Below are 288358 nucleotides of genomic sequence, written 5' to 3'. Positions count from 1 at the left end.
TCCTGGGATGCTTATTTTACTAGACGCGGTTCTGCTTTGGAAAGTGCTTATGTTAAACTGCCACCTTCTCTTACTCTGGCTGATCATGTGTTTTTAAAAAGTAAAACTACCTGGTAAACACTGTAAAAAGACGGGTGACAAAGAGGAGTCAAGTGGATTGTGTTCCTCACACATCGTGAATAGACGCCTTCTCATCTGAGTAAAGCCTTTGAAAGCACAAGTGTCCTATTTGGCCTGGAGAACCAGGGCAGGTTGTCTGAATAACAGGCTGACTTTATGGGACCAGGAATTAGAAAACTCACCAGTTTATGCATCACTGGTTGTGCTGCAAATGCCCTTCTTCAAACGCAGCCAGGTACACCAGCACGCTCCCTGGTGAGTGATCTCTGGAGAATATTGTTCCCAACAGCACTAAGACAAATGAAAATTGGAATGACATCACGATGACAATTCCAGGTTATAGCAGCATTTAGAATTAAGATAAAGTAAGAACTAACACACAAAAATGTACTTATGACTGTGATACTATTATTTCAGAAGCCATAGGCTGTTTATTCAGACAGAAGATGTAGTTGTAGCCTGACAGAGTATGGGGAATGTTCTACCACGTGCACCAGCTGAGCCAGTCTCATCTTTAGTTGCTGCTGGTGGAGGCAGTACTGCTGCCCTCTGCCCACCCTGCCCTGGGCTACCTCCCCTTCCTCGTGCTGTCTCAGGTGTTTCATTTCAGTTCACCTCCCTGAACCTGTAAAAAAAAAAAACTCAGGGAAAAAAAAAAAAAAAGGAAAAGGATGCTTTCAAGCCCTGATCCACTTAGGCTGGACATATAGGTTTGCCTGACTTTTTTTGCACGGAAGCTCGACAGCAGCTCTGTGTTCATCTCAATACTTGGGCACTTCTTCAGTGACTTACAGGGAAGGTGAAGGCCTTTAAAAATCAGCTAAAAATATCCTGATAGACAGGTCCGCTATATTCCCACTAACCTCTAGAATTCAAGCAATTTCATGCATTGTTACCAACCCCAGTCAAAATCAGTGGTTGTAATCGAGACGCAGCAGCCCATGTGTCCCCACGGCAGGGTTCTGCCTGACGGAGGGCCAGGGCAGGGCGGGCGCAAGGGGAAGGCTGTTTGCACGGCAAATGACCTCCCTCCAATACAGCCCAGTACTCAGTGTGCCATCTTACGAGCCATTCGATGTAGAATGGCTCAAGCCAGCCATCGCAACAGCATTGTGCTTTCTGAATAACAGCACGGGCTACGAAACTATAGAAAACTTCTTTTATGCATCATCTACTGGGTTCTTATGCAGGCTGATCATTAGCGAAGACAAATTACTCCTTGTTTTTCTTACACACAAAATGCTGCTATTGCTTTAAGCTGGCAGCTACCCTAGCAAACACCACGATTTGGTAATTCACCTTAGCAGATTACTTCTTATCAGGAGAAAGCCTACTTTTTCAGAACAAGGGGAACAAAGGCCTCTTAGGACTGACTCAAGTTGTAGCTGACTGTGGTACTCCCAGGAAGCGTGACCCTGAGGAGCAGGATGGAGGCAGCCCAGAGCCTTTGTAGTCACATCAGTCACCGTGTTGTCTCAATATAAAATGTGTAAGCAGGTTACTTTCGGAAGGGTATTTCTGTAAAATAAATAGAGCTGTGTGCAAACACGGGTCTAAGAGAAAAAGAAATGCCCTGCAGGATCTTTGAAGTCTTCTCATTTTGTTGCCACCGGATTAACCTCCTAGCAGCAAAGAAAAATGAGCTCTATTTGTGCAAGTTAGGACCTTCCAGAGAGTTTGCACGTGAGGAGGTGTGGGCATCTGGAATGCTGCGGGCTGACGGATAATGTATTTGAAAAAGACTTTGAAGTTGAGTTGAATAGTCCTTGTATCAGGTCCTCAAAGTCACTGCAGCAGTGAATTAAACTTGAAAAATAAGAGAGAGGTATTTTACTAGCAAACATATATTTTTGCTGCCAGACTGAAGCTTCTCCCAGTTGCAGGTGTTTTCAGTCTTCTGCTTAATACTATGGGTAGACCATAGGAATAGACAGAGAGTAAGAGTTTGGCTCTGCTTTATGTGGTTTATACAGAGAGAGCATAAATAACCATGGTAAATAATAGAATTGGTAGGCATGGTAAATAACGGAAAGTAGTTCTCTTTCTAATTTACTGTTGGAGCTCATCTGGTTCAGTTTTGCCTTTGTGGTATTATAAACCAAGTAGAGCTCCATGTAAGGCAATGGGGACACTTTGGTTGGAAATAAGAAAACAATGGAACAAGATGCATTGGAACCATTTACATGTTAGAGAAATTAGTTGAAAAACATGTTTTCACAGTCTTGCTTTTTTTTCCCCCTCTTATCATATAATACTGCAGTTAGTTTTTAGTTTGGGAATTGGAGTTTTGAGTACCAAAAGCTATAATAGGGCAGAAATGTACAAAGAATGGACAGTAACTTGAGCTAGACCTTGGTTTTCAAAATCTCATAGCTAATGGCAACACCTGCTTTTGAGAGGATTACAATACAGAGATTTCTCCTCACCTCTGGGGTTAAGAAGTATTTCGGCACCAAGGACACGTATGGAACAAGTGACTGATGGCTTCTGCTCCGTGCAATGCTCCTGTGGCTTATGAGAAAGACAGAGCAAGGGCTCTGCCCGTTCCCTACGCTTACCTACACATCCCCTTTTCACTAGCCCTGCCCCAAACTGCTTTTCCTTGTAGGCAAAGTTAACTGCATGACAGAAAGACAACCAATCACAGGGCATGAGCAACACCTACTTTCTGTGGACAATCTCATGTCAAACTATAAAGAAATCTCTGCCTATTTTGCTGGAATTGGCTGTAAGGGTTTCATTGCTGCTTAATTGCCTGAGAACACGTCCCTGTGTTTCTTTGTCCTTCTTACCCACAAGTTACCTTGCGCTCACCCTGATAGCAAGGAACTAAGCTAAAAGGGGAAAACCAAAGTATTTGCTGGAACAAACTGGGTGAGCTTGCTCTCTCCTTTAATTAAGATTCCTTTTTCTGGTTGCTCTGAAGAATCTGCATCTAGTAGAAATTCTAACATTTTTCATTTGTATTCTGCTTTCTTTCACTAGACCATTGCAAACGTTGTTTCTTGGTTTTCTGTAAACATATCCACTAAGAGGAAGCCACTCTTTAACCTGTTCCAAACTCGTCCAAGTTTTACTGATTTATCCCTTCAGTGTAAGTCATCTGCACAAGATGTACCTGCTTATAAAGGTGGTTTCTACATTGGTTTGCTGATAGGATGCCCTTCAGGTGATCTACAGGAATCCAATAAAGGAAAGGAAAACATGAAGAGGCATTCCTGCTCTCACTCCGCCCTTTACCGAGGCAGGCTGCAAGTCTGGTTCTCCTCCCAGCCATTGCAGGAGCTCCCCTGACGTTCGCTATTCACGGGTTCAAGTTTTAGGCTGGCAAGACGCCAGTGAGTTCATTAGTGGCACGCTGGATAACAAGCACAGAGCCAGTCCTCGGGGATTTAAACAACATTTTAACAGCAACGTTGTGATGTCTAGAAGAAATTAAACTCTGGCTGGCCCGAGCTGTCTCAGGGGGTCCAAGTACCCACATGCAGGAGATAATGTAATAGACTGTTACCTCCCATCTGTAGGCAGCTTTGGGAGACCAGATGTCTCTTGCCTTAGTCGCTAACTGTCTGCAAATTGAAGAGGGCAAAACTAACATATTTTCGCAGTCACCTCACTACTTACTTTTGGGTTTTAATTTTTTGGCTAAAACAGTCAGGTCCCATTAATCCTGAAAACCTCTTAGCACTGGAGATAACTGAAAACTAGAATCCAAATCTTCGTGTTTTAGGAAATTACTTAGAGATCCATCCCACTTTCCTTGTGCACCTGCGAGTACAGCTTCTTTTGTTTGTTCTGGAAACTGAGCTTTTAAAAAAAAAAAAAGAAAAAGAAAATGAAAAACGTAACATAAGCAAATGCTCCTGGCTGTGTGGGATGTGCCCTGAAATGAGAAAGTGCCTGTACCAATAAACCACATCCGGTGGCCCCAGGGCGTCCCCACCGGCTGGGCTGTGTGGAGGTGGATGGGGACGCTCTGGGACAGCTGTGTGCGTCACTGCTACATGAGTCAGGGTACAGCTGTGCATTTCACAGCTGTGTGGGTCACTGTTGTGCAGGGCACCTCTGGGTGAGACATTGCCATGTAGGTCAGTCCTGGGAGGGCCACCACTGTGAAGGACATGGCTGTATGACACTGCTGTGCAGGACATTGTTCTGTGGCTCACCACTACATGGGACGTGGCTGTGCAGAACATCGTTGCGTAGGAGGGTTACTGGAGTGTGGGACACTGCTGTGTGGGACATTGCGTGTCATCACCATGTGGGACATTGCTGTGAGTGTCATCACTGTGGGAGATACTGCTCTGGGGGACACTGGGGGTCATCACCACGTGGGACATTTCTGTGAGGATCATTACTATGTGGGACATTGCTGTGAGGGACATCACTGTGGGAGACACTGCTCTGGGGGACATTGTTGGTCTTCACCACATGGGACGTTGCTGTGAGGGTCACCACCATGTGGGGCACTGCTGTGAGAGACATCACTGTGGGAGACACTGCTGTGGGAGGGCATTGTGGGTCTTCACCATGTGGGACATTTCTGTGAGGAACATCAACTGTAGGAGACACTGTTATGGGGGATGTTGTAGGTCTTCACCATGTGGGATGTTTCTGTGAGGGATATCAACTGTGGAAGACACTGCTGTGGGGGGCATTGTGGGTCTTCACCACGTGGGATGTTGCTGTGAGGATCATCACCATGTGGGACATTGCGGTGAAGGACATCGCTGGGGGAGACACTTCTGTGGGGGACATTGTGGGTCATCCCCATGTGGGATGTGACTGTGAGGGACATCAACTATGGGAGACACTGTTGTGGGGGATGTTGTGGGTCTTCATCATGCGGGACGTTGCTGTGAGGGTCACCACCATGTGGGACGTTGCTGTGAGGGACATCAACTGTGGGAGGCACCGCGGTGGGGGGCACTGTGGGCCCTCACCACGTGGGACATTGCTGTGAGGATCATCACCATGTGGGATGTTTCTGTGAGGGACATCAACTGTGGGAGACGCTGCTGTGGGGGACTTTGTGGGTCATCGCCATGTGGAACATTGCTGTGAGGGTCACCACCATGTGGGACGTTGCTGTGAGGGACATCAACTGTGGGAGACACTGCTGTGAGGGCCATTGCGGGTCACCACTGTGCGGGTTCCTGCAGTGTGGGCTATGGCTGTGTGGGACACGGCTGTGCAGGTCACTGCCGTGCGGGACATCATTACATGGCTGTGTGGGCGGCCGGCGCGGTCCTGCCCGGCCCTGCCCGGCCCTCCCTGCCCGTTCGGGCAGGGAGGGCCGGGCAGGGCCGGGCAGGACCGCGCCGGCCGCCCCCCCCCTCCGCCCCCGCTGCCGGCCCGCCGAGCCCGCCCCGCTCCGCCGGGTGCCGGTGGCGTCCGGAGCTCGTAGCGGTGGGGGGATCCTGCCGTCGGGGCGGCAGGGTGATGGGCGGCGGGGCTCTGTCGGGAGCGCTGTGGCTGGGGCTGCTGTGGGCCGGCAGCGGGGCCGGGGGGAGCTGCTCGGGAAAGTGCTGCGAGGGTCGGGACGCCGCTTGTGTCGGTGAGGGATGGAGGGAGGGAGGGGGCTACGGGACCTGCTACTGCGACGGAGGGTGCCGGCGAGCCGGGGACTGCTGTCACGACCACAGCCAGGCGTGCCCGGGTAGGTGCGTCCGCCCCCCGCCCCGTCCCGTCCCCCCGTCCCGGGTTGGGGGGGATCGGGGTGGTCCGCAGCCCGGAGCGAGCCCTCCGAGGGGGAGGATTTTTTTTTGGGGGGGGGGGGGGCAAGGCTGAGCGGGGATCCCCCGGGCACCCCCTTTTTCCCTTTCTCCAGGTGTAATTAGCCGTTGGCTTGTGGGTGCTTTGCGGGGTGGAGGTTTTCCTGGGGTTTGGGGATGGGGTTTGGGATAAGGGTCTCGGCTGTGAGGGGGCTCTGCAAGGACAAATTGCTCCCAGTCTCACCTGGTCAGGGGCATGAGCAGGGACCAGGCTGGGGCTGTGTGAGGGGAGCGGCAGGCACAGGAGTGGGAAGAGAGGCTTTTCCCATCCTGGACAGTTGGAAGGTTTCTGGATCAGCCCAGGGTTTGCCTTTCTGACGTTTATTTTCCCTCTAAAATGCGAGGTTGCTTGCTTTTCACTCACACTTCTCCCAAATACACATCGATTAGAGTGGGGATGTGGGATTACAGAGACAACAGGGAGATTCATTTAGCACCGTCTCTGTCTCTGAGCTGCTTCCTCATCTCTTACCGAACAATTATCAAGGAAATAATTGGGGGAAAACCCAGGGTGAGGTTTTGTCCTCGTTTCTAGGGGCAGGAATCGTCAAAGATCCACTGTCAGGGCAAAGACTTGGAAATAAGCGTGGGGGAATGAGGGAGAGGGTCCTCTGCCAGGCTGGGGGAGGAAGGCCTGGCTCCCAGGGGAGCAGTGACAAGGAGAGGAAAGTCACCGAGTTCTACCGAACTGGACCCAGCAGCCTTGGAGCTATTTACACCCTCTCTTTCCGTGGTATTTCTACCCTTCGCAGACTTCACGATTTGTCCTCCCTCCGTCTGTCTGCGGTGCGGGACGCTGCCCTCCCTTTACAGGTGCAGCACCAGTACTCAGACAGCCTAAAGGCTCTCCCCAGCTGGCTGGGCGCACGCCAGCCTGCAGCCAGTCATGAGTCTCTGCTGCACAGTGCTGCTAATTAGGGTGTATTTAGCAGGCTCAGCGCTGTGCTGACATAGCCACATAGCTTCGGGACCCAAGTTGGCTTGCGTCTGCCTGGTTTGGGAAGGGAAGGGGATACAACTGTCGGACAGTGTAGACCCGTCCGAGGTGATGGAAAGCTGCACAGAAAGACCCCGCAGAGCGGAACTCTGACCCTAGGTCTCCAGAGGAAACACGGTCAGTTCTCTCATCGCTAAATAATCTTTCCAGAATAACAGCAGGGAAAAAAAAAATGCGTGCCACGAGGTCTGACAGAAGGTAGCACCTTTAAAATTAGCATTTTTTTAACATACTGCTCTTTCATTCAGGAAAATCAGTTGGGGGAGAACTGATAAGATGCTTGCTTGTCATACAGGCATAGCATATTGCATCTTTTGAGTAAATCAAATGACATTTAATAGTCAAGTATAATAGGAGAGAGCTAATGAAGGTGTGTAGTGCTAGCATTAAATGGAGGTGTAATCTGATAAAAATTTCTATGCTGTTCAAAGAGAAGCTCAAAGTTGTGGTCAGAAAGTGCTAGTTTAAACACTTTTCTTACCATGACTTCTGGCACCTGATGATGCCTTATTTTTATCAAGATGGTATCTTTTGTCTCAAGTGGTTGTCTCAAAAGGCATGATACGTTTGTGCCGTCTCTGTGGCCAGTGGGTGCTCTGGATCCAGGCAGAAAGATGGAGTCCCAGTGAAGCCTCTCCGTCTCTTTCTCTCTACTGCACTGGAGCTGGAATTTGACAGTCTCTGGTGGCCCAGTTCAGGGAGCTAAACCCGCATAAAACTATTTCTGTTTTCCCTATTGCCCGTTCCTGGCTGGCTTGGCTCCATGCACTGCCCTGCTGCCCGGTTGTGAGAGCACCGATGCTGTGCAAGCACAGGGAGCAGGGCGCTTCGCATGGGTGTAGCATGGGAGGACAGGATTTTGGCAGTCTGGCCAGATGGACCTAGAACTCGTACATCCCAAAACTACAAAACTGATCACAAGAAGTCATCCTTTTGAAGGCAAATGATCATATACACTTTCTATTGCAAGCAGCTGGTAAGTTATGTTTTGTATAGACAGAAATTCCAAATGGTTCCAGTGGGAGTTCGTACCAGCTAAGCTGGAAATTTCAAAGTTGGTTTTGTTCCCGTTGGATGCTGAGGTGGTCTCACCATTGAGTGCTTCTAAATTCTATCCATGTGCTTAATGACAGCAAGGGTGATTACTGGCATAGTTGACTCCGAAATACTGTTTTGGATATAGAGTTCAAAAAATTTAAAACAGGAATGTGAGGAAAGGTGACCAATGGTTCTTGTGCTGCAGCTTGTTTGCCAGCCTGTTCGCCACTCATGATTTCAGCACCTGCTGCAAGGACATTTAATCCTTTTGCAAATATTTAACAGGACAAAGTATTTGGGGAAAGTGTAAAGTGCCTCAAGTATATGTATTCAAGAAATGTGTTAGGAATAATACAGAAACAATGCTCCAAAATAATGGAAACCACTAAAAGGAGGGGTGTCCTAGAGTTGCCAACGCCACGGTTAAATTCTGTCGTGCCTGAAAGTAGTAGTAGGTCTGGTACTTTATAAATAGATGGCTGAGCAGAAGTCCATGGGCTGCTGAACCTATGTCCAAGGGTTTTTAAATAAATTTCCTTATAGTTCTAACAATGAAGAAAGAATATTTTTGTACATAGAGAGCATTTTAAATAGGAACTGCTGTATGATGTGAAAGTCTGAAAAAGGGATGACCTCGTCATTTGAATGGAAGCGGCTACCCTGAGAAAATCCGCAGATCCTTATACATTACAGCATATGTTATGCAGTGATTCAGTGAAGATACTGTAAGCCTCTTTTTTCCAGAGATAGGAAAAAAAATAAATGGAGTGTGACTCAGAAAAAAGTAGTCTGTGATTCACAGTGTTGTAAATGGAAAAAAACAAAAGTCCTGACCACTCAGGCTTTGTTTCATAGGCTAGTAATGTGATCTTGCTGTGTATTTTTGAACTTCCAAATGTCTCATGAGCTTCCACATTTTGGTAGGTACCTGAGCACAAATCCTGTCCTGCAGGTTCCTTTGGCTTGCATCCTTCTCATTGTTTCAGTGCGTTGTCATCTTCCACCATTGAGTTAACTAAGCTGAACCAACAGTAACGTAGACAGAGACCATGAAGATGTAGTTATGGGTCCCTGGTACTTCTTTTTGTATTTCAAGAGATGGCACCAGTCCTTTTATGTCAGCTCTGGGACCCATTCTCTGTCACACTGGGGAATTTGACATCTTTCCAATGAGGCACAAAACTGATGTACTGTCCCTTAATAGTTGCTGGGTACTGACTGCAAGAGCGATGTTATTATCCCACTGGCTAAATTCCATTCTAGCAACCCAATATTCTTATTATTCCACATGACTAAGGCAATTCATACTTCTTGTTCTAAATCTTGATGACCATAAAATTGCCATGTCTTGCTGCAGACGACCAATATTTAACTGTCAACTTGGTTTAATTCCATTAAGATGTGAAATCATCGCTTTATTTGTTATGCAGCTGCTCAGTCCCTTGGGAAATTTTCTGCGTGGAAAATGTGATCACAGAATCATAGAATAGTTAGAGTTGGAAGGGACCTTAAAGACCATCTAGACCATCAACCCCCCTGCCATGGGCATGGACACCTTCCACTAGACCAGATTGCTCAAAGCCCCATTGGGCACCTACCACCTCTCTGGGCAACCTGTTCTAGTGTCTCTCCACCCTCACAGTAAAGAATTTCTTCCTAATACCTAATCTAAATCTCCCCTCTTTCAGTTTAAAACTGTTATACCCCTGTCCTATCACTACACTCCCTGATAAAAAGTCCCTTCCCAGCTTTCTTGTAGGCCCCCTTTATGTACTGGAAGGCCGCCATGACGTCTCCCCAGAGCTTTCTGTTCTCCAGGCTGAACAACCCCAACTCTCTCAGCCTGTCCTCATAGCGGAAGTGTTCCAGCCCTCTGATCGTCTTCGTGGCCCTCCTCTGGACTTGCTCCAATAGGTCCGTGTCCTTGTGCTGAGGATTCCAGAGCTGGACACAGTACTCCAGGTGGGGTCTCACAAGAGCGGAGTAGAGGGGCAGAATCACCTCTACCTGCTGTCCGTGCTGCTTTTGACGCAACCCAGGATATGGTTGACCTTCTGGGCTGTGAGCACACATCGATTGCTGTTTCATGTCTCATGATGCTAGACCTCATCTTATCTGCATGTCAAGGTCCTAATAAGGGATTTAATTTATGTGGAAATTTTTATTTCTGTAGGTCATTCATACAGCCAACTTGGAAAATAGTCAACAGATAAGGAAACTGGGCTAGATGACACTTACTGTCCTTTGGGTACTGTAGGTAGAATTAAGATGTGTGATCAGACATTGAAATCTATGCATGTATTATTAAATAAAGTAGGGCCAAGGACTGTTTTCTGTCTCTCCAGCCAAGTGAGAAAGATTGTGATGTCCATACTACGTTTAGCACTTGTCCTGGCTATCCCATGGCATGGTCTAAGACATTTTTACTATCACTGGTTTTCTTTTTTTCTAGTTCAAAATGCTTGAAACAAATGCCTGAAGTTTTTGCTGTAACATGTTAGAGTGGTGCCTTTACAGCCACAGAGACCACATCATGTCTCTTGGGGTACCTGGATGTGTCTGTGCCTGGTGGTGTCTGCATGTGGCAAAGGGAGTCACATGCTTTTTTCCAAGTTATTTTCCAGTGCTGTTCTACAAATCATACCCAGGAGCTGTCTGGGAAGGTGTTTATCAGTAAGCAGAAAAAAATGCCAGAGAATGCTAATGGTTAAGCAGGATGGGCAACTGGTGGCCCAACGCCCAGGGCTGCTCTTTGAAGAACTGGGGAATTTGCATATCAATAAGAAATCTAATATTAACATAGGCACCTTTAGGTTTTTATAAGACACTATGTGCTACTATTTCAATTACATGACATTATTTATAGCTTTATTGAAAAAGCAAGCCCATCAGAGGACAAAAAGCAACTAATGATATTAGGGAAAGCAGCATGGAGCGGTACATAGTGCTGCAGCGTTGTGACTACTTGTCTCATTTCACAGTCGAGGAAAGCTGGAGACCCGGACGTTCCCCGCTTGCCCAGCAGCACACCGTGCACGCACGGGAAAGCTGGTACAGCCACTGCTGTCCCGGCAGAGGACATTCCCTCTGGACACACACACTGATGAGAGGAGAAGCAGCCTGGAGGAATGCTGCTGCTCCACCTGGAGCACCTACCAGGTGGCTTCCGGGAAAAGAGGCTACTGGGAATGGACCACTGATGGGATTAAATGTCCTCACATAGGCCACAGGTTGAGGACTATTTGTGTAGGGAAATGACTGCTTATCCTCAGGGGATTCTTCCTCTTGATGGGTGCCCGTGTGCGAGACATTTTTCTTACCTGTTCTTTCACTGCTCTGCCTGCTGAGGCTGTATAGACTTGAAGTTCCTCGTTGGAGGGGTTGTCTTTGTTCCATCAGGGAGCACGTGGAGATCATCCCCATCCAGCCCCTCAGGGGTCAGCACTCAGTACAGGTTTGAAGAGCTGTAGTATTCATTTGGACTGCTAAAAGTGAAATTGTTAGGCCACACAGTTTTCAAAACCTGGGGCTTGGTGTTCCCAGAGATAAGGCTAAGGAAAGTTCACTTCCATGGAAACGTGAAACGGCTGTGTGCTTTTTACTGTTGTGTACTGTGTTAATGGAAAAATAAAGTGAAGGCTTGTGTGTTAGGTAGCTTCTTACTCAGGAATAATGTGTCTATCACCTGTTTCCAAATTCCAGGAATCAGGCTGCAAAACCTTTTCTTCCAGAGTAGATTATTTGTATCCACCTGGAAGATATCTGGCATGTTGCCCACGCTCACATTGGCAAGGCCGACACAGAGCTACTGTTTTGCCAGAATATAAATGAGAAATGCAAGAGAAGGGAGAATTATAGATCGGAAAAATGCGTATCATGCTTAATAGAAATGAGAACTAGAAGGAGCATGCCATCATTATTAGATGCACTGCAGAGAATAAAAAAAGAAGGAAATGGCTAGTGGATAACAGATATGATAGATCTGAGCATTCCTAAGCTGCAAGACAATACTGAAGCTAAGAGATGCTTAGTCTATCATTTACATCTCTCCTGGAAAGGTGTCAAAAGTGACAAACATGAAATAAGGGCTCGTTCTCTACATAATATGATGATTTTTTTTTTCTAAAGAACCTGCATGTTATTTAACCAAAAAGGTGCCAAAGGCCATAAACTGGGCTAAAGGTTTCAACAGTTGACAGAAAAATACCGCAGAATACAAAACAAAGCGTTTTTCTTCATCTGAGACCTTTAGAGACCTCACCTAATACAGGTGCATTTAACAGATGAAGAGAGAAGTTCTGTATACCTTTGACCGTTAGGCTGGGTTAGGAGAGACCAAAGGTACAAGTGTATGGCACCTGTACTATTGATGCTCTGCCTGAGGGAAATGGAGTTTCTTATGATTCAAAGTTTACTTTCGAAATAACGGCACTGTCTTCCCCATAATGTTTTGGTCAAGTTCGGAGGAAGTTTGTGAACCATGAGAACTAAAATTCAAATATCCAATGGACTATTCTATAGTTGGGAATGAGCAAAAGAGGGCCTTAAAATCACATTTTTACACATTCTATTTAGTACATTTAAATATCTGCATTGTTGTAAAGCTCTATCTATATCTATATAGATATAGATATCTATCTAGATAGATATAGATATCTATCTATATCTATATCTATACAGACACAGAAACACAACTCTACACATATCCCTGCATTGTTCTGAGACTAAAGAAAACCAAAATTATTACCAAAAATTGTCTTTGCAGCAAGGCCTGTGGAGCAGGACACCCTGTGTTAAAACAGGGCAACAAAGCTGTGGCAGTGGAATTGATTTCAGTTTTGAGGAAAAGGGGTTAGAAATCAATCTGAGGGGAATCAAGAGGGCAGAAAGGCTTCCTGAATTCTGCTGCTTTATGTTCCAGCCTTATAACAAAATCTGGTGGTGTAGGAACCGCCAAGGTAGGTCAGACCACTCACTGGTCTAAATAATCCATGAGCTGATCTCCGGCGGGGCTGATGCCATGTGCTTCAGAAGCGGGTACTGAAGAACCCCACAGCTGTAGTGAAAGGTTTCAATGGGGAGTTCTTTCTCTCTGGACAAGGGATGGAACAGGGAGCCGAGCACTGCAAGCAGGTTTGAATGTTAAATTTGAAGATTCAACCTCCTAGAAGAGCATTTAAAACCCTATAAATAAATGTATGTAAGAAAGAAAAAAACCCAAACAGATGCAGTCTTATTACTCAAGCTTTTGAGAGCAGTTAGGATAAAACAGAAGCCTCGACTACTGCTAATGTTTTCATACTGCTTTGCAGCTCTTCCATGTGTTGTGGGGGAGTGGAGTCATTGGAGTGGCTGTGCAGAGCAGTGTCAACCCAATCTGCGGATACGGAGGCGCTATGTACAGCAGGAACCTAAAAATGGTGGGGAACCTTGTCCTGCTCTAGAGGAGAAGGCTGGCTGCCTGGAATACCTGACTTACCAGGGAAAGGACTGTGGCCACGAGCATGGTATTCTCTCTTCACTTTATCTGTATATTGTGCTCATTAGGGCCTTCATAAATTTTAGTGATGTCAATGAACAGGAAAAAAAAAAGAAGCATCTATCTGCAGCTAGGGAGTTAAAAATACAATTTAAAACCTTACTTTCTTCTGTCATATTGCTCTCTATTCTATTCTTATATTTTTTTCCTACTTGGGCTTTTCTTAATTTCCATTAAGTAAACAGCTTAGCTGCATGCACTCCTTCTCTTTCTTGATTTAAGCTCCTTAGTAAGTATCAAATTAACTCTAGTACATCCTATTTCCTCACAGACTAGATGGCATGCATTTCTAGATATATTTCTTCTGAATAAGGAGAGAGCTTAGCTGTAGGGAATGGGGTTGAGGTCTGGTGTTGCCAGCATTTTATCGCTTTTTCAGTAAGTCAGTCAGCATCAGCATCCACAGGCTCCTGATTCATTCACCCACTGTTACAGTAATTGAAATATGACTCAACTGGGTCTTGTTGCCTTACCGTAACTGCTTTCTTCCTCAGTCCCTGCTTTCATAACTACCTCTGAATACGGTAAAGAAAGAAAACGGCGAGCGGCGTCTTCTCTCTGGCCTTCAGACAAAGAAGCAGCTGGGTAATCTGTTTATCATATGCATGTGGGTCATCTTGTTCAATAGAAAATAGCTGGCTACAGAGAAAAAAGTAATTAAATTTGCAATAATTAAACAATAAGCTATAGCTTGTACTGTTTTTCTGTCCTGCAGTTCATTTGCATGTTCTAGATGTTGGTTTTTATTACTCGTTAATTGTCCTGAACTAGACATTGGGGTCATAGCAAATCTGGGAATAGCTGCTTTTGAAAGCAAACAGTAAATAATGCTAAATGAGTGTATCCATAAGTGTAACTCTGAGAACAAAATGGGCTGAATGTGGTCGGCCCCAAGAGACTTTTTTTTTAAATGAACTGACACAAGCAGTAAAAAATGTTCTTTGGTTACCAGTAGAGATGGTTATGAAGTTTAAATTACTGGGTCTATAATGCTTCGCCCTATGCTACTTTCCCCAGAACAATAAAGGCTGTTGGTATTCTTAAAGCCGCTTTTCCATTTTCTCTTTTAGCAGCACAGAAGAAAAAATATGTGTAACTGAGATCTGTTTTTCAACATAATTTAAGAATATAGGACACAACCAGAAAGTGAGAGCATACATAAAGCACTGGACTGGGGCACGGAATGAGAAATAGTTTGTGTAATGTTTTTAAGAATCCATTAATTAGGTTAGGGTCAGAAACAGACTCGTTAGCAATGATGATGTCTAACTTGTACTTACATATCATACGGGTGGTATTTGTGAAATGCATTTAAAGTGTATACCTAGCTTGTGCTTTATGTATCATAACTAATTCAGTACTTTTCCTCCTGAGCAGATACTGTGTGGAATTTAAAACAGAATCACTTTCACACCACTGTGCTTTGGAGAATCGGCCATACGCTCGATGGATGCAGTACCTACGAGAAGGACATACTGTGTGTGTGGCTTGCCAGCCTCCAGCGATGAATACCGACACGCAGCGCTGTTCTGGAGATGGCCATAATGCAGATGGGTAAAGAAAGCCATTTTTCTGCTGTCTCTCCTGTAGCAAAACCCAGTACAGAAGTTAAGACTTCTCAAGGTCTCATTAAAAGGTCATTTATTATATCTAAAAAATGAAACAGCTCATATCACTCGTAGAGCTCAAAAGATTTACCCTTTCAGTTCTCATGGAAATTGCTTTTAAAACCCAGATAAAATGTGAGATAATTTCAGCATAAGAGTTCAGTGCTTTGAACGCTTTTTTGCTATTGTGAAGGGATGATGCAACTTCTGTAGTGCAAGAGGTCTTTTTACTGTTATGGGCACTTTGGCTTAAAAACATTATTTCCTGCCATAATCCAAATCTGATTTCAGGTTTAGCAATGGTGGATCAGTACTCCTCTCTCTCAAACCTCTACACCTCATTTCTAGAGCAGTAATTTTGAAAGTAGACATTTAATATTCGGAACAAATTTTTATTTGATCTATAAATTTATTAATATGCATACTACTTAATACCTGTACAATCACTTTCCTATACTTAGGAATATAGTGCCCGCTTCAGAAAGCATTTTAAGAGCTAGATGAGCTAATTAAAGTCTTACATTATTGAGCAAATCTAATCTTCTGACATGTTATACAAGACAAGCTAGTAACATGAAATATACAGTTTTCAGTGTTGTAATTCCTCATTTATTGTCACATTTCAGAGGTAAAATTTTACACTGGGAAGCAGTTGGCAACTCTCAGTGCCAAGGAACCTGGAAGAAGATTCGGCAGCTGGAGCAATGTTCATGTCCCCTTGTGCATAGCTTTATTTTTACATAAAAGTTTAAAAGACCTTTAGAACAGCAACAACAAAAAGATTAAGAAAATTAACACCAAAGCCAAAAAAATCCTACCCCTTTCTGCTTCATTTTCTGGAGCCTAAACAAACTTTAAAGGTGTCAAAACTTTTGAAGAAGCATTTTGGGAAACTCTCTCTGCCTTAATACAAAACGCTAAGACTGATCTTTGTGATAGAACACTAGAAGCATGTTTCCGTGTTTCTCTTTTGTAATTAAAGAGTTAATGTTTCTAACCATAGTAGCTGCTTTTCCTGAAGTTCTCGTTCTTTACTGGCCATGTCCACAGGCACTGCTCCTACTCAGTAGGGAGCCAGCCAGCCATTCTCAAGTCGCAGAATAGGTACTGTCATCAAATAACAAGGGTGAATAAAAATGAGTTTGAGAGACAAAACCAGATTTCAGTTTAGATCTTGTTCCTTCCTAGGAATGAACTGTCTAGACAGTTGCTTGTACTACAACTGGATAAGTATTCTTCCTCTACATGGCAGTTTTCATGTTCGGCCACCTTCATAAAGACATATGACTAGTCAGTGTTGTTAAGGAGGTAGTCTTGCTCAGAACTTCATGTCACTGATACACAGTGTGAACTTTATGGCAGACAAACCTAAACAAAACTTAATGACTAAAGGCTTGGCTAACATTAAAAAAAATTACTTATTACTAGTTAAAACTGCTCATGTACAATGATTAACATAGAAACCTGCAATATTAGAGCACTGGCAAGACTGCTGTGCAGGTAGCTCAAACGCTTGTTTTGTTACCTATTACTTACCTTGAATTACTATTACAGCACTAAAGAGGATGCATACTGCACTTTCGCACTTGTCAGATACCTGCTATGACTTTTTGAATTGTTGGCTTATGGCAGCTCTAGCATTCTTTGCTGATGGACAAAGCCTGTATTTTATCAAGATCCTGAAATTCACAATGTTTGCTGAAAAGAAATTATGCCTTAAGGTTGAGAAAATTTACTGTTAAGACATGCAGCATCTCTGTGGAACCCAGACCACCGCCTGCCGCTCTTTCTAGCAGCTGCAATAAGAAACCGTAGTGTCTGGTGGCAAGAACGAGGAAGATGATCTAGCTGAGGTCCTGTCCACAATAAGAGTGTGAAACAAACCTTTGTAACTGTACTTCACCACTTTATCTTAATGGAAGCAGACCTCCAAAACAGAAAGCCGAGGGATTATTTTAGTATTTCCTGAACAGTTCAGCCTTCAAGAATATATCTCTTTTAACTGCAAAAAAAGGAATCAGTTTATAAAATCAGCAATACCAATACATATTTTTTGGTATAACTTACTGACAGAGATGACAAGTCTGACCAAAATTTGAAGTGAAGCAAATCAAATTAGAATGGTTTATATGGCAGGAAGTAAAATGATAAAATACTCAATCTGACTAGAGATACAACCCTTTAAAAATACAGAATGCTTGACTCTCTATTAGCCTCTGTCAAGCTAAACACGTAGCCAGTGATTTAATACCCCTATACACATAACTGACCCTTCTTAAATCACTGCAAGTATTTTCACATTTCAGAAATTAGGCCATCTATTGCAAGTAGATAAAAGGCCAGGCTTTACATTTAAGTCATCACTACCCAAGCAAGTGAGCTTACATGAATGTTTTATACCTATTACTATTCTGCTTCATGTTTTAGGACAGCAACATGGCTGGACACTTTGAGACTAAAATAATTTATTTTCCTGAAAAGACAGAGTAGGTCCTTATGTAGGGAAATGTCAAGAAGAGTTGATTCCTGTAGTCCAAATTAGCCTTGGTTGATCCTGCACAGTGTTCTCCACCGGTCTTTTAACATGACACTAGTTCGGTTGTTGAAGTCACCATGGACCAAAATTTTAGCCCAGTTACCCACTCCAAACTCCCTTACTCCAGATTTCAGTGCCAAGTCTTCTTTGTAAGTCCATCGCTAGGGGAAGAACAGAGAAAAAGATCAGCTATATGAACAGACAAAGGTATTCATGTAAGAACTAAGCTTATAGCAAATATAAAAGCAAGATTTTGTATAGCGCTCCAGTTATTACAGAGCACAGATGTCGGAGGGTCAGTAGGGTCATTCTGATTTCTTTTGAGCACCATAACTTGACACTAAGTACAACAACGAAGGTTACCAAGTCAAGTGTTACAACACAGTAGCAGACATCTCCTGAAACAAGAATCACGTGGTTCAACGTTCACCAGGAGGAAAAGAAAAGAAAAGAAAAAAAGACATTGAGCAAAGTTTTGTTTCAGTCAACATGCTTTACAAAATTGTACTTTATTAGCTGATTGAGTGAAGACAAACCTTGATTGATCCTAGCATGCATCACAAAAGAGAAAGCATTTTGTGACTTTAATCTAGGGCCTTAGAATAAAGACCCCATTTACCACCAACAACGGAATTTCAGTGTACTTAGAAAAAACAAATCCCAATGTTTAAAATGCTGATAGAAGCAAAATGTACATATTGCATTTGAAAGTAAGATCAGCCATATGCTGAGGTAACAGCTATGCATTTGTTTTTGGCCGTCTCTTGAGTCCACTACTTAAGTCTCACTGTCATGACCTACAAGCTTTTTAATCTTTAGGGGATGACATTTCTCTCATAAAAGGAGACAAAATTACTTGCAGTTATACATCTGTAAGCAATCCCTTCCAATGAAGTTCTCCAGTGTACCAGTTATTCCTTAGTTGCCTCTTGATAAAAACATCTCAATTCAAAAAATTTTAAAACTGCACACAGTGAAAGAAAACTGAATTTTTAAAAAATCAAACACTTGATTTTTAAAAGCTTACCTAAATCAAATACTTGATTTTGAAAAGCTTACCTTTACAGTAAAGTATGAGGAGAACTGAATATTAACTTTCTTTTATTGTAGCTTTAAACATGCATATATATATAAGAAAAGTTTGCAGATCCTATATATCCTATCATGTCTATTTTTAATCGCTGCATTTTTAATATATGTGTATTACATAGTCATGTTTTCACTCTGGAATAGCAATTGGCAACTTTAATATGAAATTATTATAAAACAACGTATTCTCCTAGAACCTGGTCCTCCGCAAATGTCTTAAAATCTTTGCTTGCTTAATACACAACTAATCATAGTGATGTATGATCAGCGTACCTCCTTAGGCGAACTGAATTGCATATCATGTAAGCAAATACAGGACAGGATCTCCAGTTGAAACAACCGTGTAGGAAAGCTGTTTCTAAAAAGTAAGTATCATTTTCTATTTTAAACTGCAGTTTGATAGCATGTTCTTTCTAAATTTATTCCCCAGAATCTAAAATTACTTAACTTACAGAAAAAATGTAAACTTAAAAATGTTAATGAGATTAAGATGTACAAAGAATTGTATTGTGTAGCTGTTCCATTTAATTTATCTGTGTTCACTTCTGCTTCTCGCACTGGAGATGTCCTGCTGCTCCTGATGGTCTCATGGACCACACTAAGTTATGAGAGGAGACAAATGGTCAGTTTTCACTGGCCTCATGCTGGCGTTTCTGTGAGCACCAGCAGATTCCATATTAAAAAACATTAGTTACTGGACTTTTACAAAATCTGCACATGTTGACGTGCATGTCATGAGCAAATGACTGCTGAAAATGCAACCAATAAGCTGTTATTTCTGCATTTAACCATTGCCTGTGCTTTACTTATTCCGGAGTGGCTCTGAAATAGCAAAAAAGTCAGCACTTTTGTTCCTAAGAACACTATGAAATGTACATAGGCAAGTGATGAAAGGCATTGCAATTACTTACTTGTGTTCAGTGTGTGAAAGCAAAATAGTTACTGTCTCATAGGCCTTGGCAGGCCTCAGTAGTTAAGAAGCATTTGCACCTAATGGTCTTGCTTGTCAGAACGATTTAATTGACATAGCAGTGAACTATTTGTAAAAGGATGTACTGTCTAGAGCCTCCTTGTCTGATGAATTTCATTCACTGTTGTTATGTACCATATGCTGCTTATCTGACATGGTTTTGGTGATAAATGGCTTGTAAAAGTTACAGGAACTCTGTAGCTGCCCCAGCCAGGCAGAGTTCACATCAGCAGACACTGTCAGTGCTGCTCCCTGTCCTCTCCTGGAGCCACAGCAAGAAAACTGCTTCTGCTCTGACCTCATCTAAATTGCAGTTCAGGTTATTCCTACGACAGCATCTGGTGCTGTGAATGGGATTCACATGTCCTGCTTTGCTGGAGAGCACTGGAACAGGCTGCCCAGAGAGGTGGTGGAGTCTCCGTCTCTGGAGACATTCAAAACCCGCCTGGAGGCGTTCCTGTGCAACCTGCTCTAGGTGACCCTGCTCTGGCAGGGGGGTTGGACTAGATGATCTCCAGAGGTCCCTTCCAACCCTATGATTCTATGATTCTATGACTGCGGGCTACTCCCTGGTGCTGCTTGGAAAGGTACAGGACATTTTGAAATCCCTGCTAGGGCTTCAGTTGAGGGTCATCTGTAGGTTCCCATAGGCTGCTGAATCCCAGCTTTTAATACAGGTCAGTCCAGCGCCCCACTGCTGGCTAAGAGGGAAAAGGATTTGTAATTCTGGTCTGGTCAAGGTAAGTTTGGCAAAAGTACTTCTGGTATCTGGTAAAATTTAGGAGAGGTTGCTCAGGAAAGTCTGGCTTGATTTCAGGTATTACCATGGTATGACCATGGAATGAACAAGCTGCGTTCCGGACAGGGCTGAAGCCACATGCAGCCACCCCTGCAGGGACTGGCGTTAACTCGGCTGCAAGGGTGAGGGGGACTGCCCATTATCCCCTCCCCTTCCCTATCTCCAGCTCCAGTACGAGCTTCCTCAGGACATAGTGTTAACAGTTCCAACTATCAGACCAGGAATAGCCCTTCTGTGTCTTGTAATTTTTCCTTTGAGTGTGCAGTTATTGTCAGGCTGGAGGGTCAGCATGGCAGCAGTGACTGCGAGCTGACACACAGGCAGCACAGGCCCCCTCTGCCTTTCCTTCTTTTCCTTGAATGAGTGAAATTTCCACCTTTTGCCTGAAAAGGAGACTTCTTGCAAGTGTACACTGGAGTACGACCAGAACATAGAGTGCCCATGGGATGAACGTGTGAGTGCTTGTGTTTAGCACACCCAGCTGCACCAGCCAGCAAGTAAAGGACCCGTGAAGCAGGTGCGAGGGCTGGGATGCAGGCAGGGGCACCGGGCAGGCAGAGGGGCTGGGTCCACACTTGGGCATCTGCACACATTCCTATAACTTTTACAAGCCATTTTTCACCACAACTGTGTCAGATAAGCAGCATATGGTATATAACAGCAGCAAATGAAATTCATCAGACAAGGAGGCTCTAGACAGTACATCCTTTTACAAATTGTAAAGGTCAGCCATAGCCTGATTCTCTCAGGTTCCCTCCTGCTTTATCGCCAACACCATTTATCCATTTGGTAGTGGGAAGTAATCTGCTACTTACAGGAGGAGGTCTTGTATATACTTTGGTAAACCTCTGTTTTTATCCACTAACCCACAAATTCTAAGCCTTCAGCTTCAGCTATTTACACCTCCTATTGCTCTTCCAATGTTCTATTAACATTTTTTTTTCCCAATCCAGTTTTTCCAATTAACCTGAGGGTTTATTGGTGCAGGTCACCTTTGGGAGCCCCCATAAGGCTCTACAGGTTTGGTTATAAATTTATCATTGTAGATGCACTAGCAAAGGATTGGTCCCCATCACGTAAGGATTATATACATTTAATGTCAGGAATACTCACAACTCAACCAGATCCTGCTGGCTACAAAACTGTTACGGGATGTTAGAAATGGCCACCTCCTTCACCAGCCCCAGCCCAGGACCCTCGTGTTATGGCTGACCTTTACAACTGGAACTTTCAAAATGGTGAAGATTTGGCTAGAAAGGGAAATGCAGTTGCAAAGGAATAGCCTCAACTTATAGAAATTTAAACTTGATAATGCCAGCTAGTATAACTGAGTAGCACAGAGGAAATCTGTGAATTACAGGGGAACAAACATCACTTAACTCTGCAAATAGTGTGCCCAGTGGAAATGTAAGTTTCATGGCTGCTGTCATTAGACAAACGCATACGATGCTGCTTGTGCACAAGGGTGGCTGTGCAGGACAATCCAGAAACAGCCAGTATGACTGTCAGTGGCACAAGAGGTCCATGCATCCAAGATGGTCAGATAAATCTCTCATCCATGGAGTTTTTTTTGGTTTTTTTTTTTTTTTTAAACTTTCTTCTCTCCTAATGACCTGGAACCCTTCCAGGGATCCTTAAAATATTCCGCCCTGAAAAGCAACAACAATTCAGGCACCACCTATTACCAGGTGGCAATTCTGAGTGTCATTCTGCATGGTTCCCCCCTTCCCTGGAATTTAAGCTGCTAAAAGTGGCAGCAACGCTCAGAGGTGAAAGGCAGGGGGGCTGTTTCCAGAGGAGGAGGAACTTGGGTAACATTCAGCTTGATCAAAATTGTATTCTGGTTATTCTGCAACAAGCAAAAATTTGGCATCAACACAATATGAAAGCTGAGGTACACAAAGATCAAGCTTCACGTGTGGAAGCTGGACTTATTCCAGCTTAATGCAACTATCAGCGCCTCTTCAGGAAACGACGATCACTGATAAACTTCACTAAGTAGTGAAAGAACTAAGAGTGGTAGTAGTTCAGTTGTGTTTCTAAACAGTTAGAAACCTAAAACTTCTCTAAAATAGCCTACTCTTTATCAAAAATACTTCCTTTTTCCAATACTTCCTGTTCCACAGATCTTTTGCAACATTAGCAGTGAATAGTGGTTGTGTGTTGTTTTTTTTTTTTTTTTTTTTTTTACTATAGTTAAGAGGTCAGCAATTCCATTGGAACCATCTAGTTCATCTCATTTCAGAGCATACCAGAAAACTTTCCTAAATAAAATCTTTATTCAAGTAACACAGTTATGCTTGACCTACAGAACCAGACAATCCAAATACCTCCAGCAAGAGAGACAATCACAACCCATGTTACTTGTTGTAATGATTAATTACATTTGCTGTTAAAAGGGTTGGCTTTTGCTTGTTTTGCTTTTAAATTGCTTATATTGAGCTTTTTAAAAAAATAAATGTCTTCAGTTGAACATATAAACGAGGAGCCTGCATTACAGGTAAACCAGAGTCTGACTCAATTCCTTTTCACCGAGGAACCGTATACAGTAACTTGTGTCCCCCGTCCCCCAACAAACTGCCTGTTCCCTCTGGGATGGCAGATAGGTAGACTCTAGCATCGCACTGCTACAAGCTACCAAGGCTGGTTGAGAGACTGGACATAATGCAGCACTATGCTTGAGCTAACACAATCACAGCGCCTCGTACAGAGCAACGTGACATTTGGCTTGCTCAGAATGCTGGCAGAGCAAGCTTGAGTTTGCCAGACAGACTGTGTAGACATACCCTCACGTATCTAAATATCTTCTTATTCTGTAGAGTCAGTTCTGCTCTAGTAACCTGTCTTCCTTTGATTGTGTGTTCTGGGACTCTGCTCTGATTTTTTTTCCTCTAGTTTAAGTATATGGACTTTTTTTTTTTTCATACAAGTCTGACTAAATTCTGAAAACCCAAATTTTCAGACACATTCTTTAATTTAAGCAAACCGTCAGTCAGATTTTAGACAACTCACAGGACTTGCCATACACATACTGGACGAGGTTGAGCACAAACAGTTCCCTAAATTCTGTGACACTTACATGCCCTAATTTAGGAATGAGAAAATAAAGTACCCTTCCTTTCAATAGCACTGCAGATTGTTGTATGCAGCTAACTGAAAACACAGCAATGAAAGGCTGAAAATGGGCACTGAACCATTGCAATGAAATGCCATTTACAAAACAAGCGCAAACAATGCCAACATTGAAAGAGGGACTACATGGAAAAGGAAGTTCTAGAAGTCAACAGCTCTGACATTCACTGCATTCTTTCATGCATGCAGACAATTTTATATCCCAGATTATTAAGCAGAGGAGCAGATTTATTGTTTAAAAGGCCAATATCATTACTTTTTATACAATATTTGTGAGAGGTCTCACTGGCAGTGAGTACAGCATAAATATCACACAGACAGCAAATGCCTACTTTTCTAAGTGTTTAAAGAAACATAGCCATGAATCTTAATTTCTTTCGAGTTTTTATAAAGTTTTCAATGAGTCCTTTGCTACTATCAGATGTAGTTTTCTATAAATTTAGTCTTCACATTTCAATTAAGGTTGAACTATAGTAACAGACATTTTTTTTTATTTTCTAGCAAGATGTGCGCACAAGTCCTAGGCCTGGATACAGTGCTTGTAGCTGACTCCATAACAGATTACCTCAACGTAAAAATAGGTGAATATAAAGCTGTGATTAGCTGTGTGTCAGCTGTGGTCCAATTAGTTTAAATCTTGAGGTTGAAAAGAAGATTGATGGAAGTGTGCATGCTATCTAAGTTGGAATAAAGTAATTTATTGTGTTTTTGAAGACAACAAGCAAATCCATTAAGTGCTGATATTTTTTTTTAGGGCACTGGTTGTATTTGCAGGTTTTAAGGAGGCTTTCAGTGATTTAACTAATCCTGAGATTTATGAGAAAGTGAAAAACTGTTTATATGTAGCAGGGGGCTTAACCTCCAAGGACAGATGAGCTCTCACTAGGACCTCAACCAGTGTCAGGACAGCATGTGACTAAAGATTTAACCAGTACTTCAACTTCAGTAAAAATGCTTAAATAACTAGGAATAAGTACAACTCTCCTCAAGGACAGTCTGAAACAGACATAAGCAAGTTTGCCCTTCCCTGTTATATAAAAAATGAAATTCAAAATGAACACCAGAAAACTGAAACAGCTCACACCAAAATGGATGTATGTTGATAACTTGCACTGTTATGTAAACAGAAAGATTCCATATTGCTTCCCAAGATATTCTCAAGAGGAATTCAACAATGGGAATACCTTTATTTAATATTAATTTCATTCATAAGTGTTTAACAGTTTGTCATGATATCTGAAGAAAACTGGCTATGTGCAAAAATCAGTTTGTAACAGTTCACTCCAACATCAAATCAACTTCAAATTGCCTTCTATTAAGGCATATACTTCTGTACTTCCCACCAATAGGGAAGTCTAGCGTTAGTGAACATAGTAGAATTATTTTGAAGTAATTCAATGAAGTAGGTTTAGCCATGAAGAGAATGCAAATGACTATTTGAAATGCAGCAATATAAAGAGATCCTATTTGTTTATAAATAAACTAGAATAGTTTCCCGAGTAAATATATGTTTTCATATATTTATGAACAAAGTATTGAATTACAAAATTGCTAAACCTTGTCATGGTTTAAGCCCAGCTGGCAACTATGCATGACACCGCCCCTTGCTCACTTCCCTCACGGCAGGATGGGGGAAAGAATCAGAAGAGTACAAGTGAGAAAACTCGTGGTTTGAGATAAAGACAGTTTAATAGGCAGAGCAAAAGCTGTGTGCACAAGCAAAGCAGAACAAGGGATTCATTCACTGCTTCCCATGGGCAGGCAGGTGTTCAGCCATCTCCAGGAAAGCAGGGCTCCATCATGCATAACAGTTATTTGGGAAGACAAACGCCGTAACTCTGAATGTCGTCCCCACCCCCCCCACACTTTCTTTTTTTTCACCCAGCTTTATATACAAAGCATGATGTCATATGGTATGGAATATCCCTTTGATCAGTTGGGGTCAGCCGTCCCAGCTGTGTCCCCTCCCAACTTCTTGTGCACCCCCAGCCTGCTCACTGGTGGGGTGGTGTGAGGAGCCAATAAGGCCTCGACTCTGTGAAAGCACTGCTCAGCAATAACTAAAACATCCCTGCGTTTTCTATACTGTTGTCAGCACAAATCCAAAACATAGCCCCATACTAGCTACTGTGAAGAAGATTAAGTCTATCCCAGCCAAAACCAGCACAATCTTTAACTTTCTAAGTAGGAAAACAAAAAGTCTTTGGTGTTTGCCCAAAACCTCTTATAGGCAAGTGACATTCTGAATTCTTTAATGCAAACACTGGAAAGAATTTTTTTTCCCCTACATGTTTTAAAAAGACTCAGACTCAGCTTTAGTAACAGCTTATTTCAATAAATTAAAGGCTCATAAGCACTAGCAACAATATTTGAGACTGCACAAAAAGGGTCCTTTTCTTCTTAGAAAACAGGAATTAGAACTTAAAACCCAGCTTCAGGAACTGTAGCACAGCTTGAGTAATGTGGAGTATCTTAAAACCAGGCATTTTGGAGACAGAGTCAAAAGAAGTTGGGGAAAAAAATTCTATGCAGTGCAGATTAATTTTATCTCCATTTAGAATAGAGAATAGGTACAAACCTGTCTTCTTCGGCCACAAGCCAAAGCATCTCCACGTTTTTCCACATTTTGCAAGCTGTTCAGACCTAGAAGACAGTTAATATACATCCAGACCAATGAGAAGTCAACATTAAGGCAGCAGTTTTGCATTCTATCACTTACATAAGAACGTATACTATTTTGATATGCTTTGACAGAGTGGGAAAATTTCAGTGTCTGTTTGTATATAAATATACTTTTGTATATTTACGCACGTGACTCTCACCTTAGTCCGAGGACTCAAAAAATAGTTTGTTCAAAAGAGTCACTATATCTTCTATGGAATAGAGCTCACAGAAGAATTATATTTTAAACAGTTAGGTAAAAATTAGTACATAATAATGAAACACGGTTATTTCATTTTAGTAAAAACATTTTTACTACACATACTGCTCTAATTTTACGCAGAGAGAATGGAAACTAACCAGCAATCAGAGCTATGATAGTTCCGTCATTTCCACGGAACACGTGTCAGGTTCTAACTATTGCAAGCAACCACGGCATTTTAAGATTTTGTCCTTCCAAGTACAACATGGCCACATGCAGAAGCTGTAATGTCATCTCTTTGTGTTAAGAGGGTGCTAATGGTTTTCAGAACTTACTTACAAATATTATATAATCCATGTCATCAGTTTTTAAGAATTAATACCAGGAAGATGCAAGAACATCCTAACTTCGTGCATGTTACACTACAATTTGTTTTTCCAATCAGTCAGCCTCTCTAGTTCCTTCCTCTCAAAGTTATCTAGATCAGAAGTCAGAAAGAGACAAGTTTCAGTACTCCTCTGGCAGCTTTCTTTTTCACAGAGTATCATAAATCCCAGTAAAACAAACAAAAACCCAAGCGACCCAGAAAATAGTGAATGATTTTGCAAAATGAGTTGCCAGAGAACCTTAAGCCATTTCATAGCTTCCTAAATGTGGCAGCCACAAAATCTGTATTTGTGCAGAAACCACACGTGACAACTGGGAGAGATTTTTTCACAACAGTCATTTTTATATTAATCCAGTCGTGCTGGATAGCAGTTATCAACCACCAACACATTTATCGTGGGAGGAGGATGAAAGTGTTTGACATTACTGTTTTGAAAGTGTAAAAATAAGCTAATACTCACTCTGAAGAACACTGCTCACTCTGCGTTTCCGTCTTGAACGAGGCCTGCAAGAAACACAGAACTGAAGTAAAAATACACAGAATTTCATGAAATGTCTATGACCAAGAACAACAACAAAAATATTTTACCTTACTGTGGGGTTTTCGATGTCTCCAGGCAACTGATCTGTAATACTCTGTTGCTCTTTCATTAATCTTTAAAAAAAAAAAGAAAAAGCCAAAAAAAGATTTCCTACACAGTAACTTGCCATTTATGTGATTCAACATTATTTAAATGAAGAAAAACCCAAGATTTCTCTACAGAAAGTGGCATACAAACATTAACTGCTTCAGTCCATTACCCCTTTTAACCTTGCCTCCCTATAGCTGGAAGAGAAATATACAAGAAATTACATATTTAAGTCGAAGACGTGAAAAGTTTTGCACATCTATTTCTTCATACCTTCTTCAAAATCTATGATTGTTTCCATAGGTTTTTTGATCAAGTCTTTTATCATACCTCTCAAATGTAATTGTGTCAGGAGCTATCCTTCCAACAAAAACAGGCTTATGACATGCATTCCTGTATACTCGATCTGCATCAGTTAATTCCTTAACTAGGTGATGCCAAGTATTCCAAGTATAAAACTGCAGAAATACAAGCTATATACCAACTAAAGACTACAATTTATTCTTCATGAAAAACAATTGGTGATAAAGCTAGAATATTAGTATTTTTCAAAATAAAGTCAAAGGAGGGGGGAAGGAACTGAGCGTCAAGTTCCCCCAGCACTTCTTAGAAAAGCGTATAATTGTTTTGAGGGTTCACACTACCAGAATCATGAAACAACCTATTTCCCATCACATGAGTATCACTAAGTAAGAAAATCTTGCAGATTTCTTGCAGAGTCTTCCTTTCCTTATCCTCTTTCTTCTCCAGACAACCTATAGCCTGAAATTAGGAGGGCAGGACTAAAAGAAGCTCAATCAAGCATAAAGGAAAAAAAAAATAAATTTGAAGTATTTCTATGTTTTTATTGTTATCTAAGACTGACAGCTGTTTAAACTGAAAAATGTGCATCTTCAACAAGTACTTAAACTTAATGCCAAGCTGTTTGATGTAAATGCCAAAATTAACAACCATAGAAAACCCAAAACTTAAAAATAGAGAATGTGCTTGTAGTTTACTTTCCATTGGACAGCAGTTTGGAATTTAACATCTGTCCTCCTACCTACTCTTAGTTCTACAAGTTTCAAGTTACTGTCCAAGCATGTCCCTCAGCAGTATAATGCTTAATACAAACCTTTGTTTTGTTTTCAAATTCCATTTGTGGTTTTCAGTGACATTCACAGTTTTGTTTTGCAGTGCTGTTGCTCCCAGTCCTTTAGACTCTACTTGTTTTGTGGCTGCCTGTGGGAAATGGAATTGATACTTTAAAATTAAAGCCAGCACCAAGATAGTACTTTACACTAAGATTAGTATGCGTACTGTCTATTAGGACTAACAGTCCTCATTTCACAGACCCTTTAGAGGTATTACCATTAAAATAAGTAGTTTCAAAACAACTGTAGCGTGTTTAGTTGAAATCCATCAAGATGTTTATCAGCTAATAATGCAGAGAAATTTTAGTCATAGCTGCAAGTGATATTTATATGGCCATACAGAAATACAGTGAATACTTGCATAATAAGTGAACGTATAGATGCGTGAAATACATTGCAGAGATTAACTAAGATTGCAAATACTATCAAAGTACTCCAAAGTCTGTTTTTTATAACTAGATTAGAAACTGAAAACTGAGAGGCCTCACAAGTTCATCTAGTTCTCTAGCACATAGCAGGATCAAGCATGCCTATAACAGTTTCAGAAGACACATGTCTAATCAGACTTCAGGCTTGTAAAGTAACTTTTCCTGCATTAGCAAAAGAATTTTGTAACATCCTGCCTAAACTTTTAGCCACAAGCTAAGATTATTTCTCCTCTATTCCCAAGAGGAAGAAGGAATAGTTCATTACTCTTTATAGAATGTCCAGAGGATTGCAAGATTTGTACTTTTCCCTAGGTTCCTCCCACTTACTTGCTATAATAAGTAACACCTTAAAAAAAAATAATAATCACTTAGTCCATATGAGGTCATTCTTGCCACCATGCTATCAACTTTGTTCTATAGCATCTTAAGGTATATTTACTGCCCAAACCCTAAAAAAAAATAAATCCTGGTTGCGCACCATTGTTACTAAGCAGAGCCATCCATCTTTCATCCAACACTGTCTATATATCCCTAAAGGTGATCTGCTTTGCATCACTCAAATATCAAAATGATTCAAAAGTTGCCAAGATTCACTACAGGCCCAATGTTAATTCCTTTTCCTCTTTCAGGGCTTTCTTTTGCCTCCTGTTAATTTTTTGTCATCCAATTTTCAGTCTTCTTGAAATCTTAACTGTCCTTCACAGTAGTTTGCAGAATCTTTCAACATTTATAAGAGTCAGAAAACACAAAACCAGTCTCTACTTCACTCATTCATCTGGGAAAATATTGGAAGGTATTCTGGTGACAGAATACTTCCAATCACAGAAGAAAACATTTCTATGTCAAAATTTTCATAGCTACCCAAACTACCACATCTTTCAGCTGTAAATTTTCCAAATACCGTCTCTTTTACAGTGGTTGATAGTAGCAAAACACATGTGAAAGTGAGGACATGTTTCCATACAGATAAATGGGTAGAAAGGATTTAGTTTTAAAAAGTTTAAATCCGCTGTATTTTATTTTAGAAGTTATCAGTAGTTTTCAAATTGTACTTGTCCCTAAAAATAATTATTTTAAAAAGAGAAATGAAAGTTATAAAGAAAAATTACGACATATTCAGATCAATACATTCTTTGTATGGGTCCTTTTTCCTTGTAATGCATTATCTGCAGACTGTTCTTAGGGCAGCTAACATAAGAGTTTCTTGAAGCGCAAGAACTTCATCAACGGTAGGAGCTGCAATCTTTTAGATTCCAAGCTTGACAATAACCTAGAAAAAGCAGCCTACAAAACAGTCTAGCAATGCAGACCACCTTATAGTGGATGAAAAGCTAGACATGAAACAGCAATGTGTGCTTGCAACCCAGAAGGCCAACCATACCGTGGGCTGCATCAAAAGCAGCATGGCTAACAGGTAGAGGTGATTCTGCCCCTCTACTCCGCTCTTGTGAGACCCCACCTGGAGCACTGCATCCAGCTCTGGAGCCCCCAGCATAAGAAGGACATGGACCTGTTGGAGCGAGTCCAGAGGAGGGCCATGAAGATGATCAGAGGGCTGGAGCACCTATGCTATGAAGACAGGCTGAGAGATTTGGGGTTGTTCAGCCTGGAGAAGGCTCTGGGGAGACCTTATAGAAGCCTTCCAGTACCTAAAGAGAGCCTACAGGAAGATGGGGATGGACTCTTTAGGAGGGAGTATTGTGATAGGATGGGGGAATAATGGTTTTAAACTGAAAGAGGGTAGATTTAGATTAGATACGAGGAAGAAATTCTCTGCTGTGAGGGTGGTGAGACACTGGCACAGGTTGCCCAGAGAGGCAGTAGCTGCCCCATCCCTGGAAGTGTTCAAGGCCAGGTTGGATGTGGCTCTGAGCAACTTGATCTAGTTGAAGATGTTCACTGCAGGGGGGTTCGACTAGATAACCTTTACAGATCCCTTCCAACCCAAACTATTGTATGATTATACTTTACCAGAAGAGAAGAGAGATTAACAGTTAAAGCTAGGCTTTTTTTATTGAGAATGCAGGGTACACTGCTGGGAAACAGTGACATGTATTGCACAGCAGAAGTGGGAACTCTTCACAAAGTTGTTTTCTCCATGTCCCAGTGTAACTCAGTGCAGAGTAAAGATTTCAGAAGTAAGATTTGCAACATTAGTGCAGACAGTAGGACAGAAGTGCAGGCAGTTAGGGGTGGCTGCAGAGAGGGCCTAGGTACGCCAATATGGAGTTCTGGGCCTTCTCTGAAACCTCCATCTCTTCTTAGAGATTCAGAGAAACAGCCTTGAAAAATAAACTTGAAAACTGACAGTCGAGTGAAACCATTAAAAGGTATTCCTTGTATTATACTTTGAAAGTTCTCTAGTCTCTCATTCTGGTAAGAAAATGAAAGCCCCAGAGGAACTTCAGGTTTGTTTATTTATAATTTGCTTCTTATTACCTTTAGATTTTTGTGCTTTTGTAATTGAGTAGTTCAATATTCTTTGATAGGAAGTAAACATAGGAGAAATTCTTTACAATCCTCCTGAAGATGAACTGCAGGAGGAATGTTGTTCTTGCCAATTTTAAATCACTTTTGAGCAAGGTGGTTTGTAAGGAGCTTTTTTATTTGCAGGAAAACAGCAATAATGGTTTTCTATGTCCTAACTCCCCTGACATTCCTAGAGCTTATAGCCAAATTAACAGGTCTTGATCTTTTAGTATGAGAAGTCATATAGACTTAAACTAAATAAACATTGAATATATAGTTACATTATCTTTTAAGGAGTCTCAGATCAGAACTGCTTCTCTTAAACATACACTAATGATGGACCTCGTTCTAATTATGCCTTTTTCCTAATTATTTTTCCAATCAAAACAGTTGTGGAAAAGACATTGACAAAAGATATTTTAGAGGAGTCTTAATTCTTACTTTCTCCTAAACATATACTCAACCTTTTTTTAATTAATAAAATAATCCAAAGGAAGATAAAGCTTCCTTTTCATCTAATACAATAACTGAATATTGTCTAAACAACTCTCTTGAAAGTATAAATCTATTTAATCTTACCAGGTATCTCTTTTGAAATAAGTTTTGTAAATAGTTTTGACATACCTGTATTAAGAAGTTAGTTTCATTTTCTTTCATGAAAAGTTCAACGTAAGACTTGATTTTACGTATCAAAAGATTGTAACTGAAGGTTTGGAGAAGGGGAACATATGGATCCTTGCTTTTAATTACAGTTGCCAGCTTCACCCTTAAAGGCTAAGAAAAGCACAGCTTTATACAACACAAAAATATAACCTGCAGTAAACTTGGCATTTATGCTAAAAAGGACATACACAAAGCTAAACATGATGATTATACAGTTTTCTGAATATGCCTATACAGCTTAATGCTACACTTTGAAAGGGTTCTAAAGTTAACTAGGCATAATACCAGGAGTTTACTTTATGTGCTCAGTAAATGGTTAAATGTACCTTCTAGAGATCCTCATTTTCATTCCCTTTATGAACAATGCTGAAAGCAAGGTTGTCAATGGAGCACAAACACCCAGAAAGGGCCACTCATTATTGGGTTCTCTTTTCTCATTTGCTGCCTCAAAAAGACTGAATTGAAAGGGTTGAATTGAATTTACAGTGTTCAGGAAAAGGACTATTTGGTACAGTAGCATTACGGACACATCAATACTGATAATTCCAACTTCACATTTTGTCTATCAGCCACTCTGAATCTTACAGAGCCAATATAGCCAAGAATTAACTTCTGTGTACAAGATGTGCTCTTATTTATGAATTTGAATACTATTACCGCAGCCTACACTTTCCAAACATCTGAGTCCTCTGAAGGAAGAGTGTATCTGAAGAATAAGTTATACACATGCCGCTATTTACATAGAACATGTGTCCTAATATACCAGAGGAAGATAGAGGCAGCATTTTTGCATTTTTTTCTTTTTCCTTGCAGTCCTTCTTTTGCTCTTTTCTCCATCCTGGCAAATTCAGGTGTGTGCGCTTTCTATTATTTTAAAGAGATATGCGCTTGAACTGGCACCTTTCTGAATGATGTAGTCAACATCAAAGCAGGAGGTGGCCAGACCCACATATGTTATCTTTTCCAGATAGAGGCATAATAATATCCACTCTGTACTACAGATGCTAATGAGCTTTCCTTCCCTGTGATGCTTCCATATGTAGAACACTAATCAGAGATGACAAATAGAGTGCACTGCAATGTTTCAGAAAGAGAGCAGACTGATTATTAGCGAATTAGTAGTCTCTACCAGCATGTTTATACTGTCTTTACTCTGAGAAAACAGCAGTATCAAATTCCCAGAATCTGTAGTGACACCTCACTCCTCATATGAAGTGGGGAAGTCCCACTGATGCTGCCCACAGTAAAGAACAACCGCTGCTAGAAGAATTTCACTCCCTCAAATCACCCGTTATTTCTATCGATCCCATAGCTACAAGTTTCCTTTTTATCTACAAGTGCCACAGGTGTGTAAGTAACTGCATAGGCACCAATTAGGACAAAGCTATGCAGGTAGCGCTTGCTAGCTTTGGAAACCCATCACCCTCTTCTCCTCTGAAAAGAGGAGAGCTTAACGCAAGTTAAGCAAGCTACTACCTTATCTGTTTCCGAGTCTGTAAATAGCCTTTCAAGAACTTCAGCAGCCTCCTTGAAATATCCATTTTCCATATGGACCGCTATAATCTACAACAAATATAATTACAAGATATGCTGAAATACATTTCACATGAGATTTAGAAATAAACAAGAGAAGTCACACTCTTCCAAAATCCAAAGGATTATATATGTAAGGATTACCAACAATTTTCTAGTTGTAACAGCTAGTTCTGAAGTAATATTAAGCCTCATGTATAAAGGGCTAAAACACCTCCATCAGACATGTAAAAGGACCCTAACTGATGAAAATGTCCCATATTTACCTACTAAGTATTGCTTTCATCTTTCTCTGAAAGACTTTCACAGTCCCAGTAGCTATTGATATGCTTTTACATGTTTCTCTTTGAAATAAAAAGTTTTCTAATACAAGGAATTATTTTAAGCAAAAAAAAGATATTCATAATATACTTTAAAGCTCAAGATAGTAGTATTTTGAAATTGATCTCTCAATTGATATCTCATTTTTTTCAGATTGGCCGCTTTTGAAACAATTTTGAACTGGGGCAAACAAGAACCAATCTAGATAGGAAAAGATCCCCTGTACAGATCTATTTACTCTGTACTTGAAAATACAACAAACTTAAAAAATTCAGTTCAGCCTGCTAATAGGCCCAGCCTTTTGTAAAAGGAACACTGTTTTAGCAGAATTAATAGGTAGCATCCTGAAGCATTCTGAATAAGTCACGCAGACCTGAATTTGAATCAAGCGACGAATATCTTCATGAAGCTTTTCCAGTTTAATTTCTTCCCTTTCAAGTAAAGTCCAGAAGGAAAGAGCAGATTCCAAAGGTGAAATTCTTTCATCATTTTCAAAACAGCATTCTTAGGGGGGGAAAAGAAAAAAAGAAAAAAGGGTATTAAAAAAATGAATAAAGCAAAATATATTACATTATTTATACACAATACAGTAATATGAACTATACATAATTTCAATTCATTTTTCCTCAAATAATTTTTAGTCTCTCTCGTCACTTGTGTTTAAGAGACCTGACGTAACTGCCTTCTTTTCAGAGAGACTGGTTCTTCCTACTCTACCTAATAGCATTACTGTTGCATTTTTAAGGGATATTAAGGGAACAATAATTAGCAGACATATAAAATGCCACTTGCAATAGTGCTGTTTAGCATCATTGGGCTGGCATTAATAATACTCTTACATTAAGCTTGGCATCAGATATCAAAGCATTTGGTATTAACGCTGTTAATTTTGTAATATAACCACTATCCTAAGTGTTTCTTTCCTGAGTCTATCTCTATATTTCTATGTCTTAACTTTTTGGTATATTTGAAGGGGTTAAACTGAGAGGGAAATTCAAACAGATTAAAAGAGGAGTTTCACTGAAAAAGCAGAAGCAGCCTCCCGTATCATTATATCACTGTGCCAGCACCAAGGTTTGTGCAGACTCACAGCAAGCAGGATCTGTGATCAGTTCTGGCAGAAATCTATCCCAGACAAATAACCACCTCCTCAACACTCTAGAAACAGTTTCCTAGTCTGGTCATTGCACATCTGCACAAGTGAGTGTCCCAACATAACAAATGCAGTAGGTGCAGGCAGGTGCACATGACTCCTTTTTTCCCTCGTGGCACTGCCTGCTTAGCTCAGGATGTTCATTGAGCTGCCACCTCACTTATTCCTTCATTTTATATGACATCATAGCAGAATCGCTCTCAATATCTTCTTATTCCATACAGTAAGTATTTTTCAGACAGAAGGTAAACAATTAAGAAACACTGAAAAAAAAATTTGATATTCACTACAGTAAAAGACAAACACAAAAATTTTAAATAGTATTATATGTATATATTCACATTAAAAAAAAATTAGCCCTTCTGTGTTTCTATAATTACTGTTTAAATCAATTAATATGACGCTTCATATTAAGTTTATTTTAATACGAAAACCAAAGTGTTTAACTCAAAGAGCTGGCATCTGAAACAGCCTACTCTGTTTTAAGGCTCAGTACAGCTTAAATATTTTAATAATTGGAAAAGAATTACAAAAGCTACCATGTAATATATTAGCTTTCCATGTATACTGTGCAACTACATCTGATGCGATACCTACTCAGCACATGCAATCTTCCTCACCACACAGGTCATTCTCTACGCTGATAGATAAACACATGTTGAAGTCATCTTACCAGGTGTTACATACAATAATATAGTTTTAAAGCATTATTAGAAAAGTCTCAGAATTTGCATATGAAGAACTATTTTAAATATTAGAATTTGATTCTCAAGTTGAACGAAAACAAGAAGAGTGTTATTACCTGATAAGCAACATAAGAAATTTCATTTTATAAAAACAAGCCTTTGTTGAACTGCTAGGCTAGAATATGCTTTTTTCTTCCATGCTTATGCTGGCAAGACTGCTTTTTGAAGTCCTTAAATTCCAATGAGTTTTATCAAGCAGTGAAAACGTGCAGCAAATAAGTCGTCCAGAAACTTGAAAATGGAAGAAAAATTAGCTTGGCTAAACCAGTAAGTTGTGAATGCAGCCAAATAGCAGACATGGTAGTGAATAAGAGGCCTAAGGACCTGTTGCCAGCTGAAAGTCTTACAGCTTTCTGTAAGAAATAAGGACAGTCATCCTTTTCATCCATATTCTTATTCCTACTGTTCTGTCCTACTTTAACCTCTAGAGTTACATGTGCATAAAGAAACACACATTCTGTGCTTTAAACTTGCAAATATTGCTCACTGAGAGCCAGTCAATCTTTTCCAGTATGTTTCTTCTGCTGATGCGGCTCTGGCAAGAAAATACCTGTAATTTAAGAAGCATATAGTCATTCAAACTCAAAGCAGCTAAATCACTCAGCACAGAATAACACTGGTCCTGCATACAGCTCAGTAACTTGTGAAATATAGACAGTCCAAAATGTAGCGTTCAGTAATTTTTATTTTTTATATACATGTACAGTAAAGGCTATGTGAAAGTCTACCTAATATACCTCTGTGCAAGTCCATGCAAATTTATTTAAACAACAAGTGGGGAAAAAAAAAAAGAATCAGAGCATTTACCGAGGTTTTTTCCTTTTTCAATTCTTATCAAAAGCTGACAGAGATACACTGTTTTTTTCTGATGTGTAGGTATTTTGGAGAGGCCATTAATAAGAGCTGGAAAAGAAGAGAAAAGTTAAGTCAGTCTTGCTCCAGTACTGCCACAGTGTGGCTAGAAATATACTAGATACTGTGTTACCAGACTTAAATAAAAATTTCTAATTCATTAGGAAATTGATGAAGCACATTTAGTTAGTAGTATTCTATGTTAAAATAACTTAAATAATCTTTAAGAATTTGACTAGAAAAACCTCTCCCTCTTGCAGTTCACAACAGTAACCTAGAAGTGGGAAGAAGCATCACATGCTTATATTCATCAAATTAGAAGACCACAGTATCTTACACAAATAAATGAAGTTTTGTTTTGCTCAGTAGCTTACTACGAAAGACAACTGTTTGCTCCAGAGAACATTTCTGTGGAATGCCCACAAAACATGAGCCACATGCAGACTGGTAAGACGTGTTGCCATAGCAACTGACAGATGAAAAGCTGTTAAATGCTACAAGGAAAGCTTAGTCAGAAACATAAATCTGCAAGGGAAATCCTCCTCGCAAGGTTGGAAGGTCACAAGGATTATTATATATTTTAGAATGGGAGCTATCATAAGTTTATTTCCAACATGCTGGTTACTGTGAACTTCATGTATTAATGTGCTGGATATAGTAATTCATCTTCACAGCATAATACGGAAACATTCAAAGTGAAAAGTGAAGAATGTGTCAAGTGACTTATCTAAGCTGCAGACTTAACACCCTAGTTCAGGAAGTGTTCATGTACACATTTTGGTATCACCCTAGCAAAAGCCAGGATTCTAGAGCATGGGACCCCCAAGTTTTGCAAGGACACAACTACAGCACGTAACGCATTGATCTACTTGGAAGTACTGAGTCTGTTGGCTTATTAGCATATGATCTGTCTCCTATGGATGGATAAGATGAAATTACAAAGTAATTAAATAGTCCTGAATGTTAACATCAAGCAGGATATTGTAATTTGGACTTGTAAGAACACGTTTTAACTCCTTCAGTGAGGACAGGTTATACAAGAGCTTTTAATTTGTATAGTGAAATTAGGAAGTAGAAAAAGAACATTGCTTAGAACAGCAGTAAAGTGCCACTCATTGTAATTGCAAATTCATGCATCTTCCATAGTAGGCAACGGATTTCAATGATGGAGATAAGCACCATCATCATGCCCTGAAGATGGAGCCAGAGCTTGGAAATTTTGAGATTAGGCAGAAAGAACACTGTAGCTGAACAATTCAAAAAAGGGGTCACCTTGACAAGTTGCTTGAGATTTTTCAGCTTTCTCTATTCTTTCAAGGCGCACCTACAACAGTGCTTTAATTCAGAGCAGAGATTTATTTTTAAAGCAAACTTCCTGTGCTTGGTTTGTACAATGGACTAGTCTTGAGTACACACATTGAATTCCTTTAGAGCTAGTCCAAAGAAAAAGAAACCCTGAAGCCTTTACTGTGTGGACACCAAGTCCTTAGCAGCAATTACTCACAAGTAACGCAGACAAACAGAAAGAGACTTAGCCTTAGTGATCTTTTCTAGGCTGTTCTCCCTCCTCATCTCCAAGGCAGTTTCTCTATTAATTTGTTTATTAATAGTGCCTTCAATCATAAATTGCCTTCCTCCCTATAGCCACTCAAATGTATCTTGTCTTAGCCTTTCATTAGAAATTCTACAAATCTAGTTCTTTGCCATGTAGATACCTATACAAGCTAGTTTGGGTATATAGACCATAATATCCCATCAAGGCAAGATAAGGTAGGCAAGACATGTAACCTTGCCATGCTGTCTTTCAGTGCTTAATCCCAAGTATCCTAGCTATTTCTACTAGGCAGTGTACTGAGTTATACAGAAATATTACTTATCTTCTTATAAAATAACTTGTCTTGTTCCCTTATCCTTCCTACCTTTCTGCACTTGCTTCAGTTAAACTGACCTTCTTGTTGACAGCCAATCGTTATTTCAGTAAAGTCTCACTTTGACATATGCAAGAGTAATAGTTCTATATTTCTATGAAAAAAAAATAATACACCCACTTTTCTAATGCAATTCTATGACTGTGCTTAGCTTTTCCCATTGACTTTTACGCTTCTGACTTTGTAACTTTATAGCACGAATATGCCCAACTCTTTCCTCTGTTGCTGAACAGAGCAGGAACAAATTCCAAATTTGCTATTAGTTCCCAGTTCCATGTGAAATTCCATGTGACCCTGCATTCCGTACCATTTAATTAACTGTTTTTACTAATACAGTCCTCAAAACTCTTCGTGTTCTTCTCAGGAATATTCGAACCTGCTTCTATGTTGACAGCGTGTCTGCTTCCCACTTACGTCTTCGTGAAGCTTCAGTACAATTCTCCCACTGAGCCATAATCACAAGGCCAAAACACAAAGAAGCACCGTAAATAATTTAATCTAGCAGCCCCCCCATTCAGTGTACTTCATCTTCAGATTTCTTACCTCTTACAATTTCTCCTATCAATCACGTTACTAATCATTCTGCATGCTAGTGTATTCCGTTCTTTGCAAAAGTTTAAACAAGGCATACTATTGCATTTACTTCAGTCAAGAACACACACAAAATCCCTGAAAGCTCTAACCTGGTATCTTCAAGAAAATTATTTCCAACAAAAAAAATCATCATAAATGCATCAAATTTATCTGAGACCTAGACATTTTCTTCCATTTGTTAACTACCCTCACTCTTAAGTATTTCTCATTTTAAATACATGTTTTTCCAGTCAGCAGACTTTATTCCACCTTTGTCTGCCAGACTACAGTTCCTTGAAATACTTCTAGTCTTCTACCATAACCCTGAATATAAACTCAAGGAACTCTGTTTATTTAAGCAATTCTATTCTGGTTTTTAACATGCTTGCATCTCTTCACTAAATCCTCTTCCAACTTTTCAGTACCTTTGAACTCTCAGCATCTGAGGCCTCAGCTTCAGTAACTGTTGATGGTGTACAGGCAATCATGTTATACATTCAAGCTTTATAGAATCAAGATTACCACCAATGCTTGTTTTCAAATAATCACCTAAAAGTCCTCACCCCTGTCGTGGTTTGGGCCAGGCTAGCCACCAAAACGAATGACAGATGCTCTCTTTTACTTCTCTCCCCTTCAGAGGAGGGAGATGCTCTCAAATTCCACAACATAGGTCGTTTGCATGGTATTTCATCAGGGTCTTGGTCCTTCGAGCCAGAAACAAACCAGTGACCTAAGAATCTATAGTTCCCTAATCCCTCAGTAACCAGTTTTCTTGGAACAGTTCAGTTTGCTTCCCTCCCTGGTCTCATTCAGCCAAAACATGAAAACTCCCCAAAACTGTGACTATCCTACTTCAGCAGAGCTGCCATTGCGCACTAAACTCAAACACCAGTAGATTAAACAAGAAAACAAAAATGCAGCCTGCACCGTTTTATTATCACCATGTGCAGATGTTGCTAATACCATTAAATGGCCTCAACAGGCTACCCTGTATTCTAGGAATCTTCTGAAGTCCTCAAAAGAGCTGAAAACCGTCTCAACGCCTGTGACGACGACCATTAGAAAGCTACACACATGTATAAAAGTTTACACGGAACAAGAAGTGCGTGCAGAAGCACCGTTAGCGCTTTAGCACGCTCTTAAGTGTACTAAAGAAAGCTGCCCCTCACGCTTTGCGGGGACAGGCTGCCTTCAGAGCTGTCCGAGAGCCGCAAGTGCCGGCCCCCTCAGAAGCCGCCGGCCCCCGCCCCTCACCGTGCGCCACGTCCCTCCACCGCCGGAACTCCGCCGCGCCCCCCTCCCCGAAGTGCCAGCACAGGCAGCAGCAGGCGAACTCCAGCATCCAGTCCGCGGCCACGGCTTCCACTTCAGCCAGCGGGGGCGAAGAGACGCGGCCGCCCCCATCCGCCTCTCCCGGAAAGCTCCCGACCTCCCCGGCCATCTTCAACCCGCGCGCCTAACGGCTGGCGGCCGCCCTCCACCAACGGCCGGGCTCGCGCCCTCCCCAGCCCCACCCCTTCCCTGGCAGCAGCCATTCAGCGCGGCCGCCTCCTACCGGCGTCGGCCGCCGTCACCTCCGCCGGTGGGCGGGGCCGCGCCGCGCCTCACCTCAGGCCTCTGAGGAGGCGCGGCTGCGTGCGGCGGTGGCGTAGTCGGCCGCGCGGCGCGGGCGTTGGCGCTTATGGGCCGCGGGGCAGCAGCCCTCACGTCGGGGCATGTCCGGCGTTGGGTCATCGGTCCCTGGGAGCCCCTGTGCGGGGCAACCCTTCACTGCGGAGCCAAATAACCGGCGTGGCGAGACCTAGGCGGTGTCAGCGGCTCACAGCGCCCTCCTGCCCTGTGGCAGGAAGGTTCTGGAAGGCCTGGGCCACGGCCCGGGTGGCCACTGGTGATTTGACAGTTTTCCCCTGCTGTTGCTGTGTCCTGAGAAGGTTTGGTGTAGCAATATGAATACAAATGTGTTTGGTGTCAGAGGCTGAAAAGTTGAAGGAATGTCCTGCGGGGAGCAGGTGGCCGTGAGAGCTCCCCCTGGTTTCTGTGAGACTTAAAAGGCAAACACCTAGGTGTTTGTGCATGTGTAAGGCGAAGGGCTTTCCCACAAGAAGCCTGTTTTCACATGGATTCTGGAGAGAGAAGGCTGCTGGAGTAAGGAGGGAGAAGATTTCAGTGTTGCAGAGTATGGAAGCTGGCAAGTGGAAGCTTCAACTTGGCAATGAAGCCCGGGATGAAATGTGAAGAGGGATTGAATTAGTTGGAGTGTGGAATGCATCTGTCTGAGAAGGCAATCCTTTGTACGTTTTCAAATGTTAAACCTAAGGAGAAAGCAGGTAGTCTATGATGAGATGAATTTAAGGCAAATGCTGAAGGGCAGAACAGTTTTCTTGTCTGACGCTTGATGGAGGGCAAAATAGTCTTTTAGTAGATACGATGAATCATAGAACCTTAGAATCATATAGGTTGGAAAAGACTTTTAAGACTGTTAACCTAGCACTGCCAAGTCCACCACTAAATGATGTCCCTCAGCACTACATTTGCATGTCTTTTAAATACCTTTAGGATTGGTGACTCAGCCACTTCCCTGGGCAGCCTGTTACAGTGATTGACAACCTTTTCAGTGAAGAAATTCTTCCTAATATCTAATCTAAACCTCCCCTGGCGCAACTTGAGGCAATTTCCTTTTGCCATATCACTTGTTACTTGGGAGAAGAGACCGACCCCCACCTCTTTGCAGCCTCCTCTCAGGTAGCTGTAGAGCGCGATAAGGTCTCCCCTCAGCCTCCTTTTCTCCAGGCTGAACAACCCCAGTTCCCTCAGATGCTCCTCATAAGACTTGTGCCCCAGACCCCTCACCAGCTTTATTGCCCTTCTCTGGACCTGCTCCAGCCTCTCAATGTCTTTCTTGTAGTGAGGAACCCAAAACTGAACACAGTACTCAAGGTGTGGCCTCACCAGTGCTGAGTACAGGGGGACAATCACTTCCTTAGTCCTGCTGACCACACTGTTCCTGATACTGGCCAGGATGCTATTGGCCTTCTTGGCCACCTGGGTACACTGCTGGCTCATCTTCAGCTGGCTGACAACCAATACCCCCAGGTTGAGGTGAAAAGGTGAAAAGCTTTAATGTGAGCTTAACTTTACTCCTGGGATGAAAAGTATGATATCAAAGAGCAAAGTGAGTGAATTGGTAGGCCTTTTCTGCCTTTGACTCCTGTGGTCACATTAAATGCACCTGCAGCAGTCTTGCTGTGGCATAAAATAAATTGAGGTCAAACAGAGAAGAGAATACATAATTTGAGATAAAAAAGGTCATCTATTTGGACATCTTTATTAATAGAATATAAGGTTTAAATTCGCACTTTGAAAGGGACTTAATGTTTGGCAATAGTTGTAAGCTTATGTTGTGAGCTTACAGATGCGTGTTTGCATGTGTATCTAAAATAACAACTTCAAGGACATGAATTCTTCAGACTGGGCAAATTTGCTGTTATTTGCCATATTGCTTGATAGTACTTCAGGATAATAGCAAGCCCCAAACTGTGACAAGCTTTATGAGGCTGCTGACAATCTCCAGGAATCAAAATTCTCAAAGTGTTAATGTAAGTGATGACATGAACTAGTTAGACATAAAAAATGAGATCATTATGCATTAATCTTTAATTGAGCATGTGTTTGGGGGGTTTTGTGGCAGAAATTGTGGCAGGAAGTTGTATCAAAGCTCAAAATTTCTGTGATCAAACAACAGCAGGAACAGACCTGCAAACTGTTGATTTTTTGGGGGGCATTAATCCTGCTCAGGTCCTCTTTGCCTCCAGCCCATTCTGACTGCAGTGGTTCAAATGGAGAGAGACTTGATAGTTTCACTCTAGTGAAGGCCCTCAACCTGTTGCTCCGAGATGTGCTGGGTATGCTGCAGCACACTCGAAGTCTTATGGGGATGAGCCAGGGGCCCCTGAGGAGATAGGAACCGGGGAGATACAGATAAAACACCCCAGAGGAAGACCACCTGAAGCAGCATGAAGGAAAAGCAAACGCTCCAGCCAGTGAGACAGCTTCATTGGGCACCCAGCTGAAATGCCTTTATGCAAATGCATGCAGCATGGGAAATAAGAAGAGTTGGAGATGTGGGCGCGCCTCCAGGGCTACAATCTTATTGGCATCACAGGGATGTGGTGGGATGGCTCTTATGATTGGAGTGTTGGAATGGACGGATACCGACTCTTCAGGAAGGACAGGCTGGGAAGACAAGGAGGGGGTGTTGTCCTCTATGTCAGTGAACAGCTAGAGTGCATGGGGCTCCACCTGGTCATGGATGAAGACCCAATGAAGACCTTATGGGTCAAGATTAAAGGGAATGCAGGGGCAAGGGACATTACAGTAGGGGTCTGCTACAGGCCACCTGACCAGGATGACAGAGTGGATGAGGCCCTCCATAGACAGATAGGAGCAGCATCATGTTCACAGACCCTGGTCGTCATGGGGGACTTCAACCACCCTAATATCTGTTGGAAGGACAACAGAGTGGGGCACAAGAAATCCATGAAGTTCTTGGAATGTGTCGATGACAACTTTCTTCTTCAAGTGGTAGAGGAGCCAACAAGGAGAGGAACTGTGCTGGACCTTGTCCTTACCAACAAGGAGGGCCTGATGGCGAGTGTCAAGCTCAAGGGTAGCCTTGGCGGCAGTGATCATGAAATGGTTGAATTCAAGATCCTTTGGGCAGCGAGGAGAGCATGCAGTAAGCTCACTACCCTGGACTTCAAGAGAGCAGACTTTGGCCTCTTGAGGGACCTGCTTGGCAGGGTAACATGGGGAAAAGTACTGGAGGGAAGAGGGGCCCAAGAGAGCTGGTTAGTATTCAAGGATCACCTCCTCCAAGCTCAGGAGCGGTGCATCCCAAGAATGAAGAAGTCAGGCAAAAGTGCCAGGAGGCCTGTGTGGATTAACAAAGAGCTCCTGGACAAACTCAAGAGCAAAAAGGAGGCCTATAGAGGGTGGAAGCAAGGACGGGTTGACTGGGTGGAATACAGAGAAACTGTCCGAGCGACCAGGAACCAGATTAGGCAAGATAAAGCCCAGATAGAGTTAAATCTGGCTAGGGGCATCAAGGATAATAAGAAAAACTTCTATAAGTTTGTCAGGGGTAAAGGCAAGAGTGGGGAAGATGTGGGCCCTCTCAGGAAGGAGACAGGAGACCTGGTCACCCAGGATATGGAGAAGGCTGAGGTGCTGAATGACTTTTTTGCCTCAGTCTTCACCGGCAAGGGCTCCAACCTCACCACCCAAGTTGCAGGATGCAAAGGCAGGGTCTATGAGAATGAAGAACCGCTCACTGTAGGAGAAGATCAGGTTTGGGACCATCTGAGGAACCTGAAGGTGCATAAGTCCATGGGACCGGATGAAATCCATCCACGGGTCCTGAGGGAGCTGGCAGATGAAGTTGCCAAGCTGCTTTCCGTTATATTTGAAAAGTGGCAGCCTGGTGAAATTCCCACTGATTGGAAAAGTGGAAACATAACCCCCATTTTCAAAAAGGGAAAAAAGGGTGACCCAGGGAACTACAGGCCAGTCAGTCTCACCTCTGTGCCCAGCAAGATCATGGAACAGATCCTCCTGGAAACTCTGCTAAGGCACATGGAAAATAAGGAGGTGATTGGTGACAGCCAACATGGCTTCACCAAAGGCAAATCGTGCCTGACAAATTTGGTGGCCTTCTATGATGTTGCCACAGCATTGGTAGATAAGGGGAGAGCAACTGAGGTATTTAAGAAATGTCTAGATTTGGCACTTCAGGGCATGCTCTAGTGGCAGAGATTGTAGGTTGTTTGTTTGTGGTAGTTTGTGGTTTTTTTGTTTGTTTTTGGTTTGTTTTGGTTTTTTTTGTGTGTGTATGGTTGGACTCTATGATCTCAAAGGTCCCGTCCAACCATGAAGATTCTATGATTCTTTATGGGTGATTTGTTGTATTTAAATTATCTCCACCCCTAAGACCTGGGAAGTCCAAGATACCTGTCCACGTTACAACAGTACATTTCTGCCTGCCTTGTGAGCAGCAGCAGAGGACAGTGATTTAAAACACTGTGTCTTCAATCTGAAAGCAATGTGTGAAGATGCTTCTAATGCAATTAACTTTTCATCTAGGAAAGTACAAATTTAATGTAATTTTCAAACCCCTTCTTGCAGCCCGTGCCCTTCTGTTGTTTTAAGGTGCTCTGTGTTATGTGTAGCAGCTTGTCTGCACACCCACAACGGAGCACTGACAGACAGTGATGGGGCAGGGAGACCCCACGTAATCCCCTGCCCTGGATACTCCTAGGCCCGTCACAGGCCTATCTCCACAAGTCCAGAGGAGCTCAGGACACCATGGCAGGCAGGAAACCAAATGGCAGGCTCCCAGGAATGAACATCAAACATCATATCCAGGCCCCTCCCAGTGCTGCCCCAAGAGAGCCCCAAACCCCCCCGCCCCATGTCCAGGCATGAAAGCCATCACCATCAGTCACAGAGAGCAGCTTTTTGGATTACCTTTTGGGTGCCACTGAGGGATGGGACACATGATGGGATGCAGGGAAAGAGCATTTTGGGGTTGCACATGACTTACTATGGAGGAAATAAAGGCGGGAAAAGGGAGGAATTTAGATGATACAGAGGAGGGACAAGTGTGGGAAAATAGAGGGGCAAGGGGATAAAAAGGTTGCATGAAAATAGTTGGCTGGTCAGTATGCTGGTCTGTGCTGGATCAGTGCAGTCTGTCCTATCTGCTCATTAAATTAGTTTCTGACGCCTTCCTGAGAGAGGGCTCTCGTGTGTGTGTGTGTCTGTGTGTGTCCGAGCCCCATGGACCTCCATCCTGCTCAGCCAGAGGGGACCAGGATGAGGCCGTTGGTGCTGTCAGTGTTTGTGTGAGTTTTCTGCATGTCTGTGTATGATCTGTGTGGCTGGCCATGTATATATGTGTATATATAGGTGTGTGTATATATTTATTTATATAGATGTATCATATACACATATTTATTTATATAGGTGTGTCATATACATGTGCTCTGTTTGCATGTGCCTACTGGGAATACATCTTTTGCACGTCTTTAAACTGAGTATTAATGTTGCATAAATGCATTTTCTACAATTATTTTCTGGATTTTATAGGGAAACAAATATGGGAAAAGGAAGGATATGGATATAGGTCATGGGTAGCCTGAACTTGAACTTTATTTTAAATGGGCCTGACCGAATTCCCTGCTGGAATGCAGATGTTCTTGAGCTGCTGTGACAGGTTTGTGACAGTTTATAAACTGCAACAGTGTTAGATTAAGTACTTTTAAAAATTATTTACTTATTTATTAGAAAAATATGCTGAGAACCAGTGGCATTTCTTACTACTATTTGCCTCACTAATGGATATTTTTCACTGTTGCCCCAAATGCAGTGTTTTGGAATACGTTCTAGCACTAAAGCGGTTTTAGAGTCCTCCCCAAACATTCTCCATTGTTTTTTCCACAAACAGTACAAAAATGCAGCAGTTTCCTTGTTCTGAAGGCCTTCCTTTTAGACCCCTGTGTGAATTGGTCTTACATATTTTCATCTTAACCTCATCCAGAATACAGATCTATTAAAAATACTTATCAGGGAAGCTAGTGAGGTGGAAAAAAGAAGTTGTGCACTGAAAACTCCAAGGTCCTTTTCACTTACTGAAGTTTTTGTGGTGTTTGTCCAGTTTATCCCTTTAGCTGTCTTTTCTGCCTAAAAGACACTTTCAAAGGTGTGGAGCTTTTTCAGGCCTCTTGTACTACAGTCTTTTGTTGCATGAAAAAGCTGCTTCTTGGCTCACAAACTGTAATTTCTCCTGAGTGTTATAGCATAGGTTCTTTTTTTATCTTACTAGGAGTGCTGAGCCATGAGACCAATTGAACCAGTAGACTTTAGAATGAGATATATTAAAATCCTCACAACCATGAAACATACATTTAGTTATAATAGCAGTTATATGGTATTATATGCAGTTACTTTTGAACAAAAGTGACAGAGATGGTTTAATACTGTTGATACACATTTAATGAGCCAAAATACTGCCCTACTATAATATACCTTATTAAATTAACTCAATGGTAATAGTTATGCAATATAGAATGATGGAAAAATCAAAGTAACAGAGCCTCAAAAGCTGTGTTAAAAGAACGTTACTAAAGTTATCCATCGTATATAGAAATAAAGGATCAGACCAGAGTTCTGATAGAATACTCTCAAAAATAACAGAACTTAGAAAATCACATCTGTCTAGAAATTACTGACAGTAACTTTCCATTCAGTGAAGGATTTTATTTATGAGTGTGCCAAGATTATGCAAGCGTAATTTCATATAGGCGTTTCACAGATTTATGGGTATTGTTCCTGAGCCAATCATACGGAAACAATTAGATGCAGTAAATTTCTGAGAGGAGAAAAATAGAATGTGCGAGGTTGGTCTGCAATAGACAATTGTTACGGCTCTGCAACTGTGTTCTGCCTTTTCTTGATCCTCTGGGCATGCATCTGCAGTGGTTTCAAGTGGTTTGGGCTTTGCAGGCAAAAGTGGCAAGGCTGAACCAATGGCTCCCTTGTCTGCAGTCACAGGCCATGTAAGTGCTGGGGAATTCCATAGTGAGGTCTAAACCCCCAGAGAGCCTGTTTGGGAGATCTGGAGGTCACTGCAGAAGCCCATGGCCCCTTTGTGGATGCATAATGTTGCTTCCAAGAGGACAGGTTCCTTATGGAACTCTGATCAGTGGGAAAGGGAGAAGTTTCTGATTAATTAACTAGAGAAAGTGTAAAGGAAAATGAGTGGAGTTTCCTTGTACCTGATCAGGAGCAGGGTATTATCCAACATATATGTTACCGTTTTGCCTTTCCATTACTTGATTCAGTATTACAGATTTCTCCTGCTTTCTTTGTAAATAAATGCATTTTATGGAATAGAATAAGAGGGGAATTTAAAAATAAATGAAAGGCTAGATTTCTCCTGTTGAGAGTGTTATTAACACTTCTAAGATATTTGGATGATTTCTGAAGCTTAAACTATAGATCTCCTCATTGTATGCTTTAAATATGAGACATTTTAATGGCTCATTAAGTTAATATATGTATGAAAGAATAAAGGTTGCATTATTCTCAGTTAATGTAATGCAGTCTAAGAGACAAACGTATTATAGTATTCAATATAATGAACTCAGCAGGGCCTCCTCCCCTTTGCTGAGATTAATTCACACACAGAAAAGGAATTGATAGGTATTTTATTCTGCCCCAGCTGAAGAGCTACATTAAAGACTCAAACAGAGTCTTTAATAAATGTAGCTGACTACATCATCACCAGCGATGTCCATTGGCACATTCTCATCTCTGAATGTCAAACCAATGTTTTACCACAGTGCATAAGACTCCCCTTAGCAAGAAGAATCGCAGCTTGGCATGCTGTATAGCACTGACCGTAGTCCAAGTCCGTCTTACTACCAGAAGCAAATACTTCTCATGCTTTGACTTTACTTGCTGTCTCTTGTTTTAACCAGGGACGTGCTCTTACAGCCCATATGCCACACTCCTGATGAAGTTATATGGAATTCTCCTTGGCTAATACCAAGGCATTTAAATCAGTTAAACAAATCTGTGATGTTTACATGCTTTAATGGATGTAAATGATCTTTATGGATTATGTTTTATGTAAATGAAGATTGCCTGATAAAGATGTGCAGAGTGAATCCCTGAGTCGCTGGCCAGATACTGGTATCTCTGGTATAGTGAGTAATGACTGACATTTGGCACTGTTTGCTGTGAAATTATCTTTGAGATACACAGTTTCAGCTTAGGTAACTATATTTCCATGAAATGATTTTCGGAAGCTTTGCTTGTTTAGAAGTGATAATTTATTTATGTGTTTATTTATTTTGCTTAGTGTGCCAGGCACTAGGAACTAACACCTTTGAAACAGTTCCCAGTGTGAAAAAAAGGTCTTGGAAATTTGATTCTCTGGCTCTACTGATTAGCTGAACGTTGTATGTGTTTAGCAGACTGGGAGAAAGAGAACGGACTTGCAACGACTTTAAATATTGTGAAAATATTAAAAAGAGAAATACTTACTTGTATATGTGTAAAAGTGACAGAGAAGATGAGTTGTAGTTAATACCAGAAAACCAGAAATTTGAGATTCAGTTGAGTGAGTGAAACTGAATCTGGTACTGTTATCAACCCAAGCTTCCAAATGAAAGGGGAATCATGTACTGTTGTTTGAAATTTAAAAGTGGGAGGTTGGTAGACTTCATTAGATTTTTAACGCTGTTTTAAATAGCTATTGTGACAGGCAGTACCTATGAACAAATGCACAGTAACAAAGTAGTTTGCCGTCAGATATATCACAATGAATGTCAAATTAATTTGCAACATTAATACACTCCTGGAATTACAGTTTTATTCATTCAGAGCTCTGGATACATTGCTGACAGTCCCTGTGATTTAATTCTGCAGAAGTCACGATTAGAAATTCCAAGGAGAACAAGACATGCTGATTATCCAAAAATCACTTTCCTTGCTAACTGTGGGGAAATACTGAAGTGAAACTTTGCTCACAGAAGGCAGAGATAGCTGCATATTTATGCAGTGGTGCCTCTTTAAATTTGTTTTTTCTTTATTCATTTTCATGGGCGAGAAGGAGGGCTTAGACATGAAAAACAATAGCTACTCTCTTCTGTTACTATTTAACACTATAGAATTGATTTTTTTTTTTATGTATTAAGCTCTTTATTTCTTTTTATTACTGGAAATCTTATTTTGTCCTTCCCCAAAATGCGGGTAGCTTTCAATTTAGTTTTGAAATATCTCATGGAAAAAAATAGAGATTTTCTCCAGTCCTTATTAAGGTAAAAATACTTGGGGAACTTGCTTGAAGTTGTTAAACAGGGATTGCTTATGTGGTCCTGATGAGAAGGAAGGGGGGAAGTGTGTCAGGCCACCAAGAGTAGGTAATAATTAAAGCAGTAGTTCTACTGTTGCTGCCATAAGAAACTGCTTGTTTTGGAGATGGAACATTTCATGCCAGAATGAAATTGTTCTAATCTACATATGCTTTAATTTACTGCCAGGTATATAAGCCTCATAGCAATCACAGCGATGTGCAGGTGTTAACACTTCCATTTTTCTGTAAGCATGGAAAATGATGTCCTGGTATACAATTCCTTTTTGTTCAACTATGGATTAGAGCTGTGAGAACTGTGAGATCCTCCCTTCTGCTATGCCTTGGTGAACTGAGAAATCTCTTTGGATAGCAGCTATATCATAGCACATAGGCGAGGTATTGCATGGTTTTGGTTTGCAGATTATGGTGCTAAAACAGTGCCAAATTCCACGTGTGCTCTGTGTGTGTGGCGGTGGAGTCACACACAGTTTGTGTATGTACGTGGAGTCACTTGCTCAAGTGGTCATCAGACTTGCCACTGGAAGATGAGTCACAAAAACAAGATGTTTCTATCATATAGCATCCTAGTGAGGGACTGGAGAACTGAAGACACAGTTCTTTTATTTTTGGTACAATCAGGCCTGCTTTTTTATATATTTTAAAAAATCATTAAACCATCAACAATAAAAGATTAAAATGGAAAAGGCGGTAAATACAGGCAGTTCCTTGAGTGGATGAGCTAATGAATTTTAGTTCTTTATGGATCTGTGTTTTTTGGTTGGATGCCTTAGTGTTTAGTAAGGTAGAAACATTTCCTGCAGTTGAGGCATTCATAGTGGCTCTTTTCACTGTGGATTATCCACGGTCTAATCGCAGTAAAGTTCACTTTGAACCCTTTTCCTTAATGAATGCACTAAATTGCAATAATCTCTTAAGAAGCTTTTTTAACTTTAATAGCATGGATATGGATACTGTACTGATACTTACTTTACAGTTGACAGCTCATCTCTTGCCATCTAGTAAAAACGAATTGACATGGGAAGAGATTCTGAAGAATAACTGCAAATTACAATTTGAAAACTGCAACATAAGAGAGCAAATCATAAAAATAGATTTCTTTTGTGAAGTAAAACTAGTTTAATTAGTAGTTGAAATAAGTGAGTGATAACGTAACTCAACCTGATTTTTTTTGCAGTAGGAATACCTAAATGGTAATTTAGTAGAGATTAACAATAAATTGTTGCTGTGCTGATTGCACTGTGGGAAGTTTGATAATCTGTAGAAAACGTGAGGAAGGAGAGTGAGAAATAACAAAACAAATCATGATTATTTAGTATAATTAAAAAATTTATTCCTTGCTGTGCTGTTCATGTTTGGTCTTTACTTTCTGCAAATAAGATGTATATTATAGATACTGTAGTTCAACATGATTAAATGTTTTTTAAGAAACAGATTAATGCACTTGAAGGCACATTGGTCATTAACACATATTTTTGTCTCTCTGGCCTTGCTTCTTGTGGTCATGTCTTCATTAGGGAGAAGAAAATACGTGCTTAACTACATCTTAGTTCACCTGTAGCAACTAATGCCGGATAAAATCCTCATTAAGACAATGTCAGTTTGTAGTTTTAAGCCAAGTTAGCAGCTTTGGGTAAACTCTTGTTCCCTCTGGGCCCTTTGATGTTGTTGGCTAATAAAACTGCAGACTGTTTTTTTTCTTGTCATATGATTAATAGTGTGTATTTTTCACTGTATCAAGCATAAGTAACTTTGGGTGTCTAAACAGTGAAAGTCCTCTGATAAATTCATTACCATGAGCCAATAATGCAATTATTGTATATTTTCACAGGGAGTATGTAGTCTTCTTGTTTGTGCAGTACTTCTTCCCAAAAAGCTGAAAAGAAAGAATTTTGTAAATGTGGAGTTCAACTTTGAACCACTTAGGTACACAAAACTTCCATTAAAGCAAGTACTTAGTCTTCATTGGCTCGTAGTGCCTTGTTAAATAGTAGGATTTTATTAACACATAATGACAAAACGTAAAAAGTCCTGGTGTTGGTAAGTCACATATAGTTTTTAGATACTGAGTCGTCATGATTGGGTTTCAGGTCAATCAGTGCTTCTTGTATAATGCTGGTTATCTGTAGATGATGGCTTTGGGACGACTGAGTAGAATTCAGTCTGGTTTTAAAAGCAAGCATTTGAAAATGCCCAAATGCCAGGTCTCTGCTGGAGGTCAGGCTGTGCTTCCCTCTGGTTGAGAAACCATGCTGCAGACATTACAGGACCCAAGGGAGGGTCATGTCCCCTTAGGTAATCCATGAGGGCAAAGGAATAGGCTCAGTCCCTTCCAATCCCAGCCAACAGCCAGGTAAACCCTTGAAGGAAGGGCATAAATTGAGGATAGCCTTTTATGTCTGATGTATGGGTTTTCAGTGACAGTGTCAAAGTTCCCATCTTTTGTTCCAGCGCAGAATAAAAATATGAGTAAAACCTTCTGTGTTTCTTGCAAAATGCAGTTATGATTTTGTTTAGTGTTCTTATCATGAACTGATGAAGAGAAAGTAACTTTATGTTTTGTGATTCTGGTATCATTTCAGTGTACGACTGAGGAGAAAACAGTGTTGGAATATTGAAAGGTGGCAGCTTACATGAGACTGATTTGAAAATTCAATGCCTATTTATGAAGGTGATTTCAGCTGTGGATTCTGTGGTGCCCATAGATTGTCTGCTGGTATTTCAGTGCTTGGATGAAAACCTGTAAGTACTGAAAGTGCAGTTTAAAAGGTAATTTGAGTCGTTTTAGTGGGGGAAAGTTTATTGGCTGACAGGCTAAAATTGAGTCAGCTCGATTAACAACCGGTCTTGAATATAACCGTTAAAAGTTGGTATTTCATTTGGAGAAAGCCACAGTTTAGAGTTAAGTATGCAGACTCTTTTCAGAAGACCAGGGCCTGGAAAATGGCTTGCTGTCACCACAGATAAGTAATGAATTTTTTTGTAGACACTTGCACTATTTTCTTATGCAGGCAATTGAGGCCTGTGGTCTGTGAGGTATTCTGAAACCTTTGAAAAACACCCAACCCACTACATAATACAATATAGTCTAAATTCCACCCCCTGCTCCCTGCCCCGATTTTTATCTTTCTTTAATATAGAAGAATGGATATGGGTTTCAACAGACCAAAAAATGGTCTGAACAAATGTTAGTCAACTTTTGATTCATTTTTTTCTACATTCAATGAAAATTTGCATTCAGAGAGTCAGCAGAAACATGATTTAAACCTATACAGTAAATTAAGGTTTAATGATATCTTGACTGTTTAGGTTGTTTTCTTTCCTAATAGTTACATTAGAAATTGTTGGTGTTTTCCTCTGAATAGATTAGAGGGAGGTACTTTTATGCAAACCTACTTACATCTCAGTATTTTGTCAGTATGATCTCTATGACCTCCTGTGTTCCTGGTCTGCCAAGAATATTTCTTTCTTTAGGACCTAATCCCAATCACATAGTACACTTGCAGCTTTGCATAAAATAGTTTGCCTGCCTTCTAGCTGCATTTGTGTTCAGCTGCAGGTCAGCTAAAATAGTGAAGATTTACTGTATCTCATTTTCTTGATAGCATCAAGTCCATTCCTTTCTTAGGCTGGAGTTGGGATGAGGTGCTGGGGTGCTAGATTTTCTTTGCAATAAGCTCCATGAGAAAGAATAGAGGGAGAGCAGAAAATGGGAAAAGACTTAATAGCTAGAACAGAAAGATCTCCTAATCTCATGGCATGACTGGAGATTTTTAGCTGTGTTCAAACTACGGCAGTGTATCCCGGTCCCTTGACTTTCCAGACTCGGCGATTATCGGTAAATGCTCCCACTCTGTTTCTCCAGCGTGACCTAGTCTCCTTTCTGTGCAGTCAGAATTTGGAGGGTCAGAGGACTTACACAAGGCCCAGGTCTTGCTGCAGGGTGGAACAACGGGGCAGCTGGAACGTGCATCTAGAACTGCAGTTTTGGAGATACTTTTGGGTACTATGGATAGACTGTGGGCTGCAAACCCCATTGAAAAATATATAAAACTCAAAATCCTTTATTTGAAATGCAATTATTCAGATAAATGCCAAGAAGAAAAAACTGGGAGAAACAATATGAAAGATGTGGGTTTTGTTTTTAAGGAAAGAGAAGACTGGGAATGTGTTTGTGGTAGAATAGGAAAATGGAACCAATTTAGATTTATGTACAGTGCTCCATATTCAGAGAGGGAACCCTTAACTTAAAAGCTGAAAGGGGAGTTCTGCAGTGCAGCGAACTGGGTCTTGAGGTATGTGTAGCACAATGCAGTTGTGAAGCTAAAGCATGCCCCTGAGCTCTGTCATAATAACTATAATCAGTATGTTCACCAGAGGGCCGAGTTTGGTCCTCCATTTCTATTTCATTGTAGTACCGTTCAGATGCAGAAATTAAAAACCAGCTTTATATTTTGAAGATTAGAAAATCATATTCCTTATTTTCTGAATGGTAGAGATGCTCTATTATAGTCGCATTTGCAGCAAAACTTTACCTGTAAAAAAAATTAGTTATTTCCGTGACTCATCTTGAAATAGAAAAATAATTCCCAGTACAACTTACATTTTCTTTCACAGTTTTTGAGCTATAAAAAAATTGATTCACTTCAGGCAAAAAGGTGCTGGGGTCCAAGCTAGGTTGTTGCTTACTAGTAAATTGAACAAGAAATCGGTTTATCCACCACCTCTGAATATTAGGCTGAATTACCTAGGTTTCACTATCCCAGAAAAGGCTGCTAAAACTTTCCATGCTTCTGCTTTCAATCCTGCAGGCAGTAACGTTTACTCACCCTTGTAAAGTCATTTGAGGTCTTGTATCTATGATAGTGTGAGTAGTAATTAGCAGTAATGCTGAACAAATAGGGAAAAAAAGGCTTAGAAGCACTGTATTTAATTCTTTTTTTTTTTAAAATAATGGATTCTGACTTTATTTGCATAGCCAAATGATTTATTTCTGTACACACTGTCTGCCAGAGATCCCTGTATAATATTGTCAAGTAATGAAATCTAAAGACACTATGGATTATTGTTTTGGTATATATGCAATGTTCAATGTAAAGTGGTTTCATGCAGAGAACTGAAATGAGACACAGATGATTCGTTTACACATTTATTTACTATCCTGCTTATTCTATCAGACTGAAATGGAGAACAATGCATTTATTTTACAGACATTTGACATAAATTAAACAGATATTTTGATGTTGAACAATTGTACAGACTACAACATGCATATTAATATGTAGATTGGTGTAGAAATATTTAGTTGATCGGCAAAATCTAGTATGACAAAAATAATAATAACATTTTCTTTTTTATGAAGTTAAAATGCAGCTGATATGGAGACATTGATACGAATACCACTAAATGTGAGAAGTTATTAGTCTACTGGAATCAGATGGTTAGCTGAAAAAATAAAGCTATTGTCAAACAGACTTACCTACAAAAAGAAATTAAATCAAGATGTTTCTAACAAATACAATAATAATGAAAAAAAAGCATGTTTGATGCAATTACCATTGCAAAATGCCCTATTATTCCCCTGCCCCACCCCCAAATACAAACAATGCATGAAGCAAAAGCAGCATATTCTCCCATAAAATGTCTGGGGCATTTTGTAAAGGCAGATGAATGAGATTAGACAAGACTTATCACAGATGCTTTTATCTCCTAGTGACACTTCTTTTAAAGAAAGATATGTTGTTAATATAGCAATTTATGATGAAATGGTGCTAATTCTGTAAAATTGAACAATAGTGAAGACACTGCTATCGCGCCAAGAGAACTTGAAAAAATACTGTTGTGCTTTTTTTTTGTTTGCAGCATTCAGAGCATTCACAGAGGAATACAAAGTAAAGTTCATTAAACTCAATAAAACTAATAATAGTCATGCTACCATATCTATGAAACTAACACAGTAATAACTTATGAACATGAATTAGTACATATTCTTAGTTGATATTTACAGTGATCTTAAAGCAATAGGCTATGTATTCAACTCTTAGGTTCTTTGTACAGTAATCCCTCCATGTTTCAGCTTGTCAGCATGGCTCCTTTGACTTTTTAAAGAGTTATATAGGTAAAACTCTGCATAACTCTTTGAAAATTTAGAGGTATAAATCCAGAACTCTGCATCCTAGCAGAAGTACCCATGAATGTCCCCAACAGTGCTTTTTTCTTAATTTTGTAATACATGTTAGAAACTGTTCCTTTTGCCTAAAGCTATAATATATTGCTCCATCCTTCAGTTCTATACAGGCAGAATTCCCATTGGTGTTCTGCTTAAGGACTTCAAGAACAGGCATAAATGTTTTGTATTCTGAACCTCCACTGAGAGATGCTATCTGAGCAAAACTTTGAGCGAAAATATCAGTATAAGACATATATCCTTCGCCTTGAAATTGTTAAAAATGTAAGATAAGGAATATACTTTTTATTTCTTGCATTACCTTTTACAAAATATATCCTAGACATCAGAGCAACTAAGCACACAATCAAAACCCTACTCACCCCCAAATTTAAATAAATTTCAACTGATGATCTAAATGGAAAGATATCTAGACATGGTAGATCAGCACAAAATACTCAAGCTGGGCTTCTGCTCCTCCATCACTGCTTAGCCATTTGCACAGCCATTTGCTTTTATTCATACCAGTATAAACTAAGAGTTACTGTTAAGTGAAATAGGGCTACTTGCAGACAGTTTAATCATTCCACCGATTTAACTATTTTGGAGAGAGTGTGGATCTAGTGCTGTCTGTACTGTCTTAACTAAATGTAACACCAACTTTAGAGTAAATTGACTATAGAAATATGCAAGGTTTAAGAGTGTGGTCAAAACTGCAAACCACAACTATCCAAGGGCTATCAGGAATTTGTTGTTTACATGATTCCACTTCGGTTAAGTTGGAGAACACACTGGAGACAATTTCATCTTTGCCTAAATATTGCTCTTTTTATGCAATACCAATGATGACAATGGCATTTGCTTTAGTAAGGGATTTAGCCAAGACTACATGGACTGGAGGTAACAACCATGGTAGAGATGGTCTATGTCTACATTAGCAAGTAGTACAACACAACAGAAGCAGATTTGTTGAGGGAAACAGTTTGTGCTGACAATTTACACTAAGTGTATCAGGGGTACTATTTTGGACTAGCTCTAGTCTGGTACCAAGGCCTGAGTGCTTCGTACTGGTTGCAGCACAAGAGGTACTCTGACGGAACGAGTTTTCTGGTTCAGCTTTGTCTAAAAGTAACCCAGTTTGCATGGTCCAGGATTGCTCTATGATGTGAACCAAAGCACGAGAAGCAGGGATAGCCGAGAGATTCAGGTCAAGAGAGCTGTCCTGATTTCCACGAAGATGCCAGTGTAAACATAGCCATGGACTTCCAGGTTTAGAAGTGTACATTACTCCTACTGATGTTAAATATGTATTTAAATTCTTATTTGAGGTAAATTTTACCCTAATGAAATTAATTACCCAGACTGCTCTTAGATTCAGGGTTTACGTTAACCACAGAACTACAGTCAGTGTCTAAGGTAACAACATGTCACCATTCTGTTTGGCTTATAGGTATAATTAGAATAATCTTATCTTTTTGAATTAAATGTTAGCTAATGGCATGTTCCTTAGCTATTTTTAATTAAAAAGAGCAATAATATTTGTATGCTACTTCCTTGTTCAACAATGGGATCCATCTGGATCTGTGTTAGGTGTCATAAAAGAGGATTAAATAGCAATTAATAATATAGGATTATAAGGTATCACTGCTGTTTTGGAAGAAATGTCCATTGCACTAAAGGTTAATACTTCTCAAATATCGTAACACAACATTTCCAAAAAATATTATTTAAACCTGCACCAGAACAAATGCAAAGACAAGTATGTTACTCCACCTGCAGATGTCACATAGTGTATGATGACTGAACAAGAAACCATCACACGATGCAAACAATTTTGTCTCTACCTGCCAGTCACCTAACCTTTCTTCATGAAGGAAACTGATAGAGTAGCTGCAAAGGATTTGGCTCCCAGAACACTTGATCTGGTTTAGAGTATGAAAGCATTTCAGCTGGAATTTAAACTGAGTACCACTAAGTAATAAAAACTTATTGAACAAGAGACAAATATTCACACTTACACTGATGGCTCTCAGTAGCATTTAGCAGTCAACTGCTTTTACAAAAGCTCTTGCAAAAGCACTGAAACATCTTGCAGGTTGAGGGGGACATGAGAGGAGTTGGAGCATTTTAAAACTAGAAAATATGTGAGGCTGTGAAACAGTATAGCTGCAACAATAACAGAGAGAAATGACACTCAGTTCTTGCTCCTTGGTTCAAATGCAATAGAGTCAATTTAGCCATTTGCACCAGACTACCAAAATGCTTTCCTGATAAACAAGACACACCTATCATCTCGTTTGGTCGGTTGACTTCTAACTGTTCCCAAGAAGAAGAGAGGGTTGGTCTTTGAAGGGCAATGGGAAGAATTTCAAAGATCAACAAAGATAAAAACACATAGTGTCTTCTTTTTCAGGAAAGTCTTCTGAAAAATTATCACTGATCACATGTGTATGTAAGGAAGTGGGTAATAACATCACTGAAAACCTCAGTAGAGACCTGGTCGTTCTAGGATAAAAATTAAGATGGGGTAGGATTGCAATGAAATCTTTTGCTACTGGCGTTTTTACCAAGGGTGAACAAGGACAATTTTATATATGTTTTATTATATCTCTGGTTTATATAGTATATTAAAATATGCCTTGTTTACTTACAGTTTTCTGCCTTTCTTCCCCCTTTGCTGTATTTGCATTTCTTGCTTGATCTGTGCTGGCTACTTTGAAAAAAAGTATTTCTTGCATTTTTTTTTGCTTTTAAAAGATTTTTTGCGTGATCAAAATGTTAAACTTTATTCTTTCTCCAAATGGTTCAAAAATTATATGAATGAATAAAACAGTCAGGTAGGCCCTGGATGTTTTTACCAGGCTGACTGTATTTGCAATAGGGCTTGAAAAAGACAACTGGCTTTTGTACTGGACTGTGGTTGAGAGATGAGATTGACTGAGTTAGTTAAATAATTTGAAGGTGAACTTTGTTTCAAATAGTCCTAAGGAAACAGAAGCTCAGTCTACGTGTTGTGGAAGAGACCTACTTTTAAAAGAACTAGTTGTTTTTTGAGGAATAAAAATATGTTGCCCAATGCTACCTGTTAGGAAAAGACTCAAGAAGCCAGGTGTCATTTTGATTTATGTATGTTATAGGCAAAAATACAATTTTCTGTACACACTTCTGGTTGCGTAATATTGTGCTAAAAAGCTCAAGTCAGTTGCTCTAGTGTTAGATCAGATGTCACCTCTCTAACATCACTAATGTTCGAATTTTGAGACCAATTTTGAAGTGAGGACACAGTGCATTAGATTGCTGCATTAGCACAGAGGCTCCTGTGTTCTATACAATGAAACATTAAAAGGCCTTTTTGTGTTTTCATTTTAAAAAAGTGTATTTTATATAAATTCTATAGTGCAATAACTTCCTACACCATGTTACATTCTTTACGTTATATGCTTCCCCTGTAAACAGCTTTCCTGAATGAACTAACTTTGCAATTTGTGCGATATATTATTCCCCCCACCCTAGATTTGGATTAATGTGACTATTTCCTCAAAAATTGTTCTGATTACTCTGTGAACATCTTTTAAATGTGTACATTTGGTTTCATCATTGAAAAGGAATTAAAACTTTGATTCAGAATTCTGCAGTTAGTATAAAATATAAAAAATAGATTACTTGCAAAGCTATCTCCCTGAACAATCTTCATTTTCCAGTGATACGAAGAGTCAGACCCCTTTCGGGTGCACAGGGGAGTAACTTCATCTTAAGACTCCTTAGGTTGTTTTGAAATTCCACAACTGTTGGAGACTGACTCCAGATCTCAAAAACAACCCTCCCCTTACTGTGGTGAATGGGTAATAAGTCTGAAATGGCTTCAAAATTTTAGAAAAACAGAAAAATATACTCAGGCAATTTTGCATAATTTGCTACGTAGCAATTCATGATGAATGAAGTGATCCTGGACTGCAGTTCTTACATGTGCTGTACTGGAATGAAAGCTAGGTCCAGTCCTGCAACTGCTCAAGTAGATGTTTTTATCAGGAATTATACATGAGCTAGGTATTCAGGAGTGGATCCTGTGTATGCAGTCAAGACCAGAAAAAACAAATGTCTAAAACTGTGCTTCTGGAATATATTCAGCATAGTCAAAAGTATGTAATTAAATCATACCAAAAGCACTTCTAAAACTTGATCCTTTTGCTTCCAAGATTTCAAAAACCCCAAACATCTGTTAACAAAGAGAATTGCATTTCCTTTGCTTGTACAATTTCAAAATAAATGTGCTTCTCTGAAAACATTTAAAAAACGTCAGTCAATAAGGGCCTGGCCTTCTTATCTGATTTATATAGTTAAAGCTCCTGTTGATTTTAATCAAGAGAGAGAGACTCTTGCCACCCTCATTTATATTTCAGTCAGTCCCTTTTTCCATCAGGCTCCCATTCGTTTCAGGGATTGAGGCTTTGATTTCACCACTATTGAATTAGTGATTTTAATAGGACAGAACCAGGTTTGCATAAAGTTTAGCTCAGAAGAGCTTAAAGACTCAAATATCTGCTCCTGCAATATGTTCCCTATGGCTGGACTCCTCCCTTTGCACCAAGTGGCACAGATCTGAGGGGGCTTTTCCAAAGAGTAAGGGTCACCGGGGAGAAAAAGCACACGGTAGGAACACAACACAGACCTCGGTCTTGCCAGAACAACATCATTATCTTGAATGGGATTTTTCTGTGGATCCAGAGCATGGGATCAGATCCCATTTGGACTTAATTTGGTCTTCATTAGTTCACTAGAATGTAAAGGCAGATTGAACAGGCCCACGTGATTTCATAAAACTGCACATAGAAAATACAGACCAACACTTTAGGCATATAAAAATTGACTGGCATTTAGTTTTAGTCACTGAAAATATCTAGGAAGAAAAAAATAAAAATAAAAATAGAAGATTAATGACTATAAAATACTCAAGAGCTACGGTTTGGAACAGTGAGACACAACATGATTGAAAAATTTTAAGCAGAATGCCATATAAATAGGTAAAACTGAATGCAGCAACAAGTTGCAATGAACTGCAACTGAGAACAAAAAAAATCACTTTTATTTTGAGAATTAATGACCAGACATTTTTCAGAAAAAATAACATTATGTTCCCAGTTTTTCAAATGACTGAAGGGACACCTCTACATTAACTTGTTATGGAAGTTATAAAACTTAAGGAAATATAGAAAACTTTTAATTTTAATTTGTTTTTTAAACCGAAGGATTGTGCTGTGCTCATTGTTTGGCTCAGCCACCAGAATCCATATTTTGGGGATTTTCAAACTTGCCTCTTTTCCATGGGCCAGGCTTGAGTGAGGTCTGTGGCATCAGCCCAGCCATTTCAAGCAGAGGGCAATGTTGCAACAAAAATGGTTGCTCTTTTACATTACATGCATTAGGTGCCTGACTTTTACACATTTAAGTGACAGAAAATGATATTTAAGTAAAAATTAACTTAGGTCCAATATAGGAGGTGGAAGCCTGTTGTTACAAACCATGTGTTGGTTGATCTAAAGTGCTTTTAAGGCTTCCGTTCTTGCTGTCTCAGTGTCTTTGCAACACTTGCTGTTACAGTGCTAACCTGGAAGAAGCGTTCACTCTTTTCCGTGCACGGGAAAGTGAGAGACCCAGTCTCTGGCAACAAGTCCCTGGAGCAGCAGGGAACTGATGCTGGAATTTCTAAACACCTTCTCAGACTTTTAACTGCAGGACCCTCTGTCTATTAGCTGCAAGGCTGGACTGCTGCTCTTACCCAACTGTTGGGAGTATCCAATTTCAGAAGAAAATCAGAGGACAGCAAAAAAATACCTCTATTTTTTTTTCCTAATTAAAAAAAAAAAGAAAAGAAAAAAGAGAACATTTTGTAGGACATGCTATGTATTATAGCATAGGAAGCTGTTGGTGCTGGATAAAAAAATGACAGCTTTTTTCAGACAGTTGTTAGATGGGTACTTTGTAATGAAGGCTTTGGTTCAGCATCTCTCTTACAAAGCTGGAGAATAGAGAAACCAAAGATGCTTTGGCAGGATTGACATTTCCCTTTATTTAAGTATAGGGGAAAGCCTATACTTTGCTTTTGGAACAGCCATGGGCGGGTGGGTTGAGGCAAAGTTGGTGAGTCAGGTGATACCTTCTGTCAGTCCAAATGATTGAACTAAAAAACAGATAAGCTTCGGGGCATGGAAGACCTGGGGCAAGTCACTGGAAGCCTGCTTTGTCCAGCTATATGATTTGTGATAATAAAAGGTACAACTTCTACCCTCTACAAAGCTTGTGTCTTATCCCTTACACCATCAGGGCTTCAACAACGTTGCCATTATTGAAGTATGGGCACTGCATGTAAAGAAAAGGGAAAGAGAGCTCAAAGATCATGTGGAAGCAAATATTGTTAAATCAAAGGAAAAAAAAGAATGTGGGTAATATTTTTTTTTAATACCAAGTTAAGAGAAATATTCTAAGAGATTGAGAACTTTTGGATATGTCTATGTAGCCATTTGGCACTATTTATTGCCACAGAAATAACTCTTGTATTTTTTTTTTTTATTTTAAAATGGAACATTTTAAAACAAAACCTTTTTTTTTCTTAGTTATGAATTGTTGGCAGTTTTCTATAAAAATATCAAATGCTTCAAGTTCTGGTCATTAAATCTTTGCTTTTCCTCACAGAATCATTAATTAAACTGACAAACGCAATACCTAAAGTTATGCAAATAAAAAAACCAAACCATCATGATTTACAGCACAGATGAACTAAAATACTGTAGTCCTTAATTAACAGATATACTCATGAGCTTTTTAACAGAAAGCAAGATACGTGAGATGCTTTAAGTAGAAGTTGCAATTTTGCAACATAAGTCTGTACAAAACCTCCAGGCAGCACGCTGTGAAGGAAGTACCTGTGTCCCAGGAAATGCTTTTTCCATAAATCCTTGTTAACAGTAGCTTTCCCCCCAACCCCAAACTATTTACAAATATATGCATTTTGCAAGCTCAGAGCACCTTGTTTCACATCTTTATGAATGCATGCACTGACATTTCATCCTTTCATGTGCAAATTCTAAAATTCTTTATAACCAAGAAAACAAAAAAAAGTTAAAAGAGTTCAAAATCTGTCTACAATCAGAAGTGAAAGGATCAAAAATGTCAGATGTTGCAGAACACTGGCTCCTAACAGAGCTCTCTATATTTTATTCACTGTTCTTGAGTCATTTTTCCCCATTTTTTTCAGTTTGTTACAAAAAGCAGTCTTTTTTTTTTAAATTAAACAGTATTTAAACTAAACAACTTTTCATGCCATGCAAAAATAACATTTTATGCACTTTTTTGAGGCTTTCCATGTTTCAGTTCATAGGCATTACTAACTGTGTTTTAAGAAAAAGTATTTTTATTGCTTTTGTAACTAGTCACATGCTAGTTTCACGTGTCGGACAGTAACCAGTTTCTCCTGGACTTGAATGAATTTCTGGGGCAAATAAGTGGTTTTCCATTTTGTGGCCTTCTTGGTTACTGTCTTTCTTTACCTCACCCACAGCATGGTAAATGTCTTGGGTACAGTTGTGGCTCATGCTTTTGGGTGAAGAGCTGACCTGTGGCTCCTCTGTTAAATGGTTGCCATCACTGTGTTTATCCCCACAGCAATTTGTCTTGACATCCTGTTGCTTTTCCTGTTTTATACCATGTAACTCCATAAACTCTTCTTCTTCTCCAGTGTCTATTTCAGTGAAGCTCCTCCTCTCTTTTGAAGGGAAAGTGAAAATCTTTTGTTTGGGAAAGAGAGGGGATGATTTTTTAACAGGTCCCTGACAAAGTGCTGATGCGTCAGCACCAAGTAGAGGTCGTTCACCTTGGGGTGAATTTTCTTCTAGGAGAATGGTGCTGATGTGCTGAGGGGTGGCCTGTGTGAAGTCTGCTCCTGCCATTACTGGCAGTGGCCTTGCAGTGCTCGGTGGAGTTTGTGGAGCACCACCTCTATTGTCTTTAAAGTTAACTTTAAGGGATCTAGATTTTAATGGGTTGCTACCTTTCAGGGAACTTTTGGGGCTTTCCATGGCAGTATCTAAATGCAAATGACCATGCAAAACAGTCTGCGATCCACTGCCGTCACTGACAAGAGCTCTGTCGATTGGATTATAGTCAAAGGTGACATCAGTTGGAGAAAACATTCTGTCTTTTGTGAATGGTATAAACTGAGAACTCCTTACTCTTTGGTTGTCTTCCAGGTTAACAGCATCAGCTGGAAATCTCATTTGAAAGTGAGAGCCAGGAAACAGAGAAAGGGGAGACCTCTCTGTTTCCGTGAAGTCGGTCGCACAACTGGCAAAACTGTCAATACTGGATGTGCTTCTCATGTCTGTTATGATGTCCGTAGGTCCAGCTGGCAATGGATCTCTCTGACCTGTAACTTCTTCCATTTCTATTTCTTCTTCATACACAGGTGGCTTTGCTGACTGGTCTTGGTAACCAGCATTAAGATTAGGCTGAGACTGAGTTTTAGTAATTTCATTATACAACATCTCCAGTTTTTGGGCACTGAGGTGCTGCGGGCTGGAGGATGCTGCAGCATTGTTTAATTGCTCGTGGGAGTCTTGTTGACTAACTTCTTGGTATTTGTTCTCATAAGACTTGTTTGAGCTTGTTTCAGACATTGTCCTTCTGGCCCATTTCCACCGGCTTGGGGACAGGTGGTTGTCATCAGGTGTCTCCTTTGGATTGGCTGCTTCTCCAGGCTTACCTGAATCTACTGCTACGTCTATCATTTCCATACTGCGAGCAAAGGCATCTTTCAGGTTCATGGAGACAATGCTGCCATTTCTTTTAGCTCGCTCAAGTGCTTCTCTCCTTTTAATTGCCTTCTCCTGTCTTTTCTGTTCCTTATAAAACTCTGAGAAATTGTTCACAATAATTGGTATGGGCAGGGCTATGACCAGCACTCCAGCAATACAGCAAAGTCCTCCAACTATTTTACCTAATAATGTCTTAGGATAAATGTCACCGTATCCTACAGTAGTCATAGTGATTGTTGCCCACCAGAATGATGCAGGGATACTGGTAAATTTTGTAGCATCCTCATCCTTTTCAGCAAAGAACACAAGACTTGAAAATATCATTATTCCCATGGCTAAAAATAATATCAACAAGCCCAATTCATTGTAACTCCGCCTGAGCGTAAAACCTAAAGATTGAAGGCCTGTTGAGTGTCTGGCGAGCTTAAGAATCCTTAGGATCCTCATAATACGAAATATCTGAACCACACGTCTGACGTTTTGGAACTGCAGGACACTTTTATTGGACTCTGTGAGGAAAATGGTGACATAGTATGGCAAGATAGCCAGTAAGTCAATGACATTTAATGGGCCTTTGAAGAACTTCCACTTATTTGGTGAGGACAGAAAACGCAAAAGGTACTCCATGGTAAACCAAGCAATACACACAGCTTCAACGTGTGCTAGCTGAGGGTTGTCATTTGGCTGCCCAAATTCATCTATTTCTTGAAGCTCTGGCAGTGTGTTAAGAGACAAAGCAATAGTGGACAGTACGATGAACAGAATGGACACAATGGCCAAAATCTGTAAAACAAAATAAACAATGTTTTGGTTAGACTGATAACAAGTGTATTTGTCAGGGCTTGCTTAAATCCTTTCAAGTGTGCGTGTGTCAAATAAACTCAGAATGGTGGCAGCTGCTTTGGCTGCTGCATTCATTATTTTTTTTTGATGTTTTGATTTTTGCACAGAGAGAAAACATTAGAATCCTCTTGGACACGGTCAAAACCTGATAGTTTTACTGCCTACAGTAAGACAGTTCATTTCAGAAAGCAAGCCATGACTTGTCTTACCATTTTTAGATTACAATGGGAGGTGATATTTTTTATTGCAAGTTACCAAGTGAAGGGTATAAAGTTTCTGCTAATGTGCAGAACATTATTAATTTTCTGCATTAAGTTTAATTACGTAAAACTTTACACAGTGTGGAGAAGCGATTAGGAAATACCGTGTGTAAGCTGTCTATTTAGTACTCCATAGGGCACACCTTCCTAGCCTTGTGTAAATTTATGAGACGAAAGTCAAAGTTCATAAAAATAAACGAGCAGCATTGTTCAGGAGACTAGTCCTGCCGAATTGTCATGTCTAGACAAATTTCAGCTGCTACAAGAATTGAAGGTATTGGCCCTGAATTAGGTTGAGAGCAAGATGTTAAAAAGTAAGCAGTAGTATGAAGGTGAGCCCAGTTTCTCATCATGATTAAAATGTTTAAGTAGACAAATGCTTCCTAGAAATAATGTTTCAATTTCTGTCCCAGGAGGTAGGTTTTCTGAAATATTTTGTCATTCATTTTGCTAAAGTTCAGGCACGTCCATACCTCACAGCCTTCAATTTTTCCTGTCGTAGCTGGTGATTCTCATTTACAGAATGAATATTATGAGAAAAGGAATGAATCTATCAGAGAACGTAATGGTTTTGACACAAAGTTTAGTTATTTATACTCAAAGGAATATGGGCAGCTTTGAGATAGTGTGTGAAGTGTTAAAGTGATGCAAAAACTATTATAAAACTTTACTTTGAAAAAAATATATTGCTTTGGTTAGAAGTCTTAAGTAAATCCAGGTTTCTATTAGAAACACTAAAATAAATTGTTTTCTGTTTTAAAGCTCAGTTTAAGCTCATTCGTAAAAGCATTCGCTCTCATTTCTCAGAAATGGTACTGTTAAATAGATTTGGTGATGTTTGGTGTACTTCCAAGGACACACTAAGTCTGACAAAATTGCTGTAATAGCCAAGACGACTGGGTAAGCTTCAGCTAAGCAGAATGCAGCTGTGATGAATATATGGAGAGAGATTCATCACAGTGGCGATAACAGCTCCAGAAATGGAAAGGCCACCTCACTCTAACGTTGAGAAAAATAGCAGTAAGCCTGTTTCATCTAGGGGTTACTAAGGACAAATACAGCTCTCTAAGCACAAACTGAAACTGCTTATGGTGTGAGGGTCCGTATTTGGCACCATCTTGTACTCACGTGCTATCTTTGGCCTTTTTCAGCTAATAATAGTACAGAACAGGTAGCACCTTTCATATTTTGAAGTACTCCAAACAGATTTGTATCTTTCCCTACCAGTGCTGCTTCTGCCTTTTTTTTTGTTTTCTTTTTGGCTGTATTTATTGGAGGAATAAGATCCATTTATTTCTCCTGCCAAATGAGTTGTGGACCACCTGTCTTCATCCTTCATACAGCCCATTCAGAAAACATACTCTGGTTAATCTATCCTATTTAGAAGGGCTATACATCCCTTTAAAACAACAGCAAAAGAAGCCAATCTTAGTAAAGAATGAAGGCAATAACACTGCATACCTAGGCAGGGCTGAATAATGAAATCAGTGAGGTCCTGTAGCTAGGACAGAGGCACACAAAAGGCCACACTGTTGGAGAGCAATAACTACCTTTCAAACTGTGAAAGTTGCCTATATCGGATTTCACTGTGAAAAAGTTTGAAGCTTAAATAAAGTATACTAGGTTCTCCACTTCACTGAAATTATTGTGAAATAATTAGTGCATGCTCAACTTCTCCAACGTACTCAGTAACATAATTATACTTTCAGAATTCAAAGAGGAAATAAACATGGCACAGATCTGAATTGTTGAGCTTGCAGTTTCTGTCAAACTGATTGCTTCCTTGTTGGGCCAGCATCACAATGTAAATAACAGCATAGGAAAAAGCTGTACAATACAAGGACACAGTTACTTGACATGTGTTGTTCTTGAAAAATAAAATCATGAGAATGGATCTGCCTGATTGTCATCAGACTGGTTTTAGTTAGGAAACACTGGCATTTCAGTCTTGTCATAGAAAATTCATTTTATACCTAAATGTTCACCAGCATACAAAAGATCCTAGAAAAGAGGTGAGTCAATGTATAGCACCCCTTCTTACACTGTGTCACACTGCTAAAAAAACTCCGCGCATTTTATGTCTTGAATACAAAACTTTGTTGTTCAGAGTTGCCACCCAGGGTGTTTTATTGACAACAACCATCTATCTGTTTGTTCCAGCCATTCATTCATATGCTGGTAACACGGAAGCCTGAACTCTGTCAGCTATTTGAATAAAATCTACAGAATAGCACACCTGGAATTTTTAGTGTTTGATACATATCACCTATAAGCATGAGTCTGTTTTTGGTGAAAAAAAAATGCAGCAAAAGAAAGTATTTTGGTTTCTTCTCATGTAAGTATCTCAAGCTTTTGTTTGTCTTGGACTTTGTTGTGTAATTAAAGTTGTGCATCATTCCACGCACAGTATGTTTTAATTATTGCAATTGATTAAATTTTACAACTCATTAGGCAAAGAATGGCAGGGGATCACTAGGAAGAACAATAGCGACTATGAGAAAAAGAAGAAAAAAAAGGGACTGTGTATTCTGAGTCTACATAATGAACACTTTGCAGATAGTATTATGCTGGTAAATCCTCATAGACCAGATACACCTTAAATTAACAGAAGCACTGATTTTATAAGAAAGCCTGTAGCAATCTGCTCAGCCAGCTATGCTGGTACAGAAGAGTAAATAAAACCTCCACTGACTGAATCTTTACCAGCAAAAGTTCCTGTGTTGTGGACACATTTCTGGAACTGTATTCTGGACTGAAATGCCTGGAAAATTTTGCATGCTCCAGGTAGTCAGTCTAAGACCACAGTTTAGCTATATAATTCTTGATATATTTAATCTGCATTTCAGAATATAAACAATATTCTGTTTAAATGGGAGATTCTGGCAGTTTATGTCATTTATCCATGGCTCTGCAAAAACACATAAAGATCCAACTCTTATTAAACTTTAAAAATATTTCTGTATAAATTGCAAAATGCTTCTAAAAGAATGGACATATTTAAATTCCTTTCTTAGGGGCTGGATATGAAACATTTGAATCTGCTGCTGAGGCAATGAATAGTAAAATATTCCTTGAGTTAACAATGCAGTCTTACCAGGCTGCTCCAGATACTTTTGTTTCTGATTTTTGTGGGGGCAAAACCTGGTAGCAATCTGAAAATGTAGTCGTTTCCCAGGATTAAATTGCCACTAAAATGTGGCCTTTTTTTTCCTGTGCATTCATCTCATTACTCATTATTACCAGCACCGTGAGGATTTCTGCATAGAATGAGCACACAAATTGAGGCAGAAAAGAAAGGTGTAATGGAATAGGCTTCAAATTGTTCCTTGCAGTTCTTCAACAACTGATACTGTGAAAAGGCTCCTGACATAACTGATGTGCCAGTGTTACTTTTATATAAAGCAGAGAAAAAGTATACATGAGGATCACACTAAAGTGTAACTGCTCAGGGAAAGTTCAGTTGAGCCATATCTAACAGCAAATGCAGCATATTTGGTTAATACAGGTTTCAATCAGGTAAAACTGTATTAACAATGTTGTTCCTTAGTTTTTGTTCCAGGGTGGGAGCTAGGGTAGGATCTAGACCATTTAAATAACAGACAGCAATATTGTCTCATTACTTTTCAAATCTGTAGCTTCCATAGGCACTGAAATTCATCAGACTGTTACATATTCTTCTCTAGCTCTGGCTTTAGAAAAAAACTCAGAAAAAGTAGTCACCATTCAGCTTTTGAAAGACTTCTGATAAGTTCCTGGAGAACTAGATCAAGTTTCTTGGGCACTTAGCTAAATATTCTCAGAAGCATCTGCTCTTGGGAAAGAGGTGTCTAGATCTAGATTTGGGCAGTTATATAGCTGGAGTTGGTCTGGCTTCTTCAGAGAACCCTGAGAGCTACCAAGTGCTGTAGCCAGCAGGCCGTGCTGTATCTTCCATGAAAGTGCCCTTAGCCTGCAGCACAGAGCTCCCAGCTTGCGCCCAGACAATCCACCGAGTCACAGCCACACTGGCAGAAGCAGAAGGTCAGATCATGGAGGTTTTCGTTTCTCTCAGGGAGTAAGCCCATGAAAGTGGAAGACATAATTGTAGGCTCGATGGGAAGTTTACGGAAATCAGTTTAAATCAGCGGCATCCTTGACTGTCGACAGTCTTCAGATTGTGATATTGAGTTTGCAACTGAATAGAACAAAAAGTTTTGCTCAGTAGGAGCACTGTCTTGTACATCTGCCTAAATCTGTGCGTGTCCTGTTCTTGACACCTGGGACCATCCAAACGAGATGCTCGTCGGAGCAGCAAAGACAACACTACAAATTGAGCTGCCTTCCAACTATAAGCATTATCACACGAGGAATTTGAAGAATAGTCAGGACATCAGTCTGTAGGTATTTAGGGGAACGGGCCATTATACTTTCCTTTAGCAATGCAAAGGAGAAGCACATTTTTACATTGGTACAAGGATATTTTACCAGCTAGTAATAGCACTTACCAGTACAGCACCATGGCACTGCCTTCAGCAGCTGCCACTGCTGTTCCTTGCTAGACACTGCAGAACAAGGCCATGAGACAGCATCTCTGTCTCTGGTCTCTTTGTTGTCTCCCTTCATCGTGTCCCCGGGATTTCCCAGTTACAAGCACCACCTCTTGCTTCTGGCCCACGATTCTACATTGTGCTGCTCTGCAGAGAGGACTGTATTGAGCTCACACCTGCCTGCTGGCAATTCTGTGCTCAAAATGTTTCCTGGTGTGTCACAGCTCACATCATGAACAGTCTGGCAGATTTAGAAGTCTGTTACTTTGAATGTGAGGTTTCAACAGGCCACACTGAAAAAGTTCAGCAAAGCAGCAAGATATTTTGTTACAGATAACAGGGTAGGACTTACTGGCTAATGTCTTTATCTTAATAGTTCTGCAACACTGAAAATTATGTAAGAATAGATGTATTGTATGTGTTTGCAAATGCATGCCTAAGGTCATGGAAAAATTAATTACCAGTTACTAAAATTAGACCTCGGTACCAATTTAAAATTATCCTAAAACTATTACTGAGAAATAAATAAGACATCAGTCTCCAGTCAGGTCAGGTACTCTAACCTCAGCCTCCGCTTTTGTCATTATTAGAGCTGAGTCAGTACTTGCAAGAGTGAAGACAGAATTTCATTATATAGTAAGAAAGAAGTTTATATCATTCTGTCATAAAGTCTGAAAACAGACATCCTTTGTAGTTTTCTTACAGGGCCTGCAAACCATCATTACAAGTGGAAAATCTCCACTGCTTATGCACATCTACCCTTTCAGGGTACACCTTTCATCTGTTTTTACCCCTCTAGAATAACCTCTGATTGCAGACTCCTGGCATGGGTCTAACAGCGCCACATAGAATACAGTGTTTAATTTTTGAAAAATAAGATGGAGGAGAGGGGAATAATTTAACAGAATAACATAAATTTAGTTCAGCTTACAGCTCTATCACAGTTGCCCTTTCCGGAGCACGTCTGATAATGGCTCTGACAGCATGTGTAATCACTGAACAGCTTCTCTCTGCTACTCTTGATCTCCTTCCTTGACGACATTATTTAGAATTCTGACCTTTCATTTCCACTTTTTCCTAGATCATTATTATTAATATTTCTTAGGACTGAATTTGAATGTTCTTCATTGATCTTTCAGGGATGTTCATTAAGCCTGACATTAACCTCCATATATGAAGGTTAAGCTCTCAGTGTTGTACTTATCTGTTGCCTAAGTGATGCCCGGTCTTTTCTTTTTGTCTCTTTGCACTGGGATGACTGTCACCTTAAAAGATTAATCTAGAAATGCTCACTCAGGAAGTTTTCACTAAAGATTTAACAACTAGCTCCATAGACACTCCCTATTATATCTTTAGAGATGAGAAGTGGCAACTAGTTCATCAGTAGATGAGCAGCCACTGCTCTGTCTTCAGTTCTGCGTGACAGACCCAAGTTCCCATTAAGCTAGTGAATTCAAGTACTTCTAGATGTTTATTCATGGTTCCATGAAGTTCAGTGGTGACTCTACCTAAGCAGTCATTTCTGAAGTGGCATATGTTCAGATGTTCAGGGATGTGCTGTCCTGTCAAGATCTCCCAGACTGGGAGCCAACATGTGTAATAGCGAAGCTGAGGGCAGGTAGTCAAAGGGACTGCCTCTGCTTCTGTAATGCGGTGTCCTTCAGGTCTGTGTCTGAGGAGGCTCAAGGGAGGTAGTAATTTGCTGCATACCAATTCCAGTATGCATGGGAGACTAATGATGATAACAGCAGCACGATCATAATGATGATAAGTCTAGTGGGAGGGGTAATAACAGGTAGTTAAAACTGAGATTTTACCACTAGGTCACTCAAACTTCAAGCACAGCTATATCTAAGCAAGGTATTTTGAAACTGGCTCCGGTAGGTTTACCTGACCTGAGAAACTACTACTGTCCTGGCACATCCTTCACTTCAGAAGTTCAGTCCTAAAGCCTTTCTGTGTAGCTGATACCCTTGCTGCTTGAGAGCCCTGCGTGAGCTCCATTTTTTTTCACAAAGCCTTTCCATATCTATCCTTTTTCCACTTTGTGCTGACCATCCCATTCCATAGACTAATATTTGCTTTAGAAGACCTAGAGTCTCAGAGGGGATAAATCTGCTTAGGAAAGGATCCTATATTTGAGAGCAGCCTGGTATGCTTCTGGTTTAAATTAACAGTAATAAAATACATCTCTCCTGCATTCTGTTACAGGTAAATTACTGGTTTTTGCTATTAGGATAACAGCAATAGAATACATCCCTCCTGCACTCTGTGGTGGGGAAACTACATTTACTTAATTACTTGATTATTGCTTTAAGGAAGGATGACCTTGGGGTTTGCACCACCTAGAATTTCAGCATCAGGATTTAGTAAAATGTGGGTTTGAGCATTTGATTATGTCTGAATATGGAGCTGGCTTGGTATAAGGCAATCTTCCAGTGGATAATATGGGAAAATGAGAACCTTGGGAATGTGGACTGAGTCTCTATGAATCTGAACACAGGGACCATTACAGTCTATGTCGTGATTTCATCTGGGATAGAGTTGACTTTCTTACTAGCAGCTGGTATAGTGCTGTGTTTTGGATTTGGGATGAGAATAGTGTTGGTAAAACACTGATGTTTTTGGTTGTTGCTGGGCAGCCAAGGTCTTTTCTGCTCCTCACGCCACCCCGCCAGCGAGCAGGCTGGGGGTGCACAAAAAGTTGTGAGGAGACACAGCCAGGACAGCTGACCCCAACTGACCAAAGGGGTATCCCATACCATATGACATCATGCTCAGTGTTTAAAGCTGGGGGAAGAAGAAGGAAGCAGGGGGACACATTCAGAGTGATGGCATTTTGTCTTCCCAAATAACCATTAAGCGTGATGGAGCCCTGCTTTCCTGGAGATGGCTGAACACCTGCCTGCAGATGGGAGGCAGTGAATGAATTTCTTGTTTTGCTTTCCTTGCGTGCACGGCTTTTGCTCTACCTATTAAACTGTCTTTATCCCAACCCACAAGTTTTTCTCACTTTTACTATTCTCTCCCCCATCCTGCCGTGGGGGGACTGACTGAGCGGCTGCGTGGTCCTAATTGCTGGCTGGGGTTAAACCACAACAGTCTATTAGAACACTAGTGGCACATTAGCTACATAGTAGATAATTAAGTACAGCATGGCTAAAATTTCCAGGATGTATTTACTAAATATTGTGACCAAAAAGTGGTGACAGAGATCTTGGAGACCAGAGAAATTGCAGTAGGCACAAGTAATAGGCAATGGATTGCAAGCGTGACTAGTAGCTGGATCTTCAGCACAGCCCTGAAGAAAACTGCTGTAATTAATTATGAGCAAAAGCTGAGGATAATACTGGGAGTATTTGTAGGCAAAGATGGGAGACCTTAAGCAGTCACAGATGAAGGCAGTCTTCATAGTTTGGGAAAAGGCACATGTATTCAGTTCAGCGTCAATGGAGACAACCCTGAATACTGTTTATTTAGCACAAAGCTATTGAGCATTACTTTGGGCTTGTTAACAGATTAAAATACATATCAAGTCAGTTCTAATATTTTTCTGTTGAACAGCAAAAGGCTATCTCAGCTGGAGACATTAAATCAATACTTAATGATAAACAGCAAACTGTCCACTAGGAATTAATGTAGAAGAAATGGCAGATCCAAAGTCACTGTAAGTGAATGGGAATTGCTTTGTTTTTCCACTAAGAATTGGATAAGCCCATGAATTTGACAGCATATTATTGACATAAGTGGAACTAGTACCTGCTTGAAATTATAGCGTAACTAGTTTAATCAATTAAATAATTTAATGTAATGTAGGTTACAGTGAAAATAAAAAGTATATCTAGCTAAAGCTTTCTTTGCTGTATAAAAGTGTGAGAGATTTAGCTCCCCATTACAGATAAACACAAAAAATTAACTTCAAGAGTCATGTTGAAGGCTTTATTTATAAAATAGTTTTGTTTCTGCAGAGCTGTTGACCTCCCTAAATATTATTTTTAGATTAAACAATTTGCCCATGTGTGTAAGAAAAGTTAGCTAAATTTATCAAAAATGAGTAAGATGTCTTTAATATAAAGTCCCTGCCGGTCCTCATTCAGAAGTTTTCTAAACCTTTTGATGATTGCATCTGGGATGTTTCTTGTGTTTATGTTGTGTTTTGTACTAGCTGTCTAATTTTCAAATAGTGAAAGCTGATTATTATTACTTAGATGAATGTACTAGAATCTTCAAAATTTCCACCTAGGTCATGACAAAGAGCTTGCAGTTTCCAACTCTTGCACAGCGGGCAATATGCAAGATCTGCTCTGCGCTCCTTGCATGCACAAACCATTGGCTTCATTACCAGGAATTTCATTTTCAAAAAAACCAAACACAAACAACAAAAAAACCAACCCCAAACCACCCCTTTCCCCAGAGCCAAAGGCGGAGGCTATCTCCAGCGCGCAGCTGGGCTGACGCTCAGAGGGAAGGGAGGCGCGGCGGGCTGCGGGGCGCTAGGACCCAGCGGGGCAGGAGGGGGAGGGAGCTGTCCCCCACCCCGGTGCTGAAGGCGGGCCCTCGGCACAGCGGCTGCAGCGCCCACACGCGCTGCAGAACCCTTTTATCCTACGGCCTTGAATACATGAAGGTATGGAAAGTATACCATTCATATAGGTAACACTGGCAAAATAAAGATAATGCCGGCACAATATTTGTTTCTCAGACAAAATACCATTGAAGTAGGCTGGAATCTCACCAGAGGTGACAGGTTTCTTTTGATTGCTTGCCATTAAATAAGTTATCAAAAGCACCTGGCCGATCATGGTGGAGCTAAACAAGCAGGAGTAATGAAAAACAAAACCCCAGGTGTCTACCTCTGAGAAGTTTCAGTATAGGCTGTTGAATGGATATAATGGGGAGAATCACCACACCTGATGTACGAGTTTATTCTGATGCTACTAATTTTGATATTAACATTCAACTTAAAACAGAAAGCTGGATGTAACTGATTTAAAAAATAAATGTTGTGGAAATTAGAAATTAAATTCCTTGGTTCTCACTGTTTGTATTTGCCATTTAGTTTTAATGGAATTTGTTTACAGCTGAGACCTCAGATGATTAACCAGGACTGTACACTTGAGTCTAATTAGCTAACAACCATATTAAGAGTTTTGTTTAAACTATTCTTATTCCATCATCTTTTTACCATTGACTGAGACTGTCTTTTAGTGATATAATACAGTGAGTAAGGTTGACCTCCCACCTGAAGGCTTCTGTTATCTATCAAAGAGATTTGCTACTCAGCCTTATTTGAAATTATGACAGGCACAAAATTCAGACATAATCTTTACTCACACTTTTAAAATAATTTTTCTGTCTTGGCTTCATGTCAATTTCTATATATATTTCAGATCTGCAGCTCTATGTAAAACATCTACATCAACCTATAGGTTTATATAAAGCTTATGCCAATATTTCCCACACTTGTGGAATCAGAGAAATTGTTAGGGAAATGAATCCAGTCTGATGTTTCCTCTTTTGCAATACAGTTAAAGCCCTGCATATCTTAACTGTCTTCTTTTTTACTAACTGTAAGGTGACTTTCTTTTCTTTCTCCCTTTTCCCTCGTGATGATTACTTGATTATCCTTTCATAACTTCCCTATGAAAGAAGGAACTGCTTAATTGGTCAATCTGCTGCTATTTTAAAGTATTTTTTCTGCCCATGATTCACTGCATATTACTCTTAATTAACTTTTAAATTTTAGAATCTCTTTTCTTAAATGAAACCCTGCAAGTTAAATACAATGTTAGGAAAAGTTAATTCTAGGGGTCAAAAAAATGTGCAGCAGTTTAAATAAGACCCTAGTCTTAATCCAATCAATAAAGAAAGAAAATTTGGTTAGATGTATATGTGTTATAAAAATTTCCCCCCGGTTGCAGTACCATGAAGACATGTTACTAAGAAACAAAGTGGACAACTTGAGAAACCAGAGGAGAAGGAACTAAATAGTTAGTAAAGCCAAAGTATTCTGTAAATGTAAAGTAAAAGGTAGCATTCATAGGCTATGTCTACACTTCAGACTGAGGTGGAGTGGAGCCCTATTTAGACTAGTTCTAAATAAACCATCAAGGACAGCAAAAACAATGTAGTTGTTGCAGCATGGCAATTATGATTCTTACATAAAATATTTAAGCAGCTTAAGTATCAACATCATCAGAAATCAGATGGAGGACTCAAGTGAGGGCTGTTTGGAATAACATTAGAGCAGAAAGCAGTCTGCTGAATAAACTCATGGAACTGAACCTCTGATTTTCCCCACCATGATCCAAAGCAGCTGGAGAGTTGATTAAATTAGTTGGGTGCGAGTTAGCCTAAAACAAATAATCTGGGTGATGGATTTCTTATAACATTTTTGCCTTAATCTTTTTTCTGTTAGAAAGGATATAGTTCAGGAAGAATGGTGTTTGATGCCGATAGCTAAAATGGCACTCCAGAGCATTAGACAGCTTGGTGGAAAACAGGATACTTTAAGAAATGTAGTGTGATTATTAACTCCTCATCTTTCAACTTCAGCAGCTCCTGGAATTCCAAACATTCAGGAAAAGATGGAGTCAGATTCTTTGAAAGCTAATGCACAGGATGGCCAGCCTTTACTGGAATGCCCCTATTTTGGACTTTTTTTAACTCATGGGACCGTGCTGCTGGTAGAGTTTACCATGACAAGACTGATGGGATGGATCTGGGAACAAAGCTACATATTTTCAGTAGACTTTTTTTTTTTTTTGAGTAAACTTTTCAAGTTTGCCTTTCATGTGGTAAGAACGTTTGTCTTCTCCCGTGACTTTGAAAGCTATGCTGCTAGGAGGTTTACCTCCCACTGTTGCTACATAGCCAAAATTTGCAAAGGTAGACATTAGATTGAGAACAGTTCTTTGTCTGGGTTCGATGCTAAGCAACACAGTTCAGATCCAGAATTTGGGTTAGAAACTTTTGCTTATGTTAGATGTCCCTCCAGAATTACTTTTGAAACTTTATCTGTAACACTCCAGTTTTAAGCTTTTATTAAGCTGTGATATTTTCTGTAACACATCCGCAGAGTACCAGTGCTCTTCAAACAATCATATAAATGTTCTCACATCATATTTAGAAAGGTCAAATTGTAACTGAATAAAGATCTGATGCACAAAATATATTACCTATTATAAAATTATTATTAAAAGGTACTGCTCATGCTGCTGTGACCAACACAGCACACTAGGTAGGAAAACGCCTGTAAATTACATGAACCTTCCAATTTAGGACTGTAATTCAGACTCTGCTTTTAGCACAAATAACTTGGGTGGGTGCTGAATAGGGTGTTCAAGGAATGTCTGTTTTCTTCTAAATTATGGATTGGCCAGAAGAAGGGTTGAATATTCAGTGCCCTACAGAGAAGGTTGGTGTTGCACGGTCACATATAAATGTCTATTAGGCTTCAAACACTCATGGTCTACTTGCATCACAGGGCCTGGTTTTGTTCTCAGGAAACCAAAGGGAAATTTGCTGTTGCCTTTAACCAGAGTACACAAGTGGAGTTTGGGTATTTTGGTAAGCTTTGTTGGGAATGTGCTGATCACCAAGGGAAGAAGGTTGTCTATGGAAAGAAGAGCAGATTTTGGACCTCAGCAGTGGAGTGAGGAAGTAAAGCAAGGAAGTCTGACAAGCCTTAGTCTAGCATTCCACAAAAGATGTTTTGATTTTTTTCCTATTTTGTATTTTAACCAGTAGATGTCTCTGTTTTATCATGCAGTTGTTTACAAGGACACAATATTCCTGTTGTCATAACACGTATTTAGTAAAAAACCATTTGTTTCCCATGGAATGAGTAAATGTGAATGTAAAGATGCTGACTTGATGTTCTTGGCATACACTGGTGATTTCTGACCAACCTAAGCCCCTGGAAGCTTTAGTGAGAGCTCTGGCTGCTAAACAACTTTGAAAATCATCCTTATGGAAATGTCCTATAGGATTTTAAGAGGGCAAAAGAGGAATTGGTGAGGTTCTATGGACATTCATCTAAAAATGTAATAAATTTAATATAGCTTTCTTTATCACGTGGGAAGGCTCTATGGAAGCAGCTTACAGATCAGTATGGAGTATTCAATTTCTACACAATGCCTCAGGAAATTCCAAGTTGTGATAGATGAATTATCTTCTCTCCTTCATGAATGTGTAAGATAATGTTATTCCTGAATCTATAGCTATCAAGAGTGATAATATATATGATTTGAAACATTCACACCTAACTGAAAATATCTGTGATGCAATTCTCTTCAGGCAGTTGTGTTTTCCTCCTCACTTGAGAAACATATAGAAGATATATATATTTATATATATATATTTATATATATATATATACTTATTCTAAAATCTTTACAGAAGAGATCCTGGATTAGCTCATCAGAGGGAAAAAACTGTAGACTGGATCTGCACTGAGTCCTGAACTGCATCAGAGCTTTTTGTTTGCAGGTTGTTCCATCCTGGTCAGATGCTCCCTTGGTAGAAGTCCTTACAGAAGCTGTTAGGATTTGTGTCTGTGTCTCACACTAATTAAATTGCATAAGCATATTATGTTAGAGAAGAAAAATGTTGCTTAGTTTAGATGATAGCTATGCCCATATGAACCAAAGCAGTATGTTGGGGCTTTTTTTTGCCATTGAGATGCAAGTCTATGTTGGAAACAGAACTTCTCCAGCTGGAGGGAGCTGGAGGAGGAAAAATCAAGGACATCAAGGACAAATATGTGTTACAGAGTTCTCCTGCATGTTCATACTTCCACACACTGTGGCTGTTAAGTGGAGCCATGGGTGAGCTACTTTTTAGTCCATGCTTATGCTTCAAAGGCACTGAGATGAGAGATGAAATGAGATGGCCAGTCTCTAAGAGTTATTAGTCCTGTGTCACTGGTTCCATCTCCTCAGAGGGTGGCCATTTCTAGGACCCAAGTAGAACGTGATGTAATAGAAGGAAATATCAGGCCTTCCCCTGAAATGAGTTATTACTAGACACAGCTGTTCCCCAAATGTATAGACAATGAGGAGTTGTAGAAGGGGAAATCAGTGTTGAATAGTAGCAAAAGAAGGACCAAATTGTCTGTCGAATTGTCCTGATTGTCAAGCTGATGGCCAGGCCATAGAAACCCCAGAGTTTCCATGACTGCAGCCCTACAGCAGAGTTTCTACAGCTCAATCAAGCTTAAGACAAGAAATAAACCTGAAAATAAATTTGTCAGGTATGAACAGCTATAATGCAGCTATTTGAAGCAAGGTTATGGACAATAAAATTCATCTCCAAAGAACACTTGAACATGGCAAAAATACATTATACTCTGGCTATGCCTCAGGAAGTATCTTTCATAGCTGACAATTTCATAATACATACATTTTTTTCGTCTAACTGCCAGCATCTGGCAATTTATGATAAAGACTTGGAATGGAGGCTTTGGGGTATTTACAACTGCTTCTGTCTACACACTGATTATATCTTCGGCTACTTCCTGAAAGCCCTCCCCCCTGAAAACCAAAAAATTGCTGTAAGGGCAATGTGATTATTTTGCATGATCTTTATAAGGGATAGCACTGCATGAGAAAGTCTGTACTCGAAGAAGACAGTATAATTCAGGCACCAGTAAGTTACACCTGGAATAAACTGGAACCACTGTATATAAGGAATATATGTAATATTACTATATACTGTTACGTATGGTTTCTCTGAGATGTAAACATACAGCTATGTTCTTTCAAAAGGATTAATTAGTATTGATCTTGCAGATTATAATTGCTTCTGCTTTATTCTGAATCCTTCATGCGCAATTATTTTTATGTAAATAATCTAATGAGAAACACATTTTTATGGGAAAATACCTGTTTTACTGTACTGACATTGATGTATTTAACTGCTATTAATAGAAACAAGGCAACAGCCCCATGGCTGCGGCGTCGTACTTTTTTTTTTTTTTTTCCAAAATGATTTATCTTAGTAGTCATGGAATTGCGTGCTCCTATAATTGTCCCATGCTCCTTTGAAGGAAAAGAAGTGGGAGGGAGGTGATTTGTTGTCTTCAGTACAATACGTTTGACATTATGCCAGAAAAGTTAATGTTAGTCTGAAAGCAAATAAGTGGCAATAATGCTTTTGCTGTCATACAAGATGCAGAAATAAATGCACGTGATGTGGAGATTAAGGAGTCAAAGCATAGGAATATTTGAGTTGCTTTTCAAAATTTGGCATCTTGAGTTGTGAACTGAATTTTTCAGCATCTAAGAAAACACTCCTCATCTTTGAGCTCCTGTTTATGTTTACCTTTAACAGAACCCATACTATCTCATCTTCTGTCTTAATGGTAATATTTCAAAAGGAATCTAGTTTGACATGAGGCTGGGATTATTTAGAAATATGGGACTATATTAACTCACAGTGACTGACGGAAATATGCCATCCTCCATCAGCCCTAACATCACCATTTGTGGATACATTTACGCTCAAATGATTAGTTCTCTGCTTCATTTCCGAGTCCTGGTTCACTTACAGGCTCTTTCCAGAGGCAGGTAATCACCTCCTTCTGAGATGAGACCAATATTGTTGATTATGTACTCCAGGAGAGCAGTATGGACAAAACATTGAAGTCTAAAAGCAGGAATAAGGATCTTTAGACCAAATTTGCTCATGACCTCCACCTTCTGCACAGTTTTGCTGTACACTTCCAAAATAGGAGGGACTGTTGGGTGACCTGTGTGCTTGGGCTGAGCCAGGACAGACATTTTCATCAGTGTCACAAACATGTTTTCAAACGTACATATTACAGCTACAATCTGACAGTGAATCTGATTTATGAGAGAAAGCACTTGTATAGCAACTGGGTGATGTTACTGTGCATATTTAGTGCATCTGTTGGGGTAAGCATGCTATATAGTAATTCAACAACATAAAAAGCAATTTCTATGGATTTTTATCAGCGGGAGGCTTGTTTCAGAGCAGCATGATTTGGGTAAGAAATTCCCTTAAAGGCATGTGAAATCATAAAAGAGGAATACAGTTTCCAAATCTCTCTCAATGGAAATCAGAGATCCAAACAGTGAAAAGGTGCCAGGAAAAAAAGTGAGTAACAGATGCACTTTCATTGTCTGATCCTTCCACTTAACAGTTAGTCTTTCAATATGATGAACATTATTGCTAACATGAAAATGTGCAAATAAAATCGCATTGAAAGTGTTAAACATCAGCAATGTTAGTAGGGTCACTAGCTGCACACCAAATCTGGAAGCTGGGATAAAAGGGATTAGGTTTTTTTTTCTTCACAAAGGAAAACGTTGTCTCCTCTGAAATACCCCGTCAAACAGAAAAATCTGCAGTCCCCTGTCCATTAGAAAGTATTGTTATTTTATTAAAATTCATTTAGTTTCTAACTCTGTAGCTGGAAAGAAAAGCAATATTTATTTTGGAGTTCCCAATTGCTTTTGAATTTGACAAATGACTTAAATTACTTGCTTATCAGATTTAGTTTAGGAATGAATTGTATATTTTTTCCAGAGGGTGTTACATTTGCTAAAGAGTTTCATCAATTTTCCATTAATGTGTAAGTCAGTCTTAGTGATAATTACTAAAGCAGAGGCATCATATTAACCTCTTGGTACCAGAAGTTGGGATCAGCATATTAGCATTTAAGCAACGTAAGCCTTGGCCCATTGCTGACAAGAGATTAAATTGCAGCATGCTATGCCTGCTGTGAATGAATTTACTATACCTGGTCTAATATGTTTTCTGCAGTTCACAAATCCTTATCCAGATCCACAGAAATCAACTGGAATATCCTCACTAACTTCATGAGCCAAAGGCCCATGTAAAGCAGGTGCCAAGGATCAAAACCCTACATCAATTTGATGTATCTTAAACCAGCTCAAAAAAGTGAGCCTTTATCTGTTTCTTTTCTCTTTCTGCACTCTATACTGTTTTTTGGGTTTTTTCTTTTGGTTTTGGTTTTTTTTTTTTTTTGCAGTAGATGGTAAAGTTCAAGTTATTTAGATGCACTGAAGCATAGAATTTAGAGGTGGATAAAACCTATTAAGGCATGTGGAATACTGCTCTGATAGTGCCCCATAAATTAATATGCCTTTTCTGGCTGACAATGCTGAAAATGACCAAATAGCTAAACCAAGAATATATTTGTGTGGCTGTAACATTACCAGCATAATATATACTTTTCTGATCAATAATTTATACACCAAGATATGCTTCAAAATATGCTCACCACAATAATCCTAGCTGTAGAAGACTCATTGCTTTAAACTAAAATCTTCATAAAAACCCTTTAAAAATTGACTTGTTAGAATTATGGTAGCAGCAGTACAATTTTAAATTCAGTGACTGAATGAAATTTTTTCAGTGAGATATCTGGTTAAACAGTTGTCATTCATTTTTTCTTCAAACAGTATTTAGACATTGCAAGTTAGAAAAGACGCAGCAAATATATAGGCATAGATACCTTATATAAAATGCCAACATTTTCTATTATTTATTAAACATATTGGAAGTTTCATGGGAATAAAGCTATGAAAGGAATTTGTTGTTCTGCATTACTATTGCCTTAAGCTTTGATGACCTGTGAGTTATCAAAACTTACAGTTAGGTCCCGAAATTGCAAACCGGGTGGTCTTTCTAGATATGAGCTGTTTAATTTTCAAGAGAATCAAATGCAAATTGCCCCTAGGAAAGGCTATGGAATATCATGTCCATGACCTCACTTTTCCTAGCTATAAATTTCATATTGTATAAAACTTCTACATAAAAACTGTAGAGTAGCTGCCAACTTTACATTGGTCTTATGAAGATCAATTAATTATGTTTGGCATTTGATAAACTTTCAGAGATCAGCTCGCACTTAAATCACAGCATCTTGCTGGCTCCCTCTCTTATGCAGGAATGAAAGATGGGATTATTGTTATCGTTCATGTCTGTGACACAGGCACTCAGGGATGTGCTGGCCACAGTCTAAGGACCTGAACTGATATTTTACTATCAATTTTCAAATGCTTCTGGAAATGATACCACACTGGATCAGCTGTTAGCATTAACCACAACTGCGCTACCTCTCCAAAGTACTGCTTTGCGTTACACGATTTTGTGGTATTGGACAGCTCGTTGTCTTTGTAATTCATTATTTACTACTATTAACATTGTAGTGCTGGAAGAATGTAGTTGACATTGAAGTGCGCTCTTTACCGACAATTGGCATACTCTTGTCTGGATCTAGATTAAACCTGATACTGAATGAACACAATAAATTAAATGGAAAGATGGGGACGCTTTCTTTACTGGTCAAAGCTTAGTACCCCATATTATCCACTTTATATTTTTTTTATATGAGTGCCTTTAGAGGCAATAAGGGCCTTTATGAATTCTGGGCACTGTGTAGCAGTAAGTGCTATTTACATGGTTAAAAATACAATTTATTATTTTCAATGATCATTAGTTTTACATAAGATTTATATCTGTAAGACCTTTTTGCAACAGTAAGACAGGTAAAAATTGCCCTTAGATTAAATGAGAATTGGGTTATCACATTAATAATAATTTTCATTTCCTCACAGTGAAATAAATACAGTTCTCAAAAATAAAGGCAAGGTTTGAGATGGGTAAACTGGTCCAGGGGTCCAGTGTTTGTGTAGTTCAATTAGTTGGAGTGGGTTATATTAATTCTCTTCACTTTCTCCCACATCTCTAAAAAGTATCAGATAACATTTCCACCAAATCATTGGCTTTTCCTTCTCTTCCCTCCTGAAAGGCACTTGTTTGCAGAAGTTCTGCCAAAAACATGAAAACATAAATAATGGGTTTATCTTATACATCTTCCATGGCAGAAAGACGCTGTAACACATTTGAAGAAAAGCCTATTAACAAACTGGAAATGAAAAAAAAATAAAAATTGCTCTGCTCCCCACTAGCCTGCCAAGCTGAAAGGCTGACATTATTAGTTATTCTCACTGGACCACCTTTTCACTGCATTTTGTTAGTTCCTTAAAACTCCTGTTTACCAATTTATAAGCTTCCCCTTCAGAAATTTAGATGAAGACATAATCTGTATGTGCATGCATTTGTGTGTGGTTATCTATCTTAACTACAGCATTGACAAAAGCAGAAACTTTAATGACCTTAATGCAATCAGGAAAGGAACTTCTGAATCCTTTCAATACGAATGCCTTATTAACGGTTTTTACAGCTGATTTGCAGAATGCTGAGTTGAAACATATGAGAACAGCTGATATCATGCTGATAGACAAGAGGTCAAATCTCTACTGGGTCACGTATGTTCCTGCTGAAAGCTTAAGCAATTGCTCACACGCACGGTTATTTATAGTGTTGAAGAGCGAACCAAGAGTATTGGTATCTGATTCATATCTCAGATACGTAAAGCAAACTCAATACCAACTGAGGGAACAACAGATGCCCATGAAGCTCGTCTGGTTGACAGATGCCATTTGAATAAAGTTTATTAAATATTAATGGCCACTTAAGCGGATTTCCTCTGCTAGTTTCTGTCTGGAACTGTCACCAAATCCCAAATGCTCTGGGCTCCATTATAGTCCATGAAATATACCTATGCTACTTCAAGGTCTAGGGAAGGTTGCATCTCAGGCCCTTCAATGAAGAACCTTCTTTCTGAATCTCCACAGGTGTGGAAGTTAACTCTCACTTGGAGCAGAAAGGACTCCCGGGTAGCTGTGGAACAGGGATTGCTGGCTGTAAGAACAGAGACTTCACGGTAAGAATAAAACCAGCTCCAGACCATCAGAGGTCCTGGTTAGCTCAGAAGTTTGAGTTCATACATTACTTGTATCCGTTTCCCTTTAGCACATTGTTAAGTTTGATTATCCTACTTTAAAAATGGTTCTTGGATGCAAACATATGCTGCTTGGTTATGAATAAAACAACAATAAAAATATTATGCTTAGTTCATGAATAGAAATAAGTAAAATGATTTGCTTGATCCAGGGGTTCTTAGACTGTATAACACTTAACTGCCCTGAAAGATGCAAAAATAATGCCTAGGAAGCCAACAGCTTCCTTCCGAGCAGAAATGTGACTGTGAACTGCTGCTGTTGCTCCCAGCATTACCATAGAGATGGTACACAAGAAGAATAAAGTTGGGGACCTCTGGAAACTTTGTATTTTGTAACAGATAAAACTATGCAGTTCAGAACGATGGGCAGCATCTCTCCAGGACACGCGCAGGAGGCTATGCAGTGTAGAAGCAGGAACTTCACATATAACGAGATACTTCATAGCAGATTTTGTGGTAGCCTCTCATAACAGAGTAGAACAATTTCTCCAGTGTGAGCTTAATTTTAAAAGGCATCTGCTTACAACTGCAAGTGATAATATTTTGCAGTGATAGGGAACATTTGAATCACAAGCAAGAGACTGGAGTATTGGCTGTGACTACCTACAATTACCATTTCAACTCTCTCTTACAAAGATTTCATTCCAGACCTCCACAGCTATTTATATATTCATGTACTGTACAGATGAGGAGGACGAAGATATCCGCTCAGACTGCTTACCTCTCACAGTCTTTTAGATACTTAGAGTAATCTAAAATGTACATCTAAACCAGCAAAACATTGTTTCAAGATTACAGACTTTGCAGCAAAGTCACCAAATCTCCGACTTACTCTTACACAAAACTGCCGTTTACAAATCCCATGAGATTTCATGAGAGCAGCAGATGGTGAAAATACATTTCTAACAACTCATTTATATTCTACGCAGTGGGATGAATTCTTTTTGCTCTCCTCATAAGTATCCTTCCAATACGATTCTAAGATTATTTCCAAGAGCTGAAATTGGTTATGAGTTTGGGTTTTTTTCTCCATTTCATTTTGTATTGTTTCTGAAGTGAAGAACAAGTAAAGCTTATCATCACTTATATTTCAAATGCAGCATCTGTCAGCCTTTATATATATAATATACATATACACACATATACACATACACACATAAATATGTATGTATGTACACTTATACAGAGAGAGATCCCTGTTAAACATCTTCAAATGTGAAAGACAAAGGCTTAATTTAGGAGCATTTAGAGTTGTGGGCTACACTGCTGGCATGGTGCTAAATGCAATTTACTAAGCCCTTTATGCAATGTCTTATTATACAAAAAATTGCAGATGTGCCAAAAGTAACAAAGTGGATTGGTTTGGAAGATTTAATGCATTTATGTCAGCTCTGAAAGCCTGAGTCAAAATCATATTCCTGGAGCTTAATTTGGATTGCTAGTGCTTTTTAAAGTAATTAAGAGCATACAGGTAGGAGACATTTGAACTGGGCTGGAAATACTCTACTGGAAAATACAGTCTTGTTACACATCTTTTCTGCATTGTGTCATGTTGGGTTCCTTTCTTTTTTACTGCATGCTACTTTGCCCAAGACTTGCACTTCCCATTATGACAATGTTCTCAGCCCCCACTGATCTCTGTGAGAATCCCACCTATGGGAGAATGGCAAGAAAGGAGAGCTCAAAAATAACAATGACAACGCATGTGTTCCATGTTAAAAATCCACAACCTCTGAGGATTTCAAGTAGATACTTCTTTACAATAGTAAATTCACACAGGATAATTCTCTGCTTATTCAATATGATGAAATACCTGGAACGCTCCCCCCTCCTCCCCCTCCCTCCCCTTCATCCCCCAGGCTGTGTTGTGTTTTTCCAAAAAAATCAATTCACAGTATTTCCTGATTTGCTTCACCAACCTGATCTCATTTCAACAGTTTTCTTTGTGAGGAAGATGGAACAGGCATCTCCTAACACAGTCAGTTCAGCTCCAAATTCAGTTATGAAAAAATGTTTTTAATGTAATATTGTGCTGTGATTTATACCCATTTAGCAAGGCCAAGCATAAATAGAATCAAGAGAAAGAGGAAAATAACAAAAATATTCCTGGGCCTTACATTAGACCTCTTCTTCAGAAAAAGCAAAATAAAAGGCTCCCAAGACTGACTCGTATATTAGAACAGTTATCCACATAATATTGATATGTAAAAATTAGGACCATCTACAGAATATTGAGCAAAGCCTGGAGGTACTTCATCAGTTCTTTAATGTTCATTATGTATCATAAATATTGATCACTAGAACAGATGGGCAAGCGTTTACTGGGGAAAATTTTGAGTGAAATGAAAATGAAATCAATATTTTCTCCACACCTTTTATTCTGTTTTAATGGTAAAAAAAGTATTTATTAGAAACCAAATGTCTCGGATGTCCATTACAAATGTGAAGATTTTAATTTAGAGGGAAAAGCTTTTCTAAACACATGTCAAAGAGTAAATTTCTGACTCTCTGCATTGGAAACTAAGAATTGTGCCTTAAGTACCTGGACAAAACACTAGTACACTTGTGGGGTACTGCATCACTACGTGTCACCTGTTGGAATGGTCAGATTCTACCTTCCCAATTTAACTACCAGTTTGCCTCAGGTGGATGAATCTCAGCACAAATGTTTAACAGATCCATCACAATGTGATGTGTTTCAACACACAGCAAAGCAACACCCAAATCCTTGAAAACAAGGCTGGCTCAGTACATTCAGCGTTATCACCTCTGGGGCACTTGCACGTGCTCAGGCGTGGAGGTGCCACCACAGGCACAAAAGGAAGAGTGCCCGTCTTCCCTCTACACTGAATTTAGGGAGATGCCATTCTGACACCACTTTTAAATGAGTTCATCAAAATTAAGGGTGTGAAATTTAGGTGGTATGAATCTGAATTCTGCTGTTCATGACATTCCCTGATACTTCATACAATTGCTAATTTGCATAAGATCTATAAAAAACCCTAAGATTAAATAATAAGCACAGTATATTAACCTTTTCTTAGCTTGTATGTAATCTATATGGGAAAAGTACAATTCATTTTTCTAATTGCAAGGGAATTTCATGTTATTCAGTGGGGTATCCTCAGACTAGGTATGTGCAATGGCTTCTACTATTGCATCCTTCACAAAATGAAGCTGAAAACAAAACTCACCAAGCCATGTCAGGACCAGGATTTTACAGAATCAGGGAATCACTAAGGTTGGAAACAACCTCTGGATACCATCTAGTCCACACCCCTGCCTTCAAAGCAGGTCATGGTCAACTAGAGCAGGTTTCTCACAGCTGTGTCCAGTCAGGTTTTTTTGACTGTCTCCAAGGATAGAGACTCCACAACCTCTCTGGGCCATCTGTTCCAGTGTTTGACCACTCTCACAGTAAAAAAGTTTTTTCTTATATTTAAAGGTAATGTCCTGTTTTTTAACTAGTACTAATTGCCTCTTGTCCTGTCACTGACCACCACTGAGAAGAAGCTGTCTCTGCCTTCTTTATCCACTCTCCCAATCAGGTATTTGTATACATTGATAAGATTCCCCCTGAACCTTCACTTCTCCATGCTGAGCAGCCCCAGCTCTCAGTCTCTCCTTGTATTACAGACACTTTAATCTCTTGGTCATCTTTGTGGCCCTTTGAAGGACTCACTCCAGCCTGTCTGTGACTCTCTTGCACTGGGGTGCCCGGAACTGGATACATGACTCCAGGTGTGGCCTCACCAGTGCTGAGTAGAGGGAAGAATCACATCCCTCAACCTGCTGGCAACACTTGTCCTAACGCAGTCCAGATGCTGTTGGCCTTCTTTGCTGCCAAGGTACATTGCTGGCTCATGCTCAACTTGGTGTCCACCAGGACCCCAAGTTTCTTTTCTGCAAAGCTGCTTTCCAGAGTCAGTCAGCAGCATGTACTGGTGCCTCCCCAGGTGCAGGTATTTGTATTTTCCTTTTGTGGAACTTCATGAGGTTTCTGTTGGCTCATTTCTCCAGCCTGTCAAGGTCTCTCTGAATGGCAGCACAACCCTCTGCTGTATAAACCACTCCTCCGAATTTTTTATCATCCATCCACAAACCTGCTGAGGGTGTGCTCCTTCCCATCATCCAGGTCACTAATGAAGATGTCAAATAGTACTGGCCCCAGTATTGACCCCTGATGTGCACCACTTGTAACTGGCCTCCAGATAGATGTTGTGCTGCTGATTACCATCCTTTGAGCCTGGCAGTGCAGCCAGTTTTCAGTCCAGCTCACTGCCCACTTACCTAGCTTGTATTTTGTTAGTTTGTCAGCAAGGATGTTACAGCAGACAGTGTCAAAAGCCTTATTAACATCCACTAATCTCCTCACATCCACCAAGATAGTCATGTCATTGTAGAAAGCTATCAGGTTAGTTAAGTATGATTTCCCCTTTGTAAATCCATCTCTCAGTCACCTTCATGTCCTTAATATAGTTGGAAACAGCTTCCAGGATCAATTGCTCCATGACCTTCCCAGGCACTGAGGTTAGGCTGACCAGTCTGTATTTTTCTCCTTCTTGCCCTTCTTGAAGATATGAGTGATGTTTGCTTTCTTCCAATCCACAGGAACCGCCCCTGATCACCACAACTTTTCAAAGATAATTGAGAGTGACATCATGGTGACATCACCTGGGTCCCTCAGCACTTGTGGGTTCATCCCATCAGGTCCCATCGACTTGTGCATGTCCAGTTTGTTTAAATGACTCTGCTCCACCGAGGGTAAGTGCTTCTTGCTCCAGACTTTCCTGGGGTACTCAGAGATCTTGGGTTGCTGATGGTTGATCTTATCAGTAAAGACCCTCTGTGCTGGTTCGGGCTGCCGCTTCAATGCTGCTAATGTGAATCACGCAATCTTTTGCTAGTAGTGGGTAGGTTAGAAATGATTTTTTCTTGACATTTAAGTTCTAGGCTCATTTTTTATAGCCATTAGTGAGAAATGCCTTGTTTTCCCCTACTAGCAGTGATTTGCATGTAGAACTCTGAAGCATCGCACTGAAGATGTGGGGCTAGCAACCTCAGGATATACAGCAACTTTGAAGGATTAGTTCTTTGGTAAAGCTGATCCCACACTACCACATCTTCAATGTTATTAGTTCTGAACTAACTAGAGTAACACCAGCAATTTCTATAAATGTGACAATAACTTCTACTACTTTTCAGAATTCCCCCAATAAACAGACAAAAGGAGGAGAGTGGCTCATAAATAAACAATATAACACGTGGAAAGCAGTTACCATAATTTTTTGTTTTATTTTACTGATGAAAAATTTCCACTCTCAAGACCAGTTTTATGTTCCATGTAGAAGAACATCTTGTTACCACAAAGTACTGAAAGTCACACCTTCTGACTTGCTAGATGTGTCAGAAATTGATTTTAGCACAGAAAGTAAAAAGCCATAGCAAAATTATCATAACTATAAATTGTACCTGAAGACCACCATTTCTTTTTTTGTGTGTCAAATGGTAATACTGATAATAAATTCAAACACTCTTTGGAATGAAACAATTTAGCAGATAAGATGAATAACTATTGAAAGGATTTCCTGGAACTGAGAATGGCCAGAGTGAAAATAAGAATGAAACACAATTATAATAAAATAGACTACTCAGGAAATATCTACTGTTTGGAATTTCCTGAGACTCTTTTATAGCTTTTTCTATGCTGTACTAGGCTGATTGCTAACAAAATTTTTATTTTTCTTAGAGACACCTTTCTCTCACTTTTGTCACCTGAAAACTGATAAGGAGAAAATGTTATATCAGGCAATGAAAAGTGTCTTTACCAAAAAAGCATTTCCCAAACATTTGTTTTGAGCTTTTCCAAGTTTAAACAGGAGAATGAAGTCCTACCATAACAAAACAAACTTTTGCATGCTCATATGCTCATTTTTCCTAAGTTTTATTGATGTGGTGGACAGAAATCACTGCTAGGCAAACCTCAAAAAGATTTAGAGTCCGTATCCAAAAGGATACTTAGAAAGTCATGAGGAAATCAACTGAATGCAGCCTTTTCCAGCATGCAGACCCGTGGCAGGGATCTGGGGGAACTGCTCATGGAGCTTGCGCAGTGGCTTTGTCTGGGTGGGCAGGCACGAAAGGAAGGAATCAGGTGTTAGGCTTCTGCACGGTCACAGAAAGCTTTTCCCTTTCAGCCCTGCTGTCCAGCAACAGTGGTTAATGCCAGCAGATAACAGCTATTAACGAAGCCTGGGATGAGCAGAGGGATTGACTGTGTTTGCTGAAGGGCAGAGACAAGTATGAGCCGGGAACAGATGAGGCTCAAAAGAGAAAAAAAAATGGAGGAGATATGCTGGGGCAGAGCAATGTGATCTTTTAGAAAAATATGCTATTTTTCTTTGAGATACAGACAAAGAGGACCTCTTAGAAAAACTGGGGGCTTGATTAAAGTACCCTGTGTTTGAAGCAGGGCTAAAAGCTACTAACTTACCACTGTATTCACTAAACATATCCTTTTAGCAACTTCTGGTTAGAAAAATAAATAACTGACGTTTCTGAACTGTCATTGGTGCAGTATGATATTTCCTCATGGCATATGGACTTAGAAATGAGCTTGCTTGACATTGTCTGGAGCATACACTTCATTTTCTGAGCCTTTGAATATATTTACATTGTGGGACTGTCACTCTACAGCACATACCTAGAGCCCCAAGGTCATTAATCATCTGATATGAAAGATATAAAGTTACTGGAATAGAACATTGTCACCAGACAAATTACAGTATATTTCTGACCTTGTGTCTTAAATATTTATCATTGCAGTAAGTAGATTTGCGGGACTGCACTTTTTAAGAATATGAAGAAAGCTGCAATGAAGGGAAGCTTGTCACTTGGTTTATGAATAAATAGAGTGCTTCAAGATCCATCAATCCAATGCCTTCCCAAAGCAATAAGTTAGTTTCAAAAGGAAAAACCCTTCCGCCTTTAGTTGCAGATTTAATTTGTCATCGCATATGTTTAGGTCGATGGTTTAAAGGAAATTCTTAGTGACATAATTTGGCAGTCAATAGCATTAAAAATTATGTTTACAAAACATAATGCTGTGCTTTACTTTGAAATCTATGTCATTATGCTCACATCTACTTCCAGACTTTATTAGGGCATGTGGTAGAGAAATCCCATAAAATCAACAAGAAGTTCTGAAGATAGGTTTGTCACAGTTGCCTTTCATCCTGCATGGTTCTGATTCTGTTTCACATACCCCAGAGAAAACACCTTTATCCTTCAGTGAAAACACCCTCACCCTTCCCCTCTTGGTAGCTTCTTTCAGTAACAGGAGGTACTTTCATGCCCTATAGTACATCTCAGATATGAAAGACAGCTATATCATAAGACAATACACTGCAGAGTTCAGTCCCCATGGGAAGGGAGGGGTAAAATAATCGGAAAGGATATCTCATTTTTTCAAGGGATTGTCTGCAAGAAAGCCAAGTCTCAGCTGAGGAAAGGGTCACATGAATCCTATGAGATTTTCTCCTCTCTCAGTTGAACAAAAAATTCTCTAATTAATCAGAAAGCCTCCTCATAGGCTTGATAGGTATTTGGACTACAATTTGAAGTACATTGTTAATATCTGCCAAAAAAGACATGCTTAGAAAACCTTCTTGCTAGCATTAAAAGTTTGAACACAGCTGTGTAAGGCTGTTATGTACGGACACATGGACACAGGTTCTGCTCTCAGTCACGCTGGAGGCTGCAGCCTCCAGATATTAACAGAATAAAAACTTGGCCCCTCATAACAATTTGAAAAATAATTTGTAGCTCTGGTCCAATGGCTCAACACCTCTGAAAAATACACATCCATAATATGTCACATCAAGTCATCATAAAAGAATGCAGACAGGAAGAGAGGAAGGGAAGGGGGAGAAAATGATGCTGGGCAGCCAGTGAACGGGGTGCGAGGGACAGCATATGTGTGTGTGCGTGTGACTTGGTGAGACTACTGATGAGATCGGGAGCAAGAGCAGACCATAAATATTTGATACTTTAAAAAAAGTCTGTTGTCAGTTGTGATTACAAGCCAAAATGAGCAGTCCTGCCTGGGAAATTATCCTTATGCCTTTGCCTCTCTGTGTATTTCAGTGCACCTGCGCCGCTCGCACCCCTGCAATGGCAGGTACCTGTTCTGCAGGAAGACCCGTGCAGGGCGGCAGGTGGTGTTTAATGCAACCCCATGGTCCTGTGAAGGTCTGGAACTAAAGCTTGAGTGGCTACAAACATGACAACACAGGAGAGAGAAACTGGAATGGCACATTACTCTCACCAAAGAGGCATTTTGTGTGATTTACATGTAACTGATAGAAGCATATTGTATTTTGACAGCCCACGGAAATCAAATGGATCTTCCTATGTCACATAGTTTGCTATTCAAAAGCACAAATAACGTAATATTAACAATCCTGAAATAGTGTCATGGAAAGGATGGGCATGCACACTCAATACCACCTATTTTCACGAATATCTTTGCCATTCAACAGCATGTAGATGTGCCAGGATCAGACCTCATTTCCTCCAGGCTTGCACTAAGCACAACTGCGGCAAGGAGTTAGTTGTCAAACCGATAAGCTATGTTTTTAACTTCTTACAGAATCAGAAACATCATCTTCTGTAATACAACACAAATTCCCACCCCTCATTGAGTGCTCCCTTTGATGGTTCCCTCCAATGTACTCACAAGCACATTAGCTAGTTTGCATTTTTGTATGTGTTTGTGCAAAAAAGCAGTCAGTAAGCTACATATACTGTGCACTGACCCCAGTGAAACTCTTTTCCTCCTGTACTCTCTTCTCCTGTGCTTTATCATGGCTTTAAGGTGCTAGGCCTCGTTACAATTTTAGCCTCTTCAGATCAGCAGTTGACCTTTTCCTTTGTCATGGATAACTCCACGCATATTCCTGGAGCTATACAAATGATAAATAGAAATCACCTGGTCCCTAGCTGGTGCACAGCAGAAACTTCCCATGCTAAATTTTCTAAAATCATAATCTGCCCCTGTTCATTACTGTTAACAGCCAATGATCAGGCTATAACCTGGGTAAGCTTTGTGGAAGGTATATTTTAAGCAGTTGAGAGTAAATACATAAATAACTTAATTTCCAGGTTCGGGTAATAGAAAAAATAATCTGTAAGAAATCTTGCTTTACCTCTCTAGCTCTATCTCTACCTGTACTCTTTCAGGCTCTATTTCTTGAAATTTTAAAATTCAGCCTCATATCCATGATCTGTGTTTGTTTTAATGGCCTAGTACCTAATGCATGATATTTAATAAACTAATAATCTAATAAAGCCTAAAAATGGTTCTGTTCTAAAATGCTGTTGAAGAAACATTAGACGGTTTGTCATCCTGTACCAGGAAAGAATGAGTAAGTACTAAAAGTGGCTTCACATCCTTACTATATATAGAAATCCTATTACAATTACCCTTAACTGTCCTTTGGCATCCTGTAGTAGTTTCCTCTGTGTCCTCTGTACCTCCACAGGTAAATACAGTGAGATGCCAAGGTTTGTCTGTGTATATAGAAAGCAGAGGCAATCCCAATCCGCTTTTAGTGTATAGTTAATTTCCAAGCAAATGTGTACCATCCTCATCATTTTCACCTTTTTTTCACAGTTTGTATGTGCAGGAACAGTTCTTTATGCTGTACCTGTTTTTACATTTTGTCAACTGAACTGTTGCTCAGAGTATCCTCCATTGACACATCTCATATTTGGAGTACAAAGTATTCAGAAAAGCGTCAGGCAGCATTAATGTCTTCAGAAAGCAAATCTGTGCAGAATTCATGGCCTGCATAAGGAATGAAGGTGGATTTTAGTGAAGAAATATTTGCACATGCCACAGATGGATAATGGTTATTATAATCATCGTCAGTGCATCTAATCACATTTTTAGCAGTTCTTTAAAAGCCTTCTTTGTTGCCAAAATTTTTTCTTCCCCTCGTTTTAAGTGCAGAGCCTGTCCTTTTCCTTCTGAAGATTAATGGTCAGTTAACTGCTCATGGCTGAGCGAGGCTCATTAAAGCAATATTCTCTAATCATCCACAACACTGCCAGTCTCTCCTTATTCTAAGCATACAATTTTGTGGAAACGGGATCAGAGATTAATTGAGTCAATTAGCAGCTAGAGTTGCAGACAGTTTGGGAGACCTGAGATTTCCCACTTACTGTATTGATTTGTGTGCAAAATGGCATCTAATTTTCCACACTTCTAGGACTGGCAGGCATCCAGTCTGTTCTTTTTCCATCCTAATGGCTAAGAAAATGTCACGTGATCTTTGCCAATAAATTGCATTTTTTTAATCTTCCTTCTGAATCCAGTCATTCTATTTAGGTAGTTTGGAGTTTCTTTAATATATTTTTTAAAAATTAACCTATGTTGCAAAAAAACATGCCCGGCCAATCTTAAATCTAAGACATCAACTGTAAATCAGCAAGTTACATTGGTTTTCCAACTGAAAACGGGCCAACTTTTGTACTAATTGATAACCTGTAAATTTCTGGTGAATCATTGCTCTTTGGATTAACTAACACTATGTGTATTTTTTTTTTTTTAAAGTTTGGGCTTGAAGAGAATATGCTGTTATTTTTCCCTGCTCTCTCTCCCCAGATCTGGTCTCTGTTATTCTTTATCTCAAGGCAGAGCTGACACAACTGATGGACAGCTTTCGGCCGTTGACAGGGATCACAACCTGGGACTGGGTTTCGAGCACCCAGAAAAGAACTGCTACCATCTTCCTGCTATGCTTAGACGTATGTAAGAACAATTTCATGAAGCTAAACATTGCTGCTTTAAGGGTGAGAACTGAAGCAGAGAAAGACCTTTCTATTTAATTTTTTGTCTTCCATCCTAATAGTGCTTAAGTACTTCCCAATCATTAGCAGTAAAAAGCTCTTATGTCTTTACAGGATGTAGTAGAAATCAACCATTTTATCTGTAGGCCTGTTTGTGAAAATAAATGACGGGGAGCTTTCACTTGCCAGAGTAAATAGTTTTATGGCTAGCTCTGAAAGCAGTAAGGTTGCAGGTTCTTATGTGGTTGACCTTCCTGGGATGTGTGGGGCCTTCATCTACCCATACCTCTTTCTCCTGGCCAGTGCCAAGTGAGGTTGCTACAGCTTATAGAATCATCACAGAATCACAGAATGGTTTAGGCTGGAAGGGATCTTAAAGATCATCTAGTTCCAACTCCCTTGCCATGGGCAGGGACACGTCCCACTAGACCAGGCTGCTCTACTTTATCCTTGGTTCAAAGTAGAAACCAGACCCTGGAAGTACCGGTGAGCTGGCACAGCACCCCGTTACACTGCTCCTGCTGAACTATGTGGCTTCCCATATTGATTCCTCCCTTCTTCAGCCATGTATCTGGGATGCTCTGCCCTGCCCGTTACGCCAGGTAAGCCTTGCTATTTGATTTCTCTCTCCACTGGGAATCAGTTGCTCTTTTTCCCCTCCTCTGGAGTCCTGTTGCCTCTTCCTGCTGGAATTCACATGCTCCCCTCAGCTCTATTGCTGTCTCCACCTGACACATAGGAAGAGCTGGTACCTCCCACCTTCTTGCCTTCACTCTCCTCACTTCCCCCTTTCCTACACTCCCCCACGTGCTTTAGGAATGCTCACTTTGCTGTGTCACATAACCAGCCACATAACACCCAAAGGACCCTTTCCCAGCTCTCCATAATCCAAACCCATGCTGTCTCAAGGAATCTGTTAACGCTGTTGTGCATAACCTGCTGACAGTAAGATAAGACATCCTCATTGCTGAGAAAGACCATCCCAGCCAAACCATATTCTCCTCTTGCGCAGGCAGAAGAGGTACACTTACTGCTGATTCTCTGCATTTCTGTAGACTTGTTTGACCTGAAGTCTCAGGAAAAATGGCTTTGGACACAACTTTTCCTGTAGGCAGCAGAATATTGTGAAGACCAGCTTGTTATGTTAATGAGTGAAGGAGTGGACATTCATGTATTTCTATGAAGGACTGTCATACTACTCCATTTATTTCTGTCTTAAAATAGAAGCTAGTGAAACAGAAATGAAGGAAGGAGGAGAGCAAACTTCAGAGTCTGATCCAGACAGCATTTAAGTCACTGAGAAGTGGCTGACAGATTTGAATGGGCTTTCATAGGGATGAAGGGTCCTCAACTACAGAACTGAAACACCTCCAAAGTCATAGAGCATGATCACCTGCGCCACCTACAAATGGGACCATTCTTCATGAGGTGATCAGGCTCCACCTACACCAGGTCATATTCTTTGTTTCTGCTGGGAGAATATTTCTGAGCATTACAGCTCTGATAGAAACATTCTTCTAGTTTTCGGTTTAAATTCATTGTTCAGTAGTGTATAGCAATTCATTCTTGCACCAACGTGGTTAAAGTAGCTGTCTTTCTCCCTGATATTTACTTCTGTTATTTGCTTATAGACAGTCTTCAATTTGGAAGCCTAAGCAAGCCTTTTGGAAGCTATGCAAGTCCTTTAGTCTCCTGCAATAGAATAGGCTCTCTATTGCTCAGATTATAATAGTAACCCTTCCTCGCCCTTCCTTCAATTACTCCTGCTTGAGCAAGGAATCAGATCCTCAGTGTCCAACATTTTCATCTAGAAGCTTTTGGCTGTTCAGGTATCTAAAAAGAAATTGAGAGTTTTAATCTGCTTGTTTAGTAGGGTTCCTTAACAGCCTTATTATCCACCTCCTCAGTTTTCCATTGGCAGGTACTACTATTCAGCAGAGTGGAGAACGAACAGGCTAATTGCTTGAAAGACAAAAACCACAAATAATGCAAGATTATGTGAGCTGGTCCATTAGTGAGTTTCCTCTTCCCTTCCAAAGTGCAATTTAAAGCTCTATGCCGGTTACACAAGAAGTTTTTGATTCCTGGGGATTATTTAGTGAAGGTGGTGGGAAATATGCTATTGTAAGAAAGCACAGCTTTCATTTACTTTGTGGGTATAACAGATTCTCAGCTACTTTGTGTAAGCAGATTTGCTTCTTTAGCTCAATCACGGTATCACATTAGCTTTAAAAAATACGTGAAACCTTGTTTCTAACCCCAGCAGTTTTCTGCCTTTTCCTTATCTGTAAGAAAAGATTACATGCTGGCCATTTTCCTTTCAGGCTTGCGATAGGGGAGCATCTTCTGTGCCAGTTTCTCTGAAAGAAGTGTTTGTAAGTGACTTTTTCTTTGTCTCCTCTTATCTTTGGCCCCTGCTATCAACTGCCCTTTTCCTCCATGGCAGGCAGGTATTCTTCAAGGTGAGAAAGCACTGTGGGGAAAAGGAGGAGCACTAGGGAAATGGGAAACTTTCAGTGGGATGAAGGAACCTGAGTCAGGTGCAGCAGAAATTCTGGTGAAAGTCGGCTCCACAGCTGCCATAGGACAGATAGCTGAGTAGCCACTTACTAAAAAGAGCATAATTAGCCTCTGTCTTTCCCAAAACAGAATCAGCAATTGTATGAAGAAGGTATCTCAAGTCTTGACACTATACTGAAGAAGAGCAAAAAGTAAACCTTTCCAAAATTATGCATCTTGTAATGGAAATAAGATTATTCGTTGTAACCTTCCACGTCCGTGTTCTATTTTTCAGTGCACAACAAAGTTAAAAGTTTTCTATTCAGTGAAGCTGACTATTTTACCCAAGATTAAGGATTCTACGGATCAGGAATATTAAATTCTATTTTCTATAGTATTGGGCTCACAGCAGACATGCAATATTACAGGCAAAGAAGAGAAGATCCTTTAGGTATGAGACCTCAGTGTACGAATAAAGGTTTTAAACAAAGTGCAAATTCCCCTTTCACCCTCTTTAAACTACTCACACCCTCCAAAGTTGTAGCAAAGACCATAAGCCTCAGGTTTGTAGCTATCTCTCGAAGTGTTATTTGTCTTTTATTTCTAAGCTAATCTTTGCTATTGTGCTTCACTGCTAATGAGGTACCAATTCAGTAATACGCTTGAGCACATCTGGTGTGAGGGAGGTGCATAAGCCTCTCTCAAATCAGTGGGATGTAAGGATTTTTCTGAAGTGAAATGAATTCAGGAGTTTTACCCAGTTGTACTGTATGAGAGTGGATATTAACGGTGAATTAGAGCACACAGCCAGAGCCAAAAAAACCCACCTGCAACTGGATTTAGGTAGATACTAGTCACTGAAGTCCCAAATGACTTTAAAAATACAATGCTTAAAAAACTACCTGGAGGTACCTAAACTCTTTCGCTGCCTTCCCTTCCACTTCCAAGTCTCCTTGGAGAGATTGCACATGGGCAGAATGACCCTGTGTGAACTGCTACACTAAGCTGCCTCTAAAGAAACTAAGCAGACCCAAGCTTAAGACCAGCAAGACCAAGGCCGCGATGTCCTGCCTCTCTGCCAGCCCTGCCTGAGACACCTACCAGAATTTTTCTTCTGGTAGAAACCAAGGCGCAGGGTCCTGTGACGCAGCGGGAGGGAAGGATGCTGGCACCCTGGTCTCATCCTGGTACGTTGTCAGGCTGTAGCTGGGATGCACACCCAAACCTGAGGGCAGGAGAGTGCTTTTGCATCCCACAGCTGAGTTGCAGTCTGAGGTCCAGCAGCTTTTCTTTATTCTAACAAGAGGCATCTCCTCTGATACACAAACCCTATAAAGCAGCAAATGTGTGATCTCTTGTTGTGATCTCTTCGTTTAAGGGCCTCCTGTTTAGAAGCCGATGAGATGGCTTGGCGTTGCTCATTATAGCTCTGATTTTCTAAACGGAACCAGCCTCTTAGCAGCACAAGGAATTAAAAATTCAGCTGCACTTATTTGCCCATCTTAAAAAGTATGCTGCCAAACACACTGTAATGTAAATGAGAGGACAAAATTAGCATATCTGACCACAGACAGTCATTCTCCGAAGAGTGGTGTGTTCAGATACAAATGATTACTCAGTAATGAAATAGCAGCAGTAGTGATGAACCTATTTCCTCAGTTCTAATTACATAGGCTCCAAAAAGGTGTAAGTTATGTTCCCTGAAAAGCTAATTATTCTAGAAAGAGCACTTTCTGCATTACTAATAACTTAATCCCTCCAGCAATAACTGATCTGAAGTAAATGTGACAATGTTTTTCCCATAGGGAAAGGCATTTGCTCCAGAATTTTTAACCGTTCAAATACTGGAGAAGTTCATTTTGACCCTTTGAGAATGAACACATTTTGACAAACAGTTCAGATTTTGCAAGGTTCTTGACCTCTGTCTATGTAGTTATTCATTACAAGGACCATCTTAATCCCTTTCAGATTTTTCAGAAGACATTGCTTCTCATTTTCTATCTGTAGTTAGTTACTCATTACCTTTCAAGCACCTTAATAAATGCTTTAATATGACTTATAAAGGGACTTTAAAAAAAAAAAAAAGTCCTAAAACTGCAACAAGTACTGGACTGAACAGTTCTTCATATAACCTTAATGTAGTAATAAAAACTAATAAAATAAAAATGATCCCAAGTACATTGCTGTGTTATAGCCTATTGCCTAGAAGTAAAGGAAATGCTTACCGAGAGCTCAAAGGCTCCCCAAAGTCAAGAGGTACAAAGGGGAATCTGGCACTTGTGTTCTAAGCCCGTTGTTTAGAGACACACCGCACGAGACTGGGCAAAGTTTTAAGACGGCTACTTTCCAAACGCTGCCAAAGGCAGGATGCTGAAGGGGGCAGAGGTGTCTGGGGTTATATGGAAGACACTGACAAACCGAAGTCTACAGAAACGGAAGAAGGTTTTTTGTCGCAGCTTGCTTCACTCTTAAATGCTAAAATAGGATGTAATTGATTTTATTTATAAAGATATCCTCGCTCTTTCAGCTCATATGCTCTAGCCCAGGCACTCAAGTGACTGGACAAAGTGCCATTACGTGACGAGCCTGAGTACCCTTGTGTCGCATGCTGAGAAACAGCCTGGCAGCCTCTTCCAAACAGCGAGAGCAGTCATATATAAACCATCACCACCTCCAAATTCTTAGAATAGCTGCCTGCCGACCTACTGAGTGAAGTTAAGAGTTACCACAGAGGGAAAGAGAAATGTTTTCTAGTGGTGTGAGCTCAGCATGAGAGATACACTATGCTCATCTCATACAGTAGCTGCCACCAACCAGTCTCTAAGTATTATTCTGTTTCCCCTGGCATTAGCTATCCAGTTTTCAGCAAGCCATCCAATCTCTCTGTTTTCCACTCTGCAGAGCACAGACAGATACTCTTTTACCTATATCACAGAGATACTGAAAGGACTAATTAATAAAACTGTTTACCAATCAAATATTTTTAAGGTGAGGAGCACTAGGGGCCCTTATTCACCCTCTCAGCTATACGTGTTCTGAAGTTTTCGGATTAGTTTATATTGCAAATTATGAGTAGAGACTATTTTAAAACAAGCACACTAGCTTGTCTGCAGCTTTTCCTTCTGGGGTACTTACTGTGGATCCTTCCTCTTCCTCACCTCTTCCTGAGACTAGCAACCACACAAGTGGAAATGGAGGGAAGCGTCAAAGTTCTTCAGGCTTGCAGTACCTCAAATTTCCACCTCATCTCCTAGTGTTAGGACCATAAATGTACTTTGTCCCCACATACCCAAATGGAGAGGCCAATACATCCTAGCAGGGTCAAAGGGAACTGTCACACTCAGTTTCAGCAGCATCTTGAGAGCCCTTCCCCCTTCTAATTTCTGCTTCTGTTGTTTCTCAGCTTTGGAAGTGTGTATGGAAGAAACCCACCAACTCTGGATTTAAGTATGACAGTCACAGATACTATCTTCTTGTATCTAAAGGGATAGCTTATCTTAAGATAAGCTTAAGAAATTTCTTGAGATAAATACCCACCAACCCACCCTGCAGCTAAGAGGAAGGGAGTGAGCAAGATGCTCTTTTGGCTTGTTAAAGAACACATTCCCATGGAAAAGCAGAGATATCTGCAGTAACACTGTACTGCACTAGTTACCCACTAAAAAGTGGACAGGATATATTTTAACTGGGCAAGTTTTAATACGATCAGAGTGGTAATTGGATTCAAATGTTTAAGTTTCAACTGGCAGACTGAGGAAGAGGGCTTATATTCACTGAATGTGATGGTTTTATAGTACCTAGTTTTCATACTTAGCACTATAAAGAGGATTGATAGACCTAATCCAAACTTCACATATAATCAAACAACATGAAAATGAAAGGACATACAATTTATAAATTATAAAATTATGCATAAGTTTAGAGCTTCATGCCTCGGGTAATAAGCAGAAGAAATACTTAATTTCAAACAAAACGGACCAAAGGGACCAAAGATAATGAAAATAGTTGGGAAAAGAGTTTTGTGCTCCTTTGTTCCTCCAACATATACTCCTTATGGACCCGTACAGGATATTTGACGTAACTGACTGTTATAAAGAAAAGAAACAGCAGTTTGTTGAGAGGTTATATCCTTTTCATAACATTGGCATGCTGCACTTGGTTTTTAGTATGGCAATTAGACCAACATAAAACTTGAACTGAGATGGATGAGACTTTCATTTACGATCTGGTCCCTGTTTCTTTACTGAAAAACAGCATAAATAAAGAAAAACAGAACAATGTAATTGCTTTGCAATCCATTAGATGAAGAAATATGTATGTCTTTGGTTAGGTAACAGCCTTCTGGGAAACAATGTATACTCAAGATTCAGTCTGCTGGGGATGCAGCATAAGAATATGGCAGGGAAGGAAAATACTAAATGCAATTTTAAAATCAAAGACTTGAGGCAAAAGCAGAGGGAATTTTAAAAACAATGAATATGTTAGTGGGATGGCAGATGCAGCCTCCTGTAAAAACAAACTTTCATTGGTTAAGTTTAAGAGTGTATTTTAAATTCACTTTACTTAAAACAACAAAAACCTGTGAGGAAAAACATACTTTGATGTGCTTCAGGCTTAATCCAACAAGCTGTTTAGTTAAATCCGTGCAGGTTTTTGAGCAGACCTAAGTGCCATGCTTATGATTACGGTCCACCTTCAGCTTTCAAGCCTTCGCTCCCCACAGGCCCTGACTACGGAAATGCCTGATACCTCCGTAACAAGCGTTAGCACTGAAGGGCGCTAGATAAAGCAGGGTGCAGAGGCATGATTTCCTCAGCATCACAGCCACTGCAAACATGTCAAGGCCTGGCCACTGTGCTTGACACTGTTCCTAGTACAACGCAGAACCAAGTGCAGGTCACAGCCTTCATCTTCAAGCCATCTCTTTACTGAAATTGAGTATTCAGAAGTTGACGTAAGCACAAGGATGAGGCCACAGCTCACAACTCTTCTCCTCAGGTGGAAAGGAGTAATAGGGCTAAAGCTCATCTCTACAGAGAATAGGGCTAGCACATTCAGGCATTTAAATATGAGTATCGGACACCTCCAACCTGAAATAGAAAGCACATTTCTTTTACCTTGTCTGCTTACACGGGTATTAATGACATCCCTTAGTTAATGTATGTGAGTTTTCAAAACAAAACTCTCAAGTACTCAATTCTATCTCTGGGGAAAGGGTAGGAGAACAAACACTGCCTGTCAGGTATTAGATATAGTGCTTAATGCAAGATAATAAGGTCTTTCAATACCATGACAAACATAGTCTGAAAACCTATAGAAAGCCATCAGAGAGAAGGTTAAGATGTAAAACTCTGAAGGAAAAAACAGGCAAAGTTATTGGGATGGAGGAGGAGGAGGGCAGGGAGGACAGGGAAAGAGTGAAGAAAGGGACTGAGACAAGCATTTTTAAATAGCTTCCCTGTACTTCTCTTATTTTCTGCTTTCTCCATTCATTAGCCCTTCTTTTAATTGATGCAAGAAGCATTTGACTGCGCAGAACATGGAAAGGAAGGAATGAAGAGAAGTGCCCTTGAACCACACTCAGCCGCAGAAATCACCTATGTCTGTCTTCTGTTTTTCAGTATCAGTTACCAAGAACAAGTAGGTAGTTTTTTTGCCATCTCCGGTTAGACAGTTCTATTAAAAGTGGCTTGTTCCTTTCATAATGCATAGTCCACTTTCTATAAGAACGGGTTGGATGGCTCTGAACAGCGAGCAATTCCATTTTAACCTTGAATGTGTTTTATTACTAGAGCGAGGCAGAGTGCTAGTCTAGCACTACAGGCAAACAAAAAATTGTTTGACAAAAGAAGTCACCTCTTTTTCATGGTACTTACAGGGGGACCACCCTGGGTAATTGAGATGGCAATTATTTCTCCCTAGAAATAGAATTCCTTCCAAATTCCTCGTAGAATTCCTTCCAAACCTCCAGCTTCTGCAAGGCCATCCAAGAGCGTGTCCAGGGGCTGGAAGCTGCTCATCTGTGGACTGAGCTTTTAGCAGAAGATCATTATCTTGTGCTTTGGCCCTCTGCTGTGAGGGCATGTAAGGTGATCTTTGGCTTTAGCCGGTGCAGACTTAGAAACTGATTCTATTATTACCAATAGAGAAATGACAGTGAATGCACATGAGATTTATTGCAGGCTATTAATTCACTTCTATATGACTGTGTAGAAAGATACTCAACATTTTTTTAGCAAAAGACCGGTATCTCACCATTTGGGAAGATCTATGGCATTACACTGCGTCTCTGAAGACTGGACAGATGAAATCTGAAGTGACGAATATTTCCCAACAAGAATTTATCACATTAAGCAACAGTTACTGAAGAATGAATGAGGAAAGACAGAAAATTACACTGATTCATGAAGCAACTTCTTTGGAGGAACTTGTCATTCTTCAGAGGTTAAATCAGTCAGATGACAAGGACACTGTAAAATCTTGGATATTCCAAGTGCTTGCTCCCACCCAATTGTGATAAAAATCTGATAAAAATCTAAAAGCTTTACAGGATGGCTTTAATGGAAGAACAGTCTCTCTTCTGATGATCTCACATTTTAAATTCAAGTTCAACAGTATACAAGACAGAAAATAGTTTTTCCCCAGGATTCCTTCAGTAAGCTTACATTATACTTTGAGGATGCACAAGATGACAGTCTAGTTGTGGCAGCTAAGATTGGAACAGATGTAAATCCGTTCTGGATAACTTTAACCAGGTTTAGCAAACTTTTCAGTCCCAGGCTTTCCAAACAGTAGCAGCAGAATTGAAGGGAAACAAAAGCAGCAGAAATACTTCATAAGCATCACTTTGAAGTATTCCAGTTTTTTGCCTAAGATGCTGGAGAAACATGGAAGCCAGTTATGTGAGGCAAAAGAATAAACTATGGAGTTGCTGGAAAATCACAATTTCTGATGATAAAATGTCTTATATTGTCCCTAGGAGTTCTGCTGGCTCCATCTCTGCTCACTCCTGCCCCCTCACCCACTCCTGGAATCTCCCCAAGAAATTCCCCAAGCATCCCCGCTAGCACCAGCTGCTGGGGAACCAAACATATTCAGGCAATCTGTTCTATTACCAGAGATTATGATTCATTTAAAAGCACAGGGGTGAAAGGCAATTAGTATTAGTGGTGACATTAAAGTGCAATTCTTCTGGAGAGGGAACACTAGGAGAGAGACATATTTTTGTCTGATGTTTTTCAGCTACCAAGATTATTTCTAGATAAAAATAAGTGATTCACCCTAAGCATTTCTGTCACTTGTTATTTAAAGGGAATTATCATGGCTTGGCATTAGTTCTGAGGTATAATTCACAATGTTTAACACAATAAATATGTAAGATCCTCTTGGAAAACAGATCTATAGAAAGGGGAGGCAGATGGAGGTCTGTGTGCTGTTTTGTTATATGTCCAGCATTGCTTACGTTTGGTAACTCCTGAAAGCCTTAAGCTTTAAATCTGCTATTTCTCTTATAAAATACTGTGAGATTAGGAGGGCTGCACTAATCAAGTGCCAACATTAAAAAAACAACACTCGTCGTAAAGCGTCCCATGAGGGCCACGGGAGGGATGAAGGAATTGCCCCAAATCCTCAAAGACAGACCTTAAGTATATTTTTTTCTGATTTAGATGATTTCTAAAATATCAAGGTAAAGGTATTTCTCTGTACCTCAGTAACTTCTCCACAAGCGAATAATGCATTAACATGAACAAAAAAACCTAGTTCATTTTATTTCTTCAGAGTCCGTGGGATTCTCACTCAGATTCTCTCTAATGCATTGTGAAAACAAATATTTATTTTATTTTTATAAAGCTTCTTCATCTCACAGTTGGGGTATAATAAGTGACCTGGGAGTAGATGCACAAAAAAGTAGAAAATAGCAGATGAATCTCTAATTTTCAAAGCTATCTATTGCAACTTCAGTGGTAAGTTGGAGACATAACTTGCTCATGCATTTTTTTAAACATCACAAAGCATTTATCTGCACTCTTCTGTGCCTAAATACCTTTGCCAGTTTTCTTATTTGCCAAGAAATACAGCAACAAGACTTGAAATATTCAGAGTGGTACTGGTTTTCTAAAAAAATCAGGTTGTGTTTCTTGAAAACCTTTCTTTCCGAAATTTTCTAAGGAAATTCTTTGATTTGGTATTTGTAAATTACATTTTAAAATAATGAAAAATATACAATGACATGCACCTTTTTAGTGCATCTTTCATTCAAGATGACTTTTTTTACTTTAATATTTTTAAACACAAAATTGAAAAATCTACAGCTACTACATTTTTACATATATATATATATAGGTATATTCACAAAGTCCCAGTGCCTGTATTGAATATTTACATTGCAAACTTCCTTGGCTTAGCGGAAAAATCTATATCCTCTTTCTAAGTTCTCCAGAGATAAAAGAGAATATTGCTTAGAGAAGTGCTAATGTTAGTTCATTACAGTCTTGTGACTGAGGGCCTTAAGCTGAATATGTGGTACATTTTACCCTTGAAAAGATTACCCCCATATTAATAGAATTTCCTAAACATCCTTTAAGGAATATAATTTCTATCACTATTATCTTACCTCTTTATCGAAGGCAAAGCCTATGAGTGTTTAAAATGAGGCCAATTTTGCTACATTAAGGATAATGATTATCAGCTATATTGAGGGTAAGACTATGCCACCTTATGTCAACTACTTGAGAAAGAATAATAGAATTAACAAGGTTTCTCCTTCTCTGAGACTAATTTTGTCAGTATAACGTAATTTGATTTAAAATTACCATTTTTTCAATCTTATGAGCCTGAGGCTGGCTGGGCGTCTGGAATTTGGAAGAAAAATCTGTAGTGTGATATATATGCCATAAGGGGGATGCGCTGAAACCAACAGGAGCTCTGTAACAGACTCAACAGAGAAGTATGCTCCAACTGTGAATGAAGTTCAAGGTTGTTTACTGGCCTCTTGGCTAGTAAACATGAGCTGGATTCTGCCATGTAGCAGGCCATAATATGCAGAACGTTGCAGAAGTCATCAAGGAAAAGAAGTACAGCATAGAATCAGCCACTGAATGGAGGTTCATTTCAGTCTTGGTTTAAGCATGAGCATGATTAAGATGTAATTATCAGAATATACAACTAGAAATGGAAAATAAAGATCTTGAACTCCCCTCATCATTCTCCTGTGCTCCCATCACTACAAAATGTTCTGGTACTAGCAATCAGCTATAAGCAAAAGTTACAAAGCAAGAACTGATTTTTTTTTTCATGTGAATGATCATCAAGACATAATGGAGAAATCCCCAGAATATCTCCACCCCGACATACTCATTTCAGCAGAATCCCATAGGGCTAATGGAAGATGGAAGTGAATGAGTTGGTAAACCCACTGTGGATTTTCTTATGTCGTTTACAAAGGTTGAAATAGAATTCAGTGGAAACCGTAAAAGCCGAGAGTCATCTGAAAGACTGACATTTTGAAGGCAGGAGTATCCATACGGTATACCATTTTAGAACCTGAAAGTATAAAAGCATATTTTCAGTCCCCCGTAAAAAGCACTAATTTTCAGAGGTACAAGCACTCCTATCTTGCCCTTGCAGTTAAGAGACCTTGGCAGCTCTGAAATTCAGAAGAGAGGATTTTGTCTTGGGCATGAAACATACAATAAATGAATATTTAAAATGCAGGTTCAGAAAAGGATCTTAGCAGGGCTGGATTTGAAACCCATTTACTTTAATTCCTGATTCAGAAACACATCTGTAAGACTGTTCTCTTATTTAAAACCAAGGATTTAGAAGTGAGTGTGTGATGGATATACCACAGAAATAGTTATAGAAAGCTTTCCAGAGAGGTCAGCTTTTGGTCCTAGCAGTCTTGAAACTGTTGCTTTGAGCAGCAGGGATTATCAAACATCTCAAGATATTCAGTGTAAAGACGCAGTTTTTGATGCCAGTCAAATATATGCAAGTGTCAGCTTTCACTGGCTTTTAACCTCCACAATTATAATGAACAGCTTGGAAATGTGACAGTCAGAGCATGATTCAGTGACCTAAACACAGGCATCTAGTGTCATTTTGGATGCCCTACAGGACCCCGACTGGCCTCCAGCTACTGCTCTAGAAGGTCACGGGTCTTCTGTTGCTCCAATGGCACATCTGCGAGACTCACGCAGATGCCCCAGATACCCCCCCCAGGGCATCTCAAATGATACTAGATATCTATATTTAGGCAACTGAATGGAGTCCTCTGTGTGAAAAGAATGCAAGCAAAAGGATCCAAAACAGATTCCTCAGGTCCATAATTATTTTCAAATTGTTATAATTATGGGAAGCTCACCAGTGATTTCAGAATGCTTCAGCTGGCAACGCTGGAGTATGCAAAGTGATTTTTCAGATGTCTGCAATTAATTAGGCACTGGAAGTATTCAGCAAAGTCTTCCCTCTGATAAGCATTTACAGAGAGGACAGCATTTTGGTGCAATTCTCCCACTAACAGGCTGCTTGGGAAACTGCACTATTTTGTGAAAATTTTGGACTGACTGCTTCAAAACCTTGACAATATGTTTAGTCTGCATAAATGAGGGAAAACATATTTTGTTTTGTTCAGCATGCTCTGAACTTTCACAGTTACATAATTATCTGCTCAGATGGTCCCACAGTCTTATTTTGACTGAAAGGGAAATTGGAAATGTTGATAAAATAAACCCAGGCTGGAAGCTTGGCAGCTCTGCCATTTGTTAGAGAGAAAAAGACCCAGGTTCAGGACTTTCTTTCGCGTGGGATATTTTTCACTGCAAACCGTTCCCTGACACGGTGACAGTTGCTATAAGGATATAAGAAATGGCTGGATTATGCTTTTCTGGTCTTGTCTTGAAGAGAGATATTATGAGAGGGTTGAGTTGCATCCCGTGGGGCATGCTGAGATGTTGGCATGTCATACTGCCCAGAATCGGAATCAAGGTGCTTGATCTGACTTTTGAAATGAAACCTCCCAGGGTTTTGTTTCAAAACTTTAAGCTCCCAGGAAGTCTCATCTTCTCTTTCCCAGTACCTTGTATGTAAAATTACGGTGACAATGATTTCCTTTCCAAAGCACGTAGGTGACACTAACGTTACGGCCTGTTTAAGAGACAGGTACGATGACTCAAAAGGGATAGGTATAATCGAGTCAAAACAAAATGATAAAAATAAAATTGAATGAAAAATTTCAGATGCTTTCCTGTCAAATATTTTGACAAACCCAATCCATGCCCACAAAATAGATTTCAGACTTGCCCGATGGGAAACTTTCTGCTGGGAATTCTCTGAAAATTACTGTCACTTGTTTGTCCTGCACAAGCCCACGCATTAAGGTGTAGTTGTATAGGAAATGAAAGCTTGTCCTCTCCAGCTCCTTGCGTCAAGACTGGGTTGCAGCAGAGGTGTCTAGTTTCATATCAGCCAAATCAAATATGGTCCGACAGTATAACTGCCCTGCATCTGTAGTCATTTTATACCCTGGCAAAGAGTGAAATCTGCTTCTGAAACCCTGGTTGTAAAAGCATTGTCTTACATCCCTTGTCCCTTGGTGTGAATGCCATCATGGCGCCCAAGGCAGCTGCGGCTTGAATCATTAATTTTTTATGTGCGCACCAACATGTCTCGTCTTGCTGCTTGCTATTTCAGCAATGGGCTCTTGACAGACAATTTATTTGCAGAAAAATCCAAACCGCCTCCTACGGAAGCAGCGATACAGAGGTAGGCTTTAGGCAAATCTAGAAGGGACTGCAAACACTCTATTTTCCCTTGTGCTTATGCCGCGGTGTGACTGCTCCGAATTCATGGGTGTGGAAAGTGCGCTTTGACACAAACTTCTTAACTTCTAAGACTGCTAAAGAAATGCATGGCTTTCGGCTCCTCACATCTTGAGTTTCACAGTGAAACTTCTCTGCTTACTTCAGATTCTGATGGTTTCATACTTTCTTCCTTGTCGGAGAGGCTGAATAAAACTGCCAAAGCCATGAGGCTGAAAGAGGTGGGGTTGTTCAGCCTGGAGAAGAGAAGGCTCCGGGCAGACCTTATAGCCCCTTCAGTACCTAAAGGGGGGCCTACAAAAAAGATGGGGAGGGACTCTTTATCAGGGAGTGTAGTGATAGGATGAGGGGTAACGGTTTTAAACTGAAAGATTTAGATTAGATATTAGGAAGAAACTATTTCCTGTGAGGGTGGTGAGGCACTGGAACAAGTTGCGCAGGGAAACTGTGGATGCCCCATCCCTGGAAGTGTTCAAGGCCAGGCTGGATGGGGCTTTGAGCAGCCTGGTCTAGTGGGAGGTGTCCCTGCCCATCGCAGGGGGCTTGGAACAAGATGATCTTTAAGGTCCTTTCCAACCTAAACCATTCTATGACTCTATCATTCTATTATTAATAACTGAAACAATGACAGAGTGAATCAACGCCTTTGTATGTTATTTATTTGGGAACTCCTCATTCTGGAAATGGTTCAACACGTAATGGTCCTAGTGGATAATCACTTCACTCACATTACTGGAATACCAAGCTTTTGTACTATTACTCCATATCATTTAACTGAGGCCAGGAAATAGAGTTCACTTTCTCACAAAATCCCCCGTGTGTCCACGGTCTCAGGAGAACACTAAAACTTTGGTTAAAACTACATAATGTTCCTGTATAAAGAAAATTAAACTGGAGGGGAATGGAGAAGAGTGGAGGCAGGGGCCCTCTCGATATGAATTGAACATGAATTTTCTGAGGCTGGAGGCCAAGTGTACAATGACGTATCTGGTGTGGACTTCTCTAGTATATTGACTTGTCATCACTCTAGGATTAAGCTTAGGAGAAGAGGCCATGCCAACCTTGCTGCACGGGATGAGCCTGTGATGGGCAGACCCACCGCGTCTGCTTGCTGGAGACCAACCCTGCCCTTCAGGACGCAGCAAGGCACAGGCTGAGTCTTAGACTGCACTGACCACCCCATGGTACCTGCCAGTAGCTTTCCACCCTTCCACAGCCCTTCTGAGTAAACTTCTTATATTTTTATAGACTTGTGCATTTAATATTAATAGAAAGCTTTAAGATCTTGAAGATCTTAAAAGCTTTTCAGAAATCAAAGTTTGAACATTTTCCAAGGCTTACATCTAGAACCATACTGTGTCCTTTCTGATGATCAAAATGCTTAACCTTGAAGAACAGAATGGAGGAACTTTTTTATTACCAAGAAGAGCTCTGTGCTGAGAGCACTGGCAGCTTCATGCTGCTCAGGGCCTCCACACAATCTTCTTGTATCCCAGACAGAAGAGAGCAGTGGGACTATACTTTCTTGCAGATATCCAGTGCTACAAGGATCATAATCTTGCTGGACTAGGGAACCCCAGTAAATGTTCCTCTGTCCCAGTGCAGCCCACAAACTGGCCTCAGTGGCTTTTTTATGCCAGATATTCTGCAGGTGCAGAGGTGGTGTTTCTGGAAAAAAGACACTCATTTTCTTACATGGGCCTAGATTTAAGGGATAAAGGCTTCAAACTTCTGATACAGAAGTCTTTGTGTCAGTGGGACACAAACATCAGGGCTGCAGGAACACATCAGGGCACGCTTTTGTAGGACACTGGCCTCTCCTCAGAGCAGGATAAAGTTAACTTTAAAAATACAATCTGTTTTCATACTGCATAATGCTCGTGATTAAACATGAATTGCTCACAGTTGTTAGAGCCTGGGGCAGTCACCAAGCCTCAGCTGATAAATGTTGCTTAAATGAAACGACATTTTTTCGTTACGCTCCTGGCAATTAAATAATGATGTGGACAAATCTCTGGCAGGGTTACTGCCAGACCCTACAGACTTTCAAATAGCATTTTTTTCAAATGGCAAGATAACAATAGGTCAAATCACTAATTTTTGGCCCAGAATCACATCCCACAAGGATGAAGCTCATTTCCTTATCACTCCTACATGACACTGAAAAATTTTCTGCTTGATTTTGAAAAGCATACCAGGAACACACGGAGCTGAAGTAAGAAATAGATTTATAGACCCTGATACTTGGCTTGACTGATGAGCTGTTTTATTTTGTGAAAACACCTCAGGCCCTCTGACGGGACTGGGGTCCTGTGGTGACAGGAGCTATGAGCGTGTAGCAATATAATTGCATCTGCTCAAAGATTTTGCAGTCAGAAAAGGAGTTTGCAGCGCAAAGCACAGTATTATCCCTGTTCTACATCCTGATGAGTGAGGCCTAAGAAGTGCCTTGGGTAAGGGTGAGAGGGGAACAACTGCACTGTTTTGGAGGCTCTAGCATTATCATTACACTATAAATGCCATGCCATGACACAGGATGCTCCATAGGCAAGTTCACTCATATATCCAATTGCTGGAGCTGGGAAAACTCGATGAGTAAGTTAAATTCTTTAGCAGTTTTAACTTTTAGTATTAATCATAATGATAACGATAATAAAGTTCATGCTAATAGCAGCATTCTATAATTTAGGGATCTAAATATAGCAATTTCCTGAGGCTCTGACAGTGTGAGGTATTAGTCTTTCCCGGCTGGTGTACTGAATGGGACTTTCTGCTGGGAGCAGTATGAATCATGGATTTAATATATGTAAATTCTTTAGTGTAAAATCTTTCCATGGTTTACAACTTGGCTGCTTAGACTCACAATCCACATTTGATGCGGCTATGATAAGGAGTTATGCAATATTTTTTCAGGATGGCATACCATAAAGGGAAACGCTTGTTACATGTTACAGGGGCAAGGCAGAAGTTATGCGCTCCTCTCTGTAATACGATATTAATGAAAATTAAAAACAAATGTAATCTCTACATCTACTATAATTTTAAATTTCTGAGTCATTAGCTTTCTAGTACAATAAGGAATAAACATCATTTAATAGGCAAAGCATGACAAAGGGATCTTGCTGATACATGTTTAAGTGATTAAACAGCAGTGATCAGCAGGTTTCAAAATGAGAAATCATTTTAAATAATAATTTAAACGGAATTGCTTCACTCGTTAGCTTGAAATTTCCATTCAGAAGGAATTATTTCTCACTTCCCAAAGAAGACGTATTTAGAAAAGACACACATGCTGTTTCTGCCATGTGAAAAACTGGGAAAAAGAAGATGCCCAAACCTCTGCCTTATGTAAAGGCTATCACCTAGTCAAAAAAAGAACAGACTGTTTTTGTTACAGCTATAAGGTACTGTTCCCGAAGAGGTGACAGGAACATGTTTGCAGAACATACAGCATGCCTGTGGAAAACAATAATCCCCTTTACTTCTTAATCTTAGAGAGAAAATCTAGAGCTAAGAAGGCAGACCTAAATTTAACCAGACTTGAGAATTTAATCAATTTTGAGTAAGTTTAGAGCTCCCTCCATGTAATCTGGCAGCCAGGTGGTGAGACAGCAGTCTTATGAAAGGACATGGACTACTGAAGTAATGAGTTGGTGACCACAACCTGACCTCAGATTGCTTCTGCATAAGCCGCATTCTCTCCTGGGTGCTGGTTTCTGCAACACAGAAATGAATGCAACAACCTCCAACCTGCTGGTCACTGTTCCTAACTGAGGGCAGCACAGGGCTTCTCACCCTTCGGTCCCTGTGAGGGATGCAGGCACCATCGGGGATGTGCTCCCTTCACTGCTACCCAGAAGCTGCTCAGAGGCATCTCCCTGTTCCTCAGCGTGTGGTGAACATTGACCCCTTCCAGGGTCCTGCTAAAGACAAACTTAAGACCATCAGCTCTGGAACTGCATGGCCTCTTCCTCCGTTCTTATGTGCAGAGGTCAATTTCTCCATTCCGCTATATCCTTTTTTCAAGTATCTGACCCATCTTCCAGACTATTTATGGTGGTAATAAGCGCAGGCATTAGCAGCTCTGCCTGGACGATCTCTGGATAACAAACAATGTATGGGACTCCTGCTGGCAGGCTTATACTCCTTACCCAAGCGGAGTTTGTTCACAGTAGTCCAGAGGGAGCAAAGGCATGACTCACCAGTTGCACGAACGCTCGCTGAGATGCCTGCAAAGCACAGACCCTACAGCCTGGTCAGCTAGTGGTATTTTGATATCCCTCCATGAAGCAAGAGGACAGAGGAGCACAGGGAGGGCAAATGTTACTCTGGGGAACATATGGATAAAATCTAGAAAACAGTCCCTTATTTGCTGGAGAAGGATGGACAATTAATGCCAGGAATCTGTTTACTACTGCATGTGTATACAAGAGTGCATCCTGGTATCCTGACTGCTCCCCAATACTCCCAAGTCCTATGAGTGATTACAGTATACACAGAAGTGTGACCCTAACCACAGGTCCCATAAATTATCCTGTTGCATAGTTTGAGTAATACTTTCTTTATGTTTTATATATATACTACATGTAGAACTATAGAAAATATATTTATCTTATACCAGTATTTTACTAGCAGAAAGAGCAGAAAAAAGAATAAAAAAATCAAGAACAAGAACAATTTTTTTGCCACAATTACTTTTCCCATATTTACCCACTGTCTTATTTAAACTTTAAACTATTAGCTTTCCTGAATAAGTCTGTACACTGCACAGATGTACCTGTTTCTTTAACTCTAGGTAAATAAGATAATCTGAACAACGAAATTCAAAAGCATTTTTACTTCTAAATAGGGGTGGCTCAAGTGAAAATTTGAAACATTCTTTTAGAGTGATATAAAAATAAATGTAGAGCTGGACTTTTGAAAATGACCCACCTGAAGAAATATGAATCCTGATCTAGACCTGAGTTTTGAGTTTTCTATTTCTCATCACTATAAGTAAATTACAAATTCCCCTTTCTTTTAAAATTGTATTTTTTTTGAGAGAGAGAAAGAAAAAAAGTAAAACTGGCACAAGGTGCTTTTCTTCCTCCTTTCCTACAAATTTATTAGAAGTTGCAGAGAACAGTTTAGGTGGAACTACATTAGCATGCAAAACCTTTTTTTATCATAATCATTATTCTCCCCATAAAATACAGTGTTTTGTGTCCTTCTGAGTAATGTTATGCGAAGTTTGCAGGAGTTTGCAGGACATAATAGTGCTAGGTCAGTTTTAACGTCAATACAAATGCAGGAACTCAGTTTGGTCTAAATTGTCTACTCTAATACAGAGCCAGTGGCATTTTGCCCAGGCTACACCAGGAATATGTGTTCTTTATGATTCAATAACCAACTGGTTTTTTGTCTTCTTTTGCCAGTGATGGGCTAAAGTGCTAAATACAATGGAAAGCAATCTCAGAAGTACTTCTGTGATGGGGCTTGACAGATATAGCTGTGGAATGAAGTCAAGATCTAGTGAACAGTCTATAAATCCAGTAGGTTTCCAACTTCATACTAAAATCTGTTTGTTCACAGATGAGGGCTGGCACACCTTCCGAAACAGGGAAGCTTTGTCTGCAGGCAGAAAACGTGTGGGAAGTGAGCGCCTGAGAGAATGTGTTCTGGAGAAACAAGGCAAGGTGGAGAAAGTAGGGGGTTTGGGACAATGAAACAGCTGACTACCTAATTCAGGAACGGAGCTCAAAGGACAAACATTCAGCGTGAAGTCCAACTACCGCTTTGTAAATGGTTTGAGCTTTACCATATTCATCGCTCTGTTTTAGGTGAATCCCTATCAAAGTCTTCTCAGCAGCTGTGGGGGATCTAAAGTGATCAAAAGGAGCCCAACCACAAGAAACAAGAACTCTCTATTCCATTAAGAATACACGCTTCTGCCCTGTGATCTAATGCGTTGTTGAACATGTCATCCTTCACTTTCCTTATGCTGGTTTCAAGTTTTAATTTAAATATCACGAATTTTTTTTATGTAATTTACTTCAAATATTCTTAGTAGCAAAAGCAGCAAAATGAGATATAGGAATGAACATAGCCATGTGCACTTTGGACTGATAACAGGGTCCTGTTATAGCGGTCTACGCAACAAGAAGAGAATAGTAATCAATCCTTACTACGAGATAGTTATGGAGCTGTGCCATCTCTATCACATTAGTTGCTTCTTTTGAGCAAACAGGTTGGTTTTACTTCTCCCACGGTAAAAAATAACAATTCTTAGAGTGTGTTTTCCTGTTGTAACTAATTTTTCAATGTGTCTTTATACCACAGCCGCCTGAACTGCTCTGTGGGTGCCATTAGCCAATGCTGGTAAGAAACAATAATCAGTCTTCCCTATTTCATGTCATATCAGTGATTAAGAATAGGTCCTGATGGTCTTAGGCCCAGTAAAGAATGAGAAAATTGCAGGTAATTTCCTTTAGTTTGTCTCATAAAGACCTGTGTCAGGACAAGAGTTCAGTCCACATGGTTGCTATGAAAGCTACATCTCCACAGACTATATGATTGAAAATACATCCTGGAGGTAGGAATTTGTTCTAGCATTGTTCTCTGAAAACATTTAGTGGAAGCACCTTCAGCAGCAAAGGCATTTTGCTGCTTCTTAAACTATGACAAGCAGCTTGGGGATGCAGTTCATACATTTGTTAACACACCTGCTCAAAGCCCAGATATTCCTCATTTTCTAGAACTTTTTAGAAGAAAGCACTCTGGTACCACCGCATCAGTCCTGCGTGCACGGAAATGCATGGGAATCCTGGCTGAATGAGTTTTAGCTGGACCAACGTGTATCTGTAATGTCTGCAAAGACACCTTATACCTACAGAGCCTCAAGTGCCCTCACGCCAACAAACGAGTTCACAAATCCCTGGCCTGCAAAGCAAAAGGCAAACCTGGAAAAAGAGGGTGTCTTTGGGCAGGGTGTCAGCATACTGCATGAGTGCACCACCACTCATAGCTGCTATAAGGGGGTTTTAGGCTTTAATTGTGAGCTTAACATCTGCTTCCTCCAAAGACCACTTGGGCTTTGCACGATTTCATCCAAAGCCAAAACCCTCCAGCCCAACCTCCCCTTTGGTTCTAGCAACAGTAACTTTCTCCCATTTTCTTTTAGGCGGGCAAAATGAAAGTGTCAGACAACGAGCTTTGGAAGGAAGCCGATTTCTTCCGCCTGAAGAGAAGAAAAAATTCAGGAAGGAGTGGTGCCTCCAGCTGTTAAGCCCAGATAGTCTTCTACACAGTAAATGCTTCAGATTCCTAGCAAAAAAGGAACACCACCATCACCCCATCACCCCCCGCCCCAATTCCACACCACTAAATCCCTTTTTGTCTTGGGCCAGTTTATTCTGGGGTATTAGAGGCATGAAATCAACAATGTACTACATGACAGAGCAGTGGTGCTACAGTAGCTGTGACAGTCTAAAGATACATGGCACGGGGTTTGCGGGGAGAGATGGTATCTTCTACTAGATCAACTGCACAGTGTGAAAAAAAGGAAAAGAGATTGAGTGAAAAAATGCTTTTCCTGATGACTTGATATAACCTTCTTTTCAGCCGCTAAGAACCGCTGTAACTGAAAAGTATTTGCCTAAGGATGATCACCACTTCTTGATATTTGATTATCCTGTGGTCAGACAATAGTTATTTCTACAGATCATTAATAATATATCATGTTTTAATGAGAATGGCAAGAAAAAACATCTAATGAAACACTAAAAATCAAAGGGAGTGTTGCCATTTATCCTGGTATTGCCAAGATTTGATCTTGATTTTCCACTGTTCTTACTAGTTCCAAAGGATTTGTTCAATGTTTTGTTATTTTCTTATCTCAGACTCTGGTTCGTGATTGAAGGATCATGAAGAGAATAAAAGAACAAAAGTGGGAAGACAATCTTCGGAACAGAGGTCAATTACTCGTTTGGGTCAGCTGTTGTAATGAATGATGTCATGTGTATCTCACTTAGCAACATAACAAATACTGTTCCACCGAGTGCAAAATATTGTAAATTTTGTAGATAACGAGTTTTTAATGACCACGTTCACTTGGTGCAGAGTCTTAGAAATGTTCCAGTAAATGTTGTTTGCATCACGAAAAGTGCACATTAAGTACAGTACAGTTTACCACTCTGTACTCACTCCCTGCACTTACAGGAACACCGTTAGAGAAGAGATTTGAAGAGATTCGAAGGCTGTCGTAATTACCTCACATGAAAGAGAAGATTTATATCAACATCCAGTGAGAAGGGGTATTTTGGTGACAAAGTTTAAGTGCTACAAAGAAGCCTAGAATTTCTTAAGCGTTTTGTCCTGTGCTTGAATATAATAGGCTACAATTTAATTCCAGGTTAAATCTGGAATTGCAGCTATATAAAACCTAAAATGTTTCATTTTGCTTGACCTTCCATTTGCTATCAAAGAGCTATTCATGAACACTTACTGCAGTTTTTTCAGAAGGCAAAAAAGAACATGTATACAGAAATGTGCATTTTGTTAAGAACGAGACAGAAACATGGAGAATAAAAGTAAAATTTTGAGTCGCCTCACTATGACAGTACATTTAACTAATTCAGAAAATGTTACACGTTGTGACACCCTGACTGTGATGCTATGGTATCCAAATCTCCTTCCTTTGGAAATCAGGAACGTTTCAAGGAAACCTTGTGCTTTCAAGGGGATTCATTACATCTTCCATTCTGAAAATGCTGTACACATCCTGAATAAACGGTGGTTTGTATAACTTAAATTCTTTGTTTCCAGAGAGTATTTGCTAATGAAGAAAATTGCAAAAATCTATCAATTTCAACAATGGACAGGTCTAAGTACTAATCGTGCCCTTGACTATCATATAGTGAACTTATAATTGCACGCTGATTAATATAACAGTATCATTTGAAATGTTTGATTTAGACAGAACTAAATAATTTTCTTTTCATTGCTACTTTTTACCTTCATAATTTATTGTGTACAGTTTAAAAAAAAAATTAATTTTAAAATAGATTTTTTTCCAGTTACTGAAAGGTTAAAGAGAGTTAATTTGGGTTCTTTTATTTTTTCTTCATTAAATCTGTATTTTTCAGTGGAAAAATATTCTCTCTGAAATTTCCTAATTAGCTCCAGTGGTAGATACAGTACATAAAAATTGCATGGCTGTAAGTACTCTTTTTCTATCGAAATTTTGCATGCATGACTATTTTACATTCCATAGTATATTGAAGAAAATCAGAGGGAACATTTAATCCTAATTATATTTCTGCCAGTAAATTATCTGAAAGTTTACACATTTCTTTGTCTTGGTTCATTATCACAACCCCCATCCTTCATTAAATGGTTAAAATTCTTCTCAGTGTCTTGGCTTTTCTGATCTTCCAAAAGTTGCTGCTAGTCTATTTTCACAGAGCCTTGTTATCCAGTGATCACAGGTTGCCTTTGCTGTGATTTTTCTCCACTTCCCCGCCAAGCTTGTTTATCCTTAGACAACACTTCCCCAGTGCTCATTGCCACTTTGTCAGCAATTTGCAAATGCCCATTCAAGCACTAGGAAGAAATCCAGGGAGTCTTAAAATTTTGAATGAAAGTTTCTCAAGTAGCTTAAAATGAGCAGTAGGTTGCCTACGCTGGCTACATAAAAGAAACCGAGAATTAACTCTTTATTGATTGCTAAGGCGTTGATTGAATGTTTGCTAGCTGTCCTTTCACCTCCACTCCATCCCTTTGGCCAGGGCTGATGGCTCACTCATCAACCTTTTGAACCCAATCAGCCACCACAGTAATTATCCGCAGTCCTCATAAACCCTACTAACTTTGTAACATTACTCCAGGGCCATTTATTATGGACCTTGCAACACACAGAGTGGTTTTACCCCACACTTCAAATGTTTCTTTTTGAAGGCAGACAATCTGAGCCACAAAAGCAATTTTGCACGCAAAATGCTGGTAGGTATCACCTAATTTCTGTGGAGAGGCAGGGCTGCAGCAAGGATGTCATCTCTGTGCCTCTGGGTGACTTGGAAATCACCACCTTCCTGCAACAGCAAACTCCAACGTTGATCTATTTTATACCCGATGGTGTGAAGTCCAGTAGGTTGAGAAATTACAACTTTGTATTGATTTTCTACTCCTTTTAAAAGGCTCTACCAGGAGTATTAGTGTTATACCATCTTTAAATTAATGACATACTGGTTTTTATAGCTTGTTTCTATCCCCAACATACAGAAAAAAAAAGACGACAGAAAGAGCAGGACCGTTTGTTCTATACTACGGAAGAGACCGCAGTCAATATTTTGACTTGCCCTGTGAAGAATAACACAAATAAGATTATACAAAAAGCAAAGATGCCACTTGACAGGAAGGTGGTTCTGTAAAACAATACACAACAGGTCAAATCCCTTAGGAAGAAAAGGAAGTAACAAGAATTGGCTGGGGTGAAGGCTTAACAGCATTCATAAATCAGCTGATGCTTAAAGATGTTATTCATTATGCTCTATTTATCAGCTTGTAAAGGCTCTCATTTTAATTTATAATAACACTCCTCCTCAGTCATCACCCTTCTGCCTCCTTTCATTAGAAAAATGAGTTTTGTATACCCTGTTTTCCCACAGAGAAGCAGGAATCTATTTTCTTCCTCGCCTTTTGACTACAACGTGCATTCTTGCCTAGATCCTCCTGACTTTTAGTAGTGCAATAATTTACCGGACAGCTCCCCACCATCTCAAGGATGTGCCCATGAACAGCATACTGCATCCTGATTTTTCTTTCCTGACAGTAGAATATTGAAATCAATTTCAAAGATAAAAACGCCATCCGGTTTGATTCATCAAGTGAAATAAAGCCCTCTTGCTGAGAAAGCTATTTGAATGCGGGTTAACTGTGACCTGTGCTCCTCCACAGTCCTTGGAACATCTGGCCATATGGGCTGTAAGCAGATTAATCCAGTGCTTTGCACTCTCCTCCTTTAAACAGCTTAAGGGTTGCTGTTTAAATAGCACGGCATGCGATTTTTTAAAAAAAGATCAGCAAATATCTAAAATAACCGGGACCAGATGAATAACCTCTCTCCACAGGAAATGTTCAGAGGACCTGAAGAAGCAAAATATTTAAAAATGACTTGGTTTTGTGGCAGAGATGTGTTTTAACTTGGTATATCTAAATTTAATCTTTCCCAAAGTTGTCAAATCCTATCTAGCTTACATGATTGATCCAGACATACAACTTCCACTATTCCTGCTTCTGACAGTTGTCATAGACAGTTTTAAAGTCTGGCTAACCAGGGAGCTGTGGGGAAGAGGGACCTGAAGTTACATCAGCTTGCCTGGATGAAGCCTTTATGCCTAGACGAAGCATCCCTCCCAGGTTGCTGGGAGCAATGTACTTCCTCGGAACTCCAGCTATAGCTCCAAAAAGCTGCAAAGTACACCCCTCCCAGCACTGACCACCCAGCTGGTGCCTGGTAGTGCCCAGAGCTACGTGAGCATCTCACTTGACATGTCCCCTGTGGAGCAAGCAGGGAGTCTAGGCTCTGGCTACCTTCCTCACACTTGCTGAAGCTTTTGGCCGCAGGAGCAATTGCAACCGGATTGTGCTGATGCACTAGAGGTCATGTGGAGGGCACTGATGCAGAGACTCTTTTTTTTTTTTTACTGCTCTTTCCACAGCGGCGTAATAAACACTGTGGTTCCTCAAACAACTTGCATTTTAATTCAGCTTCCTTAAAATGTGTGTTTTCTTCTTTTTCCACTGAAAATGGAAAGCTTCCCTGCAGGTGGAATTTTGATTATTTTTGAAAACAGGAAAAGGAAATCCATTATATTTCTTTCAAAATCTAAGGTTTTTCTATAGAAATAATTATTTTTAAAACAAGTCAGGTTGAGGGCAAGTTCCAATAAATGAGAAGTCAATACCAGGCACCTTTTATCCCCAGCTCTGTTTCTAGGATTTTATTTGGTAAAAACAGAAGCTAAACCCTCCCAGCACCAAACCTTTGATTTGTCTGACGTTGTATTTTCAGGTTTTGCATTGCAACTGAATTCATATTTGTCTGTTGATTTCCAAGCACTTCCAACTCTCAGCTGTTGTACTTCATAGTTTCTGCACTAGTGATTTAGCCTCAGATAGATAACTACTGCGCTTTATGTGTGCAGAGCAGTTGTTTCTCCATGTAAGGCTGAAGAAGTTGTCTTCTTCCCAGGTGCTGGTGACCGTTGCTGCTCTGCAGACAAGCTGAAGCCTTCTTATCTTCATTTTGCATAGCTACTAATTTTAATGTTGTCCATCAAGATTAGTTCTGGGACTAAATCCTATCAGTTACCAACCACAGCGAGTTCAAGTGTGTCTCTCTCAATTTTTAAGAGAGGAGCATCCTTGTATATTTGGCAGCTAGTGTGAGGAAACTCTGCTGATACGCTTTGAAACAGTATTAGAAAACAGCTTGTAAAGTTGGAAATCTTATTAACATGCAGAGCAGCACGTTGCCTATTACTCTGCATTCCTAGTTAATGGGGAAATTATTAGCAGGCGGCACTAAATTAAGAAAAAGAATGATATTTTGATTTAGTTATTGAACTGGCTCTATTAAAGCAGACTCCATCACTGTGCTGACAATCCCTGCTCCTCATTCTGTCGTGCGTCTTCAAGGAGGGGACCTGAATGAGAGCTGAGCGCCCAAGAGTCCACCTGACGCAGGTTGCAGGGGCGTTACCACAGCTAAGGTAGTGCTTTAAGGACTGGATCTCACCTCTTGCTTAAGTTGTCTGTGTTGTGTGCACCAAAAGGCCAGCTCGAAACAGAAAAGTGGCAGCGATTTACAAACTTTTGGCCTGACCCTGCCACTGGCAATACCACGCCAGGCAGTTCAGGTCAGATGAGTGTGCGATGCATGGTCTTTGTTGATCATTAACAGCAGACTTTGTGAAACACCGAAGCGGCAAGCAATGCTTTCTTTCCATTATAACATATGCAGCATTGACATATGAATTATCTCTTTCCTTATAACTTGATGACGATTACTCCTACAGCATGTTGGAAAATAATTTTCCAGTCCTTTAGAAGTTTTTGGTTTTACATTCTTCCCATTCCATTTGGGTTGAAACTAGACCTTTGCAGTGAAATTCCAAATCTCAAGATATCATAAGAGGTTAGGATTCTCCCCTAAAATGGAACATAACCAACCTGAATTTCCTTCAGCTCCCAATTTCTGCCAGAGATTTCTATTTTAGCAGCTCAGTTGGGATTCCTGACTACTAGATTACAGACTTGGTATCTCTTGCTATGCCCTAGTAACTACTCAATTATTTAAACATGGAATAGCTCCAACAGATGCTATTGTAAGAAACACACTCTATAACGGCATAGTCAGGGCATTCATCTGGGACACTCGAAACCAAGGGTCAAGTCCTTGGCACCACAGAGTTTTAAAATCTTTATACAAAGAATTAAATTTATGCTAGGCAAACAACAGTATCACTGGGTCAGGGGAACATAAGTTCAAATGCCTGTTCTGGGCTATATCCTATCCTAGCATGGAATGAACACCTTCTCTGGTTATTGGGAAAGTGATTTATCTGGTGAATTTTGGCAGAAATGAGCTCTTACATCTTGTATGACTGCATCCTAAGAAACCACAGAGATCCTCTGAGCTCATTAATGCAAAAGTGTAACTGGCAGTGTAACAGACACTCTGATAACCATGGGGTGTGAAAAACGGCTATCATTTTGTGGAAGTACAGAAGTTTTATTGAAATGGTAAAGTATTAAAGCAAAGTTCAGAGCTGTTGCTGGTGGTTGATTTTCTCAGCAATTTGAAAAGAGACCCTGCAGTGCAAGCTACAGAGAAAGCTGCCTTGGACCCGGGTATTAAACCCACTATTCCTGTTGGCGAAGAGACTCCTTAATGGATGTAAGTCCAGCAAAGGTCCATGTAGGTTAGTGGAGCTTTGTTGCTCAACACCTGTTAGAAACCCACCATATAATCCTTTGGCAAGCAAAATCAACACCCTAGAAATTTCGCTATAGTCAAAGCATCTTTGTCTGGTGTCCCACCAGGGGAAAGATATTCACCTTCAGCTCATGACGTGACTGCTGTCATATTTCCAAGGCTGCTAGGAGGTTTTGGGGTGGAACGGCCTTCACTTTGGTAGACTTTCATCATGTTGATGTTAGATCTGCAGGCCGCGGGCTTTGTATGGCTCTCGGGGTTGGAGGAGCAGTGGTAGCACTGGATGGGGCTGGCACAACAGGGGTGCACCTGCCTGGCCACACCTGGGGCCTCTGGAATCCGTACAAGCTTAGCAGAGCAGGGGGATGGAAAGCACGGGATTACCCCATAAAAAAAGCACTGATTCACAACAATTGGTCATGATTTCTTCTTTCTGAAACTCAGTGATTTTGCGGTATGAATAATTCTCTGACTACCGCTAAGATAATGTCTTTATTCAAAGTGATATCCTGCAATAATTTATATAAACATTGTAAATTACATATTTGCACTGTATATCAATTTTATGCCTGTGCCCACTGATTTCTCTCGTAAAACAGAGAAACAAAACTTACCACACTTTTCAGATGCATCACCAGCTGCCTGCCTAATTTCTTAGAAGCGAACAAAAACAGTGTAGGTGACAGTCAAGACAGGCAAATTCAAGCACTCCCAAATCATATTTACCCTCCGTCACTGCCTTTTCTTTTCTGATTCATCTATAATGAATATCCTCCTCTCTTCATTAGACTCAGTTCCTGTATCTTTGTCTACAGTAACATAATCCGCATGGTTTAAAAACACAGTTCATCTCTCTCTCTCTTCCTTTTCCCTTACCATTAGTATAATTGGGATGAAACTTTGCCCACGAGAGCTGCAGATAGAGTTCCCAGTAATAAGGTGTCAGAGGAGGTTAAAAGTGAGGGACCTTTAAGGCAGAAAGAAACATAGCACAGCAGCTGCTCGGCCAACAAGCCCAGGTTTTGTGAGGCTCTGAGCGCCCGCGTTACACATGGAGAAGTAAATGCGATGCCCAAAGGCAGAGCAAGTGCATTTGGCAAGGCAGGATGCCTTCCCCCCGCCGCCCCTTGCCGGGTGCCTGCAGACAGAGCGGGAGCGGGGCCAGCTCCCGAAGGCCACATTGCAGCAGCTTCTCAGCCGCTGCTGGAGGGGACGACAGCACTCAGAGAGCTCCTCACGGTTCTTAGAAACACCGCTGTGAGGTATCCCAGTGCCGCGAGGAAGACAGAGCACGGTTCGTACAAGAGGCAAATTGTACAAGCCTTTAAAATAAATCTCTCGCCTTGCACGGTGATTTATCTTTTCTGGGATTATTTTTGCAGCCATGGATTTCCCTCACTTCTTCCCTAAGTGAATATCCGAAGTAAGACTTTAGTCCTAAGACATATGGAAATCAAACAAATCAACATTCATATAAGCTGGTGTCCTCTGGTTAACCTGTCATGTGTGGAAAGCAACTTAATCCTCAGATTTTGGAAGGCATCCAGTCTACAAAACCATGTGGGCAGGGCAGGAGCGGGCTGGGAGGCAGGCTGAGCCGCCACAGGCAGCAGGTGCTGCCGCTGCTCAGCAGTGCCCTCCAAGAGCAGAAACCCCGCAAGTCTGTGGGCCGCATCCCCCCCGGGCGCTGCTTCTGTCCGGTTCACCTTGTCACAGAGAAAGCCTTACAGCAAAAAGAGCAACTCCGTCTGCTGTGAGATCGGGAACTGCCACAGCCTCTCGAACTGGCTAACCAGCAAAGTGCGACCTTCAGGTCTCGTCTCTCACGCTGAGGGTCGGAGATGGCAGAACAGCACTACAGCGTGTGTTCTGGTATTTGTTTCTGCCAGAAGCACTCTATTTTGTATTCTGGGGGAATAAAGAGCAAGCTTCTAACTGGAGTTTAATTTTGGTTCCCTTGCCTTTCTACAACAGAATCCAGTATGAACAGTGAGCATCATTTGGAAGGTATTTAATAGGAACATATTGTAGTGAGGTAATGAAGTGATCCCTTCTCAGCATAATACCACCTGCTACTTGTCGGTATTTTATTGTCGGTATTTTCTAATTAGTAGCTGCCCCTGTTCTGTTGCAATGCATGTGCCTTTATCCTATCCTGCTTGTTACAGACGGAGGGGATGATGCTGCCTCACTCTGTTTTGACCACTGACTCTGCCAGATTGAATCCAAATGCTGCTGTGAGCACCAGAGGAACACGAGCATCAGAGGAACATGCCAGAGATTAGCCAAAGAAATCCTTTGTAAAATGGCAGCACTTGAGTCCTCTGAATCCATCCTGCTGTTGATGGCTGGCGTGGGAGCGGGGTGCGGATCACAGCAGCCAGCCCGGGGAGTGCAGCAGCACCAGACAAGTCCTCCCCACCAGCTGAGAACATCGGCACCGCAAGGGAGATTCGCTCCTTGAGCAGCCTGTCAGCGGGTGTCTCCCAGCCCAGGGGCCACCAGGCACAGAAACAGGAGCCAGGTGCCAAACATAACGCGAGCCAGAGCCAGCAGTTGCTCAGGGATGTGCTGGTCCGGAGTCCAGAAAGGCAGGAGGAGGCAAGGCCTGGGGGTCCGGTCCCCAGGAGGAGCCAGGGCAAGGACCAAGGAGCAGAAACGAGTGGCCCGGGGGAAGGACGAGGAAGAAGGGCTCAGTAGCAAGAGGGGTATGCAGCTACTGCCAAGAGAGACTGCAGGTAGATGAGGCCAGTTGAAGTGATTGCGTCCTCTACCAAATGAGCAGGGCACAGATATAGCTACTTGGACTTTAGCTGAAGAACTGGGCCACCTGGGCTCCTAGCTCGGGCAGAGCCTTACCCGACCCAGAGCCCGTGCTGCATTAGCAGAGAGCTCATGAGGCCGTGAGGGAGGAGGAATACAGCTTCAACAACTTAGTTCTCCTCTGCTAAAGCTACCCTTGCTGACGGAGAGCTGGAACTTGCAATTTTTTAGCAGAAAACGGATGACCTCTTTTTTTTTTTTTCTTTTTTTTTTTTTCAGAATGCTAAAGCATGTTTTCATAAAGAGTGACTATCGCAGGATTTTAGGAAGATGATCAGAAAGCTGGAAGGAGGCCGAGGGTAAAGCGGACGTGGCCAAAGCGCTCTGCAGACAGGCGGGGCTGGCTGGACGGCGGCCATGGGGTGAGGACACCAGCCCACGCCAGCCCCCACCTCCCTCCCGCCCGCCTCGCTCCGCAGCGCCGAGAGCACGACCCATCGTAAACGGGGTCTTCAACAAGGCCAGGTTGCAATCGGCTTTCAGAAAAATACACCAGTGTGCGGACCAGAGGCATATAAACACATTAGGAGCAGTCTTTTAAAAAAACCACCTCACTCGAACCCACCTCTATTTTTTGCCTCCTGGTACCTAACAAAGCTCGCAGACTCCTTTAAACCCTCATTCCTGGTCTCATAAGTAATAATCTCTCGCACGGGAAGGAAAAGTGCATGGGAAGGAAAAGGTTCCTTCATTACAGAAATCCTGCACAAAACACTACGCTTTAACTAGTTTTTAGGTAAGACATTAACGTAGCTGAAAATCGCTGAATTATATAAGCTCTAGTATAAGATTTTTCACATTTCATGGAAATACAAGTACAAAACAGCACATTTGTTATTCATGACATGAATCTCCATAAAACCCCAGTCTTGTAAAATGTAATGTCAGGAAAAATCTGATTAAATGGCACTGTCCTCCCTCAGGGAAAACCTACTTCAATTAGAAGAAATTGTGTTAAAGTCTGCATTTCCTGCTCCATTTCATCTTATTTATCATTTCAATAACTTTCTTTATGCTAGGCTAAAAAAATGCAAAAATCAGTGAGTGGCAGGTGAACATTGAAAAATATATGCATTTATTATACTTAACCATTTAAACTTAATGCTACTCAGTTGTCTATTTTCAAAGCTTAAGTGCTTTCTTTGGGTTTAGTTTTGTCGGCTTGACATTTTTAATAATCTGAATGTTTAGCTAGGTCAGTCTCTGCCATAACTGGAGCTAACTGCTTTAACTGGGAGCTGCAAGTTTGGTCAGGAGTAGCCCTTCAGCTGGATAGTCAAGGCTATTTTGAAACTACATTTAAGTTTTCTTAGGTATTCAATGAGGGATCAGACTCTTGATTAATAAAAATCTTTGGTTACTCTTCACGTTTATTGCATCAGTATTCATTTAACTTTGATTTAGGAAGACAGTTATATTGTGAGTGATTAGATGATTACTGAGAAGATATCTGATGATTATCAACTATAAAAGATATTTTGTCTTTTCCCACCTCTGATTTGAGTTTGTGTCTATTATGCAGCTATGAATTCTAGTGATTATGTTCTCATATTCAAGTGAATATAGTTACTATTCTGTTTGTCAACATACAACCAGCTTAAAAAAACACGAGTTAAATTCATACCTTAGACTACTGACACATATGGCAGAGATATTGAGAAATGAAGCATGATACTTGGATACTTAAAATACTGATGTTCACTGCATATTTTCTACTGCACATGCTAGAATGCAAGGGAATATGTTGCACCGTATGAAGTGCGTGACATCTGCGATGGCTAACAGATATTAATGAGCTTGCACATCTGTTCTCCTTCAAATTCGTCGGGCTCACAGCGAAACTGTGAAGGCTGATGCAAGGGCAGCTTGCTTTGACTACTTCATTTCCTACGTGCTGGAGGCAGCTAGGGACAGATACTGGAGCAGCTCAGGGAAAACTTGCGTGAATTGTCTTCTGATGGGGTAGGGGACACTATGCAGCCAGGTGCCAGCCATCATTTCAGTCTAGTGGTCTCGCTCAGTCTGTCCTTCCCAATTACATGGTCCTCTCTACTTCAGACTTTGTTCGTGTTTTATTGGTGGTATTTTTGGTCGTCTCCTAGACTGAGTCGTCAGCTGTAGAGAGGGACAAGGCCAAGCAATACTCCTGTCAACGTGAGTATGACCTGTTTTGCAGCTTTAGGTGATACTGAGAATATACACTTCAGGGCAGTGATTTTCATTATTAGAATAATTTCTTGATTCGATGAGCTTTTGATAGATTTCAGTATCTTTTCTACCTTTTTGAACAGCAGGGAGACACCATCTGAAAAAGGACATTTTTATAAAAGGCAGAGATGTGCTTTATTCAAACACTTCTCTTTTCAACTGATTTTTCAACAAACAAAAACCTACAAAAAGAAAAATGACACATCCGCTTTTTATTCACTGATTGGTAAATATAGGAATTCAATAGGAAAGCAAAAAAAAAAATCATTCCTCGCTTCTGACTTTTCAGAAACTAACTTTTGTCACGTACAGAGAACATGGTGATTAGCAGAACATCAGAATGCAACATGCAAAGTATTAATCCTTACACTTTCAATAAAATCGTTTGCTCATGCACTGGATTGTAATAAGAACTTTGTCACTCTAGATGTTGAGCACTGGGAATGAGACTTAAGCTGAAAGAAAACTTAAGGTCTAGAAAAGAACAATTTTGGCTGAAAACACACCCAAATTTGGTGTCAAAATTAAGGTAACAGTTGGAACAGAACATTTGAAAATTATAAACAGAAAGGAAAAAACCAATCAGTATACCACAAATAGCAGTATGTTGATGGAGCAGGTTTTTCTAATATATGGAAAAAAATCTATAGAAAAGGGTTGAAAACTAAAAAAGAGGAATAGAAGAAATTTAGGACTGGCATAGATCCGTTCCTACGTAGATGGTGTACAATGCTGTGGCATAGACAGAAGTGGTTAACACATTTTGTTCTGTTTTCTCAAGGCAGAAGAATGAAGTATAGTATGAGCATGATGAAGTACTTTCTAGCACTTTCAAGAAGGATATCAAACAGCATGTATGGGGGATAAATATTTTTCAGGCTGTAGCCCTGAAAAACTTGCAGCCAGGAGTCCTCGTAGAGTTGTCTGAGAGATATAAGCCTAACTTTCAATTTTAAGGATAGACAAAGAGTGGAAAAGAGCTAAAATTGCGCTAATATTAATTCTAAAATGGAGGGATGACATGAGCAATTATACAGACATAAACCCCAGACAAATAAATATGGGCATCAACTGATAGAGATTAAATGATAGGGTATCGTTACAGCTAGTTAGCATGGCTGTATATCAGATAAAGCCAGCACAGCACTAGATAAGCACTGAAGAAAATGTCGTTACATACATGGCATGACAGGAGTGGATCAGTAGATGAAAAGACTTGGTGCTGAGGCTCCTCCATCCTTGTCAGATGTAGCTGAAAGAATTTACTTTGAAGCAGAGTTTGTCTGGTTCCTGAGACTGAAAGTCTTCACTATGTTGGGGCTCAAAGCTGCTCAAGGCCAGTCATTGCTTTGGACTCTGCCGTCAGAGCTGTCACGCATCGATGAGCACTCGGAGGAGATTTTCCAATTTAGCTTCCTCCAAAAGAAATTTAAAATCCAAAATCATTTTCCTAACTAAAGCAGAACGTACTAAATGGAGATGATAAACTCTATTACAAATGTAAGTGTTCATCTAAAGTAACAGAGAATTCCTTGCTGTGCCACCATCCATGTCTCATCTCCACTGGTTCTACCTAAGCCCTCCCCTGTATTTGAGAGGTGTAACACATAACACAACCAAAGTGTTGCAAGAAAGAAAATAAATAAATCAAGTTACATCACTGGATGTCTCCTCTACAGTTCTCCAGAGGATTAACTCTCATTTTGGCAGTGTTAGTTCCAGTTAGCACCCTGTCAGCTGGTAGGCTGACTAAGCCGTCGTGAAGGCATCACGCGGCATGTCTTCTTCTGCAGCTAATGTAGCTGAAGGGGAGAGCACAAGTTAAGATTCATTTTGTAAGGCTATAGTACCAGAGTTATGGCCACTGCTGGAAAGCTTTACTGCCCGAGAAAAAAGCAGCAGGGCGTGAAAGAATGAAAAGCAGAACTTACACAACTTCTTCAGGGCTAAAATGGTATCTCATATTTAGGAGCTCTTGGCATCAAGTATCCCTAGTTACCCATGGAAACCAGGCCTGTGTGAGTCAAAAATGCACAGCTGAACAAAAATAAACACAACTGAAAATTTTCATTTGAGTCAATGCAGACAATCATTTTTCAATGTGTTTTTCTTTGGTAAATTGAGAAGAATATTTGAGAATTGTAATAATTTTGGGCCACTTATGACAGAAGTAAGGAAAGTAAAGAGATTCTGGACTACTTTCATAACAAGATCCTATTGCCTTTCAAGCACCAAAGAAGATGCAGCTATTCAAACCATGCATGGCACCATTAAATTTTGTAACTAAAGCTCTCCAACAACGAGCAGGCCATTTTCTGGGCAAATGGGAGCCTCCTGCTCAAATCTTGTCTGACTGATTCAGCGCAGTAATTGGAATTTATATCTCCTCTGAAGACAGGACTCTAGCCATCAGACTGTATGTGTAGTATAGGAAACGAGGCGTCTCCCTCAGTCTTTTTTCTTGAAGCTCCCTAATTTTGGCTAAATTATTGCAAATCAAGCTAAACTGAGTCTCAGTTATCATGGAGAGAGAGAATGATGCTGAGCCTGTAGCTTGTCTGCTAATTAGACGGAGCCACCACATTTCCTAATGTTAAATCTAAAAGGTTTTAATTAATTTTCCTACCAGATTTTAATGAAAATAACCTTCCAATGATGAGAAAGTAAGATTTTTTTTTTCTTGAACATATTCATCCTCTCTTCAACATCTTCCGACTAGTCCAGAGGGGACATGGAAGTTAACTTCTTCACTTGCATCTGCGTATCAGATAGATGCATGCAAAATGGAATATGCAAATTACACATTGAACATCTGTAAGGTAATCATCTGGTGAATATCGGCAAGCCTCCTCAGCAAAATACAAGAGTTTTGGTTAAATTACACTGAGCTGCAGTCATTTATACAGAAACGGGCTCTTGGGTGTCGATGTACGGGTGCACATATAGATAGGCACACACATCACAATCCGACTTTCAGCAAGGTGAATTTGCAGATGTTGTCTCATTACTCAGTGTTATGTTAATAATACCAGACTAAGGAAATCTTTGCCACTTTCCATTTTCTACCTTGCCTACAGTGTATTTAATAACATCCCAGCACGGAGTATCATTGAATCCTGGTTTGGAAGTGTCATGGTTTCAGCTGGGATGCCATTGACTTTCTTGCTAGCAGCTGGTGTAGTGCTGTGTTTTGGATTTGGGATGAGAACAGTGTTGGTAGCACACTGTTTTTGGTTGTTGCTGGGCAGCCAAGGCCTTTTCTGCTCCTCTCACTGCCCCGCCAGCGAGCAGGCTGGGGGTGCACGAGAAGTTGGGAGGAGACACAGCTGGGACAGCTGACTCCAAATGACCAAAGGGATACCCCATACCACATGACGTCATGCTCAGTGTATAAAGGAGAGGAGAATAGTATAAGGAACAATTTTCCAGTCTATGGGCAAAAATCTCATATAGAAAGGAATCTTCCACAGCTCTGTTCTTTAGCATGAAGGCAACTCTTTGGATCAGCACCAAAGACTTCTTTTGCTTGTAACATAGAGACTGTAAATCATGATATATTTATTGTTGGTTGTTGGTAAGAAGCAAGTATTAGCATATTTTTAGACACTTCACCCTGTGTATACTATATGTAACCAAAACAACCTTAGGTGCAACTTAGCCTTCATATTTCACATTTAGTCCCATATTCTTTCAATACAGGATGGTCTGGCATATTTTTCTTCAACTATATGAAATTTCATGTTACGACTTGCCAAGTTATTTTAAAGAGATTTATAAAGACAGCTCATAACATCTTCAGAGGCTGAAAACTCGTTATGTCTGTAGGAGGGAAGGAAAGAGAATCTGAAAATCATTTTCTGGAAGGGGCTAATGGCTAAGAGCACGAGGAGAACCTGAGAACAATTTCAATGATATTTACAAGAATGCATTTTTCATTTAGCTCTTGGAAGAAGCTCTCACATGGCCCAAATGTGTCTTGGCAATTTGTCAGCAAAGTGCAATTTGAGTTTGAAGCACTCTGAATTAAGGTTTCCAGAATCTCAGTTTTGGCCTGAAGAGGAAGGTTTCATTTCAGTAACTGTAGACTTGATTCTCTGCTTCCTTTCTTAAACCACTAATATCACTGACTGAGTGACTACACTCCCAAAGTGATATAAAAACCAGTTCCTGAATGTCAATACCAGGGCAGCTGTCACCAGGACACCAGGCTACAGGACTATGGGGGAAAATGGCTGCTGGACTTGTCATGTCTACATACGGGCAAGGACAGAGGCAAAAGCAGGGATGGGAGAATCACACCGTAGACACAGACTTTTTCTGTGTGACCCCTCATTGTGGCCTAGGGCATTTTGCTCAGTTTCAGGTTAGTCTCTAAAAGCAGCTGAATTTTGTGGCTGAATCATCTATGCCAGCCAGTCATAAGAGTTCCCTACAGAACTGGCCGTACTAAGTATGACCAGAAACAATAACTAATGAAGCTGGTACGCACACTGGGTTGGAGGAAGCATTGAAGTGCTGATAGGAAGGAAAACCTTAAAAAAAAAATCCTGCTCACAAAGATGCTAAATCTCTTTACAAATTGCATGACATTTGGTGGTACATCCACGATCCCTGTTTACACATACCCTCCTGCTTCACAGGCACAGAGAGGATGTTGTCTGTAACCTGCCATGCCTCACTTTCCAAGGAATCCTTAAGGCAATTTTAACGTCTCAGCCCCATTTCTGGTCAAATATAACTTTTGTTGAGTTCTAATGCTCGATTCCTAAGGAAGGACATTGCTCCCTGTTCATAGCAATTTTGGGGAGCTCTTCTGAACAACACAACCTGTTGGTGTACATTGATGACAGTAGGAGTTTTCCACATAAACTCATGTCTGTATTTTACATACATACATGCAAGATAAAATGACTTTTTTTTCTTAAGTAGAAAGAAATAAAATCTAATCCTGGTTCGAAGAAAGAGCACTTAATAAAGTATAGTTTCTACTCAGAGAGAACAGTTACGTTTCTTTTTTGGTTCCAACAACAAGAACGAACAACAAAGACTCCATGAAAGACATGTTATGTTGTAATCTCCATATAAAAATCTTTATCAAACTGAAAATGATTTAGCACTATCATTGAAAATGAGAGCAGGCTGCCTAAACCTCAGGCCCTTAAGAAAAAAGTAACTACGCAGTGGAAAGGACGTGGAAATGAAAATGCTATATTGGATAACACATTTACATAAGGATAACACATTTAAAATGCTATTGTTCAGGATAAAGACAATCTTTGTTAAAAAAGAAGAAAAAATGCCTCTGAATGTTACTGTGCTACTATATAGACATTTGGTGAAGAAACGTACTATTACTCTAAGTGTCAGTCAGGCACCACTAGTAAATACATCATTACATGGAACACTGCAATTACACAGAACAGTGACTTCCACAAAACTCATTTTAGACTGGTCAATTCTAGTAATTTATGCCTACTGTCACCATAAGCAAATGAGATGAAGAACTCATTTTGTGACTACTAGCTGAAAGAAGATACAAGAGTATAGGAAGCAATTGCCTGGATCGATATTTTATTTATTTTTTCCTCACTTATAAAATGGGTCTGCTAGTGCATCTGTAAAAACATAAAAATGGAATAACACAGTGCATTGACTACCCAATGTTGGCAAATGCTATGTTATAAAAAATTCTATAAATGTCTGTATATGTCCAAGTGGTTAACTGATAAAATGACAATAGAAAGCACAAAGAATAAGTAGAGGATTTTCTGGGCTTTGTAAAATCAATAAAACTCCCGATTGCACACTGCAAATGGGTTGCACTGCTTCTTTGCAGTCCTTGACCTGGGACTCTTCTCATGGTCTGTATAAGAATGAATGGTTTGTCCAAGCTCACCCACAGATCACACTTAGAAAAGGAAGGCCTTCTACGGGATTTGGAAAGGTCAAGAGCTTGCATTGCATTTCTAATCAAGGCATTGCTTAAAGTCAGGAAGTCTTTAAAGCTTGTTGAGCTAGTGAGATGCAGCGAGTTACACAAATAGCAAAGAATTAATGTGTAATAATTAAGATTGCTCACAGAAAAAAGGAGGATAAAGGCAAGAAAATTTCCTTGATAAGACTCCCATATGAGTATCACTTTCCCTGGGACGGAAATCTTTCCAGCTGTAAGGTAGACAAGCATACCTATTCTGAACAACATGACCAACACTGCAGAACTGGTTAGAGAGGAAGGAAAGAAAAATATTACATCTTTCAGAGAAAACCCCAGAAGGAATTTCATAGATGGGATGCAGAAAAGCCAGTAGTATCAGATAACTTTTTTGACTAATTCTACAATACTTTTGAAAACTTCTTGCCGTTACACGCCCAGCTCAGAGACCTAGCTGAATCACTCACAGATATATTTCTGGTTATGTTCTTCAATGCGTTCCGTGACATTTTAAGTAAAATGTACAATGAATACATTTGTCCAGTTCTCAGATAATTCAAGTAATTAAACAAAATTGGGAATTGGCCAGGACATGGGGCCTAACAAAATTACTCTTACAAAAACTGTCATGGGATTTTTTTTAAATGACCCAAGAATTATCATACAGCTTCCACTCTGCTTTCTGGACTCACAGGGGAAGGTTAATTGGGTGCAGTCAGAGAGAACATGGTCTAGTGAATGAGCAGAAGTACTGTCTGTGGTTAATTACTGGTAACCTCCATCCAAGCTGCGATACAACTACCTTAAAGTGGGAGAGCTGGTGGGATGTCAGTGTGATGCATCAGCAAGGAATATGGGGCAGGTTAGGAAATATGAAATGTGGAAAGCAGGCATGCCTGTGCACTCTCGCTCCCTGCTTCATTGAAAGAATTTCATAAATTTAAAGATATCAAGCACTGAGAGCTTAGGAAATACTAGATTTAGTGGTTTCTATTCAGCATTTGTCCTTATTTACCCTTCCCCCTCAAGCATTAGAATAGTTTTTAATGACTTGAGCACGTATGATTTTTTCCATATGCCTCCTATCTCATTCAGTGCACGCATTAAATAGCACTTGATGTTCTGTTTTCTCCTGGCTCAATATATTGTGTACACTTCAGTAGAGAAGCTCTCTCCTAAAGAGAATAGATACATTCCTGGGCTGTTCTGTGGCACACACAGAACCATCAGGTGAGTTGCAAATTTTATTTATACATTTTCTTGAGCTGTAAGGTGAGGGGAAATGTAGCAGCTTCACTTTACAGATACGGTACTGAGGCAAATAGAGATTAAAGTTAAGAGTACCTACTAGTTTTAAGCTCTCCTTTTGAGAGGCCCTAGGACTGACTTTTCAGCACAGGCAACATTTGTAGAGTGGTTAATACATTCTGAGAACAGCTTTCCTAAGTTCAGCCGTGCCTGGCATTGCCCACGCTTCTCCAAATTAGAATTGCGCTGCTCTCCGGCCAGGCACTGATGTACCGAGGAACCCACAATTAAAGACTGTGCAAAGTCTGGTTTCTGTGACTTGCTTTACTAAAGCATAGGAAGCAGGAAGAACTAAGGAAAGAATCCTATTTCCTTGGACCAGAGTCATCCTAACTACCAGAGTATCCCATCTCCTGTAGCAGTCCCCTGCCCCATGCACTGCACAGCTCGGCTTTCACAGTTTTGGATGCAGGGGTATACTAAGAGCAGTCGTCTTAATCATACTTAACACTCAATTTGCCTAAATAGCAACACAAAGTAACACTCCCTTATGACAGTCCAAGAGGATCCCCTTCCAAAGATTGTGAATTTAGCAGGACTAGTTTGACAAAAGCTACAAAACTGTTTCTTGTTAAAAATATAAAATAAACAAAGAATTTGAACAGAGTATTCTAAATCTTGTAATAAATACAATTAGTATAGGACCTGATTATCTTACATAGTTCACAGTGCAAAGAGGAGGGGAAAAAAGTGGCAGCCATCTGCACTAAACAAGGGATGCGTGGTTCATACATCTATTTTGACATGTATCTTTAGCTTCCAAGTATGATCATCCAAGTATGATTCCAAGCCTTACCTGGGTGCATTCATTAGGTCTGAGCATTCGAACTAACATATTCACCCGCAAATTTATAATGATGTCAAGCAATTGCAGTTTACCATTCACTTCCAGAAATTTCACTATTTAAAAAGAAAAATATTTTTTTAACTTTCTAATATAAACTCAATATAACATAAAAGTTATCTTTTCCTGTTTCAAATAACTTAGAGCAGCTGAAGACTGCTGCCAGCCTGGCTCCCCGTGTCTCACAAAGCATTAATAGAACTATTTCCTAAGACTCATACTTCCCTAGTCTTAACAGCATAAATCAAATTATAAGCTCAAGAATCGCAATCACAGCCTTGGTACTGCAGCCTAGCTAATTTTCTGCGATATCTGAGAACATTGTGTTTTTCCTAAATACACTGGTACCTTATTAGACTTATCAGGTAAATGAGCTTCTTTTACCCTGTGAGATGAATATTGCTCTGGAAGTAAATCAATACCAAGCCTCGTATAGTCAACAGCAAAGATACGGGAGTATTGCTCTTTCTCTGCTGCAGCATTTTATTCCGAAATCAAGGCAACAGCTATCCCAGCTAATGGACTGTGCTGGCGAGCATTGCTCTGTTCCTGTAAAGATCCGTGCGTAAGGCACTGCAACCAGGGCTGGTGAGAGCAGGGGAGGTTTGTCAAAGGCAACTCTTGTTTCAATTGACATCGCATTCTGGTGCTGACAGCTGAAGGCTAAAGTTCCGATTAATTCATTTTCCTTTCACTATAAACATTTTCTTTCTCCCCCGAAGGTCCACTCAATCTGGAAAACCGATGGCCCTTGGCAGTACTGGTTATTCTTATGTGGTCACTAAATATGCAAGAGGGCTTCGACTTGTCACTTCACCCTGAATTTTCCGATCTGTCTGGGCTCCGCTCAGTGAGTGAGCAAAAGCACACAGTTGCAGCAAGCCAATAACTGATGTATTTACAGCGATGGACAGTTCTGGTCTCTGATCTGTTTTTTGGTCTCTGCACAGGCAAACAAATAACTTAAGTGGGAGTTTTGCCTGTGTAATGAATTTAGGAAGCTTTCCAAAATAGGAATAGGATGTGTGGGTAGCAGCAGTGCAATAAATAGCCAACTTTCTTTCCCCCCAATTATCTGCAGAGAGAGAACAGAGATGGGACAGAGCAACATAATTCGCATCCAGATTGAAGTTTCACCAGTAGAATAAAGATATTCTGATATAGCTTCTTCCTGACCTCTGAACCCCCAAAAGCCAGACGCAGACGAGCCTGAGAGAAAGCTACCGCTATTTCCTCCGATTCTTAGAAGCATTTTAAAAGCTATTTCATATCAATTGTAATTATTCACAACAGGACACAAGAAGACAGATCCCTGTTCTGCAAATGACAGGCATGTGTAGAATTTGTAAAGAAAAATTCCAGATGTGCAGCTAAACCCTTCCTGAGTTGCAATCATATTTTTTTAATATTTACCATTTCCCAGTTTACTGTTTTTTTTCCTCGGTTTTGTTCTCTTTGTCTTGCCACTGAAAAAATACTGTGCAGTGAAACTGTTTATTAATCCTGAAAACATGTTCTTGAGGAAAATAAATTAGGGAAAATGCTGCTAAATAGACAAACAATCAGAAATTACATACATTGGGCTTGAGGGAGAATACAGGACAGAACTGAAGTCTCCTTCACCCTAAGCGAGGACCATAATTATGGGCTCTTAGGTAAAATCAGTACTTTTTTCTCTAGGATTCTTGTGACTCCAGTTTGTTTTCCCAGAGGCTTTTATGGCAAGCACAACAAAGCACGTGCTCCATTTTTAGTTGAAATATGTGTTTCCTTCAGCTGGAAATGAATGGAACCAAGAACTCTGTCCGGGTGAGAGGACCTGACATGTCTATCTGTCATATTGATCTGCCCGGCGTTTGGTTTTGATCCGGACACTGAACAGCAAGAAAAAAAATAATCCATTGTTACATTGCCTTAGTGAACAAGAATTAGATCTAACTGAGGATTTTTTTACTTTGCTTAATGCCACAGTATCCACGGTGATGCCAGTGATTTAAGGTAAGGATCTGGTCGACGCTAATCATGTCAAGCCAGTGCTTTCGTGCTAATAAATGACGCTAAGAGGCAGAAGTAAAGAGCCCTGTTAATGTAGGTATCTGATCCTGGCCCCAGTGAAGCTGTCAGTGATGTGCCACACAGAGAAGCCCTCCAGGCTGGATTTGGACACTCACGTGCACATTCTCTTCAGCTAGTACCTTCCTTTCCCCATGATAAACTTCACAAGGTATTCCACAGCGCGTGACAAGCCTGTGCGTGCCAGCCCTTAATCGGATTGCTGCTTAAAGCAAGTATTTGATTGTTTGGAACTAAAGCTTTTGGCCCAAAATGCATGATTCTGTCCATTTACATCATGAAAATGCTGTGTTCAATCTAAAAACATATTATCTTACCCATTGAGAAATCTTCTGTTAAGATGAACTAGTCAGTAATATATTTGAAATAATGATGCTGTAAATAGAGTAGGCCTTAATTTTACACAGTCCTGAGGGACATTTGAAATCTCTCTGAGGTCAATGCTCTGAACAAACAGATACTGATTTCAATGTGACTTACAGAAATATGACCTCATATGAGCTCTGTTTAACAGACAGATTGGAATATTTGGGACCTGCACGCTTGGGGTTTCTCTGCCAAAATATAAATGACAGTGGGGAGTGTGGCAAGTGCTAACAAGGAGTTTAGGAAGCAGGGATCCTTTCACCTTTACCAGTTACATATTCTTGGGCTGGCTGGGCAAAGCACTAATGTGCTGTCTAGACATTTATATAGAAGCTGATTTGGTTTGTATGATGGTGAGTTATATAAATGACTAATTACCCTGTATCTTACATGAGCCATCTTTGACTGCCATATATTTTATTGAGATGAGCACATTAAGAGGCATAAACTCTATATGGTAAATCCTGAAAAGTCCCATAACTTAATTTTCATAGATAAGAAATGCAAAACAGTCTTTCCAGTGTACCATGATTTTCTTCAGGAAGTAAATCCATTAGAAAAAAGAAAGCTTTCTAATGCAATGACAGGGAGCACAGCCTAGTCATCTGCATGTGGGGCTGAGACTCACAAATTATTGTTCCAGCTGCCACCGGGCAGCTCTCTTTATCACATCTAATTTACCCATCCTTTATCAAGCCATGTGAGAGACACCTTAATCGTGAAGGGAAGGATTCATCCAACCTCATGTCAGCTGTCTGAATTTAGGCAGATGGTATCAGCTGGTCCTCAAGGCGATGCTTACCATCAGAGCAGAGGGCCACCTCTTTGAGATAGCTGTTGTGGGACTGGATCCGTGACCCTCTGGAGCCTCCCATCTCTTGCCGCTGATTATCAAGTGACCACAGACATCTGGCTTAGACATTGTTTTTACCTTTCTGAAGCTGGGTGGGCTGAATCCCATATTTCTTTCACAGAATACTAATGACACAGGTGAACCAAGAGCTTAAAATTTGGCTCTGGAGATTAAGTTTTTCCCCAAATCAGGGATATGTGATGGCTTTGATTTTTTTCCGTTCATTACAAAAAGAGGACCTCACAGGTGGTTAGACTGGTACTAAGCTCAGTCAGGACAAACTGAAGAAAATGTCCCTGTGAGATAGAAACCACCCAGCTGACATGACTGACTGACCATCAAGGCAGCTGAAAACACGAGACACCATCACAAGCTTTGTGACTTTGCTGTTCCAATAGCTGGTAAGCACAAAACATGACATGAGAACAATGGTATCAGCCTGCAAACAACAGATTTTCCTTACTGACAGCAGGAGGTATTCCAGACTGGATACCTCATATTTATCTGATGCTTTGTAACACAATTTTGAATACAAATAGACTGAAATAATAATAATATGAAGGACTTCAGGTAGTTGCCCAGATCATGCTGGATAACTCAGAGTCAGCAGAGATAATGAGCAAATGACTGGGTGAGAATGTGAAAAAAAATTTAGCTGAAACATTAGATATGAATTTTGACAAGAACCTGTTGAAATCACATTCTCATCTGGCCTTTCTTAAACAGTCTCCTACTTGAACTTTGTTGTGCCCTTGAAACCAAACAGGTTGAAAGCTTCTTTAAAACGCAAAGAATCAATAGTACTCAGAGATGCTGTGGTTAAGATGGAAAGCAGTACAGGGTACATAATGTTACATCACCAGCCTGAATTGTTAAATCCTTGTTAATGCATATACAAAAACGTAAGGTTACGTTCTATAATACTGGTTAGGCTAAATATATTGAGATCAGGCTTTATTATTCCCAAATAAAAAGCTCTGTGTATTAAAAGAAAAGTAAATGCATGCCTTTTACTGAAATAAATTTGGGAGTATACTGACCAGCTTCAGTAAAATTAGAGATTGACCTCAATGTGAGCCAAGCCATCTCCACAAAATGTTATTTTCTTATATTTTCCATTTTCCTTTCTTGTAAATCAAGTTAATCCAAATATAAATAGTGTAAAATATAATGAATAACTGTTGTGAGGTCAGAAGTGCGTAAAAGATGGATAAAGAAGAACTAATCCGAAGACCAAAGGCCATTGTATTTCAGATACACAGGTTTAAAGGTGGAGCAACTCTATGAATTGTAAATGAAATTTGGCAGGCTGAGGCTGGTGTGACTGACGTCCTGTTCTGGCCATAACAATCTGAATTCAGTTTGCTGCTGTGTGCGTCCACCTGCGTGACAAACACTACTGAAGTGAAAACACAACATACTATATGGGAGTTGATTTATTGTCATCATCCACAAGAAATACATTAACTCCTCCAATTTAATTAATTAGTTTGATACAGGTTCATCAGTTTTCCTCAGTTTTCTGGGCTAGGTAGTAGTCTCACTTCATTATAATATGCCAGAAAAGTACATCCAAATATCACATATCTATACAAATACTGGTGTCATCTAATATTCCCTGTTCCGAATAAGTGGAACACGTATTTTTTAATACAGCGACAAGACATACATATGCATTTGCACATACCAGTATCAGGAATTCCTAATATGATTTGTCTACAATGTGTATTTCTAAATACCTGCTGATGAAATGTAGAAAACCTAGGAAATTAAGTAAAACTTGCCAGAAGTCCTTCTTTTTCACAAAGTTATCAGAGCCCAGTATTAGCTGTCTTTCTAAATGTGATACATCTTCCTCTCAGTTTGTCTTTTACATTTTCTTCTCATTTAGATATTCAGTCTTAGGACAGTAATAGCAAATACAATTAAAATACAATACCGCTGGAACACTGCTTACAGGGTCTGTGCAGGGGACAAGCCACAGCAGGGTATTTTACTCTAAGCCAATTGCTGCAGATTGATCCTAAGAAAGAATATAAAGGGAAAACTGGTAAAAGGCTAAAAATCCAATCTGATGCTCCAGTACCCATCCAAATATCTGTACTTTAATGACTTCAATTATGGAGGAAATGAGTGCATTAGAGATAATGCTGCCCTGGCTAATACAGCCTCTTCTTCCTCGAGAAGGCATTCAATTGACTTTCAGGACTGTGAAATTTTTTACAAAAGTTGATGTCCTGTGCTTTACCTCACAAACCATCGCAGTAGATGAGATCTACATCCTCTAATAAGTGGCTACTTTAAGTTTTGTGACTAGCACAAGGAAATTTCACAAACTTATCAACTTTTCAACCTTCCTTTGCCGTGCAGCCAGCTGAACGGCAGTCACACTTAAGGCGATATCCAGAGGAAACTATTTCTTCTGCTTGATTTTAAACCCTTGGCTTTTAGAGGCTTAGCCATCTATCTAAATTTATTGGTAATGGATGATGATAATTGGCTCTGAAAATGAAGCCCCAGATGAATGGAGTTCAGCACACAAGTACTGGCACTTCATGTGACCAAAGAACTACCTCAGACCTCTGGCCTGACGTTATTCCTCGGCTGGGGCAGCGCTGTCAGGCATCTCCACAACCACCTATCCATCAAGAACACTCTTCCTTTTTGCAGCTGAGACGATCCTGTCCATTTGGAAGGTCCTTCTAGTACTGAAAGAGAGTAGCCATGGGTAAAGCCATGGGTAAAGCACAGGGTGCCACTGTTTGTCCAGAACGTGAAGACGTGGTGTTTTTACGGCAGAATATGTCCAACAGGGGAGTTGCTCGCCAGACCCTCCCCAGGGATGATTTTAGCTTCTCAATAAAGTACTATCAGGTACAACACAGATCTAAACCGGCTTCAGGTCTACTGCCAGCTCCTTTCTAGCCAGCATGGAGGATGAACAGGAACGTTTTGGTCCACCCACTCCAATGTGAGTAGCCAGCCTAATCTCTGTGGGACTGAGATTCCTCTGTCCAAGCTGTGAGAAGAAGGAACCAGGATTTTGTCAGCAATTTGACATGCTTCAGATTACTGGACTGGATCTTCAGCTGGTAAAAAGCAACATTAACCAAGCCGATACTTTTTGGTCAATGTACACTACTTGAGTATGTGATCCATTGTATTTCCCAGTGTTGAAATAACTGAAGTAGTTGAAAGGACTACAATATTTGTCGTCTTGGTGTCTCAGTTCAATTCGTTGCAGAGTTCTGACAAAATTTTAGAGTAAATTCTCTTTGCTCATTAGGTGGTAGAGATAAGAGCAAGTGTCATTGTGAAAGTGAAGATGAAAATATAAACTATACAAACAGTTCTGAGAATTTATATAGTGCCACAGAACATTCCTCCTGAATTCCTATTTGCTATGCTGAGTGAGCCCAGGTGCACTGGCTGACGTCCATTTGAGTAATTACATTCAGCTTGATATGAAGTTCTCTTTTCAGAGGAGCAGTGTACTCTCTCTTCATCCTGACACATTTTACAGTAGTGGTGCCTATTATTTCAAAGCCGCACCCAGCCTCAGAGACAGCTGCACTTCGCTGATAGCTGAAACAATCCTTGTACCCATGGTTCATATTCTCTTTCAGACTCTACGCCGCTTCATATTGCATGTCTTGTGTAAAAGTGCTTACCCTCTTTTGCAAACAGCTTTGAGAGGCACAGAAGAGCAAGTGAGTCACCTGGGTGATAGCTAGTCCTTCCACAACTGTAAGGAATGAGAAAGCAAAAATGGGGAGGAAAAGAGCTCAAGACCACAACAGCCAGCTCCTGTGTCCAGAGATGCCACTATAACATTCGGTTGTAAGCTTGCCTGGAAGGGCAGAGAATAGCTCATATCTGCCCCAGCCATCAGTCAGCGAGATGTGCAGAGAACTTCAAAATACATTATTTTTCCCAAAGACGACAAATTTTCCTCAGTCCTTTTTTATATCTCATATTCCACCTGGAGTAAGTATGATGTAATATCCTTATTACTCAGCCTACCCGTGCATTAGGGAAACTGTGTCACCATGAAGTACTGGCTAGTACCCCTAACTAATGTGTGAGTACTCACAGGGACTGGACCTGAGGAAAGTCAAAGGGTAAGACAAGAGTATGATACAAGAGTGATCTTACCATTCATCACTGTCCTTTTTTTTTTAAGTCTTCCACTTTGATTTGTCATCCTCCATCCCTTTCTCATTCATCAGCTAGAGCTTTCTATCTATCTCTATGCTATAATTGCTTAACTTGCTTTCATTACCAAGGGAGGTTTGCTTCTAAATCCATTAAGTGTCTTAAGATGTTCAGCCACAAGGTGCGGAAAAGGGCACTTTGTTTTGCCATGGAAGAAGCAGCACTGTGCACTGGTGCCTGATGCCATGCCATTTAAAACAACGGGCGTGCTTCCTTCCATCCTCTTCTTTAAATCAGTGTCTTCCACTTTTTAGTGTTTTCTTTCTTTTATCTTAATTCATGCCTGAACCTGGTTCAACAACTTCAAAATGACACGAAGACAGGGCCAAATTCTATTCTGGTACATGACTGGCTGCTAGTAAATCATGACATACTTAATTTTTACTTCATTAGGAGTTTACTAGACAAGATGTTATTGCCCATGATGCCATCATGGGGCAAGAAAAACTTTTTAAGGGACTCGCGTACAGGAAAAGCTGTTCCTACACAAAAAACATTAGCAGACATATTTATTTTATTACCATTCAACATATGGGAGGGAAAAATAAACCCAACAGTGTATTTGCCAAATGGAAAAGGATCAAGTTGGTTAAGGGGAAAAAATATTTTCAAACTTCTGAGAAGATTTTGCAACTATCAAAGAAATGTGAAACTAAATTAAACAAACCACAAAAATATGTGATTGTGTTCTTTTTACCATCACTGTTTATTCCTCCTAATAGGCCTGTTTACTCCTTTTTTGCCTCTTTCAACCTGACTCTATTGAGTTGCCACCCCTTTCTCTGGTTTTCATTGTAATCTTACACTTGGCCAAAGAACAGAGGAACTGAACAAAGCTGTTGATATGTAAATAACAGCTTTGAAGATAGATGTACCAGATTGTTCCTAAAAAGAAAAAATGCAATTGCTTTTTTTTTTGATTAAAAAAAAAATCCCGATGTATAATTCAAATGGTGCCTGAAATCAAAGATTCCATTATCTCTGAAGAATAATCATTTCAGTCAAACCAGGTATTTCCAGACAGCTGTGGAAATTGTATTAAGACTTCAAAATGTTACATTCTAAATGTTGTTGACAAAATTGCTTATTTCAACCCTATTTCAGTTTCCATGTATTTCATTACGAGTACCTTTTGACAGGACATTTTAAGAGATGGGATGATTTTCCCCTACATAAAAACAGATTCTGATGCCTCGGCTCCCACTAGGTGGTATCTGAATCACAGAGTCACAGAGCTGGAAAAGACCTCTGGAGGTCACCTGGTCTGACCCCCTTGGTGCTCAAGCAGGGTCACCTAGAGCTGGTTGCCCAGGACTGTGTCCAGATGACTTCTGAATATCTCCAAGGAAGGAGACTCCACCTACTCCTTGGGGAATCTGTGCCAGTGCTCTGTCACCCTCGCAGTGAAAAAGTATTTCCTGCTGTTCAGAGGGAACCTCCTGTGTTTCAGTGCTTGCCCATGCGTGCTTCCTCTGATCCCAAAGAGACTCTCCCCCCAGTCACAGAATTTCTGATAGGCAGGCTCCAAAACTCACTGAAGCCAACAGCAATTAACTTCTGCACTTCTGGGCTTTGAACAGGACCCTGTATAACTAGAAGGATGAAATTATGTCCATATTCCTGCAACTGCAGTGTAGTCTAGTGTGCATTATTAAGGCCATATTTCTGTATGAAATCTGTCCATGAAATGATTTACCGGGATGGCTGCTTTCACTTTTCAGTGAGATACTCTAATTCTTTAGCCCAAACACGCAGTTGGTGGTGTGTAGATAATATGCCGATTATGAGTTGCACTTGCACAAATGTCATAGAATGAGCCTTAATAATGAAAGGGGCTTAATACAAAACAGCCTCAAAAGGGAGTAATTGCTGCTGATGCATGCCAGCTTCAGATCTTGCCCCAGAGTACTCAGCTTGCCTGTGAAAGCTGTCACCTCTGATGGAGGATGTATGTTCACAGGTACGAAGGAACCATTTGCAATCATCTCACCTACACTGAATAAAGAGAATGCTTGTGCTATTTCAACGTCAAGACCACTTCAGTTTAGTGGTGTTGCCTTGATACTGCGGGGAGTGTTCATGATGCGGAGCCACAGGGACCTAAATGTGGGCCAAAGTCATGGCTGCCAATCCTTCCACCCTGAAGGGGAGGGCACCACTTTTGGTGATACTGACTGCCTGAGCTCTTTGCATAAGGATTTACAGTTTTCTGGATGTTAGGCAGGCCAGATTGTTGGACTTGATAGACAAATAGCTGATGTATATGTATGGATCAACTGCCATAAGACTAGAGAGTCTTGGACGTTTCAAAGTTGCTTTAAATACATAGTACCTAGCACTTAACACTTTTAGACCAGCTCACACTGATCAGTCTTCTTGCACATACAAGGGACAAAGGCAAGGCCCTTGAGAAGGCCATGAAGAGCATCACTGTTCCTCTTCCCATTGAGGTACAGTGAGCCTTGGGTATCTAACCTAGCTGGGAATCTACCTGCGTTAGGTTCCTTTTTTTTTCTGGGATTGCAAATATTCCCACGCTCCTATGTCTGTGGCTCCAAGAGTAAAACTCCTAGTTTATCTTCTTAACTTGTGAGGCTCAACCTGGCAGCCAGGTATTCCCACACTACCCTGTGCCCCTGCTCCACCATAACAATTTCGGTTTGCTTTCTTGCCATCTCAGTCTTTCTTTTTCTTGCTTAAGAGTCTTTCTAATTCACCACATCTTTTTGTGAAAAACTGCACTCCTTTTCTTTCTGACCCTGTATCTTCTTCATCTACTTGTGCTGAAAGATAGCAAAGATATCGTAATTATTTTCCTATTAAAAAAAATAAAAAATGTGAAAAAAACCTTGTATTGCTGCTTACCATGACAATACTATAATCTTGTGTTGCTGATAGTCACTAAGAACAAGAAAAATTAGACTTGAAGCAATGTAAAACTTGTGTTTTCTACATCTGTATCTTAGAAACAAATCTAGTTAAACAGCTTACGTGCCAGATAAGAAAAGGTAATCTTATGTCCCTTTTAATTCTGAATTGGTGACAAATTCATCAGGCAATATGAGCTATTTATTTTTATTTACCTTTTGTCTATTAGGCACCTTCACTCTTTATAACCGGTAGTGCTCACCCATCATTTATCATCATGCAGAACTGTAACCCCTTGGAAAGCAGAAGTCAGCATCACTTTGCCAGTTTTCAGAATATGGACAGAATCAATAACAGATAACCTGTCTCTATCGAAGTGTCCTGAGTAAGTGTCAAACTGGGCTGTTTAGCAGAGGTCAGTACATAACATATGCACTACCAGAACTTCACCCGAGATCCTCATGAGCTTCCCCGTGGTTTTCTCCAAAAGGTGGAAATTCAACTGTTTCAGAACACTGGGAAGGAGTCTCTGACACGCCTTTCACACGCTAAGACACCTAACACAGCTCTTAGACAACAGACGGCTGCAATAGTGGATGTACTCACTTCCATTCATTTGCTACTGGGTAGAAAGATTTAAAACCAGGACACCACTCAGTTTGGGTAGTTCAAATAAATAATTCCTGAATCGCCTTCATTTTTATTCATAAGGAGAATCAATAGTGCTCTCCCAGAAGCCACCAAGTTGTTTTTTTTCTTTCTACAGGAGCTCAGGTGTTTTCCCTCTGGCATCTCTAGAGCAGGTCTTGTACTAGCACTGGCATCCACGACAGCTGTGCTTCTTTCAGGCAGGGCAGAGATTTGCACTCCATTGTGGACTTTTTTGGCCCTCTGTGTCCATCCACGGAAGCAGCTCAGGAGGACACTCCATCCCAATGCAGGGGACAAGCGCAAGGTGGAAACTACCATGTGCATATTCTGCAGGAGACTGCATGGGCCAGAGCATCAGATTGCACTTTTGTCTGAAGCTGCTGCAAAACTACGTGCTCAAGTGCTAGGCTGAATCAGTGCCCAAATTAATTCTCTATCTGAAGCAGTTCAGCAACTCTCTAGTGGGGTGTCGGGTGTTCTCATCTTGTCCTTGTGCTATAAGAATGCCCTTGGCCACTACCAAGCAGTTTAGAAAGGAGCAAACCACTTCTCACAGTGTTCATTTGACTGAAACCAGAATGAAATGCTATTCTTCTCATCTCACAACCCCCCCCCGTTGTGTCGAAGACCAGGATAAGAATAAAAAGTCTGAAGTCTATGCTCTTCAGGGTAGATTGCAGTGAAAAAAAAAAAAAAAAAGGAGGTTTGAGAAATTTCAACTTCCTTACTTTCTTCCAGCCTGAGTTTAGTTAAAAAAGGCTTAAATCTCTGGACTTTAAATTCATCCACTCCTAGAAAATATATATATATATATATATATCTCATATAGTAGCAATAATTCCATCTACCTCTGAGTGGACTGGAAGATAAAAGCTTCTGCCAATCTACTGAGCAAACAGTCGGGCTGCAGCACCGTACATATACTCTGTATATTCCAAGGCAAACAGAGCTCACTTTTAATCAAAGCACAACTTGGACAAATAACTTAGGAGCCAGTAATTAGTCACACGTTAGGTTGCCCCCAGAAACTACACAAATTAACCTGAAAAAACAGTGGCTTAATTAAACAGAAACTATACAACCTTAGGCACAGACTGTATTTTTTCTGTGTCAATGCATAACAGAAAAGAATCTCAATCCTGATGTGGCCTTCCATGCTACTATGATATAGCATTTACTACTACTATGAATATCATTTTACACATATTAACTTTGATTCATCCCAAAGCTATCTCCATTATGGACGCTGGGGTGTGGATTATCAGCTATTAGTACCATCATGATGTTGTCATGCACAGAGTATACAGTAATTTGCACCGAAGGATCTCAAAATACTTACGATGTATTCATCAGAAACCTTTAAATGGTTTTAACTGCTTATCTGCAACTGCACATCTGTCAGATTTTTATCCTTGATTAGATGGATTTTCTAGTGTGTCGTTCTTTAATTGAGAGAAAAACGTGAGCAATTCTGAACCGATACTTGTGCTTTGAACTTAAATCTTTCACAAGAAATCCTTACAAGGATCAAAAATGTGACTTCTTATTTATTTAATCTGATTCTAATAAGTGCAAAAAAAAAAAGGGTGCAAGCCCACCAGCACCACTTAACATTTGAAGAGAGCCTTTTGTGAACCTTGCTATTAAAATGGCCATGATAGTAGGAAGCAACTGTAATTTGGCTATGAATCATAGAGCTATTCACAGGAAGGCTCTTAGCAAAGACAAAGGCCCTGCTGTCCGTTATATACCCATGAATTGCCTTCAGATAAATGCAGCTTGTCCTTCGATGTAAAGCTGCTCATCGCAATCCACCCAGCAGCCTCCATTGTTCGCCCTAATGAAAATGCACTCTCTAACGGCGAAGCTGTCTAATTCATTACAGCAGACACTATATTTTCAACCTACTGCTTTGTACTGAAAACTGTAAAAATCCCCAAAGCAAGCCGAAAAAGATTTCTTTTTTTTTTTCCCCACAAAATTTAACCTTCATCTGCAAATGGCAAAAGCTCCTTTTTCTTTAAAAATAAGTAAATAATAATGGCGTTCCTTTTGTGTGCCTTTAGCAGAAAGGTAAATCTCAAAGAGCTTTCCTCTATACCATCTTTAAAAAGAATCTCTTCTTTCTGGGTTTTATGTGTCTATAGAGGCTCTGAACAAGAGGAGGCAATTTCATTGGCTGCCTCTACCTTCCTCCTGGCTCCGTTCAGTTAATATTTGTCTAATATTTGTTAATTGCTACTAAAGATGCTGTATCAGGTAGTGCATTTAATTTACCTACTGAGCCTCTAACCACAGGATGGAAAGTGTATCTATGGATATGCCACTGTGGAGCAGCAACAGCAGCTTTGGGCTACAGCTGCTAAAAATAACTCGTTCTGTGCTGCTCCTCAGGTAGGAGAGATTCAGACCATTCATAAGAACTGCAGTTAAAAGCATCAAATGGGATGGAAATACCATCCTCCATCGCTCTGGCAAGTCGTTTTTGACGAGTGTGTGCAGTGGTGGAGCTTTTAGCTTGTTTGGTTCATTTTGTTTTGCTTTGGTTTTTTATGAGAGGCACGGTATCTCTTTGGATTTGTTTGTTGGGAACAAGTATTTAGAGAGTTTAAACAGAAGTGGGCGTCATTTTAATCCCAGACAGACACCAAGGAAAAAGAAAAGATAATTTTTCAACGCTAAACAATGTTAGACTGCTGGCATTTTTTTTAACAAGGCAATCAAAACAGTAGCCCTCATAATAAATAAAATCCCTTCAGCATTTATATAAAATGTGGCCTCCTGCATACATTTAATTAGCATATTTTCATTCACATGGTCTCTAGGGGCAAGGTTGATCCATTATCACTCTTACTAAAGCGTACATGCTTGATAAGTAGTCCCACTGAAGTTGAAGAGATTGATCATGGAAGTAAACCTCTCATCAATTTGGCCTCCTAAGAAATGCTGCAGAGTGACAGCCAAATGAAGAGCTGAAACCCTGCCTGACGATCTTTCCGTAAAACCGGCCTTAAGGAAATCAAGTGAAGTCAAAAGCAGTAACTCATATCACACACTCGTGTGGTTCCTCCGCTCCCTTCTTGTCCTGCTTTGAGGTAAAACAGAACTAATTTTCTTTTCAGTAATTTTACTTCTCAGTTAAGTCTCTTCTAACTAACTGTGCTCTCTGAAATTAACAGCATATCCCACTACCTGGGGACTTGACATGGTTTTGTATATATTGTATATAAATCAGTATTTTTGTATTATTTTTTATTATTTTATTATTCTTATTTAATTAAAGTTGTTTAGTTTCTTTATCAATCCGTAAGTCTCTTTCTCTTTCATTCTTCCCTCTCTTGGGAGGGAAGTTAAAGAGAGCATCTGTTGTTCATTCAGTGGCCAGACCAGCCCAAACCACGACACTTCTTTCTCAAAAAGCAATCCTGAGAGGCGCGTGGTTAACCCAGTGCTGGACCAGCCGCGATTTCCAGCAGCTTTGGCTACCTGAACTTTCCAAGGAGAGGCAAAGAGAGCCTGGCCGTTTTCCCCCATTCCAAACAGCCCAGGCACCCACGTGGGAGCGCAGGGTGTCCTCGTCACGGGACAGGCAGGAGGACACCGGGGACGTTGCCAGCCAGGGACTGTGTGGGGTTGGCGAGGAGCTCGGCCCCAGTGTCACGCAGAGAGGCAGGTGAGCACTGGCCACCAAGTTCCCCGGCCACCAGCCTCCCCGCAATCTGGGCTACCGTCCACTGCTCTGCGCTGAAATGGGCTCCAGGCTCACACAAGTTATTTGCCCCAGTGCTCAGCCTCCTCTTTATCTCTTTTTCTGATGGTTTGGCCTTTCTCTGCCTCTCGTGAAGGGGACGGGGCACGTGGGTGGCAGCTGTCGCTCTACTGTTTTCTTTCTTGGGATATTCACTCCGAAAAGGGGGAAGGGATCTTCTCTGCCCCACGAGAAGCAGCAGCAGCACAGACACAGGCGCAGCTGTCCCATTAAAACCAATGATCCACACACGGATCAAGTTTGCCAACAAAAAAACCAACAATTGTTTTTTTCTTTCTTCCAGTTAGAACAAATTGAACAATATCTTCCTCCCCCCCCCCGCCCAATTTTGTTCTGACAAAATAAAACAAAACAATTTTCTTATCAAACTGCTTTTGCATCAGAACATCTCTTTAAATCTGCAACAAAAGGTTTCATCTTGTGGTGGGCGCAGAAGAAACAGAAGGGAACGAAAGACCGGCTGCACCTCTGGCGCTGCCTCCTTTCCCCAGAGCGGCCAGTGACGGGGACACGTCTGGGACCTCAGCTCCGGGCTCCAGTCCCAGCTCTGCCCGACGGGCTTCCAATTCGCGTCTCCTGCAAAACGAGCTAGCCACTGCACGATGCCATCCTCTCGCTCTTGACAGCTGATGTTTTAGTATTTATAAAAATGTGTTTCAGAGCTATAAATATGAAGGAAACACATACTGGATTTTTTTTTTTTTTTTTTTTTTACCCGGATGGTTAAGGCACTCTGTTGAGGGAAGAGAATCACAGTTCAAATCAATGCAGGCAGAGGACGACTGAATGCAGCTCTCCCGTGTTTTCCTTGACAGCATTAATCACTGGACTCCGAAAAAGCAGAAGGGACATTATCTGTCCCCTCTGTCAATATATGTCTCCTCCTCAACAGCCTAAACATGTTTGCAGCTGAAAGTACTTGGCAAATTTGATCCAAGTCCCTGTAAATTTTGAGCTGTATGAAACCTTGTTCTGGCAAATTTTCTGTTTGTACTACTTGTAAATTTAAATCCTGGTGTGCTATACTGTTGTGCAAGAACAATCAGTTGCATGGAATCATTCAAAAATAAGCAGTATATTTATTCATATTTTTGTGAAAACTGAACACATTTTGCATATGAAATATTTCCTGCGTTAAATTTGTTCTCACTGTGCTGTCTTCTGCCCAAGTTTCTCCATACTAATCAGTACCCAGTGTATTCAGCACTTTCAGACTGATATAGACGGGATGATAGTGGTTTAGTACAACTACTAAATTATTCATGTGAAAACATATGTTGCACTAACACTGCCAAAGTGTTTATAAGCAATATGTCTGAAAAAAAAAAAAAAGGGGGGAGAGAGAAGGACGATCCACAAATTAAAAGCAAAACATCTTGTAAAATTACCATTAATAAATTTGGCACAAGATGTAGTAGTGCGCTAATGAAAATTGCTGATTACACCAAAATAGGAGGCAATGTCCATTAAGTAAGAATCCAAGTATCGCGTTGGAGGAAACAACTGAGCATTGTTAAAAAATCACGGATTGGACAAATGGGAATACGGCAAAGCTGAAGGTTATGTTCACAGTTTGTTTATTACGGCCAAATAAAAAAAGGAGCAGGTAGAAGAGCCCGTGATTCACACAGGCAAGAAAGAGACAGTGTGCAGAAGCAGCGACACTAAGCAATGAAGTGACACATCCAGGCTTGCATCCCAAGCCAGGGGAAGCACCAAGAGCACACATCTGTCCAGCATCAGGCCAGTGCGCTTGGATCTCAACGTGGCACCTTTCTGGGTGCCATTGATCACATTGCTATAGAGGACAAACAGACTCTCTTGTAGACAGCACCACGCAGACAGGAGCGTCCTGCTCAGGAACTGTTCCTGGACAGGCACACCTTACATTAACTTACAGACCTAAAACACTGCCAGGGTCACCTTTCTTCATAGCGATCATGGAGTCAGGGCTCACTGCCGAGAATGTTTTGTGTCATTTCTAAACTCCTCTCTGATCCATCTTTTTCAAGAACTTTGAAGGTCGTCAGAGAGCAACACGTGCAGCACGCAGATTTAGTGGGCAGATTAGCTAAGTGACCTCAGAAAGGGAACAAAGTGTGCTGCGCTTTCAATCAGCACCTTTTTAAATCTGTTAACTAACATTGAGATATTTGCTTTGACACCAGACTTCGCTGCAAGAGTTTCCATGGTAATTCTTGGCCTCTCGACTGTGGCGACAATCTCAGCTAGTCCCAGTGGGCAGGACGGACTTAAAGATATTTTCCCCCCAACTTCAGCGGCACTGTGTCAAGGAGGGACATTTAATATAGAAATTCCCTCCATGTGTTTAAGTGTCACTACATCAGGATAGAATCTGGCCCTCGTTTATGTTTTTTTCAGCAGTCCAGACTATTTGCTGCACAGACCCCGGGATGAGCTGCGGTACCGATGGGGATGGGGACGAGGGTGCTCGGCACCCTTGGCAGGCTGCAAGTCACGGGGAACCCTGCAGTGCTAAGGGCAAGGGGTGCAAGTGCTCCTCCCCATTGGTAAATCCGCCCCCAAATTGGATGATGCTGAGATTAAAGACGGGAGACACAGGAGGGTGTTTCTCCCAGGTTGTGACGAGCTCTGTCTGCAGCTGGAGCGCAGCTCTCGCTCGGCGCAGCAGCTGGCTGCCGGCTCCAGCTGTGGGCTCGCAGCCCGTTCTCCACAGCCCTCCCGGGACCCGGCAAAACCGCTGCTCCTGGATGGCCTTCTGCTACAGGCAGCAGGAAGGTGTCAGGCCATGCGAGCAAAATCCTTTCCCCCAGTCGCCAACTGCCAGTTGCTCCTACAACGAAAACTCTTGTCCACCTTTCTAACCATCTGAACTGCATTTTCTAGTATTGTTCCTTGAAATACCCTATAGCTATATAACAACACACAAATAACATCTGGTCACTGGTTTGTGCAACTGATCTGATTATATTTTACATACATTTTTTAGCACTGCAGTGTTTTACTTTCCTGTAATTGGGAAGAATTGCAAATACATAAATAATATGCCTATAAATATTATGCAGATAATTGTACTACAATGTAATTATTGCATCTATTTTACAAAGTATTACATATGTTAGATATGATACTATATGTCAGTATATTATATAAGTTAGATATTATATACCGGTTAGATATGATATTCTATGCATGTATGAACATGAAGGCACCCGTGTACATCTATACAAGAAAATTATGGAAAGGCTACGAATTCTTGTTTGCTGTAATAATGAAGCAAGTAAACACTCCCTTTAATTACAGCTATGATGCAGAGTGGCACAGAATCATAGAATCTTCATGGTTGGAAAGGACCTTTAAGATCATCGAGTCCAACCATACACACAAAATAAGGATCTTCCTGAATAAGTCTGTAAATGTTAATGATATGAACTGTCTCTCTGCACCATTGAGTGATTTTATAGCAGTGTGTCATCGTGACATATAACACCTCCAAATTTCTACCAGCATATTTCATACTGAACTTCCTTATAAGTCCATTGGTTTGTGGTTTGTAGTACTTGCTCTTTCTTTTTTATTCTACTGTTTTGAATTGAGTGAAAGAACCTCAGAACAAAAGGCCAGGGTCAAGTTCACACAAATATTGAGCCTGTGCTGCAAAGAGCATTTCCTTTTTGCCATCATCAAGGCTGCTGTCAGTTAGTACAACAGCGTGTTGGAGGATGCCTGTAACATCCAGCCCAAGCAGGCGTTACGCATGCGACCTTACAGCCCTGACAGGTCCAAACCACAGTTCTGTGTGATGGAACAGTGCTCTCTGTGGGGTTATTGGCACCCTCCACCTTTGGGGCGGATACTGAGAAGTGCCCTGCAGTAGGGGAAGAGGCAGGAATTCACACCAGATCCCCCCTCTCCGGAAGCAAAATTTGTCCCGACACATTTACCAACCTGAGCAGAACCACAGTGTCATCAAACGGGAGACAATAATTGCTGTGAGGCTAACAAACCATGCCACGTGGCTACAACTGCAAGAGGAACTAGCAGTCCCTGCTTGGCTCCTGCGTCATCCCATGGGGCTACCCAACGCCGGTACCCAGGGACAGGAGTCGCTCACCCTGCCAGTCCCTGGGGAAGCTGATGGGACCCCCAGGGCTGCAGGCGGGGGAGCACCCACCCAGCTCCCACAGACTGCAGAGATGTTTGGGGCTCTCGGTGAAAGGCGATGCAGGGCGGGCCAAAATTGCCCCTCGCATACCCGGGACTGATGGAAGCAAAGGGGGTGGTTTCCTAAATCTCACCTTTCTCTGAGATTTTTCGTTCTGATTTCTTTAAATCTACTGGGAGTGGATGAGCTGTGATTTGCCTGTGACCTTCACAGGCTGGCTTGAATAATGTATTTATCAGAGATATAATCAAATATGGCAGCCGACAGGATTCTCTGGCTCCCCAACGATTTGCTCTGGTTTCTTTTTCATTCATGAGGTAAATAGTTTATTTGGGTTCTTTTCTTGAAACAAAGATAATTTTTTTCTGTTATTCATCTCCAGACATGAGCTATCACATATTGAATAAATATTGAGTCTTAAAGTCTTCTCTGAGACAAATCTCTTGCAGGATTCCGTATGAGCTTTGTATAACTCCTACAGAATTATTAATGTACTTGGAGATTTTTATCTCTGTTTCTAGCTCTCCTATTTAATTTAACTACTTACATAAAACGAAAATGAAACTTGCAATGATCTTCAACTGAAAGTTTGAAACCTTACCATCATGCCAAGATAGCTGTATAATATAGAGCTGAAGCAATAGAAGGAAATAGGAAAATAAACAAGTCCAACACACAGTTGAAGGATGATTATACCTAGAGAAAGGGATGTGAGGAAAAGCAGCATCATTTTTCAGGAAGTTATGCACTAAGGAGAGCTATTACAGACAAAATGAGTTGCTCCTGTTGTTTCTATTCTCAGTTGGAAAGAAACAACATTTCTAGTTTTGAGATGTACCATCATTTCCTACCAGGACTGTTTTTACTAGTATCTTTTAAATTCAAATAATTCTTGTTTGAGAAATATTTTATTTTCGTTTTGCTTTGCTCTCCTTTGTGGTTCCAAGACAATAAAGAAATAGGAGAATGGATTTAGTTAACTTATCCTGTATGATGTTCTCCATCAAAGAAAGACAGAGACCAGGAATAACCACACCAAACTCCAATCATTGCTTACATTGCTTTTAATCCTTTTGTCCTACCATTAATTTATTGTTGTCTTAGATTTTGCAGAAGTTTACAATAGAAATATGGTTTTCCTACCTGCTAATTTCAGGCTGACAGACTCACTACAGCTACTATAACAACAGTTGTGTTTAATTAGAACGTTCTTGTCAGCTGGAGAAGATGGGACAGAAATTATTGGGTAAAGTTTCCATACAACATCTCCTTGGTGGAGGTAAATGCTAATAACAATGAGATCCTCAATTCCCAGCTCTAATCCCCTCTTCCTATGGTTGTTTACCACTGAGAAGGAACTCAAAAAACAACACGACTGGTTGTCTGGAAAAACACCAGGAGAGCATAGATCTGAGGATGTGCCAAAGGAAGAAGAGGATATGGACTCTTTTCTACCAGCTACTCTGGGCTGCTGCTGTGGCCAGCAGGCTCGTGGGAGGAGCAGCCGTGTCACAGTGTCATCTGGGCTGCAGAAAACTGTGTATTCCTGAAGATCCTAAACCTGTGTCTTCTGGGGGTTACAAGTCAAAATCTGGCCCACGTCTCTCTATATTGCATACAGTGACATTAACCTTTTGTTGCTGTGCTGTATTGCGTTCCAAAACTGTATATTAACCCTGGTCGAATTGTTACTGGATCACATCTGGCACTGTATTGGAAAATCATTCAGCTTGTACTACTCACAGCTTTATGAACATTGAAATTGATTTAACATATACATGTATAAGCTGGGTATATGCATGCAGGTTTATACATAAAAGTGATATCAAACCATCTTGTTTAAAAAGATAAAGAGGTAAATATGTGAGTATGCATGCTCTTGAAGATATTTATGTGCTTGCATGTAACACAGTATATAATGTGTTCATAAATACAAATGAAAGATAAAACTATTTCAGAAAGTCAGTACTTGCACCAAATTTTGCCTTCCACTCATGATTTCCATTTTGTTTCGTAACTGAGCAGTGAAGAATGGTCACAGCACTGGGTGAAAAAATCATATCTACTTTCAAGTTATTTTAATCTGAGAAAGTATCTAATACTGCTTTGGAGGTATGGGTAGACCAAGGGGAGGACCAATATGAATAGAATGGTTAGAACGTGAGTAACAGGGAAGACTAAGGGGAGGATGACATGAACAGAAAAAAGCCTCTCCCTTTCTCAGGAATTCTGGTATCTCTCTGTAAGATGTGTGGCTCACTGAAACCATGGGACTGAGAGCGCCAGAGATAACTCCCAGAAAATGGAGAGAAAAGACAATATGATGAAAAAGGCTTTGACAAAAAAAAAATAAATAAAAAACCTGTCCCCAAAAATATCACAAGCCTAACCAGTTCCATGTGTAAATATCATATGTGTACTATTTGACCAAGATTATTTGAGTTTTCATGAGGGATTTCATCCTTAGGCTTTTCTGTTCACATCCCTGAAAGCTCAGTCAACATCTTATTAGAGGGAACTTGGTTTAGATTCAGGCATGTCTTCCTGGAGATTTAAACACCTCATGTAAACTTTTCAAATAAGGGTGAAGAAAGCACGCCTAACTTTTGATGAAAGCAAGCCTTATTTAGTTGTGGAGTATTTCTAATATAAAATAACATAAGATTTATTGAATGAACACAGGATACGTTTTTTCACAAATCTGTAATTTCGGGGCTCTGTTTTGTCTTTGAACACAACACATGATTAATCTCAGTGTGGGATTTACAAAATCCGCTTTTAGCCATAGGATATACTCAAAAAAAGAGGAAGTGAAATGTGGCTTGTGCTAAACTTAGCAGCTTTGGCAATTAATCAACTTTATTCATTGATTCAGTCAAGTGAAATAGTTTGCTAGATAAGTACAGGAATTGTTACAGGAATTTGAATACTAATACATATTCAGCCAAAAGGGTTTTAGAATAAAGAGGCCAGTGTGATTTATTTGTAATCCCTTTAGTTGCTTTTTTATTTGTTCTTTCAGATTGCAGAGACTAAAGAATATGATACTTACCCAAAACCCTGGATTATTTCCATGCAGAAGATTTGACTTTAATGCTCTGTTTACGTGTGTAATAAAATCAGATGGGTTCAAATGATCCTGGTACAGTGATGCATTCTTGATACTGTCTACTTATTTGAAGCACCCAAGTGCAGTAACTTATGCCTACTCTTTCTCTGCCTGCACATGATTGCGCTCGTAGAATCATAGAATCGTCTAGGTTGGAAGGGACCATTAAGATCATCGAGCCCAACCACCAACCTAACACTGCCACAACCACCACTAAACCATGTCGTGTTAGCCTTTAATAAAGGATGGCATTATGGCAAGTCCTGTTTATCCTGGGAGCACGATCAGCAGGGGAACGAGCTGGTCAGGCTCCCTTTCACTGCTCCCAGGGTATCTTAGCTGCACCTTTATTTCAGCATCTGCCTCCAGATGTATTTCAAGTAAAACTAAATGAGGAAGGAACCTTAGAACCCCACACTGTATATTCTTCACCAAGGGGGAACCCAGATTTCAATGTCCAATTGGGAACAGTCTCTAGTCCAACGCAATCCCTAAAGGAGCCTTTGTCTGCTCGGGTCCCAGTCCCACTGGGCTCTCCTTTCTCATGGCATTGTTTTGACATTTAAGAGCCCTGAGCTGTAAAGCTCAGGAGGAGATCTCTGATGAGACCACACCGAGGACATACGCACTCCCAATTGCTACTGACATTCCTCTCATCTATTTGGGGGGTGCATGTGTGTGAGGGACCGATTGAGCACCCAGGACTCTAAAATGAATTTCATGCAGAATGGAGTCTGAGCTTTTAAAGGAGGAGAGGGAACAGAAAGTAGGTGATTGGAAATAATGTTGAAGGAATGACATTTTATGTTGTGTAATGTTAAGGATGAGGATGAAATGAGAATGAGAATATTTTGTGAATGTGAATATGCACTGAATGGGGACACCTAGTATGATATTTGACTTTGCTAAAACCTGGTTTTAGCAGAAGCAAGCAAATATTCTCAAGTCTGAAGCAATGTGGATCCTAGGAAAGACAGGCATAATCTCCCCATGTCTTCTGCAGCGTCATATACTGGAAATGTTATTCTGCCTTTTCAAGTACACTTTTCACCAGTGGCTTTTAAACTATTTCACAAAGCATGTCAGCTTCACTGCTCATGTCTTGCTGAGAATATGCGGGATCAGGAAATGAAATGGTTTGCTGAAAGTCACTTCAGGTGGGCAGCAGTCCAGATTTTATTGAAGTGCTTTACCATGTTTCCCCTGCTTGTGAGTTTATGATAATATTGACTACCATTAGCTCCTGCTACATTCTACTGTTCTTGTCATCCTATAACTTAACGTGCAAAGATACACTGAAAAATAAATGAAATGCTTAGGATCACCTGGCCACATGGCCAGAGTAGCAAGTACTTCTGTGTAAGAATGAAATGAATGAATGTCTCCCAGTACACAGACTGATCTAGCACGTTAACAGTTACTCAAATTTACTTCTGATGTCAAAATACTCAGAACAAGTCCAGATACAAGAGCAAGTCAAGGACGTCACTAATATCAGCTGCAAGATGAAGACTGTCAGCATGTTCTCAAACCCTTGAATAAAAATATCTGTCAGGAAAATAAAAAATAATGGCTAACTTTTGGTCAGGTCTTACAGTCTCAATGTACCTGAGCAATTCTACCCCGATCTTTGCAGAAACATATGTACCACGGGTCTTTTGTTCAAGCTTGAATCCCTCATCCTTTTGTTTTCCCCTTCCAAATTAAAAGGTGCTTTCAAGAGTAGTAATTAGCTAGAACCAAGAAACACTGCACTTTGAACTCCACTGCTGAAAAATTCTAAGTCAACTCTGAACATTTTTATTCCTACTCTTATTCATTTCGTTATATGGGGGCCTGTGCTCTTTTTGAATTATATAATTATACATAGCAATCCTGCACATAGCACATTTCTCTTCTTCTCATCTCTTGGACTAACATTTACATATGCTTGTAAAGCATTACTAATTAGGGACCTGGATCCTGACTATGCATACTAAGGCATACTTTTTATATTCTATGCCTCAGATTAGTATACTTTTCATGCTAGACAAAACAAACTCTTTACAAGTTTATCCACTAAAAGCAAACAAACAAAGAATTGTTCTAAAGCTATCTGGCAGGAAGTATAGAATCAGCCAGAAAAACATCACTGATTATTGTGAGACAAAAATACTCAACACTTGCTTTGGAACATGGAAGGAAAGTCCAAGACAGATCCTATAAGAACACACAAATTAGTGAAATTAAGCAGTTTATCCAAAACTTTTCCACTCTCTGAAAGCTACTGTTATTCTTGCATGCGATTAAACATGGAACAGCTGCAGCCTAGGTCACTATAAACCTAAACAAAATTGGCAGAGGTCATTTAAAGTAATCTGCATAAATATTATGAGGAATTGTTATTTCAGCCATACATGGTACTCGCCATTGGTTTAAAGGACTACCCTCATACATTTTATTATCTTGGGCTTAATGTTTTCCTAGCCAAGCTCTGGGCATCTCCTACAGTTGCTCATTTCTCATGAAGCTCAATAGCAAATGCACTATTTTAAATAATTCAGAAGTGATCACTTCACGTCCTCCATTGCAGGGGTTTGGTGGCTGTGTTTTGTTTTGTTTTGTTTTGTTTTTTAATATTACCTAATGTTACTGGACAAGGCCACAGGGATCAAAAGTAGTCTCAGTAATTTGCCTCAGAAATTGTCCTGGTGTGTCCCAAAGGACTACAAGACAAATAGATGCAGCTCCTTGCCGTACAAGTAGATACCCTGAGGAGGGGCCACCTTGCTCTCTTCTGACTGAGAGCAATACGTACTGGTCTGTTTACTTGCTGCGTGGAGGTAGATTAAAGTTTGGGGATGGTAGCTTGCTCAGGCTCTTTCTGGGGTACAGACTGAGCTAAGACTTTTCTGAAGCAACAGAAGTAAGTGTACAGATTTTTGGGTCTGATGCAAGTACTGCTAAAAATCAGCGAAAAGGTTCACTTTTCATGAAAGTTGTCTTAAAATATGCTATATGTCGTTGGAAGGTTATAGCCACACGAGTGCCCTAACCGCCTTTCGTCGTGCCGTTCTGGGTGTCTGGGGGCTGAGCAGCAAGGGCCGGCGGGGCTGCCAGGTGGGACGGTGCCACTGCTGGTCACCAAAGCCACCAAAGCATGGCCGTCCCCACCTGCCTGCCCTCTCACTCCTGGGGATCAGCCCTTCACTGCTGCAGGGAGACCGGAGACCAGCTCCCAGCTTTGCCATAGGGTATTTCAGGTTTGCCGTAGGGTATTTAGTCCCCTCTGGCCAATGCTTGTGATAGTCTGCTCTACAAGCTGGCGTTTCACTACACAAATCTAAGAGAGATAACTGATTAAAGTATTTAGGTCATATAATTTAACGAGTTATTAAATATTACCCAAGCCCCAGGCCCTGGAAAAGGAGGCAGCTACTTCTGAATTGATCAGAGAAAATATTTTGCTATCTGAAGACAGATCAGAGTCTGGTATAAGGAAAAAATAAGATGGTTCCTGGATATCATGAAAAAACTCATCAAAACAAATCAGAGCACCATTAGGAGCTTTAAAAATCCACCCAAAGCACTGAATAATAAATGAGTACATTTATAAAATCTTTAAATAAGTGTTGCATTTAACATATGTGATCTGTGAAAAGGACAGAGACTTATAAAATCTTTTTTTCTCAAGGCTACTTTCAGAGCCCATGGATACTGCCATCCAGAGAAATGCAATTATCTAGTATATACTGCTAATGTTATTTATAACACGCTTTTTCCAAATATTCAAAGAAATAAGGTGATCCCAGATATTCCAGTATGTTAGTATTCAAACATCCTAAATCAAGTTAATCTGTTCTATAACTTCTCTGACTTCTTGGGGTTGCATCAGAGAATAAAATGGTCCACTGTAGTATATGCAATCTTTTATAATTCGATGGCAACCATCCTTCTTAAAAATTCTCCTAAAACATCTACATCAAATTCAAGAGGTGAAATTGTCCCAGAACAGAACTTCAGGCTATAAAAATAAATCTACAGCATAATTATTTTGGGGAACAACTGGCAATTAGGAAATACTAAATTCAAGGACATAGTCAGGCATTTTATGACTTTGCTAAAAGTCAGAGGTATGATTTACTTTTCCTGTTTGATTAGGTCATCAGATAAATAGCATCATTAGGAATAATAATAAAAACCTTGAAGTTCAGTAGAGACACGAGCCAGCTTTCTCTCACAAAGAGGAAACATATGTGCCTTTGAGCAACCCATAACATAAATATGTTTCTGGTCCATATGCTTTCTTTCCTCTTTGGATCCCTTCATAGAACCTGTATCCCCTCAAAACCTTTTTTTTCATCAATTGCTTCTTTGCATCAGTCATACTCACATTTTTTAGTTGTAAATTTGCATTTTGGACATCTTTTTTTTGCGAGACACGACAGGGTCATAAAATCAATTCCAATGAGCTGTGCAAAATTAACAGATGAAATGGTGCATTGGGTTTGTTTTCACCACCACCATCATTAAGTACAGGGCTGGCTCATTATGGGGAGACAATGTTTAATCATCCTCCAAATTTTGCAGATGGGTTTACGTCTGTGCATATCCTCTTCCGTGATGCTCAATAGCCAGGCACAGTCTGTTCCAACCGTCTGTAAACAGGACCCAGTTCAGCAGGCTGCAAAGCATTTCAACATGTGTTTGTGTCTCGTTGCTTTCAGAGGAGTTTAAGCCCGTAGTTTAAGCTAATAACCCCACGCTAAGGCCACATGCTATCGGAGACTGGCCTTGTGCATGGGCATTGATGCCTTTGTGAGCTGGAGTTCACAGCATCTTGCTTAGCCAGTGCTGCTACTGCAAATAAAAGGGTGGGAAGAACAAAAAACAAAAGGATCCCCAGAGCATCAAAAAGCAGGAACAAAACAGTGAATAGCCATTTTCTTCACAAGATTAGAAGACATTCTAAGAAGAATTAAAAATATATATCAGCCTATGCTTACCATTTCCTTGTCACATTCCTGGCAACAACTTGGGGTTATATTATGCTTAAGGGAATTTTATTCTGGTCTAATTTCTCAGCATAATTATTTTCCTCCCGAAGGGATGACGTGTGGGAGAGGCACTGCAGAGCTTTGAGGTTCCTTTCCTCAAACGAGACAAATGAGCAATGATGCCCAGGATTTTGCCAGCGGGACTCCGTTCCAGCCTTGCCCTTCAGCTGCTCAGCTGAAGAAATTGTGAAAAGCATGACCTGGCTGCTCACAAAGAGGAGACTCAGTGATGCTAAATCTAGCACTGATCCTAGTTTTCTAAGTTTTCACCTACTGGTAGCAGATTTAAATGGTGACTTTAGGAAAACATACGCGACTCATTGGACAAAATTGTTGGCTAGTATAATTCCACTATTGCTATTTGAGGTATACAGAGCATGGGGTTAGTTTACTTTATTTGACTGTATTATTCATTAAAAAAAATAGGTTTTCTTTAAATAATCCAGAAAGAATATCAAGATTAAGAAGCCTGTTCTCTCATTATCATTGTGTGCCTGACATTGGTCGGACCTATCGCACAGCTATGAAGAAGAGCACAACAGCTGCTTAATGTCATGGCAGAAAGAGGGCATCTGGTATAGGGTTACCACTGGCTAGAAAGAAGCAATCAGAAAGCCCAAGCTCTCCAGAGAATAGAAAACAAACCACAACAATGAGGCAAGAGACTCAGGTTCAGTCTCAGTCCTCAATGGGCCTGTCGCTTTTCAGGTCAGTCAGGTCTCGGCGGTGCTCATGTGACATTTGGGCCACGCATCACACATCTGATTGCTCAAATGCTTTATACCGACAAAGCTATTTACTGAAAGTTAATGCTTTCTTAAAAAAAACAACATTAAGATAAGCCACTCAGTAGGTTCAGAAAGAAGACATGATAAATGGTGAGATAATAACAGTGAACGATGATGGGTGGGGTGGGAAATCAAATAGGGAAATACAGTGCCTAAAGGTAGATGTCTGTTTTTTGAGCACTCACACATACCTGATCCAGGACCCACTGTGAAGAGCAGTGACTCAGATGAAGTACTGCAAGGTCCTTTTACTGGGTATTACCCAAGAAATAAAGACTGATCCATTCTTTACCCAGAAACAAAGGTTGTTTCAGAAACCGGGCTACAATGCTGTTAGAGCTCACTGGAAAGTGGGGATGTGGGCAGGTATGGATCAAAGACTAAAGCTTTTTCCTAAATGAAAAATGTAGGAAAACCATTCAACAGAGGAGAGCAAATAAATGATACACTATTACTTGTATCCTCTGAGGATGGCAGATATATAACATCCCAATGTAAACACAGAAATCCTAGGCGAATGACAGTAAGATGATCCAGGCAACCCCGAAACTGGTACTGTTAATGAGAGTTCTTGCTCTCTAACCTTGCATAAACTTTGTGGCAGAGCTCTGAGGCAAAGCACCTTTCTCAACAAATTAGTATTATAAAGAAAACAAGTTGTTAGTCTTAATTTTCTCTGACTTGTTAAATATAATCTACCATGTATTAAAACCCAGGAAACTTTAATTGGATTATTTTTTAACACTCCCAAGTAACATGCTTTGGGGGCTTTTCCTACAAGCATAAAATTAAAAGAAATTATTCAAGCTTTCTTCATTTGAACAATTTTCTAACAGCTTGCTGTCTCATTTCTTTCGCTATATTCTTTAGGAAGGGACTAGATACATTTTATTCAGGATATAAAACTTAGCAGGGCCTGCACCTTTTCTTATTCTGCATTTAAGAGACTTGCAGATTCATAGTCATGCTCTAAATACAAATCAGCCAATACATAAATAATGATGCATTATTATTTTATTGTCATTAATAAATAATAGCAACAACAAGAAATTTTGCCTGAGTCAGAACTCCACAGTTTGAGTCCAAGACTGGAGTTTATTTTCTGATGGGAAGAGAACCAGAAATGATGGGCTGATATGGACCTGAGTACGAGAGGCACCCATTTCATATTGATAAGCCCATTTTTCCCAGGAGAGCGAGGCAGTACAAGAAGTGACTTGATGCAGGAAAGCCATAGGCTTATGTGAGTACACCTGTGCTGTAGGTTCACTCTTGTGGACATGCAAAAAAAAGCACGATTGCAAGTTATACAGAAATAAACACACTCTTCTACTCCCTCTCCCTCTCTTTCCGGGGAAAAGATGGTCTTTTAAATAGACTTGAAAGCAGGGCTTTTTCATGCTGAGGGCAAATTCACAACAATCAGAAACTAGTTAATAACGTGGGCATCTGAGAGAAAGACCTTGTTATTTTTTCAGCTACAAATAAAAGTAGGGGATGGGCAACTTCCGTCTGGCTGTGAATAAATAACAAAAAAGATTACTGGCCACAGGACAAGCTAGAAGCTGAAAAGAGGATTAATGTGATGTTTTCCAGCAAGATGGCTTTTTTCCCCAAGCTCTAGAAAAGCTACATTAAGAGTAATCGAAGCTTTTATTTCTAACAATGCCAGGAGAACATTTCACAGCCAAGAATCCATTTCTTCTATCCTAGAGTGTGCCGACGGAGCTCGCATCGTTTCCCCACACAGCACTGGCGACTGCTTTTTGCAAAACAAGTACCAGGTTATCAAATAGAGACAACAACGGGAGCTATTTCTGAACAGCCATCATATTTAATCATGGGATTTGGAGGCGTACCTATTGTTGTACCAGGGCAGGAGAGCGCTGCCAACTCCATGACTACTCCAGCTGGCAGCGGCACTCTTCAGGGGCGGCACAGGCAGAACTTGCTGTACTTGAAGCACTGAGGGGCTGCTGGGTTTTGCCTACAAACCCAGTCAGATGCTGCTTAGGACTTGGAAGGTGACGGTCAGAGGTCAGATGCAGCTGCACGTGTATGTGCCAAGGCCAAGTACTTTTCAAGACAAAAACTTCTAATTCAACTCCCAGGCAATTTTGCTTGCAAAAAGCTATCCTGCAGGCTTTGTCTGGGGAGCCCAGGTTTCACCTAGGGCGCTTCTTTATCACTACTGTTAACAGCAAAATGGCACATATGGGATAGTCAACGAGACCGCCAGTGAAAATCAGGCTTCCACCTCAGACCTCCCTCAGCACTGAATGGTTCACCTGGAAAGCATCCAATGTGAAATAATTGTTGAGAAAAAGCATGTGGTTTCCATGGGACAGATGTCCCCTGCCCAAAATCCACCCCAATTTGGTCTGATTCCACAGACAAAATGACCTCTCAAGATCACCGATTCTTATCTCCAAAGTCCACTGCACGATGCCAGGGCTGTTGTTAGGGCTGCTAGCCCTGATGAAGATATGCCATATATACACGACTCCACATATATACAAATATGCATACATACAGGACTTCCTAGGCATAGTGAAATGCTTAAGACTGAACAAAAAATATAAAAAACCCCTTAGAATAACATGATCGGGGAAGTCTGAGCTTTGGGTGTTTTGAACCGAATTCCAAACTCTCCGAGTCGGGTTATGTTGTTGCAGGACCACAGTTTGCTGACAAGTACAGACAATGTACTTGCACGAATGAATTTGTTTCCTGCATTCAGAGAGCTTTTCTTAATAAAAAGAAAGAAAACAGAACACACTGGGGAGCTTAGGGGAATCTTAGAGGGGTTTCAGACGTCATGTTTGCATTATCATCTTTTCCTGAATTCATACGAAAAATTCAAAATGGGTACAACCCATCAGAGTAATATAGAAAACGGATGTAGGAAGAAAAAGAGGAGGTAAAGGAATACCTATAAAGTTAAGTTGATTCTAAAACTGTACACTAATTTTGGAGATTATCCACATAATAAGCACAGGTTGAATGCAACGACCTACACCGCAGTAATCTCACAGTGTCCACAAAGATAGACACTAAAGACATGGATCCAACAGAACAATCGTATCACTAGTGACATAAAACATAAGTAGGAACTTGGTCTATGTTAGAGGAGATGATTTAGCAACACCAGGCGTGAAAGTCGAATGCAGACTAGTCCCCAAATATTGAAAACTCATGCCAAATCTCTTAATCAGATGTTTTATAACAGTGAACTGTCAAGACTTTAAAAAGTGACTGCACTGTCTGATTCTAACAGAAACCAAGTGATCACCACTGCATTGCTGTCCAGTTTATACAAGTAAATGTCACACTCGAGTCTCAGCCAGCCTTATTTCACAGTGATAAACAAAACTCGCTTCAGCAGCTTGTTCAATGCCTCCTTGGAGGAAATGGCAGGACAAATTTGAACCTGTTCCAAGAAAAACAGTACAGAAAAAGGCAAAAAAAAGTGAGGGGAGGAATAAAAACATACATTAGGATGGTCTGCACTTTTTCTTTTTTTTTAAAAAATACACTTTTTTCCAGGACTATTACCAGCATTAGATCTCCAATGACATATCTCAGAAGAAACCCTCCCGCACTCCATGTCATGACAACCTGTCACCAAAATGCCGAGGGATGTGTAAGGGAAGGTTTCCTTTCAGCCAGCCTTCATGGTTCAACCTTCCTACGCTGTTCTGCATTGTCACCAGAGACACTGGGATCCGAATCCCCGCACTCATCCAATTTGAAACAGGCATTGATAATTAATTTCCACCGAGGGTTATAAACCCTTTCGAACCTATATTTAGCCCCTTCGTCATAATGTTTTGAGAGACCACATGATCTTTAGGCAGCTGAAATAGCCACGATTCTTCCAACCCGGCTGAACAGCACTCATTTGCCCCGATGAGCAATGCGGCAGGGCAGCATCCTCCGCGCGCCTTTTGCTGCCTCGTGTGTGACTGATGCTGTCAGGCAGAGGAATGTTCCTCGTGTACTTCAAGTAAAATTAAAGGGCTTTTACAGAGGATTTCAGCTAACCTCCCACACTAAGTTGCAAATTCTGAAATAAGCTCAACTTCTCCAAATCAAGAGGAATCCAGACGGGGAGCTTGTTAAATAAGCTCAATCTGAATCTGAGGTGGGTTTATGGTTTTGGGGCTTTTTTTTTTTTTTTTGGGTAAACAACTTCTATCGCCCATTGCAAATCAACTGTCACAGTAACAGATCGGGTTCTTCTGCAAGGAGCTTGCTAGACATTTTAGCAGTAGACTGATTATTTGTGCATACTGCATTTTGCAGTTCTTGATGTTTATGAGTTATTAGCCTAGTACTCTGAAAGATTTGTCATCCTCTCTTAGAAAAACATTAGAAGATGTTACATGTAAAAACACATTATGCAAACAATCCCAGGCTGACTACTTTTTGAGAACAATTTTCTTCTCCTAACATGAACTGAATTTTATAAATGTGGCCACTTTCTTCTTTAAAATGCAAAGATCCTGCTGTTTTCCAAGAATATATATTCTAAGTCTTCCAAAGCTTAATGCTAGAATTATTCCACCAGGGTCCTGTAATGACTTAACATTATTTAATCATTTCCTGTTGGTTCTGACTTGTCTTCAGTGCAGTAAAAAAATTGCTTCCGTTCAGGAAGTCTCTTTCATTTGTTTTGATGTGATTGATTTAAAAAGTATTAAAAACGGAGGATTAAAAGTGCAGGAATAAGATATTCAGGACCAGATTCTGATCTTTTTACTCATAGGAGTGAGTCCATTGACGTGAAGGTAACACGGGGAAAGCAGATGTTAGAGCAGGACCTGGACACCAGTGTTCCTCAGAAATCCTGTGACAGCATCCAGAACTCCCTGTCTCCACTGGAGCTTCAGATTTCACCTTTCAACATATCTATGAGGTGGTTTTGGCCTACTGAGGCTGAAGGTCTGTAAATTTAAATAGATAAAGGAATTTCATTTGTTGTATTTGAAATGCTTATTTGCAACAAGGGTCCAACTACTGATTCTTCACCTGGTGCTTTGGATTTCTGCTCCTCTGTTTGAGCCCTAAGAGTGTTTACCAGGGCTTCAAACTTCCCTGAGACCTTCATCCCTAGAAAGCTCTCTGTCTCAGGGTCTGTGTGAAATGTTTTGCTCTAGATCCTTTGCCTTAGATGTACTGCTTCTGCTCCCATGACCTGGAGCTTGTGTTATGTCCAACAAAGTGTCATTTGGTGGATGTCAATACAGGCAAAACATTAATAAGTAGTCAGGAAATGGGAAGCAGGCCCTTTTAAATACAGAATGTAGCTCAAGAACTGGCTTGCATCCAATCTAACTCTTGCTTCCTCCAAACTGATCTTCCCAGTCCTAGTATGAAGCCTTTCTGTTCAGAGCTCCCAAGGGTTTCATTAAAGAATGACGAGATCCTTCTTCAAAAATCAGAAATGCAATTTTAGGTCCAACAGTCAGAGTTGGTCACCCAGTTTGGAGTCCCCTCATCCATAATATCTACTTGTGTCCATATCGGGTACACCGTCTCCTTAGAGAAGCGGGAGATCATTTTGAAGCTTCATTTTGAAGAAATGAAGGAGACATTTTTGAAGCTTTGAAGTCCTTTTAAAAGAGGACTGCCAACACCTTCCCATGTTTACTGAAATGTTTGGAGGCTTTCCAGCGTGGGTGGCAGCTCGATTGTGCTAGCTAGCAAGTCTTTTACAGAACTTGGCACCACTGCTACTAACATGCAGTGGTATGGAAGAAATATCAGTTAAGTGTAATTCAGAAGCACTGTAAATACTGTACCATATTGTTTGTAAACAAGCCTCAGCAGGTAGAAAGTTTGGACTGGAGAAGTCATTCTAGGAAATCGGTCACCAGTGAGAAGACCTGGGGAGAAAAAATGTTTCTGAGGGTTTCTTCTCTGTGAAGGAGGGCCTCTTCCAGCCTGCAACCCCTCTCCGGTTCTCTAGAACGAAATGTTTTTCATTCAGCTGTCTTTAATGCTTTCTTCACTTTTCCTGGCTGCTTTTATTCTCTGCTTTTCTCCATTTCCAGTTTTTTTGCCCCCACAAGGCCACCTGGCCACCTTATGACAGTCTGCTCCCTCTAGTCTTGTTCCCCTGTCATGCTTCTTGTGCGAGTCTGAGCTGGACTTCATCTCACATGGCCTCTGCTGCAAGATAGGGGTCTGACATAAAATAGTCATCCACGCACCCTCCACAAGCAATGGGGAGATGGGCATTCCCAGGCTCTCGGGCCTCTTTATCTAGCCACCGATTTTCAGAAACTTCCAGGGACTCTTATTTCCTTGGCAAATTTGATCAGAATTTCTTTGCAGTGAGAGTGAGGATAATGGACTGACAGAGAGAGGGATGCAGAAAAAGACAGATAAGCAATGTGTCTGCCTTTAGGCAACCCAGGCAAGAAGTATTTGGTTAATTTTTTCTAAGCTACCCCTTAGTCTGGATGTAAACTAAAGCTCTACATTCATTGATACTTCTTCATCCATACAAATAAATCTATACTTTATGTCTTCGTCATCTCTTATCTCAGCATTGCAGGTATTTTTTTGCCTTTTTGACCTCGCAAGTCTCTCCTTTTCTGGTAGACATCACAAACTCTACTGCAAAGAAATGTTTTTCTTAACACTTTGAGTGTGATTAATCTGCTCTTAACAGCCACTCTCTCCCTTCTCCAACACATGAAACATAACCTGCTTGAAGTCTCCTAGCCTTTCCTCATCCACCACTAATCCTTTCACATAGATGCTTCAAATGCTGATGCATGTAGAGCCGATGACACCTGACATATTCAGTCTGCTTTCAAAGGGCACCTTCGCCCTGCATCTTTGCACTGAACTCTTTATAACCTTTCCATGACACTCAGTTCTGTGTCTTTCCCACATCCTCGCTCAGTGCTCTAACTGTGTCCAGTTTTGGGTGCCAGGAGGGAGCAATGTAAATGATCAGGTGTCTAACAAACATGACCTATGAGGAAACACGCGTCGGTTGCTCAGTGGGAGAAAAGGCTGAGGGACAACAGGATGCGATTTATGTCAGATTAGTGAAAAAGGACTGATGCAATCAGCTCTCCACATCTACTGTGGAGACAACAAGATGTAACAGCCTACAATTTCAGCGAGGAACACGTAGGAAAATTGGAACAGATTGCCTGGGAGGGCTGTGAAGACACTATCACTGAAGGTGTCTAAGGAAAGATCAGAAGTTTGTCAGAAGCAAAGCAGGTGTATTTGATTCTGTGCCCAGAGGATGCGCTAAGTGCTCTCTTCGTGTCTCTTCTACTTTATTACTCCATGACTCAAGGATAAACACCTGTTAAGTAACTTTATTGTGCCTCTTATATCTCTATACAAACCTCGTTCATCATAATCCAGGAGAAAAAAGGACCAGTGCTTACCATAAATTGTGCTCTCTTCTTCTACCTATTCAGGCATATTAACCCATACTGTTTGGATCACCTTTCTCTTATCAGCTCACTGACTGTACTGACCACATTAATAAACAGAAAATCCCCAGCCCCGCACCGTACAGTACAAATGGCATCCAAGAGAGACAGCCGTGAGTGGGACGGTAGTTCACCTTGAAGCCAGTCACATACCCTTCCCAAAACAGGATACAGAGTATATGGAAGCAGCAAGTAAGTTCCAAACCATTCCCCAGATGCACTCAGAAGTGCTTACTGTCCTGCAGGCAAGCCTGGCTTATGGCTGCCAAGGTGTTCTTTGTATTTTTCTTTTTCATAGTCTTTTCGCTATTCATTGGAGAAAAGAGAAATTTATTGTCTAACATGATGCCTGAGTTCAAATTTTGTTGCTGGGCTATTTTTTCTGTGAGCCATTTGGGGGAAATTTAGGAAGAAGTAATTACCTGTTTTTCCCTAATTTTAGTTTTTTCTTTGAAAATGCAGTAGTAATAGCAGTGCTGTAGAAGTGAAGGGCTTCTGTGCCCTCAAGCATGTCCCTTTTCTCCAGCCACAGTCATCTGGTCTGATGCAAGACATTACGTCGCCCTAGAACTTCTGCCTGTTCTTAAAAGTTTTTATTTTTCAAGCATATGACCAAAACCAAAAATGGAGTTGAGAAGAAAAACACTGTAACTCACTGAAAGCTTTTTACCATTAAGAATAGGACACAGGCTTTTTGGGACATCTTTCATATTGATATAGACAAAACAAACTGAATATCTCACAAATAATCATCTTAACTGACGTTTCTTACAACACTAAAAGCTCCAGGACTACTACCTTGGGTTTTGGGAACAACCGAGGCTTTTTTGCTTGGTGAAGCTCTGATGAAGGCTGCCTGGTAGGATACAGTAAATTAAATAATCCCTCAATTGCCTTGGATGTCAGAGGATGCCACACAGCTTGAGCACTGCAGTGGACTCCTGCAGACACCAAGCTGCTCGCTGGCAGCGGGGAGGTGGTCAGGAGTCTCCAGCACTGCCTTTCTCTCCAGCAGAAGCTCTCTGATCACAGCCCCAGTATGGGGCTTGTCCTGATCTCCCTCCTCATGTGGATGAGCCAGGTCCACTTGTCTCATCTCATCTTTTGCTACAGATAATAGCCAGCCTTCTGGCGTTACTGCTGTTTCTTCTACCCCATCCCTCTTTTTGTAATAATGTGATGATCTTGTGGCTTGGGCTGCCGACCAGCAATGCTTACTGGGATGAAATGTCATTTATCTCCTCTCCATACTAGTCCATATTTATTTACCAGAGAGAGCTTTCCTTCAGATGTCTTTGTTTTCCTTTCATGTCTGTCCATCATCTCTGACACAGCACCTTGGGTGACTGAAAACTATAAATGGTAAAGTGACATATTTACAGGACAGATAAAGTCATCAGTTCAGACTCACCTTTGTGAAAATTAGAGAGAAGAGAGCTGCTCTGGAACTAATGCAACTGGGCTACATGAAACAAAGTTTGTGCAAACACTGGTAATAGCATCCCTAGCGGCCATTGGCAACAGATTACCTTCCAATGTCTTTTTCTGTGGTTTATGAACACATTATGCATATTTGTGCTTCAGTGAAGGTTTTTTGACACTCATTTGCTTCTTATAATCTTGCATTTAAGTATGTCATTAATGTGGGCCATCTCGACATTGAAAAAGGGAGATGGTCACGTGAAAGAAAGCTGCAATACAGTAATTTTGGTCCGGAACTGCAGCATATCCGGACACGATTACACACTTGGCCACATATGGGCACTGCTTCTCTGCCTGAGACCCCAGGTAGCCAAGGGGGCCCAGCCAGACCTGGCTGCACAGCACCGATCCGCTCCATGAGTTTTACCCATCCCCACATCGACAGACCCACAGGAGTCAGCAAGGAAGTTGAAGACATCCTTGTAAAGCACTGGCATTAGAAGACTTGAGCTGCATGGAAAAGTCTTTCATTTGCCTTATCTATTGACTCCTTCATTAAAATGTTCAATATTTAGATCTGAGACGGGGATACAAATTGGAAGAGAATGCCTTTAAGCTTGCTGTGATTATGCCCAGTCTAGGAAATAAATGGGTTGGATTAACGTTATCCATAGAAAAACTGTCAAAAGGTCTTTCAGAGCAAATGCCAAGAAGGCAAAGATGAAAAAACAGTAATCTGAATAGGAATGAAAAGAGTGGAGGACATTGATAGGACTGACAGGACATTGATAGCGTTGCTTTGGACGCGTGACCACGGGGAACGAAGGACCTGATAAGCAAATCGAGATGTATGAAAACAGCAGCAGCAACGTTCAAAAAGCCTCATCATTCAAAATAGATGAACACCAAACCTCAGCATGAAGGAAAGGCTGAAAAAAGTTCTTGTTTATTTTTGGCAGTTGACTACAGGTGTGAGACATTGAGAGCTTTTATGTTTTCTATGTATTTTTTCACCAAACAAATGTTTGTATAGTGACAGAATCAGTTAAGTTCAACTGGAATTTGAATTCCAGGTTTGAGTTTGTACCATTCAATTCTCCACACTGTTTATTTCATACAGTCAATGCCAGCAAGAGCAGCACTTGTTTACTTTGGTAAACAAAAATCAGACTACAGTGAGATGCCCAGAAATGATACTACCAGCTATCAGAGCGTTAACTGAGACTCGCTGGAAAGGAAATATGGCCTAGTTTTATCACAAAATAAGGGAAATTCAAATATGTCCTCATGTGATGAATACTTTAAACCAGAAAGGTTTGAATATACTGTGTGAACAAGACAAAATCTAGGTCTTCTTGACTAATCCCTACCTGAATGTCATTTAAAGTCCCCTCAGTTTTTTCTTATAATTAGTATGTTCTTACGTGTTTAAAAAATGCTGCTGTTTTGCAGAGGGGTTTCTGTATGAAGATTAGAGCCTTTTATGTTTGCCATAGAAATATTTCCTAAATTAGGGTTGAAGAGATAATTTAACTTCTTTCCACAGAATCATAGAACCACTGAGGCTGGCAGGGACCTCTTGGAATCACCTCATCCAACACCTCCCTGCTGAGACTCAGCTAAAGAAGATTGTGCTTGACTATGTCCAGCTGGGGTTTGAGTCTCTCCAGTACATATCTCTTTCAATACTCTTCTTTTTAGCTCTCCTTACCTGTCATTCTCAAGCTTTATTTTTTTAAACTTGCATTTTTTTTTTGTTTTTTTAAATTACGACTAGCAACAACCACAAATCAGCTTCCCGAGAGCTGGATTTTGTTGGGACCCAGTCTGTAACACAGCTGATGGCACAACTCAGTACAGGACTGCTCCGCTTCAAGAGAGTCTCATAAAAACTGGGTGGCTGGGACCGCAACCAGTCTCTGACCAGTTGTTTCAGCCAGAGAGCTAGTGGCACGGCAAATATACGTATTCCCCTGGCTCTGAGCTACGGGTTTGGCAGTCTGAATTGTTACATAAGAGCTTTTATTGTCTTACGCTCAGCTTGCAGAGCTCTGCCATCCATCCCGTAACCTACCCTAAGGAAATGTGTCCTTCTTAAGTTCCTCTTATTTAATCTCCGTCTTGAGTATATCAGTGCATACTTTACAGCTTAGACACAACATTTCTACGTTAAAGATAAGATTTTATATGAATAATGTATTGGATGCAAATTTCTCAGTGACTCAAAATATCCACGGGCCAAGTAAACCTTTATTGCTTCCATTTAGGTGCCAGATAATCTTATTCATCTCTTCTTTGTGAAGAAATTCTTCAGCTGAGTACGGGATGCCCACAAACAGCTTCATTTTATTAAAAAAGAGGAATTGCACCCAGTCACTGCACTGGCATTAAAACATGTATATTGATCTGACCAGAAGGCCCTAGAAGTCCTTGGACATCTTTTATTTGGATTCCATTGATTTGGGAACCAGACCTCAATGAATCAAAAGAGGTTTTTTAATAATTTCTTACACTGGTTTCCACCTCTGAACAGTGTTTTCTGCACCACTTTGTCACTCCAGTTAAATTAGAGAATAGGTTCCAGTTAAATTAGAGAATAAATCTAACCTCAACTACAAGGCAAAACCCATTTCAGATTATGGAAGGCATGTAGTTTCCCTGTAAGGCCTTCACATAACTATTGTGGATTTCAGTTACAAAAAAATTCAAACAACTGTAGGGGTCATTTTATAAGGGAAAATTTAAAAGAGTAAATAGGGCTAGCTTGGCCAAATACAGACTAAGTTATTTGTCTTTCAAGCACTTCCACAGGAGAAAAATATTTAACGAGGATTAGAATGAAGTGCGTGCTCATGTGCTTGCAGGTTTGGATCTCAGGATCTAATCCTGCAATTTTTTTATACAACTATTCTCAATATAATCAGTAAAAATACTTCCTACTTCAGAAACATATTCCCTAGGAAAAAAAGAAAGAAATGGTAACAGCAAACAAATACTGATGGCTTTGGGAATAACAACGTGGAAGAGGATTTTTATGAGCTTGTGAGTAACGATTGTGAATAATACTTGATGCGCAACAGAACAAACGAGTAAACATTTGAGTGGGGATGAAGTTCCATTAAGATGGGGGAAGCTGTGCAGTCATTTCCCTGGCATGATTCTAAAATATATGGCATTTCAATCATACCAACAGGCATCAGATTTTCTTCTGTTGTTGGTGCCTTTAGAAGCAATGTAATAGCCCAGTGCTAAATCAGTAAGAAAGACCATTAAAAATGGCAATATAAGAAAAAAAGAATTACAATTTTTTAATAAATTGCATGAAGTTCAAACAAGCACAAATTTATGGAAATGAATGAGAATTATTAAAGATTTCTTTTAGTTTGTGTAATCTGAGTAAAGAACTGCTTAAAATTTTTATGTCAAAAAACAAGTATGAGAATATATGGCATCTGACTGATGCTATGTGAATGTCTGTGTTCAGAGACTGAAATACTGAAATTCTATCATGGACAATCCCTTTGCAAAGAAAAGGCAGGTTTCAGGTAATAAGCTTTTTTTACTCTTCTAATATCTGCTTAATAATAGATGGTAATACTTTTGCCTAAAATGGAAAACCAGAAAGAACAAAAGCTAAATTCTGTTCGTGCCAGATCAATGTATACGGAAGTTTTGAAGCCTACATAGCGTCTTTTGTTTGACCTCCTGTTTTTGACTGCAGAAAATTACAATCACAATGGAGACAGAATATACCGACTGAGCAGGCTAAACTGAAGGTTTCTAATGCATGTACAGAAATAGCCTGTATATATGTAAATAGCACCCACATACATACATAAAGCTTTATTCATGTTTCCTGCATCAGCGTTGACTTCATTGAGTCCTAAAAATAGCCTTGCAAAAGCTTTCTCCTTACAGGAACATAAACAATACTATGACTGTTCTATTATGGGCGGTGGTGGGCTGGTGCGCTTGTAGAAGTCTAAAAGAAAATGATGTGGCCTTTGAAACTCTTGACTCTAAAGAACCTAAAACCAATAATTAATTTATGAAATGGTTATCTCAAGGAAAATAAAAACTAATAAACAGTCATTTAACCCTTAGAACACTGGAGCTTTCCATGTTGCCAACAAAATCAGTGCTTTGGAAAATATATGTTGACATCTACACTCCATACTTACTCTCCAAAGGGTTACTTTAAGTATTATTAAGCAAAACTGTCAGCTTGAGTGATTGCAGTGTTAACAAACAGGTCCTCCTTGGCAGCTGGGAAGACTTATATTTCATGCCAAGATGACATCTGCCATTTGTAATTGCTTGAAAAAGACAAAGAATCTCCACTACACTGCTGTAAACTCGTGTCTTTTATCTTGTACTCTGATATCCTGCACTTTTGAGCTTCAGAGCTATTTACTTTTAATATATACAGAAAAACCAAGTCCAGAAATGACAAAGATAGACCTTGGCAAGGTGACTGTGACATTTGGTGCTTGCTCCTTTGCTACCATTTGCTGCATTTTTAGGCACAAAAAACTCTCAGGATGGAAACTCTCAGTAGGAAAAGATGTCTTCCAGCCAACAAAATGGCCCAATGGACACTGCCTTAGTATATTGGCAACATAGCCATGATCTAACAAGCTCTGACAATGCATACAACAGTGTTTTGTTTTCCATTTGATTTCTGTTGATCAGAAATAACTCCCAAAAATAAATAATTTGGCCTCGAGCCATTCTAGCAAATTAAAAAGAGAAAGATACCTGAACTTATCCATTAAAAATAAGTGCTGTGTCTACAGGAAGTGGAAGAAAAGGAAACCTCGCTCTTAAAACGCATTACGTATTGATGGCTGTGTTCACACCAGCTTTGGAGGCCTCTGCGGTACAGGTGAGAGCTCACTCAAGAACAGATCAGAAGCCTCAGTTGCTTGCTTTCACACTCGTATCTGCCAGTAGGTATGAGCACAGCTAACGCCTACAGCCCTGTGCATATTGCCTTTACGTCCCCTCCCCATCCTCAGTGTGCAGCTGCCTTGGGTGGAGGAGGACCCAAAAGAACAGTTTTGCCATTTTTTTTTTTTTTTTGCCATGCACGGACCTTCCTCCAGCTGCTGTATTGCCCAGAGGCAGCACATTCATTCTGAAGGATCACAGTGGAGCACTTGTCCTGGTTCTCTGTATGCTACAGACGTATACGATAAACTCATGTTACTTGTCCTAAGAAGTGTTTGGACCGGGACAGAACAAATAAGTATATGATAGAAATCCATACATAATACATATTTCCATGTAACTTTGCTGAATAACTGTGCATTAAATATATCATTTCATCCTGGATTTCTTTGTAGTTGCTTGGCTGAAGTTCTCTTCACGCTTTTCTCTGCTCTGTTGTACAAGGTTTCTTTGCAATTAAAGAATTGCATGGCTTATCCAGGAGCTCAGCGTGATCCCACGCAGTGTGACCGTGTCTGAAGGTCTGCTCCATTACACAACAGGTTGTTTGTGGCATGAAGGATATGAAGGATAAAAGCCTTGCCTGTTGGACCCTAACACTTTGAGGGGCTGTTACAGAAGTGTTTTTCACAACTATTTTGTACAACCCCTATTCGATAGGGGGTTTTCTGCACCAAGAAAGTTGGAAGTATGAATGAACGAGCTCGGTATCGACTGTCACTATGTGTTATTACGTACTGCCTGCTGCAGGAAGAACTGGTGATCAAGTTAGATTTTGGGTGCTCTCAGATTAGGGGATTGCTCCCAACGGAGGTTTAGGTTTGGGTCTGCGTCTGGCTGTGAGGAAAACAGCTACCACAGAGGCGGCTGCAACTGTTTTGTTTTTATTCAGTTCAGCGGTTACTTTTAACAGAAAGCGTATTAGCTAATTTGCAAAAAGCGGGGGTAATCCTGCTTCCCATGACTGCAATTTTGGTTTGGAATCACCGTAAAAAGCAGCCCCGGACTGACTTTTTCTTCAGGGTTCTTAATTTAATTATAAGACCTGAGACCCGCTGAACTTTCCTGTAGCTTCCATACCCATGATAATTCATTTCTATTCCTACTCATTCTCCCAACATCCCTGGATGTGTGAGTGTGAGGGGGAGATCTACAGTTGCTGGAAGCTTGTACACAGCCTGAATTCTCATAAAATAATAACAACAAATGAAAAATGCAATAAAAGACATGACATGGCTTTTACTATCTAAATCTAATTTATAATCCAAAAGCTTCCTTTAATATAAAATGTCATCACAGTAAAGACGTGGTTATAAAGCTAATAGCAAATACAATGAAAGGAAAGAGAATCCAGAGACATATTGTTTAGATCTTGACAGTCACTTATTGTCCCCATAGAACTATAGTACAAAGTAAAATTAATATTTATCTTAGTTTTGCTCATGTCATGGAAAATTAAAATAAAGGAAGATTTAAAAGGTGGATTATTGGCCCATTTTTTGTGGAAGTACACAGTGATGCTAGCAAGAGGAGGGATTCAGCCTCATACCAGCTCACATCCCATAGAGCTGCCATAGCCACCGAAAATCGGGAGCCAGGCCTTGAGAAGAGCACAAGTGCCTAGGGGGCTTAGCACAGGGCTTAGACAGATGTCAGTTACCAAAATCCAAAATGGCAATGCAAAAATTTCCATTTCATGGGCTTTGCAGAAGACTGTACTTGGTAGGCACCCTCCTTTCCTGCACACACCCAGAGCTCCCTCATTCTGAGCAATCCCTGCAGACACGAGGTGATGTACAGAAACAATTCACACCAGCATCCCTCAGCTCCCCTGAAGGTATCGGCCAGCACTGCCAATATCTTCTCATGCGAGAAGTGCTCAGGCCCACGTGCCCCCCACCACAGAGCTACCCGCCTCTGGGCTAGAGGTGCTGCCAAAGGGCTAGCGTGCATGTGGTGCTCTGTGCTCTTTCCGAGGAGGATACAAGACCTAAGTCTCTGACTCCATGACTATTGACTAGGCTGGACTACAATTCAAAGACTCACCACCTAAGATTTTTTTTTTTTTTTAAAAAAAGGAAGCAATTTTTTTTCACAGAGCAGACACAGACCCCTCTCCTCAGCGGAGAGACTTGGACTCTGGCTGCTCCGCAGAGAGGCAGCCCTGACTCAGACACCACAGCTTCCAGAGAGGACCATGACTGATGCCAGTGTCCAGGGTTTCCTACTGATGAGCTCTAAATCATCCCCTCTTCAAAATGGGGGCATTTTGGATTGCTTTTCCAGATGTCTCACTCTTTACACCAACTCCACATGGGCATCAGGGACACAGCTCTTTTGGAGTTCCCGAGTTTTAGGATGAGATAAAGTTTTGTAGTCTGCTCAGTGGACTAAGCTGGGTACCCAACCTCCTAAAAATGGACAGTCACAGCACAGAATCACAGAATCACAGAATCACAGAATCTTCAGAGTTGGAAGGGACCTCTAGAGATCATCTAGTCCAACTCCCCTGCTAGAGCAGGATTGCCCAGAGCACATCACTCAGGACTGCATCCAGGCGAGTCTTGAAAATCTCCAGAGAAGGGGACTCCACAACCTCCCTGGGCAGCCTGTTCCAGTGCTCTGTCACCCTCACCGTAAAGAAGTTTTTCCGTGTATTTGAACGGAACTTCCTATGTTCTAACTTGTGCCCATTGCCCCTTGTCCTGTCGCTGGGAACCATTGAAAAGAGCCTGGCTCCGTCCTCCTTAAACCCACCCTTTAGATACTTGTATGCCATAAGGTCTCCCCTCAGCCTTCTCTTCTCCAGGCTAAAGAGTCCCAGCTCTCTCAGCCTTTCCTCATAAGGGAGATGCTCCAGTCCCTCATCATCTTAGTTGCCCTACGCTGGACCCGCTCCAGCAGTTCCCTGTCCCTCTTGAACTGGGGAGCCCAAAACTGGACACAGTATTCCAGTTGTGGCCTCATCAGCGCAGAGTAGAGGGGGAGAATGACCTCCTTCGACCTACTGGCCACACTCTTCCCTATGCAGCCCAGGATTCTATTGGCCTTTTTGGCAACAAGGGCACACTGCTGGCTCATGGATAATTTACTGTCTACCAGGACCCCCAGATCCTTCTCCTCAGAACTACTTCCCAGCAGGTCCACCCCTAACCTATACTGGTGCTGCACCTGCTATGGAAGGAATCTCCTTAGAGGACTAAAGAGGTATGAGCGCTCGTGAGTCATCGTTAGTTCTGCAATTGTTCTGTGCCTCAGTTTCTCATCTGTGAAAAGCGGTCAGTGAATTGTGGTACTTTAAATACCACTGACTTTATAGAAACTACCCGTCAAACTCCTCATCAAGGTAAGACAGGGTTACTTATAGTTTATCAGCTCTCTGAGGTGAGGGACAGTCTGTTCTTCTGGGTTGGAACAGTATTTAACAAAATAAAGTCCTATTATTTGTAGGGTTAATTTCCTGTGATCAAAATGCTAACAAACCCTTCGCAGGCTTTTACCCCAGGAACTCTTTTTCTGCCTCGTCTGTGCATGTGAATAGTCCTTGAATATCACTTTCTATACCATCATTTTAACAATATAGTGCATCGGACTAGATTAACAGATCAGCTCTGTGGAGATGCAGGTACCCGGTTGGCTGGATGCACTCTAACACAGACATTTCAAACCGGCGATGCGAGTAGCCAGTCAAAGTTATATGTATCAACAACATTTGGGCCTTTTGCCAAATGACTGCACAGCTGCAGTTTTTATACAGGTGCCAAATCACCACACAGTTGCTGGTTTTATACCGCTGGCTCCTGCGGCGCAGAGCTGCCTGCATTGACTTCAGCAGGCACAAAGGTGCTATGGATTGCAACGTTAAGGAATCTTTAACAGCAGGGGATTAATGAGAAACGTTACTACTGGATGGTAAATACCTCAATCCACAATTCCCTTTCACAGGCACAGCTTTAGTATTCCGACTTCCCTGGAAGTGAAATGTAAATTTTGGAAAGCTTCCCAACAGCAACATACTTTCCCCTTCTCTCACTAAGTTGCTCCTAAGCAGACATGTTTGCTATGTATTAAATTATGATCCTCTCAATCGGAGGCTGAGTGAGAATTAAACACAAGCCCTAGACCTAAGCTGTTGCAATGTGAACTCTAGGAGAATGAAAAGAAACATTACAAAACATTACAAAAAATACCTCTGAGTATCTTGACTCAGAGGTAAACATCAGTCTATCATTTTTGCTTTGGATTTCAGAATGACCACTGTGAACCATGAGATCCTGATTCCCAACTGCTTCTGTTAGTCTCATGTCATAAGTATTCTAAGCTGATGGAAGCAGATGTTCATTTTTCCCATATAGTTCTTGTCTGCAAAGCAAAATAATCTGATTTGTTATATAAACAGAATTGCATTTTATTTTTCCTGTCACATAACCAGAGCTCAGGTACCTATGAAGTTGAAAGTTATCTGTCCAAGACATATGTAGGAATGAGATCAGGCTATAAATACGACCTTGTGACATCAGCCAACCTTTTGGAAGCCCCCATGGAATGGAGAAGTAGCAATGAATTTCAGGAAACAGCATTACAAAGCAGGGTTGCAGAAAGATAACACAAGCAAGAGAGAACATTGTATTTTAAAGCCTCTGGCTGTCCTTTTTCTTGGTAAGTTAGCTGCAATAATCTCCAACAAAAAGTGCCCTGAATAATAAATGTGAAGAATTGGATGGTACATGGAGTATATGTAATAGGGAGGGGGTGGAGATGCAATTACCGATAACTACTCTGAGACTGTACAGAATGCAGAGCGTAGGCTATTTGGGCACTTTGCCATGATTCTGAGTTAGCACTAAAGTTTTGCTAGTAAACCATGACAACCACTGTTTTTATTAGGTTCAGCGATGGAAATGCATCAGCTTGCCACACAGCATTGGGATGCAGAGCACTTGAAAATCTGGGCTGCTGTTGCAGCCTGAGGGTGGGATGAAATGGCCAGAATGAAGAATTGCTGCTACAGGAAAGCAGCAGGATGCTGTAACATCCTCAGAGGATGTTTAACACACTGGTCAAGTTGCATGAGTGAGAAAGACTCATTTGGTCCCACCTCAAGCTCCGACCTTGCAACATCTGCAACTCCTACCCTGGCAGCACAGCACCAGCACGTCCCTTCTTCTGGGGGCATCTACACTGAGTGGCCCAACCAAACAACTGCAGCTGGCCCAGGGAGACCAAGCTGGGGGCAAAAGTGTCTACAACCCCACCAGGACCCCTGCCCATTGCATGAGGGCTCCATGTTCAGAGGCACCAGAGTTGACGGTGCTCCTCTAACTCATTGCCTGCTGTGTGATCCCATGAAAAAGGGATCCTGAGAGGCCATGTCTTGTAACCCAATGCATGGGCATCTCCACCTCATGTCCCCTGTGTCTCCTCTTCACCCCGCTCCCCCATGGGAACTCAGGCAGGTTTATCCAGCTTTGCTGCTGGATAACTGAAAGCACTTGCAGAGTTTCCAGCTTGCCTGGAATAGGCAACCTGAACCATTTTCACTTGTTGGGCATGTATGGGTTCTTGCTTCCTACAGAGAAAACCAAATTCTCAGAAGAAAAGCTAGTGACAGTAAGTTGCAGAGTTAAATATTTCTCACTGAACCATGCACAAAGTAGAAAGTACAGTAACCAGTCTCATATGAAATACTCAGTAAACCATATCATGATGGGAGTTTAATTAGCATATATTCAGCTGACTACCTGCCTACTGTACAGGAACAGACCCTTCTCAGTTGTGTTGATGAAGACAAAATTCCCCAATTAAATGACTGTTCCAATTAGGAGCTGAAAAAAATTAGCCACCACAAGCAAACTAATGACCAGGCAAGATGCCATTCTGGGGGAGAGTGACCAATGATGACCCAGTGACTTTCGTAAGCAATACTAAGTTCTCAAAAGTTTCTGCAAAGCAGGAGACAACGGCTCACCTATGACAAAAGATGAAATATTGCTCCCACTCACTCTTTTCCAAAACAACTGGTAATTCTTTCAAAGTAATGAAGTCAACCTATCCTTGCAGCAGGGGATAGTTAAATACTCTCCAGCTCCATTTCTGAATATGATAGTGCTTCCTGAGGGAAGGAGATAGATACTGTCCATCTGTATTTCTGCAGTTCCCCAGACAGAGACGTGCCAGATAAGCTGATCTAACAGCTTGCTATCACAAAAGCGGAGTCCCAGTGAACTCTTTTCCCACCTCTTCTGCTCCTGATTGCAAGCTTCTGCTATTTCTCTTTACAAGACCTGTAAGCTGATTTCATTCATTATTTTTGGAGGAAGCTAGAATAGTGGGGCAAAAGAAAATTAACAGTTTTCTTCCAGGCTGGGTAGTTGAATACATTCTCTGTAAGGTCTGATGAGGGCTGTAAGAGAAAAAGCAGGATTGTGTGGCCAGGAGCAGGGATAGGAAGAGGAGGGGAAGAGCGTCACCTAAGTGGGATTGCCCCTTTCAGCAGCAGCTAGCCATCAGACCAGATGCCATCAGGCCTCAAGCTACACATCCAGCGTCTCTTCAGCCAATAGCTCTGTTCCTGCAGTGCAGCAGGACTGAAAACCTGCAGCAATTACTGGCTTCAAGTATTCCCACTGACCAGGGGACTGCTAACTACCTTTAATTGCTGGCAGAAGTTCAAGTGCCAGTAATTCCAGAGCAGAGGACCAAAATCAGATACCTGAAATGGCAGTAGCTGCAGATGGCTTCACCCCATCATCCTGGTGGAGGGCGAACCGCTGTTAACTCAGGTGGTTGTGCATGTGCGTGCCAAAAGAGGTTTAAGTTTGGGAAACACGCTGTACATCAGGCTCTCAAGCACACGTGGCTCTAGGGCACAGAGGCAAAGACAGGGCTGGCATTCAGCACTCTCGGTACAGCCACTTTTTATTTCATGACTTGTTTGAAATAAGCAATTCACGGCCAAGCCGTGCACGCAGCGATAAAGCCTTGTAAAAATGACTCAAAGCACAGCCGACTCACTCAGTTGCTTTATGGGGCCAGGGAAACTGCATGAGCCGAGCCCGGGGTTTATGCCGCAGAAGCACTCAAAGGACAGAGCTTTGGAAGAACCTGCCCCGGAGAGGAATAAATTGTGCCATCTACTTGCCTGCACGTAGTGAAGCAAATGGCATTGACTCTTGCACTTTTTATCAGGACGCCAGTTACGTGCATCCATTTGTGTGCACTGTGAGGTGTTCCGGGTGGAGTCCTCATAATCGGCTGCTTCTCAAATAAAACCTGCGCTGAGATTACTGAGCACATACTGCGTACATGCACCTCATTCAGGTGTTTCCTTAGATTAGGAAAAGAACAGACATCCAACCTGAAAAGATAACTTTTCATTTCATAGTTTAATTTGGAAGGTGCAATCGAGAAGTTATCGCTTTGCTGCATATCACAAACGCTATTAAACATAAGTACGGACACTAGTTCTGGACTGGAAAGATCTAACAAAGGCATTATACAACTTTAATTGAAGAGCATAATTCCTATTGACTAGTCCATTAACAACAAGGAAATTAAGCCCTGTAACCAGTTAAAGCCAAGTAATAAAATTTAGATCATAACTAATTGGTTAAGGGTGTGAATAAAATTTTAAAGTGCCATTAAGAATATGGTTTCCACCCAGAAGGACAATTCCACTTGTTCAGATGGGGGCCAAACTCAAAGTGTTTTTTAGGGAAAGATAATTCTAGCAACAACTTCACACCATGGAGACACAAAATACAGGCTGCCACAAAGCCAAGTTTCACCAGATCCAAGAACGCCTCACATTTAACATTAAGTAAGGTCAGACACATTCTGAAATGTAAGGTCTTTTCCTCCCAGGACAGACAAATAAGTGTAATAGTGCACACGTCTCTTAATCAGGATGTGCGTAATCAGGATCGCGCCTTATTAGGCTACGTCCCAGAGAACCTGTTCAGCTTAATGATAGTGAATGGTAATGACAACTGCTTAACTGGGATACTATTAGCAAAAATTTCACTTAATGGGATACACGCAGATTGTGTCAGGGGGTTAAGTGGTGTTTAACTAAGTGTGAAATTCTAAGCCCACATCCCTTAATAAAGAAATTGTCGAATAATAATTAAAAGAAACTGAAATGAACTGTAATGAATAAAACTCGTAGCCTTGTGTTTATACACAGCACTGGAGTACTACGTACACAAAAAAATGTACTTCAGAAAAATAACTTATTTTTTCCTTCCTGAACAGATTGCTATTTTTCAACTGTTTTCATTATTTGAAGTAACTGATAGACAGTTTTGCAAAATAACTATTCAGCTGAGGCTAATCTGAAGCAGTTCATGGCAAGGGTTAGCTCTGCTACATGGGAATGACTTTACCTGGACAAAGAGACCACATGACAGGTTGCTGGTCTTTGGCTGGATGGACATAAAGTACAGTTGCGTTCACGATGAGAAACGCCAATATATGAATTTCATTATGTGATGATGCTCTCCAATATTGGCTTAAGACTTAAAGTTCAGTGAATGCTGGTCGGTAAATCCATTTGCCAAGAACCCTCGTGATGAGAAATAAGCAAAGCTGCACTGGCAGGCAAGAGGCATTGTGTTTTACACTTCAGCGGCATTTCACAGAAAACTGTTTCTAATATTAACTCAGGGGTTGCTGCTACCTTGTGACTGAGATAACAGTTAGGCTCCACAGCAGGGAGAGGAGATGGAGCACGTGTCTCCCCCCTACAGGAGAGGGACATCCCCCCCTCATCCCCTGCAGGCCGGCACCCACAGGAGGAGGACCTGTGGCTGCTTCCAGTCTCATCACACATGGGTGCAAGGTATCATCGCCCCTGATACAAAGCTGGTCCTGAGCACGGCCCTAAGCCAGGCCACCCGCTGAACGGGGAGAAAGTCATAAAAAAATGTAGTAGATCACTGGGTAGCGATCCAACGCCCTGCCTCATGAACAGGGCTCATGAGGAAGCTGTAACTGAGCCCTTTGTCCTAGCTAACATAATATTTATATGACTCAATATCCTTCAGACTTCTTCTATGGCTGCTTCAAATCAGGACAGCTTAATGAGGGACAACAAATGGTTGATAGGTGCCCTCATTAATGAAAATTTAGTATACTATTTCTACTGTGACATGCCTTGCTTTGGTATTTTGGAAAAAGTTGGCATTTAAGATCGGCTGCCAAGTTGAAGACTCTAAAGATTTCCCAGCAAACTGCCCAGATTAATATTATTGGGCTGTGTGAGGGATTGCTTGCAAAGTATGTGCTCCAAATATTTCTCAGCTGAAGTTAGCTGTTCAGCTTGTATGACTGCTCCCATCCACTTTAAAAGTTCTTCCATGTCATACAATTAGTTGCACAGAACCATAGAATCATTTAGGTTGGAAAAGACCCTTGGGATCATCGAGTCCAACCATCAACCCCGCATTACAAAGTTCTCCCTTACACCATATCTCTTAATACCACATCTAAACGACTCAAACACATCCAGGGATGGTGACTCCATCACCTCCCTGGGCAGCCTATTCCAGTGTCTGACCACTCTGTGAAGAATTTTTTCCTAATGTCCAGCCTAAACCTACCCTGCTGCAGCTTGAACCCATTCCTTCTTGTTCTATCGCTAATTACCTGTGAGAAGAGACCAGCACCAACCTCTCTACAACGTCCTTTCAAGTAGTTGTGGAGAGTGATGGGGTCTCCCCTCAGCCTCCTCTTCCTCAAACTAAACAGTCACAGCTCCTTCAATCACTCCTCATAAGATTTATTCTCCAGGCCCTTCACCAGCTTCGTTGCCCTCCTCTGCACTCGCTCCGGCACCTCGATATCTCTCTCGTATTGAGGTGCCCAGAACTGGACGCAATACTCAAGGTGTGGCCTCACCAGTGCTGAGTACAGGGGGACAATCACCTCCCTCCTTCTCCTGGTCACACTATTTCTAATACAAGCCAGGATGGCATTGGCCCTCTTGGCCACCTGGGCACACTGCTGGCTCATGTTCAGCCGCTTGTCAATTAGAACCCCCAGGTCCTTTTCTGCCAGGCAGCTCTCCAGCCACACTTCCCCAAGCCTGTAGCGATGCATGGGGTTGTTGTGGCCCAAGTGCAGGACCTGGCACTTGGCCTTGTTGAAGCTCATACCGTTAGTGTTGGCCCATCGATCCAATCTATCCAAGTCTCTCTGTAGAGCCTCCCTATCCTCATGTAGACCAACACTCCCGCTTAGCTTCGTGTCATCTGCAAACTTGCTGATGATACACTCTATGTCTTTATCATGGTCATCAATAAAGATGTTAAACAGAAATGGTCCCAACACCGAGCCCTGAGGGACACCACTTGTGACCGGCCATCCATTTAACTCCATTGAGCACCACTCTTTGGGACCCCCCATCCAGCCAGTGCTTGATCCAGCAGATCGTATGCTCATCCAGGCCATGAGCCGCCAGTTTTTCCATGAGAATTCTAAGGGGAACAGTATAATATAACAGCATAGTATAATACAGAATATATATAACAGCATAGTATAATACAGAATCAATTTACGCAGGTGAAAGCATACTTTTGGAGACTAAATTCCATATCTGCTAGGTTTTCACTAGTATAGCTGCGGTGTTCAAGGAGAAACACCCCTGATCATCCCAGGGACTCAGAGCAGGGGCTAAGCTGTAGTCGGGCACCTGTCATGAGATGTTGCTTCTCCTCCCCAACTGAATGACTAAACATATCTATGCAAGACCAAGGACTTGGACAAATTACATTTTAAACACCAACATAAATATATGAACACTGTTTTTTTTGTTTGCTTGTTTGTTTTTAATTCCATGAGCATCCTTTGGCAAAGAAGGATTACTGATAAAAGGTAAACTCAGAGACTGTTAATGCTACCGAAGAAAACAAAAGAGGTTTGCTTTTTTTTTAGAGCTTTTCTGAATGAGTCTTGAAAGTGAGTTTTCTAGTATTTTATATGCCCCGTCGTCATCATCATTAGCAAAGTAACTTGCAACATTATTTATTGAAATTTACTTGGATGGGTCCAAAACCGCACAATCTTTATTATAAAATTAATTATTACTGAAGAATTTGCAGGTTTATGTCAATGCAAATAAAATGTTGGCTGTTGTGCATAATTCCTAGTTTTTATCCTTAAATGGATAAAAATACGTGGATGAGGTACAACTGTTTCATGCCAAATCCATCCAAGCCCAATTATTTTATGTGGACTTTCTGATTCTATCAAAATATAATCAGTTTATGTCTAATGATAAATGATACATAAATTATAAAATATACCAAATTATAGCAATGTATAATTGAATAAATTTTGATAATGATATATCACCAATATTACATTGATTTGAGATAATAAAAAAGTAATGCAATATTGTTGCTTTCATTCATTTGTTTGTTCTTATGTTTTGTTCAGAAAGAAATCGTTTTCTTTATGCATTTCATTCTGGTTGAGAACTTGATAAATTACACTTGATTTGTCTGATTGTCTCTTCAAACTGTACGGCAGTGGAGTTATTTCTGATTTACCAAGCGGAAAACCAAGTCTGAACATTTTAAAGAGACATGATGAAAAGGTCTAGCCGTGGAACCACTCATGCAGCAGGAGATCTGGATGTGGCCCATTCATCACTGGGCGTTATTTGTCCCTCTGTGCTCTGACACAGTGTGGATTTGAGTTTGCTATAGCCCTAGATATGAACATATTGAGCCTCTGACACAAAGCCTGTCTCTTTAGTGGGCAGTTGTAAAAACTAAGACTAATAGCTCTGGAGTCTCCAGCTCCCAGTGTTAGCTAGGATAGCACACATCACAAAAGTGGGAGCTCCTCCAGGAATGAAATGCATTTACTATGCAAAAAATATAAATTATGTATGTGAAAAGCAATGCGGATAATAGAACATTATTGCATAAAATAATAATTCACTGCAAACAAGCTTATGACTCCTTCTCCTGTACTCTTGCATTTTATTGGCCTGACCAAGACAAGAGCAGTGCCAATTTTCTCAGTGTTACTGTACACAGAGCATCTTCAAATGCATGTAGATACTTTCACACCACTACAGTCATCTATGTGTCCACCGAAGTGAGTAAAACGTCACACCAACAATCAGCTATGGCACGACTGTACATTGCCACCTTACTTTTTGAAGTGCAAAATCTCAGCAAATATATTCTGTCTGATTCTCAACTGTATTTTACAAGAACAAGACTTCCTAAGCAGCTGGTGGGATAAATACTGTTAGGTCACAGTCGAACTACGGTTAACTCTGTGGATTATTCAAGCATTCAGTCTATTTTCCCATGACATTTCCTGTTGTCATGAGCTTCCACAGTGAAGCAAACAAGACACGTGTCTCTTTCTGCATAGACATTTCTGAGGAATATCTCGAACCGTTTCTGGGAAAAAACAACCACCCCAAAACCAAAGAGGAGACAGGAATGATGGAAAGGCATGCACCTCACAGCTGTGCAAACTCCGGAACCTCATAATCTACAAGGGTTCTCCTCCAGGCGGGTAATCTTTGTTATGTGTTGGCTGAGTTGCTCAATCCTTGGATAAGCCAGCCCTAAGAGTTTGCCTGCGGAGACAGGCGCTGCTGGGGCGGCCGGGGAGGGATTGGTTCCGCAGCCGACTCGTAAAGTCTGATTAAGTGATCTGCCGCTGGAGAAGTCCTTCAGTGACCTGCTGGCTATTTCTGTGTCTAAGTCATTTGTGAAACAGCCCCAGCATGTGATGCCCTTGCTGACGCATGCACACACCGACTGGGCAAGGTGGCCACTGGCTTTTATCTTGCAGCTAGGTAAAAAGCCTACGCACACCTACGTCCTCTCCTTTATGCCTAATCCAAGGATCGAAAACTTGAAGACTTGATGTTAGCTTGGAATGGACGTTTCATTAACAACAAAAAAAAAAAAGGAAAAAAGAAAAAAAGGAAAATTAAAGAGATTTCAAACTAGTTTTCAGATTCTTTGATTAATTCGAAATAATTTTCTTCCCACAGCAAAACTGCCAGCCCATTTAAGAGAATGAAGCTAGCTTCAAATATGGCACTTGATCTCTCTGATTTTTCACTGCTTTCTTGTGTACATTTAATGGAAACAGACTGACAAAAAATAGCCTACAGAATGGCTAAGATGTCTGTACTTCCATGAGGAAGATGTTTTGGGAAGCAGAGGTCAAAAAATTCAGTTAATGGCAACTATTGTCAGTGCCACACCAAAAACCTCTCCTTTCATTCTCAGAAATATGATCTCTTGCACTCCAGATGATTCAGTAGCTTGCACTGCTTCATCTTCTTTTTGTGAAGTATTTATCTATTTCTGTATCAGAGCTGGAGTTCTGTTAGACATAATTAAACCAGGACCTGCATATACATAGTAATTCTTTAATGAAGATTCTCACACTTGAAAGTACTGACAAATTTTTCCTTTGGAGAAAGGGAAAATGAATGCACTTCTTGAGTGTTTTTAATTATGTAATGAGATTAACATCATTCATTAAGAAAAAAAAAAAAGAAGTACTTTTGCTTATCTGAGTAAGCCACTGGCACCATCGGAAAACCTTCCCAGCGAAGATGAGCAGGCTGATTTTCATCATTCAACACGTTCTTGTGCCTGGTACCTATCTGTGTGCCTTACACAACTCAGCAATATTACGCTTCCCATTGCTTACTAGGTTGGGGGCATCCTTACGACAACGGTGCCAGAAGCACGTGTTGACTGCACTGTGCTGATATCATTCACGTTTCAGCCTGCCAGAACCTCCGGCTGTGATCGGCAGTGGTAATGGGAGCGGCGATGGCTGTAAGCAGTAGGGTTGGCCTGTGCATCCACTGTTACCTATTGAAAATCCTTCCTCACGGGATAACCTGGTGGGCAAAATGAATACCCTCGTGAAATGGCACACTGGAGAAAAACGTGACCCCTCATGCTGTTTTGCTTTGGCACGCTGTAGCTGGGGCTTTTTTGTACTCTAATGTAGATATTGCTTGTTACCGGATTTTGGGACGCCTCTTGTAAGCTTTGTAAAAGGTGAGGGGAATCCTTCTCTGTCAATAATGTCCTACTCCACATTGTCTACATTCAGGTGATGTTAGATTTGGTGAATTTCTAGGAATTGCTAAAGTGGGAAAACCCTTTATTTCTTTGTCAGTGCCATTGCAAGGTAGGTCTCTCACACTGAACCCCTTTTGATGGGATTTCCAAGCACTGTAAGGTAGCTGGGGAAACATATCCAACATTTTTAGGTGCAAACATTTAGGTGGTGGAACATTTGATTCTGAAATTTTAAGCACAAAACAGCTACATGTTGCTACTCTTTTCAGACAATAAAAGGCTGGTCTTTGTTACCACTCTGCCCCTCGCGTAACTAGTCAGTAGAAACCATGTCTCAGAGCACTGAGAAGACTACTCTTGGAGCAAACACATGGCAAACTTGAAATAAAGGAAATACGCTATCAATATTAAGCTTATATCAGGATGAAAGCATCAATTCAGATCTGATGGAGCCTCTCTCAGAACTGCTCCTTCGCAGCAGTTTAAAGCTGACAGACACAGGTAGTGCTCGTGCAGCCAGGGCTATCAGGAGCACACTTTTTTATAAGAGAGACCAGAGCTGCTTCTTGACCTCCTGAGGTCTGGCCTCACTCAGACTGATATGGGAATAGACATCTGTGTACAAAATCAGCTCTAGCCTTTTGGAAAGGCAAGACTATCGTGGAACGTGTTTTCATTGCCAGCAACCTGGGAATGGATACCAGGAGATGCTCTATAGGACACTTTGGCAACTGGGACCCAGTTAGCCTTCACGGAGGTCAACTAAAAGGCACCCATGGACATAACTGGCTGTAGACCAAGTGCACCCTGAACTGAAAAGTATGGTCATTACTAACAGGAGGGCAGTAAGATATACTGTAGGACACCAAGCCAGAGTGGATGGAAACTAGTTCTTATCCTAGAGAGCGTTAATGACACTTGTCATGAGACTTTTCTTATCACACATCTATCAATAATTTCATACTGCAGAAAGCTATAGGTATTTTGGAAAGTTAAATGAGAGCTGTGAGACAAGTTGAATAACAACACTAACCTCTGCTTCTCTGTTTGCATTAACAGAGTAGATTCAGCAGCTTATTTCAAGCACTGAGTGTAAAAATGAAACAAGCTACAGCATCAACTACAATACAATTAATTGCTTCTTTCTGTGCCCCCAGACAAGCACATTGTCTTCACTCCCGGAGGGTGTTATGGAGAAAGCAGATGCCTGGAGCCAGATTCCTCAATACTGGGTGCTCTGTTATATAGTAGCTATGGCTATAAAACACGTCCTTCCAGGTAAGCTCCTCTGCAAAGGTAATTATTGCTTCTGCGGATTTCAGTACAGTTCTGCACATTTCTGTACATTTCTCTCATTCTGAGATGATGGCAGACCGATATGCTAAAAAAACCAGCATTACCCACAGTGTCACTCAAACACCTGACCAATATGGCAATCCATGACACTATTAAATCAATTTTCCATAGAGCACACCCTGAAGAATTAATTAGATACACAAATGCCATTAATAATCGCTTAAATGACTTGCATTCCTAATTTTCTGCACACCACTAGAAAACATATTCAAGACAGCGAATGACTATTATGTCTTCTGGTATCTACCATAGTGCCAGTAATCTTGCTCAGCTCGATTTTTATGTAACTATGAAATGTAATCCTATAGGCTCCTAGAGTAGTCTAGCATCAATTAATATCCACTTCATGCCAAGTGCCCCTTGACTACTGAGGGTAGATCTGAGGGCAGATCACTCAGAAAGATCAGTCAAAAATGAGGGAAGGGTCAGACGCCAGGCTGTAAAAGGCTGAAACTGGTATTTCTAGCAATAGCTTTTAAAAAACATGTGAACGCTTTCATGGTCTGTCTCCCACCTAACGTGGCAACTTTGTATTCACCACCTGTACGAGAAAATATCCATAACCTATATCTTAGATCTAGATTGCAATGCACTGTTTGTGGATATCACCATCTCACAATACTTTTAACCACGCTGTGAATAGTGGCACCGCCAAATCAGGCTGCCTTGTCTAGAAACAAACCCTATGTCTTGAGTTTGCCTGTATTTTTCCTTGCTAATGGGTTCCAGGTCTATGAGGCCACAAGCAGCCCAAGGAGACAGAGCTGGGGAAAAATTATGTTCATCTATTTCACATAATATTAGTCCCCTGAAGAGCAGGCACCTAGTTGTCTAGGCTTCTCTATAGTCAATGATGATACTTCAAAAGGGCATTTCATCCCTATTTCAGAAAAAAATTACCTTTTACAGTGGACCACTGAATATGAGGCAACAAATTTGTTTACTTACTCCTTCATCCACAAGGAGATAAGGTACCAGAGTCCCAAGATTTCTGCTTCATTTTCCCTTTATCTCTTGAAAATTAAGTAACTTCCATTCCCAGGCTAGTTAAGAAGCACAAACAAATTAATATCAATTCTCTGCATGAATGCAAAAACCTTCTTCAGGAAAATGGAATTAAAACCCACCTCTCCCAGATTTTCAGTTTAACTGTGCTAATGCAGAAAGAGCATTTGTAGCTTTTCCTTACTGAAGATCAGGGATCAGTGGATGCTCGACGGAACAGAAGGCTGACCCTAAGACAATTTCACAGGCATCCTCTCAGCATTTCACTGGCCCTAATGGTGGCAAGCAATTCAGAGTCCGTATGAAATCTAATGGCAAAGGCAGTCTGGTTTGGCAGGGGTGGCAATTTAAGACACTCCTTCCCATTTTACACACGAAAAGCACCTGCATCTGAGGCTGAATGCTACTGCAGACTCCTTTAAGGCACAGTGACCGTCAACTGGGATTATACTGGATTACACTGATTGAAGCAAGCGTTACCTGAGAAATGACTCCTTATGTTACTTAAGATTAGATCAACTGCTTGTACACTAACAGAAGTAATTGCATAAGGAAAAAAAAAAAAAAGGATAGTGGAACCTTAAGAAAGATGCAGTATGTGATTATGAAGAAAAAGTCTTGGGCAGACTATATTACTTTGTCAGGTAGATTAAGAAAAGTAACGAATGAAAGGAGCAAGACAGATGCTATTTGAATTTTAGTGGTGCATTTCAGAGTCTCTCAAAACAAGTCTTACTTTCCTAATTAATATATATTACCCTACATATAAATATTATCAGGAGGAATCAGAGCAAGACATGGTTACTGCTAAGTATCCCCATTAGAGGAAGGAAATACTTACAGTAATGAAATTTGCACGTAATGCAAAACAGAGAGGAGCTGACTATCTGAGTGTTGATAATAAAGTAACACAAAGGGGTCTATAAAGATTAGAAACGTGAACAGATTGACAGTGAATTATGATTTACTCTGGGAAAATGCAGAGCCATACATGAGTAGGAATGTACCTTAAGGCCTGCCTACATATGAAAAGTTGCCTCTACAGCTGGACAGAATAATTACATTGGTAAAACTGCCAGGATGTGTCCCTTGTGCAGCCATTCCACACTGGAATAAAAATGATTTCTTTACTCTCAAGTCAAGTCACTTCTGTTCCAGAAAATCAGTTCCCAAGGGATGCTATGCTGGAGTAGCAGGACGCAGCTGTGCTGTGCCCTGGACAGGGTGAGGGGGCTACGCAGCAGCTCTGCCGCCAGCCCCTGCACACCAGCAGGACGCTGCAGCCCCCCTCAACCTCTGCACGCTGGATTCTGCGTTCTCCTTAGCTACGCTGGCAGGTCTTCCCTGTTTATAAAGCCCCTAAAAACCAGCAGCAGAGAAAGCCAGGAAGGCAGGAATGCTAAGGGAAGTGCAAACGCCATAGGCGTCAGCTCAGACGTGATTTCGCAATGCAAAATTGCAGCAAAACTGTGTTGGAGGTGCAGAGGAATCACAGTAGGAGAAAGGGAGGTGGCCTCATGGTCCCTGTGGTGTTCCCTTTATGTAACCCCTACCGTGGCTGTTCCAGCAAGGTGGCCCCGAGCTTTGCTCACTGTCAGAAATACTCAGTGCAACGGAGGGACATTTGAAGAGAAGCGGTGGAAAGCGCTGACTCACCAGGAGAGACCAGAGGAGTTAAACATGCAGCTGGCTAAAAGCAGGCTGAGTGGGGAACCCTGTAGTACTTCATAAATGCATGACTCTGGAGATGAATTTTCTTGGAGTGACACTAGAAATCATAGCACGCAGCTAAGAAAGGAAACATTCAGAGTAAGAGCCAGATAAGACTTCCTGACAAGGAACAACATTAGCCTTGGCAACCCCAAAGAGAAGAGGAAGAGATGAAAACTCACTTAATATGTGGGAGATGATGTAATTTGATTTTTCTGACTTGAAGAAAAGGTGAATTCACAGCAGGAACCACACTAAGTGGAGAGCAGAAACACTTAATACTTGACTCTTACCAAGAAGAGATCAAAGCTAAGGTGCTAGTCCTTTATCTTCAGGGGGCCAGGCAGACACTGAGAGTTTGAGAAGTTCCTCTCCCAGAAGGACTACGCTGTACCTGGACCTCTCCCGCAGCACAGGCAGCCCCGAGGGCACAGTCCTGCAGCAAAGCCTTGCGCACAGGCGTCTTGTTCCCTCCGCCTTCCACTATTTAACCTCCAACACCTAGGGCGCAGACAGTTCCATGATGCTCAAATAAATGGAAAAGGATCAAAGTTTAGACGCTAGCTGCTATTTCTTAACTGAAAAGCCCAGCTGACCCTTGAGACGGCATTACCGCTGTCATGAGATAAACCATGAGCACAAAATCCTTCTGCCACTCCTCATCCTCAATGGATGGCAGACACACAAAGAGGGACAGCCCTCTCCTATGGCAGACGCAAAACTAGGGGATTATACCTACCTGCATGATAAAGTGGCACTTTGCTCAATTTGTCTTGCTAATATTCCACGCTGCAGCGTGGAAACTGTTCTCAAAATAGGTTTCTAATTTCTGTACAGATTAAATGCAACCAAGCTACTTTACTTGCTGATAATTTATCTAATACCTCTTAACTGTGCTGTCACATTCACTACAATGAGTTGGACAAGGAGATATGAGGTGTCCTGTAGAAATTCGGAGAATTACTAATAAAGGAGCAGGCTGCTTGGATTAGACATCCATTAGTGCTGCTCTTCCAGGCTGGCACCTCTAAATCCTTATTCTCTTGCTGTCGCAGGTACATCCTGCCCTGCCTGTCAGCACCCACCCTGTGCTTGTGGAATTTCTGTGCCACGTCATGTCTTAGCTTAGCCCGCCTGAGAGAAAGGACCAAAATATGTTGTGAAGGATCAGGGTTTGTGTCACCGTAAAGAAAGGGAAACTCTAGTCTTCAGAAACTTCAGCCTTCCCAAGGAACTAGCTGAAGTGTTGCCTGAAGTTAAGCAACAGGGACCATCAGAAAAGTTTCCAGCAGAAAAAAAAAAAAAAAAATAAAGTTTTGGGTGACCCATTCAGTAGATCCATGATCTTGCAGCACTGAAGTCCTTACTTTTTGGCAGCAGTGAACCCTTTAGGCTCACAGATCAGAACAGCATACGCCTTGAAATTCTCCCAGGATTTCTTTACAGACAGTTCTACAAGGAAGAATGATCTTGCCTTTAGGTTTAAACCCTGCAAAACAGAAATACCTCCTTGCTAGTTTATAATCTCACGTGTATCTGTGTATATGAGAAGTAGGAATATTTTTACTTTGAAGCCGTTACTCTGAGCCTACACAACGGCAACTGGGCTGAGAAACAAGTAGCAAAGAACTCAGGAAATTAAAGGTGTATGAGACAGAGAGAGACTCAGTAAGTGTTAATTTGCATTTTTTATTTCAGACAATAAGGAGCATCCCCAGAAGGGAAATACCTATCTCAGTATCTCAAGTATGTGCTTCATGTCCCTACCATTGAGAAATACAAACTAGAAAAGAAAAGCCAAACAAGCAGATACTTCTGGTTTGTTTTGCAAAATGAATTCATGAAGACAGAAAAATGTGTTAATTTCCGAGTTACATTTGTGAGAATTCAATGTCCAGAAATTAATTACAAAGGTCCTTCCCCGCAATAAAATAATTCAGCTACTGATCCTTGTTTTCCAAAGTGCTGGAAGGAGTTTGAGAGACCAGTAAAGTTGCTTGGTCAAGCCCTTCCTGCTCCAGCTGCTGCTGGTGGGGAATCTCCACCGCTGTCACAGAGGAAAGAAACAGCAGGTAGAACCAAAAGCTCAAGAGTCTTCTGCAAGTCCTAAAGTGGAGATGACAAAACTTGTCAGGAAATCATGCTTTTCTCCTTTTTTGTTAAAAGCTCTACATGAAGACTGTTACATATTTTTCCTCTGAATCCCCCTTGCTCCCCTATTTAATCTATGATGGAAATTTTCTATTTAGTCAGTATGTTACTTTCTGCCAGAAGTGACTGAAGTTAACTTGTTTTAGTGTGAGAAAAGTTGCTAGAGATGCTTCTAAGTCCCCGTTGTGTAGGGCAAGGCAGATATAGGTTGAGAGAAGTGAGGTATGCAGCCTGTGAGAACTCCATGCAGCTCATAATTACCTATCACTTATAAACATCTGACCATATTGTCCTTTAATTCTATTTTAATTTGTTTTATCCTATGTATTATGGTCGTCTTTATTACTCTAGGCATTTCACAAAATGAGCAAAGACATTCTCCCAGTAATCAGTCCTTCTTGCTTATTAGGAAACTGATTATTTCAAGTAAAGTTGATGCTATTAGTGATTTAAAGAAACATGAGCATCGCTGGCCAAAGCCTGTTTATACAATAATGCCCGGAAGATGTGACGGTGTGGTGATAAATATTGCTTGCCATAGGCCCGCCTGCTTAAGGAATAATAAAAGAAATATTAGAGGGTCAGACGTAGCTGGAAGCTAACACATGCTGTGAACAGATGCTTGCTAGTAAAGACTGGTAGTTCATTCATTTTGAATTAAACTGTAAATCAAGGAACTATGGAAGTGTGGGAGGAGTGGATTAAAAATTCAACAAAAAAGCTTTTGGTTTCTTAATTCCATGATCTGTCACATCCCTCCATCTGTGCAAAATGCGTGGGTGATGTAGAAAAAACCTGAAAGGGTGGGATGTTAAAATGGTTTACACTGAGATTCCTGTGCAGCGTGTCTGACTTCTACGCTTCCCAAACAGCACCATTTCAGAACACCTCTGCTTTTCTACAGAATCAAGCCAGACATATTTATCACCAGTCAGACAAAAAGAGATTTAAATAGCTGGACTGAAAATGGAAATAAAGGCCTTATCGTGCTTGAAAAATGCCATTTGCTCTAGAGTGAGATTTTCTTTGTAAGCATTAATTTGAGTAGTAACAGAAAACGATATTTGATATAAGATTCTGCCGCTGTGCATTCAGAGAATCTTAGGCAAAACAAAGTCCACCCTTTAAGAACCAACGAGAAAGACAGATTACATGAGATGTGTCTAAATGAAATATTTTTAGTTTTTCTCCAAGAATGGAAATTGCTTTTGCTAAGTTCCAAGCGTCGATTGCTACACGTTTCACAAAACGATGAAGGGAGGCTGGTGCTGAGAAGTGCTCTCTGACAATGAAGTACAATGCCCAGAACCTGACAAAAATTAACTGAAAAGTGAATATATTTAACAGTCAAAGGAATGGGTTTAAGTTATATACCATATAATATATACCATATAACTCACATACCTTCCTAAGTTGCTGGATCTGTTACTTATTTTATATGTCTGCATACTCAAGCACAGAGACACACATCAGAAAATGCAAAGTAGTTCGTCCCTAACTATAGTGCAGAGAAAGACCACAGGAAAACTCCTCTCAGCTTTGAACACGGCATGGTTTTATGCAAAGCGACTGGCAGCAACCCAGCTGCCTGGAGCAACAGAAGTAGTACCAATGGACTTTGTACCCCAACAGGTTCCCACATGCAGCTCTACTTCTGTCACGCATGGTCACCTCCATGTCCTCAACAACTGCCCATCTGGATGAAAAGAACAGGGGAGTAAAAACCATTGGTGCATTGCAACAATGCACACCCAAACCCAACTGACACATAAATTTAACCCATAAACGGGTTAAAGCGTCCTCTCTTGCTTCAGAGCGCATGTATCTCCCTATTAATAAAGGAAGGCATTATTAATCACAATCTCCCACTATCTCCTAGGTCATGTAATTCAAAATTCCCATCTGGCTGATGTTTGGGAAGTTTCATTACAGGCCTTTCATATTTCTGGTGTCTCATTATCTCTGGAGGAGTTTCTTACACTATTGGCAGCCATTCCAGCTTGTCTCTGACTGTGAGAGTACTCACAGCATCGAGGAGGGAGAAAAAGAAAATAAAAACCCACTCAGCAAGAGAATGATGATAACTGGAAGAAGCCTACACTGAAAACAAGAAAAGGAAGAGTCATTCGAGATGTGGGCTGTGTGTGGGAAAGCCTGGTCCCTAGGGACCTAACTGGGTGGCTGGAGGGTGAGGAACTGCAAGAGGATACCTACAAGGGAAATACAGGAAGAATCAAATGAGAGACATTTTTCATTAAAAGGGAAAAGCAACTGTAAATGCAGATGATAATTCCATGCCTTCCGCCTTTCTCCACCCTGTGTTGAAAATGCTGACTCAACCCCACAGATATGATTGCTTTTCCTGCTCTATGAGGAGGAATATATGGATCCAAAGCCTCCTGGAGTTAGTAGCTTCAAAGGGTTTTATAAGCTCAACAGGGTCTAGGATCTCATGACCCTGTTTTGTGGCAAAATACCTTCTGGTTTCATGAGCTATCAGAAAGAAGATGGAAAGGAACCAAGGGGCCCAGCATCCTCTTTCATCCTGCTACATGACAGAGCAGGCAAACACAAAGTTTCCTTTAGTCCGACTGAACAGACCAAGATCTAAGATCCATGGAGATATCTGGAAATTCCTATTACGGATACCCTGCAGTCCCTGTTAACTAGCAGGGACAAATCTGAATTGGCTTTTTCAGAGTAGCTGAATTGTCTCGGACTGCAAATCAGAGAATCACAGAATTGCTGAGGTTTGAAGGGATCTTTGGAGGTCACCTGGTCCGGCCCTCCTGCTCAAGTAGGGCTATGTAAAGCCGGTTGCCCAGGACTGTGTCCAGGTGGCTTTTGAATATCTCCAAGGATGGAGACCCCACAACCTCCCTGGGCAACCTGTGCCAGTACTCGGTCACCCTCACAGTGAAAAAGTGTCTCCTGATGTTCAGAGGGAACCTCCCGTGTTTCAGTTTGTGCCCATTGCCTCTGGCCCTGGCACTGGGCACAAAATGGGCAAAACCCATTCCAGAAGCTGGATGAAACTCAGGTATTGAGAATTTGAGCAATGACTTGCTGCTTCTTCACTCCTTGCAGTTCCTGAACTGGTTACTGTAAAGTTAGTCTGGGTTTGCATTTAACCCATTTTAGTTCTATGCAAATCTAAGGTCCGTAAAATAATCTACCTTTTTTGATTTCCTTAAGCAGTAATCCAAATAAAAAATATACTTTTTCTGATCATTATGGTACTTCAGTGAAGTATTGTAGATAACAGTGCTCTCCGATGTTGCCTTTCAGTTGCAGAGGTGTTGCAGTCAGACAGGCATAGCCAAAAAGTATAACATAATAGCAGTACCTATGAGAAGACCCCTATATATTCATATCGCATATCTGAGAGGCAGTGGCTCTTTCAACTATATCTTTTACCATAAGAGTAATAGTTTTAAAATAAAAATGTTTGCATTTATAGTGCATTCATTAGTTTGTTTCCCATTACGTTAGCAGTTTTAGGCTTACTGTATCTTTTATCCAAAATATTCCTAATAGGAGCAGTCAGGGAATATTTACATGTTAATTAATAGCTATTCCAATAAACTGGAGCTTATTATTGGCAAAAAAACAGGGAAGGAAGAGCGGGTTACTGCTATTTAATTTAATGGCACCAATCAGCTCTTTTCACTGTGGCTTTTCTACAAACAATTTACTGCGTAGAAGTATTTTTTTGTCATGCAAATCATTCTGAACTAATATTATACAAATTTATTCACGAAAGACTGCAAGTGCTTTTCAGAACAATAATAAGCTTTAAGTGGTTTATATCAGAAATGGTTTTTCCAAGCTCGGAAACCACTGAAGGGAGAAACAATGCTCAGAAAAAGTTCAGTTCAACAAGATAACAATCTGAATAAAATGGGTCTAAATCTCATCGCTTTCCGCCACTATGGCAGACTTAAGGATTCCTGTAGCATTACTGTAAGCTACATTCCCAGGCCCTGTGAGGCTCCCTTATCACATGGATGCCGGGTAAAATAGCCTCGATGTAAATGCAAATCTCTTTCTCCGTGTTTGTAAATCCCTATTAAGAACCATTTAGTGAAAAGGAAAGAAGAAAATGGCTATCCCGGTATGGCGCTTCTGAATGCTTCTTTTCCAAAGAAGACAATGGAGGCAGAAGCACACGTCAGCCTTGAATGATGGAGAGGAAGCGAGTGCTCCTTGAGAAAGGTCAGCTTACAATATCGATTGGTAAAGATATCTCACAGGGCTAGCTAGCATTTCATGCCTAGTCCTGATATAGGAGATAAGGATGCAAAATGTATAGGCCAAGCCAAGTGTCCGAATCCATCTAACATAGTACGTAAAGTAGAGCTGAGAAACTCTGAAGCTGTGAGAGCTCTGAGGGCCCCCTGAACGCCCAGGAGGTCCACCCTCAGCCCGACAGCTGTAAGAAGGAGGAACTCTCCAGTCCAGAGGAGTTCACAGCTCAGCAGGAGCCAAGTGCAGGAACACTTGCCTTTCTTCAAGGACCAAGTTTCTCAAGCTTGCATCAGTCCTGTTGTGCACCACGAAACATAAGCCAGCACGCTGCCATTGGAACCTGGGCTGAAAGGTTTACAATAAATGGGTGGGCTAGGGACCTTCAGGCTAATCCTGCGTTGTCATCACTCCCTGAATGGGAAACAAGAAGGTAAACAATTATCTCAGCCCACTGAAGGCAGCTCCAGCCTGCAAAAAGGGAAACATGGGGTTAATATTGGAGAGGAAACCAAGTTCCCAATAAACCTCTCAAACTTCTAAAATGAATAACCAGAGAAGAACGACTCAAAGAAATTAAGCGGATCTTAAATCACATTTGTTTCATTTCTTTCTGTGTACACTTCCCATTATTCCCACAAGAAACTTTAACTGATGTCCCTCAGGTCCTGTTTGGGAAGCTGTACAGAGCTCCACCTCTTCTCCCCAAAGACTTTCCAGTTGCTGAGGGTTACTCAGAAGAAGCCTGGAAACTGCTGGGGTAAGAATTGTACAGACATGAATTGTCATAATTCCAGGGTCAAGCCCATTTCGGTAGAAAAGAAAAGCTACCTGAAGGAGCAGACAAGACCCACTCAGAATATGGGATGCAAAACACATACCAGAACTTAAACACGTCTGGTATCATCAGTATCATATTTTCCTGCTCAGATCTGGGTTTATTACAGACACTTTTTCTTTTTTCCCCAGTTAATTAAATCAACTTGCAAGTCAACCTCAAACCCTCCTGGAAAATGTAAGATGGGTTTAAAAAGAAAATAACATGGTTTAAAGAAAATGGATTAGCCTTCTGACTTCCATGCATTTGGGCCATGCATTTAAGTTCCTTCCCACAAACATGACAGGTAGAAAACGACTTAAAAATTACAGCAGAGATTCTAACTAGGACTTGTTTCTGAGCTTTTCACATTGAGTATCACTGTGAAAACACGGTAATTGTATAAGGAGCATGAATTCCGGGTTTCCCTGATTTCCCCTGATGAGTCTACAGACTCCTTGGTTTATTCCTCGAAGGTGCAGTACGCAGGAGCTCCTCGGGTCTGCATGTGGATTACAGCTAGTGAGCTATACTTCCCCAAACACTTCTGTCGTGAGGCAGTTCAGTGCCCAGAGCAAATATTGCTGCTTCTGTAACCGCAAATTAGGCAAGAGAGAACAATCCACCACTCCAGCTTGGCACTATGCAATGTAACGTATATTTTCCAAAGCAACACCTCAGCAAACAATGCCACACATTTAAACATGAAGTTAAGTGTTTTCAAGTCAACTTTGTGAGAAATGTTTTACGTGCAGAAATACTAGCTGAGAGCACGTGCAGGGTTAAAAGCTCAACTATAAGAAACATATATGTAATTTTATATAATGGCCGCAATTTTATATACAGTAATAACAGCTGAATTTCAAATGGCCAATTATACATCTAACTGGCCATTTGCATTTGCAGCAATTATGACTACAAAATAATCCTAGTAACTAGCCCTGCTATTGTCTCTCTGTTTAGCTGAAAAGCTAGGTTTACAGCTTCATATTTTAAAACAATCTGTGTGGAAATCAGGACTTTATTTACCCATCTATCATAACTTTGGTCCAGGGACCATGTTTTTCTTTTACAACATCTGATGCTGCTGTTTATACTAAGGCAAGATAGAGTAACTGACTTGAAATATTTTTGCCAGTCATAATATATTACAAGAAAAACTCGGAAAGATTTTTAGAAGAAAATTAAGCTCTTTATATATACTTGGAGGACTGCCATGCATGTATATTTGGGGAAATACCGTAGTCACCAAAAATAGAGCTTCACTGGAAATTCAGTCATATTACTTTTTGGTTATTAGAGACGATAAAATACAACGTCAGCATAAACTCATAGGAAACCATAGACTTGATTCAAATCCCACCAAAGTCAAGGGAAATGTTGCTGTAGGGCTTGAGGAAGCTTTGGGTCAGATTTTGCGGAATGCACACAGGGTTTCTCAATGTCCAGATCTGACCGGGAGATGAAGAATGGTGCTCACCAAGCAATGGTGCTCACCAGCACAAGCCTCTGCTTCAGCAGCAAGGTCAACATGTGCAGAGGACAGACTGAGAGAGTCGGGGTTGTTCAGTCTGGAGAAAAGGCTCCGAGGAGACCTTATAGTGGCCTACCAGTATCTTAAGGGGGCCTACAAGAAAGCTGGTGAGGGACTTCTTAGGATGTCAGGTAATGGTAGGACCAGAGGGAATGGATCAAAACTAGAGATGGGACGATTCAGACTGGACGTTAGGAAGAAGTTCTTCACCATGAGGATGGAGGGACACTGGAACAGGTTGCCCAGAGAGGTGATGGAAGCCCCATCCCTGGAAGTTTTTAAGGCCAGTCTGGATGGGGCTCTGAGCAACCTGATCTAGTGGGAGGTGTCCCTGCCCGTGGCAGGGGGGTTGGAACTAGATGATCTTTAAGGTCCCTTCCAACCCTAACAATTCTATGATTCTATGTGACTATGGGGATGCACGTAATACTTCTATTTCCCTTGTGCCGGGAAACCCACGGAGATGTCTGGGAAGGAATCCACCTATCTGACTGATGACAGCTATACCGCACTGCCTCAAGGCACTGGCAAATATGTGGCGTACATGACACAGCTTGCCCACACATGCCACATGTGGGGCTTACATGACTCAAGTCTCACCTCTCCTTCGGTGCTAGCACACCCCGCAACGCCTTCTGCAAGGTTGGGCTTGCGTTCGTTCAAAGAGAAGACCCTCAGACAAACCTGGTATCAAATGCAGAATCAAGCCAAGGCCAATGCTTGCATTATAGAAGTGATGCATACACTGCCTTGCTGGGCAAGGTGGCAGAGAGCAGACCACCTTCTACTTTTCAAATATTACAGGATCCTGCCTTTTTTTTAAAAAACACACATGAGGTGTGTTAAGTGCGAAGAAAAAGACGCTATTTATCTTTCTCTTTTTTACCTTCCCCTTTACATACTTCCATACTTCTTGGTTTTGTTTTTTTTTTCCCTAACAGCTCCCATCTCCTGGGTCCATAGTAGGAGTTTATTAAAAAAAAAAAAAAAGGTAATTAAAAAGGTCATAAATACAGAGTTTTCTTTCCAGTAAAAATCCAGAGCAGCTGAACTTGACATTAAAGGGCCATCCAAAACCAGCCATTGATTTTTGGACAGAAGATGGGAGTTCTGCACTCAGGAAAATGGCGGTGAGACCATGGAAATATGAATGGACATTGAAAGGATTTTGTTATTTCCCCTAGAATATTAAGCAGCTTTGAAAACTGATGTTGCTTTTCTTAAAACTGCAGGAAACAGGTTAGTCTATTTTTCTGTTTTCATAATCTGTTGCCATACTCCGCAATTTTCAAACTTTTTTGCAGCTTTTGCAGAATTTTGTGGCACTTCAATACTTTTTCTTTTTTACAGAATTTACAGAATTCCTCATTTATATTGAACCCAAAAGCTGCATTTAGAAGATGAACAACCATTTAAAATACAGTTTTACTGAAAAACTATTAAAAAGAAAGTCTGAAAGAGCTCTGACATTTATCAATTCCCGTTTTTTCTTTCAAATGCTTCATCTAGTTCTGATAATACAACATTTAAATCACTAATGACTTTCATTAATGAATGCTTTGATACGGCTGGATGCAAAGAATTACGGTGAGTGCAAATAATTGTAACATAAAAGTTTTATTAATGATTTTTTTTTCCCTTATGCTTTTTCCCCTCTATTACTTGAATCTTTGCATCCTTTGAGACTCTTGTGTGTGTTGCATATGTCTTTTGCTGTAGTAAAGGGGAACTGTCCAAAAATATGACTCTACCCTTTTTCAAATATCTCGTGAGGTGACATCAGAAGATGCTACACTTCATGACATGCTTTCCGTGGAGACTGGACCAGGTCCCTATTTTTTTAGCGCTACCTGTATAAGCCTGGAGGAGAGAGCTTTTCAATCTTTTCAATACCAAGGCTTTGAAATGCTCAGAGATGCTCAGAGATGGCTGGAGGAAGGTCAAAATATTCAGCCCTCATGAGCTGTAAAGCACCGTGTGGATGCGGGGTGATCCCACGCAGCTCCCTTGGGTCATGAAGAGGAAAAAAACAACTTTGGCAGGGGTCCGGCTCTTGACCTGTGGATGAAGCTGCTGCCCCTTCGCACCTCGCTGCTTCTGCCTCTGCACCTGGGGCTGCAGGTGAGGAAGAAATGCCCTCTGCTTCTCTGATCTGGGCGGGCTGGAATGCGACTGCCTGCTCCCCAGCTGGTTAAAACACTGGCTAGTGATAGCGCGCTTCTTTTGCAACACTAATTGCTTCCATGCCTGCCTTAAAATACGTCTAAATGGAGCCCAAATAAATCTAATGTCCTAATGTCTCAGTGCCTCTGGACTCTGATATCGTGAACCTTGAATAATGACAAAATGATGAATAGCTGCATGTTGCAATTCAAACTTTTATTACAAATAAATTTCGAAACAATACCCTAGTAGAGTCCGTTTTTTTTATATTGCCTGTTTTAACTGGGCTTTTCAATGGTTCTCATGAGTCTGCAAAAAGGCCAGTTTTACACAGTTATCTTAAAGGGGACATACGTACTTTGAGCAGAAGCTGAGAAATAAATTGTAAGTACATGAATATATTTGTTTTAACTAGGTTGAAAAAATTTACTTGGGTTGCAGACCTTTTAAAATGTATATTTGATTATTTTTCCCTAATAGAAAATATCCTTGCAAATTGGATTGCAGTCATCTATGGCACATAAAAAGAAAATGAGCACATTTGCAAGGCAGGCTGGAAGAAGGCTAAAGGAGACAGAAAAGATTTCTGAAGACTCGACAGAGCTTTAGTTTAGCAAGAGAATTGCTAAATAGTTACTGAAGAGACGTTTTAGTTATGACTAGAGAAGTATGTGGCACTTAGAAATGCTGAAAATCAGAAATTTTTTATGGGCATTATGCAATTACTGTCCTAAAACACATCTTTCACTTTTACTGCATTATTTACTAGGCCGGTTGTAAACTCTGAAATCTCTTTTTGCGTGAATTATATTCAAAACTTACAAAGTTAATTTGGCACTAACATCAGCGTCTTTTTACTAGTGGTGAAGATGGAGCTTCATCCCTGTCTGGATGTCTTTACCCCGTCTGCAGCCCATGGGTACAGAAAACCTGCTGTCAGAAGGGCGCTGGATGGCCTCAGCCTGTACTGAAGTGCCTCCAGCTGGGTACTGCAATGCCTGAAACCCATCTTTCTTACCCCAGTAGGGTGACTGATTGTGCTGGGGTCCAGGGTCACGGTGCGTTGGGCACCTCCCGAAAGGCAGGCGGAGGAGAAGGCACGCACAGCCGGCCGATGGCATTCAGGTTTACCTGCACCAGCGCTGCAGTCAGTGGGCATTTAATTATATCATTAGGTTTATAACATAAAGTAAGTCATCTTATTAAGGAAACTGCCTAACTAAGCAAAACTCCCAGGGATAGTCTGGTCCAGCATCCCTGCTCGCGCTGAGTGCCCCGGGGAGGCACCCAAAGACTCCCCAGGACAAGCAGAGGAGTTGACAGTATATTTATGGGCTTCCTGGGACAGGTGATTGCTGAAATGTCAGCATTCCAGACTTCCTAGGCAGGAAACTTCCATTTTTGCCCCTGAAAGAAGTGCTCTTGGTTTGCTTCATCTTCCCAAAGCAGACATGATGAGCGTTTCTATCTGTGTGCGTGTTGGATGTGTCGTTTCCTGAATAAAGACATAAATGTATTTCTATATTAAATATTTATACATTTTAAATTCATAAATATTTTAAAAATGTATAATACATGGATTTATACATTAAATACGTATGTCTGTAGACACATATTTTTGTGGATTTTTTTTTTAATACTGCCTTCCTGTCAAGAGAAAAGGTATTGAATATTTTGCCAGGATTTTTCTAATCTCTAATAAAGTATTTATACCTGACAGGCTGCATCTCTCACTGTATTACAACCTTCGAAGACTCTGCCATGCTTTAGGCATCATACAAATACAGGGATTGTGAGGCTGGGCAAGAGCTGGCAACACACAAGCAATGATGCTATCTTTTACTTATTTTGGCTAAGATTTCTCCCCAGCAAGTATTTTTTTTTCCCCCAAAGCTTCTAATTTACGATATTTTCCAGTCTAATTACTTCAGATTCTGACCTGTCATATCAAGAATTTATTTACATATGAAGCAGACAGTAATGTATCTGCTTAAGAGCAAGAACCCATCACTGTTTCTTCGAAGCCAAAAGGCAACTTAAATTTCTTCCTGAAAATTTGCACATAGGTCACAGCTCAAAGGCTGTCACGCTCAGAGCACATTTTTACATATTTTTGATTGTAATGTGAGACTTAAAACAGATTAGAGTATTTTGAAACAGGGCAACCACCCTTTTTGCAAACCACTGAGACAACTGGGTACCCTGTGATGAAACCAAAGTGGCAATCCAACAGGCTTCACCAACAGAAACAAATCAAACGCGTTTCGGAATGTGATATGCCAGGAAACCACGGGCAGGGCAGGCAATTAACAGCCCAGGGAAAAGCTCATCAGGCCTCAGCACAGGAAATTTCTGCGCCTCACTTTGTCCTGGACGTGTCTGGGAAGCCCTGGAAAGCACCAAGGGTCAGATTGGTCACCACTGACGTTGGTAAGCACATACTCAGTAGTGCTGTGACTTCGGTAAAATCACTTGTGTGAGCAAGAGCTGGTGTGTGGGAACAGGGCTACATCATCCAGCCCTGCATCAAAGGTGACGACACCCTGCACCCTTCCAGCATCTTTTATCTCAGGTTCTCAAACTCAGGTACTTGCAACGCTCCTGTTATCATCAGCCACTTGGCACCTGGGAATGAAATCACAGCTGATTGATACCTTTTCCCTTCACTTACAGTGAGCAGCCTGTTACTAAGCTGCAAGAGCGTGAGCCTGGAAGGCTATGTCATTTAGGCCTTAGCACCTGGTTGCTTCATTTCTGCAAAGCAGGGCTTGTTTTTGGGACACCTGAACATCCACAGCTGCTGGGTGGGCTGTTACTATCTCACAGGGTGGGAGATTGCTGGATTTGTTGACTCTCTGTCACCAAGAGCAGAATTTGAAATGTCCGTCTCTGAAAAATATCACAGAATCATAGAATGGTAAGAGTTTGAAGGGACCTTAAAGATCATCTAGTTCCAATGCCCTGCCATGGGCAGGGACACCTCCCACTAGACGGGGTTGCTTAAAACCTCGTCCATCCTGGCCTTGAACACTTCCAGGGATAGGGCATCCACAACTTCTCTGAGCAACCTGTTCCAGTGCCTCACCAGCCTCACAGGAAAGAATTTCTTCCTAATATCTAACCTAAATCTCCCCTCTTTCAGTTTAAAACCGTTACCCCCTCATCCTATCACTACACTCCCTGATGAAGAGTCCCTCCCCATCTCTCCTGTAGGCCCCCTTTAGGTACTGGAAGGCTACTACAAGGTCTCCCAGAGTCTTCTCTTCTCCAGGCTGAACAACCCCAACTCTCTCAGCCTGTCTTCACAGGAGAGGTGCTCCAGCCCTCTGATCATCCTCATGGCCCTCCTCTGGACTCGCTCCAACAGGTCCATGTCCTTCTTATGTTGGGGACCCCAGAGCTGGATGTAGTGCTCCAGGTGGGGTCTCATGAGAGCAGAGGGGCAGAATCCCCTCCCTTGACCTCCTGGCCACACTTCTTATTTTGATGAGAATACATTTTTACTTGGCAAGACGAGGGGTAGAGAGGGAGTGGGGAAATCCCACGGTAGGGTGACATGTGTGCCCACCAGTCCTTCAGAGGGAAGCCACAGTCATAAGAAGCACTGTTAGGCTGTCACAGCAGAGTGTCTAATGCGTTGTGCCACAACTAGGTTGGCCTTGTCATTACTCTTTTATGTGGCATCCTCCTTCCCGCCTGCGCACTGGCATCGGCTTGATTGGGTGCGCTGCCACAGCTGCCAGCTCGCTCGCCGGGGACGCGGCGCAGGGCAGAAGTGGCAAGTGCCTCTTGTGGGGCTGAAGTCACTGCACAGGGCACAGCCTCTACCCAGGGGAGGCAGGGGCGAGACAGGATAGAGTGACCACCCGCTGTACGCTGTTGCACAATTCGGGTGGACTTGGGAAAGGTCTGAAGCAGCTCAGCAAATCCTGCGGCTGTGGTTGAGAGACTGGGGCTTTGCTCTGAGCAACTGAATAGCACGTACTAAGGAATGAAGGCAACTGCATTTAAAAATGGGCTTGGGATGGAATTTGAATCTCTAACCTACCAAATAAAAGTCTGATATTTGTATCTAATACTAATCTAACACTGCACATTTATAAAGCCTTTTTCTGACTCTTTCTGACTCTGAAAGCTCTTTCTGAAGGCAACTAAACACCATGAGAAATGCACAGCATCCCCTTCCTTGGTGCCAAATAAAGCTACAGTTAGGAGAGTTTCAACTTTGGTGTCACATAGATGTTTTTATGGTTCCTTCGAACCCACATAATGTCAGAGGGCCAACACACTCACAGGGAGCAGAACCACACGCCGATCTTACACAGGTTCTTGTGAGGAGGTGCTGCAGACCTCCTCGCAGCACTGCTGTTTCCAATTTTAAACGCACGTCTCCACCGCATGCTCTTTTTAAGCAAGTATTTCTCAAACTCCTGCTGGAGGTTAGATCTAAAGTGCTGTGATCTGATTAAAAATGTCATGCAGTTGTTTTAAAATTGTATGACATTGCCAGAGGAATGGCTGCATAATGAGACAGTAACTTCCTTCATGTAAAAGTAAAAATTATGAAGAATTACTTGTGCTGAGTACAAGGTACTCCTTGAAATTTGTGAAGTTATCTCCTGCATATAAAGATAGCCAGCAAGGTCAGACTGTTCATGTACCTTCATGACAGGGACAGGTCACATACGGATCTTTTTGAGGATGCCTGTCACCCTGAAACAGCCAACCTAATTCTTCCCTGGAACCAGAGGAAAAGAAGAATCAGAAGACCGGATAATCTCTGCCTGTATCTACCGATGTGATAGAGGTGCTGTAGAGACAGGAGGAAAATAAATTAGACAGGGACAGGATTCAAGATATAAATGACAAACAAGTTATGGAAAGAATAGATCCAACTGAGCATAGGGTTGGGAAAAAAAACCAAAAGGCTCTGGAAAATCTTGGAGAAAGACAAAGAGAGGAGGGCTCGTACTGCTGGAGGGAAGACAAGAAACTGGCTTGGTGGAGGACAATACAACCCAAAGAAAGAGGGGAAAAAATGAAGCATCAGAACATAGGCTAAAAAGGCAAATAGGAAAAAAATGAAAAATAGGGAAAAACTATGCTGACAAATCCCTGCTACTCAGAGTATGCATTCGTGACTCCTCAGTGAATGCAACTGCTTTCCGAGTGCGTGCTAGACTTAATTTGCTATGAATGATAGATTTCAGAAGAACTTTAGATTTCAATATGTACTGTGAAATGTTCCCTGCTCAGCCGTTCTTGTAGAGTGGGGAAAATGGCAGGAAATCATTGCGAACAACAGCAAGTGTTATTTTGAGGGAGACATAATGGCTTGTTTGGTTTGACATCCAAAACAGATATAACTGCGACAAAAGCATTTAAATGCTAATCTGTCATTTACAGCGGGTAAACAAAAACTAACACGCAGAAAATCTGTGAGCGAGTGCTCTAGAAGCCTGAAATACTGCTTAATTTAGAGAAGACAGGCGTCTCTTTGCAGGCAGAATTTATACCTGAAATATATGAATGTCGAGAGCAAAATTTAGGTACTCAAGCCTCTGTTTCCCGGTGGTGGATTTGGAGAATACAATTAGGGTCACAGAAAGGAGTGGGTTTTTATTTGCAGTGTATTTCTCAGAGATGGAAATATGCAGGCAAATATCTTCCTGGGGCAGTTAACACCTGCGCGGTCCTATCAAAATGTACCCCACAGATTACATGGAGACCCTAAATTCATCACACTTTTCTGCCTTTTGTATGTCCTCATGCCCACAAAGCAATCATAACTCTGATCAAGAGCCAAGAAAGTAAAAGGCAGCTCTGGATGAGTCTGGAAGAAATTTGTTTCCTTGACCACAGGTGAGCCCCTTTCCTAAGACACTTCTCTGAGCAACTGCGAGGAGCTTGGAGAACATCTGTAAAATCACAGCGCCTGCCACCAGCCTCCAAAGGGTCATACACTACCAGAGGTCACCAGGAATGATGCTACTGTTAAACGGCTCCCTCCCACTGCAGTGATGGAAAGAAAGGGGAGGTTTCTTTCCACTCGGGTGAGTGTCCTTAGGTCAGCAACTCCAGCGTCCGCCTCCAGCCATACCGCAGAGCAGCAGGTTGAGGTCCTCAGACATCATTTTTCCATAAATAAAAGGAATGGACCTGAGAATTATGTTAGTATCACAGGTTTTGTCTCTGTTGCAAGGAGGTCTCTATGAATTTATAGTTCTATTAAAGCTTGTAAAAAGAAGAGGAGAACAGAGAGGCAAGAGTAATTTACTGCCATGTATCAAAAAGTACGTTGAAGTCCTGACTCAGAGAAGTTTTCCATTAACTCCTATCAGGGCCACCATGCTGCATGGATACACAGGCAAAGAGGGGAAAACCTCAGATCGTGTTGTGCACAAATGGAGCTTGAGAAGGAAATATGCATTTTAAGATTCACCTAGTAGTTTAAAATTTACTTGAAAATTGTATTAGTCTCGTTGCCCTTCCTGCCTTCCTCCTATAAAGTTTCTTAATTATTCTGTTCTGCCCGAGTTTGTGATTAGCTTCACCGTACTTATGTTTGCTTCTTTTTTTTATATACGTTCAATTATGCCTGCTTGTATGTGGAAGTCTTCAATACACCCAAAAAGAAATAATGAACAAAGTCTCTACAACGGACAAAATGTGGTCATATAACTAATCTCAAGCAAGCAGATAAAATGACAGGAACAGAAAGAAACTCGGTCGCCTGCTCCTTCTCCTTGTAACATGGTGTGGTTTATCTGCTTATTATCTACTTACATGGCTTTTGTCACGCAAGTCTCTGAGCTCCTGATAACTGCTGAGTAACTTGTACAGAAAACATGCTTTTATAGAAATAGAAAAATACTTTAATTTCCAATTGAGGAGTGACTGCTAAAATACACGAAAATAAAACCTAGTGTAGTTAGTAGGACATTCTGAAATGATGACTTGGTCATGGTCAGACTATCTGTGGCAGAACTGGTTTCAGTACTGGTCCTTGACTTCTTGAATTTCCTTTGTCTTTTCCCCATACACACTCTTCTGTAATACAGGAAAAAGCTATGTGTCCTCTTTGTATGAAGAACCACACTTTCTTGTGATCTTAACATGTCCTATTTTATAAACGTGTAATATATAGCCCTGGGGTATAAATGTGAAGCTTCTGTTGAGCTGGCAACTTTCCCCAGCCCCTCAAATGGACGGCCATTTGCTCTATGCCATAGGGAGGTGCAGGTTCATGGGAGGTCTCCTTCTGAACATCACTTGTCCAGTGCTTGCTGTTTGTTCTGTGACTGAAAACGATGAAGTCCTTCAACAAAGAAGGCTAAGCTTTTCCTACACAGACATTGCGTCAGAATGCACATTAAAGACACCTTCCTAGAAATCTTAGATCATAGTTGACAAGTTCAGAACAAAATCATCCTCCACTTATCTTGAGGCACTTATCCACGGGAGAAACTGTAATCATTCATTTGACAATCACCACCAAAATTTGATGTTCTTTGTGACATTCTATTAGTGTTTACATTATGCATTTGAAAGCACTGATAGGATAAAAATCCTCGGAAACTTTCTTCTGCAAGAAAGTTTCCAGCTCAATGGCAAGTACAGAGTTTCAAGGTATTCTGGAACCGTCTTAAAACTATTTTGTAGGATAAAGAAGCCAACACAGTATTCAATATTACATTTTGAAAGTCTGTAAAACCACAATACTGCTTCAAAATATTTAATTATGCCTGTGTGGGCTTTGACATTGCTCTTTCAACTGACAAGCATAATCTTACGGTGTGTCTAAGCCTCTCCACACAGATCTCACAAGCTTTACTCTGTTGTCAATATCCTGCCTTGGGTTTCATGACCTAGGTTCAGTGAATACTTCAGGACATCCAGCACATGGCATCAGACATCTTGATGACACCAAACCTTGCACACTGCTGTTTAATGACCTCTTGTATTATTTTTGTCTGTTGACTTTCTAAACCCACCAAAGCAGATTACGGCCACTTATAGTGTTCATGTCTTCTGAGTCCTCTGCTCAGCTTAATTCAGCAAGGAAATCACCTTATCTGTCAGATATTCACTGTACCCCAAAATCTCTCTAAAATACATCATAATCCTTCAGTTGGACTAAGAAAGGATCTCTTTTCAAAGATAATTACCCAATCTGGTTTAAACATCTTTTTCATTCGGGTACACATAAAGGACCAGATTTTACTTCTTGCTCATTCTGTTCTGTGAGCAGTTCACTGATGTCAATAGTGTAAGGTATGAATGCAGATGGCAGGCTATCACTTTTAGTTATATAGCTCTTGTTTACAGTCCCACATTTGTAACATTACTCCAAAGCAATACAACATAATAATGTACACAATCTGAGCTCAGGCAACACAGGTACACAGATTTCGCAGGCATAATTCTTGATAGTTTTGCATACTTATACCTGGGATAAAATTTGCTGTGATGAATACAAATGTGTTTGTCTTGCTTTAGACAGCCACTTCTTTTTCAATTGGAAAGGCGATTACAGCAGGATTTGCTGAGAGCTGTCATTGCGTCCCCATCCTCTGTTGCTGCCCCTTCTCAGGTGAAGAAAAATTAATAGGAATAAAGATATAAATTAAGGCAGTAGCAGCCAGTGCTCTAGCATTGCCAAGTATTATTTCAGAATCTGTGATCAGAATTGAACGGGACAGGGGGAAAATACAAGAAATATTTTTTTTCAACCCTTTTGTTTGGACATATCTTTGCTCTGGATGATAATCTGTAACCATCAATTCATACTTGTGAAGAGAAACTGAAGCTAAAGAAAACAAAAACGTCTTTAAGTAGCAGTTGATACTCTGCATTAGCAAAGAGGTCAATGTGAGCAGTATATTTAGTTGTTTTGTTTTCTCCTCAAAGAAAGATGACATGCTGCATTCATGCAGGAAAATTTACTGCCACCTGACTAAAATTAGACAGTCCACATTTATGCTTTGAGTTTATGTCATTATCCTGGGAACGGTGTGGGAGTTTAAACCTATAATCTCTGCGTACACAGGGAAAGGACGAGGACCTTTCTGAATAAATGCAACAGCCTCAGAAATTCAGGTCTTGAAATTTGACTCATTTTTTTAATGAACCTAAAGCATAGGTGCTGGAAAGCAAAAGCGGAGGGGAGAGGAAGGACAAGTAACCAGGCGTACCATATGGGTATTTAATGTATCTGCCCGCCTGCTGTTTAACCACTCTGGAGTCTTGTAATAGTATTAGCTGACACAGACGTGTGACCGTGCTTATCAGACGTCACTGATGGGCTAAGAGACCTTCTGCGGCGGTAAGCCCCGGCACTCCACTTTACATTGCACGATGCAGCTCTGAGTGGGAGCTGATTTAGCCCCTGCTAGTCATGCTTTCAGGTGGCCAGCTACTTAATAGATAACGAAACACTGACAGGTGTAACAACTCTTGATAGATTTTCTGATTTTCCTGAACTTCTGTTGACAACTTCTGCTCCACTGTGTTGACAATTTTTTTTAAAGCAAGCTCAGAGCCCAAAGCCTTTGCAAACTGTATGGGGTGGGAAGGAGTCAACACCAGCTCTCAGTAAATGACACGAGTGCTCAGTAAATTAGTTGTGTGGATTTGTCAGACAATGACAATTTTCAGTTCTGGCCCTCAGACCTGTCTTTCCGTGGCAGCTTTGCACACTGCAGCATATCGTGTACTCTCTCTGCTTCCTACAACAGGCTGTAAATTCAGAGAGGCAGGAACTAAATATCTAATCCAAACCCAGAATCAGTGTTATTCTGTTTGGATCCCACCTTGCTGCCCCCAGCTGCATCATGTCGTTCCAGAACTGAGCTCTTACAGTGATCTCATGTTATAAAAACAGGTGCAAGGCAATATTAAAATGTAATGGAAAATATTGTCGTTTCCTTCAGATACCTGTTTCCCATCAACCTGAAAAATTAAAGTACTTTCTCAATTACCTGACATGTCTGTCTATCTGTAAACCTGACATCCTGTGTTCCAGATCTATCATAATCCCGCTGGTTTGGATCGTGACACAAATCCGTGATGATGAAGATATCCCTTGTACAGCTTTAAGAGTAACTCAGGAGCCTATCGGAAACTACCTGCTCTTTTCATTTGCTCAAACTTCTGTGCTAAATTCTTAAGAGAGTGTTTAAGGGATGTAAGAAAGTTTTCAGAAATCCCTGAGAGGCTGGATCACATCTTACAATAGGAAAAGCAACTATTATCCCAGAAAGCATGTAAACGGAAACGATTCATCTAAAAGCCAGAATACAGCAAGCCTCCATTATGAGGCCAATTTTGGATTAGTAGAGCCCTAGTTTCTCCTTATTCTATGTTATTTCTCCATGATCTTTCAGTCAATGTAAAGCCAGAGTACACCGGATACAGTGGTTCCTTTGTTCTTCCATGAAATTATTAAATAAGGAGGCAGGACAACAATTGTGCATCATTTCTGTGCACATCTACAATCATGCGTGTTCATGTTTGTGCATGGGTAAATTATGTCTATATATGCTCACTACAATGGCTTTTCAGTAAAATTTACACGGCAAGCCCCGCAGGGCGAATTAGTTTTTATTGCACAAAACCTTGGCAAAAAGTTCTCATTTCCTCCCATTTAACAGTTTGGATTTGAGCTGGCTCCATTTCTGTCCAAGTCAAAATCTAGCTTAACTGCTTTCAGCCACAATGGGAATGTCAGTCCACAATGAAGAGTATTGCTCTGATTCAGTGATTCAGAGCCTTGGACCCATCTTTTACCGTGGAGCCAGACCTTCTGGCGCAAGGTCACAACAACGCGCTTGAGTTCAGTGGCCAGTCCTTATCTAGTCGGCACAGCTGTGAATGAGAAAACTTGCAAAAGGTAGTAATTTGTAAGTTTTGTCCAGAATTAGAAGAAGATACAATTTCTGTGATTCTTCTGCTGTCAAACCTATTGCCATCCTTTCCTTCTGTCAGATGGCCTTTGATCTTTGCCCACCGTTCTGACGTTTCCCTTAGCACAGTATTTTTTCTTCTCAGGTTAGATGTCAACATGAGAAGCAGACCAAGGTCTTCTAGTTGGAGTAGAACCGTTTCTTCCATGTGCCCTATAACTGCCAGTTCAATACACAGCATGTGTTAAGTCCTGAGAATACATCTAATCTGAACTATCTTATGGCTAATAAAGTTATAGCAATGTGATTCACTTGAGAAAAATATAGAACACTGCCCATCCCTGAGTTGCTCAACAGAAACAGTAATAGAAAAGTTTATGCAGACTAGCAAATTATTCTCACAGCAGAAGACATATTTAGAGACTCTGAATTAAAAATGAGCACATATGCTTTTATTCCTGGAAGCGTGACATCCACAGTATTGGCAGTTTGGGACCCAGTGTAACAGATTCTTAAGCAGTTTCCACCCTTCTGGAGTACCAGATTAATTCTCCACAGATGAATATGATGTAAATATGAAACACTTGGCTCCAGCTCGAAGCAGTCAAAAGTGATTTACTGACTATCCCACCAGGATTTCAGCAGGCCCTGAGCTACCTTATTATTCCTGTCAGCAAACTCTCAGACGGCCACTTCCAAAAGCTTCTGCTCCCCTCCCAGCAATGCAGCAACTGCTGGTGAGGTACTCAGGCAAAACAAAACTGACCCCCAAAAATCAATTAAATACAGCAGTTTTATTTCAGATCCTGTGTCACTGAATCAAAGTCAGCCACCTGAGGGGACAAAGGACCTGGCTGTACTCTCAAAGTATTTAAAGTGCTGCATCAACTGTGACAAGGAGCTTTGAGAACGGCTGTAATCAGCGACAACATTGTGCAGGTGTGCTGCTTGCGTGGTGTATGTAACTTTTGAGTAGCAACTGATGAGAAGAAAATAGTATTTGCTTCATTTCCATTGCCAATCCATGCTTCGACCTATAAAAGCACCAGCCTAGCTACTTTTGGATAGCACAGATTCATTTCCTAAGTTGATCACACAACATAAAGCTTGGATATTACACCCCTGATAAAAATGAAGCACTGCAAAAATGACCAGACTATAAAGTCACCAGTCTTACCCTTCATATACATGAAGATGCATTTCGGCATTTTTTTCCCCTTAGGCATAACATGTACATTATCACATTGTCACAATGTCTTTAAATCTGTTCTAATTTCCCCAATAGTGTGATGAATTTTTTTGACTTTTTTTTTTTGACTTACATATTGTGACTAAAAAAAAGACGATTTAAGAGCACTATTCTCCTGCCTGGAATAATTCCGCATGTTTTGACTTAGTTGTTTAAAAATTGAAACATTTTTATCCTTAAGGCAGCTGAATTACAAAACTTATCACATCTCTATGAAACTATCAACAGAACTGATTCTGACCTGAGTGAGATTTCAAGGATTTAGAAAAAAGGTGGCTCACTGTTTGCTTATTTTATGCAAACGGTGGATCAAGAGACAAACAAGTGCTGTATCTCATCTCTGCTTCACCAAACCAATCATTGTACTCAAATGCCCAATTTTAAGAGATAAGTTGCAGTCAGGTACATGCTTAAGTTCAGACAAAATAATGCGTACAAAGTGTAATCCACAAGTAACATAATGTGATGAAAAGAACAAGGTATTCCCTATTTATTCTGTAGACAATGTGGTCATGAATTTTAATATTAACTGCCATGGTTTCAAGGAGAATGACTACAACAGTTCCTAAGAAGTGGTATGATGTATGCGTTCCTAAGAAGTGGTATGATGTATGCGTGTCACCAAATTTATTGCTTTGTTGGTGTAATGCAATGGCGCAGCTCTCAGGAAGGAGCACACCTTTCTGTGACTAGCTGCAAACTTTTTCTTCAGAAGCTAAGGACAGTTTAAAATTATAAAAACCCAAGGCATAAATATTTCTTTTGCTGTCTTCCAATACCTGGCTACATTTCTGTGGAACACACTTTGTAGCCCATTAGATGATGGATATCCACTGAGAAAAATTTAACTCCCATTTATTTCAGCAAAAATTGAAGACGCTGATCGCGAAGAATCCTCAACAGTTTTGTGCCAAATCCAGCTTTTTCCTATCAGTATTTTGGAAAAGCTGCAGCTTCCATCTGAACAGAAGAGGACGGGAGAAGTTGTGCAGGCAACTGACCTTGCTGCCTCACACGATGAGAAAATTCAGAGGTCTTTTGAACTAACATGGTGAATGTGGCACAGGACACCAAAACCTGTTTTGTCTTCCCTTTCTCCTACCTCTGGTGAAGTCAGTCATGCTGCTGTTAAGCTTTTGAGAGCTGCAGCTGGTGATGCAGCACCAGAAGACAACTCAGTAAGTCCTTACCCGTGCCGTGCAGGTGCTCTGCCCAAGGTCCATACTGCTGAACCAAGGTCCTACTCAAGGAGCCTTGAGTTCCTTCTGCAGCTGGCGGGTAAGGACATGTTACCTAAGGCTGCGCTCAGCCCCGCTGAGCTCCTGTTTTCCCAGGCTATGGGATGGAGCTGGAGACAACCAGACTCCTGACTCAGGCACCTGAGCTTGGGTGCTGGAGGCAGAAGGGATGAATCCTCAGCTCTCCTGCAGCGGGCCTGGGTCTGGAGAGCCAGTTCAGCTCCAAGAAACAGGACTCCTACCGACATAAAGGAGGGCTGAATTCAGGCTTCAGGCTGCTATAGATTTTGTATTTAGCGATCTAATCCAACTGAGCCAACATCTTCTAAAATGCATGGAATGCCTCAAAATTAAAGCTCAGTACCCAAATGGCTTAGACATCTGAGTAAAATTCAATTAATGTAAAACAGTTCAGGGTGAGTTTAGACGGTTCACCTCTTCCTCTTCCATTCTTTACACTTTTTTACAAGTGAAAAAGCAAACCTTGGAAGAAACACTCCTTCCACAGACTGCCATTTCAGCAGCAACTGAAAAAGCTGGGGTAATAGGAGTTCAGCTACCAAGCACTTAAGGAAAAATATTACAAAGTGGGACACGTTGGGATTTATGTCAAAAACATTTCTGAAGGAACTGCTTGTTTTCTCTTCCTCTCCATAAGATTAAGTGCTGGAAACTGCTGACAAGGATTATAACTGAATATATAGATACACGCACAAGCACAAATATATATATACGCATGTATAAAAAGACAGAACTCATGGTTTGAAAGCTGGACCCAATGGGAACACTCGGCTTGTGTCAGGGCAGGGCTGTGGCTTTTCTCCTGGGCTGGGGCTCTGTGGGCCACCGGTGAGATGGGGCACAGGGTGTTGGTCAGGTCACCCACCCCGGCAGCGCTGCAGCAGAACTGAGACCAGGTTACCACGCTGCCTCTGGGCTCGCTCTTGGAAACCTCCCATGCCTTGTATAGCTCTTTTATCTCCTGAAATTATATATGTAAGATCTCATTGAGGGTTTTTCTGGCTTTACACAACGTCTCTAGGCATTGTGAGATTGTAAAATACCGGTGAATGGGATTACTCCCTATCACATGACTTGCTGACACTTGAAATGTTCTTATGAGTCCTTTTTAGTTGCACAAGTTATTAGACTAAAGAGCCAGACAACATACCATTTTCCCTCACTCAGATCACCTTATTTCCTATTGTTAGAGGAACTAAACCACCACCTATTGTGTCAAGTGACATTTCTTAAATGCCGTAAGATATAGCAAAAACGCTGTTCTTTTGTATTTTAGATTGATACCTTCACTTCTGTTTCATTTCATTGCACTAAAATACTTACGTCTACTGGGTAATAAATATTACCTTACTAACTCTTCTAAAATCTCTACATATGGACTAAAATTTGCTCCGAAGGCATTTGATTCTAAAGGACAAACAACTGAGAGATTATTTTTCTTTAGTAGATTTCCTAATCACAAACTGCCTTTGCTTCACTAGCTGAGTATATAATGACATCCTCTAACAACTGCCATATTTCAGTATCTCTAGACTCCTGGAATGGAATTTTTATGAAATCAGTGGCAAGAAAAAAAATTTGAAACGCGAGACTCCAGATAGATACAAAAAATGCGAGCTCCACTTGTGGTATTTCAAGCGTTGCCATATTTCTACTTACAGGATTTATTCTGTTCTAAACCCTGTACAAAAATTACAAATTTTATTGATGAAATAATGGTACAGGGAGCGAGGAGGGAAATTACTGGACTGTAATATTCTCTCCAGTCTTGAACATGTTCTCTGTGGTTGTCAACTTCTATCCCTCTGTCTGAGAAACTGCAGGGATGGAAGCAACGGGGTAACTGCCTTCCGAATGAATCTTGTTTTTTTAGCAAACCCCCAATGAAATCAGCGTCCCTAGGACAGAAGGAGCACTACTGCGCAGTATGACAAGAGAGGCTTCCACGTCAGCCTTGCCTGAAAGCAGACCTGACATAAGACACTCCCGAACACGCGCCTGCTCAGTGTTTGCTTTCCACAAGGACTGTTACAATTAACGAGGGCCCATTTCTTTGCTATTCGTCAATGATTCACACCAGCGTTCAAAAGAAAAAACATTCTTCTCCTTTATTTCTCAATGCAAACATTTTAGGACCCTGAGAAAGCCGAGTAGCTAAATGTTTCCAAGCCACAAAAAAAAAAAACCACCCTGAAAACACAACAGGCTCCAAAGATCAAAACCTGGCTTTACCAAAGAAAAACAACGGTATCTTGTGTAGATCCAACGGCATAGCAGCGATGCTAACCAGCTGTCAGGGAGCCGCGTGGCGCTGCCTTCTGCGTTGCTGGAAATGGGCCCCAGCTGTGCTTTGTCACTGGCCTCGGAACAAGGGGAGCTGCTGTGATTTGGGGGCGAGAGGGGGACACGGTGCATTTTTCTTGACATTCCCCTTGGGTGTCTTTTTATAGCCACATTTCTGCTAATTAACTTCACCTCCGAGCTGCGCAGGGTAACTGCTTCCCCTTTGGGTTGCAGAGGGACCAAAAAAGCCCCCACAGTGGCACCTTGTTTGATCAACTGTTTGGGTATGAACAGCACAAGGACACAGATTGACTGAATAAACTCAAGCAACCGAAATAGCACTGTTAACCAGAAACAAGCAAACAAACACAAAACTCAGCTCAGGGACCGCTTGACCTTGAAATATCTGAAACGCGCTCAGAAAACTCCTAGCATGCTGCAGCGGCGGTATGTGAAGGAGGAGGATGAGCTTTCCTGTAAGAACAGACACAAAAACGCCCACACCAAGGCAGAGCAACGGCTCACCTACCTATTTATCTCAGATCTCCAATTTGAGATAATTCCCAATGCCAGGGAAGGAGTATAAAAGGGAAGAGCTCAGTGGGAGGTTTTCCTTGGTACGTACTCCCAACCTCAGCAGCCCATGGCTGGGAACATCCAGAGCAGCATTTGAAGGACCCTTCCTTGTGCTTACGCTGTTTTCCTTGTTTGGACATGAGTTCCACTTTCTGAAGGCTTATTTATTTGCAAGAAAACTCTTTGATTAGCTGTTTTACCATACCAGCTTGTAGGATTAATTTTTTTTCAGTAAGTGTTAATATAATTGAAACAGTTTTGGTTTAATTTTTTTTCCCCCTACCATATTTGCTCCTTTGAAGTTGATTCCAGGAATTTTCCTCAGCTTTGAGGAATCTTCTGTTTTGAAATTAAGTATTTCCATAGTGGGTGCTTTTTATTTTTGATTTTTAAGTGATGACAAATTTCCAAACAATATGCTCATTTTTGAATAGTTTTTCTAGGGTTATATTTTGAAACATACTTTTATGGGGTCTAAACATCTGCTTTTTATATCACACCTTATCATGCGTTTTTTGCCTTTGCAGCCCCTTTGGTTTCCTTCAGCTTTTCACAATCCTCATCCTCCCGCAGACAAAGCAGCGGGTAGTACAGCTGCAGCATTTCATTCTTTCTCTTTATATCTGGGATTCTGGGTTCCTCCTGATAGCGTGAACTCTTCATTCCTAATGTAAAGGAGCCTTCCCCCAATGGTAGGAATTTCTCTGCCATTCATACATACTTTGTAGCTTGATATTACAGGTTGATGACTTCTCTTCCGTCAAGGCTCTGAAACACTTATTTGGCTGATATCCTCAAATAAAACTAGGCATTTCACTCCATTTGCCATATGTTTTTAGAGTTATATAATTTACGGACCTTAATAAATATTGCTCTTTCTGATTTTACATACCTGGCTTCATTAGGACTTTGACAGCACTGTTTTTTGATTGATCTCTGTCCTATTTTTAATTAAGGAGAGAGCTTCTTTTTAACTTTCTCTCTAGTGGATGGTCACCCTGATTTTGTGTGCTTCTTCACCAGCCGTATTTTCCCTACTTTTTGTTTGAAAAAAGTTTCCATAATGTCTTCAGTTCACTTGTTTGTGATATAGAGAAATGGCTACATGCAATGTTAGGTGATGATTTTATCCAAGCTCACCTACTGCATCAATTCTGTTTTTCAGCGTGCCCAGCTCAGCCTTTTTCTGAGCCTTGCAAGAGGGAGACAAGGTGGAGATAAAACTAAGGAAAGTTAACTCCACTCATGGAAGATCTATACATATTGTCTAAGAAAATGTCAGGCACTACTGAACCTCCAGAAGCCCAGCTAGTGTTCTCTAACAGCACCAACTATTGTAACCACGTCCCTGCTCAACTCCATTTGCTGCACCCATGTGTTTTTCCTCCCTCCTGCCCACCACCTACTCAACCTACGAGCTCTCTGAGATCAGTGTGGTGCACAGTGGTTCTCTACTGGCTACTGCAGCACTACTGTAATGAAGACCTTATAGTAGCCTTCCAGTACCTGAAGGGGGCCTACAAGAAAGCTGGGGAGGGGCTGTTTGCAAGGGCATGTAGCGATAGGATGAGGGACAATGGTTTTAAACTAGAGCAGGGCAGGTTTAGACTAGACATTAGGAAGAAGTTCTTTACAATGAGGGTGGTGAGACACTGGCACAGGTTGCCCAGAGAGGTGGTGGAGGCCCCATCCCTGGAGACATTCAAGGCCAGGCTTGATGAGGCTCTGAGCAACCTGATCTAGTTGAAGATGTCCCTGTTCACTGCAGGGGGGTTGGACTAGATGACCCTTAAAGGTCCCTTCCAACCCAGCACATTCTATGATTCTATGATTCTAAGACTAATTGTGACCACAAGTCACAGTGGAAAGAAACCAAATGTTAAACAAAAAATTTGGAAGACGCAGAACTGATATGATGGAGCTCCATGCTGAAATTCCACATCACTGAGCGTGCTGGTCCTTCCATAATGCACAGCAGCACCAAGGCTGTCAGCATGCATCCCTGCATCCAAATTTATAAGCCTTGCCTCTGAATTAATATGAGGGTAGCACCAAAGGGTGACGCAGCAATCCAGCTGCCAGTCCTGGGGTAGACCAGCTGTAATTACCTTAGGAATTTTTGTCCTGCAACCCATTTCAGTATCCGGAGGAAGCTGGCTGCAGCCATTATAAATTCAGCTTGCCCAAAGTATACTGGAAGAGTGGGCAGGTTGCAGCATCTCAGAGGTGATGCTTCACATCTGCTTACCAAACAAAAGGAATTTTCAAGACAAAAGACCAGGACGGAATTAAGAATCAAAGACTATGGATAAATATCTAAAGCAAAATCTGGACGCATCTGAAGACTTTCGTACTCTTTTATCTCTGCTCTTAGCATTTCTTTTTGTTTTCCCACCCACAAAGCCTATTTTATTGACTTTAAATTAAATATTAATTCACTTTTCAAACTACACTGTAGAAATCTGATCAAAGGCAAATGGTTACTATGATAAGTAACAGTTAAATTCCTTAAATATAGTATAATCTATAAATTTTCTTTTAAAGAATAGCACTGAACTAAACATGTCAAAAGACTCTAGGATCAACTGACATGTACACCATTACACAGATACACCCACAATATGTTGGCTAAAATAGCTTATTTCCGATTAAAAGGAATAGAAACAAGACATCTCAGTCCCTTAGGCCTGTAAGCTTGAAAATCTCTGCCAGCATTATTAAATGAGAACATTATTTAATTAGTAACGGTAAGGGAGGATAAACTCTGCCTGCCTTAGGTCTAGAATATGTAAGACATATTTCTTCCACAGAAAGAAAAGATGGTCCAGGTGTAGGAGGCTGTGTAGGACATGAAAGATTTGGATCCAGCTTCCTGCTTTGTGACCTTAAAGTAAGCTTCAGGGTACCTCAGGTCCACCTTTGTACAACAGGGCTTCTCTGCTCTGTCAATGACTGTTAATCTCCAATCACTCAATATTACAAGGCACTCGGTACTGAAACAATGACATTAGGGACAGATGAGAACACACATCTACTCGTCTGCATTTAATCTGTAAGCAAGGCTCATTAATTTTACTCCCCGAATACTATAAAATGCTCATGCTTTCTTTAATAGCTGTGTTTTCACCCCAGAGGTGGGCTTGCGAGACTAAATCTTCACCAGGAGTGATTTACACAACAAAAAATCTGGCAATATCATATTAATTTTTTCTTAAGCAAAATGTCTACCCCTCTCTGGCGTACCTTGTTTTTTGGGCTGGTGTAGGGACATGCTGATGTGACATAGCAAAGCACCTCACTTTGCGCAGTAACTTTTATATGCCTCTGCCCAACACATATGCACGAGCTGTCAGTAAACATGAGGGAACAGCTGTCTCCCCTGCTTAGTTTAAAATTCTGTCCTACACAGTTGGAGAAAACACTGCTTTGCTTTCACAGGAGGAATAATCTCACTCACAAGTAGGTTAGTCGTCAGACCTCCTCTTTCAGTAGATGGCTGTCACTGTGCCCGAGGTCTGTGCTATGAAATAAGACATGGCAAACTGGAGACCTTCATATGAAATCATATGGCCACTACCTCCTCTTTTTGACCAAAAGGCCACTACCTTCTCTTTTGAACAACAGGTTACATGAGATATTGAGCTAAGGGTTTTTAAGAATTGAGTAATATTGCTGGGGCTTTTGGGTGCCAAATCCCTAATATGCACTAGGACTTCAGCACATTTAGATACTTGGTGGCTATTTTTCTCTTACTCCCTACTTTGTCCTCTGTCTTCTTTTCTGCTGATCTCCTGTAGCCTTAGGGTAGGGTATCTGGTGACTTAGACTGCCTGTTCCATTTTTCTTGAACCCTTAACATATGAAATAATGTCAGCTCTTCAGCTCAAATATTAGGTTACTTACACAGGAAGCAAACATAGTTATCTAAATTGCACCTGTTATTCCAACCAACACACATCTTGCTGCTGATAGGGGTTTCCTTCCTTTGACACATGACAAGCCAGCCAGAGCACCAACACCCCGCTCTGCCCCCTGGGCAGTTTGTCTCCAAAACGGGCTGTAGCCCAGCTGCCCCAGAAGCCAGCCCTCCTGCATGGCCCTCAGCTTGCCAGAGCCTTTTGGTGGCGAGGCTCCATGCAACACCAGCTCCCAGCATCACCCAGCCATCCAGCCTGGAGGGTTCCCTACCATCAGAGGACTATACTGGAAGCACTTATTATTGCGCAGAAGAAACAGCACCCACTGCCACACCTGAGGCCACAGATTTTGTGTGGAAGGGGAAGAAAAGGCTGCTTTTGCTGTTCAGACACAACCTGGCTCCGTGTTTTATGTCTTCATTTTGATCTATTATCTCACTCCCATTTTTTTGGAGTACTGCAAATCTCCTTTAACAGCAACTGTGTTTCAAAATAGCACCCTTAAGCCTGGGAAATCTACCTTATCTGTGGCAACTCACCAAACAATGAATGCCAATGTATTTGAAATCATTGTATAAATTTACCAGGGTTTTTTATCCACTGAAAAACATATCTTCTATTTTTCTTACACACTAGATCAATGTTACGGTAGTGTACGCTGGAGTCAATGGGTGCTGGCCTTTCTGCTATAAACACCTCAGGAGACTTAGATGAACATCCCTCTGGAGGGGAGGTTTCACTTTAGAGAAGTTTTAAAACAACAGTTATGTAATGTTAAAAAATAAACATTTTAGCAAAAATAGTGAAAATATTGTCTATATATTCTATATAGATTGTAAGAAAACAGGAAGACGGCACTGTGGGTTTTTGCTTGACTCCTTTCTAGCTGACTCCTTCATGCATGTATAATAGGGAAAAGAAAACTGTATTTATACAGGCATGGGAAATGACAAGGGGAAATCCAGTTAAAAACCTCCATTCTGCTTTTGAGTTTTACTCACGTACCTCCGTCTGGGTTCAGTCTCATTTCTGTGCCCACAAGTGCTATTTGCCTCTGACAGAGCAGTGGAGGAAGTACAGGAGAAAACTACTTTTTCCAGCCACCATCACACAGATCGAGGAATGGCTACCATGTGCACTGTCGCCGGCAAACCGACCTGCCCCAGGGATTCCCCGGTTAGCATATGCCTTTGAAGCATAGTTCTTGAGTTCTGCCTAGTTCCCGAGGGATAACACTCCTTTTCACATAACAGGAATACGGGGAAAGGTTCAGAGCTTTTGAAAGCCTTCCCGTCTTCCCTGGTAAAAAGGGAGGGGGAAGAAGCATCAAACAGGCTCGCCGTCGTGCCTCCTGCTCGCGGTGCCTGACCACGGGCTCTCCGGCAGCTTGCACGCCGGCTTTCAGCTTGACTTCACAAGCAGAAGACATCTGTGCCTGCACAGTGCCCTTTGCAGCTGCACCCTGCCTCTCCAGAGGAGCCCCGGGGGGAGGACGCCTCCACAAAAGACTGGCAGCAATAAAACCCTGTGCTCTGTTAACCACTTCTCTGTCACACCCGGCCTCCTGCTCAGCCACCCGGGCTTCGGTAAGGGTTCGGTTTGGGTTTTAAATCAAGTTAGGGAGGAAACAGAGGATGCTGGAGTTATAAATGCTGAAGTTACATTAATGTGAACGCGGTATTGCCGACACGTATCAGACACAGGATCAGGGATTCAGTGCAATAATGGATATTTCCAAGATTAGGCTTATGCTTTCAATTTCATAACCCCCTAAACTAAAAAAAAAAAAAATCTTCAAATAATGGCAGAAATCAGCCTGAGAGATAAGGACACCTGTGAGTCAGTCCCACCAGCTATCTTCAAAGGAAATCCATTTGCTTTCAGAAAAGAAAAGTATTTCAGAAGAGCTTACGCTCCATACAGGCATTACTAACACCAGCGACACAATATTGTAATAAGACTTGTCCCACCATGCCACCACTGCTGGTCTTAACAAGTACACAGAATGCTTCCTGAAGAGCATGTCTAACCCTCATCTATTCTCTCGCTAATATACTCATCAAGCAGATTACCCTTCAGTCCAAGATCTCTCATCTCTGTTAGCTACTCTAGTTAAAAAACTCTCTCTGCAACATACTTATTTCATCCAAAACTACACATACAAGTATGTAACAAATTGCATTGATTCTTCTGGAATTCAACAGACTGAAGAAGATACTGAAAAGCTAAGAGGAATTATTCACCATTTCACTGTTATTGTAGCAGCTACAGCATTTGGGGTTATTTTTCCGCATGTAGTTTAGAATGAGATGTATGCACACCAACCTCACCATCGGGCAGCAGAATATATCCAGCTAAAATTCAGATTACAATAAACTAGTATCAGGTTCAATGAAGTATGTATAAGGATTTACCTGAGGGTAAAAGTTGGCTAGCAAAAGTACTTATAAAATACAATATTTATAAGTGGCCTCATAAATCAACTTACACAGTTTTTTTTCCCTTTGTTTTACTATTTTGAAAAATCCACTTTTAAGTGAGCTTAAAGACCCAGAGAAACTCTATTACTTAGCATTCAGTTCACAGGTTTTAGCTTCTATACCTTCTAAAATAATTGGTCAGCTCTGTTGAGCTTTGTTTCCCATATAATTTATTCACCTTTGACAGAATAAACACTAGAAGCGTAGGGATTTCTTACTCTATTTCTTGTCAAAAATAACTGGGACTTTTCCCAGATTATAATGTCTTTTATAAGGAGCTTCACTCTAGCGTGCAACCACACCGTACTTCAGTCTTCAACTTCAAGCCTTCATGTACCATTTATTAAAGTAACAGAACACCAACCTAGACTTCTAATCCTGTCTGGAGAAGCATTCTCTTTCTTCCCAACACACAAGTTGCTCATCAACATGATCCACAGGACCTTCAGCCTCACGGCTTACCTCCTGAGGAACCAGGCCTCCCATGGACCTGGTGCCACTCTCCTGACCTCAGCCGAACACCATCAAACACAGCAAGTTGCACTGCACAGACCCGCAGTTAGGTAACAGACTGTAAAATGACATAGGGAATATTGAACAGTAAGATGGAAAAAAAAAAAAAAGCTGACCAAATGCAGGTCATGGGCCAAAGGAAAGGCATGAGAAGCCACCTGTGCTCAGCGTGAAGGGTTACTATGCGTTCTGCCAGGACGCAGGGAAAAACAGATGCAGAAGTGGCTGGTTATAATTCCTGCCACAGTATTGCAAGTGCTCGCCATTCCTGCAATTACTTTACATATCGCCAGCAAAGAGACTAAACTGTACCATGCCGGCCTGAAGGGCTGCTGAGTACAGAACAGACTTCTGATCAGACACACCCTGAACCCGCAGCCACAGCTCTAAATTATGTTTAAGTCATTTGCCCCTCCTGCTTCAACACTAAAAAAGGCTGTAGGGTTCAGTCAAACAGGACTGGCCTCACACCTACGTACTCTTTTCATATTAGATGTTTTGCCTTTTTGTGCTAAATGCTGGCCAGAATGGTCTAAAGCACATTGAAGTCAATGTCAGTGTTTCAGCAGAATTCAGGCGCACGAGCCAAGTTTTTCTGTGCTATAATCTCACAAAATGCATTTGCACGCATACTGACATAGAGCACAGACCAAGATACTTTTGGAACAGTTTTTTCAAATGGCATTTAACTCCACAAAAGGATTTCTATCGAAAATTTTAAAAGACAATACATGAAAATATAAAGGCTTTGTGAAAATAGTAGAAATGGAAGTGAGCTCCCAGTTCTTCTCAGAACAAGCCTGTAACACTTTTTGCAGTCTGCAAAAAGAACTGCCTTAACTACTTTAATTTAGCAATAGCCCCTGCTCTCCAGAAACACCTCCCCCAAAGCCAAACACAATGGCAGATAGTTCAGTAAAGCAGAACAGGCAGACCACCTGAGGAGCCTTCGCTAAGCAATCCAAAAGGAGATTACAGTGCTTGGGAAAGAAACTGTGCGACCGTGAGTTTGTAAACAAAACTTGATGCCATCGTTGTCTGTCACAGAAACCTGACTGACTGTAGAAATACAAAAAATTGGGACCATGTCAGGAGTTCACCAAAAATACCTTCTCTAACAGCACATTAAATCAAGGCAAGCTGGAGTGTCCCAAAGCATGCCAGCAGCCACCCTTTCCGATGGGGCATTCTACAAGTGGCCAGTGACACCCAAAACTGTCCCTGCAACCTGGCTGTCCTTGGCGTGTGCCACCCCTGCGCTATTTAAAGCGATGTCTAACCCTTGCGGTTGCATCAGGAGGGACCCAATGAAAGATGAGTGAAGACACTGAACTCTGGGTAACAAAACGTGCCCCAGAGTTCTGCGGCGGTGCTCATTACCGCCTTGGAGAAAAAAGATCTCCCTTTAAGAGCTGTTTTGTGAAGAACTTTGCTCCTATTGGACTTTGATTTAACTTGCCTTTTTGAGGGTAGAACAGAAAAGCTTAGATAATCCTAGAAATCTTTTTTATCAGTCCAGCGAAGTGCCAGTTTTTAGGCAGGAGCTTAGGGCAACACAATACCATTTCCCACAAGCAGCAGGCATAAAAGTTTCTCAGTGAGGAATGAACTTGAGCTTCAGAGATGGGGTAAGACTCGCCCAACCTCAGGAGTTCACCTTGTCATTCAGATAAAAATTACCTCAGACTTCAGGTTTGCATCCTGTGCTCTGGCTCCTGTCTCTCCCTACGTTTTAGAAGAAGTTCTGTATGAATATTTATAACAAGTAGCTACAAGACGACTTGAAAATTCAGCAAATATGATTCAGGCAGTTTGTAGGTGCTTAAGTACCAAGAGAAAACCACTGCTCTACTTGCCTCCACCACCTCACACATTTTCTCATTTTGCAATATTAGGAGTTAAAAAAAAGGGCTCACCTGTCAATATTATATATACTTACACATAGGATATGCATGTCTAAAAGCTCCAACACCAAATACACTTTTTGGAAATAAGGGCTGGTTTGTTAATATGTAGACTTAACGGTTACAGTGTCTATGTGTGCTTTTCAAAGAAAACTTGCCCCTTTCCAGCGTTGCTCAAAAACACTAGAAGACCTGTCTCAGGTATGGTATGTGGAGTACAGGTATTCGCTCACTCATAATGCTGTAACATTCATGTGGAAAGGATACTGTACACTTAACCAAACAACTTCAAATGTAGGGCTGTTGTCCGGGTCCCCAGCCGGTGCACACACTTAAACAGAAATACACTTACTTATCCCACATGAAAACCTGGCCTTATTGCATGCCTCCCCAAAGAGAGAGTTACCAAGGCATGTAAAGAGCAGACTGCGGTTGCTTCATAAAAAAAAGACTCTATTGGGATACCTTTTTGATCTCAAAGTCACTTTGAAACAGCTGTGTCAGTGTCACATGCTTGTTTTCAATATTCCCTCAAAGGACCTGGGGTTCAGTGCTATGCGTCAAATACATACCTTCATCAAATAGAAAACTCATGAGTCTGCCATATGTCATGATAAATACCATGTTTTTTTTCTGAAATAAGTACCATGCAGAAATCTCTTTGGCTTCCTGGTCACTCGGGAGCAGTTTTTTGCTCTGATACATCTTGCAAGAAAATCAGAGACTCAAACAGAAAGGCCAGTGTGCAGGTTATCATATAGATTCGTTTTGCTCTCAGCTTTACAAAGGCAAGAAGGAGCCTGTTCACCCAGACAGTTTGCTTCCAACAGATTTGGTCTGGATAATCCTTCAAATAACATCGTCTTCACATCATTTAATTTATTAGTGTATCTCCCTGACATCTGATGGTTCCCAAATATCTTACGTGAGAGAAGACGGTGCACTGGCAGCTGCTTATGAAAACACGGAACGGAAATGCAGCTTTTTAAGGACATTCGATCTGCCTCTGGGTGAAGGGAAAGGCACAACACCCTGGTCTGTCCACTCCGGCATGACACAGCTTAAATGACATGTCACAGCTGAAAATCCAGCTCATGAGATGCCTCTGACGTTAGTGAGGGGCATGTCGTAACGCACAAAACATTACCATCCCAACCAGAAATACCACAGTACATGTTTCAAAAGGTATAAGCAATTGATGCTGGTCTACACTCAATTTATGGTAACAGCTATAAAAAAAGGATATGAGCGGAGGTAAAAAAAGCAGTCACCGTAAAGTTAAATTGCTTTCCTAACTTAAGAAGGACACATGGGGCTGGGGTAAAGTGGAATAATGCTCTCTTCTCCATTATGGCAAAGAATAGCTGTTCTCATGCAGACTGTACCTGCTGGTAATTCACTATCTCCTATATTCTAAATCCCAGCACACTTCCCTCTGCAAGAGCTACTGTGTGATTCTGTGAACGGTGTCACAAGTACAGGTACACTCTAATCATTACGTTAAAACTTTGTTTTGCAAAAAGTTACCAATTAGATCTCATTTCCAAATACTGAGAATGGATTTACCTGATTTTTAAAATAATTATTCTTGCCTTTTTTCCTCCTTTAACAAAACTCGTCGTGAACCCTCTTTAATTTTCCTTAATGTATCCAGAAAACCAGAGTCAGTGAAGCCCCTTCTCACAGCTGCAGGAAGGAAAGATCCCTTGTCGCCGTTCATACAGTGAACGCAAATATTCCCTGGAGCCAGTGCTTGAAGCCAGCGATAGACTGCCTGAATATGACTTGCATCTTTGCCCCTGGCACTCTTTCCAAAATTTAAGCATCTGATTTACTGAGAATTAAGCGTCAATAGGTCAGTTCAAAGGACGTTTTACTCATTTTATTCCAATAGTAGTTTTCAGTAAGTTCCTTTAATAAGTTTACAGCAAGACCTTTCAGCACACCACAGATAAGATCTCAGGGCTGGAGGGAATCCGTATGTAACTGAGGTATTAAACACCTCTGGGGCAAGACAGATGGGATGGTAGCTCTAGTCTCATGATACCTAGGCTGACCAAAAATGCTGAATCATGGGTTACATGATACTTCATATAAGAAGTATAAAGAAGGTAAATAATCTTTCAATGACCAACTCAGCAGTGAGCAAACACAAGCTCTTAAAACAAAATCAATTAACTACTGACAGTCTACCGTGTTCCTTGATATAATATCTATTGAAAAAACAATATATTCACTTATCTTTCAAGACATTAAAACACTTCAATTATTAAATATGAATGACTAGGATCAAATATAATCTCTTTGTCTCACAGTCACATTGACTGACTTTATCGTTTGGCACAAAAAATAACTTCACCTTAAAAGCAAAGAGTGGCAATAAGTGTCCTGGCCAGAAATGATGGTGAGATGAAGATACATATTCATTACCAGTGACCATCCTCTGTACTTGACCATAACTTAGCTTCAGCAGCCATTTGTCTTTAAAGTATTGGGAGCGACAACGCAAATGATAACATTTCTGGTAGCACATTCAGATAAAGGCTCATAACAGGATTCCCCCCCCCAAGTATGTTGAAAACAGACATCAAACTCAAGTTCAACCCACACATTAGCTAGAAAACGCCACTTATCTTCAATCAATGTTTTCGTGTTCTGAGGTATACTATACACAATACAAAAATTCGTGGGAATTAAGATAGTACAAAGGCCATCCCTCACACTTTTAAAAAGAGACAGTCATAGTTCTCTGTCATCTTCAGCATTGGTTATGGTTAGATAGGAAAGCACATAGAGCATAAGCTTTAGTAGGGAGAAACATTAACAAAATCAGGATAACGCAGAACACGTGAACCTAAATGGAGAAGAGGACATAAGCAAGAAAAGCGTTTTGTTCATATAACATAACAAAGGATGTAAACATAAGAAAAAGTATTTCTTTCCTTTGAACACTTCAATTGTAAGTGCAAGCATTCAGCTGGTGGCAGACACTTTTCTTATGTGTGGTAGCTGTTCTTTGCAATACAACCAACCAGCTAAATGCTTTCCTAAAGTCCTCTGAGCATATATGATGTGACCTTCAACCCAAAAACAACCAGTAGTGTGCAATTAATTAGGGTTCACCCCAGAATGAACACTGTGGGACAGTCTAGGAGATTGTGACAGGACTTGTGAAGGAATACTGAAATGTCTTATATGACACTCAGCTCTGTTCTAAAGTCATGCATAAAGACTCTGCTAAGTCATGCATAAAGACTCACTTACCCCAAGACAACTCTTCATCTGCTCTACAAAGTCAAAATAGGCATGAGAATGAGTGTGAACTATAGAACAGCCTTATGGAATATAAGAATCAGGCCCCTAAAATATAATAGTTGTGTCCTCTCCTGGCAAGGCGTTGTAGCAAGCCTAGCCATAATGCACCTGGTAGCTAAGTAAGTATCAGTGTCTTAAATCTCCTCTTTCTTGGTTTGGTGGTTTGGTTTTTTTTCCCCAAAGGAATTTTTTCACCTAGGGGATTAGTTACTGAAAACAGCACACAAACTCCTCACGATTTCCAGTCAGGCTTGGGATAATTATACCTTCTGTAATCCACAATCCACTAGTTAGCTGATAAATCAGCGTGCTTTTCACAAAGGAGGAATACTCATGTTACAGTCAGTAATGCAAACCAAAAAAAAAAAAAACCACAGAAAAAAAAAAAGAAATCAACAAAATAAAATAAGGATAAATGAGCCATGCAGTGAGACAAACAACAGAGAACACTTTCAACCCCATCAGGTTTCACATAAATTTAAAGAAGGAAAACCCCACGCTGCAGAGTCACAAAGGTCAATATTTTACCCTTCAGTGTATGTACATCAACGGGGGTTATGCAAAAAATGAAGGACAGAGTGTGACTGACTAGTAATTTTTTTTTAATGACTTAACTTATTTATACTACCTTTTATACTCGATCAGTTAATAGTCGCACTGAGCTTTAAGGAAATATTCATGTGAGAAAGAATGACTTGCACAAGAAAGACCTGTAGAATCAATCCCAAGCAATTACTCTCTATTTGTATCCAAAGGGCCAACCTGTGATATAAAATACCAAATGGAAAATCTGAGTGATATTTATTGATAACGTTACTGCAAGGTATACTCGACCTATAATATTCCTTTCTTACTAGCTAACCACAGTTTTCATTTCTTGGCATACACACATCTTGCTCCCTCCAATTTCTTGTCACAGAAACCTGTAAAACACCCGCTGTTCATAAGACTGTCACCTCGTTGTGTCTCACCTTGCTGTAAGTGAAGTCAATGACACGCCGTCATTGACCTCGAAAGGAGCAGGATTTGTCCTGAGATGCCTAATCCAAAGCGGGACTCCCCCTTAATTCAGTAAAGCTTTGGATCAGACCTAGAAGGGATCTTAGCAGAATCAAGAAGTGGTGAGACACAGCCACATACTGAAACCACACCTGAGTATTTATCTCACATTCCTAATCTTTTACATGAAAGGGATTAAAAAGCAAGCTGTTCCTGTCAACTGCTTGGGTGCTATGCGGCTTCTGAATGATTGAACAGGCATCTGCAGGATAGCTATGCACACTGACATGGTTTCATCTCTTTCTATAGAAGTTCGAAAGGGAGCAAATCTCTGAATTTGAGGCTTTACAGTGTATTTCCTCATTTGGTTCCCAACTTTCCCCTCTCAAAATCCCACCGTCCTTTCTACTACAGAGGAAAGAAGATGGTTTTGCCTCTTGTTTCAGGTCAAACTAGCAACTCACCACATAACAGAACAAAAGACGAGAAATCTGAAAGTGGTATTATCCAAACGCTCAGATAAAACCTTGCCACAGAACCTAACACAGTCTGTGATGGCTCCAGACTGTTTGGAAGTACATCCAACTGATTCCAGCTTATCTCGCTTTACATGCAGCTCTGCTTGTTTGCTTATGTTCCCCAAGTCTGAATGTGCTGCGACAGGTTTTGTTCTCCTTTATGTCATTCGGTCAAGTTTCTACAGCCGTCTTTGAGATGCCATGGGTGTAGCTGACTATAATTTTGGCTCTCATATATATTTACAGACTGAGGGTCGCTAGAAAGAGAAACCAAGTGCATGTAATATGGTGACTTCCATCTGCTAGAATCACAGAAATCACATCAACTGGCATTAATTTAGACAGAAGGCAACTGAAATAATGAAAACCATTCCAACACGCATACAAGTGCAATGTGAAACTCCCTGTAGCAAGAAAGCACAGAACTATAACATTCAGTCGAACCACAACATGAGGGAAAAGGGAAATAAAAAAGTTAAAAAATAAATATTTTTACATCTTGGGAAATGAAAGAAATGGCCACTTTGATTTGCAAAATCTGAGGAGAAATCTGGCCTGAGTGGCCAAAAGGGGACTTTCTGAAAAGCTCGTGGTTGGCCTAAGTCCTTTTAAGCAAATCCAAGATGGGGCACTGTAATCATGAGAAGAGTTCGGTCATCGGCAAGCACTCGAGCAAGTTGAACCATCCTATACTTCTGCGTTTATCCGCCAAGCAAAAGAATGATCAAATGCTAGTCAGATTCATAGGCAAAGAACATAAGAATTAGTATTTTAGTTCTGCCCTATTCATCTGGTCCACCTTACTGTCTTGACTTCTACCTAGTCTTAGGAAAACACTAATTAAGCACGTGTCTCAAGCCCTTTTGGTGATAGCTTTCTTTTCTATTTTAATAAAGAAAAGCGTGCCCCAGCCGGGTGGCTCCAGGAGGAGGATCTCCTCCTGCCTGCGTCCAGGAGAAGAGGTCTGTTGCAGACCACATCAGCGACATTTCAAGCCGTGCAGGACAGAGGAGCTGGTCCCTGACTCCTGCAGGCTGTGTAGCAGCTGTGTCACAGCAGTGCTGGGGGGGCTGATGGATGCTAGCTTGTACCAGGGGATCGCGGTGTGTAACATGGCCTCCCTGAACCCTTTTTGGCACAACTTATGCCCATCTGCTTCCCCTCTGCTCCTTCTCCTGGAGAGGAACATATGGCCTAGAATATGTATCTCAGAAGCAGAAAATGTATTCATATCATTTTCTAAAATATTCTGAATACCTTCTTCTTCCCCCTATAGGCTTTTATTCCAGTTATGAACCTTATATTCTGGCACAATAAATAATTTTTTTTACAAGAGTAAGTCCTTCCTTGAACAGTTAGTCAGTCCACAATGAAAAACTAAACTAAAAAAAAATGTGTATTGCACATCAATGGTAAGAAGTTGCTATTGCAAGTAAAATCTTTGCCAGGATTCTGCTTTTTGTCCATTCCACCATCACAGTTTAATACTTACCTTAGGCCAATAGCGTTGCATCCAATAATAAATCAACAACAGAAGAAAATAAAGGTACAGTTAAGCTGAACATAAACATCTAATCACACAACATTTTTGCTCTGAATGGTTCAAACTGGAGACAAGCTTCCACAGTTTCCCTCACATTAAATAGTAGCTCACATCACAAATCGAACAATGAAGTTCCTCAAGAAGCAAGAAAAGCCTTCTTTTAAATAGCAGTACCAACATCTGTTTGTGCGGTCCCGCTTCTCTAACAAGGGTAAACTTTTCCACTGTATCCGTGAGACTTTTGCCAGCTTGCCTGTCTGAAGACAGCAGTACTGGAACAAGGCTTCATCTGAATGTTTCCTCATTTCTGCCTGAATATATACAAATTTTAGATATATATATATGTGTGTGTGTGTGTATGTATAGAATATATAGTTGTTTAAATACATATACATGCATACATACAAATATATATGTATGTGTATATATATGCGCTTTAATATTTTAATACTTTTATACAGAACACTCTTAATTCCTGATTGCAAAAATGTAGTATAAGAGAAAGTATACTGCAGTCCTCACCCAATGTAAAACCATGGCAGACAGCGGCTGTTGACATTATTCTTTGATACCCTATCCCGTACACCTTGTGAGACACTGATACTACTCCTCTGCAACGCCTGTAATAGGACAAGTAACAATACTGATATGTATGTTTCTCACAACAAAATGCTTTTCTAACAGAAAAGCAGGTAGTGTTCTCTGTCTGTATTTTCATCAAAGAGTTTAACGTGAAGTCCATTAACAATCATACAGATGTTTCTGCTTAAATACAACAAAAGTGGAGTATAGCAGATGCCTAAAATCAACTGAAGTCAACAGGATTCCTTCTGTTGATTTCAGAGGCTTTTAGGACAGATTTGGGTGTATTCACGTCATGATATGTAGATTTTTAGATTCTTCTTCTCTGTAAATATTTTAGTGAAAGTTGTTGATTGATGCATGTCAGATACATGGGTCATGAAACCATTTTCTCCCGTCTTTGCATTAAGCACACTGTTTTTCCTACCTTTGCTGCCACAGACGAGTTGGGTTTCTCCAGCAAGTCCCAGAGCTTCTTCCTTTTATCTGGGCAGCAGGTATTATCAAACTCTTCCCCTTCTCTCTCGCGCAGTGTCTCTGCCTCTCTCCTCAGCTCCTCATTCATCTGCTCTTTCTTTTGATGGTATCTTGCCTGGCAGCAAGATTCTAAATATATCTCGTCAATCCCCCAGTAATCAAGCTCCTGGCCAAAAGAAAGAGCACACATTTCTTCCATCATATGTAGTTTCCCTGTCCTGTAGAAATTCAAAATGGAAGTGAAAGCCCCTGGGTGTCGATCAAAAAAATATTCATTTTCATTTAGATTATAGTCATCACATACTTCTAGCAGAGATTCATGAGTACTGCAGTCTCTGAGCTTTCCTAATCGTGTCCTTGGAAGTCTGTCCAAAGTCCTCCACAACACTTCATGGTTGAGCCCACCAACATTTATTTTAACTCTCCGCGAGCAGGCTTTGCTCCTAATGATCTCCACTGGTTCTGGAGGCAGAGAAAGGGTAGACCTCGAAGACTTTTTGTTGATCCCTGGCGGAGCCTTCTCAGCCATTCTGAAAAGGATGCAGTTGTAACACCAGTCTCTTTAGTAGAATGAGCTTGGAGACTACAAATATTTGGGCAGAGTCTTCTTCAGATAGACAGCTCCATTTCTGAAGCTAAAAAAGACAAAAAATTAGAATATTGCAATGTACAATATATTCCCCAATCTCTCTCTGTCTGTCTCCTTCCCCGCTTTCGTATGCAGATGAAAATTTAATGATGGTAATTTGCTCTCTCTACAGTGAGACTCTTTTGTGGTAGTATACAGAACCACTGGAACAACTGGAACAGCTAAGAGCACTATGTTTAGGCAAAGGAAAAAATTCACTGGAATTTCTGCATTCACGAAAATCAACTGGGACAGTTTGTACAGAGGACTTGTTTTTTTGTTGTTTTGGATTTTTTTAAAACCAGTTTCTGCTTTAAGACCAGTTTTCTGGTCTAAGCCATGTCAGCTTAGTCTGATTACTTGCCAATTAATATGTGAGGTATGCTAATGGAAAGATTGTAGAGATATCCATAAGGAAGAAGTGAAATGGGAGCTAGCTTCCCTTTTATTGAATAATTCAAATTTGGGAGATATATTCTGAAACTGAATGAAAGAATTAGAGCATATCAAAATCTCTTGTGAAACCAATCTGCTTCCCTCCCCCTCCCAACCCAAACCTTGATTCACTGTATTCTTTCATGGCCAAACATTACTCACCAAACAATTCAACTGCCATTCTGACAAGTCAAATTTTCTAGCACCGGACACTGCTGATTTCTTTACAAACAGGTCAAAATAATCCTGACTCTTCTGCAGCCAACCAAACAGTAATACATGGTTACATAGGCGAGGACTGTGCATACCATGCCCTGGCTCCTCAGAAAGGTTCTTCTCTGTTCCGCATCCTCACCTGTTGAGTTGCTGCAGGGACATGACTGCATGACAGCAATCACCAATCTCAGTTTTAATAACCCGCAAGTGCATCCTCGCTCGCTGTGCCTAGTGCTTCAGTAAACTCTGAAGTGCAGCTGTTTGTCGCCAAATTTGGAATATCAGTATCAAACAGGAAGGAAGGAAACCCACCCACCACCTCTACTATGGTCAGTTATCTGAAACAGTGCTTAAATAATAACCTAGGAATGGTATCATGGCCCAAAGGGAAGAATATTAAGAATGCTTAGACAAGCTTGTCTTCCAAAGAAGGAAAGTCTTCCTTAGTAATTTCCCTGAGTAGACATCTCCTCCTCCCATTCTCTGCAAATCAGCAATTCAACAGTCCAGTCTTTTCGGTATTTTTTTTTTTTTTTTTTTTTTTGAAGTGAAATAACTCCAGCTTTAAAAAAGCACTCGGTGTGACCAAGAATTTGATCCTTTTTGCAGAGTAAGCATGAAGGCTGTGGTATGAGGGATTGTTACCTATAAATAAATCGGAGTAAACACCAGGGAGGGAGAAGAACTACTTGTACTAAAGGCCCATAATGGCACAAGAACAAATGGGTAAAAACTCGCCATGAAAAAAGGTGGAAATTTGAAAGGCAATTAGAAGGTCACGAAGACCAGATCCTCACCAGAGCAGTGAGGGTCTAGAATAATCCTGTACTAAAAGTACCAGGAAAAACAAAGAATTATTTCAGCATGTCATCTGACACGCTCATGACAATGTTGACTACGTTGCTAGTATAAAAATAAAATTACTAGACCTCATTATATCTAAACTTTAGAAGTTCCTCCACCAACATATCAAGTAATAATAAGGCTCATCCATGTATGATACAGGTATCAACAGACTTCCTCATTCAAAGACATCAGGGAAAAGGAAAATTACCCATCAGAGCAATATTTACGTTTACAGATTTATTTTTTTTTTCAGTTGAGTGCATTACTCATGGTCTTGTTAACTCCCATGATGGCACCAACCCAAAACACCACCTTGTTAGCAGTTTCGCTGTCAAGCTGAACCTACTTCAAAAACACAAGGGGCCTTGTGTATTCTGCCTCTTCCCATCCTGCCTCCAGCACTGCACTATGAAGCTCCCTCCTGATCTCCCAGTGCAACCCAGAGCACCTCTGTGCCTATTTACGTAAGGGTTTAAGCCTGTAACATTTACCTTCATTCATGAAAAAGACAATATGATAACTTCACTTGCAAAAATAAATGTCATATCAAAACCAAAGCCCTGTCATCAGTAGGTTTACATAATATATATTCCTTTCTGTTATGTTTGGTTTATGTTTTGCTTCTTTTCTTCACCTTAGGCTGATTCTTTCTCTGGTTTTGCCCTCCTCCTCGTTGCCCTAGATGCAAGGGGATGATGGGGGGTTTTCCAAGAAGGGGGGGACTCAGGTCTTCGCGAGGTGTCCTCACCTAAGCATCTCCTAATGGTCTGTGATGTATTTATCAGTTTTCTGACATAGAAACAACCACATAGACACTAAGCAGTTATAAGAGGATATTTCTCCACAGTGGAAATATTTACAACCTTTTTTGAAAAAAATTCTTTTAGGCTTTAATGCACAATGATGTTTCTCCTTTCAAGGATGTCTTACATAACAAAACACAAGAATTTAAGAAATTCATAGAGAGGTTCTGTCATTCTCCATGAAATCAGTCAAGTCTTCGGGCCATTTCTGCAGAGGTTCGCTAGTTTATTCACCATTGAATCTCACAGGGTTCCTTTTTTTTATTATTAATATGTTTTTCCTAATATTAGCAATACTGAGTAAAACACAGTACAAATCAAGCAGTTGATCTCATTAATCTTTGGTTAACCATACCGTCATTTGCTTTTCTGATTACAAAAACTAAAGCTACGCAAGACTACGCATTGTTTTAGCTTTTATGCAGTGTAGTTACCACACAGATTTGTAAAACAATGCAAAATTATAGTGTCACCAAGACTGGCCTAAAGCTGATAAAACATTTTCTGATTTGTCAGTATAATTATTGGTTGCGTCTTCCTACTTGAGGAAACACGGCTTTTCTAAAAAGCTTTAAAAATGCTGGTTAACTGTGGCCATACTGAAGTTAGCAGTGAAACACCATTAAGTTTAATCTTTAGAAGACTGGATCCAAGGTGCTATGTATGTACATATGTACCTAGGGATGAACCAGCATTCACAACACGTAGCACTCTGAAAACACCAAAAATGAAAAGCGTCTTCCCAAATGAAGAATCTTGAAACCAGAGGGCTATTTTTACCTTTTTACAGAGCTCCTTTCATTGAAATAAATACAAGCAGTAGGCAACGTAACTTAAAAAAAAAAGCTTTTAGTTTGCTTCCTAAGTTCCTTTCTTCGCACCTTATTTTGTTTTCTGCTGATAAAATTTTAAAATTTCATCCTGTGCAATCCCAAGCCTGGACTACAGAGCCTGTATTTAACTGTGCCTTTAACAGAAATGTAATCAATACTCTTTACTTTAACTACATAACATTTTAAACTTTATAATCCACATTATAAATTCCACACAAAATCACCAGATCTTGCATTATGACAAAATTATGCAAGTGAAGTTACCTTTACCATTCATTGAATAACCTTCCTGGATTTTAGCTACTGCAACTAACTCTTCAGACAGTGCAAATTTTGTCCTGAGAAGGCTTAAAATATTTTTCAGTTTAGTTTATTGCATTATCCTTTTGGCTGTGTGCAACTCCACCATGCACTTTGTCGACCATGGGCTAGTGAGAAATGCGACTATCCCTTGGCAGGCAGGCAGCGCCGGCCGGCTGCTCGTCAGCACTGCTTAGCAATCAGTAGAGAAAGACACAAATTCCAGCTGCAGATATATAATAAGGGCAACTCCAGATAAAAGTGATTTTCTTTCCTTGCAGTAATAGAATGACTTCACAGGAAAATGCCCATAATATTAAATAAAATTCTTCCAAACCCAAGCCAATTCTTTGCATTAAATAAAAGTTAAATCTTGCAAAAACTACTAGTCAAAAAGCTAGGGAAAGCCAGGATGGAGGTCAAGTGTCATACAGCTTTCAATGGTGTGACTCCCCCCACACCAATCCCTTCTGCTTTAAGTGATCGGATAATTATGTACCATTTCTTTTCATCTTTCTCATCCAGTTTGGCCTCTGAGGTTTTTTAGCACGTCCTACTACAAACCGACACTACATGCAAAGGGATGAATTTCCCTCTGGGAGCTCTCACTATCCTACCTGCGTGCTCCCAGGTTAGCCCAGAGTCTCCCTTCTCAACATCACTAGGAGGACATTATTACCATTGCTTGATAAGGGAGAAATGAAGGTCATGGATGTCCAAGGTATCCGATAATTTTGAGATAGCTGCTTTTTTCAGGGTCCTTAGCATTTTTATCGCATTTGATGGGCATGCCTATGTGAGCAGATTAAACCCTCAGGCAGGAGAACTCAGTTGCCTGTGCTGTCACATCACCAGGACATTGCCTGGCACAATTAGGAGTCTCCCAAATAATTTGCAGGGATGGCTAGAGCATCAGTACGCTTCAAGGTCTGCTTCTAGTACATGGTTTCTCCACAGCCATCTGCTTTGGAGCCTAGGTGAGTTTAACAGCACACACAGAGGTCACCATGCCAGCTGGCCCGAGCAGCACTGGCCTCTTCCATGGACCGGCCCAGCTGTACCCTGCATGTGCAAGACCTTGGTCCAAACAGAGTCACGTCCAAGCTACTTTTGCTTGCCTCAGTCATAAATTTCCCTCCAAATCTCTGCCGTGTAATTTGCACTAAAGAAGGTGGAGATGCTGCACTACTTGAGCACCCTCCACTGCTGGAGCATGCCTTCCCTGGGCACTTAAAGCATTGTGAGACAGAAGAAGCACGTGGTAAATATGAAAAGTCTGTATCGTAAGGCCTCCAGGAAAGGGGAGCAAACCTGCCTTGTTCTGACTTTTAAGAGACAAACTTTTTCCATCTTAATATCTTCATCCGTTTTTGTCAGAAGATGGCCTTTTGCCAAAACTTGACAAGTTGTTTGCAAGGCAAGTTCGTATTAATTCATTTCCTTGCTTTGGAAACAAATGGCAGAAGTTTTCAGAATTTGTTGAAAGTCTCTTTGACATTTTTGAAATGAAATCTAGATTTCTAGTTCTAAATGTAATGATAATGTTTAATTTTTTTTAAAGGTTAAGAAAGCTCTAGATCTAAACGAGACATTTTGAAATTATTAAACAAAATATTTTGAGTGATGCCATTCAATGTATTTTTTTCAGGCCTGGAAAATATAAGATCAATATTTCTTCAGATTCCAGACAAAAGGGCTCACTGAAATCCAGAAAATTCTGGGGAGATAATTGTTTCTTTGAGCAGTTCAGCTACTAAAAATTACTCATTAAGGTATGACATAAATCAGACCTGCAGTCCGTATATAATGCAGATATGTAACACTTTCTGGAAAAACTAGCTTTAACTTTCTAAAAAGCCTTAGAAAACTTGTGCCCACCTCAGTGTCTGACTCTTAGAGCCTATAACCTGGAATACAGCAAGTTAGTCAAGAAAATATAGAGCAAGTTGGTTGTGACAAACTAATACGTTTCCACTGAGTAACGAGTTTTTAGAGCTTTATATGCTGGCTTATTTGATCGCACAATTCTGCTTTTTGTGACTTCTGCTTTGCTGTAATAGCTCTGCTACCACATCATACCTATCAAATGCCTGGCTTTTGATTTCAAAATATGAAGACCTGCAGTTTCTTAATGGTAAGCTGTGGGATCTTTATTAATAGCATTTCCCCTTAATTTCATTTTTTTTAAAAATGGCTGAGATGATAGCTAAAATTTTGAAGAAAAACACCGCACTCAAATGAGGTGCTCGTTATTTCCATTTCCCACCTTTGAAGAAGTCACACCTCCTCACACAGTTAAGGATTGGCAAGCTGAAGGCAGGAAGTGTCAGGAAACATGTCAGAGTATTCCTGAGCATCGTGTGTATATCTCAGATTCATACCCATATGCAGGAACACGCGCACACATACACAGGAGAGAATTAGCTGAGCTTTGACTGTCCAAACTACCTGTGACAGCCGTGTCGGCACTTGGGCTCAAGTCGTCAGAGCCAAGGGGCTGAAACCACTTGAAGCCACGTGGCCTAAAGGGGCAGAGATGGAGCCTGAACCCGTCTCCTTTGTGACAGAGCTTCCCTCGAGCAATGGCTGGCTCATGCCAGACCACAACCATGGCCAGAGCCATCGCTGGTGGATGGTGGGGACTGTAGGAGAGCTGTGTCCTTCCATGAGTTGTAGCCTTCAGAGTTCTGCTTATAGCTAACAGATGGGTTGGTCTATGGAAAGTAAGATTTTTCTGTAAGAATACATCCTCCAAAACCAGCTCTTGAGGTGTTACTATCGCTAACTGGTCTAAAGCAATGATTATTTCTATTTCATAACAGACCTCACAGATGATTTATTTCTGGTATGTGAAAAATTAAACGTTGGCTGCGCAGTGTCTCAAAGATCTGAAGGAAACAAAAAAGATGGGGCCTTTTATAGACGAACTTTTCAAATCGACTAAATCAGTCTGTCTGCTAACTCCTTGTTCTCACCATCTTGAGCACAGAAGTGTCTTTTAGATGGATGAGCTGAACTTCACCGGGGAGCAGCAGACTCAGAGGCTTTATATATTCCCTAAGAGCCTGCGATAAGAAAAGCCAGACAGAAATAGGTAAGGAGACAGAAGACAGAAAAAGAGGGAGAGTATAACTAATAAAACGTTTGTAAAATCTTGTGGTCACACAAGCTTGGCAGTTTTGGCATATCTGAGTTTTTTAACTACCCTAATAGCACCTGCAATTACTTACTGGAGCTCTTACTCATGGTCAAGCCACATGGGTGGGCCCTAGACTCCACTACAGGTGATGTGGACAACTTATACCAAAAGGCTGAATGTTCTTGATGGTATTTAGTGTAATTTTACCTCAAGACTCATATGGAGTTTAGGACTCAAGTGGCCTTTTTGAGTAGGACCTCGCCACAACTCTGGAGCCGAGAGATGGTTTTGGAGCACGCCCTCAGACTGCACTGAGGTCTCAAGAGAGCGATGAACGTGGCTTTACAGTCTGTCCCAGCGCTGAAGCAAGATCACCACCAGTCTTTATTCCCAACCAGCTCTACTTCTCTGTCTTTCCTTATAGGCAATGCTCTGCTGTTGGTGCTTGCGGCAAGGAGGGGCTATATAATTCTTACAAAACAATCCTGATGCGTTCCTGCTCGGTTTACAAAAACAGTTGCGTTTCCATTGCAGCCCAGGTTGAAGCATCTCTTGTTTAGGATGCAATTGTCTGTGGTGTCTGCACTTTACTATTTATGTTTACAATTGGTTGCTAAGGGCTGAGTTATTGCTTTCACCAAAGATACTGTCTTTCACTGCATATTTAGCCTTCCCTGGAAATTTCAGAGGGGATGAGCTGTCACAGAGAAGTACGAGGCCGAATGGCAGATCATTTTCTTTAGTTTCAAACAACTAGATATTACAGAAATGTGGTTATGCAAGATCCTCATTTCAGGGCTAAATCAGACTACATACTTATACCCTGGCTAGCACTCTGGATCCACAATTTGATTGGTACTTCCATACAATTCTTCGAGAAGATACCGGTTATGGTAATAATAGTAAATACATTAATATTAATAAACTACAGCTTTAAATTGCAATTTATTCATCCACTACTTGATTTTTTTTTCTAATTGCATTGCAGTGCATTAAGATGATGGAAGATTGTCAACGGGTCATTTGTTCTTTGAGGAGGGACTATTATAACCAGTTGTCCTAAACCAATTAGTTTTAGGGCTCTTCTAAACATGTTATCTTCCATAGCCCTTCAATCTTCCACTGCTCCCTACCAATAACATGGCTGCCAACTAGCTGAAAGTGCGTTAAGAACTTCACAGATGTCTTTTTGTTCTCCTGAACAAAAACTTGCATAATATAGTACTGAATGATGGCTCTAGGTTTCTAGGCAGGGAAATATTACAGAATATATAATACTATACTATACAGATAGACAATGATGTCTGAAGCAACAAGGCACACTGAGAAGGGTGAGACTTTATCCCTCTTTGGATGAAACTGCATGCACAATTCTGGCTGTGGCACTTTGTCCAGAATACTAGTATAACGTTTGAATTTTCTCGTAGAGGACAAACATGCAACCCCACCATTCCACATCTACAATTAAGGAAAGCATGGTCATATTCTTAAGAAACTTCTTTGGTAATTAAAACATTTAGGTTCAATTTTTGCCGCCTTCAAAAATTTCATTTTGAACCTTTCTAACTGGACTGTTCGCTGTTTCAATCAAGGAAGGGATAGACCTACCTAGACAACAAAGACGTGGCCAAAGATTTCAGTTTAAGATAGGCAGATTTACTTAAGAGATTCTTATCTCAACCCAATGACTCTACCCAGTAGGACTACAGCCTACGTTCCTATCCCTGGTGCTTCACAGAAGCACTGAAGCCGGAACGAATGAACCAAGGCCTTGATTTTTGGGTGACTCAATTCTGACAAGCGCCTTTGTACACAGCTGGAAATGTCCCCAAGGTCATAGCATCAGCAAGGCTTCACAAAAAGCTTTTATCATTAAAAATTAAGACAAATTTCAGCCTAGGCTTGATTTTGGAGAATCTATACCTTCAACTTTTTGATGTCTTAAACTATGCCATGCCTTGAAAAAATGCCCCAACCTACTACTAAAAATTGTCGTGTGGGGCCTATGACAACCTGTCACCTTATTTTGCCCATCTTACCCGGAAAGCAGAAAACTTTGATTCCTGACTTTATCTAATGTGTTTTGGTTCCACATCCTGCACAAAAGTTTGGGGACTGGGTAAGGGAGGGCAGTTCTTAGGGACTCCAGTTTAACACTGTAGAGAAGAAGCAACACTTCATTTTCATACTGATTTTTGGTCCTACCACAATGGAGACAACATAAGTTCTGGGAAGCAGAATGTCAAGCCTAAAGGCAGCTGAATACCAGGAGTACTGATATTTTTGACACTCAAATTGACCTAACAATAGAAAAAGGTGAGGACTCACTATCATGCACCAGCCCATGCTACTGCTGCTGTAATTCTGAAATCAAGAACAGCTAAAAGGAAAATTTTCATAAAACTGCCACTATAAATTAATTTATTTACCTCTATCAAGCCAAAATGTATTTTTAAAAGCCACAGCATCCTCTTAAAAAACGTGCTCCATCAGAGCCATTAGTTCAGAGTTTCTAATATTAAACATACAAGACCCAAGTTCAAAGAAGGGTGCGGGAACCTCTAAGGCAGAATCAACATGATACTTCACGGTCATAAAGAAGATACTCTGAACTCCCATGCAGGCCCAGTGCATAGGCAGGATCAAAAGGGACACAACACACACACATGACATTATAAGTCTGGAAACCTCCTCTTATGCGAGGCCCATAAAACATGGAAGTCCTTCAGAAGAACTGAACAAGGTTCACTCTTTTCAAAAAAGAATCATAGAATCATTTAGATTGGAAAAAACCTTTAAGATCATTGAGTCCAACCGTTAACCTAGCACTGCCAAGTCCACCACTAAACCATGTCCCCCAGCACCACATCTACACATCTTTTAAACACCTCTAGGGATGGTGACTCTACCACTTCCCTGGCCAGCCTGTTCCAAAGTTTGACAACCCCTTCAGTAAAGAAATTTTTCTAATGTCCAATCTAAGCCTCCTCTGGCGTAACTTGAGGGCATTTCCTCTTGTCCTATTGCTTGTTACACCTTGAGGTGGTGGTAGCAACCAACTGATGTAATTGCTTGGTTATTAAACATTCACCCAGAGACCACGTTCATCCCTGGTGACTCAGACCCGTGGTTTGTATTTAATAGGCTACTGCTAAGCCCCTGGATGGCTGAAGCGATGGAGACCACCGTACCTGTTTGTACTGAGCAATAATGAGGCAGACTGTGCTCGAAAGGCAACAGGCATGAGTCTGTAGCTGAGGGGCATGAGCAATCCTTTGGCTGGGGTGGATCTTGGATTACAAGAGGTGAAATATTTGTTTGCATCATGTTAACCTAAGAAAGGCATACAAGCTTGATTTCCTACTTCTGGGTAAGTACCCTAACCACAAAGCTACTGAACAAAAGCCAAACATTTTTACTAGGTGATCTACAAATATCTCCTCATTTTCAGAGCGGCCAAACATTCTCATCCCTTCTTTAGTTCAAGGGGAGCAGAAGATACCAGCACCGCTAGTGCTACTTTAATGAAATGCCTAAACAGGGACTAAAGGGACCAACTATTGGCAGCCAGGATACTCCTGAATATAAATGTGAGCACAAGGCTTACCCAGTTAAGAAGTTTGCTCTATGTCAGCAATAATGAAAATGGACAAAGCATGAGATGGAAATATTCTAGTAGGCAAGAACTTCTAGATGGCACTGCTGTCAAGGTAGATCAACTCTGCGCGCTATTAATCCCAGCAGCCACTGGATGAACACATACAATAGTGTTCATAGCTTTGTGATTTCAAGGCTAATTAGTCCAGTTCACTGTTTTGAGTCTGCTTAAATACATTAGCGAGCTGCTTCTAGATGCTGCAGCCTGCCAGCACTTTCTGCTCAAACTATCCCAGGATCTCGCTAATATATTCAAATTTACACTAAAGGTATGGCCATAAATTATAGCAGGATTATTCAGTCATCTGAGCGTACATCCAGCTGAGATGAGGTCATCAACCTTGTACGTAAACCAAAACCTCACGCTTTAAGAGAGCAAAAGACACAACTGAAAGCTCCGTAGAAAGCAGCATTATGGCCTCATTTTAAGTTGTTGAGTTTGGTTGTATTTTTTGTATCTCTCTGTATAAAATACAGCTAATTTTCTAAAAGTTAACTATTGATGAGGCACTGTGAAAAACTATTTTATTAACTGTCTTGAGATGTCTTATTAATGCTCTGAGGCAAATTTATTCTGTATTTGGACTGTACTGCCATAATTGATTTCTATTTCCTAACTTGTTCGGCAATCAGGGGGAGAAGCTCATCTCCAGTGTCATCAAAGAAGATTACGTTTGAGAGCTTTGTTCAGTTAATTATCAGCACAGCTTTGCATTCGTTTCCTCGTTACGTGGTTTTACCTAAAGGGCTGATGTTTATTTCCTAACACAAGCTAATACGCGAATACGACGGCAGCATGAAGAACACCCTGCAAGAGCAAACATGACTTCCCAGGGAGAAGCACTGACCAGTGTAGGGGCTTCTCCTGTTATCACGTGCCAGTGCTGCGATAAGAGAGCTGCTCGGCCCCTCTGTCTGCGTTCGGACTGTATCTGCCCAATTTCACAGTGCACCGCGGTCCCCCTGACATGGCATTAGGAGAGGTAAATTGGTAGATTGCCATTGTTCCTTGTAAAGACTACAATTGCTGCTTATCACAGCCTACTCCTAAATACTCAGAGCTGCATTATGCCAGCATGACATATATTATTTATTAGCTAATAGATTGTTGGTTCTGACTCTCTTGCTGCTGCCAGCAGTGATGCTACTGACTACTCTTTATAGTCATCCGGAGGAGGAATAGGGCCCTATAGAAGCCGGACACCTAAGTCACAGCTGATCTGCCATTACTGCTAAATATAGACTTCCTGCATTAGAACCAAAAAAATTAAAACCCCCACAGATTTTAGTGGCCTGAGACTTTTCCATTACTGTTTCCGTATTGCTCATGCGGTCACCATAATCCACAAATGAGTACATTCAAAAGAATATCCATTACTTACTGATGATGCAGTTCATACTTGTGAAAAAAAAACTTGAAAAAGTAGCTCCTCAGTCTAAAAACTCCTCAGTTTACCCCAGCCCTCCAGCCTTGGAAGAAAACAAGTAAAACTTCAGGAGGATGCCAACGTGTGACTTGCATTGAAGTTTCTGCATGTGCTGTGACGAGCATCAGGAAGGGCAAAAAGCAGAACAGCCTTTCCAGTCCTTCCAGCTTTAATGGAGAATACAGGCAGTTTTAAGCTTAATAGATTTTAAATATCTTGACCGATGCATATTATATCTAAGGCTTTTATGGTATTTAGTGATCTGGGAAGCTATACTGGGACTGTCTTTATACCTATAGCTAACCAAGATAAGAAACTTCCAAGTTCTGTTCAATAAAAAATCGAGTTGTTCAGCTCCTCTGTTCACTTTTTGTATTTAATCATATGATTTAATATACGTGCATTTTACTTAGATTGGATTTGAGCATCACTATGCAGTCCATTTATTACAGCATGCAATATGATATCTAAAATTGCACAATACTCAGGAAAAAAATTCAAAATAATGAAATTCTTTCCAAATCCTTTCCATATAGCCAGAGAATTACAGATAAATAAACACAGGAATCTATGGGATTGCACAAAAATTACATTTACAATAAGAACAAATCTAGTCTATAATGTCCCAAGCAATTTATTTTCACAGTATCCCACAGAACACTGTTGTATATCTTAGAGATCTCTGTAATTAAAAATTGGAAAGTTCATTTTGATTTACAGTTAAACTTATTGTTAGGAAGTAGAGACTTATTTCTACCTGCTAAAATGTGAGTTAAAACAGTATGTCCCAAAGAATTATTATAAAATTCAAAAAATTAAATACCCAGTGCCACTTCCTCAGCAATAACTGTAAGAGAAAGCTGCCGGGTACTTATCAAAATCAAAAAACATTTTCTGTTAGGGTGCTCACATCCGATAAGAGTAGAAACAGCACAACCCAACAAAGTAAACAACGGCCTGTTTTTATTGTGCATCCAAGTTTATGATATACAGACACACATAAAGTAAAAAAACTTATTTCTAAAAATGAAAAATACTATAGAAGAAGGGAAAGTCCTTTCAGAGGTGCTCGTTACTTAACTCCAAAAGCTGTGAGCGTACTGTTGCTGGGTCAGAGAAGGTATTATGCAATAACATGACGAGTTAATAGAAATGACCCCTGAAAACATCCAAAAATTTCATTTTTAGAATGTGCGTATGTGTACTGTGATGAAGCTGAAGTGGTTCCCAACTTTAAGCGCTCCCCTCTCTGGCTCCTGGCTTTCCCTCCTGGGCTCTGCCTGGTGGGAGCAGCAGGTCCATACTCTGGAAGAGCAAATGCCTTTGGAGGGGTCTGCAGCGGGATCCCACCATGCTGCAGTGGCCCCAGACACTGCCCCCTTCACCAGGTACCTCATCTCGCATTCGCCAAGACTCCTTTCCTCTAAACCATGCAGACTCCAGACCAGACAGCCCCTCCCCAACGTGCTGTTTATGTAAGAGCAACATACGGAGTAAAACACTGGTTGAAATCTCCTCCGGCAGGTAGCTTTAAGTATAAGAGCACCCTCAAAAATATAGGAGCACCATCAAAAATATTTTACCTGGGCTTGTAGTGACATGAAGCTCAAGGAAGTCACATAAAATCAAGATTGTCTTCTAAAAGTCACAGTAGCAAGCTGTTTGGCAAAAACCCAAACGTTGGCAAGAAAGCTATTGCGAATCTCGACTCCTCGCCTCGCCTTGAATGGCAAGCCAGAATTTGCCAATTAACTTGCACTTAGAAAAAAAGGCTGAGCATGAATAAATAAATACATATGATATGGCATCGTTACGGCAACGGGACATTTCAAGAGGCTGCAGCCAATGAAAATGCTCAGACTGAAGCGTGCTGGTCCAAACAGCACTTCTCCCTCATCTCGAACTGAAGATGTTTTCGGTCTTACTGTCTGCATATGTCTGAATGAGGCCAACCTGCTGAGCCCCACTGACAGCGTCTGACTGAGAAAGAAGGAGGCAAGAGCAATTCGAACAATGTGGATGCATCATTTAAAAATAAAATAAAATAAAATAAAAAACTAAAAAAAAAACCACCAAAGCAGCTGCAAGTTCTAGTAAAGCTGAGCGAAGAGACAGTTTGTCAGTTGCTGTTTGAATGGAAATGACAGCAGCGTAAAAAACCAGCAACGAACTTTTTTGAGGTAGTACACCTCAAGATTTCCAGAGCTTTGCTAGGACACCTCAGGTGATCCCAGAGCACACAAATCTCACAAGCGGCATGTACTGACCCACCCTGCTCCCCTGAAAGTTCCTAGTAAAACCCCCTGGGAGGAGGATCGCGCCCCAGGCTTGGTGGGACGTTTAGTTTCTCAGACCTTGCCAAGCCTCTAAGGCTCAGTGCTAGCTCTGCACTAACTTGGATAGGACACACCAGCTGAGACGAACTTGAAGTCTTAAGTGTTTTTAAAAAGCAAAACCTCACCAGACAGGCTTTTCCCACTCCCATTCCCCTGTCCAGCCTGGCTGCTATTCTTCCTCCTCTAAACCAATCCTGGCAGCTCCTCAGAGCTACAGTATGGGGTCACTGAAATCCTTTGCTTAGATGTCCTTTTAATAGCAAGGTCTCGATGATGGTGTATTTGCTACGGAATGTTGCCTCCACCTGATGCTACTGACACTTCCCTTTTTATGCAAACATTTAAAAAGTGACAATTTTGGCAGGGATGCTAGAAATGGTCTCATCTGCAATGAATTAAAATGCCCAAGAAACGGCAAATATACTGCTTATTTATATCTTAATCATTATGTAACTTGAGTTGAATGAAGTCCAAGACCCACGATAAATATGGACAATACATACATAGGGTATGAACAAAGGTCTACCTTCACCCGGACAGTGAAATTCTGACATAAGAAACACACTGAATGGGTTCTAGAAACCATGCAGTGAACATGCCTGTTTATAAAGACACTTAGGTTTTTAAATCTAGGGGACTGACAGCACGTTACGTATCTACAGAAAGCATCTATGCCAGTATTTTTTAGACCAGCACAATGCTACAGTTTTCCTTCTCTGACAGAGGGGATTTTTCAGTCCCCGGGTACACGGGGTAATTCAAATGACAGCTACCTACCGAGAACGCCGAGGTTTTGTATCATCAGGTTCCCACAAGCGCTATTAGAGCATCGGAAACAAATGACGAGCCTTTATCTTTAAAGCTCACCCACGGCAGGAGGTAGAATACTACGAAATGTCATTTCTCCCCCCTCCTCCCCTTTAGCAGCTCTGAAGGAACAACAACACAAGCCACGGTTTCCAAAGCGCTCCAGCCTGGGGGCTGCATTATTCCCCCTCAAACTGATCCAAGAAAGAAAACCCCTGTGTGGGTCCAGCCCCGCCGAGCCTGTCCCCTCTTACCGCGGGGCGCTCCCCGCCGCCGGGCTTCCCGGCGGGAAGAACGGCGCATCCCTCCGGCCCGGGCGACCCGGGGGGCCAGCCGGCCAGCGTTCGCCTCCCTCGCAACTCCCACCGCTGCGAGAGGCGTGGAGGACTCGGTCTCTAATTAAAAAAAAAATAAAAGAAAAAAAAAAGAGGCACCCCAATAAATAAAACCGAACGGCGGAGGAGAGATGCCCGTCCCCTTACCTTGCTCCGCGGGAGCCCGGGGCACCGCCGGGGGCTGGAGGAGGGATTCCCCGGCGCTGGCAGGGGCTGCTCGGGCTTCCCCGGGCACTGCGCGGCCGCCAAAGCCACGGCGAGAGGTTTGTTTTGGTCGCTCCTTCCCGGGGAGGGTTTTGCTCTACATTCCCGTCTCCACATCACCGCCCCCCCCCGGCACGGAGAGGACGGGGGGTGGGAAACCACGGCAAAGGCATCTCCCTCCTAAACGCCCCCCCTCCCCCCCCACCCCACCACGGCAGATGGAAAACCCGCCGAACAAGCAGCGCGGCGAGCGGCTGGGGTGGCGGGCGGAGGACCGAGGCTCGGGGTGGGGGGAAGGATAAAAGCCGAGCCCGCGTTGCCCTCGCCCCGCTGTAATCCTCGGCTGCATGAGAGCTGCCGGCGCGGCCGCCCGTGTCTGCGGCTGTGCGCGGCGGCGGTGGCGGGGGGTGGGGGGGGCGGGGGGGACACGATCGCTTCAGGCCGGGGCGCGGAGGGCGCGGGGGGGGGGCGGGGGGCGCGCAAAGCGCGCCCCCCGACCCCCCCCCCCGCGCCCCCCGCGCCGCACATCGATACCTTAAAGATCATCTTGTTCCAAACACACACACCACCACCACCACCCCCCCCCGCAATGGGCAGGGACACCTCCCGCTAGACCGGGTTGCTCAAAGCCCCATCCAGACCGGCCTTGAACACTTCCAGGGATGGGGCATCCACAACTTCTCTGAGCAACCTGTTCCAGTGTCTCACCACCCTCACAGCAAAGAGTTTCTTCCTAATATCTAATCTACATCTCCCCTCTTTCAGTTTAAAACCGTTACCCCTTGTCCTATCACTACGCTCCCTGATAAAGAGTCCCTCCCCAGCTTTCCTGTAGGCCCCCTTTAGGTACTGGAAGACTATAATATCTCCTCAGAACCTTCTCCTCTCCGGGCTGAACAACCCCAACTCTCTCAGCCTGTCTTCACAGGAGAGGTGCTCCAGCCCTCTGATCATCTTCATGGCCCTCCTCTGGACTCGCTCCAACAGGTCCATGTCCTTCTTGTGCTGGGGGCTCCAGAGCTGGACGCAGTACTCCAGGTGGGGTCTCACCAGAGCAGAGTATAGGGGCAGAATCATAGAATCATAGAATTGCCTAGGTTGGAAGAGACCTTTCAGATCATGGAGTCCAACCACCAACCTAACTTACAAAAACCATCACTAAAACATATCTCTAAGCACTATGTCTACTCCCTCAACCTGCTGGCCACGCTTCTTTTGATGCAGCCCAGGGTATGGTTGGCCTTCTGGGCTGCAAACACACATTGCCAGCTCATGTTGAGCTTCTCATCAGCCAACATCCCCAAGTCCTTCTCCTCAGGGCTGTTTTCAATCCGTTCTCCACCCAGTCTGTATTTGTGTTTGGGATTGCCATGATCCAGGTGCAGGACCTTGCAGTTGGCCGGGTTGATCTTCATGAGTTTGGCATGGGCCCACCTCTCAAGCCTGTCTAGGTCCCTCTGGATGGCATCCCTTCCTTCCAGTGTGTCGACCATGCCACACAGCTTGGTGTCGTATATACTTACTTCTCCCCCAACACACACACCACCTTCTCCTGTCAGTGCTACACTCACAGTACCTTCCTTCCTCTCTTTTCCTTTCCCCTTCCCTGGCCCGTGCAGGGCACAGGCACGCAACACAGGAGACATGGGTGTTCCAACACAAACAGGTGTTCCTCATGTCTGGCTGACAACTTGACAGCCCTGGGCCAGCCTAGATGTTGCGGTGCCAGGGGCCTGCCAAGGGCCAAGCACCATGGCAGAGGTGCAGTGCCCGGGGAGTCAGGGAGGGACTCACACGCTCTTCTCAACAGGTCTTGATGGGGTGGCAGGCTGCGATCAAGACTTCTGCTACTTCTGCTGCCTCTTCCTCCCTCCCATAGGGTTTAACAGTTCTTTATGGCTTTTTAATGGAAAGTCCTTTATCACTCCTCATAATGGGAGGAAGTCTCTCTCCCTTATTCAGTGATGCCCCTCTGTATTTTAGGTATTCAATTAGAATGCTATTCTTTTCAAGTTCTCCTCTCTTTCTCAGGTTTCATAACTGTACCTTTGCCCTCTGCATTGTGTTGCTCAGGCTTCATCTCATCCTATAGGTCTGAGATTCTGCCTTCAGTGTTGCACATTCTGATGCTGGGATGAAGTGGGATGAAGACTTTCCAACACAATGTTTATCAGCTTCCTTTTTTTTTTTTTAATTCAAAGACCTCCTAATTCTTTTGAAAGCCATCCAAGAAACAGATTGGGCAGTATTGCCACCATGATTGCAATTACAACTAACTGAAAATTAGGTTAAACTTTGAATGCTCATTTCCTGTATTAATTTCCCCTGTTTTATTTACTTCCTTGCCTTGGGAACATATATATGTGTGATTTTTAAAAAAGATCGACCATCTTCTCCTGGCCTACCTTCTGAAGTTTTCTGAATGGGTACCATGGCATCGGAAGTCCTAAGTGCTGCTGATTTCAAGGTTAGTTTTCTATGGAAATAATGATTTATGTTGAAACCTCCAGCAGAATGCGCTTTGTCTAAATTCTGAACATCTGTGACAGACATATGTGCTACTCACTCCAGTGTATCCTTATGGTCAATCAGGGAAATATTCTTCCATACATGATAAACGAAATCCCGTAGCTACCCATTTCTTTCCCCAACTACTCCCCAGTTGAAATCCAGGTATCTATGTATTCCATACGTTCCACTCCTTGTGTGTGCATGTGTCTGTGTGGCTCATTCCTAATATTTGAACTCGATGATCAGTTTTAGCTGATTGTGAGATGTGGGAAAAACTCTCAAAGACAATTAAATTCCTACAAGTTTAAGGAAAAGGCATCAGTTGGGCGGAGAGCCTCACTATGTAACACTTTGTGCCCACGTGGCAAAGGTGGCATTAGGAGTTCATGTGTTGTTACATGCTTCAAAATCTGAATGTGATATGTCCCATCAGTGAGAAAAGTTCAGCTGGAGCTTGTGTCTTCTTAGCCATTGCAGCCGGTAAAGCTCATGAGACAGAGCTGTAGGAAATCTGAGTTCATTCATTTGGATGCTCATGGAATAATAGGTTCTCAGGAGCTCTGGTGCTCCTCCGCTGCTTTTCATGATGCAGTGAGTGGTTTTGAAGGCTGTATGTGTTTTATAGAAGCAGACTGTTTTTGTGAGATTGTAATATTTGATTTTTCATTGTTTTTGATAAAGGGAGATTCTCTTATCTCTCTCTCATACACCGTCCCCCCCCCCAGACATTAATAGGACTTGCTTATTGGGAAAATTGACAGAAAGAGCAGTCAATAGGCGAGTTCCTGCAGTTCTCCGGCTATGCCGGTGTGCATGCTGTGTAGACACTACTCCAGAATAAGCAATTGATCTGCTTTCAAAAAGGAGGAATTATTCTGGAATTATTCTGAGCTATTGAGTCCAAAGTCAAAATAACTTTATTCTGGGAAAGGACTTTTTCAGTAAAAATAACTTTATTCTGGGAAAGAAGTTTTGCACATAGAGGCATATTATCATACATGTTTGCTTCACTCTATCTGTAATATTCAATTTTCCTTCATAAACAAAATTCTAATTGTTCGAGGCTTGCTCGTTTTCTAGGCTTGGGACTTTTCTGTTCATGAGCACTCATCTTCTGCCCCTACAACCACTGTGTCTGGAAGTTGAAGGGAGGCCTCTATTTACGAGGAAAAAAGAGCAAAATGTATGGCCATGGTGATGACCGGTATCTTGCAGACCATGTGGGAAAGATTTACTCCGGAGGAGTTTTGTTTCAGTTGGTCAGATAAGGAGAAGAAAGTCACAGCTTGAATGAAAGAGAAGTCGCTTTCCTACCAAGCTTTCAGTTGCAAGATCTTTCTCCCTCATTACAGCTGTGTTTTTCAGAGCACCTTTCATCAAAGACTAGCCTCATAAATGTGCTAGACCTCTTCCTTCTCACTTCACGCCTGGTTTGCACAGATGAGCCCACTATCTCTCTGTGAGGCAGTCCTTCTAAAACACCTGGAGTGAGGGGGGGCGGGAAACAGAGGGAGGCGGGGATGGAGGAAGATGGGCAAACATTTGGAAAGGCATCGTTAAACGCGGCAGGAAAATGATTCAAAATCACAATCTAACTGTTGCAAGAAATAATTGTCTTCTTCACTGCTGACCATCTGGACCACACTAGTGAACTCATGTGACCCACACGTCTGCGTCTTTTTGAAGAAACAAGAGTGGATTTGTGTTTGTCAGGCCCCTGAAGGCATGACCAGGGCTGCTGGCCCAGCCCAGCCTCCCCTGGGGGCTCCCTCAACCCCTGCCCATGGCCCAGGACCCCATTTCAGCTCAACCCAAGGCTTTCAGTCCCTGCTCCAGCAATACTGGAAAGTATTGGTCCCCTTACAGGCTGGCTTCATGGCTATTCTTCACCTGCAGGAGCAGATATTACAATAAGAAACAGGAGGGCTGCTGTCATCAGTGTCAAAGCTGGCCTGTCTGTCTAAATAAATATTTTATCATCTTCCTGAATGTAATCACCTTAGTTAGTGCAAGGCCAAAACGCAATATCAAGCGGTCTGGAAATGTCTCATAATTTCCCAGTGATGAGTCCAACAAAGAAGAAGGTTCTGTTTTAGGAGAAAAGCAAACCCCATCCCAGTGCCCTTTCTGTCACCCAAGACCTCCAGATAAAAACAAGTCAAACAAAGGCAGCTTCTTGGCCAAGTTTAATATTGTCTTAAAATAAATCACATTGGAAATAGCATCTGGCAATAGCGTAGCCCACCACAGTTCAGTCTGCGTCTGGTCTGGATTAGGGACTTCCTGAATCATGGAATAGCTTTCCATGCTTCCTAATGAGTGGTTTGGGGGTTTTCTCCCCTCTTTTTCAGGTTTTGCTTTCCTTTTATCAGATTTCTGCATCTCAGAAGAATATGCTTTCTATTCCTCTTGCCATGGATCGCACTCCACCACGTTTTCTCCAAGTCTTGGGTTTTAGAGGGGCTCTTGGAAGGGGCTCCAGCTCTTCCACAGGACGCAGTGGGACAGCAGTCTCCCTAGTGTTTGAAGGCTATCTTGTAGACACACCTGGGAATAGTATGCTGCTGCACACAGGGGCAATAATGGCAGCTTTTTCTTCTCTAGCGCAGTAAGTGGAAACTTACAGGGCTGGGTATCACAAAACCAGCGATGGAGCTGAGCAAGAGCACAGCCAGGAAGGACACATCATGGGCAAGATGCCATTGTCAAATTAGCCACAACTTGGATGGGGTTTTTGAGGGTTTTTTTCTTGGCTGTTTGTAAAAATTGATTCATTGTTCCTTTCTTCTCTGGGTGGATTTTTTGTTGGTTTTTTTGTTTGTTTTTTTTTATTCTGGACAAAGCTGCGCAAGAATATAGTAATTTCTGCTAGGGCTAAAATCAATTGTAGACACAACATAATACAAACAGAAAACAAAATTGAACTAAAAGGCATATCGATATGATTACAGTTGAATCAGAGTTGTACAAACTGATTTATTTCAAATTTGTGCATCTTCTCATATGTAGAAGTCAAATAGATAAGAGTTACTGGCTGTCTTTTTTGTCAAGCAGACAGAATGCCTGCTGAGTGGCTCCTGGAGCTCCAGCCTGCAACATTTGGATATAGGGCTCTCCTTCCTGTGACATAAGATGGCGATGATTTCCACAAATTCAAAAGTCTTTTTTTAACCTCCTGTAGTGGATTAGTGTAGCTTACGTTTTGCTAAAAAAATAAAATTGTATTTTGTAATGTAATCTTCATAGTTTGGGTTTGTTTTTTTTTCTTTAAACATGAGCTGAACGTTAATCCCCTCTGTCAATTAAAATGTTAGCCGGTCTTATTCACAAACCTTTAAACTGAGATCCCTTATTTTGGCCCCATGCCAGCTCACAACCTTGAGAAATGATTCAGCTTTGCTCATGAGTGCCAGGTAGGGTATATCCCGCGTTTAAACTTGCTCTGCTGTTGCTTGCCAGATGTTGCAGTAGCTTGGTCCAAGTTTATGACAAAAGAGTGGGTGAATAAAACCCAATCCTGTCATTCTAAAGACCTGGAATTTCCTGATTCTATTATATTATAAAGGGGGAACTAGGGGATGCTTATAGCCAAAGGCATACTTAGCATGAGGCGTGTCTAGGTGATCAGCTATTGCCGTCTAGCTTTGAACTCAGCAATCTCTGCAATGCAAAAACGTGTTTCTTTAAATACCATCTCCAAGGAGGTGGCTTTCGTGACTTCCGAAACATCCACTGCCTCTTTTACAGTCGCTCGTGGCTGCGGTGCGCGGCGCTGAGCAGGCGGGTAGGGCTGGGAGCGCTGGCTCCGTCCCCATCCCCGTGGAGGGACAGCCACACCAACGGGGCTCTCCCTTCCCGGGAGGGCCGTTGTGGAAGATGTCCTTTCCCAGCTCCTTTCAACATTTGCCATACCCGCCTGGGGTTTTTGTAGTAGGCAGCAATTTGTCTGCTTTTCCCCAGTCTGGTGAAACGGGACTCAGTATTTTTAGGCTTTTCGCTTTGGATTGTTTTGCTCTATGTCAAATATGATTTAACGGTAGATTAATTAAAAGTAATCTGTCACAATAACTTAGGCACAAGCAGAAGGCATTTTCTGTTCAGCTTCAGCTCGGAGCTGAAGCAAACCAGCAAGGACTGGAAGGAGGGATGTTCAGCAGCCGCTCAGAATTAGTGGCTAAATACCTTTCTTTATTAGCAAGGGAGAATGAAACATCCAGGAGCAGAGGATTTTGTAATGGGAGGAAGCCAATTGCAGAGAGAGAAGGATCAGACTGTGATTAGTTGTGAGAGGTATGAAGCTTCTAATTATAAGGGCAATCCCCATGCTCCTCCCCTGCAGCCGGGTAGAAGCGGATAGAGACTCCGAGTGGAGAGACAGGGCCGGGCATCCAGGAGGAGAGAATTTCCTCCGTATCTTGTACTCTAATGTGCTCTTGGGGAACTACAGGGAGATTAATTTTCCCAAAACACGGCTTGAAGCTTTCCCTGAGCAGGGCAGTTCTGCAGGTGCCTGTGCAATGACAGCATAGTCCTGCTCTGACATCGTGGCGGGAACTGGGGAGTGAGCTTCCCAGAGATCAGACAGGAGCTATTGTCAACACATCTGACAAACTTGTGCTGCTGATAAATACGATAAATTAAATGTGGATAACTTGTTTAAAACTTACTGCATTCACAAGCAAAGTGATCGGCCTTGGAGCTCTCATTCCCACTGTTATTTTTCATTTCCAACTTGTTCCCCATGGATTAAATCTCAGGACTGAGATGCAGAAAACCTGTGGACATGAACTTTTTTAATGAAATATCTTGGTATCACTGGCAAACCCTGACCCAATATTAAGCCCATGTTTCTCCAGCTGTGAATAACACATTGTATAGAACATAGTTCTGCTCCTGGCTTGCAGCACAAAACTACCAGCAAACTGGGAAAAAAAATAATCCACAAATTACTTTCAGTTATTTTTCAGGGTTTGTGCAGACTTTTTTTTTTTTCCTGTGGGATTGTATATGAATCTGATAGAGTAATAGGTTAACCTAATTGCTTTTTTCTTTAGCCTCCACCCCCAACACTTCCCTACAGCTTTTTTTATCCATTGTAATGTCTGGAAGAGAGTACTACCCTGATGTGAAAATGGGGCACTTAGCCCGAGTGGAACCTCCTGGAAGACAAACAATAATGAAGTTGTTACCAGGTAATGGTTTCAATTTGTAAATTATTTTTGGCAAAGAACCATATTTTTTCTTAAAGGTGCACGGAAAGCAGAGTTTCCTGTTCATGAGAACTCCTACTTTTTCCACGCAGTGTGGCAACAACTCAATTTAAAAAAAAGCCAGCTTCCCTGACAAGCTGCAGATGCATTCAGTGGTGGAGGGTAGAGCCCTGCCCGGACACTGGCACAGTCAGCCCATTTAAGTTTTTTCAGGTTTCAAGCCCAAGATGTAGGAACTTGAAAGCTTGGGGAGTGAGGGTTCTTACTGGCTTCCACCTCCCTGCTGCAAAACTGGAAGAAAGCCCTGATTAGGTGGATGGTTCCCAGGTTTCCAGCGTCCTGCCTCAGAGACATCTCAACATAGACCAGTATATGGGGGTCAGCCCTAGTGTGAGGGACTCCAGAGACCTACCAAGCAGATTGCTTGAGACATGGCAAGCCAGGCTCCTGAGCAGGTTGGATGATCTTTGGATGAAGCAGTCCTTGAAGAACAACAAGGTTCCTGGTTCCAAGGCAGCCTTGCCAGGAAGTAGAGTTGGTTTGGAGCTAGGCTCTGGGATCATAAAAGTTCACCAAACCAAAGTAAATTTAAATGAGCATCTTGACACTGACACACTGGCTTTGCTGGAACACTTCAAGCAGCAATATGTTCATAACTAGCTTTAGAAATAACAACCACTTAGGGACTGACTTTTTGAAATAATTTCCTGAGTGAAGCACGGTTTTAGTGATTCTTATTGCGCAAATATGCGTTGCTGCTCTGCTTTAGATTCTGCATACCTGAAGATGCTGGCTCTGTGGGGTTTGATTAATACCATGGGGCACTATTTAAGTCAAGGAAATGTAACTTTTTAAAATTTACATGTCAAGTCCTCAGACTTCCCTGCAATGTATCAAAACTCAATTGGCAGGTTACATGCCATAATCTCTTCGGAAATATTTCATTAGAAATTTTTATACTTACTGTAGCAGTTTTTTAAATTCCTGTAGCGTAGGATAAATGGCATTGCGTTTAAGAAACCCCACCTTGGAGGTGTAAATTTACGTATTCACATTTTCCTAAATGGGCTAGAACACATTCCTCATTGTTCCCATTCAAAAAAAAAAAAGGGCAAAACAACATGCCAACAACAAACAGCAAAAACTAAAACTCTCATTCTTAAATTGCTTATGTGAGTCCTTTGCAAATCAGTGGAAGAATGCAAAAAAGCCTGCATAGATACCACAATGAAACACACTGTTTTGAGGAGTGCGAAGTAACATGGTGACTTAAATGTGGAAGCCGATTAGGACTGGAAGCAGAGTCATGGAACTTCATATTCTTATTGTACGTTAAACAGATTGGTTTTGGGGTGGCTCTTGTTTTATGTTTTAGTGACCTTTATCTCTAACTACCTCCAATTGCACTTGAAATTTATTCCCACAAGCTCCACCACTTCACACTCCTGAAAGACTCCTTATCTTGCACAGGTAACTCAGTCTCCTCCATCCGTTGTGTCCCATTCCCTCGCTGCTGCTGACATATGGTGTGGGTGATTCTGAACTGTATGTGCTGAAAGGCCAGCGTTTCCACTAAATTAAGCAAATAGCAGTAAAGGTGTTTTGCAGCCTCAGCAGAGACACTAATGTGGGTTGCTCTCCTCTCCTGTCACTACTTTTCATGAAAGTTGATAAGATGTTTTGAAATGGGCTAATGGATTTAGAAGCGATGGGGAAGAAATTGTGGAGAGAAAATGGACCTGAAAGGCAAAGGCATAGATTTTTTCCCTAGGAAGCCAGGCTGAGCTGTCATATGCAGAGCTGAGCAGGCAGAAGTGTTCAGTGGACCCCCTTGCTCACTGCCATCTGAATACTTGCTTGTATAGCTGCAAAGTGACTTTGAAGAAGGTGGGAAATCCTACAGGATCTGATTTGAAAAATATTGCGTTCATTTTGCATGGATGGAGACGACTGCTGAAGACGTAAATACCAGGAAATCAGGCCCTGTACTTTGCAAGTGACTTATGCACAGATTTACTTGTGTGTTTATTATTAATTTGCTTATTAATTGAATTTACTTGCAAATGACTTAGACAAATATCCCAGTTTATGAATTGTTTGCCTGGTGCACAGTTTTTGCTTTAAATGTTCATTACTCATATTTGCTTTTTGCAAGTGTTCTGGGATCATGACAAGGCATTGTGAGTCTCATGGTATAATATTGCTCCCTCACTAGGCAGTTCGCAAACCTGCCAAAGACTCAGGATGACAATATGAACCCTGCACCATAAAACCCTGCTTTCTGCCACTCTTCTGTCCATCATTTTGATGTTCTGTTGTTGCTTATTCAAAAGACTGTTCTGCTAACTGTTCTCATCACCCTGGGTTTCCATCCTTCCATTTTCCACCACCCCTTCTCCATCAAAAATTCCCCATCATATTGAAGTGTGCCCCGTTATCTGTAGTTGACATCACGGACCTGCTTTAATTCCTGGATGACACATGAATCATAGAATAATTTGGGCAGGAAGGGACCTTTAAAGGTCATCTAGTCCATCCCCCCTGCAACGAGCAGGGACATCTTCAACTAGATCAGGTTGCTCAGAGCCCCATCCAACCTGACCTTGAATGTTTCCAAGGATGGGGTATCTACCACCTCTCTGGGCAACCTGTTCCAGTGTTTCACCACTCTCACGATGAAAAATTTCTTCCTTCTATTTAGTCTGAATCTACCCTCTGTTAGTTTAAAACCATTACCCTTTGTCTTATTGCAACAGGCCCTCCTACAAAGTTTGTCTCTGTCTTTCCTGTAGGGCCTCTTTAAGTACCGAAAGTCCACAATAAGGTCGCTCCAGAGCTTTCTCTTCTCCAGACTGAACAACCCCCACTCTCTCAGCGAGTTCTCATAGGAGAGGTGTTCCAGCCCTCTGATCATTTTTGTGGCCCTCTTCTGGACCCAATCCAACAGGTTCATGTCTTTTCTGTGCTGGGGGCTCCAGAGCTGGACACAGTACTCCAGGTGTGGTCTCATGAGAGCGGAGTAGAGGGGCAGAATCACCTCCCTCAACCTGCTGGCCACGCTTCTTTTGATGTAGCCCAGGATATGGTTGGCTTTCTGGGTTGTGAGTGCACATTGTTGGCTCATGTCCAGCTTTTCATCCACCAGTACCCCCAAGTCCTTGTCAGCAGGGCTGCTCTCAATCCCTTCGTCCCTCAGCCTCTATTGATACAGGGGGTTGCCCTAACCCAGGTGCAGGACCTCATGAACTTCACACAGATTCACTTCTCAAGCTTGTCCAGGTCCCTCTGGATGGTATCCCTTCGCTCCAGCATGTCAACCGCACCACTCAGCTTGATGTTGTCTGCAAACTTGCTGAGGGTGCACTCCATCCCACTGCCTATGTCATTGATGAAGATATAAAATAGTACTGGTCCCAATACAGACCCCTGAGCGACACTATTTGTCACTGATCTCCATCTGGACATTGAGCCATTGACCTCTGAATGTGACAATCCAACCAATTCCTCATCCACCAAGCAGTCCACCCATCAAATACACATCTCTCCAATTTAGGGAGAAGGATGTTGTGGATAACCATATCAAAGGCCTTAGAGAAGTCCAGATAGATGACATCCATAGCTCTTCCCTTGTCCACTGATGTAGTCACTCCATCACAGAAGGCCACTAGGTTGGTCAGGCAGGACTTGCCCTTTGTGAAGAAATGCTGGCTGCCTCTAATCACTTCCTTGTCCTCTATGTGGCTAAGCATAGCTCCTAAGAGTATCTGTTCCATGATCTTCCCAGGCACAGAGATGAGTCTGACAGTTCAGTAGTACCCAGGGTCCTCCTTTCTACCCTTTTTAAAAATAGGTGCAATGTTTCCCTTTTTCCAATCATGAGGGACTTCACCTGACTGCCATGATATGGAGGGTGGCTTGGCAACTACATCAGCCAGTTTCCTCAGGACTCTGGAATGCATCTTGTCGGGTCCCATGGACCTCTTGCTCTGGCAGTTCCTAGGCCTCGTCAACGTATCTGCATGTTTATGGCCTTTTCCATATACTTTGGCAAATGAATGTTTTCTTCCAGTGTAATATTTATGTAAAAATAACTGCTGCAAATGCAAACACAGTAGTTTGCAGTACCATATTTTTGACCCTTCAATAATAAATCACAGTACTTAGATGTCACATGCTAATAGAAAGGCACAGGGCATACTGCACGTAGCCATGAAGCAGCAATCGTCTTGCCTTTGCTCTGCATTCACATCATTGGGAACTCACCTCCACTATCACTATGATTTTAATTGAGAAAGCATCTGCGCAAAAAAGTTGTATCATGATCTAGTTGAAGATGTCCCTGCTTACTGCAGGGGCGTTGGACTAGATGACCTTTAAAGGTCCCTTCCAACCCAACACATTCTATGATTCTATGATTCAAAGCATTCCTTGAACTATTCTAGCAAATCTGTTGCTAAGAGGCCACAGAAATTTACTTGAAAAGTTAAATTAGATGTGCTGTGTCGTATTGATATGTTGGACATAGCTAGCTTTGCCTCCAAGTGTTGTGTGCACTGGTTATAAAAAAGAGAAACCCTGTGATAGAGAGAATGGTACCTTGGTTATTGATCTGGATTGAAGACCTGAAAAAGATGATGCTATTAATTCCGCTCATTGCAACAGAGAAAGCTAAAAACCTGTGCGTCCATTTGAGACAGAAGGAGATCGTGACTGCGGAGAAGGAGGAGACTTATGACAAGTCACTGCTAGCTTCATCCAGCCACAGAACATGTTGTGCAGGGATAGAAGCAAACCATGGGAGGATACAGCCATTGTTCTCTGCTTTCCCATCATCTTTCTTTCCTGGTTGTTATAGTGAATACGCTCTCTCTTTTATTCTTAAAGATAGATGTTAATATCATCTGTGTTGCATAAAGTGTGGCTAATCTATTAGAACAGGCTCTTGGACTTGAACCTTTAATTTTGCAGGCAAACACAAGATTCTGAGAATAAATGGGTTTTGCTACGGGTACTGCAAACTAGATATACATTATCTTCAGACTGATGAATGGCTGTGACCCTCCACGCAAAAAACCATTAGGTCATGAACTTGTGCAATCAACTTAGGGTATTCAGGGTGAGCCCCCAGCATAAACTCTCAAATGGATGTTTCTGTCTCTCAAAGAATGACTTATTTGGTGAATTTGACCATTATTCAAAGGAATTCCTGCCATCATTTAAAGGCATAACCATCCATTCTATTAACTGAAGCTGAATTGACAATTTTTGTCAATTCTGAGGTAGGAAAGCACTTTCGTCTCTTTCTTCTCCCACATGAGAGACTGACTTTCTCTGGACTGAAGAATAAACCCAAGCAGACCAAGAAGCAGAGCAATAAGGTCTGTTTCTAATTCTGTAAACCAGAAGTAATTTTAAAACACACATTTGGTGAAAACAGAGATGGATTAGCTGAATCTACAATACTGGACTTTTGTTTGGATGCTTCAATAAGTACACAGTCCCTTTCTCCTCTAATTTCCTGGTTCTTTAGTATTAATAGGAGCAACATTTGGACCTCTTTATAAGGCGAATGCTTCCCAGAAAATACTTTATCTCTTTCAGTTATTGCTATTGAAAATGCCTAATGGTTCTCACCATCTGAATTTTTTAAGCAGGTTCACTCAGAGTGATGCAGATCTACATTATTCTATTTAGCTCCTTTTAGCAGAATAATCCTTTAGTGAGTGAAAAGCCCTAAGGCAGAAGCTGGTTCCAATTTTATAAGAAAATCTTGTGGTTTTCATCAGGTACTGGGAAAAAAAATAATTCTGTAACTATGGAAAAAGCTGCAGTGTGAGCTACTAGGCACCGGAGAATTCACCCCAGAGAAGCCGTTATAAATATCCAAGTTTCAGAAAAGACTTCTCATGAACATTACAATTTAGATTCAGTACTAACGATCAGTCACAGATCTTTAGGAAATTGGACTTCATTGGTTCTGTTGTTCGAAGAGTTGCTGTTTGCTACATTATCGCCAAGTAAAAAATGTGCTGAATGCCACTCATGCGTTTCTTTCTGATACGAGGCACAAATGCCTCCGGATGTCTCTAGAAGAGCAGTTAAGTATCTAATATGGCTGGTGTGCAGGGATTGGGCATTAAAAACTACAAAACACCTGGGGACTGGGCTGTTGTAAGGATGGCGACCAGTATGAGGAAACCTTCCCATCCCTCCACCCCTCACAGCACTTGCGTTCACCCAAGGTGGGGCTGCACTGGTTTTCTTTCTCTTACTGCACAGACCATCTCATTTCCGCTAGTAGTACATCTACACTATGCAGTGAAAGTCTTAGATCACTTGTAGCCAGTGTGCTGAGGTGCAGTAGCACGGCTGGACAGCTTTTAGTACAGGGCGTAGCTCTGGTATTTTATATACTGCACAGCTGTAATCTATAATGTGGTTCCACACTGCTTCGGGATAAGAATGAGACTCAAAGGTAAAGTCTTGCCAAATCATAGTTTAAGTGATGGCATTTCAACTGATTTCCAGTGAACAAGAATGTCCTCAGCATAATACGCTGATGCTTATGCACCACAGCTACTGTCACGCTGTAACTGAGGCTGCCACCAGTGCTAGTTAGCTTGGAGCTACCAAACCATCTATCCGACCACGACTGAACGCCTAAATAAGAAGCATTCTCACTTGCCTCCCTTTTAACATGAGTTTTGCAAATTAAATGTTTTAAAAGTGATGAAAATATGTCATTTCCCTGAACGGTTTCTTAGCTAAATTGTTTTGGTTCTAGAAATAAAGGTGCCTATAAGTGAGAACTATATGAGCAGGACAGAGCATATAAACTGGAACAAATGAGTACCTTAATTAAAAAGTTCGCTGTCATGATTAATGGTTCTCTAAGCTTTCAAGAGTGCCCCAGTAACCATATATTAAATCAAGAAGATTTTTTGAATATGCTATGTTGGCAGATGTCCCTTACAAGTATCCAGTTATTAAGGATGTATGTATTTTCTCAAGTTCTTGAAAGATTAATGGTTGCACATATGCATCTGCCTTCCTACAGAAAAAGCCCCCTTATAATGCAGTAGTAAATATGAGTTTGGTGTGCTCAATTTTGTAGGCTTCTTGACTTGGCCCAGTCTCATTGCTGGACTTCAACCTACAAAAAAAGGTTATGCTTTTCTATGTTTACATAAGCAGTTCTGCACAATCTGGCTCTCCTCCTAGATTACATACATTATGACTCTGTTGAGCTTCCTTATTACATTATCAGCCTAATGAACTCTACCAATAAATTGGATCAACGTGACATTAAATCAGTGCAAAAATTTGTTAGTTGGGGCCTGAGCCATTGTCTGTGCTCTGCCTGAGTTGCATTGTGCCCTGCTCAAAGCCACTGTGCGAGTGACAGAGGTGGACACAGCAGAGGGACAGCTTCCAGCGAGGGAAGGCTGTCATGCTGGCTCTTAGGGCGCTGTGACAGGCATTAGGCACACCATCAAAGGACAGAGAACACGTGCGTAGCAGGTGTCTTGAAGCTTTCAATGAGCTACATAAGTGTACATATGTCTTAGCAAGTCTAACTTAGTAGAGACTGGAAACATGGAGGTTTCAGCTGCCAAAATTCATGCTGGGTGCTCACACATGCTTTTACTAGGGTCGTGTAGGGCACTCCTTGGGCATAACTGGGAAATGACCTCAAGAGTTTAGCTGGGCATCTACACAAGCATTAAACTTTTATGAATAGTATAGGATCATAGAATCATAGAATTGCCTAGGTTGGAAGGGACTTTTCAGATCATCCAACCGTCAAACTAACTCTGACAAAAACCATCACTAAACCATATCTCCAAGCAGTATGTCTACCCATCTTTTAAATACCTCCAGGGATGGTGACTCTACCACTTCCCTGGGCAGCCTGTTCCAATGTTTAATAACCCTTTCAGTGTAAAAATTTTTCCTAATATCCAATCTAAACCTCCCCTGGTGCAACTCGAGGCCGTTTCCTCTTGTCCTATCACCTGTTACTTGGGAGAAGACACTGAAAGGTTAGAAGAAAGTGCCCACTTGAAACTCATTTCCTTGCCTTTTTTTAATGATACATGAAACAGTTGAGATATACGAATATGAGTTTATGAGGTATGATGTGGTTTGATACATGAAATATTTGTGTAGCACAGGAAGGAACCGAATCAGGCCTGTGATCCTTCTAAGTGTTTTGTAAGTGTCCCTTAAACTGTTATAGGTGTTTTAAAATTCCTTTTGTGTTCAGGAAAGAGGTATGCTAACACCACTTATGACTTTTGGACCTCTTTTAAGACCTGCATCTTGATCCCTAATATTGCCCTCAATTAGCTGAATAATGGATGAACAATATCATGACATGGAAAAAATGCTTAATTACAGAGAGTTTAATTTGTGGAATGAGTCTTTCGAGCCTGAAAGCAGAATAATTTGATTAATTCCACTATCAATACTGTGCCCTTACATGTGTAATCTACATGCAAATATAGGTGCAGTCTGTGAAATGGCAGGTACAGATAAAGATGTCGACTTCATTAGTCAAACAATCTAAGAGTTCAAGGTTAGTAATGAATCATTTCCACCATCATCCCTCATATCCACTTCTTGGAGTTTAGCAGGAAATTAGTCCCTCTTTGAAAGAAAAAAAAGAGGTCACAAAAATAATCCTTCAAGCATCACCATAAGAAAAATCTCTGCATCCCAGTCACATACATTAACAGGAATCAGACATTTATGTATTGATAGGGAGTGTCTTTTGTTGTTTTTCTGCCTTGATTTGGCAGGGGGAAATGTATCCCTGTTTTGCTTAAAGCAGAACCTGTTGCACATGTGACCTTCTTGTTGCTGTTCTTGTTGCTTTTGTGTCTTGTCTTACTGCCTTGGCCACTGTTGCAGGCCTGAAGCTTAGACTTTGCTGTGTGGTTTTAACAATTTTACTGCAGTTTCATGGGAACAGTTATACGCATTTTCTCTCTCGCTCTCATTTTAAAGCCCTGAAATCACATTGCAGGCAGTCAGCTGTATTTGCAGAGGCTAGTGTGACATCTATGCTCATGGCGTATTTTGTCGTAAGGGTGGGAGAAGTCCCTTTTGGGTTGACTTTATAGCACTCACAATGCTGTCTCAGTATAAGACATAAGGAGATCAAAATGCAGGATGTGCTTATTGTGTTACTTCCATCACATCATAAAATAGGGGGAATTATTGGTGCAAGCCCTCAAATCAGGTTCTGTGGATCAAAAAGACCTGGCATGGTATATCATGTAATTCCTAGGAGGGGGGCTGCAATAAAGGAGATATTTTGCCACGGATATTTCCCATTTTTCCTTTGAAAACAGGAAGCTGAACTTCAAATGTTTCATAATGTTTGGACTGGTTGATCTGAAAGGTCCCTTCCAACCTCGACAATTCTATGATTCTATAAATTATACTTTTTCCTAGTTGCAGTGAATATCTGCTCCTTTCCAAAGGGAAGAGGTAATGCCAAGGGAAACCATGTTTTCAGATTCTAAGAGACAGATTATTGGACCGTTGTCCCTGTAATAAAATTCAGTACATCAAGTGAATGACTTATTGTTTAGTGAAACATGGCACAACATCGATTGAAGCTACCCATTAAGTCAAGACATCAAACATACCCTTGTGACACTGTACTAGGAATCACTGTTGAAATTGCAAAACTTGCTGGTAATAGCAACTGAGCTCAAGATAAACATTGTCCTTAACTCATGCCATAGTGACATTAATGGCTGATGATATCACACAGTGATCAAAGCCTTCTGGGAAGACATAGACGCAAAGGGACAATTTTCTTGGTGATCCATGTTCATTTTTTATCAAAGAGAGTGCAACAGATTTGACGTTGGATGGATGTTTACTTTAAAATACCTAGAGAAATTCTGATCTGTGGGCTCTTTTATTGTCTTTTAAAGCTCCGCAAAAACCTAAACACTGATGGCTGTAAACGCAAGAGCCATCGGAGTGTTTTGTCGGTTAACTATTATATCAAGAAAAACAAATAAATGCATTACTATTTCGTACCTCTCAATTTGTAAGAGTTTTTCTGAATCTATATTTATAAAAAATGCATCCAAAAATTCAGACAGTGATCAGGGCCCTTGATTTTGCAAGCCTTATTTAAATGCTCCTTTACACAAAGTTTCTTCTTTTATTAAATCGTTAACAAGCCAAATATTCAGAGACCGATTCCCTCCATGTGGATGCCAGCAAAGTGCCAGCTGCTTTGTTGTGTCCCTTGGGGGATTTATCTGATGACTGATCACCACCTTTCCTTCTTGTCATTCTTGTCAAGAAAAGTCAGATTTAAATTCGGCTTGGGATTTGAGGACTTTGCATAGACACCCTGCCTTTCTCCCCATCTGGCCATTGCCATCCATCTACTGGCTGCGCTTATGTCTTGGAAACCCACAACAGATATCCCATCCATAACAGTCTTCTAATAATGTTCTCACAATCCTCCAAACCAGCCAGAAAGGATTTCTGCCTCCCAGGTTTTACAGCTGGTACAAATGTAACTTTGCCATGACTCCTGGGTAACCATATTGGACCTTTCTGTGTTATTTAATATGCTTCTAATACATATTTCTGACCGAAAGCAGAGATTGTAGAATTTGCACATGGTAACACCTGAATACCAAATTCAGTCACAACGCTTTTTATTGTGTGTCTGGTTTCACAAGTCATGTGTGCAAATTTGGTACACCTAAAATGTCCGCAGCATACATACCTTTTGATAAATGTTTATTCATTTAATAAATAAATGCTGATTTGAGGCTTTACTTGTAGCCTTCAAAAGCAATTTACTTCTCTCAGGGGAGAGCACTATCATTAAATGCAACTTTGCATCTTTATGGAATTTGTAATCCTTTGGGGAAAAACATATTTCAAACCAAAGGAAATAATAAGTTGTGTTTGTACATGAAAGACACTAAATCATCTCCTTAAAGTCACTGAATTTAAAGTTGTTCTAAGTAGGAACTTTCTTTTTTGCCTGCCAGTGCTTCACGGACAGTCCAAATGTTCTATTAATTGAAATCTGTGATAGATAAAATAAGCGTTAAACTCAGTGGGAGAAATAAGCTACACACAGGATTCCCTTGTTTATGTATATCTGAAGCTGTTTAGAGAACGCAACTGTCCCTTATATATTCATAGAAGTGCCAAGCACCAAAGTTCTCTGATGGCATCATAAATAACACTTTGATGATACTGATAATTTCTAGGGATACTCCATATTTAGGACAGTGGTCAAGTAATGTCATGTTTCTGTTTGCAGTCTTGTCATTCTTTGTCATCATCTCATTTGAATAACTCACGAATAATAAATATTGCTATTTATTACTATCATCTGAAGAGCAGTTTGCTAAGGAAGATCTTAGAGGTCTTCAAAATACTTGACTTCCTCTTGCAAACTGGAAATCCAAATGTTTGCACAGAAATATTTGTCTGGAGACAAATGCAGTTTCCTAGCACCTTCCTTTGATACATCATGTCTGGTGCTTGGCAATAGCGAAGTACAAGAAGCACCATGGGAGATACTACAATCTAAATGAACCAATAACATGTGCAATCTGTAGGGAAGCAGCACAGTAATTAAGACCCAGCGAATACTGACGTTCCCTTGAGCAACTCGTGAACTGGAATAACCACTCTGTGTTCCACATGCGGCTGAAGAGAAGCCATCAATGAAACCACTGAATGAAAATGTCATCACATCACCCATTCAGAATCATTTCTCAGTACCGGGCCCTGTGAGTTACATACAAGCAATGGAAGGGCATTCCTAGCTTTGGAGGAATTTGTCTTGAGAGGAATATGTGCCTACATTGTAACTATTTTCTTTAGTGTCTCCCCATCTCCCTGCCATGTACACATACACCCACACACATTGCAATCAGTAACAAATAGCTCCATCCTATTGTTACTCAAGCAGGCTGTGAGTTTAAAGAATAATTCATTTACACCTGCTTCTTCTTTTCATGATTGTCACTGCCAAAAATAGTTTTCTTATTTTAACACACACATGCTTTAATGTACTGAAGCGTTTTGAAGGCACAGCCAGGGAGCAAATATGAAAATGAACTCTCACCGAGTAATTTCGTCACCACCAAATACCAAGGTGGTAGAAAAACATCATCAACCGCTCATTACAGTTCATATTTTTCTGGGCTTTATCTTTTTTGTGCTGAAGTCATTGCAAATATATTCATTAACACTGAGTGAGTAAACTGACACTCCAAGTTATCATCTGGGAGATACAAATATTACTTTGGAAGGAAAAACTCACATCTTGGTTATATAAAAATGCCTCCAATTGGCACTGGAAGAAGAAATGATAGAAGTGCTAGTGATTAACATATCTGGAAGATGCCTAATTCTTTTTGATATACAATAAGATCCCAGAAGAAAAATGAAAAGAAATTGAGAACTAACATGTTTGAATAGCAAACCGAAGATACAATCTATGGCATGTATGTAAGACACAAAAGCATTTTATGAAGCATTATGCTTCTGAATGTGTTTTATTTAATGACAGATCTCAAAAGTTAATGCTAAAACACTAGAAGTTTTAGGTGGTGCGATTCTGCATTGGCTGATAATTCATATATTCATAACATTAATTCGCAGTCTCTTGATTAGTGAGCAGAACTTAGCAACATTCTCTGGCCTTACCGGGAAACAGCTGATCTGTGGCCCCCGTAAAGCTCAGCCAAAAACCCCATTTTTGTAACCAAAAATGATACATTAGATGACGTGGTAAATTTTCTGCATGATAACCTTAAAAAACCTATGAACTCAAATATATCTAAGAACATTTTTTGGAGGCAATATCAATTTTTTGGGGGGCATTTTGAAGTCTTTTGATATGGACACAAAATGCCTAATTTTGAAAATGTTACTACAAAGCCATATGGAAATTTTGGTTCAAATATCCCATTCACACCTTTACTCTCAGTCCTAGCAAAAAGTCTCGCTACTTGGGTTCCATTTCCCATTAAATGTCTCCAACCTCCCTTCTTACTGAACTACTCAAGTGAATTAGCTTTCACAGGGCATCATGGGAACTAGGTTGCCCCACTTCCCAACAAAACAGGCATATGAGATCTCATAATTATGGTTTTTCATTGCTTTGTTGATTTTCTGGTTTTGTCCAAAAGTCGTAATTTTCCACACAACATTGTGAAAGACGATGTTCAGAAAAGAAGATTTTTCCCGAAAATTGTTAATGAAAATTTCCAGTTGACTCTAGCATTCATGTCATCATGGATTACGTTTTGGGAGAGAACCTGAAGTGTGCTACTTCCTCTGTGGGAAGCAATTAATATTTTTTGCTAATGGACATAATGCATCCATAAAATACACTAAATCTATTTCAATAACTTCAGATTCTCACTTGCTGAAACTGGACTTGAATTTGGACCATTATTCTCATCAAGTAAAGAGGAGAATAATGCCTTAGGTTGTCATATGGCACTACATCAAATTCTTTCTAGCTATCAACACCGAAATCAGCTGCATCCAGAGGGATTTGGCCTGATGCTTATTAAACAGTAATATTTTTGTCAACAGATGGATTTTATACTGCTATCCTGACAAGTCTCTAGAATGAATCTGAAGATTCCCAGCCATAACACAATCCTATTTTAACCTTGGTTATTTTTAAAAACCCAGTTTAAAAAACATGACAAGTATTGATGCTTAATGCAAATGCCTAGCAGTGCGTGTTACCTGGTAACCAAATGGATGGTATGTTGGAGAGGGAAGTGACAACAGCAAGTGAACATATGCCAGATCAGCTCCTCGCAGATATAGAGATGGTCACCATGGATTTTGCCACATCGAAAGAAAAGATCAGCATGACCTAGTATCATTTCACGAGAGAAGAAAACAGGATTACATGCTCCTATGAAGGCAGAGGACATTCATAGTCTCTGATATCAGAAGCTACTGGAAGTGTCACTTTTGTCTGTCCATGAGGGAGAAAATTTCCCACAAATAGGGAAAAAAATGTACCCCATTTCTCCAATGAAGCAAGCTTGGAAAAGTGAACGGTAGCATCACAGGAGAGCCTGATCACAGTACAAGGTTCCTAAGTGACTGGTAGCACTCGTTATATTTTGTTGTCCAAAACAGAAAACTATTTCTTGGAGAGATCAGGATTTATTTTCTTTCAGTGGGTCCAAAGATTCAGTTTTTTTGCCCTGGTCTTTCCTCAAAATAATAGTCAAACTTGACTTGCTGGAAATTTATCATCTCAAAAACCCAAGGCATTTCTTTTGATTGTGAGAGGCAACCTGAGAGCTCTGTCACATAATGATTCACCAGGGGTCATGTTCTAAATCTAAAGTAAGAGGTATGGTCATAGCATACAAATAGATTGTTTTCCATGAAAACAGGAAAACCAAACAATTTTTCTAAAGAAAAATTTTGCTTTAAAATGTTTTTTAAAAGGATCGCCAAAACAGCCTACAAAATAATGCAGATAGGAACTAAAATACTGGAGCATCATAAAAATATTTCTATACAGGGATGTATCGGTGTATGCTTTTTATTTCCCAGTGATATACAGGACAGCCACAGTTTATGCTGCCTTTGAAGTGTTTGGGTTTGCAAACCAATCTTAAAATAGCTTCCAAAAATGGCTGTTTTTCTGAAGCTATTCTTGGCCGATGCCTTATGTTGCATCATTTTAGACTAACGCTGGGAGTAGAAGTGTCAAAGGCCTAGGTGAAGGAAAGAAAAATGACGAGTGCCAGACAGTCTGCCATACCTTTACAGAAGTGACATGCACTTCTGGACTCGCATAGTTTATTTTTTAAGTCTGTACCTAGTGGCACAGTCTGCGCTTTCATAGGAGCGGCAGAATCCAGCCCGTCCCGGGATCCATGGTAGATTTCTAATGATCTTTGTCACTGGGGAATGCGCTGCAAAAAGCCAGCTTAGCAATGCTCTGATTTCATCTATGAAACTTCAGGCTTCAGAAGGAAGAATGAAGTCCAGCTGTTAGCAGAGAAGGCACTAAATCGGATCACTAGCACAATTAGCGATAATTAGAAAAAGGCCAAAGCCTGGAAGAAGAAACAGTGCCCGTTCCCCAAGGAAATGCTTCTTCACAATGGATGCTTTCTGCTTCTCTCATAAGACCATGAGAGCACAGTTTGTGCTTGTTCAAACCATAGTCAGAGAAGCCTACTTCGTTAAGATCCGTATCTATCTGTTCTTCAGTTATTTTCCAGATTTGCCAGTCTGGCCCATTTATTAAATATATCCCAAATAACTAATCAAAAAGCTTTTAAGAATGTTTACATGCAAAGATGGGGAATAAATTATTCAGTATCTGAAATCTAATCATACACAAATTTCTGGAAAGTACTTAACTACGTGCTTACGTCCTTCCTCAGGAAAGCAGCAGGCATTCACCAACTAGACACGGGGCTCGTGCCATCCAGCTCTGCTGTGTGGCCCCAGCTTGGGAATAACTTTCATGCTGCTAAACTGCTGATATCCGCATAGACTGTGTGGGGAGAGAGAGGCTGCAATTTGCGAGAGCCACGGAGTTGGAAGTTGCGCTACCTAAATCAGCACACAGGATTTCTCCTTCCCTGGCCTCCTCATGTGTTTCATTGTGGGTGGTCACTGGATAAAAATCATGACATGGAGTCCTCCATGGAGGAGGGCATTGGGTGCTCTCTCTCTCCTTCCTTTCCCTGACCGCTTTTATGATCCTGCCGTTTCTCCATGCTTCCCTTCCAGCGTCCCCAGACTATAGGAGCACTCCTGCCAAGACCATCCTGCCATCGGTGTTCAAAGGTCCTCTCTTGAGCACGTGAGTTGGTGGTTCCGTCACCACATTTTCTTATATTTAGGCCTGGCTGGCACTTAAGTGATCATCTAGATGACTTTCTAAGGACATGCTTGTTAATACTTAAGCACATGAAATCAATTTTGTGTCTATGTCAAGCCCTGTAGGAGTGAAATGCTCTCTGTTCTTCAGTTTTAGGATGGAGGTCCAAATCATGGATCCACCAAAAGAGATAGTTTGCTACTGGAAAAGTATATAAAAAACAAGAAGAATGCAAAAATAGGTGTTGCTTTTACTCAAACATTTGGAAGATTAGCAGCAGTTTTTTATGCTAGATATGCTCAGCTAATAGTGTGATGGCAGTCCTACAAATGCTTGCAATAATAAGCAGAGAATATTTGCAAAAGCTTTTTTATCTGGAATCCGTAGGCAGAGATCTCGACCTAGTTACTGTACAGGGAAGATTTATGTTCATGCAGCACAGCAGTTTCAAAACATGTTCCCAACGTTATTTCAGGAAACTGTGTTACAGCTCCACCATGGTTTATTTAATCCCTCTATAGATTCATTCTGATCTTAGCACTGGGGGGTGTTTTTGTCATTGCACGTTAAATAAACGGAGTTGCTTAATAATTTTGCTAATGAGGACACCAAACACGGAACTTCCACTGGAGCCTTTGGCCATAGGGATTTGTTTCTAGCAATGTGTCATCTCCACTTCAGTTCTCAGTTACATTGATGGCATTACTCAAGTGACAAAAATAGCAAGATTATTGCTCATGTATGTATGCATTGGAGTTATTTGCATGAGATTGACAGGGAATGCCTGCCTGCCCTTAAAAACAAGCCAAAAAAGGAAAATAGTGTATGATGTTGCAAAATGGCACGTGAATTACCTCACTTTCTCATCTCAGTCTGTCTCTCACTACGACTCATGTTATAGACGCAGAGCTTGAAATGGATCTACCACTTACAGCCAGAGGACTCTTTTAAGCTTCCTAATCCATTGGAAAAATAGCTCGTTCCTTTGACCAGTGGACACTATCAATTGAAAACAGTCTCAACGCTGAGACTTTGTAAATTAAAACATAGATACACCTGCAGAAATACACACATTCACATAGATGTGTGTTGAAATGTTTTATCTTTATATACATAAACACACATATGTGTATATATATTTTGTGAATGTGTATGTATCTTATATATACACACATACTTACATACAGAAACAAAAAGGTATTCCTACAAAATGATGTGGTAAGGAATAAAAATCACTTTTCTGCAATAGTTGCAATTAAGCATTGTGGAGCTACCGGCAGGAAAGTTAAAGTGACTATACAGAGTTAAAATAATTTACCTCATTGTAATGACCTGAAGTGAGGGAAAACCAAGGGAGGAAAAAAAGGCAGCAGAGATGAAGATATAAGATTTTATTTTTAAAATACCTGCCAGTTAAATAAAGCTGGGCTTGCATTATTATTATATACACACAGACCTGCCTTCTGAAAGGTTGAGTATCTTCTGTGAGAAGTTCACAAGATACAATATTTAACGTCTAACTATAAAGGGAAAAGAATCCAACAAATTCCAAGCATTAGCAGAGTTGGGCGCATGCCTACACGCATGTCTACGGGTGCATGTGCATATACATGAAGACGAAAAGTAGGAATCAAAGAATCTGAACAACCCAAAAGAAAGAGATAGTTGTGTAATTTTTGCTAGGTTGCTAGTAGTAAAGTTTAGTGTTAGTCTTTCGAGGTAGGTTCTAAAGAAGTCACTTTATTGCAGACCGCAGCGAGAGCTGAAGGCTGGCCGCTTTCTCTGTGAGCTGTATTTCAGTTGAGGTCATGAGAAATCCTAGCCAGTGGTGAGCATTAATGAGAGGCTTGCTGGATGTTTATGGCATCGAGCTTGCAGCAGTTGAGGAGAAGGCAGAAGGTATTAGCACAGGAATAATTCACCAGCTTCTCAGGCAATTTCTGTTGTGGTGCATTTCTGAGTATTCCTCTGATTCTCTTCATTTTAGCGGCGATCTCACTGTGCAATAGAAAAAGTCATGAGCATCCGACTGCCAAAACCCCCACTTTTCTGTCTTTCCATTGCCTTGTGGATAAATGAGACATACAGGAGAAATAATTACCTTGGGTCAGTACTTCTGTGCCCCACTAATCATAGTTTCTAGAAGGCTGTTAAGAGCACTGAAAACTAAATGTAAGGTTTTCTTTGGGTTATCTCTGTAATTGTAACTTCTCAGACACAGCATTTTTAAAGGCTTGACATCTTAGATCAGAGACAAAAGCATGTTAATACACACAATCATTTATCGAAATTTATTAGTTGAGTATTTCCTTTCATGCCCTTTGGCACATGAGACTTTGGCACATACATCAGTTTATTTTATCCTTTCTACAGACCACATTTCTAAATAACAACTGAAGCCGTACTGAAGGGAAAGACTTGGCAAGCTTAAAAAATGTAGTAGATGGTTACACAGGCAGCAAGAATAGCCAGTTATAAAAGCAAACACTAAGAAAAATAAAGTGGTTTAGATGCATAAACCCCTCAGGTTTTATAGCTCAGTTGTATTAGTATTATTTATCAAATGATCTGATAGATTGTCTTAGAATAAACTCTGACCATGGCGTGCCCATGAGCAGATTACGGCATCCTCCACTGCCTCCGTATCTGCCTATCCTTCACTCCTAATGATATATTTACTCCTCTTAATGGCTTGGATACTGAGATGATTTCAAGTGTAGATTTTCATGGGGGAAGGGAGAGCAAAGAGACACTCAGTGTCCCTGACAGACTTTTGTAAAACAATCGAGATATAAACATGCAAAAATGGTACTGGCAGGGACAGGCGCAGCCTGCTACATGTATTTTTCCAAAGTAAATCTGAATTTCTCTTTGCATACATTGGTAACTCAGCCAGAAATGCTCTGGTAATGTGGCAGGACATGAGATTTGTAATTTAAGAGAGATCAGTGGTACCAGGACTTTGTTACTCTGTCTTCGATGCTGACCAGGATAACCCACTTCAAATGACTGCAGCATGAGTATTTTCCCACTCTGTTGTTAGCAATACAGAGTTTTGATCCTTCACCTGAGACCCTTTAAAGTAATTATGCCCATTTTTATTTATATGCATATTTAATGCCACTATTTCAGACTCGCTTTCAATTTGTGACAGTGTGCCCCTCAGGTTGGCGGGCCTGAGCCTTGGAATTAACCCAACCTGTTATGGAAACTCAGACCTTCGTGGACTGGGTCAGGGGAGCTCAGCTTTGCATATTGATAAACCACTACCTATTCTGATCCTCTCAAAACCCATTTCCTCGTAATTTCCGTGGCTGTCTGCGTTTGTGTATGTTCTTGCATAGGGGTCACCAAAGATTAGCGTATAATTGCAAAAAGAACAGTTTAGCAATGCCATTTTTTTTACAGGAAAAAAGGACTCTTCTGAAGTTTTTTTTAAAGGAATCTCAAACGCTTCAACACACGTTGTTAGAGAGTTGTTCCTGAGTGTGGGTTAATCATGTTACTGGCTCAAATGTATTTATATCCCTGGACTGTCACACTTGGAAACAATGATCAGAGGAAACTATGAGAGAGTTAATTATGTCCTGTCTGCCACCCATGACAATTAAATACTTCCGCTGGACACTATGTTTTTCAGATCAGACCCAACATCACCTACTGTGGCAGTTACTTTTAATTTTACCTTGCTAGAAATACGGCTGGGATTAGAGAGATTAAATTATACATAGCTAGATAATGTTATACAACTAGGTGTATTATGGCGAGGGTTTAAAGTAACAAACACATCTTACTAATTTGTTGTTGAGGAGCTTTTGAAGTGATTTATTTTTAAACAATTCTGTGTTTTTTTTCCTGACTGAACTGATAGATCAGTGCTAATAGTATTCATCCAATTTCATGAAGTTTTAGCTCTAACATTTATGAAGCAGCATTGTCCTGTACTCAGTGTTACTTCAGTATGAATATCTGATTTCTTAATGAACTTGTCAGTTTATTTCCATGTGATCTGACAGAAATATTTTTCAGCAAATACTGTTTCTATGAGAATCGTTCATTATTTTTCTTTCATTCTCAGATAAATAATGGTGGAAATTTTAGAAATGTTAGAAATATGTCCAGTGGCTGAAATTCTTCCAGAAGTCTCCCTATTGATCATTATTTTTACGACAATGTCTTGTGTTTGTCTGAGTCACAGGGAGTTCAATTAACACTCTGCAAACATAAAGATTATGTTTTATTTTTAAATTAAATTCAACTGGCTCACATATGTATGACGACAAGAATTATCAAGAGCTGTTGAAACCAGGTTAAGTTCAAAAGCCAAATAGTTAACCCACCAGTTCTGGCAACGGTTTTGTTATTGCCTGTTGCTGTTACATTTTGCAAAGCAAATTAAAGGCTGTTGCCCTATGAAAGCCAGTCTGGAAAAATATGACCTGAATGTTTATTATCATCAGAATCCTGAATAAATCCTTGTACAAGAGCAGTTGCTGTATGTTCGAATTCAATGCTATAAAGTTCATTGCTATGGATGACAGATACGGTAAATACTATAAATCCAGTGTTATGAAAGGACAGGAGCAATCTCGCAGCCACTCACCGAGGAACCATTTTGTTTCAGCAGCCCTGAAAAGTTAGAACTAGTCATTTAAACCTAATCCTATTCCGTTTTTGCTGCAAAGCTGCTTTTTGGGCTGGGTTAGCATTCATCATGTGGTGCTAAATTAGACCAGAATTTCCCCTACAGTAAAAAAATCAAAACATTGTTTTCGACGATTTGTTTTTCACTGTTCAAAAAGCAAAGCCTGCAAATAGGAGCCAGCTGGTGAGCAGCACCAGTTCAGTGCTTAGGAGAGCTACTGGGGTGCCAGAGCTCCTGCGCATGTCCCTCAGTGCAGCCAGGAGGGAGATGAGGTCTTCAGGTAGTGGTGAGGATGTCTCAGGCCACTGAATAGTTTAATGGTTCAAAGCTGCGCCAGGGGAAGTTCTGACTGGACATTAGGAAGCATTTCTTTACTGAGTGGGTGGTCAAACACAGGAACAGGCTTCCTAGAGAGGTGGTTGATGCCCCAGGCTGGTCAGTGTTTAAGAGGCATTTGGACAATGCACTTAATAACATGCTTTAACTTGTGGTCAGCCTTGAGTTGGTTGGGCAGTTGGAGTAGATGATCGTTGTAGGTCCCTTCCAACTGAACTATTCTTTCTCTCCTCTCCTCTCCTCTCCTCTCCTCTCCTCTTCTCTTCTCTTCTCTTCTCTTCTCTTCTCTTCTCTTCTCTTCTCTTCTCTTCTCTTCTCTTCTCTTCTCTTCTCTTCTCTTCTCTTCTCTGAAGGGCTCTAGGGAATGCTGATATTCAGGATACATTTCATTGCCATTGGTTTAATGCTGAGACATGGGTGAGAATCCAAAGCAGCCAGTTCACAGAGGTTTGGGGGTTGGTTTTGGTGAGTATCTCATAACCACCTTGTAGTTTAGTTCTTTTCAGCAGAGTCTGCCTGATTCCACTTGATCAGATTCTGGTCACACTACAGTAAAATTAGTATTGGGAAACACAGCAGCAGTGTCAGATACTCAGATTCTAGTTCTCTAGGGTGTGATCTGCAGCCTCCCTAAAATTCACGAGAACAGGATTTAAACAAAGCCATGATCCCTCCAGCTGCCATCTTGGGTTACCTTTCCACTTGGAGAAAATAACCAGCCTCTCTTAACATCCAGAAACTGCCTATTTTACATGAATATCTATTTTAAGCATGATATTAGAAAGGCAAGTCTAGACGATATTGAATAAAAACAGACCTTTACATATGCCATAAATGAAAATGGGAGCTGTCTCCCAAGGCTAAAACTAAGTATTAAATATGACATATGAAAAAAATCTCCATTAAAATGAAATTGTGCAGTGGACTGCATTATTAATACTGAAATTAAATGTGAACAAATAAGACAAGGAACTGAATGAATAAATAATCCATTTTAAAAGGTCATTTGAATAGTTCAGAACAGCTCTATGGGATAATTTGGGAAGGAGAAAATATTTTGTTTTCAAGCTCTATTGAAATAAAAACATATTTATAGCTATCTGAATAATAACTTAATGTGAAAGTATAATGCTGGAACGTAAGTTAGAGTGTTAACAGGTTTAAACTCCCTAAAACTATAGGCTCAAGCACTGGCAAAGTGAACACAGACTTTTTAACCTTCCAGGTCAGATCAGTTAAATTCCACACAGTTTTCCAGATGAAAATTCAGAGACTTTGGTTCTGGAATTCTGGACGTGATTTTGGTACTCACCAGTTCCTGGCTGTGCCTGTGTATTTCATTGCTTGATATTTCTTATTGCTTTGTCAATAAGAAAAATAGCGCTATACACACAATTAAGACCAGCTTTACAAAGCATTGATAATTGAAATTTATCTGCTGTATATTTAGCATATAAAGCAGAGCTGAGTATATTTCTGTGATTCAGCCCACGATATACTGTCAAACCTTTCTGAATAAATATATGCGCATGTGTGCATGTGCTTGTACTTGTAAATTAATATTATGACAAGAACATTTCTAAATGGTCACATATTTTTTTGGTTAGTCTGAGTTGCCGGTTGGAGTGGAAGAGTTGGACAGAAAATAACATTTCAACAATTTTTTGGAAGGTGCGAAAATCATCTAGAATTCAGACTAATGGTAGTCAAATTAGCGTAACTCCAGTCACAGAATACCATGAATCTGAAAACATTTTTTGACATACTCTGCATACTCTGTATATCTCTATAAAGATTACTCATTCACAGCTCTACCCTCTGTCTCCCTTTTGCTACCATCTTTGGGTTTCAGGACCTTACCAAGGAATGGCTGGTTGGGTTCCTGTCAGTGAAGGTAAGCTGATTTATACCTCCTGTTCATGGGGACATGAAACACCATGCTTTGCCTACACAGGGATTCATCCCCCTTTACTGAACCATTGCTTCTAGTGGCAAATGCACTCTGTATGGCAGTGGGCAGTGCCCTGTTGGACATCTGGACATCCCAGGCAAGGGGCTGCGGTGCCAACAGAGAGCAACTCTGTGGTGCACACACAGGGGAGCTGTCGCTCTCATGTATCCGGGGTATACGATACTACCTGTTCAGACAAACAATATATGAGAGCTACCATTTTTGGTCCATGTGATGCCAACAGGTCTGCATCAGCCTGAAAATATAACTGAGCTTCATTTAGAGGTTACTCCTTCAAGAAGAGTCATGTCTGTCTTTAGCTTTGATGTGGCCATTCTTAAACAAATTTGATGTCACAATATTAGCCAGACACTCATGTTAATTTTTAAAGACAATATTCTTCCCCATGTTCCAGGAAACCTCCAAATTAGGGCTACCTCATGAAGAATTTATGAATATTATAGTCATTTTTGCTTTTGCAGATTGGCTCCCTAGGTATGCCATGGTAGGGACAATCTCCTGTTCATTGCTGTCCTGTCTTAAACTCTGTATACAGGTCAATTGCCAAATGCCCAAAGCTGCTACCAACCTGAAAAAAAAATATTTCTGATTAATTCACTGACATTTCTGCTAAC

The 288358-nt window shown here is 41.0% G+C and overlaps 3 protein-coding genes across 3 annotated transcripts; 1 reads left to right on the top strand and 2 right to left on the bottom strand.

Moving 5' to 3' along the window:
* The first annotated feature begins 5515 nt into the window (after window positions 1-5515).
* Window positions 5516-16077, top strand: SBSPON (somatomedin B and thrombospondin type 1 domain containing). Its single transcript, XM_074577275.1, has 5 exons — window positions 5516-5779; window positions 13242-13436; window positions 13963-14053; window positions 14846-15022; window positions 15702-16077. The coding sequence occupies exons 1-5, from the start codon at window positions 5563-5565 to the stop codon at window positions 15817-15819; spliced, it is 798 nt and encodes a 265-aa protein (XP_074433376.1). The 5' UTR covers window positions 5516-5562; the 3' UTR covers window positions 15820-16077.
* A 941-nt stretch (window positions 16078-17018) lies between these two features.
* On the bottom strand, window positions 17019-40797 carry TERF1 (telomeric repeat binding factor 1). Its single transcript, XM_074577274.1, has 10 exons — window positions 40534-40797; window positions 36734-36829; window positions 34401-34531; window positions 33650-33736; window positions 32135-32284; window positions 28595-28701; window positions 27441-27506; window positions 27313-27356; window positions 26180-26244; window positions 17019-17772 (listed from the first exon to the last, which is right to left on the bottom strand). Exons 1-10 carry the CDS (start codon window positions 40718-40720, stop codon window positions 17614-17616), a joined length of 1092 nt encoding a protein of 363 aa, XP_074433375.1. The 5' UTR covers window positions 40721-40797; the 3' UTR covers window positions 17019-17613.
* Window positions 40798-62993: 22196 nt separating this feature from the next.
* Window positions 62994-257565, bottom strand: KCNB2 (potassium voltage-gated channel subfamily B member 2). The gene is made up of 3 exons (XM_074577272.1): window positions 257131-257565; window positions 241172-241856; window positions 62994-65968 (listed from the first exon to the last, which is right to left on the bottom strand). Exons 2-3 carry the CDS (start codon window positions 241748-241750, stop codon window positions 63806-63808), a joined length of 2742 nt encoding a protein of 913 aa, XP_074433373.1. The 5' UTR covers window positions 241751-241856; window positions 257131-257565; the 3' UTR covers window positions 62994-63805.
* Window positions 257566-288358: the final 30793 nt, after the last annotated feature.

Source organism: Larus michahellis, chromosome 2 (genome assembly GCF_964199755.1).
Source record: "Larus michahellis chromosome 2, bLarMic1.1, whole genome shotgun sequence".
NCBI lineage: Eukaryota > Metazoa > Chordata > Aves > Charadriiformes > Laridae > Larus > Larus michahellis.
Note: the sequence above shows the minus strand (reverse complement) of the source record. Positions and strands in the feature narration are given on the sequence as shown.

Bases quoted from the DNA above. Each gene is read 5' to 3' on its own strand.
- SBSPON (XM_074577275.1), top strand. From the start codon at position 5,563: ATGGGCGGCGGGGCTCTGTCGGGAGCGCTGTGGCTGGGGCTGCTGTGG. The intron at 13,437-13,962 runs GTATTCTCTCTT...TTTCTTCCTCAG, and splicing joins GGACTGTGGCCACGAGCATG to TCCCTGCTTTCATAACTACC. The intron at 15,023-15,701 runs GTAAAGAAAGCC...GTCACATTTCAG, and splicing joins GATGGCCATAATGCAGATGG to AGGTAAAATTTTACACTGGG.
- TERF1 (XM_074577274.1), bottom strand. From the start codon at position 40,720: ATGGCCGGGGAGGTCGGGAGCTTTCCGGGAGAGGCGGATGGGGGCGGC. The intron at 27,507-28,594 runs GTTTGTATTAAG...TTTTTTTTAAAG, and splicing joins AATTTGAAAACAAAACAAAG to ATTAATGAAAGAGCAACAGA. The intron at 27,357-27,440 runs GTAAAATATTTT...TGTTTCTTGCAG, and splicing joins ATCGAAAACCCCACAGTAAG to GCCTCGTTCAAGACGGAAAC.
- KCNB2 (XM_074577272.1), bottom strand. From the start codon at position 241,750: ATGGCTGAGAAGGCTCCGCCAGGGATCAACAAAAAGTCTTCGAGGTCT. The intron at 65,969-241,171 runs GTAGGAAAAACA...TTTGTTTTACAG, and splicing joins ACTCGTCTGTGGCAGCAAAG to ATTTTGGCCATTGTGTCCAT.